This window comes from Phocoena sinus, chromosome 1 (assembly GCF_008692025.1).
Source record: "Phocoena sinus isolate mPhoSin1 chromosome 1, mPhoSin1.pri, whole genome shotgun sequence".
In the NCBI taxonomy this organism is placed as follows: domain Eukaryota; kingdom Metazoa; phylum Chordata; class Mammalia; order Artiodactyla; family Phocoenidae; genus Phocoena; species Phocoena sinus.
In genome coordinates, this window is record NC_045763.1 from 966,351 (window position 1) to 1,208,679 (window position 242,329).

The 242,329-nt window shown below is 60.6% G+C and overlaps 4 protein-coding genes and 1 long non-coding RNA gene across 12 annotated transcripts in view; 3 read left to right on the forward strand and 2 right to left on the reverse strand.

Moving 5' to 3' along the window:
- Positions 1-431, forward strand: part of GABRD (gamma-aminobutyric acid type A receptor subunit delta) — a 10,652-nt gene extending 10,221 nt beyond the window's left edge. The window contains exon 9 of the mRNA XM_032652003.1: positions 1-431. This exon is cut by the window's left edge and continues 249 nt beyond it. Within this exon, the coding sequence (XP_032507894.1) occupies positions 1-36 (36 nt within the window). The 3' untranslated portion in view covers positions 37-431.
- Positions 432-13,728: 13,297 nt separating this feature from the next.
- On the forward strand, positions 13,729-112,690 carry PRKCZ (protein kinase C zeta). 3 transcript variants are annotated; one of them, XM_032629658.1, is made up of 18 exons: positions 13,729-13,962; positions 18,720-18,841; positions 19,791-19,880; positions 21,594-21,644; positions 80,781-80,866; positions 85,671-85,802; positions 86,354-86,435; positions 87,484-87,536; positions 90,131-90,319; positions 93,102-93,199; positions 104,648-104,734; positions 106,201-106,336; positions 106,523-106,610; positions 107,579-107,698; positions 108,385-108,464; positions 108,849-108,938; positions 112,022-112,137; positions 112,294-112,690. In XM_032629658.1, the coding sequence occupies exons 1-18, from the start codon at positions 13,892-13,894 to the stop codon at positions 112,379-112,381; spliced, it is 1,779 nt and encodes a 592-aa protein (XP_032485549.1). In that variant the 5' UTR covers positions 13,729-13,891; the 3' UTR covers positions 112,382-112,690. The 3 variants fall into 3 exon arrangements, with proteins under 3 accessions (XP_032485549.1, XP_032485559.1, XP_032485567.1); XM_032629668.1 differs by lacking the exon at positions 18,720-18,841 and having other exon boundaries at positions 13,914-13,962; XM_032629676.1 differs by lacking the exons at positions 13,729-13,962; positions 18,720-18,841 and adding an exon at positions 18,950-19,000.
- FAAP20 (FA core complex associated protein 20) lies at positions 106,435-121,120 on the reverse strand. 6 transcript variants are annotated; one of them, XM_032629706.1, is made up of 6 exons: positions 120,702-121,120; positions 119,934-120,069; positions 119,561-119,847; positions 115,884-115,952; positions 106,842-106,961; positions 106,459-106,591 (listed from the first exon to the last, which is right to left on the reverse strand). In XM_032629706.1, exons 1-5 carry the CDS (start codon positions 120,791-120,793, stop codon positions 106,862-106,864), a joined length of 684 nt encoding a protein of 227 aa, XP_032485597.1. In that variant the 5' UTR covers positions 120,794-121,120; the 3' UTR covers positions 106,459-106,591; positions 106,842-106,861. The 6 variants fall into 6 exon arrangements, with proteins under 6 accessions (XP_032485607.1, XP_032485597.1, XP_032485621.1 ...); XM_032629716.1 differs by lacking the exon at positions 106,842-106,961 and having other exon boundaries at positions 106,435-106,591; positions 120,702-121,119; XM_032629730.1 differs by lacking the exons at positions 106,459-106,591; positions 106,842-106,961; positions 120,702-121,120 and adding exons at positions 112,838-115,560; positions 120,326-120,445.
- Positions 121,121-127,550: 6,430 nt separating this feature from the next.
- Positions 127,551-131,158, reverse strand: LOC116752806. Its single transcript, XR_004349590.1, has 3 exons — positions 130,685-131,158; positions 128,379-128,550; positions 127,551-128,104 (listed from the first exon to the last, which is right to left on the reverse strand). It is a non-coding gene; the product is annotated as an uncharacterized LOC116752806 (long non-coding RNA).
- Positions 131,159-140,136: 8,978 nt separating this feature from the next.
- SKI (SKI proto-oncogene) lies at positions 140,137-204,847 on the forward strand. The gene is made up of 9 exons (XM_032651038.1): positions 140,137-140,189; positions 143,093-143,838; positions 144,019-145,766; positions 199,037-199,156; positions 199,238-199,353; positions 199,838-200,100; positions 200,201-200,502; positions 201,081-201,311; positions 201,830-204,847. Exons 1-9 carry the CDS (start codon positions 140,137-140,139, stop codon positions 202,016-202,018), a joined length of 3,768 nt encoding a protein of 1,255 aa, XP_032506929.1. The 3' UTR covers positions 202,019-204,847.
- The last annotated feature ends 37,482 nt before the right edge of the window (positions 204,848-242,329 follow it).

The following is a 242,329-nucleotide window of genomic DNA, read 5'->3' on the forward strand; positions in this document are numbered from 1 at the left end:
GTCAACGTCATCTACTGGGCCGCGTACGCCATGTGAGGCCGGCTTCGCAGGTCCCATGCCCGGGACCTCCTGGGGGAAGGACCCCCGGGGCGCTCTGCGTGTTTCACAGGGGGGAGGACCACGGGCCACATAAAAGGAGAGGAAGGCCTCAGCCTCGCTCAGCACCCCCAGGCTCTGTCCCCACCCTCACCCAGACCCCTGGTCTTTAGAAGACGGCCCAGCAGCCCAGCCTCCTGACCTGGGAGCCAGGCAGGCACCGGGCCCCAGGGAGCTTTGCGTCTGACTCGGAAAAGGATCCTGATTCTGGGACTTAGCTCTGTGGGTTTGGACCACGGAGGGGGAGGAGGCCGGGCATGGAAGGTACGCATCTTCTCGGTGAGAAAGCGGGAAGGCCTTTGGTCCCAGCATGAAATAAAACGGAGCCTTTGGCCGCTGCTTAAATTCACTGTGACCTCCTCTGCTGGAGCCTGGAAGGCTCTCCTCCCACTAGCTCGACGGGCTCAGGACAGAGGGACTTGGGGACCGAGACTTGAGGACAGAGGGGCTGGGGGGAGGCACGGGGGCTGGAAGAGTCACTCACCCCCAGTCCCTCGGGTGCATGGCCGGGGGTGCCATCTCAGTGCCTTCTGTACGTGGTGATGGGAGAACAGAGACAACCAGGTCCCCATGAATACCCAGCCCCCTCCCACATCTGCTGCCACCACAGGGTGCCAGGGTCGCAGCTCTCAGCAAGGGGCCCGGGTCACCCCTGCACCAGAGCAGGGCAGGTCCTCACACTCAGAGAGGACAGAGGCGACTAGAGCGGCAGCTGTGCAGCCGAGCTGGGTCGGGAATGCCAGGCCCAGTGCTCTGCTGTGATCAGCCAGGCCACGACCCCGCTGGCCCTGAGGTGCCCCCGCAAACCACCTCGAGGGGCGTGTGACGGTGACTTTGTGGGAATCAGAAAGTGTGCCCTGCTGGGCCACCTGCCCAGGGTGTGCTCTGTCCCCAGGTCACGGGAGCAGGCGCTGGGGATGCTCACCCACTGCAGGGCTTAGCTGGCAGAGTGACCCCTGAGGCCAGGTGGTCCAGCCAGGGCTGCAGGGCCCAGCGGCCCCCCGCGGGAGCAGCCGTGTCTGAGGCCTGCCTCCCGCCCAGGGCTCACACCTCGAGCTCAAAGGCCCCTTACCTCCTGAGGACGCCTCCTTGCGCCAGGCTGCCCCTTGGGCCCCCGCTCTAAAGGGCTAGGCTGCAGGGCTGGGCAGGCTCGTCCCAGGGGGCAGGACCGCCCAGGGAGCAGGGCCTCCGGGCCCCAGAGTGACTGACGTGGGAGCAGCAGAAAGCAGGTGGCCGAGATGCGGCAGAGCCCGGATCTGGGTCGGCCAGGGCCCCAGGCCATGCCTGGCCAGCTCTGACAAGAGGCCAGTGACGCCTCTTTCTCCCCTTCCCAGATGGGCGCCCTCTGGCCTGTGTGTCTCCAGCAGCGTCCCTGCTCCCTCCTCCTGGAACACGGAGAGTGGCCCGGGGATGGGACGTCCAGGCCCCGATGGCGTCCTGAAGCTACTGGGCTGGGCCCGAGACCGCCCATAGCACCCCCGCCCCTGGCACCCGGGGTCCTGCCCTAAGGCCTGCCTTCCACTGGGGCCTCTGGCGGATGCGCGGGTGGGTTCAAGGTTCCCGGAACTGCTGTGCTCACCTGGGTCCGCTGCCAGGACCCTGCCCGCCCCGGGGCCCGCCTCCCCCCCCCCCGCCTTCTTCACGGCTCGCAGGCTGCCCTCCTTCTGCTGCGCGGTACCCACAGGGAGCTATTTCGAGCTGGGCTTTGTGGCCGCCTTGGGCACCCACGCAGCGAGGCCCGCCCGGGCAGGAGCCTTCACTCAATTCTGCAACCGGCAATCACTCCCTCTAGCCTGCAGGCTGCTATTTCTGCCCACATGTTTACAGGGCCAGGAAGAGGGACGGGAAGGGCTGATGCTCTTGAAATGCGAGTTCTATTCCGGCGCTGATGACATGAGCAGATTGAAGGCCAGGGCGGATCAAGGTTCGCAGCTGAGAGGAGCTGGCTTGGGCAGGGGTGGCAGCGCTTCCTGAGCCGGGGCACCGGGGCCAGGTGGCCGGGTGGGGCGGTGGCCTGGGCTCTGCGTGCGCCTCATTCCAGCAGGGACGGTCTTTGGGGGCTGTCAGCTTCCTTGTCTGTGTTCTCCTGTGGAGGCCCACGTAGACTCCTAAATGCTCCCCTGAGCCTGGGACAGCTTCTTCCCCGAGGCTGGAGGAGGCAGGGCCCCAGGTCCCTTCCGTCCCCTGTAGCAGGGGGAAGACCAGCACTGACCCCTCCCCCTTCCAGTGGGGCACAGGCCTCACCGTGCGCAGCCCACACCTGGGGGCGTCGTTTGGGTTCCCTCAAAAGCAGAGCTTGAGACAAGGACCTGGTAGAGGAAGTTTATTTGGGGGGAAATTAGTTTCCTGGAGTGGCCGTAGCAAAGTGCCACAGGCTGGGAGGCTTAAAGCAACAGAAATTCAGGGAATTCCCTGGTGGTCCAGTGGTTAGGACTCTGCACTTTCACTGCTGTGGCCCGGGTTTGATCCCTGGTTGGGGAACTAAGATCCCACAAGCCACATAGCACGGCCAAAAAAGAAGAGAAAAAGATAAAAGAAGAACTCATGCTCTTACAGTTCTGGAGGCCAGGAGTCTAAGATGCAGGTGTGGGCAGGCTGGGCTCCTGGGTGCTCTGACGGCAAGCCTGTCCCTGGCCTCTCCCCAGTTCCTGGCACTGTTGGCAATTCCTGGCGCCCCTCGGCTTGATGGACGCATCACCCCGTCTCTGCCTCTGTCAGCACGTGGCTTCTCTCTGTGTGTCCCTCCTCTTCTCGTAAAGGCACCTGTCGTCGGATTTGGGGCTCCGTAATCCAGGGTGACTTCACCTTAACTAATTATAGCTGCAAAGCCCCTATTTCCAAATAAGGTCACATTCTGAGGTTCTGGGTGGACGTGAATTGGGGGGGACACCGTTTAACCCAGTACGGAGGGTGACACCCCAGATGCAGGAGCAGGGTGTCGGGAGCACGGAGGAGGGAGGGAAAGTCTACAAGGAAGCAGTGACTCGGCTGCTACGAGGCAGCAGCCACCAGGTCCCATTCCACTGGGGACCCCTGCAGAGCCCTGGGGAGCGGGCCCCGAATAGTCCTTTCTTTAAAAAATTCATTTATTTATTTGGCTGAGCCGGCTCTCAGTTGTGGCACGCGGGATCTTTAGTTGCTGCATGCGGACTCTTAGTTGCAGCACGTGGGATCTAGTTCCCTGGCCAGGGATCGAATCCGGGCGCCCTGCATTGGGGGTGTGGAGTCTTAGCCACTGGACCATCAGGGAATTCCCCCAAATTGTCCTTCTGAAGAAGAAGGGTCTGGGGCTTTACCACCAACTCCCACCCCCAGGGCTGAAGGGCACCCCTGACGCTCTGGAGGGCGCAGGAGACGCTGCACCTTACACTGGGGGCAGCTGCCAGAAGTCACCCCCACGGCGCTCACACCTGCTCAGGGTGGCACTGGTCCTTCAGGGTGGCAGCTCTCACGGCAACAGCAACAAATGACAAGGACGTTTAGTGGAACGAGCCACAGTCCGTGCCACGGCTGTGGCCAGCCTGGGGCCATGATAAGAGGCATCCTCCCCCTGCCCCGCACCGTCCCTGGCCGGCACTTCTGCTCGCTAAGGTCACCTCTTGGTGCAGTGACCCACGCTGTATGAGGGCTGGTGCCACCTCTCGCAGACGGTCCACCCCTAGTCACAGGTGAGCTCCCACATCAATAAACTGTCCCCTGTCCAGCCTTATGTCCACCCCCGCCCCCCAATCCAACACCTTCCAGAGCTGCTCCCACACGGCCAAGCACGTGTGAGCCGCGAGCCACAGGTTCTCCATACATACGCCCGCTCAGGCTGTTGGGACTCCGTCCCGGCTGTCGGTCTGGATGCAGTGAGGGAAGGCGGTGGGGGGTGGGTAAGAGTCCGAAGAGCGTGAGAGGTGGGGTGGGTCGTGTCCCCCAGGAGATGTGTTAAGTCCTCCTTTCTGGTACCTGTGTGTGTGATATTGGATATAGGGTCCTTGAAGATGCAGTTAAGATGTGGGTTTAGATGAAGTCCTACGGGATCAGGGTGGGCCTTAGATCCAACCCCTAGTGTCCTTATTTACAAAGAGGACACAGTGAGACAGGGAGACGCCTTGTAGAGACAGAGGCAGAGAGGTGTCTACAAGCCAAGGAGCCCAAGGATGGCCAGGAAAGCACCAGAATCTAGGGAGAGGCTGGCAGGGATCCTCCCTGCTGCCTGGAGAAGGAACCAGCCCTGCCCACACCCTCATCGTGGGCTTCTGGCCTCCAGACTCTGGGAATAGATTTCTGCTGTCTTAAGCACCCCTCCGGTTTGTGGTCCTTTGTTACAGCATCCACAGAAAACTCATACAACAAGCACCCTTTGGCAAAGGCATCCATCTCAGATGTACTTTTAGGGACCCCTGACAAGGGAAGCCTCTTTCCCACAAACAAGCGGGATACAACTCGGGGGTACGAGACCCTCAGGTGAACTCACTCCTAAGGACCCCGCACCTCAGGCACTATTCCCCCCCATCAGCGTCCTGATCTCAACTCGAGAGGCCTGGCGAGGCGCGTGGGCCGTCCTCGGGGGGGTCTGTCGCCTCACCTAGGATTGGACCTGGGGCCTGACGGTCAGCACCCCCCGCCATCTTGCTGCAGGAGACAGGGTGGCCTGGAGAACTTTCTGGCTCTCCCCGCCTGCCCTGAGGCCACGGTCGGCTCCAGAGGCAGCAGAGGGAGGTATGCAGGCCTCCTCTCACCTCCCATGTTCCACCAGCGAAGCCAGGCTGTTGTCATGACACCACTGAGTGGCAACCCCACGACTCTTCCAAGACCCAAAAGCAGCATCTGTGCGAGGACTTCAGTGTCCGGGGTGACCTTGGGAAGTGACCCCAGGACACAGGAGCAAGCAAGGTGGGGAGATGGAGGAGGAAAAGCCAGTGGAGTGCGGTTACTGAGCTGTCTCTGCAGGGTGGGGTTTCCATCCCCGGAGCCCCTCTGAGGGGCCCCTCGCCACGGTCCCCTGAGGATGGATCAGCCGGGTCCCCTCCCCCCACACCCACCCCCGGCCGAGGGCTGCCCCCCCCCCCAGGACATTAAGCCTCCACCCTTTCAGGCTGCCCCACCTCAGGCTGAGCAGGTCAGAGGAAGTCCCAGGCGGGACAGCGGTGGAGATGGAATGCTGGCCGTGAGCTCGGGGACTGTCCCGCTGCTGCTCTGAGGTTGGAAGTGAGCTGAGGGGACCTGGCCCAGGTGTCAAGAGCCGCTACAAGGAGGTTCTGGATTCCCAGGGTAACAGGGTGATCGTTTGGGGGAAAATGAGCACGTCCTGCCTCCCCAGGTATGGCCCCTTGGTTGAGAAGTCCTGTACACACAGCGGCTGAGAGTGTGGGCTCCGGACTTGAATGCAAGGTCGTGTAACCTTGGGCAAGTGACCCGCCTGCCCCAGGGACCGTCACCTGTTAAATGGGGAAACGATGGTATATGGTTGTCGTGAACATTAACTGCTATAATTAATAAAAGGCACCTACAGCGGTGTCTGTACCTTGTCCCACTCAGTAGGTGCTACTTATGGCTATTGGTTGGCCCAAGGCACACGTCTTGCTGGGCTGCAAGGCGATTAGCCTGGTACAGGAGACACACAAAAGGTTAGTGTTTGGGTTTAGATACTCGAAATAGGATTTGCAGCGAAGACAGTACACTTGCAATCTGGGCTGTGTCTTGAAAATTCCCTGCAATCTCTTAGGTCCCATTGAGCACAGCAAGGGCACTTCTAGGAGATGCTGGGGGTGGGGAAGGGCGTGCTGCCCTGCGGAGGAGAGTCTGTCCTGAGAAATGCGAGAGCCCCCCTCTCCCAGCCCAGGGGGCTGCAGGAAGGAGAAGAGGATGGGGGAGGAGGAGGGGGCTCCCCCAGGCTCACGGGAGCTGATGTGTACACATCTCCCTGATGCCAAGTTCAGTGAATTCACGCCGTGGAACTGGGCAAACACTATACCCGGGGCTTTGATTTTCGGGGAGCTGGTGTACCAGCACGGCAAGTGGCGTGTGACACACGGGAGAAGGGACACCCCTGTCCCCATTCTGGACTCAATACAATTTAGAGGTGGAGTGGCGAGGCCAGACAGTGCGATCAGACCAGGCGGGTGGTCCAGCCTCTGGGCTGCCCGCCCTGGTCCACTGAGGCTGAGTGAGGGGGCCCTCGAGAGAGGCTGGGGCTCCACAGAGGCCAAGGAGCTGAAGGACAACAAGGCAGAGGCCTGGAAGGGTCGCCAGCCGGTACACCGAGAGCAGGACACCCCTCCTGGGAGGCCTGCTGGGTCCCGCCAAGTCAGGAAGCCATGTCCCAACTTCCTGCTGGGAGACTGCGCTCCACGGGACTCTGGGTCTCTGCACATCTTATGAGCAAGACGCTACCTGCCTTTTGTCCTGCACTGTCTCTCCAAGGAGGTCTGTTGCACACACAGCTTGGACTTGTCCCCGCAGGGGAAGGGGCAGGGTTTTCTGCCTGGTATAAAATACTTGGTGACTGGACCGCAAGTTCATCTCCTATAACGGAACCTGCTGTGCACGTGGCGTCCACCTGGGCTGCCTCCCTTAAGGTGGCCCCTCCCTGGGTGGGCCCAGGTGCCCGAGCACCTGGATGGGGTAGCTGTGGGTTTAGTATCCTTGGCCTGGGGTGCCCGCAGCCCCCCTCTCCCAGGTACCAAGGGCCCCACGCCCCAGGCCCGGCCTTCGAGCAGTCCTGGGAACCGTCTGGCCAGGCTGGGTGGCTTCCCCCCAGGGTGACCTTGAAGGCACAGCTCTCGGGACTCCCCTGAGGCGCCGTGCGGATGGGGGGCAGATGGGCACGGAGGGGCCTGCCCTGGGATCTGCGCTGGACCCTGGAAAGTGCTGCATCTCCCAGGGCTGCAGAGCCTCAGCCACCTACCCACCCGGGTGGGAGCTGCAGAGATGAAGTGAAGTCCCATCCTGAAAGCAAGTGTTAACCCCACCTGCTCTTCCACGGCGAGGGTCATCGGGGGTCAGAGAGGGCAGAGGGCTGCCTCTGGGTGCAGCTCGTTTTCCCTTGGGGACGGCAGCCAGGGCCCTGTGTCCACAGGAGGCTCCTGACCCTGGGTGACAAGGTCCCGGTGACCTTCTCCCTGCGTGGGGGAGCAGGGACGTTTCCCTCGGGCAGAGGCGCCTGAACGGCCCCGCTGGACGGGGCCCTGCTTGTCCATCTGCTGGCTTCTGGGGCCACCCAGCAGGGGTCCTGGCAGAGCTGCTCCTGCCTGGCCCGGGTGAGCACAAGCTCGGGTGTGTGCACGTGTTTGCACACGCATGGACCTGTGTGTTGTGTTGCATGTGTGTGTGCCTATGAGTGTGCAACTTTCCATCCAAAGGTCATGCGGACCCCGTGGCTAGGCAGGTCACCTCCCACGTTTGCGCCTGCAGCTGACACGGGGACAGCTGGTTTGCAAACGTTTGCATTTCCAGTTCTTTTCTTAAAGCAGACTCCCAGAAGTGGAATGATTGGACCCAATGATGCAGACGTGTTTTGTGCACTTGTCTCTGGAAGGTGGTCCCAGCTGCACCTCCCCTGCTGGACGGGGGCCTTCTGCGCGCCCTCCAACCCCAGGCTGGGGTTAAAGGCAAGCAGTGTAGAAGCAATGCTGGGCTTCGGGCCACGCCCACCTGGGGGCCGCAGCCTCACGCTCTGACGGGCGGGCTCAGCGAGGCGGTGGCACCTTAGCCCGGTGAGTCCTGATGCAGGTGGCCTGGTGTGGACAGGCGAGGATGGGCGAGGAGCTCGGGCGGAGAGTGGGAGACCTGTCTCGGCTCTGCCACCGTGTCTCCCTGTGATGCCTCATGTGGCTAAAATAGCGCTTGCTCCGTATTGCCATGGTGACCGTTCTTTGGGTGCTGCCGGCACGGCAGGCTCGATTTGGGTTGTAAACACAATCCCAGGCCGACTTGGGGACAGGAAAGCGGGACAGACTCCATTTCCCAGCGGCCTCAGGACAGGAAGCGCCCCTCCCTCCACGATGCTCCGACCTGCTTGTCCTAGGCCCTGCTCTGCGGGCACGCCTGGCCTGAAAGGAGAGATGTGCGCCTGTCCCCATTGGCCTGGGCAGGTCTGGTCCCAGCCCTGAGACCCTGGACAAAGCACTGGGCCACCCTCACCCTCAGTGTCCTCCTCCAGAGAACGGGGCACGTCCTAGGGGTGATGCCTGGCGCAGGGTCTGACCCTGGGGGTGCCTTGCCTCGCGGTCCTCACCCGTTCAGTGTGAGGCTCAGCCATGAACGTGTGGGAAGTGCCTGGCTCTGCAGCCTCCAGCCCCTCCCAGGCAAGCAGTCAGGGTCCCGCCAGCCCCTCTCCAGCCCTGGACACAGCAACCCCCGGTCCCTGCTTCCTGCCTCTGCGGACGCGGCCTCTCCCAGCACCTTCTCTAGCACACGCACACGGAGACTGTCTGTCTGGGTCCAACCCGCAGACAAGCCTCGCCGTGCTTTGAAACAGGGACCATCAGTGTAACTGACGGTTAAGCTGAGAACGCGCCACTGCAGGGGGAAGACAGGGCTGAGGTCCTCAGAGGGGTGACCTTGCAGCGGCCCCTCCCTGGGCTGGACTCCGGCCCCGCCCAGGACCCCGCGAGCAGCTCCGCGCCTCCGGCCGTGTCCCCGCCGCGCCCTCTGCCGGGAACGCGCAGCACTGCGCCCGCGGGAAGGCGCCTGCGGGGGGCGGGCTCCGATGCGGCTCCACACCCCGCAAGGCACCGGCCCCGCCGCGGCGACGCACCTGCTCCAAATGCCGGCAGTGCCGGGGGGGAAACCGTCACCCTCTCCTGAAGGAAGCCCTTTGGGTACACACAGCCCCCCCCCCCCGGGTCTGCCCCACGCCGTAAGCCGTCCTGCTCCCTGGGCCCCCAGGGCCTGTCTCGGGCCGCCCGGACCCCTCTGCTCCTGCCCCACCCCTCCCGCCCTCAGGCCCCACAGCCAGCCTCCCTTTCCGGGCCCTAGGCAGACCTCGCTCTCTCCGACCAAGCTGCCAGGTCTGTGACCTGTCGCCCGCCAGGGTGCAGCGCCCAGTCGGCCCGCAGTCGACCTCCCTTGAATAAATGAAGGAGCAGGTGAAACGAATGTTGACATCGAACCCGTGTCTCCAAATCCCGAGATCCGAGACGAAGAAAGGAAACACCTGCGGCCCATCCCCCCCACAGCTGCGCGTGCCAAGCGCCTGTCCGCGGGCGTCGCGGGCTCTCCCGTGACCTGCGTGCTCCTCGCCAGGCCCCGCCCGGGTCAGTGTCACGCCTGGCGGGATGCTGGCTCCGGCAGTCACCTCTTCCTGGGCAGCCCCAAGCGCTGAGTGGGCACAGACGCCGCCTGTGAGCTTTGATGGGGAAGGCCCCCGGGCGGGGTTCTGAGAAGGACCCCTCGGGAGGGACCACCGACCCCCACGGGAGACTCTGCCTCTGTCTGATGAGGCTCACCGAGCGTAAACTCCAGCTGCCTTTCACCTTTCACCTAGAGGAGCTCAAAGTTGTTGAAAGTACTCAGAAAGAACATTTAACAAAGAAAATTAGGGGGCGAGCCACACGCTGGGGGCCCACTCTGCCCTCTGCCGGCCCCGCCCACCTCCTCCCCGCGGTCCCACAGCGGGTGGGATGCACAGGCTGCAGCCCCGCCCTGGGTCCCAGGTGACAGGTGACAGGAGGGGCAGAAGGCCCGGCTGTGTTGCGGGGTGGGGGGGCCGGGCAGGGGGAAGTTCTCCTCTCCCTGCACCTGCCGTGCTGTCGGACCTCTGCAGTGAGCCATCGTCACTTTTATAATCGGCTAATAACAACACACATTTGTACTTTTCACTTTGGAAATAATAGGTGTTTGTGATCATGAAAGTATATGAGAGCTTTGTGGAAAATTGGGAAATACGGAAAGTGCCCAGAGTGAAAAGGACCAGCCCTCAGCTGCCGGGCCCCTTGCGGATCTGTCCCGCCTGTGCCTCCGTCCAAGGGTCACTGCCGCTCCGCCCCAGGTGACATCATTAGGCTGCAGCCTGCCGACGGGTGGGCCCCAGAACAGGCCCGGGCTCCCAAGAGGACGACTGGTCCCAGCGTTTCTGAGGGGTCTTCACCCATTTGTTCATTCATTCATTCATTCCAGGTGTGCCAGATGCCTGATGCGGTGGGGATACAGCGGTGACCCAGGCTGACGGGATCCCAACCCCGCCAACTACCCAAACACCCCATGCCCGTGGCCAGGATGCAGGGCGAGAAGTGGATGCCAGGCAGGCTCAGCTGCCTGTCGCTCAGTCGGGACCAAGCCCTCTGTCCTCGAGGCCCTGAGAGGGATGGCTCAGCCCTCTGTCCTCGAGGCCCTGAGAGGGATGGCTCAGCCCTCTGTCCTCGAGGCCCTGAGAGGGATGGCTCAGCCCTCTGTCCTCGAGGCCCTGAGAGGGATGGCTCAGTGGCCCTGCCCTCTGGAGGGGGTCTGCTGGCCTGGGCAGCAGGTCGTTGTTTTGCAGAACTTGTTGGTAGGGGGAGGGTCCTTCACCCTCCCCTCTCCGGCGGCCTCAGGGAAGTGCTCTGGGCACCGCAGGCAACCCATGTGCCCTCACCCGGGCCTGGGGCTAGACGAGGTGGGGGACCCCTCCCCTCCCGGAATACGCCTTTCTCCTCCCCAACGCCCATGGGGAACAGAGGCCCCACTCTCCAAACCCACCTGACCCTGAGCAGGCAGCTACTGGCCCCCCCTCGGACTTCCTCACCAGTACTGGGTGACCCAGCTTCCAGACTCCAGGACAGAGGGTCCCATGTGGCATTCAGGTCTGCAGGCGGCGGCCAGCACCCATGGGGCCACCTGGGATGCTCAGAGCTCCTACCCTGACCAGGGCTTCCCTGGTTAGAAAGGGCTCTTGTGTCCGGTGGGGCCTTGGATGGGGCATGTCCAGGAGATGGTGCCCAGAGAAGGGACCTTCGCTAGCCCGTGCTGCCAGCAGGGGGAAGAGGGCATCAAGGACTGGACCCCCTGGCCCCTCCTCCTCTGCCCTCACCACGCTCTGAGGCAGGAAGTCAGAATGGGGGGGGACGGGGGGCGGGGGTGGTGCTGTGGGACGTCTTGCTCTCCTCGGCCCGTCAGGACGTGCCCAAGGCCGTGTGCCAGGCTGGGCTCCCGGTGGCCCAGGGGACACAGCCACAGTGCTGGCCGTGGGGCCAGGTGAGGGGCTGGCACAGGGCGCTGCATCCCACACACTCACCTCTGGGCCACAGGTTCCTGCTCCCTCCTGTGAGCGCCATGCTGCTCCCCTCACATGACAAACCCTCGGACCCCTCCCCTTCCACATGCACCTGACAGCCAGGGAACTCGGTGCCCACGCCGGGGCGTGGAGAAGTGCCCACGGGGTGGGGTCGGGAGCAGACTAACACGGACGTCAGGGATGTTGAGTAGAGACTCAAGGGAAGTGTGGGTCTGGGCAAAGGTGCCACAGCACGTGCGAAGGCCCTGAGCCAGGAGGGAGCCAGGGGGCCGGTGTGGAAAGAGCCACATGAGGCTGGCGCGAGACTGGGCAGAAAGGCCTGGGGTCCCTGAGGACGATGCAGACCACTGCAGGTCTTGAACACCAGAGAGATGGACACAGATGGACTTAGGTTGGACCAGGTGGCAGCAGTGGAGGTGATCGACACGGCAGGAACCCGGAGCTGCCGGGATCTGCAGATGGTGGTGGGTGTAAGAGGGAGAGAAAGCAAAGGAAACCCCAGGAGTTTTGAGGTGAGAATGAGGAAGGAAGGGGTGGGCGCCCTGAGGTGGAGGATGGCATGTCGGGGAGCTCTGGCGGAATGAGAGGTGTGATGGTGGGGGAATCAGCCCAGCGGGGCCATCTGAGCTTGGGATGGTACTTCGAGCCCTAAGTGGACACGAGCAGCTCAAGGGCTTGAGAAGCACCCACGACTGAGGCGGGGGCGGTGGGGACGCATTTAGAGGCTGACGAGGAAGCGGCAGAGGCACAGGGGAGAGACAGCAGCGTCCTAGGGTGAGGACACTGCCAAGGGTGAATGCAGAAAAAGCTGACAGTTGGCAGTGTACTTAAAACACAGGAGGTGGTAGTGACAGTGGCCTCAGAGAAAGTGGCAGGAAAGAGAAAGTGGAGATAAGGGCTGCAGAAAGTTCTGGGCAGGAGTTTGTTGTAGAGAAGAGCAGAGAAATGGGCAGGTGGGTGGATGGCTATGGGGCGCAGAGGGCTCTGTTTTTTAGGACGGAGAGTTCACAGCACCCTAAGTAGGTGAGAGGTGGGCTGTCAACAGGTTTCTCTGTGTCCATCTCTAGGGAGAATATGGGTCCTATGACCATAGGGACTATGTCCATGTGGTTCTCCAGGGACACCAGCACCCTGTACTAGGAGGCGCCGGGAAGCTCTGTGGAATGAAAGAGTGAATGAGAAATCCTTACAATTGTCCAGGTGAAGAGTGGTGAAGGCTTAGCCGGGACTGGAGTCGGGGGTGGGGTGGGGTGGTCAGAGGTTGCCAACGGGGTGGGGTGGGGAAGGGGAGGGAGGCAACAGGGGTGTGGCCCAGAGTAGGACAGGCCTTGGCAGGGGCGGCAGGGATGAGGGGTCTGTAGATTCTCTGAGCCCGGGGTGCGCACCTGGTGCCCAGCTGAGATCCCACAGACCGCAGATTTGGGCCCCTGTGGATGCAACCAGTAAGGGATGGGCCCAGGATGCAGGCACCTGGTGGGTGCGGGCCTGGATAGTATTCTAAGGCGACAGTCCGGAACAAACGCACCGTGTTAAGAAGACCCAGAGAGGATGTGGATTCAGAAGTGGAGGTCACGGGCGAGCTGGACAAACGCAGCCTCCTTGTCCCGAACCGAGGAGCGAACTGGAGCAGAGGAGCAGGCTAGCGAGTGTAGACAAACCTTCCGCAGAAGGAGGAGGGCGGCTGCGGCCGGGAGAACCCACTGAGCCCCGACCTGCCGGCCGTGACCTTCGCTGGGTTCTCTGCTCCTCGCAGTCTGTCTCCGCAGTTGTAAGCTGGCCGGACGCGGGTCACGCGGTCCGATCGCCGTTCGGAATCCAGGGTCTGAGCGGCGGGCCGCACTCGTCACGGGCGACCCGTCCCCGCCGTCCCCTAGCCCAGCGGCTCGCAGACTCGCGCTCACCCGGTTTACCCGGGCTTGTTAGCACAGACTGCTGGAGTTTCGATTCAGCGAGTCTGGGCTGGGCCGAAGGCTTGAATTTCCAACAACTTCTCGGGGCGCGCAGCGCAGGGGCCCCACCTGGGAACCCCGGCCCGGGGAGCCCACTTCACCGAGGGGCCAGCGCGCGTGGCAGACAGGGGGCGTCGGTTGCCGGGCAGAGCCGGGCCGCGCGCGCCCCCATTGGCCCCAGGTGGGGCCGTGCCCCGCCCGACAGGTAGTCCGCCCCGCGCCGCGCCATTGGGCTGCGGCCGCGGGGTCCCCCGGGGATTGGCCCAGGTGGCGGCCCCTCCTCGACCTCATTGGCCGCAGGTGCCACCGCCTCCGCCCCGGGACCGCCCGCCCCGCCGATTGGCCGCCGGCTGGGCCTCGGGTCGGCCATGTTCGGACACCCCCCGCCCCCCGCGAGGCCTGACGCCGGACTCCGTGCGCGCCCCCACCGGCGCGCTCGCGCCGGCCGCGCCCCCGCCCCGCCCCGCCCCGCCTGCCGCCAAGTTCCGCGGAGTTGGCCGGAGCGGTGCTCATCTGTCCCCGCGCCGCGCGCTCCCTTCCGCGTTCCGCCGTCTACCCCACCTGCGCCCCGGCCCGGCCGCTGGGGCCCCGCGCCATGGCCCGAGCGTCCGGGGCGCAGCGCTGACGGCGGCCGGCGGAGCGCGCCATGCCCAGCAGGACCGGCCGCAAGATGGACGGGAGCGGCGGCCGCGTCCGCCTGAAGGCGCACTACAGCGGGTGAGCGCGAGCGCCCGACGGCAGGGCCCGGCCGGGGCTGGGGGGCGTGTGCGCCGAGGCGGCGGGGCCGAGGGCAGAGCCGGGCGCGGGGAGCTGCCCCCGACAGCGCCGGCCGTCGGCGACCGTGTCGTCGCAGCTTCGGGAGGCCGAGGGCTGGGGGCAGCCGGCCGTGGCGCTGGAGGGAGGGGACAGCGAGGCCCCTCCGGGCCCAGGGGCGTCCCGGGAGGTCCGGAGGCGCCTGCGCCTAGAGGCGGCCCCGGGCGCTCCGGGCGCACTTGAACGTCACCGGCGGGAAAGTTCGCGGGCAGGGTGGGGTCGGACTGGCCCCCCGGCGCCCTAGCTCGGGGTCGCCGGGCCCAGCTCGGAGCGCGCGGCCATGCGGGTCTCTCCCCGCCCCGACGAGATTTTTCTGGGCTGGGACTTGCCCGGAGGGGAGGCGGGCGTCTGGCACGCCCCGCAGCCCCGGGCCCTGTGTTGACACTCTCCCTGGAAAGTTGGCCGAAACATTCAGGCCACAGCCTGTAAGACGAAAGTTTTTGTCAAATTGTGAAGATTTCTGGCAGGTTTTAAAAACCAAGGTTTTCCTAAACTTTTTACAATGTACCCGACCAGGTCTCAGTTTCAGAACCGTTTCATGACCGGGTGAAGGGCAGGTGCGGTGAGCCGGCTGGTCGCCTGAACGGAGGGCGCCTGGAAGGGCTGGGGCCCTGCGTCCGCGCTGGGCGCCTGGATTCGACCTGCCTCCCTGTGAAATGGGGCGAGCCGGCGCCCGCAGGGGTCAGTGACCGGAGCGCCTGGCCCGGCCCAGAGAGCGCTCGCTGGACTCTCGGTCGCGTCGGGACAGCCCTGGGGGGGGGGGGGGGGCGGGGGGGGAGGGGCTGCGCCCAGCGGCCGGGACCGCGCTGCGCGCTCAGTGCAGACTGAGGTCGGAGGAGAAGTAGGAGCTTTTGCTGCTGCTTCTTTCCATTGGTGTTGGTCTCCGGGAGCCCCCAGATCGGACCTGGCTGCTCCCAGGGTCGCCTCTGCCGGGGAGTGGGGAGGGGAGCGGACCTTGGCCCCGCAGATGAACTTGGTGGTCTCGGCTGTAGTGGCACCGGAGGAGGGGCTTCGGGCTCGAGCTGGGGAGCACACCTTGTTTGGGGTGTCAGTCAGGCCTCTCCTGCCCGCTTTGCTGTCCTCAGCCTGACCACCTGGGAACGCAGTGGAGGGGGCAGCAAAGGGAATTGGTGGCAGTGCCCCAGAAGAAGGATTTCTGGGGGGGAACGACTGGCCAGCCCACCTGAAGAGGCTGAGGGGGTCTTGTCTTTTGGCTGGCAAGGCGGGCTGCAGACTGAAGCTGGTGAGGTGTCAGCCAGGTCCTGGGCCTCGGCTGGTCCGAGGGTCTTGGCTCACTGAGGGTAAGGAATTGCTGTCGTATAGCAGAGACAGTCCTCTTCCCTTCCTGGAACCATGGAATAGAGCAACAAGTGACTGAAAATCAGAGTTGATCCTTAGTGAGAGGAAGTCCACACCCGGAGAGGCCAGGGGGCAGGTGGGAACCAGACCCCCAGCCTTCCGCCAGGAGGAGTTCAAGTAGGCACTGGGCCAGGGGTGGAAGGCGGACCAGGCAGTTGCCGTGGGCAGAGTTCAGGGAGCCCCAGGGAGTTCTGGCTGAGCTGCCTGTCCGTCCCCTCCCCGGGCTTGGGCCCCTGGAGAGCGCTTTGGTTACCGGGGGAAATGTGACCTGTTGAGTCTGGTTTCCCAGCGATGAGGCCACACCCTATACTCTTCCCTCCTCTTTCCCGTCCCAACCTCCCCTCCTTCCTCTCCCCTCCCCTCCCCTCCCCTCCCCTCCCCCCTCCTCCCCTTTCCTCTGCCCCTTCGCAGTCCCCTCCCCCTCCCTGCTGCGGCTTTCTCCCTCCTTCTCCCACTCTTCCTTCTCTCCCTCCCACCCTCCTCATTTCTGCCCCAGGCTGACCGTTCCTCCTCGATCCCAGCTCCTCACGCCTCCCGGGGCTTTCCCTAAAAGTGCTCCGCACTGGCGCCTCTCGCCGGGACGAGAGAGTCTGGCGTCTGAGTTGGGAGACAGTCCTCGGCGGGCGCTGACCTGATGCTGGCTCCGGAAAGTGTCCGCCGCGCTCCGCGCTCACTTACCCAAACCCCGTGGGGTCCGAGTGAAATTCCTTCCCTGTGCTGCCACTGCAGGTTATTTTTAAGCAGCAGGGCTGGGAGCTGAGGGTCAGATACATTGGAGACGCTATTCTTTTTTTTTTTTTTGAAATTTTAAGATCAGCTTGTTAAGTTCAGTGCTGAAAGCCATCAGAAGAACATTCTCCTGAAAATTATTTTTTGTTCGAAAAAGAGGAAACTCAGCGCCCTCCTAGCGCGGCCACAGATGCGACGGCAGGCAGGCCTCTCTGAAGACGAGCTAGTCCAGTAGTCGGTCGAGTCCCTCTCCCGGTCGGCAGGATTGCAGTCTGGATCACCCTCGTCATCCTCCAGCTCCAGGTCATCCATTTCCTGGAACAAAGACTCATCTACCTCCGCGTTGTTTCCAGCATCTCCCAAGAGCTGAATGTCAGATGTGGAGACACTGTTCTTAAAAATGGGGGGTCATCAGCCGCCCCCACTGGGGGGATGCCTTCTCCCCTCGCCCTTTCCCATCCCCTCCCCTCTCTGCCCCAAGCCCTCCAGAGGCTTGAGATCACGGTCTCCCCCTCGCTTGCTGGGCCTTTGGAGGGTGTGCAGTCACCGGACTCTGAGGGTGGGTCCGGGGGTCCGGCAGCTTCTGTGTTTTCAGGGGGTTTCCAGGTGATGCATGCTGGGTTTGGAGACCCTGCTCTGCCCGCTTTTCTGAGATCACAGGAACACTTGGCTGGATCTTCCTTCTCTGCAGCTCAAGCTTGTCTTCCAGAACTCTTATTGAGGGCCTGCTGTGTCCAAAGCCCAGGCCTGGGTGCATGGCTTGGGCAGACCCGGGAGTCCCGGGAGGGGACGTCCAGCAGGCTGTTGCCCCAGCCCGGGGCTCTGTCTTGGCGCCCTGAGCTGGCAGCCTCAGGATCCCGTTTGCTCAGAGATGCCGCTTGATTCGGGTTTGGGATGACATTAGGGGTGGTGGTCAGGGGTCTGGCTGGGGGTTGGGACAGTCCCTCCCCACTGGTGCCAAGGTCATGCGTTGGAGGGAAGAGCTGCAGTGCTGTCACTGGGTGATGAGCTTGGGGCCCAGGGGCGCCTCCAAACCACTGGAGAGCTGCCCACCCGAACTCTAGGCCCTGAAATGCTGGGGGGTCGGGGACTAGCTGCCACGTGGGGTTAGAACTGCGGAGGAGGGTCATGGGGCAGGGAGAGGTCAAAGGTGAGGGGATGGCAGACTGACTTCCAGAGTTCCCTGTGGCAGGGGGACTGGTGGATGCTGGGTCATTGGCGAGTGTGGGCAGCGTGGGTACCAAGTCTGGGTGACCCCGGGATGATGGGGTGGGTGCGATGGGGGCTTGGTCTCTGGGGCCCCCACTGATGAGCCATGAGAGCCCTCTGTGCCTTGGTTTGCCAAGACGTCGCAGGCTGTGGTGAGCTCGGGGCCCCGGGGACGGGTGCTGTGGGTCTGTGAGCAGATGGGGCCAGTTCCAACGAGAAGGGGTGGGTGGCTGGGGGCCATATCCCCCCACCCGCTAGGGTGAGTGACCCGTGGGCCGGGCCCCAGCTGTGGTGGGCGCCCAGCGGACAGGTCTTGGTGGCCCTGGATTTGTTACCTGGTGGACGGAGACTTTATAAACACACGTTTGACAGACTTCAGAAGCCAGCAGTGTTAGCGCCAAGCAGACCCTGCATTTCTCTTGTGTGGGATGTTTCACGTCTTTCTTCATACGCTCCACTCCCTTGTGGTGTCAGATGCTGGCAGAATTTCCCCAAAACTTGAGCCTATTCTAAAGTGGTTTTTGCTGAGTCTCAGTGAGCATAGCCGAGTCGGTGCCATCCCTGCTTTGGGTGGTGGTGATGGGAGGGGACGGTGCATGGTGGGGGGGATGCCCCTCCCCCCTATCCTAGGGGGGGTCGAGCGTTTCCCTTGTGCTGACTTGCCTCACCCCCGAAGGGCCAGCCCTCAAAGGCTGACCCTGAGTCCCTGAGCTGTCCCCAGTGATCCAGCTTCTACTTCCCTATTTTGGATGAAAAGATGAAAGGCAGTGACATTCTGGGACTGGCTTTTCCAAAAAACCGAACCTGGAATTCTGTTGTGGCCGCACCAAAGGCGGTCAAATGGTCCCTCCAGGGTTTCAAGAAGCTGCGGCCTTGGGTTAATACGTTACCGCCTTCTGCCCCCACGCCCCCAGTTCCCGTCTTCTGAAGGTATATGACGTGGCCCTGTTGGCGCCACGGAGGTTGGGGGACGGTGTAATGAGGCTGGTGGGCTTGAGCTGAACAGGCTGTGTCCAGCCGCCCCACGCTTCTTGGGTGACCGTTCTGGCAGCCTCACTCCTGGTGTCCGAGCAGGTCTGCCCGGCCTCCACGGGGGGTGGACGGTGCTTTCTGCCGTGCCCACCCTGGTCCTTCCGCCCCACTGAGGCACATCCACGCACCCAGATACATCTTTCTGCACAAGGGCACTCGTGGTGGTAACTTACGTAGACTGCGGGCAGTGGTTCTGGGGAGAGGCTGTGATATTCTCTTTGGGGACAGCATTGCTTCATTTATTTGGTCAGTAACTCGGTTAATCAATCATCAGTACTTCATGTGGCTTAAATATGCTCCATGGTGAGACCTGTGCATCCTTTCTGCCCCAGGGACATCCTGATCACCAGCCTGGACTCCGCCACCACCTTTGACAAGCTCTGTGAGGAGGTGCGGGAGATGTGCCACCTCCACCAGGGTCACCCGCTCACCCTCAAGTGGGTGGATAGTGAAGGTAGCGCCTGGGCGCGTGTCGGTCGGGTTGTGAACCTCTGAATCTGTGCGCAGCCCCTTCTGGGGGGAGACGGACAACCTTGGAATTAAACTGGTTAAATTTAACCAGCTTCCCCACTGGGGTCGTTGGAAGCTGTTTCCTGGGAAGAGGCTGCGACAGGTGCGTGGACAAACTGGGCAGGGGAGTGGGGGGTGAGCTGCCCCTTGCGGGGGGAGCCACCCACCCCCGCAAGGCCAGGTCTGGTCTGGGCACCAGGGAGAGGCTGCAGGGTCTCCTCCACACCTTGCACGGCTCCTTACCTTCCTTACATGACCTTCCTTCCCCGTATCCCGGGTTTTTCTGGTGGGTGATTTGGAAGCTGAGCTCTTCATTTTCTCGGGGAAGTGGGGAGGGTAAGGGTGGCCGGGGCCCCAGGGTCCATCTCTCCTTCCCTCTCCCTCCCTCCTCTCTACCCCCCCCCCCTTCCTTCTTTCCTGCTGCTGGACACACTTCAGAGAAAGCTGAGGGTTTGGGAGACCATCCAGGAGCTCCCTGGCAGCTCTCAGCCTGGACAAGGGGCAGGCAGGTCTCTGGCCGTGCCCCTTCCCGCAGGCACCTGGCCGCGTGGGGTGCTGGCTGGCTGTGGATCTGTGCCCCTGTCCGGCCGCAGCGGACAAGGAGCCCTTCCCTCCGCTCTAGGACTGGCCAAGCGTGCGCTTACTCTCACCCTGGCCGGGAAACCTAGGACGCCGTAGCTCCCCGCGTGGCCTTCTCAGGCTGTGGGTGAACTCGTTGCCCTTCTAGGCTTAGTTGGTTCTGATGTCGGGCCCCGGCTGGGCTGACCTGTGCTGGTCGGGCTGGGCAGCTGGTCACAAGCAGCGAGACTGCCCTCCCAAACTCGGGTGCCCGCCACCGTGAACCCCTCTGCCTTGGGCCTGCGGTGGCCTCATCCGTGTCTCTTGTCCACCAGGTGACCCCTGCACTGTGTCCTCCCAGATGGAGCTGGAGGAGGCCTTCCGCCTGTCCTGTCAGCGCAAGGACGAAGGGCTCATCCTTCACGGTCAGTGGCGGCCAGAGGGTGGTCTGGGGAGGGTGTGTGTGTGTGTGTGTGTGTGTGTGTGTGTGTGTGTGTGTGTGTGTTGGGGCGGGGTGGGGGGGCGGGGTGGGGGCAGGGGCGCTTTGTCAGACCAGTAGCCACGTGGAGGATCACGGTTTAAGATCGTAGGATGCCCGAGAATGTAAGGATGTGGGATGGGATGCAATGGGGTTTTTTTCTCTCACATTTTATTAACCCAGATAAAATTGCTCTTACTTGTAAGGAGAAGCCCGGGTCCTGGAGCTGGTTAGCCCTCACTGCCCTCGTTTCCTGGGGGCCGCATCGCTCACCTGCCCCCACCTTTCCGGGGGCTCTGAGGGCCCGGGGCCCACGTGCCTGCGGACAGAGCAGGGACAGTGCCGCAGCCCTGCCCCGGGGCGGATGAGACCCTCCCCGTGGCTTTCTGCAGGCTCACAGCCTCCCTCCGCTGGCTAAGCTCAGCACTGGGTAGAAATTGAGTCGCGGGAAGTGTTCTTTGCTATCGTGTCAGTGTCGTCTTTAAATCGCAGGTTTTCAGACTGTGCCCCCCAGCACTTTGGGGTTCTGCAAGGTGTCTGCCGAGAGAGCATAGTTCTGGCAGCTGTGGCCGCCCTGCCGCTCCGCATCCGCTTCTGGTGCAGCTTATAGTCAGGCGGGGGCCGCGGACGGCTGAGCCCAAGAGCCAGGACCGGCGCACGAAACCGTCTATAGTGTGTTTTTTTTTCATTTAATTAATTTATTTTTGGCTGTGTTGGGTCTTTGTTGCTGCGTGCGGGCTCTCTCTAGTTGTGGCGAGCAGGGGCTACTCTTTGTTGCAGTGCTCAGGCTTCTTGTTGCAGTGGCTTCTCTTGCTGCGGAGCACGGGCTCTAGGCGTGCGGGCTTCAGTAGTTGTGGCGCGCAGGCTCAGTAGTTGTGGCGCACGGGCTTAGCTGCTCCGCGGCACGTGGGATCTTCCTGGACCAGGGCTCGAACCCATGTCCCCTGCGTTAGCAGGCGGATTCTTAACCACTGCACCACCAGGGAGGCCCCTGTCTGCGGTTTTCTGTTGGACCATCGTTCTCTCTGATGCTGGACTAGTGGTTGGTTAAAATACCTAGTTTCTGTAGTCCTTTGTATGGACGTGGATTAAACGTCAAACCTACGCTCGTCCACTGCGTGGTGGTGGTTAGCACGTCTGTGTTGACTCAACAGTGAAAGGTTCGGTACTTTCAAGATGCACTCTATTTTCTAGATTAAGGAAAAGGTCATTTGAGCTAGGTTTTAGTACGTTTAACCTTTTCTAGTAACTTATTGTGGAAGCCCAGGTATATCTTACCACGCTTAATTTTGAACTTCATTTTGAGTGTAAAGAAGTGGACCGAAATGTGCTTTCAGAAGTCAGTTTTCAAGGGAATTTCGGTTCTTCCCCATTTCCATATGGACTTAGCCGTACACATCAGGAGTCCTCCTGGGACGGTTCTGCTCTCTAGACCCCTCTGGTTGCTTCTTCCCCTGAATTATTCCGTGCATCTCCGTGTCTCGTCAAAGGGAGTCGGGCACACATCCACGTGCTGGGTTTGCCTTAATGAGCGTCTCCCAGGAGCAGGCTCTCGTCGCAGCGGGGGCTCTACGGGCAGCCTGACTCCCAGCAGGACTTCTCACGAGGCTGCAGTGGGCACTGACGCTCTCTCTCTCTCTGTCTCTCTCTCTCTGTGCAGTTTTCCCCAGCATCCCCGAGGAGCCAGGCATGCCCTGTCCGGGAGAAGACAGTGAGTACCGCCTCTCCCATGACGTGTGTCACAGTGATGGGTTGACGTGTGTGCTCTGCAAGGCGGGGGAGGATGGAACTTGGTGGCCCGAGGCTTAGGTGCCCCTTGCAAACAGTCTGAAAGCAGAGTGGGCAGCGGGTGTGGCCTCGTGTGGGATTTTCACTGGTGTCCTCGCCCTTGGCTAGGGGTGTATCCACCATCAGACAGGGCACTGGCTTGGTCAGTGGTGCCATGAGGTAAAGCCCAGGAGAAGCCCTGATGTCCCCCGGCGGGAAGGGGCCTGGCTGGGATGGCTGGACACTGCTCCCGTGTGTCTGTCCCAGCTGTGGCCACCCCCAGACCTGGTCATCGGCCCCTCCCAGTCCATACCGGGCCCACCAGGGAGGCATCCGTTCCTCCTCCATGGCAGGTCTGTTGGTTGAAGATAGAGTCCCAGGGGCCGTGGGTCAGAGGAGAGCTTCTGACCACGCCCCGGAGGCCCCCGACCCTGAACAGCGTGCCCTGCCTCGTCTTTCAGGGCAGGGCCCCCAATGGATGGGGCGTAGAGAAACTTTACACCAATCACCAGACCCTCCTCGGGCCCTGACCTGGTGCTGAGGGGCTCTGGACCCCGGTGGCCGCTTGTTCGGTTAGGGGGACTTGGCTCCGCCTCCTGCCAGCAGGGGCCCCAGGGTGGGCTCCGGATCAGGTCCCTGGGCCCGGCCTCTGGATGCCAGCAGCGTCCTGTGTGGGGTGGGAGCAGATTTGAACAGAGGCCGGACTTGGGTGCGTGACTTGCATTTCGGGGAGCAGTCGGGGATGAAGAGAGATTTGGGAGCCCTTAGCATAGAGGAGGTTGTTGAGGCCATGGAGGGTGTGGCCAGTGATGAGGGCCGGGCCTTGGGGTCTCCCAAAGAGAGCAGGGGACCCTGGAGGAGCAGTCAGCAAGGCCATGGAGACATCCCGATCGTGGAGCCCTGGCGGGAGTGGAGCAGGCAGTCTGAAGAGGCAGCAGTAGCCCAGGGGCCGTCAGGAGGTGCTGCCCCAGGGGGCGGACGTGAGGGGCAGGTCTGGGAAGGCTGGGGGGTGGGTGAGCAGTCCCAGTGCGTCCTGGCTGGGAGGCAGATGTCCACCGCTGGTAGATAAAGCCAGAGGTGGGGGGTGAGCCTGGAGCTTCTGAGGCCTGGAAGCCGCCCTGAGAAGGTGGGCAGGGGGGCGGGAGGGAGTCAGTCCCACGGGTAAGACATCCTGGCCGCCGCCCGCCCCGTCCAGGACAGCAGGGTCCTGTGCGCATGTGCGGTTTCGCTGCCAGCGGCCCTTGGACCTGCCAGGACGTGGCTCAAGACAGGACACTGCGGGGGTGGGGAGTGCGGACAGCCGGGAGCAGACCCCATGAGCAGAAGCCCACCTGCAGGAGCCCCAGGTGGCCAGAGAGGAGCTCGTCGGTGGGGGGCTCGGAGGCGGGTGGGCCTCCCGGGGGTCCTCATCCCACGCGGGGCTGCCCCTCCCCGTGGCCCCCCGCCCCGGGGTACCCACGTCTCATGGAAGGGGCACACTTTTGATAGTTCACGTTGTCTTTTCAGACACATAAAAGGATAAAATAAGGTAGACCTTCCAGCTGGAAGGAGGGTCCCCTCCACTGTGCTCTGTATGAGGGGTCCCCCAGCTTGTTTCTTTGCCCCCTTGATGGCTCTCAACCACAGTGACAGGCTGTCTGTCTGTCTGCCCAGAGTCGTCGCCAGCAGCCCGTGCAGCGCGGGGGTCGCCCAAGCATCTCTGCATCTCGGTCTCTGGCTGCCCGGCCATCAGCTCAGGCCAGGGCCCCAGCAGTGCTGCCCTGAGGGCCTCGGACCTGCCCGTTCTGTCCCCGACTCGGTGCCCTCCTGGCTTCATCCCCGCGTGGACGCCGCCCTGTCTGGGGCCTCATGTAGGGGATGGTGATGGGGGTCGGCACAGCCGATGCTGTGCCCTCCTGGGGTCGTGGGAGTCACAGGGACGTGGGCTGACGTGTGGGCAGGGGCTGCATCACCGCGGGGGAATGCGGAGAATGTGGGGCCATCCCCACTCGCGAGCAGGTCCTTGAGATGCTCACCAGGGGCGGCTCCGAGCTCCGGGCCACTCGCTTTTGTTGGAACATTCCAGCAGCCTCTCCGCGCAGGTGGAGGATGGGGTGGACGGAGGGTGGGGGTGGCGTCCCCTCCCTGGCTCTGCTTGTCCAGCTCGGTCGTGACGCTGACCTTGGGCAGTTAGGACCGCCCTGCGCTGGTCCCCCGATGGCCTGGGTGCAGGCATGATCCTGGCACCTGCGTGGGCGTTGGTGTTCACTGCCAAGGCCGGGCGAGTTAGAAGGGTCAGGCTGGTGGGACACATGGCACCCTTGACATGGGTCAGGACCGCGTGCAGATGCTGGCGGGTCTGACGGGCGGTAGCCAGACAGGGACACGCGGCAGAGATGCAGCCTCAAGGTCGTGCTGGGCATGTCCGGCTGGGCCTGTGTTCGTGGCAGCAAAGCGCCTTCCAGCACCTTCTGTGCAGGGTGTCAGCCTGAATTTAATCGGTTCTATAGGGTTTTTAAAAATGGTGTAAAGTACACCTAACATAAAATGTGCTATTTTAACCACTTTAACCTGAACAATTGAGTGGCATTTAGTAGGTCCACCACCTCTGCCGCTTCTGAGACACGTTCAGGAAGAAAACCTCGTGCCCACGAGCAGTCATAGCTCCTCCGCTCAGCGCCTGACAGCCACCAAACTGCTCCATCTCTACGGAGTTACCTGGTGTAGACGTTCCGTGTAAATGGAATAGATGATACGTGGTCTTTTGTAACTGGCTTCTTAACGTGATGTTTTTGAACTTCATCCATGTTGTAAGGTGTATCAGAACTTCAGTCCTTTCTTTTTTCCCCAATTTTTTTTATCACGGTGAAATACACATAATATAAATTATCACCTTAACCATTTTTAAGTGTGTAGTTCATTGATATAACCTGAATTCATTTTGTTATGCAGCCATCACCACCATCGTCTCCAGAACTTCCTCATCTTCCCAAACCGACACTCTGCCCCCGTGAGACGCTCACTGCCCACCCCTCCCCCAGCCCCGGGCCCCACCCTCCTCCTTTCTGTCTCTGTGAGTGTGACTCCTCCAGGGACCTCACAGAAGCGGGATCACACAGAATTCGTCCTTTTGTGTCTGGTTTATTTCACTCGGCATCGTGTCCTCAGGGTCCATCCACGTTGGAGCAGGTGTCAGAGTTTCCTCCCTTTCTAAGTTTGAATAATATTCCATTGTATGGATGGACTACGTTTTGTTTATCCATCTGACGATGGGGTCGCTTCTGTGTTTTAGCTACTCTGAATAATGCTGCTATGAACATGGGTGTAGAAATATCTCTGAGACTCTACTTTCAGTTCTTTTGGGTATGCATGCAGTAATGGAATTGCTGGGTCATATGGTAGTTCTATTTTTAATTTTTTGAGCAACTGCCATATTGTTTTCTACAGTGGCAGCACCATTTTACATTCCCGCCAGCAGTGCACAGTGGTTCTCATTTCCCCATATTTTCACCAATGCTTGTTGTTTTCTGGTTTTTTGATAGTAGCCATCCTGGTGGGTGTGAGGTGACATCTCACTGTGGTTTTGATTCTCGTTTCCCTAATGATTAGTGATGGTTGAGCCTCTTTTCATGTACTTGTTGGCCACGTGTATGTCTTCTTCGGGGAAATGTCTACTCAAGTTCTTTGCCCATTTTGAATTGGGTTGTTTGTTTTGTTGCTGTTGAGTTTTAGGAATTCTCTACATATTCTGATATTAACCCCATATCAGATATATGATTTGCAAACATTTTCCCCCATTCTGTGAGGTTTTTTTTGTTTGTTTAACTTTGTTTATGGTGTCCTTTGATGCACAAAATTATAAAATTTTCATGAAGTGCAATTCGTCTGTGTATGCTTTTGTTGCCTGTGCCTTGGTGTCGTGTCCAAGAAATCATTGCCAAATCCCATGTCGGGAAGCTTTTGGCCTTTGTTTTCTTCTAAGAGTTGTATAGTTTCAGATCTTATGTTTAGGGTCTTTGCTGCATTTTGAGTTAACTTTTGCATATGATGTTAGATGAGGGTCCAACTCTGTTCTTTTGCATGTGAATATCCAGTTTTCCCAACACCATTTGTTGAAAAGACTGTCGTTTCCCCATTGAATGGTCTTGGCACCCTTGCTGGAAATCATTTGACCATATGTGTGAGGGTTTATTTCTGGGCTGTCTATTCTATCCCATTGGTCTATTTGTCTGTCTTTATGCCAGTAGCACAGTTTTGATTACTGTAGCTTTGCAGTGAGTTTTGAAATCAGGGAGTGTGAGTCCTCCAGCTTTGTTCTTTTTCGAGATTGTTTTGGCTCTTCTGGGTCCCTTGAGATTCCATAACAATTTTAGGATGTTTTTCTGCCAAAAACATCATTGGGATTTTGGTAGTGATTGCATTGACTCTTCAGATCACTTTGGGTAGTATTGATATCTTAACGATATTAACTCTCCTAATCCATAGACACGAGATGTCATTCTACTTATTTACGTCTTGTTTAATTTCTTTCAGCACTGTTTTATAGTTTTCAGTGTACAAGTCTATCACTTCCTTGTTAGATATATGCTTAAGTATTTTATTCTTGATGCTAATGTAAATGGAACTGTGTTTGTAATTTCCTTTTTGGGTTGCTCACTGTGAGGATATAGAAATGCAACTGATTTTTATGTGTTGACTTGCTATCCTGCTATTTTGCTGGCTTTGTTCTAACATCGTTTCTGTGGAATCAGTTTTCTGTGTCATCTGTGAACAGAGATAATTTATTTATTCCTTTTCAATTTATATGCTTTTTATTTCTTTTTCTTGCCTAATTGCTCTGGTTAGAACCTCTAGTACTCTGTTGAATAGAAATGGTGATAGTGGGCATCCTTGTCTGTTCTTGATCTTGAAAGAAAAGCTTTCAGTCTTTCACCGTTGAGTGTGATGTTTGCCGTGGGTTTTTCCTGTATGGCTTTTCTTGTACTGAGGTGGTTTCTAGGGTATGAGAAATGTACTTGGTCCTTGTCCCTAGTTTACGGCAAGGAGCTCCTAAAACCCTTGGAATTTCCTGAGTGATAGGAGTGTCTTGTCATTCATTAGGAGGTGATTTAGGGTGGGGGCCCTGATAGCCTCAGGATGGGGCTGGTCACCGGAAAGACGAAGAGATTAGAGGCTTGGAACTTTCAGTCCCAGCCCCTGACCTTAAGGGAGTGAGTGGTGAGGGGCAGGAAGTTGAACTTATCTCCAACAACTGCCAATGATTTAATCAACTGTGCCTATGCAATGAAGCCTCCATAAAACCCCGAAAGGATGGGGCTCAGAGAGCTCTCAGATCAGATTTGGGGGAGTGGCTCCTGGAGAGCGTGGACGCTCCGCACCCCTTCCCCGTGCCTCGCCCTGTGCATCTTCCTTCTGGCTGTTCCTGAATTAATCTGGGAAGGTAAATGTTTCTCTGAGTTCTGTGAGCTGCTGTAGCAAATTAATCGAATTGAGGAGGGGGGTGTGAGCCTCCAATCTATAGCCGTGGGTCAGAAGCAGGTGTCAACCTGGACTGGCAACTGGCATTGAAGTGGGGTGGTGGGCAGTCTTTGTAGGACTGAGCCCTTACCCTGTGGGGTCTGACGCTACCTGCAGGGAGATGGTGTCAGAATTGAGTTAATTGCTTGGTAGTATGGGGAGAAACATACCAGGTACCTCCTATTCCTAGTTTGTTGAATGTATTTATGGTAGAAGGATTTTCTACTTTGTCAAATGCCTTTTCTGCATCCGTTGATCTGACGCATGTCTTTCTTTTGTTCTGTTAATGTGGTTCATCACATTATGGATTGTTCATCTTTTTATTCCAAGAATAACTCCCCCCTGGTCACGGTGCATAATCCTTTTACTGTGCTGCTGAATTTGGTTTGCTAGTATTTCGTTGAGGAGTTTTGTGTCATTTTTCTTAGGGGACGTTGGTCCTTCGTCTTCTTTTCTTGTAGTCTCTTTGCCTTGCTTTGGCGTTAGGGTAAGTTGACCTCCTAGAACGAGTTAGGAAATGTTCCCTCTTCAGTTTTTTGGAAAAGTTGGGGAAGGATTGGTGTTAGTTCTTCTTTAAATATTTGGTAGAATTCACCAGTGAGGCTGTCGGGTCCAGGACTGTTCTTTGTCGGGGAGCTTTTCTTTTTTTTATTACTGCTTCACTCTCCTTACTAGTTATAGGTCTATTCAGGTTGTCTGTTTCTTAGTGATTTAGTCTTGGTAGATTCTGTGTTTCTAGGAATTTGTGCATTTCATCTAGGTTATCCAGTTTGTTGGTGTACAATGGTTTATAGTAGTCTCTTACTGACTTCTGTGAAATCAGTAGTAATGCTCCCACTTCCATGTCTGATTTTAGTAATTTGAGCCTTTCCTTTTTTTCTTAGTCCATCTAGCTAAAACTTTGTCAATTTTGTTGATCTTTTCAACAAAAATGGTTTCACTGATTTTTCTCTATTGTTTTTCTGTTCTCTGTTTTGTTTATCTCTGCTTTAATCTTTATTATTTCCTTCTGCTAGCTTTGGGTTTTATTTGTTTTTCTAGTTTCTTAAGTCGTATAGTTAGGCTGTTGATTTGAGATCTTTCTTTTTTAAAAAAAATTTATTTTATTTATTTATTTTTGGCTGCGTTGGGTCTTTGTTGTTGAACGCGGGCTTTCTCTAGTTGCCTTGAGCGGGGGCTGCTCTTCGTTGTGGCGCACGTGCTTCTCATGGCGGTGGTTTCTCTTGTTGCGGAGCACAGGCTCTAGGTGCGCGGGCTTCCGTAGTTGAGACACGTGGGCTCAGTAGTTGTGGCTCACGGGCTCTGGAGCGCAGGCTCAGTAGTTGTGGCGCACGGGCTTAGTTGCTCCGTGGCATGTGGGATCTTCCCGGACAAGAGCCAGAATCCGTGTCCCCTGCGTTGGCAGGCAGATTCTTAACCGCTGCACCACCAGGGAAGCCCCGAGATCTTTCTTACTTTTTAAGGGAAGCATTTATAGCTGTAAATTTCTCCCTTAGCTTCGCTTTCTCTGCATCCCTTAGGTCTTGGTATGTTGTGTCTTTGTTTTCATTTGTCTTTAAGTATTTTCTAATTTACATTGTGATTTCTTCTTTACATTTCTTTCTTCTTTACATTCTTTCTTTTACATTACATTTCTTTACATTTCTTTCTTTCTTTCTTGTTTAAGAGTGTGTTGTTGAATTTCCACACATTTGTGAATTTTCCAGTTTTCCTCCTCTTGTTAATTTCTAACGCTCCTGCTGTGGTCGCAGAAGACATTTTGTGTGATATCTGTCCTTTAAAATCGATTGAGACTTACCGTGTGGCCTGATGGTTGGGAGGGCAGAGTTTTACCCACTGCGGCACCAGGGACGTCCCCCTCTTGGGTGTTTTGTCACATCTTATGTATCCATTCACCTGTTGTTGGACGTTGGGTTGTTTCTGCATCTTGGCTATTGTGGACATTCATGCACAGGTTATAGGTTTTTAAGACACTGAATTGGTCATTTTGTTCTGGCCACAACACAGAGAAGTTTTCAGGTCTGTGTATGTTGAGGCATCATCGGAATAAACTGTCAGCAGGGCCCGGGAGACGCCCCAACTTAAAGGGTTCTGGCTTCTGTCCGGTCCCGCGTCCTGCGCAAGCGGAGCTTGGTTGCCCTGCATTGCCCGCGAGGTGCAGGCGATGGAGGTGAATGTGCCGTCGGCTCAGCTGGGAGGATGTGCTCCCTGCTGTCGGCAGCAGGGTCCTGATGGCAGCTGGGAGACCGGGAGGCTCCCTCCCACCAAGCGGAAGCACCTTTCCAGGGCGTTCCGGGGCGCTGTGTGCGGGGAGAGCTGGGCTGGCTGGTGACGTCCCCGGGGGAGGTGGGACCTGCAGGTGGTGGCTCTGGGTGGCTTATTGGAGTCCAGGAATGACGTGGCAGCACTGGGGCCCGAGGGAGGGCCACCTGCTGGCTCTGGCAAGGGCGCCGGGCAGCCCAGGGCCAAGCGCGGGGTGGTGGCAGCACAGAGGGGCTCTGTGACCTCACGGTGCCCTCTGTGCGTTATCCATCCCGCTGGGGGTCCTCCTCTGCTCACACGGAAGTGTTCATGTTGGATTTTTGTGCGTTTCAGCCTGTTTCACATTTTCCTTTCTGGCTCCCCCAAATGGAAGACATATTTCGTTTCTTGCATTCTGGTCTTTGATCCGTCTAGAACGTACAGCTGTGTCCCCGGTGGTGTTGGCCTGGGTGTCTGGCTGGGCGCGTCTCCTGTCTCAGACGTGAGTGGCCAAAGCTCTCGGGCCCGAGATGCAGCAAACCCAGGTCTCTGCTCTGCGCCTCGGGCAGCGGGACTCGGGGAGCCTGTGAGATGCAGCAGATGTCGGACCTGGGGGCGGCGGGGATGTGGAGAGTGCGCCGCACACGGGCCTGGGTCGCGGCTCCTCCAGGGCATACAGTCACCGTGACAGACGGCAGGCCGGTCCCCGCCGGGATTGCCGCAGTGAGCATCAGGGTTGCACCCGGGCGCTGTGCGGGGATCCCGTCAGGGACCCTCCTCGCCTCCCCTTGGCCGTCCCACCCCCATCAGGAAGGGAGGGCGCAGGGCCAGCAGGCAGCCGGGCCCCTTCCTAGCAGGGTCCCTGAGTGCCCACTGGGTGGCCTGCTCTAGGCTCTGCTGGGCCACTTGTCCTTGCAGCCACGAGGCCCGACGGGAGGGAGAGGCCTGGCGCAGGGCAACGGGGACTTGGGGGTGTGCGGTGCTGCTGGGCGTGTTAGGTCCTGGGGCTGCGCGACCTGGTACCCCGAGCTCAGAACAGCTGGAGACGGAGTCTGCAGTGGGAGCTCCGGGGGAGAAAGGTCTGGGTCTTCTGGCCGCACACTCCTCCCTCCGGCTTCATGGGCACCTCCCCTCTGTGTCCGCCTGTCTTTCCTCCTCTTCTTACAAGGACATGTCATTGGATATAGGGCCACTCTCGAGCTCCTTACTTCCTCACGTCTGTGAAGACCCTTTTCCGGGTAAGGTCCCATCTGCAGATTCCAGGGTCTAGGCGTGGACATGTCTCGGGGCAGCACCCAGCCCCCTACAGTCGACTACACTCAGGTCCGATTGCCCAGTCTCCTCGTGGGGTGGTGGGTGGTCCGATCCCCCCGCACCCTGTGGGTGTGGTCTGCCCCCGGGAGGTGCCCTCTGCACAGGGTCCCTGCGGGCCTCTGGCGTGGAGCTTTGCGGCAGACGCTGTGCAGGTTTGCAGGGAGCCCAGGGCCCTCGCAGTGTTCGGGTCGGGGTCCCGTGCGGAGCTCTGAGGGGTGGGACCCTGGGTCGGATGGTGGAAGGCGGATTCACACCAGGCCCCACTCAGAGGTGTGGGGGACGGGGACTTGAAGCTTGTGCTGCGGCCAGGCTGGCGCTCAGGAGCATCGCCTGGGCCGGCTACTTGCGCACAGATTGTGGGTCTGGGTGGCACGTCCGTGGGTCTTCCCGCAGGGAGCAGGCCCAGCAGGGGCTAAGCATGGTCGAGACCTTCAGCCCTCCCGAGGACAGTGGGGTCCTGTTGCCCACTGCCCCGTCGGCCCCCTCTGACGGCCGCTGTCCTTAACATCTGGCCGCACTCCCCTCAGTGTGACCGGACCCCTGTCGGCCACTCCTGCTGGCCCCTCCTCCACAGGGGCTCTTCCCAGGGACCTGACTCCAGCCTGGGGGCTGGGGGTGATTGGCAGCTGGAGCGAGCCCCCAGCAGGGCGGCCGAGGGGTGGAGTGGCCTCCCTGGGAATGTTGGGTAGTGACTGTGTGTGCCTGGCTGGGAATCAGGCAGGTGTCCAGGCAGCAGCCACAGCTCTGCCAGTGGAGCAGATGACGGACCCGTTAGCTACTGCCTTTCCTTACCTGTAAAATGGGGTAATGGGACTGTAAATCAGGCACTGTTTGTAAAGCGCTGGGACCTCCATGGAGCGAGTGGTTATTCAGTGTGTTTTAAAGGACAGTGGGGGGCACTTACAGGGCAGAATAAATGCAATAAACGAAGCCCTCTCGGTCACTCGGGAGTGTCCCTGTGGGTGGTGAAGTTGGCCCCAGGAGGGCTTCCTGGAGGAGGAGTCTCGTTGGAGGCCCTGTCACACGGAGTTAGCCGCGGACACTGCGGGTGCTCGAGTGACCCCCGGGAAGGGGTGTGGGAAGGAGGGCTGCAGCGTCAACACCAGGATCCGGCCGGGGCAGGGCTGGCGGGTCTGGACTCAGCCGGGCTTCTCAGTCCTTAAAGGCCTCGGAGAAAATGCAAATCTGGGGGTTTGGTGCTGGATCCCGTCTTAAAAGCCGGCAGTGTCCTGCGAGGTCCTGGGAACCTGGCGCTGGCAGCCTGTGTGCTTCGTGTCATTGGTCCCGGCCTGTCCACACGCTCAAGCGACAGAGGTGTCCCTGGACTGTTGGGTGGGCTGGCTGGTGTAGGAACCTCCCTCCAGCCTGCTCCCAGGGAGAGGCGTCCCACGTTCAGGGGGGCAGGCAGTGCTGCAGAGGACCCTGCTTGTCACCTGGGTGACCCTTGTGTGGCTCTGAGGCCGAGCCTGGCACCCAGGGCAGGACCCCCAGGGTCGGGGAGATTGTATCTGGGCCAGGACCCTGTCCGGCCTCACCCCTCAGGTCTGGAGGTGGAGTCTGGCTAGGAGGATGACTGCTGGCTTTGTCTGCAGCTGTGCCCCCTGACAGCCCCTGTGGGCTGGGCCAGGCTTCCTCACCTGTCAGGAGCCCCAGGCCTTTGGGGGCTTCCGAAGCCCTCTTACTCCCAATAAGTGGCAGTGGCGTGGGGGTGGCAGCCTGGCCCTGCTCTCCCTGCAGCTGGGCCCCAAGCCATTTCCTCTCCTATTCTGGGGCCAGAAAGCTCTCACAGCCTGAGCTGTTAAAGGCAAGTACCTGGATACATGCGAGTCAGCCTATGGGAGAGTGAGTGGAAGGGAGACTCACCTGGGCTCTCACCTGGGCATGTACGTCCGGAAGCCCAGAGGAGTGGTGACCACGGAGTGGGGCCGGGTTGGGGCTGGTGGGGACAGCCACGGGCTGCAGGGGCCACGGTGGGTTGCGGGGCAAGGGGCATCCCCGCCAGTGGCTGTGGGAGAGGATGGGGCTCAGGCTGGGCCCCCTGCCCACCCGCCTCTCTCGTTCACGTTCCCACCCGCTGTGCCCGGAGCTGCCGTCCCGCCTGTTCTCTGGCTCTGAAGCTTCGCGTGCCTCCCGGACACACGCCGGGCGACCGCCCAGAAGCAGAGCTGGTCCTGGAGGGGCCTTGGCTGGGGCACGTCTCCCGCGGCCACGACCCACCCAGGGAAACCAGGGGTCGCTCCGTGCGATGGTGGCGGCTCCTGAACACGCGTGTGTTTGTGAGAGCCCAGAGGGCGGTGCCGCCATGCTGCCGGGTCCAAACCCCGGCTCCGGGCAGGTGAGGCAGCTTCCTGTGCCTTGGTTTCCCCTGCTGTGAAAGGGGTCTGGAGTGACCGCCCCCTTGGGTGCTGTGTGTGCACTAGCAGAGCTAGAAGGGCTCCGGGAACAGGCTGAGTACCCAGCTCGCCGCCTCCCCTTCCCCCGCTGGTGGATCAAGGGCAAGGAATTTGCCCCCATCGTGCGCTCAAGGCCACCCAGCGTCCTCAGAGTGAGAGGACGAGAACGAGGCCCAGCGTGGGTGGGGGGCTGGGGTGGGCCAGGTGGTCGAGCAGGTGTGGGTGGACCCGTTACCACCGAATCCTTTCAGGAGAACGGACGCCTGCTATTTCCTGGTGTTTATAGGTGTGTGTACTGTTTATTAAAAATCCAGTTTCAGGAAATTCTGTGGCGGTCCAGTGGTTTGGACTCTGCGCTTTCACTGCCGGGGCCCGGGTTTGATCCCTGGTCGGGGAACTAGGATCCAGCAAGCCCTGCAGAGTGACCAAAAAAAAAAAAAAAGAAAAAAGAAAAAAATCCAGTTTCGTTCAGCTTTGTCTCAAATTACTTGCAATAACCTGGGACAGCTACTTTTCCACCTAAAATGGACTTCCAGTGAAATGCACGGTCTCCTGGTTCAGCTTGGGTTTTCTAGAGTTCTGCAAAGCTGGGTGTTTGGAATGGCTGGAGGAGAGATGGCTGAAGGGCAGCAGCGGTGACACCAAGCGCGTCTTTTGCGGGTTCTCCCCTTGGACTCAGGATAAATCTGCATTTCCCATCGAAGCCCACTGTGGATGTGATGGTTCCGCGATTTTATGATTTTATAGTCTTAGGGTTATGCCAACTTTTCCTGTAAAAGCCAAACGATAAATATTTTGGGCTCTTTGGGCCATTTAGCCTCTGTCTTGGGCTCTCAGCTGCCGTGTGGTGTGAAAGCAGCCCCAGTACGGCAACGGGGGAGCAGGGCTGTGCTACCACGAGGTGTTATCGATGGATACTTTCACAGCTTCTGGGGACTTTCTACTCCAGTGGCGCTTCTGGAGTTGTACTGAGTTTCAGACACCCTCGCGTGGTCACTCGATGCCGGGTCAGAGAAGCTCCAAGGTGACTTCAGCCCGGAGCAAGGGAAGGAGCTGGAGTCCAGACCCAGAGCTTTGGCGCGGACTCTGTGTCGGGAACATGGGTTAGCGTAGACTCCTGAGCCGGCTGCCTGCCTAGAATCGATCAGAGGAGGGAGGCCTGAGGGTGGGGGGGAGAAGTTTCCAGCATGCTCCGTGCCCCCAGTGTGAAGCCTGGCCACACAGGCTGAGCACAAGCCCTGGGGGCTCCAGGGAGGGGAGCCGAGTCCCCTCGTGATTTTGGAATCGGAGGGAAAAGCCGGCCAGGGCCGGATGCCGGGTGTAGTGGGTCCTGGGGCGGGTGTCGGAGGTCCGGGGTCCACTCTGGCCACGGCCGGCACGACACAGGCCGCGTGGGGGGGGGCCCACCTCCCACCTCAGCCTGGAGCAGGTGCGGTTCCAGGCTGGTCACCCCGATACTTGCCTCCTTGGGAGCTCGGTTCCCCCATTTCTGCCCTTGCCGCTGGCCCCCCATCCCCCAGAGTAGCAGCAGCATCAAGACACGCCTCCTGACCTGGGTTCTCTGCCTCATTGACCGGAGCCAGGCCTCTCTCCTTCCCCTCCCCCCGGGCCACAGTGCCCAGGCCTTGGGACCCGTGAGCATTCACGCTGGACCCATTCTTGGCCTCAGCGATGCAGGTCGGAGGTCACCCGCACTCTGGTGGCCGCGGCATCCCCGCATCCCGGCCGGTGAGCCTGATGTGGTGGCCCCAGGCCCCGCCGGGCTCTGTTCCCCATGGACGCTGCGTTTGAGCAGCTCCGGGAGGCCGAGCCGCTGCCCTGGGCTCCCTTCAGGTCCATTTCAATGCAGAGATGCTTGTGGTCCTGTGACGTCAGCTCCTCGACATCCAGGCCGTGTTTTAGCTGGTGCCTCAGCTGCCGGCTCCAGCTTCCCAGGGGAGCCGGGTACCACCCGGGCCTGGAGACATGAGGAGGCAGGGATGTGAGAGGCGGGGGACAGGCCGGCCAGCCTTCCTTTAAATATCTACCCTGGTGTGTGAGCCCCCCTTGCCTATTGTCGGGTCCAAGGGGAGCAGGGGGCAGCGTCGGCACATTCAGGGAAGGAGGATGCCTCCTTTCATGCCCACTGCTCCGTAGAGCATAAAGGATCCGGCCGAGGAGGCAGTGGAAGAAAGCCCGGTAAGTGATGCGCATCTCCCGGCGGGGCAGCCGCGATGGTCCGCGTCTCGGCTGTGTGGCACCCGGCCTGCAGCCTCCCTGCTGCACAGATGCTCCAAACACAGGCGCGCCGGTGCCACCGGCCCCGGGCAGGGATGTGGCCGCAGCAGCTCCGAGTGCGCAGGGGAACAGCGCCGAGGGGTGACAGGTTTTAGAAAAACAAGCCCCAGGGGAGCGTGCCCAGCGAGGGATGCGGCTGATGTGGGGGGCGGGGGAGGGGGTGGATGGGGAGGAAACCTGCCCCTGAAATCGGACGGTATGTGACCGAGGCCCGGCCGCGCGGCTGGTTGGCTCTGGGAGCAGCCTCGTTTTCATGTGGCAGCCTGGCCGGGGGCCCTGCTCTCTCCCTGGGAGTTTTGCTGCCGGGGCTTAGCGGCGAAGGGTCTGGAGTGAGCGTGCATGTGTGTTGCCTGCTCTCCGCTCCGCCTTGCTGCCGCCTGCGTGTGGGCAGCGCCACGATGGGGCCGCCCGGGGCCCCCGGCTGCCCAGGCTGCCCGCGGCCGGCACCTGTGTCCCAGCCCTGAGCCCCACGCGCAGAGCGGCTGTGCTCCCGCAGCCCCGGCGGTCCTGGCTCTGGCTCCGGCTCCGCGTTGAGGGCAGGCAGGTCGTGTCGGCGTCTGGCTTCTCCGCCGGGGCCTGGGAGGTCGGCGGCCGGGTCCCTGTTCTGACATGACTGGAGGTAGACTCGGACGCTCCGGGGCTGCACGTAGCTCGCGGGGAGGTGGGGATGTGGGTGCTTTTCTGACGTCCATTTTGCAAAAGGTGTTTTTGCAAAAATCAAAAACACCAGCAGGCAGCCCCCGCCCACCCAAGGCTGGTGGGGAGCCGGGCGGGTGGGCTGCTGGGTGGTGGGTTCCCCACCATGTGGACGGTGCTGGGGTGACGGGGAGGCTGTTCTGGCAGAGCCGCCCCTCCCCCAGGAGCAGAAGGACTGTTGTACCGGCCACCCTGCAGCCAGCCCGGGATGCGGGGGTGACTCATTTGTTTTGGATCCCAGAATCACAGAACGTAGGGTGCATTGGAGGGTTGCATGGGAAAGGGAGATGGAGCGGGTGTTGGCGCACACGTGTACCGGCCAAGGAGCAGAAATTAGCTGTGTCATAGTTTCTTCAGGATGTCTTGGCCTCTATCCTTTCACGCGATCACACACTGCCCGTGCAGGGCTGGTGGGACCCTCAGGGCAGACACGCTGCCCAAAGACCCAGGACGTGACTTCCAGGCCTCAGGGTCTCGGCTGGGATTAGTCAAAGCCGTGAATGGGGGACAGGTGGGAGGAGTGAACGCCCCCAAAACCACAGCCATCCTGTGTTGATGCTGCCAGGTGGGGCAGTGGCAGGGCCCACCTGTATCCGTGTGGCTTCACCACTCTCCTGTCTCTGCTGCGTCAGCCACGACGGGCCGCCTTCACAAAGTTCAGAGCTGCTGACAGTTACGTAAGGAGTGTGAGCTCCGTAACCTTCCAGACTTTACTGCCAGGGCTGCCTATTTATCAGTCGGTCACACGGAGCGGCCGGGAGCCCCTCCGGGTGGATGTCACCCTCCGCCCCCCGTCCCTGGGCACCGACCTGAGGGCCCCGTCAGGGTCGTCTGTCGTCCCTGCGGAGACGTCCTGCTTCAGAAGCTCCCCGTGTTCCCATCTTGTTCCCTTTAACATTTGAGCAGTGGGGGGGCGGGTTGTGTTTACCCCCCGGGACGGAGCGGATCCCATGCAGTCCGACCCCCGGGAGGCCCATCCTCCTCGGAGCTCTGGTCGGAGAGTGTGCCTGGCTCAGGCTTCAGGCCCCACTGAGCATCCGAAGGCCTGGGGAGCAGTTGTTTCCTGCTGTCGTGGGGCTGTCATGGGGCTGTCGTGGCGGGCGGAGGATGCCCTGAGCGCTGCCCGCCAGAGCCAGGGCCCAGCGACGCCCAGCCCCACGGAGGACCAGCCCTCTTTCCGGGTGTCGCGTCTCTGTTTACATCACAGAACAGAGAACGATTCTTTTCCATGTTTCCCTGCCTCGCTCTCTGGGAAAGGCGCGTTTGGGGGCTGGCGGGTCTGGCCGCCCCCTTGGTGGATCCCTGCTGCCGCTGGGCCTTTGCTCGTCTTTTCCCTCCACTCTTGCAGGGCAGGTGGTGCTTGGGGCTACGGTTCCACAAGGGTCAGATGGGCGTTTCATGCTCTAGTGGGGTCCCCGGCTCCCAGCCCAGGGGTGGGCACCAAGCAGGCTCTCTGTCCGTAAGAGCTTGTTGCTTTGTGGGAGGGGCAGGAAAAGCTTTGTCCAAAATCAGCCATCTGCACCAGTTACCCAGCGTTTGAGTTGTTTTGGTCACGAAATCATGGCTGACATCATCCGATCGGGAGGTGGCGCCACAAAATCCCCGCCGTGTATGTGGACGTGGCGGTTTATTTTTAGGATCGTCCTAAAATGTAGAGTAGGCCACCTCGTCGGTGCCTGGCTGCTTCTCCGTGTCTCTGAGGCCTCCACCCAGGCCCAGCGGATTCTGATCCCCCCCAGATAGCCGAACCATGAGCCGGTGGGTCCCCGTTTCCTCCAAGAGAGGTTCCAGATCAGGAGAGGCAAGGACGCCGAGTTGACAACTAACGAGCCTTTCTCGGTAGTTATTTCAAAGGTGCCGAACCGTGGTCTGACAGCTGTGGAGGCTGTTTCAGCTTCATTTCAGTCCATGATCATTTATTGGGTGAACAGGAGATTGTACATGCGAGGCTGGGGTGGGGTGGGATGGAGGGGACCCTGAATTTGCATTTTATTGTTGAGCTTGGTAGTTTGCATGTGTCTGGTCTTTTTTTTTTAATTAACAAATTTATTTATTTATTTGTTTTTGGCTGCATTGAGTCTTCATTGCTGTACATCGGCTCTCTCTAGTTACGGCGAGTGGGGGCTACTCTTCGTGGGGGCGTGGGGGCTTTTCATTGTGGTGGCTTCTCGTTGCAGAACACGGCCTCTAGGTGCGTGGGCTTCAGTAGTTGTGGTGCGTGGGCTCAGTAGCTGTGGCTCGTGGGCTCTAGAGCTCAGGCTCGGTAGTTGTGGCGCACGGGAGTAGTTGCTCCGCAGCATGTGGGATCTTCCCGGACCAGGGCTCGAACCCGTGTCCCCTGCACTAGCAGGCGGATTCTTAACCACTGCGCCACCAGGGAAGTCCCTGGTCTGTCTTTTTTTTTTTTTTTTTTTAAGTTTATTTATTTATTTATTTTTGGCTGAGTTGGGTCTTTTTTGCGGTGCGCGGGCTTCTCATTGCGGTGGCTTCCCTTGTTGTGGAGCACGGACTCTAGGCATGCGGGCTCAGTAGCTGTGGCTCGCGGGCTGTAGAGCGCAGGCTCCGTAGTTGTGGCGCATGGGCTTAGTTGCTCCGCGGCATGTGGGGTCTTCCCGGACCAGGGCTCGAACCCGTGTGCCCTGCATTGGCAGGCGGATTCTTAACCACTGTGCCACCAAGGAAGCCCTCCCTGGTCTTTTCAAAGTCTGCTTTTTTGCCTGTGTCTTCTGTGGGAAGTTTAAGAAGAGTTGATTTGTGGCAGTGGGGAGCATCTGTGTGTGTGTGCGGTGAAGAGCGCCTGGGAGGGAGAGCTTTGGTCAGCACACCAGGGCTGCCCTGGTCAAGTGGCCCCATGGCCCCCTGCCCTGTGCCTGTTTTCCTTTTCTGTGATGTGGGCTTGTTGGGAGGATGGAACAAGGTTGTGTCAAACACGGAGGGGCTGGGCTGGTGGGTCCTGGTCAGGAGATGTGCATGTGTACAGTTTGCGTTGTATATTGTTTTCATACCTTGCATTTAATTTTGGGTTTTATGTTTCTATTTTAAGGTGTTGAATAGTCCATGTGGTTTAAAGAGAGAGAACAGGTGTCGCCACCCCTCTGCCACCCTTGGCATGTATTTCCAGATTTCCGGATCACACTTTTCCGTTGGGGGTGTTACTTGTTCCACGTCAGCTCAGCTCTTCCTCCCTCCCTCTACCCCCAGTAGGGTTGTTTTGTCATTGACTGTTTATATCTCGTGGCCATGAGCCACCAGCATTAGACTTCCTGTCTTGTACAACTTGTAGTTTTTCTTGCTGTTAATACTTGTCTTGATTTTCGTCCTTGCAGTTTTCTAGAAGTCCTGCCTCATATTTGCCCGTTATCTTCCCAGCGCAGGGACAGCCCTCCCGGGGCCCCCCAGGCCCTGAACTGCATGCCCAGCACCTCCCTTTGCCTTCATCCCGCAATCTCCTGCCGCTCTGCTCTGCCCGCCGCCTCCATCCCTGGCTCCCCTGTTCCCTTTCTTGGCTTCATCTCTGGTTAAGACGTTCTCCAGAGATGTTCTGAAAGAGGGGCCCTGGGGTTGGGGGTGAGAGGTAAGTCTTTTGAGACCTGGAGTGGAAGTGCTTTTACTTGAGTGGAACATGGGTGATAGTTTAGCTGGATATGGAAGCCTGTTAGAATCGCCCCCCTCGGCACCTTGGAGGAACCGACTGTGGTCCACTAGTTTCTGGTCTGATGGCGAAGTCAGAGGCCATTTTGATTGTTGTGTGTGTTTTTGTTTTGTTTTGTTTTCTGCTGAAAGTTTCTAGGAACTTCTGTCTTCTATATTCTCAGGTTTCACAATGATGTGCCTGGATGTGGGCCTTTTTGTCTCTTGTGCTGGAACTTTCAACGTGGAAACTCAAGGCATTCCTGATGGGAAGGTTCTGTTCAGTTGTTTTTTTTTTTTTTTTTTTTTTTTTGCGGTACGCAGGCCTCTCACTGTTGTGGCCTCTCCCGCTGCGGAGCACAGGCTGCGGACACGCAGGCTCAGCGGCCATGGCTCACGGGCCCAGCCGCTCCGCGGCATGTGGGATCTTCCCGGACCGGGGCACGAACCCGTGTCCCCTGCATCAGCAGGTGGACTCAACCACTGTGCCACCAGGGAAGCCCTGTTCAGTTATTTCTTTGATGGTTCACCTTTGATGGTTCTGTTACCTTCTCTTCCCACTGATGGTTTGTTGGAACTCCTGGACTGGTTTTCTGATTTTCTATTTTCCACTTCTTCTATTTTATTTTCTAGGTGATATCTTTAATTTTTCTTGTCCAAACCATCTACTAAATGTGTTGTCTTGTCCTTGTTTTTTAACTTCCAAGAGCTCTGTTTTGTTCTCTGAAGGTTCCTTTCTAGAATAGACTGTCCTGCTCTTGTTTCAGAGCTGGGAGATCACAGTGCTTCTTTGAGGTTATTAATTGTGGCAAGAGGCCCCATCGTGTAAAGTGATTACGTGAGTCACTGAGCACTTCTCTGGCTGTAAGGCTTCACAGGCATGAATCCTTTAATCCTCGTGCTGCCCTATGGGTACCTGCTATTATTGTTTGTGTCCCGTGGAGAGAATGCCACCCAAGGCACGGAGAGGTCAGGTCATTTTCCCACAGCACACAGCTGTGGCTGGTGGAGCTGGGGCCCATCCCCCGCAGGCTGGGCCCAAGTCCAGGTTCTCTGCCAAGGGTCAGGCCCCTGCTCAGACCCTCGTAAATGGAGTGTGATTGTGGGTGAGAGTCCCCGCTACTTGGAGAACCAGGTGCGTGAATGAGGCGCTGGCGCCCGCGGCCAGGTCCGAGCAGAGCAGGGCAGGTGCAGGAAGAGCTGGTGTCTTCCTTCTAAACGCGTTCTTCTGCCCTTCCCACTGCGTGTCCACCCAGGTGCTTCTCCTTGGCTTGTATCGCTAGGAGGTTTCCCCCGGCCCCCATGACCCGTGGTCATCTGCCCATGGGGATGACTGGTGCAGTGTCCTGGCTGGGCTGCTCCCGGGAGGCCGGGGGTCTCAAGCTGGGTGACCAGGCTGGGCCCTCATTCTGCCCGCCGCCAGGGTGAGGCCAGGGGTCTCCTCCTCAGAGACCAGGAGCCTCTGAGTTGAGGCCTTGGGGGGCTCCGCCCTGCCCCGTCTCCTGTGACCCCCGGCCGGCCACCCATCTCCGAGGGTGCCACGTGGTGCCCCTCTTCCCACCCCCCACCCCCGCTTCTCTTTGCTGTGACGGGTTTATCGGTGCTTTCCTTCCTTCGACTGTGGTCTTGGGAGGGAACGTAGGAAAATGATGGTGTGCCTGCTGCTGTGTTTACCTGGATACCACGTAGGTGATTCTTTCCCGAGGCTGAATTATGCAGGAGAACCAGCTCTGGGACAGGCCTTCGCGGGTGGATGTGGGCGAGCGTGGGCATCTGGAATCAGCCTGTCCGAGGGCCCGAGTGACCGTGGGACGGAGGATGCGGGGCTGACGGCGGCGTGGGGTGGGGTGGCCCCCGGCGAGGGGCAGCGGGAGGTGGCAGGGCTGACGCGTCGCGGGCGCTTCCCAGCAGTGGTCTGTGCGTGTGAGTTGATAGACTTTATGTTTTAGAACAGGCTTGGGGTTAGGGAGAATTGGGACGGCGGCACGGGAGCCGGTAGCACCAGTGTACACGTCAGTCACAGCTCATGATCCCACGTACGCACGTTTCCACGAGCTCGAGCCCCACCTCACTCGGGATTCCTCAGTTTCCCCCCGTGTCCTCTTCCCACCCGGGACCCCACATGACATTCAGTCGTCACGTGTCCTCGGGCTCCTCTGGCTGCGACAGGCCTCAGAGGCCTTTGGTTTTTGTGACCTTGGCCGTGTGCAGGAGTGCTGGCCAGGTGTGGGTCGACTGCCCCTCTTGTCTGATGTTTGTCTGATGTTTTTCTCACACTTAGACTGGGGTCGGGGGCCTGGGGAGGAGCCACGGAGGCGCCGCCCTTCTCATCACGTCACGTCGGGGCACCTGCTCTCACGTCACCAGGTGACGTGGCCTCGCTCACCTGGCTGAGGTGTGTCTGCCAGGTGCCCCCTGCAGAATCCCTCTTTCTCCCTTTGCATCCTCCCTTCTGAGGAAGGTTGTCAGCACAGCCCATCAGGAGGGGAGGGGGCGTCCATGCGGATTACCTGGACTCTTCTGCTCAGGGTGTTGGATGTCCCTTCCATTGCTTTCTTTCTTCATATCAGTCTGGACTCACAGATGGTGGTTTTGTACCCGGGATTCTCATCCAGTATGACTTTCTTCTTCTGTTGCCCACATCGTTCCAGCTTCAGCCACTGGGAGCTCCTCAGGTGGGTCTGGGGAGTGTGAGGGCCAGACCGTTCCCCAGGAGGGTGGTGCTGGGGGCTCAGGGGTGTGAGGTGGACCTGGAGCCCCCGTGGGCGGTGAGGCAGGGGGATCTCTGACCCCCGTAGGTGGGGACACAGGCTCTCCCTCCGTCCCTTCACCCAGGAGAGACGGTGAGGGCAGGAGGGCACGAGGGGCGGCGTGATGGTCGGCCTGTTACGGTGGCTCAGCTGCCGCCGTCGGACGCGGGATCTTCCCGGCGAGCATGGTCTGTTCTCTTCCATCCTGTCCTTCCGTAAAGCAGTGATGGTGACACAGGCCCAGCCCCAGCCATTGCGGCTCCAGGTGAGGCCCCAGGACGAACGCCATGGCAGTGGTGCCCTGGGAGAGCCCAGGCGTATTTCTGGCTGCTGACCCGACGGGCCTGACCCGGAGCAGCTGGAAGTGGCTCCAGTCAACCTTGGTGGCCGCGCGCCCCGCTCTGGCGCTGTTTGGGGAGGGGACCCCGTGCGGGTGATCATGCGGGGGGCCTGGGGCTGCCGAGTGGCCGTTCAGGACGGACCCGGCAGATGGCACCTCTCCAGGAGCAGGTCCGCCGGTGCCGTGTGTACCTCGGCCGCTGCGGAAGGTGGAGTCACGTGGAGACCGTAACTAGCCGACCCGTGAGTGTGAGGTTCGCCGATTGAGCGTCCAGTGACTGTTTTGTGATGTCAGCAGCTGAGCTCTGGGAAAGGCTACGTTCATGCTGGTGTCCCTTCTGCCAGTCTCCCTGGTGTCAATGCTCCCAATGCGGCCGATCCCCAGCCGCCCAGCGACCCGACCGCAGGCAGAGCTGGGGGAGACACGCGGTCATCTGAGAAGGTCAGCAGGGTGACACAGACACCGGGTCCCAGCTGGTTGATGACCGTAGCTCAGGAAGTGCCACCTGTCCCCGGGCCGGCCTCCTTCAGGGTGGCACCCGTGGCCTTTGACAGTCGGCGGGGGAGCCAAGTAGCGAGCGGCTCCCGGGAGCGGCCCCGCAGACAGCTGGCAGGGGCAGCACGCCCACCACGGTGACAGGACCGAATGTGAAGCCGCTGTGAGGGTTGTCACACTGTGGACACTGGTCTTAAGCACCTCCTTCCTGGGTTAGCATTTCATGTCTCGCCTGAAAGCATTTGGGTCTCAGAACGGACCCCCAGACCACGCACACCCTCGCCTCTCACCAAACTGTGCTCTCGTTGATCACATTCTTTCCAAATCCTTTGTCATCGGAGCTGCCTCTCCGAGCCAGTGCCGCCCACCAGCGGTCCTGCTTCCAGCACGGGCGCCTCTCAGGTCCACGGAACGAGAGGAGGTCCGCGGTAGAGCCTGTGTCCTGCGTCCCCCCACGTGGTGTCGGCGTCCGTGGGAGGGTTGTTACTGTCGTGGCGCTCCCGAGGCCATTTTCTCTTTCCATCACTCCCTCTACCGATATCAGTAGGCATTTTATGCTGTAAGGAAGAGCCATCCCTGCTCCCCTCCCTGTTTAAAAACAATGTCGTACCCGCATGGGTAATTTTCTAAATTGTGAGTTTATTAAAATTCATTTCTGTCATTCCTTTTGAGGCTCTATTTGGCCGGCAGAGCCTGGGGAAGCGGCTCCCGCCGGCTTGGGGCGCGTTCCCACCAGCGTTTGAGGGCGTCCCCGCTTTCTGGTATAGTCACCTCTGGGATCAGCAAGCACGGTCCCAGTTCCAGCCCGGAGCTGCTGTTGCCCTGAGGACCTGGCCTCCCCGGGGTGGGGGAGGGCTTTTAGAAGCAGGGCTGGGTTCCATGCGCCCCTCACCCCCGGGAGTAGGACCTGAGCTCGTGCTCTGACCCTCGAGCTCCCACCAGAACTGGAGCTGCTGCGGCTCCACCCGCCTCCGTGCCTCTCGGGCTCTCTGCCCATGCACCGACCCGGTTCCCTGGCAGCCTTGGTCCTTGGCCTCTGGTCCCCCGACACTGGTTCAGTTCGAGCGCAGCTCCCAGGGGTTTACCTAGGTTCCGTTGTCATCGTCCCTATGGCTGTGTCTATGTAGTACTCAGTCGGGTTTATTTATTTCTTTCTGCACTCAGTTTTAGGGTGTGTTCCTCATCCCTTTTTGTTTATTTTATAGAAGGGTTGTGTAACACATGAACATGATTCAAAAATAAAAACTGTGTGCAGGGGCTTCCCTGGTGGCGCAGTGGTTGAGAGTCCGCCTGCCGATGCAGGGGACACGGGTTCGTGCCCCGGTCCGGGAAGATCCCACGTGCCGCGGAGTGGCTGGGCCCGCTGAGCCTGTGCGTCCGGAGCCTGTGCTCCACAACGGGAGAGGCTGCAACAGTGAGAGGCCTGCGTACAGCAAAAAAACCCAAACAAACAAAAAACTGTGTGCAAAGATTCCTGTTCATGTACCTTCGACCCATGTGCACCCAACTTCATTAATTTTTTTGGCTTATTCCTGTGTTTCTTTTTGTAAAAATAGGCGCGTGTGTGTGTGTTATTTACCCTTTTTCGTTGCACAAAGAGTAACCTAGTACACGTACTCTTCTCTGCTCGTACTTTCTTACTCTTGTGTGCTATTATACGTACATGTGTATATGTATTTAGAATGAGAATAGCAATATAAATAAATGATAACTTCTGAAATACTGACAGCATCGCAAAATCTAGAAACATCACTAGTTAGACTCACCATTAAGTATCCGCTTGGCATGATCCTATAATACATTTCTCCCAACACGTTCCAGCTGCAAACGTTGTGATTGCCTTCTCAAGTGACAGTTTTGCAATATTCCCTCTAGAGAAACCTCAAAGATAATTACCTCCGTCCTTCCTGCCATATAGTTGACAAAATTTTACTTTTTGGCCATTTAGAAAATCTTCTTTTTGGCCTCACAAATTATTATGGGAAACATCACGTCCATTTTTAGGATTGTTTTCAAATTTGGAAACGACCTCAGTTTCTTTCACTTAAGGTGTGTAAGACTTCAGAGCAGTTCAAATTTTCTTGTACCGCGACTCATCTTACAGATTTCTTCGAGATGATAGTCACGCATTTACCATTTTGCTGTCCAGGTCCTCGCTACAGACACACGTCGTATGAACTCTGTGTAATCTTCATTCACGTTGTAGTTTTTAGAGATGCTTGCCACGTGTGACTTGACTCGGTATTTCTGTAGATGCGTGAAGCACAGCACGTCGCCCAGAGCTACCGGCAGCCCCTAGTCCCGCCACAGGTTTGTACGCACAAACGTGATGATGCTTGAAGGCGATGACGGGGGCGCTGGCCATTGTCCCACAAAGCATCTGGGACCGGTCAGACCCCTGAGCGTCAGACGCCCCACGTCCACCCACATTCCTGATACATCTTCTTCAGTTAGACGTGGCCAAATAGCACATGGTATAGAAATTACCATCTCAACCCTCTCTCTGATTCTCTTTATTAAGATTTTATGTTCTAGAGCAGTTCTAGGTTCACAGCAAAATTGAGAGGAAGACACAGAGAGTTGCCATACCCGCCCTGCCCCCAGGCACAGCCTCCTTGTTAGCAGCACCCCACCAGAGGGTACACTTGTTACAACCCACGAACCTACGTCGTCACCCGGAGCCCGTGATTTACACTGGGCGTCACTCGCGGTGGTGTGCGTTCTGTGTGTCTGGACAAACGTATGATGACGTGTGCCCACCATGACAGTATCGTACAGAGCAGTTTCACTGCCCTAAACGTCCTCTGTGCTCCCCCTGTTCCCCTCTCCCTCCCCCCAGCCTCTGGCAACCACTGATCCTTTTACTGTCTCCATAGTTTTGCCTTTTCCAGAATATCTTATTGTTGGGATCATGTAACGTGTAGCCCTTTCAGATTGGCTTCTCTTCTTGAGTAATATGCATTTAAGATTCCTCCACGTCTTGGGGCTTCCCTGGCGGTCCAGTGGTTAAGACGCCATGCTTCCAGTGCAGGGGGCACGGGTTCGATCTCTGGTTGGGGGTCTAAGATCCCACATGCCACGTGGCATGGCCAAAGTAAATAAATAATTGATTAATTTAAAAAAAAAGATTCCTCCATGTATTTTCATGACTTGAAAGCTCATTTCTTTTCAGTGCTGAATAATATTCCACTGTCTGGAAGGACCACAGTTTTTTTATCCATCACCTGCTGAAGGACATCTTGGTTGCTTTCACGTTTTGACAGTTAGGAATAAAGTTGCCAGAAACGTTGTGTGCAGGTTTTTGTGTGCACGTAGTTTTCAGCTCCTTTGGGTACATACCAAGGAGCATGATTGCTGAATTGTCCGGTAAGACTATGTTTAATTTTGTAAGAAATCACCAAAGCTGTCTTCCAGGGTGGCCGGTCCGTTTTGAACTCCCACCGGCGACGAGTGCGAGTCCCTCACTCGTTGGTGCACACTCTCACCAGTGTTCGGTGATGTCGTGTTCTGGATTTTGGTCATCCTAACAGGGCCATCTTGCCCATTTTTAGCGTGTGGTTCAGAAGTGTTAACCGTATCCTCATGTTCGACGACAGATCTTGAGAACTCTCTCATCTTCTCTTCTGCTTTTAAATGAAGAATTCTGTGAGAAACAGGAGATAACAGATAGGTTTGGAGCATCATGGCTTATAGGGTTAAGGCTTTGTCGTGGGCTGACCGTGTCCACAGCTGGGAAGGGCCCCACGACCAAGAGAGCAGTGACGTTAGCACCTTTGGACAGTGGCCTGAAATGCCAGGTGGTCCTTGCAGCTTACGTGCCACTGATAAGACCTTTGCTCCGAGGGGTTTTAATGATTCCCTTATTTTTGCATAGTTTTTGTTTGTTCATTTTGTTCTGTTTTGGTCTCGTCATCCAGAAAATGTTGGTGTCGTTACCAAAGGACTATGAAAAGATATCGGAGCAATATGTATATTATGTCATCAAACAGATTTACTGTGGGCAGAGTGAGTAACTCAGAGGTGGCTTTTCCTCTGAAGCTGGCATTTTGGGGAGTCGGGGTACCATCTTTCTGCTCCTGTGTGTGGGGAGGGCGTGGCTGCTGGAAGTGACCTGCCACGGAAGAACGTCTGACCTGACGGGGTGGGCACCCGTCCCGCCCGGCCGCCGAGGAGCTGGCACTGGTGTGGAGGCAGTGAGGACAGCGTCTGGGCGGCCGCAGCAGCGGGCGGTCTGGCCTCGAGGTGGGGCTGCGGGGACAGCGGTGAGGGGCGGGCTGCTTGGTGGCTGGCACGTGCTGGCCGCCTGGACACGTGGCTTGAAGGCGTCCTTTGTTCTGATGGGGCGGAGCCAGTGCTGAATAGCGGCTTTCTCTGCGGGGGCCGCCGCGGCAGTGAGGGCTCTGCCTTCGATGCCCCCCCATTCGAATTCCAGTTCTGCTGCTTCCCTCCTGTGTGACCTTAGGAAGGTCGCAGCCTTTCCTATGGACCTGGTCCAGGCTCCGCCTCCCTCACCTGGATGACCCTGCCCCCTGCAGGCGGAAGGGGCCTGTAAATGGGGTCTCACTGGGCCGTAACCCCCTGTCACCACCCCACCCCGTCTAGCCGGGCTGAGGGGCCCCTCTCTGTGGGAGTCCCACCTCCCTCTGCAAAGGCAGCTCACGGCAGGAGGGCTGCAGGCCTCCTCCCTCCCACCCCCGTCTCCTTCCCCATCCCATTGCACACCATCCTTCCCCACCCCCCCGCCACGAAAACTCACACCGCCCCCCCCCACCGTTTGTCCTCTCCCCCAGCACCCAGGCTTTTGTGCTGTCCCCCACCCAGCCACCGGGGTGTGGCCTCTGTGAGGGTGGGGTCCGCCTGCTTCCACCTCAGGTGTGTCATCCTGGGCTTTCACTGAACGGGCTCCCACGAAGATGTCCCCTCCTTAAACCAGAGGTTCCCCAGGACCCTGGGACCCGGCCAGCGAAGCCCGCTGCCCGGGAGCACTGTCAGCCCCGCCACGTGGGTCAGGCCGCCGGAGCCCTGAGCCAGCCCGGGGCCGGGTCACGTGTGCCGCTCGGCATCTCGGGAGGGCCGCTGGTGACTGAGTGGACGGGAAGGCAGCACTGTGAAGACAGGACTGTCCACTTTGTATTTAAAACAGCATTTCTGGTTGAAAAGCAACACGTGTTGAATACAGAAAATTTGAGACACGCAATGAAATGGAAGGGGAAATTTTTGAATTGCCCCTTATGTCGCTCCCTGGCGAGCGTACCATTTTAAATTCTATTCGAGCCTCGCGTGCTTACTAATATTAAGGAAATACGGAGGCGTCAGGTTAGTTAAAATTCCTCCCTGTCTTCAGCTCACGGTTTGGGACTTGGCGTGGGCGGGCAGGCGCTGGGGTTCGGGCTGTGCATGTGGTGGCCCCGGGGGCGGCGGGTTCCCCTCGGCCGCTGCGCCGCGCCGGCCCCTCTGGTCCGCTCTTGGTTTCCTGGGTGCAGAATTCCAGATGAGCAATCGCGCCGTCAAAGAACATAAATACGTTTTTATCATTTAAAGTCTTGTGAACCGGCGACTTCCCTGGCGGTCTGGTGGTTAAGGCTTCGCCTTGCAATGCAGGGGTGCGGGTTGGATCCCTGGTCGGGGAGCTGGGGTCCCACGTGCCTTGGGGCCAGAGAAGCAACACATCAGACGGGAGCAATATGGTAACAAATTCAATATAGACTTTAGAAATGGTCCACACCAAAAAAAAAAATCTTTAGACATAAGTAAATAAAAATCTTGTGAGCTGCTGGCGCCTGTCGCTGTGTGTTCGGGTGTGCTGTCACCTGAGCGCTGGCATCCGCCCCTCGGCTTGGGAGATGGGACGCAGCGATGGCGGTCCCTGGGTGCCACCCCCCACATAACCTTTACAGTTTTTATTCCCTTCCTGAACTTTCTGCATGTCAAAGAGTTGGCTCTCCAGCCGGGCAGTTGGAGAGTCCATCACGCGTTGGCGTCCTCATGTGGGTGAGGGGCTGGGCGGGTGTCTGTGCCTCTGTGCTGCCGTCCATCATCTGACCGACCCCCAGGGACTGTCTTGTCGCAGGGGCCTTCGAGCCGCAGCCTCGCCAGGGGAGGCCAGTGTTCCCCTTTCGTCCCGGGCCTGCCCCGGCCAGGGGAGGAATTTAGCCACTTTGTCCCGACCTTTCTGAGACGTGGCTTCTACGTGTGAACTGCGTGTGGACCCTGGGACTCACCGGTGTGTGTGGGAAGGGGCGAGAGGCGGGTGGTGGGAAGAGGACCCACATTGCTGAGTTGATTATGTAAGACCCTGTTTCAGCCCTGTGGGGAGAGGGGCCGGGGAGGCTGAGGGCAAGTCTAGGGATTTGGGGCCTGTCTCCGTCAGCTCAGCTGCTGTAACAAACATACCCCCAGGCTGGGTGGCTCAAGCAACAGGAATTCCTCACGTTTCTGGAGGCTGGGCGTTGGAGACCTGGGTCAGTTCCTGGCGACGTCCTGCTTCCCAGGCTCCTGCTGTGTCCTCACAGGCCGAGAGGGCTAACTCTGGTGAATCTTCCTCGAGTTTTAAGGGCGCTGATCCCATCATGGGCCCCACCCTCATGACTTCATCTCACCCTAATCACCTCCCAAAGGCCCTGCATCCAAATACCACTGCACTGGGGGTCGGGGCCCCCCCCCAGATGGGTTTGGGGGACACGGACATTCTGCTCATGGCAGGCGTCCAACCCAAAGTCACCGGGAGGGTGTGGAGGGTCCAGGCGGTATGTCTATAAGGAGCAGGGATGGGAGGGAGGGGCCTTGGAGAGCAGAGAGGTCACCAGGACACGTGCTCAGAGGGGCTGCGTTTTGTGCAGTGTTGGAATGAGGATGTGAGTGTGAGGATGCCCAGCGGTTGAGGTCAGCCGTGGAGACTCCAGGCTCCGGGGGTTGCCTCCTGTCCTGCAGCCCCTCCCCGTGTCAGGGTCTGCTTCCTGTCCCCCCGCTGCTGGGGCAGGGTGACTTAAGCCGCCTAAGTTTATTCTGTCTCAGTCTAGAGCCTGGTGTGGGCAGGCTGGCTCCCTCTGAGGCTGAGGGAGGGTCCATCCGGCCCCTCCTGGGCTTGGAGACATCGTCACGCCCACACGGTGAGCTCCCCCTGCACCTGTGTCTGAATTTGCCCTTTTTATAAAACCACCAGTCATTCTGAGTCAGAGGCCACCCTGTGACCTCATTCTAACTTCAGACATCTGCAATGACCCTATTTCCAAATAGGGCACATTCTGAGGTGCTGGGGGTCAGGACTTAGCATTTGGGTTTGGGGGGGACACAATTGGCCTGAACAGTCCCGCAGAGGTTGAATCCTGGGGTCCCCATAGGCTCACAGCCTGGCAGGTCTGCAGTCTTCATGGCCAGCTGTCCTTGGTGTCCTCTTCTAGTTGGGAACCAGAAGACTGCCTGAGGATTGTTAGTGGATGGTTCGTGACCAACCATAGAGGACCCCGCTGACCAGGGGCCCCACCCCAGTGTCCCCACAGGATCCATCACACCACCCGGAGGACACGGCTTGGCTGTGGCATCCTCGCCTGCGGCCACCCCTTCCCGGACAGGAGGCCCTGGTCGCTGGGCAGAGTCTGAGCTCACATGGTCTTGAAGAAACACCCAGGGCTTCGCCAAGGAGGCCCTTGCACATGTAGGAATGAAGCTTCCAGCCCTGTGTTCACGTGCCCAGTGTGTGGTTTGCTCTCTGGACCTCACGCAGCTTAAATGTCAAGGTAGAACCCGCCCAAATACTTCCACGGTATTACTTTGACTTTCTGTATAAGTTACAGAACTCGTTTTTCTTGATGTTATGATCTAAGCAGATTATTGAATACACCTCGTAAATACCGCTTTAAAGACCACCCAATGTACCGTCACATGGACACACTTAATAAAAGGGTCGGAGAACTATGGGCCACACACGAAATCCAGCCCACCGTTGTTTTTTGTTGTTTTTTTAAAATGGTAGCAAAGTACGCTTAATGTAAAGCTTACCATTTTATACGTTTCTAAGTGTATAGCTCAGCAGCGCATTCACGTTTGCTGTGTAACCGTCACCGCCATCGTCTCCAGAACTTTCTCATCTTCCCAAACCGACACTCTGCCCCCATTAAACACTCTTCACCCCTCTCCCCAGCCCCTGGCCCCACCATTCTGGCAGCCACCATGTGAATCCTGAGTCCTCTGGGGTCCTCTAAAAGTGGCATCATACGGGACAATGTCCTTTCGTGTCTGGCTTGTTTCAGCATTGTTGTCCTCGGGGCTCATCCACATTGCAGCAGGTGTTGGAATTCTCCTCCTTTTTAAGGTTGAATAATATTCCATCCTGCGGATGGACCACATTTCGCTTTACCCATCATCCACTGATGGACCACTTGGGTTGGTCCATCTTTTGACTGCTGTGAATAATGTTGCCCTGAAAATGGGTGTACAGATACCTTTTCGAGTCCCGGTTTTCAGTCTTTTGGGCATATATGCACAAGTGGAATTGCTGGGTTGTATGGTAATTCTATTTTTAGGTTTTTGAGGGACCCACCAGACCATTTTCCATAGGAGCTGCGCCATTTTACATGCCCACCGGCATGTACAGGGTTCCAGCTTCTTCACATCCCACCAACACTTGCTGTTTTCTGGGTTTGTTTGATAGGAGCCCCCCTGTTGGGTGTGAGGTGGTGTCTCACTGTGGTTTTGACTTGCGTTTCCTTGGTGATCAGTGACGCTGAGCACCTTTCCTCGGGTTTTTTGGCCATCAGTCTACTGTATCCTCTTCGGAGAACATGTCTGTGCAAGTCCTTTACCCATTTTAGAATCAGGCTTGTCCGCCTGTGTGGTGTTGGGTCGTCCTGGTAAGTGTTGCAATGACAGACCACAAGCGTGCACATTGGGCCCCGCCTTCTCCTGACCACGTCACCTGAGCAGAGCAGGGGCGGTCCGAGGCGTTGGCTTCAGGGTGGAGAGCAGACGTGCGCCTGCGATGTCAGCGCGAAGGTGGACCGTTGTTTTTCCTTCTCTTTTACGCGCCTTCTGATATTTTCCAAGTCTTTCATCAGCTTATTTTTATAGCATACAAGTTCATTAAGAAGGAAAAAGACTTGTGTGGAGGAGGAAGTCTTGAATCAGGAGGCAATGGAGGGCCTGTGAGTCACTCCCATCCCCACGAGGACGTGGGTCTGGGGCAGCACAGCTGCAGTAAGACGTTTCCCTGCTGCCGCAGACCCTTGCCTCCCGTGGGGTCCGCCCGTGGCAGCTGCACCGTCTGTGTCCAGCCCTCCCTGGATGCCCCATCGTTTCAGCACTCCCCCGCCCCCAGCATGTTTTCCTATGTGCGGCCGACTCCTGGGAGAACAGAACGAGATGCAGCGAGCCTGGGCTCTGGGCCGTCTGTGGGGTGATGGGGGAGCCTGGGGGGCTCGCTCAGCTGCGAGGAGGGCAGGCAGCGGGGTCCCACTTCGGGGCCGGCCCAAGGGGGCAGAGCACAGGGCGGCCGGCACCTCCCTCTGCTCCCGGCCCTCCCTGGGGCGCCTGCTGGTAAGTGCAAAGCACCTCCTCCGCTTTGGGGCCTTAAGAAGCACTGGGGTCCCGTGCACCTGAAGGTCACGGGCTCCTTTAGGACGGAAACTTCCCTGAGCTTCACGTTGATGTTCTTGGAAGTGAACAGAACAAGCATAAATTATTCACGGGTTTTAGCTGATCTGTTTTTGTACAAAGGGAGCTTTTAAATTTAAATTTTTTTTTTTTTTTTTTTTTTTTTGCGGTACGCGGGCCTCTCACTGTCGTGGCCTCTCCCACTGCGGAGCACAGACTCCGGACGCGCAGGCTCAGCGGCCATGGCTCACGGGCCCAGCCGCTCCGCGGCACGTGGGATCTTCCCGGACCGGGGCTGCGAACCCGTATCCCCTGCATCGGCAGGCGGACTCCCAACAACCTGTGCCACCAGGGAAGCCCAAATTTTAATATTTTTTAAGCACTAAAGAATGGTTTAAGCTGGAGGCCCGGTTTTTGAGGTGAGCAAGGCGAGCAGAGGGCGAGGCAGTGGGGGGCGGGTCGCGGGCCGGGGGTCCAGGCCCCCGTGCTCAGAAAGGAGGGGCCGGGCCGGCTGGCGGAGTCAGGCGGTGGCTCTGAGTGTCAGTCCCAGCCAAGACTTTGAAACTCAGCTCCAGTATCATAAACCTAACGGGCCTCAGATGCACTTGCTCCCCACATGGGTGGGGGAAACACCTGCTGCTCCAGGTACAGACCTGGCCCAGGACGCACAGGGATGCCGTTGTGACGACCATTGGAAACACACACACAGAGAAGTTGCAGCACCTGCGACGGGGTCTCCTGCTATGCGGGAGGCTGCGGCTCGAGACCCGGGACCCCCCAGCCTGTGGGGAGGAGACGGACGGCCCGTGGGCTAAGCTGACAGCAGCTGTTCCCTTGAAAAGTGTCTCCTCCTGGGTATGGACAGGCATGGGCGGGTGTGGACACCACGCGGACATGGCGTGGTCGGGCCTGGATGCTGTATAGACAGGTGTGGGTGAGTGTGGACACACTGTGGTTGTGGATAGACAGACGTGGATGCTGTGGACAGAGGGACCTGCGGTACTTGGGCCCCCCTGTTCCGGAGACCTCCCCACGCTTGGAACTGCACTGGGCACGGCCGCCTTGGTGGGGGTGGGGGGTGCCAGGTAATCGCAGGTGGTGAACTACGGATGCTCACCTGCAGGCAGGGTTGTGGGCACGAGGTAGAGAGGCCTCGGTGCTGGGTCCTGGTCCACGTGTCCCTCTCCCAGTCTGACTTTGGGGGCCACATCTCCTGCTGGACACCTCTTTGTCCCAACCCCCTCGGATGACCTCCCCAGCTTGTCACATCGTGTGCAGCCATGTTCCCTGGGAGCCCACGCGTCCTCCGGCATGTTCCCTCCGTATGCGCTGGTGTTGGGGTTCTCCTTTGCCATCACCTCCCCCCACCTCCAGGGGCAGCACCTGTCTCTGTCTCTGGACCCCGTCTTTGGCAAGAGATGGAGAAACCTGGTTCCAGTACGAGCTGCGCATCCCAGGCCCGTGGCCTCATCCTTGTGTGTGAAGGTGCAGGCCCCGCGGTGTGGACAGCAGTCACCGCGGGGTATGGGGTCTTTGCCGAGGGCTCCTGCCGCGGCCTCCTTTCCCACCCTCGGCTCCTGTCTCCCGTCTTGGCTGTTCTTGGCCTTGAATTAATTTCTGCCTTCCAGTCATTCTTCTGAAAGCTCGGTTTTGAGCTCTTTTCCCCCTCGTGTCTATAACAAGCTCTGCCTGGATCCCCCCGGGGCCCCCCACCGTTTGCATTATCTCCACCAGGCCACCACCGAGCAGGGCCAGGGACCCCGGCCGTCAGCATCTGACTGCCTGTTGGCGGCTGTGGAGAAGTGGCTCCTTTGTTCCTTCGAGCCTGGGGCTTCATCCCTCGGATGGGGCGGGGTTTCCGTGTGCCTGGGCCACTCACGCCGAGATCATAGGTCCCTGAGGGTCAGGGCAGCACCAGAGGCCCAACCACCAGGAGGCCAGAGCGCGGGCCCTTGGCATCCCAGCCGCCCCTACTTCCCACTCCGGTCTTGGGCGGGCCACCTCTTCTCTGGGCCTCCATTTCATCTCCAGGTGGCAGATGTGGACACAAGGAACTGAATCACGTGGATTTTGTGGGGATTAAATGCGACAGTGTGTAAAACATTACTTGGCACCAAGCTTGTCTTCAGTAGGTGCTGGAGCCAGTGTGCTAATGGTTGATTGTATTTCTGAGTGGTAGGTGGACAGTTCTGGAGGAAGCGGCTTCGGTGCACTGCTGCTGTGGTGGTTCCACGGGAATCAGAACGGTCCTGGGCCTAAGTTGCAAGTCAGGGAACGTGGAGCAGCATCCCCTGTGGACGTCAGATTTGCTCCTGACTCATGGCTTCTCGCAGACACCCAGGGGTCCACTATGACCTCAGTCTCTGCTGAATCCTCAGCCTGAGTGTCAGCACATGTACACGCACGCACACACACACACACAGGCACCGGGGTCCTCACACAGACGGGCTTCCTTCCTTCCACGTACCTGAGTGGCGGCCCCCGGATGCCGGGTCGGGCAGATGCTGGGAAAACCAGTGACCTGGAGGATACACTCCCGGTCTCGCCTGGTTAATGAGCAGATGTGCAAAATGATTTAAAGTTCCAGCTTGTAATTAACGTAAGCGGCACCGAGGCGGAAACACTGGGTAGTGGGGCTGGTGCGGGGGGCGAAGGAGGTGCCGGGGCGGGGCGTGGTGTGACCCCTGAGGCGAAGCGCAGAGGACCACCGACGTGGCCGTGGGGTGGGGGTTCCTGGGGGGGCTGGTCAGAGGAACCGGGAAGACCTGCTGGTGGAACCACCCAGAGAGGTGAGGGTGAGGGTGGGGGCCACACAGGAGCCTCCGGTCACCCCTTAGTTGTGCATTTTGTGAGCCTGTAAGGCATTTGTTCAACAAAAGTGCATCCTGGGTGTGACCAGTTTGCTGTTCCAGTTAAGTTGGACGTCACTTGTCCACATCCAGCTGTATCAGATGACTTGCAAGGAGCAGAAAAAACTTGAACTGCATTTTCGAAGTAACGAAAGTGAGATGAGGATGCTCTCTGTGGGAAAAGACAGCCCTCGGATTCCGCACCCTGGTGGCAGCGAGCTGCGTGCACTGCCTGCTCTGAACCAACTGGTTCAGACCCCGAGTTATTTCTCGTCTTCGCGAAGCACGTAGGTATCCCCAGGGTCTTCCTGACCCCGTGATCGTGGCCCAAGGGCAAAGGAGGAGCCGGTCTCAGCCCAACTGCAGGCTACAGTCTTTTCTTTGGTTTCATTTTATTTTGCAGTGGTAGACGCTGTTTTGCTACAGTTATTTCAGAACCTGCCACCTGGAAAAACACGTCCCTTGGGGGACCATCTGCAGGGACCCAGGATTCCACAGAGGCTGCAGCTTTTGTGCTGACATCTAGCTTTGTCACCCCGTTCGCCCGAAGGTCACCCGCTGCCACCAGGACGTCCTCTGTCCCCAGCCCCGTGGCCCTGAGCTGCCCTTCCCTGCTGGTTGCCTTCCTGGTTTCCAAGCTCTGAGGTTTGCTCCCAGGGCTCTGCCCCTGCATCTGAAGGCTGTGTCCCGTCCTCTCCGTGGACAGCCTCGTGTGGTCACTGTCGCGAGGGTCAGCTCCTGTGGACGAGGATACCTTTGTGTCACGTTTTGGCAGTTCTCACAATATTGGAGCCTTCATTATTAATGCGTTGGTTACGGTTGATCTGTGATTGGTGATCTGTGTAATTGTTTTGGGGCACCACGAACCACACCCTTATGAGATGGTGAACTGAATCCATGAGTGTCGTGTGCGTCCTTTACTGCTCCACCCGCCAGCCGTTTCCCCCCTCCCTCCCCCTCTCGGGTCCCAGTATTCCCTGACACGACAGTACGAAATTAGGCCAGTTAATAACCCTGCGGTGCCTCTAAATATTCAACGTAAGAGGAAGAGGTGCACGTCTCTCACTGTAAATCGAAAGCTAGAAATGATTGCGCTTAATGAGGAAAGCATGTCAGAAGCTGAGACAGGTCGAGAGCTAGGCCTCTCGCACCAAACAGCCGAGTTGTGAATGCAAAGGAAAAGTTCTTGAAGGAAATTAACGAGCGCTGCTCCAGTGAACACATGAATGATAAAGAAGCGAAACAGCCTTATTGCTGATACGGAAAAAAGGGTTTTTTTTCTTTGTTTGGGGGGTTTTTTGGCTGTGCCGTGCGGCATGCGGGATCTTAGTTCCCCAACCAGGGATGGAACCATGCCCCCTGCATTGGGAGCACGGAGTCTTAACCGCTGGACAGCTAGGGAAGTCCCCTGATGTGGAAAACGTTTTGAGTGGTCCTTGGGTATAAGATCGAACCAGCCACAATATTCTTTTAGGCCAAAGTCTAATCCAGATGCAAGGCCCTAACCTCTTCAGTCCTGGAAGGCTGAGAGAGGGGAGGAAGCTGCAGGAGAGAAGTTTGAAGCTGACAGAGGCTGGTTCATGAGGTTTAAGGAAAGAAGCTGTGTCTCCATAACAACAGCAAAGTGCAAGGGGAAGCAGCAACAAGTGCTGATGTAGAAGCCGCAGCAAGTTATCCAAGAGATCCAGCTCAGAGAATTCATGGAGGTGGCTACGCTACACAACCGATTTTCAATATAGATGAAAGGGCCTTATATTGGGAGAAAATGCCATCTAGGGCTTCCATAGCTAGAGAGGAGAAGCCAATGCCTGGCTTCAAAGGACAGGCTGACTTTCTTCTTAGGGGCTAATGCAGCTGGTGACTTAAAGTCGAAGCCAGTGCTCATCCACCGTCTGAAAATCCTAGAGTGCTTAAGAATTTGGCCAAGTCTTCTCTGCCTGTGCTCTGTAAATGGAACAACAAAGCCCGGATGACAGCACGTCTGTTTACAACATGGTTTACTGAATATTTTAAGTCCACTGTTGAGACCTATTGCTCAAAAAAAAAAGAAAAATCCTTTCAAAATATTACTGCTCGTTGACAATGTACCTGGTCACCCCAGAGCACTGACGGAGATGTACAACGAGATGAATGTTGTTTCCATGCCTGCTAACACTTCCATTCTGCAGCCTGTGGATCAAGGAGCAATTTCAACTTTCAAGTCTTAATATTTAAGAAATACATTTTGATCAACTATACTTCAATAAAAGTAATTTTTACAAAAAATCAACTCTACTTCAATTTTAAAAAAAAATTAAAAAAACAAACAAGTAACACATTTTGTGGGGCTTCCCTGGTGGCGCAGTGGTTGAGAATCTGCCTGCCAATGCAGGGGACACGGGTTCGAGCCCTGGTCCGGGAAGATCCCACACGCCGCGGAGCAACTAAGCCCGTGCGCCGCAACTACTGAGCCTGCGCTCTAGAGCCCGCGAGCCACGAGTACTGAAGCCCACACACCTAGAGCCCGCGCGCCGCAACCAGAGAAAGCTCGCCTGCAGCAATGAAGACCCAACGCAGCCAAAAATAAATAAATTTAAAAATGAAAGAAAGAAATTGCTGCAGCCACCCCAGCCTTCAGCAACTACCACCCTGGTCAGTCAGCAGCCGCCAACATCAAGGCAAGACCCTCACCAGCAATAAATAAACAAATAATAAAAAGATTTGCCGAAGGCTCAGATGATGGTTAGCCTCTTTTAGCAATAAAGTAGTCTTTACTTAAGGTATGTACATTTTTTGAGACATACGCGGCTGCACGCTTAATACGCTCCAGTCTAGTGTAAACCTAACTTCACACGTGCTGAGAAACCAGCAAATTCGTGTGACTCGCTTTATTGCGATATTTGCTTTCTATTTGCTGGAACCAAACCCACAGCATCCCTGAGGTGTGCCCGTACTGACACGTAATCTTGACTCCATGATTTCCTGGGGGGCTGTCCTGCGATGCCGTCCCACCCCCTGGAGGCCTAGGGCTCCTGACTTCCTTGTGTCTGATTTTCTAAGGTGAGCGGCACAATGAGATAATTAGTCATTAGTCATTAGAAGACATTAAAAGATTCTCCGTTGTGGAGGGATCCCGAGGGGGCTCCTCTGGTGCTGGCCCTGCCCCCCTCATTCTCGACCTTTGAGTCTCCTCTCGATATGTAAATCCCGCATCAGAATTTAGTTGTGACAGCGTGGGCTTTCCCCCCAGTAAATTCTTAAAGCCTTTCAAAAGCTTAATCTCAGGGAGAATCAGGCCCTTTTGTGTGTTTAATTACCAAAGCTGTTTTGAATCTCAAACATGGTTTAAGAGACCTAAGACACTGCACCAGCTGAGTCCTCCAACTGGCAGGAGGCCGGTGGGCATCCTCCCTCCCCCGCTTCTCGGGGTGGCCCTGGCCGTGAAACCCCAGGGGCAGCCTCCAGTGCGGGTCTGATTTCCTTGTTCTCTCTTCGGCGTGTGTTTCATTCATTCATTCTTCATTGCAGCTCAGCTCTCACGACCATGAGCCAGGCACCTTGGGCTGAGCGTGGCCTGTGTCACCACTGGCTGCAGGGCCCAGGACAAGGCTCCGTATCCTCAGTTTCCCTTCTTGTGAAATGGGCGGTGGGAGCGGCTGCCTTGCAGGGCTGCTGTGCGGGTCCAGCGCCTGCCGCCCTGCTCGAAAGCTCCTTTCCCTGCTCTCTGCCCTTCTTCCCCAGCCGTGGTCACAACTCCCCGACTATCCCTCACCCACTAGAACGGGGCGCTAGGACAAGAGCTGTGCACGGGGATGCAGGCCTCGCCCAGGTTCGTGGGACTCCTGCCATGAGCGTGTGTTTTCCTATCAACTTTGTGGCCCTCGTGTCTGTTGCTCTGTTACTTGGGGGTTTAGGATCAAAAGCTTTGGAAATACTGAAGCGACCTGCAGTCCAGATGCTGCCTCGTAGGCCTGCCTGTGAAACGGAGATGTCAATGCCTGCCTCTAGGAGGCCTGTGAGGGGACAGGATTCGGCATCTCCTCGGCTTGGACCAGCATCTGATAGAGTGGACACGGGGTAGATATGTGGTGGACGTGTCCTGTATTATGTGTAGCAGAGACACAGAACAGATACACCATAGACACATAGTCGATATGTAATAGATTCATAATAGATACAGAACAGATACACAGCAGAAATTCACATGTAACAGACAAGCAACGGGAACACCAAAGGATCAACACATGCTAATGGTGTGTTGTGAGTGTCCCGCCTGGGGTTCACTTAGCTGTCTGTGGGATCCTTTTCACAAGGGAGGACTGTTACGGGGGTTTGGAAAAAACAGTCCAGTTTTCTTTCCCTCTCTCCCCCTTTTCCTTTTTACCAGACACAGCAGGGCAGCGTTTCCTGTCTGGTGGGTGGAGAGTGTCCTTCTGGGTTGGGCCCTGAGGTCAGGAGGGGGATGGGCTGGGGGAGGGGGTGGGAGGGTGGTCCTGGAGCCAGTCCCCCGCCACCCCTTGCTCTGCCCCAGGAATCTTTTGAATTTATATTTTTTCCTTAGAGTCCGGTGTGGGCTTTTCGAGGTCTGCTTACAAGTTTTTGTTCTGTTTTTGTTGGTTTGTTTCTAGACTCCTAGAAACTTCTTGTATTTTGTTCTCTTCTTTATTACAACTTTGAAGAAGTCTAAAGATGCCCCCCCCCCCCCGCCTCACTAAAGGGTCCCAAAGCAAAGACGTGCAGTCAACTGCGAGGCACACAGCCCGCAACGACCCTACCCTCACTTTTTCTTTTCCTGTTTTTCTCGTAATTAGGCCTCTCCCTCTGGGGAAGGGGTAGTGCTTCTCTCGAGGGAGGGTGGGATACACTGCTGAGATGTGGAGGAGAAGCAGGTGTGTCTGCCGGGCCTTGGAGATGCTCTCAGACCCGCTGGGGGTGGGGGCCCCCCCCCCCCCCGCCCCAGCCTCGCTTTTCTGCCCCTCCCCCCATGTGCGAGGCCTTTACGAACACGTGGCCCCTGTACTCTTTCTAACCATCTCTCTAATCGATTCATATCAACGTGACAAATCTTTTTTTATTTTATTTATTTATTTTTGGCTGCGTTGGGTCTTCGTTGCCGTATGCGGGCTTTCTCTGGTTGCGACGAGCGGGGGCTACTCTTCGTTGTGGTGCGTGGGCTTCTCATTGCGGTGGCTTCTCTTGTTGCAGACCATGGCTCTAGGCGCACGGGCTTCAGTAGTTGTGGCACGCGGGCTCAGTAGTTGTGGCTCGCGGGCTCTAGGGCGCAGGCTCAGTAGCTGTGGCGCACGGGCTTAGTTGCTCCGTGGCATGTGGGATCTTCCCAGACCAGGGCTCGAACCCATGTCCCCTGCACTGGCAGGCGGATTCTTAACCACTGTGCCACCAGGGAAGCCCGACAGATCTTTAATATCGTGAGGAAGTCAAATAAGCCGCTTTCTCTGGGAAGCCTTCCCCAGCGGGTGGGGCTGCACTTTGTTTCTTAGTCCCTGTTAGAATGGGGCGGGGGGTGGGGGGTATGGGTACTTGAACATCGGCCGCTTTGTCCGTTTAGCCGTTGCTCCTTGAGACCCACCGTGAAGAGATGTGAAGACGGCCCTCGGGAAGCTCACGGTCCAGGACTAGGGTAACTGACGGGGCTGCGTGGGACGTGGGACTCGGGGCAACACCACCCGCTCCTCGCTGTGTGGCCGCCAGTGTTTCCCGGCGTCTGCGTTCGGGCGGCGGTGGGGGGCTGGGGGAGACTGGCACCTCCCCGTGACCTGGACTGTGCGGGGTTCCTTTCCTGTTGGCGTCACGAGGCTCTCGGGGGAGTAGGGTGGGCCCCCGAGGTGGTCCCAGGCGACTTGAGAGAGCAGCTTGGGTTTCGGGGGGCGTGGGGGAGCAGGGCCAGGGCGTTCGGGCTGTGACCTCCGGTGCCACAGGAGGTGGCTTTGGGGCTTTCTCGTCAGCTCCCTCAGCTGTGGAGGCAAGGGAAGGGAATGGGGTGCTCGAAGGTTGTCAGCAGCTGAAAATCAAAACTGAGGTCACATGGCTGCGATCTCTTTGGCTGAAACCCAGACTCGGGGCCCGTGAAGCTGCGAGGCTGGCACGGCGGCCAGGCGGACGCCAGGCGCTTCCCCTGGAGCAGCGAGAAGAGGGTAGACCTGGCTGACCACAGACCGCCCGCACCTCGCGGCCTTCTGTGTACAAGGCCCCTGGTGACCGTGTCTGCTTCAGGGACTGGGATGGCGCCACCTGTCTGCGTGGAGTTTGTGCCCTAGAGGGAGGGAGGGCACAGGCGCGTGGCCAGAAGGGCCCTGGGAGACGCTGTTTCAGCCGAGATAAGGGGTAGGGGAGCTGGCTCTGCCAGGTGGGAGGGGGAGGGGTGGGACCGGACTGGGCCCTGGTGTGGGCGGAGCTCGGACACTGAGGGTGAGGCGGGAGCTGCGCGGTCGGAGCGTGGACCAGGCAGGAGCCCCATGCTGAGTGGGTCAGGGCCAGCAGGCCTGTGCGGCCCGCTGCTGCCCCCGAGGCCAAAGGGTCAGGGAAAGGGGGCAGGAGTGCAGCGCTGGGAGAAGATTGGCAGGACCCGGGAGGACCAGGAAAGGGGGAACTGGAGGGTGGGTCCCACGTGAACCGTGCAGGTGAGTGTGGGCAGGTGAGTGCAGAGAGATGAGTGTGGACAGGTGGACGCAGGCAGGTTAACATGGATGTGGACAGGTGGGCGCGGGTAGGTGCACGGACACCATCTTCCGTCCGAGTGAGGGGAGCAGCCTTCAGGACTGGAAGTGTTTACTCTCCGCTGAGTCTCCGTTCGTGGTCAGACACGTCCAGGTACTTAATCAGCCGAGGACGCCGGCAGCTGCTCGGCTGACCCCTGGTGTACTGCTGTTTGTTCGTGCAGCCTCGGTAGGCGTTCGAGCATCGTGGTGCGATTCCGGCGTGGATGCCGAGGTCATGGAGGACACGGCACTCGTGGGAAGGTGGTCTCATCACGGTGCCAGCCTCCCAGGCACTGAGGCCATGTCCTGTCGCGTGGATGCCGAGGTCATGGAGGACACGGCACTCGTGGGAAGGTGGTCTCATCACGGTGCCAGCCTCTCAGGCACTGAGGCCATGTCCTGTCGCGTGGCTGCAAAGGGCGTGCGGTTGTGTGTCGTGGCCTCGCTGCCCCTCTCCCAGGTCTGGTACTTCGATCCCAGAAAGGAGGCGGCGCTCTGGCCTTGTGCTCGCAGACAACCAGGAGCTGGCCTGTCCCTGGCCAGCAGGAGGGGCCCGCAGGCTGCTTGCAGACAGGGACCCGAAAGGAGCTGAGGGGCGGTGGGGGGGAGCCGTGGGCGTGCCCGGGGCTTGTGGTTGATAGGACGGGGATCGTGCTGGCGTCTGCGGGTCTCGCTAAACGGCCATCCAAGCGGAGTGGATTTGGGACGAGGTGATCACGTGGCTGAGAGCCGCGAGGAAGAGCTGGCCGGCTGCTTCGAGACATGCTGTGGGGACAGGAATCCTCCCTCCAGGGTGGACAGGGCTGGCCACGAGGACCAGGGTGAGTCCAGGGTAGGGGGAGAGCCCTGCCTGGTCCCCAGCGTGGTCCCAGGACAGCAGCAGGATGAGGGAAGGGAGGCTCCGCCTTAGTCATCTCTCTGTCTCTGTCTGTCTGTCTGTCTCTCTGTCTCTGTGTCTCTCAGAGGCCTCCCTCTTGTTCCTCATTGGACCAAAGATGGTTGGGGCAGGCGAGCTGCTGGGGGCCGGGCTGAGTGAGAGGCACACCTAAGGGCTTCTGTCACCACATCTTCTCTCTGACTCTGACCCTCCTGCCTCCCCTTCGCAAGGACCTCGTGATGACACTGGCCCCCGGATAATCCAGGATCATCCCCTCCCAGGGTCCTTACCTTAATCGCGCCAGCAGAGTCCCTATTGTCGTGTCAGGTGACACAGGCACAGGCTCGGGGACTAGGACGGGTCATCCCTGGGGGTGGATGCTCAGCCGAGCACAGGGGCTTCCCGTCCCCCCGCTGTGGGCGGTTTCTGGCCCCCTCTAGAGGGATTCCTGGAGTGAGAGCGAGACCCAGACGGAAGGCACTGGCGGGCTCACTGGGGCTGGGGCGGGGACGGCCTGGGAGCCCCCTCCAGCTCTCTCCAGGACCCCTGGCCTTGGATGGCCTCAGTTTGCTCATCTGTAAAGTGGAGTCCACGGTACCTGCCCCTTTGTCCTCTGATGATCAGAGGTTGTAACGGGTATTAAAACACTAATTACAACCGCTGACCTGAGCTTCATCAGAGTGCCCGTGGAGGGGGCCGGGCGTGCGACAGGGAGAGGGTGCTGGCAGCAGCTGTGACGCAGGGGCTGATACCGGCTCACCCTCGGAGCTGCACCTGGGCTCGGCCTCTCAGCAGCCCTGTTCACGGACCTTCTTACAGACCCGCCCGAGGAGGCAGGGGGAGCCCAGATCACGGCCTGCGGGTCGTGTGTGTCCCTGAGATTTGATCGTGTCGGTGTTGGGAGCCACACGGGAAAGGTGATGGCTTCCCAGGGCCTGGGCTGGGGACGGGGCAGGGGGGCTGTGGCCAGGCGCAGGCAGGAGGCGTGGGGAGAGTTCAGCCTCAGCCACAGGAAAAATTTGTGGACTTGGTCGCTGGCTGGGCATTGAGGGAGCGCAGGTTTCTTTCTGCCAGGGGGGCCCCGGGAGGGGGAAGAGCCAGACAGGAGGGGGCGTTTCCTAAGGGCTTCCGTGAGTGACCAACAACTGAAAACAGATTCTCTAAAACTGAGGCAGGAGACCCAACAGCCAGGACTGACCCCGGCTCATCCTCGGGCGGCCGGACCTCTGCAGTGCTGGTTTCCGCAGAGGGGCTTACCCTCCGTCAGGCGCCTCACCATGGTCCCCGGCTGCTGGGTCACACCGACGCCTCGTGCCCTTGGTCACTCGCCCACCTTCAAATCATCACTGGTGGAAAGCCCTGCACATGGCCCGGCCTGGGCTGGTGGGCATGGAGCCCTGCAGGGTGGGGGTGTAAGGAGAGGGACCCCGCCCCCCGCCCACCTCTTTCATCTGGTTTCCGATCTGCTCCTAAGGGCTGGTTTATCCAAGAGAACCACCCTCCCTGCCGCTCGCTGCTGCCACTGTGGGTGGCCACTGGCCTGCACTGGGGGGCACTCACTCTTGAGCGCTGCCCCCGGCGCCCCGCCAGCTCACCACTTGGACCTCAGCCCTGCCTGGGACGGATCCCACCCTCGCCAGAGCCTCTCTGAGCTCCTGCTTCAGGGGGTCCAGATCCTTCCCGCAGTCCTCGTTCCTCACGACCTGATCCTCAAGCTCAGGAGTCACAAGAATTTGGCACGTGTGTGTGTCCAGCCTCCTGTCCGACCATCTGTCCATCGAGGCTCCCAGATATCCACCCAAGTGGAAGAGATCAGCGCAGGGTGAAGGGCAGGCTGGCTTCCTTTCAGGAGAGAAAGGAGCCTCCCCCACACACCGCGTTCCGTCAGTTCTAGGACCAGCCTCCCGCTTCCTAACACGGCTGAGATCGGAGAGCCTCGTTCAGGTCTGGGTGTCCCCGTTTAGCCGGCAACGTTTTCTTTCTTTCTGGTGCATAAAATCACGGTGTTTCTGACAGTTGGTGGTCTCTTAGGTTGGATGAGGAATGTCACAGAGGTGGGCTGGCATCAGGCAGAGAGAAGGTTGGGTGCGGGCATGGACGCAGGCCTGCAGGTGGGTGATCCTGAGGGATGTAGGTCTGCGGTGTTGATGAGGGCAGGGAACGTTAAGGTCATTGGTGTTGAGCTAAAGAGATGGGGACCTGAGGCTCAAATCTTTGAGGACAGGGCAGATGGTGTTGAAGTTTGGAGAGAGGGGAGGGAAATGGCTGGGGGGGGGGCAGCCCACCTCCCGTCCCTCTCCCCTCCCCAGAGGGCGGGTGTGGGGCCGAAAGTTCCAGCCGTCTAATTATGCCTTGGACCGTGACGACAGCCCCCAACCTGAAGCCAATCTCATCAGCTTACAGAAGACACTCAGGACTCCTAGGGTTTTAGGAGGCGTGTGCCGGGAGCACAGTCGTGATAACTTTGCATTTCCACTCTCTTCTCGGGCTGTAGGGGTCCCGCTCACACGCCCTGCAGCACACGGGCTTGTCAGAAGCTCTTTGCAAGAGAGCACGTGTGAATGGTCCCACATCGTGGCCGTGGTCCGATCTCCTCTTTACCCCAGAGGCTAAGCATCTTCTCACTAATGGGCTGTTTAGGACCCACTGCTGTCGGGTGCCCGTCCAAGTCTTTCGCTTAGTTTCAAAATCAGGTTGTTTAAAAACAACTTAATCGGCTGGGCACCTGTTCTCCTGCTGTGCAGGAGCTCTTTGTGTGTTGTGGATGCGATGCTGCCAACACCTCCCCTCACGCAGCGGCTTGCCTTTCCACCCTTGATGAACAAAAACCGGACGCTCACTCTACAATTAGTGCTTTTTGTATACTGTTAAAGAAATATCCCCTTAACCCCAGGTCCTGAGTATTTTCTCTCCTGCCCAAATTGCAGCTTTTCATTTGTCCTACATCACCTGGGAGTGAGTTTTGTGTATGGCGTGAGGTCGGGGCGGAGGTTATCCGCGCACCCGCCCGGCCCCCTGCCGTGGTGATAACCAGTTGATCCAGAACCGCTTATAGGAAAACCCATCCTTTTCTCACCACGATTCAGTGACATCCTTATCATACATTGTCCGGGGTGGGGGCGGGCTGTCTCTGGACTTGTTCTGTCCTGTTGGCCTTTTACACCAATATCACACAGTTTTAACTCAGCTTTTTTTTTTATTATTAATTTGTTTATTTTAATTTTTTTTGTCTATGTTGGGTCTTCATTGCTGTGCGCAGGCTTTCTCTAGTTGCGGCGAGCAGGGGCTACTCGTCATTGTGGTGCACGGGCTTCTCATGCAGTGGCTTCTCTTGTGGCGGAGCACGGGCTCTAGGCACACAGGCATCAGTAGTTGCAGCACATGGGCTCAGTAGTTGTGGCTCATGGGCTCTAGAGCACAGGCTCAGTAGTTGTGGCACACGGGCTCCGTTGCTCCGTGACATGTGGGATCTTCCCAGACCAGGGATCGAACCTGTGTTCCCTGCATTAGCAGGCGATTCTTTTTTTTTTTTTTTTTTTTTTTTTTTTTATGCGTTACGCGGGCCTCTCACTGTTGTGGCCTCTCCCGTTGCGGAGGACAGGCTCCGGACGCGCAGGCTCAGCGGCCACGGCTCACGGGCCCAGCCGCTCCGCGGCACGCGGGATCCTCCCAGACCGGGGCACGAACCCGCGTCCCCTGCATCGGCAGGCGGACTCTCAACCACTGCGCCACCAGGGAAGCCCAGCAGGCGATTCTTAACCGCTGTGCCACCAGGGAAGTCCCCTAACTCAGCGTTATAATAGCTCCTAATATCATTGTGTTTTAAGTCCTGCAATTTTGTTTTTCTTCAAGAGTATCTTGGTTGTTTTTTACTTTTTCTATTTCTATACGAATTTTACAGTTCGTTATAAGTTTCCCAAAACCCAATGAGATTTTTAATTTGGATTACATTTGAGTTCATAGATCAACATGGGAGAATTGACATCTTTACAGCACTGAGGTTTCCAATCCATGAAAATAGATTTAACTCTTCTTTAAATTCTTTCAGTAACGTTTGTAGTCTTCTGTGTAGCAGTCCTGCACAATTTTTGTTAGATCACTTCACTGCCGTTTACTTTTTTTTTTTTTTAAGAATTTGTTAGTTTTTGCTTCTGGGTGATTTTTTAAATTATTATTATTTATCTATTTTATTTTATTTTTGGCTGCATCGGGTCTTAGTTCCCCTGCAGCATGTGGGATCTTAGTTCCCCAACCAGGGATCGACCCCACGTCCCCTACATTGGAAGGCAGATTCTTAACCACTGGACCACCAGGGAAGTAAGTCTCTGCCATTTACTTTTTAATGCTGCTTTAAGTGGTGTTCCTTTTATAATTTTGTTTTCTATTTGTTTGCTTATAAAAATGTATGGAGAAATGCAGTTGATTGTTGAACTCTTGTCCAGCAACCTTGTTAATTCACATATTAATCCTAGTATTTTGGGACTTCCCTGGTGGCACAGTGGTTAAGAATCCACCTGCCAATGCAGGGCACACGGATTTGATCCCTGGTCCAGGAAGATCCCACATGCTGTGGAGCAACTAAGCCCTTGCGCCACAACTACTGAGCCTGTGCTCTAGAGCCCACGAGCCACAACTCCTGAGCCCGCATGCCACAACTACTGAAGCCTGCGTGCCTAGAGCCCGTGCTCTGCAACAAGAGAAGACACCGCAATGAGAAGCCCCCGTGCACTGCAACGAAGAGTATCCCCCACTCGCCGCAACGAGAGAAAGCCCGTGTGCAGCAACAAAGACCCGACACAGCCAAAAATAAATAAAATAAAATAAATTAAAAAAAATAAAGTAGTCATATTAAATATGAAAAACAGCTTTTAAAATTTATCTCCGTGGTGTATTTTGTGACAATGGCGAATCAACGAACCCAACACAGCCATAAATAAATAAATTAATAACTTAAAAAAAAAATCCTAGTATTTTATCTGCAGGTCCCTTTGGGTTTCCTATATACACTACCATTTCGCCAGTGAGTTTCATTTCTATTTCCAAACCTTCAGCTGTTGCCTTGTGGCACTGGCACTGTTTATCTTTCCAAAACATTGAGCCTGTGTCCAAAACATTATGGAACAGAAATGCTGACAACAGGCATCCTCTCGTTCTAGATTTCAGTGGAAGGTTTTCAGAATTTTACCATTAAGGATGTTGTTTGCTGAATGACTTTTCTTTCTTTTGTAAATTCCCATCGTCAAATTAAGGAGGTTCTATTTTATTCCTAGTTGAGGGTTTTATCCTGAATGACATAGGATTTTACCAGATGGATTTTTTTTCCATCTGTTGACATACTTTTCTCTTTTATTCTGTTAATAAAGTGAATTACATTATTTGGCTTTGAATGTTAAACCAACCTTGCATTCACTTAGTTCACCCTGTTTGGCTATAATGTGTTATCCTTTCTATATTTTGCTGGATTCAGTTTGCAAATATTTGTTTGGTATTTTTGCAACTATGTTTACAAGAGAAATTGACCTATAATTTTCTTTTTTTGTAACGTTGTCAGAGTTAAACATGGAGGTATATTGGCCTTAAAAAATTAATTGAGCTTTAAAAAAAAATAGTTATGTATCTTATTTAATTTATTTTGGCTGTGCCAGGTCTTAGTTGCAGCTCACGGGCTCTTCGTTGTAGCATGCGAACTCTTAGTTGCGCCATGCATGTGGATCTAGTTCCCCGACCACGATCAAACCTGGGCACCACGCATTGGAAGGCAGATTCTTAGCCACTGGACCACCAGGGAAGTCCCTGAGCTTTTTTTTTAATTCTTGGGAAGATTTACATTAAGACTGATGTTATTTCTAAATTAATTATTTAGAAGAATTTATAGCAAAGCTCCACGAGCCTGGAGTTTTCCTCATGGTAACATTTTAAATTCTAGGTTTAATTTTTAAAATACAAATTAACTATTCAGATTTTGTTTTTCTTCTTTTGTCACCTTTAGTAAGTTGTGTTTTTAAGGATATTTTAAAGTCTACGTCATACTTATTGACATAGTACATATCTTTATTATCCTTTAAAATATCTTTAATATCTATAGGTATTAAATTATTGGAAATCTGACTTCGTTTGGTTTTCCTTCATGTATTTTGTGCTATATTAGGTGCGTACAGATTTAGGATCATTATATCTTCCTTTTGAATTGACACTTTTATCATCATGAAATGTTACTCTTTTAGATGAAAAATATTATTACCATTTATGTCTCCTTTGTCTGACATCAGTATAACTATGCCTGTGTGTGTTGGGGGGAACAGGGGGATCTAAGTGCTTATGTGGTATATTTTTTCCATCTTTATACTCAACTTTTCTGTATCATATTTTGGAAGCAGCTCTCATAAGCAGAAGTTAGTTGTTGTTTTTGACCTAGTGTGAAATCCATGTCTTTTACTGAAGCATTTAGTTCATTTACATTTAATGTCATACTGATAAGTTACAGTTTAAATCAATCAGCTTACTATTAATTTTGTAACTGACCTATGTGTTCTTTCTTTTGGCCTTCCTTTCCTGCCTTCTTTTGGTTTAATCAGGTGTTATTTTTTTTATCACCCCACCCCACTTTTAATTAGCTTTGTTAAGTAATACTTTTAAAAGATATACTTAAAAAAATATTCTAGGGACTTCCCTGGTGGCACAGTGGTTAAGAATCCACCTGCCAATACAGGGGACACAGGTTCGATCCTTGGTCCAGGAAGATCCCACATGCTGCGGAGTAACTAAGCCCGTGTGTCACAACTACTGAGCCTGCGCTCAAGAGCCTGTGAGCCACAACTACTGAGGCTGTGTGCTGCAGCTACTGAAGCCCGTGCACCTAGAGCCCGTGCTCTGCAACAAGAGAAGCCACGACAATGAGAAGCCCACACACCACAACAAAGGGTAGTCCCTGCTCGCCAAAACTAGAGAAAGCCCACGTGCAGCAGCGAAGACCCAATGCAGCCAAAAAAAAAAAAAAAATTCTAGCGGGACTTCCCTGGTGGTCCAGTGGTTAAGACTCCGCCTTCCAATGCAGGGGACACGGGTTCGAGCCCTGGTTGGGGAACTAAGATCCCACGTGCCGTGGGGCAACTAAGCCTGCGTGCCGCAACTACTGAGCATGCAACCCACAACTAGAGAAGCCACGTGCCACAACTACAGAGCCCACACGCTTTGGAGCCTGCGCGCCACAGCTAGAGAGAAGCCTGCATGCTGCAACAAGGAGCCTGCGTGTGCAACTAAGACCCGACACAGCCAAAAATAAAATAAATAAATGTTTTAAAAAAGAATAGGGACTTCCTTGGTGGCGCAGTGGTTAAGAATCCACCTGCCAATGCAGGGGACACGGGTTTGAGCCCTGGTCCGGGAAGATCCCACATGGCTCGGAGCAACTAAGCCCATGTACCACAACTACTGAGCCTGTGCTCTGGAGCCCGTGAGCCACAACTACTGAAGCCCGTGCGCCTAGAGCCCGTGCTCTACAGCAAGAGAAGCCACTGCAACGAGAAGCCCGCGCACAGCAACGAAGAACAGCCCCCGCTCGCCACAACTAGAGAAAGCCCGCGCAGCAACAAAGACCCGACACAGCCAAAAATAAATAATAAATAAATTATTTTTAAAAAATAATAAAATAAAATAAAAAATATTCTGGCTACCTTAGGAATTTTAAGAAACATTGTTGGAATGCACCTTAAGTTACTGTTTTTACTATTTCTGGGTAAGGCAAGAACCTTACAACGCTTTAGTCTTATTTATCCCCTTATCAATTTTTATGCTATTGTTGTCATGTGTGTACATTTTACTTATATTTTAAACCCCACAGCCATTGTTAGTGTTGTTTGAAATAGCGTGCGTTCAGATCCCCCTTCTGATGCCCACGTTGCAGCACCGTGCTTGCGTCCGAGACCATCTTCCTTCCCGAGAAACTCCCTTTAGTATTTCTTCTAGCAGAGATTTGCTGACAACTAATTGGTTTTTGTTTCTGTGCAAACATCTTTCTGTTGCCTTCGTTTCTGAGGCCATTTTCTCTGGGTGTGGAGCCCAGGTGGGCAGCGTTGCTCTTTCAGCACGTCTGGTGCGTCACCTGGCCTCAGCCGTTTCTGTTGGAGACTCGCCTGTCCCCCCGTTACTCCCTTGGTTGCTTCTCTTTCCTCTTTGGCTGCCTTAAAATGGTCTTTGTTCTTCTGTTTTAGCAGCCTTGCAAAAGAGGGGGAATGTTGAATTTATCCTGAGGTTTGTAGAGTTTTTTGGATCTGTGGCACAGTGTCTTTTGTCTCTGCTGTAATATATCAGCCGCGTCCTTTCAGATGGTGCCCGTCCCCTCTCCCTTTGTCCCCCAGGCGCCACATCCATGTCTTTTCACCGTGTCCCATATGCCCTCTTCCTCTTTCCTGCACTTTCTTCCATCCCGGTTTTCCCCCCACTGTGTTGCAATCTGGATCTTTTCTACTACTATGTCTTATTTTGTCTAACCTGCCCTTAAATCTGTCTCCTGAATTATTCATTTCAATCATTGCATTTTCACTTCGAGAATTTCTAAAATGCTCGGGTTTTTAGAATGTGATTCCTTTTTTCACAGACCCAGTTCACAGGTGAAATTCTCTCATTTTACCTTTTTCAACATACGTAGAATATCGGAATCCCCTGGGAGGCCATTTTTATTGACTATTTGGTCAGATGCTCCTATTTCTTGACCTTCCTGGTAACTTTTTACTGAATATCAGATACTGTGTTTGAAAAAGTGTAGGAGCTCTGAGTGAGGTTATTTTCCTCTTGAAAGGATTTGACTTTATCCCAGCAGATGGAGTGTGGGTGAGTCACCTTGATTCTGTTGAGGCTGGTCTGTTTCTCATTTTCCTTTAATATCTTTTAGTAATTACAGCTGGAAAAATCTGGGGGGTCACCAGGACCCCAATCTCCAGCTTTTGTCTCCCCAGCACTGTGAGTCAGCCAGAAATCTCCACCGAGCTTTTTTTTTTTTTAACCTTTTCGCAGCTCTTTCTGCTTGATTTCTTGGCCTTTTGCCCCGGATTTGTGCAGCGTGGGACTCAGCAAATGCCTTGAAGGGCAGCCTGGATTTCTGGTTCATTTCTCCACATTCCCCTTTCCTCTGGGGCTTTGAGAGAGCCTCGTAGTGGGGGGTCACCCCGCCACTCCAGTGAGGCTGGGGGGCAGAACATGAAACCCAAGAGGTTATTCTAGAGCCTTAAAGATCTGGCGAATTTGTCTGGCCACGTCTGGGGCTTGCTGGGGACCTGTTGCTTTCGCTCCTTTTCTCTTTGTCCTTTTGGAGCGGGACTGACCACCCTGTGCCTGTCCCAACATTGCATTTTGTTTTTGCTTTTTGTTCTCTGGCCACTCCGTGTGGCTTGCAGGATCTCAGTTGCCCGACCAGGGATTGAACCTGCTCCCTCGGCAGTGAGGGCCCCGAGTCCTAACCCCTGGACCGCCAGGGAAGTCCCCCAACATCGCATTTTGGAAACACACAACTTTCCCCGGTCCAGGCCGGGGGCGCCTTGAGTGTCACCACCCCCCCCGCCCCGGTTTAGATGATGTTTCAGTGAGACTTTGGACGTCAGTGTTGCTGCGGGAGTGAAGGCTTCGGGGCTATTGATGGAGTGGGCGTCTTTTGCGTGTGAGAGGGGCATGAATCTGGGGGGGCCAGGAGCAGATTGTTTTGGACCAAACGTGCCCCCCAAATTCCTGTGTGGAGGCCCCGACCCCAGGTGTATGTGGCAATGGGGTCGTGGGGAGGGGTGCTTGTGCCACAGGAGAAGAGACCCCAGGAGCCCCTCTGCCGAGTAAGCTGGCAGACGCCATCGCCAGAGCCCGGGCCTCCAGCCCCCAGACTCTGCTGCAGCCTGTCTGTGGGTCCCGGGAGGACCCAGGCGGCCCCTGGGGCGGTCTTGTCTCGGCTGCCCTGAACCCCAGTTTTCATCTGCAGTTGGATCCCACGAGCACTGGGCCTCGCTCTCCGCTTGGCCTCCCGGGAACCAGCCTTGTCTCCCATTCTGATCCGCACGTCTGGCCGTGATGCCGGCCCGTCCTTGTTGTGGTCCAGCCGCCACTGGCTGTCTTTGGAGGGGCTGCGACCTCAGTCCCCTCTCATCATTTCCCCCTGCGCATTCGGGGTGCCCGTGTTCCCGGCCCGAGGTCTTCTCCCGTCGGCCTGGCCCTGTGCTCCGGGCCGCAGGTGCAGCGGGTCTGGGGGAAACGCGGGCCCCTGCAGCACAGGTGGGTTCTGAGTAGCTCCAGGGCTCGTGCTGTTTATAAGAAGTGAGTCCGTAAAGGAGGACGCCTGCATGGAGGGGAAGTGGTTCGGCGGAACTCATCTGCAACAGATCGCTTGCAAGTTGGTGTACGTTTTTCCAGAGAATCTTTCTGAACATTGGTCAGACGTTTCATCAAAACTCAACTCATTTCATGACAAATTTGTATCTTTGTGATAAAAACTGTGGGAAGGTTGAACTGTTATAGTATCCCCCTCCCTCTCAAAGCACCTCCTAGGATGGGTTTCTTAACTCATGGTGTTTGGTGACAAAGGGACAGCTCTGAGGAGCCCTGGGAGGCCTGCCCTTTCTGGGAACCCCTAGGGTGTAGCCCTGGCCTTGTGCCCCCTGTGCCTCGTCGAGGTCTGTTCTTTATTGGGGCGTCTGGGGCCCTGTGACAGCAGCTCGAGCCAACAGGGATGGGCCCTTGGGTCTGTCTGGATGGCTTGGTCGCCCCGAACCCCGGTGTTGGGTGCTGGCCGGGCCCCTGCTGTACACGGAGGACGCCGTCCGGTCCTCACAGCTCCTGTCCTGGGGAGCAGAAAACCTTTCTTTACTTAAGCATTTCTCTTTACAAACATCAGGAACCTGGTCCTTCGCTGGGTCTCTCGCATGTGCCGGCCCCCCCGTCCCTCGGAGCCTTTGTGGGAGTGAATCCGCCACTCGGGGCTCCGGCGCTGGGTCAGGGTGCGTCCGTCAGCCACTCCTCGAGGGAGACACCCCTTTCCCCTCCCCACCCCCGGTGGCCACTCTCCTGTCCACGGAGCCTAGCGTCCTGACCTTCAGCCGCTGTGTCCTCACGGGCACAGCTCAGATGTCCATCTTGGCCACCAGGGAAGGTGTCCGGCAGGTGGACTCCTGCAGGTGTGGCTGAGCCTCAGGGGACACGTGTCTGCCCCGCCGCTTTGCACACAGCGCGTCACACTGGGGGGACCCTCGCGCCTCTTCTCCCTGCCGTGCGTGAGGCTCAGGGAAACGAACTGCATGCTGGTCCCGGTCCCCAGCTTCCTCTCTGCGGGAGGCCCCACCGGTGCTGCCGGGCCACGACGCCGGCACCTGCTCCAGAGAGCTGTGGCCGCAGCTGATGGGCAGTCCCCCCGAGGGACATCCCCACAGCACGTGTCCAGAGGCGGCAGTGTGGGGTGGCAAGCCTGGCCCTGGTCACTCTCTCTTCCCGTGGCCATACCCTGGGGCTGGCCCCCCCTCGTCCACGCAGCCAACCACGCCCGGGCCCTGTGTCCCTGCTCCACTGCCCAGGGAGGGGCGACCTGGCCTCAGAGGGAGGCCCCTCTCTGCAGCCTGATTGGGTGGTTTCAGTCACGTGACGGCCCTGGACCCATGACATCCCTGGGGTCGCCCTTGGATTGCTTTAGACCCAGATGAGGTCAGCTCCGCGCCAGCAATGCCAAGGCTTGGGGGCCACGTCGGGACCACGTGCGGAAGGCAGGCTTCTGTGGGAGCCGGGCCCGCTGATAGGACCGAACTGCTGCTGTGCCCACGTGGCTGGCTTCCTGCCAGGGTGGCTCTGAGACCCTTCCCAGGTCTGCGTCTGCAGCCTCAGGCCCCTCACCCACCTCTCAGAGCAGCGGATTCTAAGTTGCGTCTTCTGCTGGGACACAGATCAGAGTGAGGGGCGGGAAGCCACGAGGGAAAGGGCCCTGGAGGGGGCGACCCCACCGGCCCTGCTGTGTCCTGCTCACTGCTGCTCCGCCCCCAGCATGACCCACAGAGCCACAGGAGGACATGGGTCTGGGTCACACGGCTTTGGGGGCAGTGCCCGGTCCCTCCTGAGACACAGCGACCATCTGGTGTGCGTAGCAGTGGGCTGCCGGATCCACGGTCGGGTGAAACCAGCCACTGGGAAATGCAGGCGAGCTGTGTGGCTCCGTGGGCTTCCTGGGACGGTTTGTCCACACTGGCCACCGTCCCTCGGGACCCCCAGCCTGTGCGGCCACCAGGCTTCTCAGCAGCGCCAGATACGTGGCCCATGGCCAGGCCAGCATCCCACGTAAACCCCAGACTCCTGCTTCTAGAGGGTCACGTGCAGCCTGCGGTAGGAGCCTTCTGGTGGAATGTGTGGTCGGTGAGGACAGGGTGGCCTGAGTGAGTGCGCTGCCCACTGGACACGGGCCCCGCCCTCCTGAGCATGGACCCCAGGGGACGCCACTCGCCCGGAGGGAGCTGGGCCTGGGGCCGGCAGCGCGCGCTCTGCTGAGGACCCCACCCCCAGCCTGAGGGACGAGGGCCCCTCACCAGCTCCCTGGCCTTGCCTCGGGCTGGCCACCAACCCGGAACCACCAGGAAGGCTTTCGGCTGACCCACACGCCCCGTTGCCGGAGCACTTCCGCCACAGTTTCGAGGTGCTCTAGGGCTGTCGGGGGTTGTGCTGGGCTGGTCATCTGGGCGGTGGGTCCGTGTCCAGCAAACAGAGAGGCTTCCAGTAGCTTCGTGATCTGCCCTGAAAATTCAGAGCACCCCATGTTCCCCCCAAAATCTGGGGGCTGCCTGGTTTGTTTCAAGGTCTGTTGCTCTAAGCTCCCTTTTTAAAGTGTATTTTCTTCGCCTTGTCAGAGCCCTCAAGATGCTCCATTGCCATAGAAACTGAGCTCATTAAAGTTCCCTGCAGCCGTCCTAATTATAGGACTCCGAAGACAAGCAGAGAGCTTCTTTGAGGGTGTCGTTCAGGCTGAGAGAAGGTATAGGAGCGGCTGAGCAGACGGGGCCGTGAGGACCCACTGTCGTTCCCGCTCTGTGTCCGTCCAGAGCACGGGCACCGTGGAGGCGACCGGACACCTCAAGGTGCCCAGCAGGCTCTGACTTTGAGCAACTCTGACTCCGAAGTCGGCCTTGACATGGTGACCGAGTTGGAGCCTCCTGACCCACCAGGATACCCGGCGGAGCAGCTGTGGGGTCAGCCAGAGCCACCCCTCAGGGCCCGCTTCCCATGGAGGCCTTGCCAGCCCACCCGGCTGGGCTTCAGGACCATTTACCACTGAGATCGGCCGAATGGGAAGGTGGACACGCAGGGCCCGCGGTGGGTGCAGCGGGCGGTGGGGCGGGTCATCCCCAGAGCGCCCGCCCCGGGAAGCGCTCTGCACGTGCGTGTTCTCTGAGCACGTGTGTCCTTTTCTTTTTCACACCGTGTCGGAGCAATGCTAACCGAGGGGAAACTGCCGGCAGGTTACACAGGAGCTCTCTGAACTGTCTTTGCAACTTCCTGTACGTCTGAAATTACTTCAGAACAAAAACTGTATATATTTTTTTCAATGCAGGATGCCCTGCTGTCCCTTGTGGTTCCTTGTAAGTCACCTGGGCACTGCTTTCCGGGTGGCAACATGGGTGTGGATTGGACACCACAGGGGCTCCCCTGCCTCTGCCGGAAGTGATGCCAGGGTGTGGAGCCGGGCTGTGCACTGCCAGGGTCTCTGACGGCACCTTCCTGTCTCTGCCTGGGGTGGGGAGTAATGGAAAGTACCACCTGAGGGTTCATGTGAGTCAGTTCTCCAGACGAGAATAAACAGGACGTGTGTGTAGAGAGAGTATTCACTGTGAGGGATTCGTTCACGTGGTCACGGAGGCTGCAGGCTGGATGCAGGAAGAGCCACTGCCGAAGTTCAGGTCCGAAGTCCATCTGCTGCAGGACTTCCTCTTGCTGGGGGACGTCAGCCTTGGGGGGGGTCTCTTCAGGCCTTCGCCTGATTGGACGAGGCCCACCCTCATTACGGAAGGCAGTCTGCTTCACTCAGAGGCCATTGGTTTAAACGTTCATCTCATCCAGAAACACCCTCACAGAAACATCCAGAATAACGTTTGACCACAGATCTGGGCACCGTGGCCCAAGGCAGCTGACACATGAAATTACCCACCACATTCCCCTCCTTGCCGAGAGGCACCTCCTGAAACCATGCTCGGCCTCTCGTTAAAGACAACAGCACGGTCACACCTCTGCCCGACATTGCACGGCGGTCCTGCGTGCGCAGGACATGCACTGACCCTTCCCCCAGGAGGGCTGGTCGTCGGGAGGGGCCTGGAGGATGTGGCCCCCTCCTGCCTGCTCACCACTTTACCCCCTGGTTCCCCTCCCTTAACTTGCACGTCTGCAACTTCCGTGGCCTGGGAGCAGTGTCACATCAGTGCCGTGGCTCCCTGAGGCAGCCCTGCTGGTCGGTGTTCTGCCGTGGGTGTGAAGCGCACGTCCACAGGCGCTGCTCCCCTCTGGTCAGGGTGCGAGCCGGTGGGGGAGTGGATGTGGGCCCCTGGGGCGGGATCGCATGCAGCGGCCGGGGCCTTTCTGTGCAGACTCAGAGCTCTGTGTTACTATTAAAATCTGAAACTGGTTTATAACCACGTCGTTGTTGCTGCCTCTGGCCCCTCCCTCTGTGTTTTTACAATCCTGATCGTATATTGTTTACTGCAGCACTTGAGGCGCTTCGAGAGCACGGGACTCACGTGTGTTATAAAACATACAACGGAGTGGGCACGCGTGCCCTTAGCAGCCGACCCGCCCAGCGCTGACCCACCGCTTCTGGTCTTCCACTGACCAGAAGGATTTCGTCTCATACCTGCGCATCCTGAAGCAACACGTTGTCCGTTTTGCTTCTTTTTTAGTTTGGTAACAAGGGCATCATTTCACAGAGCCCGCTTTATGGACGTCAGTACGTCACTTCGTATTGACTCTTTATTTGGTTTGATTTTGGAAGATGCGTCTCTGCCGCTGAGGGTAGCTCATGTCAGGTTACGGCCGACGGGTCCTCCTGAGCAGTCACGCCCGCAGGTCACTTGTCATCTTGCCCGTGGGCCTGGCCGTCCGCAAACACCCTTTGCCGGCTACGAGCCCACGTGTGAGGTCCCTTGCGCCTTGGTCTCGGAGCAGTGCAATTGCCGGGTCCCGGGGAAGCGCGCATCCTCTCGACAATCGGTTTTGGCCCCGGTTTAGCCCCTGTCTCGGAGGACAGGCAACTTCCAACTGCTCTGGTCCTTGACGGTATTTGACGTTGCGGAGACTTGTCTTTCGTTGACGCTTCTGTTGCTTTTTCCTCGCTGGTCTGTGGAAGTGCCTCCCGCATCCCGAATCATTAACCCGTCTCCTGCGTGCGGCTGATCGTTGAGACGGGTTTGTCTGCCTCTCAGGCGGCCTCTGGATGGACATGCGTCCTCCCCTCGCGGTACTCAGGTGTGTTCCTCTCCTCTTTGGGCCGGTGCTTTTGGGTTTTCGGAATTTTTCTCCCCCTTGGATTGTTAAGATTGTCCACATTTCCTTCTAAAATGTGTCGCTTTGCCTCTCGTGGTTAGTCCTTATCTTTTGAGGCCACGGCTTGCGTGTGGAGTGAGGCAGGCGTCCAGTCTGCGTGGGCTGCCCTCACAATACCCTGGATGGGGGCGGAGACCACAGGAGCTCACTCCCCAGGGTCTGGAGGCTGGACGGCTGAGGCCCAGGTGCCAGCGGGGTCGGTGCCTGGCGAGGACACTTGGCTCACTCGCCACCTCCCCGGTGTCCTGCCGCCCTGGAGACCGAGCTCGGGTGTCTCCTCTTCTTGTGAGGATGCTAATCCCGTCGGGGGCCCTACGCTATGACCACTAACCTCCACTGCTTCCTTAGGGGCCCCACCTCCAAATACAGTCACATGGGGGCTGGGGGTAGGGCTTCCACGTGTGATCTGGGAGGGCACGTAGCAGCAGGGGTCCAGGCTTCTCTCTGGACGGCGGGACATCACCCGCCTTCCTTCAGTCCTGCTCCGTGCCCAGGGGTCAGCAGGGCTCCATCCTGTCCCCTCGCTGAGCTTTCCGGCCTGCTGGGGGCTCCCTAGTACCCCTTGACCTCTGCTAGGACATCCTTGAGTCTCTTATTTCGGGTGGCTTGGCTCAAATTTGAAGGGTATCCGGTGGGCTGCATTTTCAGGCTTTCACACGGCACGTGTGTGAGCGCAGGGAAGAGCCGGAGTCTCGTGCCGCCGCGTCCCCGGCTGAGAGCCCAGCTCCCCCTGTGTGTCTGTGTCACCCGGTGCCTTATGCCTCCGTCTGTTGGGACAGCCGGGGGGTGTGTACGCCACACGCGGGGACGTTAGCGGGAACCTACCGGGGGCCAGGCTTCCCCCAAATCAGGCCAGGAGGGCCGCACCCTGTCATCCGGGCAGGGGTCCTGGGGCGTCACCAGGGCCCCCTCGGAGCCCAGGGCAGATGGGCTGGGGGGTGAGGACGCTACCTCTGGCCGGCCCTGTTCTGTCTGGGTGTCGGCTTCTCGGTTTCCCCCTTCGTCTCCCATTTAATGGGAGAGAAGCCGGTTTTGCAGTCACTGTGACCTGGTTTCGGCAGGTTCCAGCCAGAGCCGTAATTTGCTTGTTTTAAAAACATTCTGTTACAGTTTCCACGTCAGTATATTCCTGGCACTTCCCTGACTTCTCATGAAAGTCGCCTTCACTACAGAGCTTTGTAAAAGCACAAAGCTTCCCGTTGTATCCTGAGTATTTTGTTTTCACATACTTTCAAAGTGTTTTGAAGGAGCAAAGTTGGAAACATTTTTGAGGAAGAATAAAACCAACGGTTCTGGTTATACGTTTAGCTCCGCGTTTTTAACAAGCAGCCTCCTTCCTCAGGAGTTTGAATTATCGAATGCAGGCTGTGAAAGCGACGGTTTGGGTAACTTTCAATTCAACATTAGTGTCCGGTTGGTTTGGCTTTACTTCTGTCCCTAGATTTGCTCTTCAAACGGGAGCCCGGGACGGAGGGGGCGGGATGGTGCTGGCTGGACGGACGCCTGTCTCGGGCTGACCGTGGACTCCCCGGCGGCCAGGGTCCCTCTGAGGACGGTTGGGCGTGCACGTCCAGGGGGCCCTCAGCCTGTCGGAGCCTGTCCCTATGTGGAGAGGGGCCTGGTTTTCACGCCCGGAGGGAAAGGGCGTGGAAAGGAAACACGTGGGAGGGCCACACGGGCCCCAATGTCTTCGCAGCCTGACCCTCCGCGGAGGGCAGCCCTCGCGGCACATCCAGGGGCATCGAGGGGAGGTCGACCCCGGGATCGCGTGAGGAGTGGCTGTGGGGATGCAGGCGTGTCAGCTCGGCGGGTGGCCTGTCCCCACCGCACCGCACGTGGCAGAGCTGGGCTCGTGGGCCACTAGGCCGTTCCTTTACCCCTTTCTGCTGTTCTTTCCAGAATCCATCTACCGCCGTGGAGCCAGAAGATGGCGGAAGCTGTACCGCGCCAACGGCCACCTCTTCCAAGCCAAGCGCTTTAACAGGGTGAGTTGCTGTCGAGGCCGCCGAGATGCCCCCACTCCCCCCGCCAGAGGAGGTGCCGGGCTCTGCCCTGCGCACAGGCGAGGCCTGCGAGCCGCTTTCACAGCCACTGCCCCTGGATGACAACGAGCCCTTTACGAGGCTCCCTGAGCCCGGGAAGGTGCCAGCTCGGGTCTTTCCTGATGAACTCGGCCTGTGTGTCCCTGTTTCGGGATCCCTGTCCAGGCGCTGTGGCTCCATGGTCCCGCCTGCCTGCGTGCATTCAGAAGGGATGCAGATTTGTCCCATTACCAGGATGCGTGTGTTACCCCACAGTGTCCCCTGTTGGTCCCAGGGGTGTCCTGCGAAGCCCAGAGCCCGAGACAGCCCTCCAGCCCCCCCGGCCCGCGGGCCCCGCTGTCCGGCCTGCTCCGAAGGCGCTTTAGCCGAGCATCTGGTGTTTCTCCTCGTGCTGCCCTGTGTCCTGTGGAAACCATGGGGTTCGCGAGGCTGTGTAGCCGTCCCGTTGGCAGGTGGGTGGGGAGGCACCTGCAGGTGCCCCCACGGCCGGCGACCACGTGCCCCGGGGCTGCCGGCACGAAGCGCCACAGCCTGGGTGCTTCACCGTCCGTTCTCTCGCCGTCTGGAGCGCAAACCAAGGTGGGGCGGGGCCGCTCGCCCTCCCGCCGCTCTAGGAGGGTCCTTCTTGCCTGTGTAGCTTCTGGGGTTGCTGGCGGTCCTCGGAGCTCCTGGGCTGGGAGCTCAGCCCTCCAGCCTCTGCCACCTGCTCCCCAAGGACACCCGTCACGATTAGGACCCAGTCTGACCTCATTTTAACTTAACTAACTGCACCTACAAAGATACTTTTCCACCTGAGGTTCTGGGTGGACCTGAGTCTGGGGGGACACCACGGAGTCCAGTACAGCAGCCGAGCGCCCGCTGACCTGGGGACCCCCGCACGCGCTGAGCGCTCTGCCCCCCCCCCGTCCCCCCCACGTGGTGCGCCTCCCCCGTGCCCCTCACAGCCCCGTGTGTGCCACCTCCCGCCGGGCACAGCACTCTGCCCTGAAGGTTGTGCCTGCACCTGGCACACGGGAGGTGCAACACGACACAGTGGTTTATCGTTTACTGTAATGGATGATTGGGGAAGAGTCAGCGGGGGAGCCCTGGGTGCCATGTTGTGTGTAAAGAAGGGATGCGGCATGTCTGTCGGGAATGAGAAGGGCCCTGGGAGCCTTGGCAACATTGGGACAGGGTCCTCGGGACGTCGGATGCTGTGGGGAGGTCGGGCATCGCCGAGTGCTGGCAGAGGGCTGGGGTGCGGGAGTGATGGGCCTGGCCGACGGGTGTGGACGTGAGACTTTGCGGTGAGCCACCCAGACAGACCGGGTGAAGCCTGGAGAAATGGGAACGTCCAGCTCCATGACGCGAGGCCCCCATTGCCCACCCTCCTGTGTTTATTTAAGGAGAAATGGGAGCATCCAGCCCCCGTGACGCGAGGCCCTCACTGCCCACCCTCCCGTGTTTACTTAAAAAACGGACGACCAGCCAGCTTGTGGCCGGTGGCTTCTCTTCCTGTGCATCTGGGCACCAGCTTGGTTCTGCCAGAGAGGGTCTCAGGCGGACGGGATGGGCCACCCTTCAGGACATCAGAGAACTGCTTCCCTTCATGACAAATTGACTCACGGGTCCAGGACGAAACCCACCCACCCGGCAAGGCTGCCGGAGGGGCCTGGCCGCTACCTCCCTGCAGGTTCTCCGAGGAAAACCCATTTCTCTGATGGCAGGGTGCAGAGCTTGGCACTCCTCCTGCCGCACCCTCCCCAAACTCTGTGGGCAAAGGCTTCTCCTCAAGGAGGAGGGGAACTTGGCGGCTGGGGGGCGGTACCCACTCCAGCCCCGTCCCCACCCGCTCTCCCTGAGCGCCAAGCGGCTTTTCACAGACACCAGGAGGCCGAGGAGGGAGCTGACCCCAAGACCCCCGACAACTCTTAACCAGCCCCGCCATTCACAGATGGGGAGGCGGGCGTGTCGCCGTTCGTCAGCAGGCACAGTTCCCACCAGGGTCCTTGGGCTCCACGTCTCAGGCCGCACCATCCACCAGTGTTCATTACGGGGCTGCGAGGCCACCCCGCGTGTCTCAGGAGCTCCACGCCTGGCTCTGCGGGCTCAGCCAGATTCCCAGGGACAAGCCCACAAAGGAGGCCGCTGCCCTCTTTTGCTGGTGACCCAGGGATGGAGGCAAGGGCTGTCGGCCTCACTGGTGACCCAGGGACGGAGGCAAGGGCTGTCGGCCTCACTGGCCCGAGCTCCCTGCCTGGAGCTGTCTCTGCACTGGACACAACTGAGCTTCTCGAGCAGAGAGGAAGGCTCCGCTGGGGACTCACGGGGGCGCGGGGGCAGCGTCCAGCCCACAATGGGAGGCCCTGAGGCCCTCAGCCCCAGGGCCGTTGGTCTGAGCAGCTGGAACAGGGCTGAGGCAGCGAGTAGGTATTTCAGGCTTTAGGGGCCGTGCAGTCTCTGTCGTGACAGCCGGGCCCTGACTCTGCCATTACTGTTGCCGTGTGAAAGCAGCCCCAGACGCCAGTGACTGAAACCACGAGCAAGGAGCCACTTCGGCAGCATGTAAGGGGCTTAAAAACATCTGCACCCGTTAATCTATTAAGTCACGTGATTTTTCTGAGAAATGAAGCTTGGGTTTTAAGTTTTATTTATTATTATTATTGGGGTTTTTTGGCCGCAGCTCGCGGGATCTTAGTTCCCCGAGCAGGGATTGAACCTGGGCCGTGGCAGCGAAAGCGCCAAGTCGACCACTGGACCGCCAGGGAATTCCCTAAGTTTTATTATTTAGTGGCACGTTTCTTGAAACGTTGATAATTCAAATCTAGTTTTGAAATAAAGAGCCTTTGGCAACATTGTGGCTGCCTCTCCTGGGGGGATGCCTGCATGTGGCCTCGATGCGACTGACGGGTGCTGGAACCCGGCAAACTCACGCTGCCCTTGATCACCCGTTGTCCTGGCCTGGACCCTGGCGAGGGTGGCTCTGTAGGAAAAGGGATCTCGGTTAATTCGCGAAGATACCAGGTGGCTGTGGGTTTGCCCCTAAATATGATCCAAGCATTGTTAGATGGTGTCCTGGAGAAAGCTAAACACATTTAGCACATTGTATAAAAAGACGTGGATTTTTGTAATGGTTCCATGAATGGTGAGCGGTCCTCAGAGATGACGCCCCTTCCCTGAACCCCGAGTTTACTCACCAGCACTCACCCTCCTCGGGCAGAGGTGCCAAGGCCGGCGTTAAACTGGATTGGCCCGAATTGGAGGTCTGGGGGGGTGGCCCTCTGTCCAGCCCCCTGTCTGGCCCTTGCTGCCGTCCACTGCATCTCAGGCCGTTCCCAGAAGGAGTCCCATAGCCCGTGTTGGCCACCTTGTGGGAGGGATGGTTCCGGCAACGTGGGGGACTTGGGTACATCCTTCTCTTTCCTGTTACCGAAGTTGAAAGCAGGGGGGCGCGTGGGCGCACGCGTGTGGACTTGTCTTCAGCAAAACTTAATTGGGCACCCACTGTGTGCTGGGCACTGTCCCAGGTGCTGACCACATGGCTGTGACTGAGACGTATGCGCTCTGTGTATGGGGAGGGGGCTCCTTCCTGGTGGGAAATCAGTTTCTCGGTGCCCGCTGGCCACCAGCAGCCCGTCCTGCACCTCAGGCCCACACCTCATGAGGGTTCGCTCTGTTTCCTAAATGAGCTCCGTTGCGCGGCTGGTACTGTGTATCCTTTCTGTCTCCAGGAGTAATTTGAGACTCTCTCAGAAGAAAGAAATTTGTTAAAAAAAAAAAAAAAAAAAAAAAAAAAAGGCAAAAGAGGGTAAAACGCGAAAACGAGTTACGGCTGAAAAAAAACTAAATGGGGGGAGCTTCCCTGGTGGCGCAGTGGTGGAGAGTCCGCCTGCCGATGCAGGGACGTGGGTTCGTGCCCGGTCCGGGAGGATCCGTGTGCCGCGGAGCGGCTGGGCCCGTGAGCCATGGCCGCTGAGCCTGCGCATCCGGAGCCTGTGCTCCGCAGCGGGAGAGGCCACAAGAGTGAGAGGCCCGCTTACCGCAAAAAACGGGGAACCTGTCGTCGTGCGGACACCACGGAACTGCGAAGATGACTTTGGACGCCGAGTGGTGGGCGGGTGACCAGACTTCTGCACGCGCTCACCTCCACGCATTTTGTGACATTCCAAAAACTTCTCCAAACAAGCCAAAAATGATCATGAATTTCAGGTGTTTAGAACCAAGAAGAATAAAGATTGACCATTTAAAATCTTTTAAAACGCTGAGAAAAATACCAAGATAATTGCATGGAGCCCCAGAGCAGCTCAGAATCCTGACACGTCCAGACGCCAGGCAGGGTCACTTCTGTGGTCGTCGTGTAGGTGGGTGTTTGGACGAGGGTCAGGCAGCCGGCTCTCCCACCCACTTCTCACCTGGGTCCCTCCACCCACAGGGGGCCCCTCGGCTGTTCTGAGCACGGCCTGGTAGGAGCTACGACTCCCACTCCAGGCCCTGCAAGCAGGGGGGGCGCTGCCCGTGGAGGGGTCCTCCTCACCCCTGCCTGCCGGGGCCTCCCCTTTTCCCTCACAAGGAGCAGAGCCCCAGCGCCCTCCTTGGGGCCCTCGGTCCCCCCAACCTTGGGATGGAGCTGCCGAGCCTGGGCGGGGCCTGGTCCCGGTTGGATGAGGCGACAGGGCCTCCTCCCGCCCCAGGTGCGCGTCGTGACGGTGCAGCATGTCCGCGCGGCGTGGCGGGGCCCCCTGACAGCGGCTGTTCTCGTCCCGTGCAGAGAGCGTACTGTGGCCAGTGCAGTGAAAGGATATGGGGCCTTGCCAGGCAGGGCTACAGGTGCATCAACTGCAAACTGCTGGTCCATAAGCGCTGCCACGTCCTCGTCCCGCTGAGCTGCGACAGGCATATGGTGAGTGCGGGCTGGGCACAGCCTGGGCGGGCGGGTGTCCACACTGCCCCAGGGACCCTCGGCCTCCTTCTGTCCAGGTGGGGCCCTGACATCGTCCCTGCCCCGCACGAGAGAGGAGGGGGCTCCCGTGGGCTGCAGGGTGATGGCCCTCTTCCTGAGCCCCGGGAGCCCCCGGCACTCTTGGGGGCCGCAGGGTCCACCAGCAGGGAGCCTCCTCGATTGTGACGTCAGCCGTGGAACCTGGAGCTGGGGCCTGACTGCAGCCGACGCGTGATGGGGGCTGGGGCGGGAGAGAGGAGTCAGCGTCACTGTGTAAATACACGCGCTTTCTAAAGCACCTGCCGGCAAGGTCGCGGCCCGAGGGGCTGAGCGGTCACCTCGGCCTGTGGACTCACAGGTGACTTCAGGGCTCCTCCTCCCGTGTTCAGTGCGATGATGTAACAGTTGAGTGATACGTGTGTCACAGGGTGTGTTACATAACAGGTGACTTACGAGTCTCCAGAAGCTCCGTCGTGGCGCCCGCGGGTCACTGTGTTGCCGTCTCTCTGCAGGATTCTGTCATGCCTTCCCAGGAGCCTGCAGTGGACGACAAGAGTGACGACGTGGACCTTCCTTCTGAGGAGACGGATGGAAGTAGGGGCTGCTCGCCCCGCCCCCCAGGAACACCCGCCCGCCTCCCCTTCCCCCGGGCACCCTTTTAGATCCTCTCCTGTCACCAGGGGCCAGTACTGGGAGCATGTCCCATGCTCGCTCGGGACTGGGGAGGGCTTCAGGGCCCCCCTCGTCCGGTCAGAAGTGGGCGGGGTGGCCTTCCCTGGGCGCCCACGTCTCGTGTGCTGCTGCCTGGAGAGCCGGGGCGGGGTTGCCCTCTGTGCCGACTTCGGACGTTCCAAGAGGCACGTAGCGCAGCGGCCACCATGGATACCCATCTCTGTGGAAAGGCCTGCAGTGCGCATGGCAGGCTACTGTGTAGTTCTTGAGTTTTAGTGGATTTTTTTTTCTTTCTTTCTCTCTTTTTTTTTTTTGGTTGGGGAGAGACTTTTTTTAATGCTAAGAAGCATTCAGAGAGTGACTCTGAATACCAGTTGGACTGATGGCGCAGCTCTGAGCTTCTGCAGTTCTGTGCGCCGTTACAAGGGTGTGCAAGGGCCCTAGCCCTCGTTTGATAAATGAGTTCCATCCCCTGGGATGACAGGAGGCCACGGAGCATAAAACCCTTAGCACAGCACCTCATGTAAAGGAGACCCTTAACAAGTACCCGTCCACCCAGCCAGCCACCTGCGTACCATAAGAACAAAGACCGGAAGGCTAGACACCAAAACCTTATGATCCGTCACTTCAGAAGAATCACTAGGGCAACTTGTCACAGAGGCAGGTTCCCAGCCCCAGAGGTTCAGAGCCAGCAGGTCTGGGTGGGGCCCAGGAAGCTGCATTTTCTTAAGTCTCTAGTTGAGTCAGAGTGGCTGCCAGGCCTTCGCCCTGAGCACCGACAACGCCTGTAGCGCCGCTTTCTTCTCCTTTCCTCACTAGTCGCTTATGTCCCTTCAGCCCGGAGACATGATGACATTCCTGGCGGCCTGGCCCGGGCCACCGTGTCTCCCGAGGGGCAGGGGCCGTGGGGGTCTCGGGCCGCGTCCCCGACAACGCCTGTAGCGCCGCTTTCTTCTCCTTTCCTCACTAGTCGCTTATGTCCCTTCGGCCCGGAGACATGATGACATCGCAGGTGAGCCTGAGGTGAGTAGGCGGCTCGTCGGTGTTTCCAGCGTCCTGTCTACAGGTGCTTTAGCTCGTTTCCGGGGCGGGCGTGGAAACCCGAGCATGAACGAGGAGGCCTGGGGGAGCACGGCCTTGCGGCATCGGGCATCGCGCACGCTGAGGCTTCCAGGGCAGAGGTCCGTGAGGTCTTCCAGACACTTAGCACAGAGGTGCTCTCTGTACAGCCAAGTGGGCAGAGAGCAAGTGAGCGTGGCAGCACGTGAGCCGTTGCTGAATCTCAGAGGTGAGCATATGGTGCTCATTGTACGCACTCTTTCACCGACACGGAACTGGGCGTGAGGGGTCATTGGCTGAGTCTGTGTGAGCCCAAGCTGCAGGCCTGGTCTGAGCCCGGCTCAGGGGACCCCTCTGACCTCAGGATCCTCTTCTGTCGAGTGTGGATAATGATTGCACCTTTCCGTGAGGGTAAACTGAGAGCATCGTAGAAACGCTTAGCACCATGCCCGGCGCACGGGAAGCTTTCCACGGCCTGACTGCCGGCGTGGCCGTTTCCACATCAGTACAGGTGGCTCAGGCCATCACGGTGGACCACAGGGCCACCCGTGACCTCCACAAAGGAAACCCCGTGTTCTTGTGCTTTGAGAGAAAGCGGGAAGGCTGGCCTCTGGGGGGTGGGCTCACTCTGACCTGGCTGTCACGCCCACTCCAGCACCCAGGTTCTTACATTTTCTGCGGCCGTCCCCCTCCCCCGTGGCGGGAGTCCCCGTCTCTGGGACTCAGTGCCTTGTGTGGCAGGGACGTTGGTGCCCACAGGCAGCTCTCACGGGCCCTCTGGTTTGGGGGGATGGGGTGTCTGGGGTGGGGGAGTCGGCCTGTCGGGCGGCAGTGAAGGAGAGGTGTCGAGGAGCGGGGAGCTGACAGCTCCGGGAACAGGCCCTGCCGCCTCCGCAGCTGGGTCTCACCAGGGGCACATCCGTTACGAAGCCCCAGAGGCTGCTGCCCCGAAGGCTCTTGGGCCCAATCTTGGCACCGTCTTCTGCCGCGGGTGAGGCCTTCCCACGTCCTCTCCACCCAGACAGCACAGCGGGTCCAGGGCCGCCTCCCAAGCTGCACTGCATAAAAGCCTGCCTTTATTTTCTGTGTGTGCTTTCCACACTGCCCAGCAGCTCTGCAGTTCTCAGCAGACCCTGAGTGTCCTACAGTGTAACCCGGCTCTGACACCATCGACCGGGGAACAGATCCCCCAGGGGGGTGCTCAGTCCACGAGACGGACCCCTCCTCCCACTTTAGATGCCAGTTGCAAGTGCTTCTGAGCGACTGGCTACAGATTGGAGGGTCCCACGACCCCCTCCTCAGGTTCAATTAATTTGTGAGAACGGCCTGCGGGTCTCAGAGAAACATTTTACTCACTAGATCACCGGGTTCTTTTAAAGGGTTGTAACTCGGGAGCAGCCATCTGTAGGAGGCTCACAGGGCAAGGTGTGGGGAAGGGGCGAGGGCTTCCATGGTCTCTGAGCGAGGGCCACTCCCAAATCTCCACGTATTCACCAACCCAGAAGCTCTCCAAACCTCTCCTTTTGGGGGTTTTACGGAGGCTTCATTACACAGGTGTAATTAAATCATTGGCCATTGGCGCTGGAGTCAAGCTGTAGCCCCTCTGCCCTCCTGGGAGGTCAGGGGATGGGACTGACCTTCTAATCCCTGAGTTGGTTCCCCTGGCAGCCAGCTGCATCCTTAGGTGACCTAGAGGCTTCCCTGTAGTTGCCTCATTAACATAACAAAACACACCGTGCTGGCTCTCAGCACTTAGGAAATCCCCCCCAGGTTTTAGGAGCTGTGTGCCAGGAATGGGGCCCTAGAACAGAGAGGAACTTGGTGTTACAAATCACAGCATCACAACTGGACTCTGGGTGATAAATGAGGCTCAGGAAGTTGTGGTTCTGAGCAAGGACATTTCCGGCTGGAGCTCAACCTCTGTGCACAGGACCTCAGGGAACAGCAACACCTTGAGAGGCCACACCTTTCCCAAGATCAGTGTCCCCGCCTGGACGTCTAGATCTTTCTCCCTGCTCATTCTGTGTCTGGAGTGAGTCAGGAACACTTAGTTACCCTCCCTCCACCTAAGAATCCTCGCCAGAGATAATTCTCAGGAGGGGAGCTTGTGCCCTTAATCACGTTGCCTTTCTCTTTCATCGTATATTGTTTCTAGCGGTACTTGCTTTGGAAGGTCTTTCCAGACATTAGCAAGTTATGCTTTGCAACCCCCCAGGGAGGGCCAGGTGGCCTTCCGGCCGCTGCACCCATGGCCCCTGGGTGTGTGAGCCTGCGGCCACCTCCTCGGCCTGTCCAGGCGGGGCTGGCCCCGAGCATCCCTCCTTGCTTGCAGAAGGCCTACCGGTGGCTGATGACGGCTCTCGGATTTCCGGCCTCTTCCGCCAGAAGCTCTTGGGGTTTGCTCCTGGGTGGCGCGGGAGTGGCGGCCTTTGGGACAGAGAGTCAGGATTTGTGAGCAGGATGGGGCTCTGGGCTCCGGGGCGCGGATGCCACACGTCTTCCCCCGTCGCGCACGAGTCCCCTTCCCGCTTCCTCCCGTTTTGTCCTCCCTCCCTCAGGACCTCAAGCCGGTCATCGATGGGATGGACGGGATCAAAATATCTCAGGGGCTCGGGCTGCAGGACTTCGACCTGCTCAGGGTCATCGGACGCGGGAGCTATGCCAAGGTCCTGCTGGTACGGCTGAAGAAGAACGATCAGGTCTACGCCATGAAGGTGGTGAAGAAGGAGCTGGTCCACGACGACGAGGTGAGGGCCCACCTACTCGCTCCTTCGGATGGCAGTCAGCGCACGTGACCAAGTTTGCCAGTTGACCGCTTTCAAGCGCACAGTTCAGTGGCGTTTAACGCATTCACGGTGTCGGGCCACCCTCGCCAACACCCCGCTCACCCCCCAAAAGGCCGCCCCGTCCCCGTGAGCAGTCCCCCCCACCGCCCCCTCCCCGGCCCCTACGGCCGCCCACTGTCTCCGTGGATTTGCCTGTTTTGGACGCTCTGTGTAAGTGGAGCCGTGCGTTAGGGGACTTTCTGTGTCCGGCTTCTCTCACGGAGCGTCGTGTTCTCAAGGTCCATCCACGTGGTAGCGGGTGTCTGCGTGACCTTACTTCCTTTTTAGGCCTCGGCCACGTTGTGTTTTACGGATCAGCCCCCTCGGGCTTCTCTGTTCACCCGCTGACGGGCACTGGGCTTGTCTCTGCGTCCGCTGCTTGAGTCGCGCTGCCGTGAACGGCTCCGTGCGGTTATTTGCTTGAGTCCCTATTTCCACTCGTCCTGGGTGTTTACCCAGGAGGCGAACTCCTGGGTCATAGGGTAGTTCTATGTTTACCTTTTTGAGGAACAGCTAAGCTGTTTTCCACGGCACCTGTGCCATTTTACATTCCCAGCAGCAACACGTGAGTTTCCCAATTTCTGTGCGTTCTTGCCGACGCTTTTGCTATTTTCTGTTTTTTGACCATTGCTGTCCTGGTGGGTATGAAGTGGCTTTGATTGGCGTTCCCATAGTGACAACGTGTTGAGCTCCTTTTCATGGGCTTCTTGGCTTGACGTACTTTTGACCTGTTTCTTGGACCCCTGAACGGGGGTGACGTCCCTAAGAAGCAGAGAACTGGCTTCACGGGGAGCAGTCAGTCTGTTCCGGTGCAGCCCCTGCTGACCCGTGAGGCCGCTTGGCGCCCGTGGAGCGGGGGCCACGGGCGGGCTCCCCGGCCCAGGCTCGCAGTTCAGAGGGCAGAGCGGGGCCGCACCGAGTCCCGACCTGTCCTCCCAGCAAGTGCGTCTATGCAGTGCTCACAGCGCCCAGCTGGCCCCTCAGCCCTGGGTGCTGCGCTCACAAGTGAGTTAGGACATCCGTGCCTCACAGCTGAGGCAGAGGCCCCGGGAAGTGCGGGGTCCGGCCAGCGTCTTCACTGCCGGTTGCAGCCCCGCAAGAGGATTCCAAGCCCCTTCCCAGCCTGCGGCTGGCTGGAGGGTTGATGGTGTGTGAGGGCCGGTTTCTAGAACGCTGAGCGGAGAGGCCTCCAGAGAGAGTTACTGCTGTGGTCGCCCTCGGCGTCTTCGCACGTGGCCGGGACTGGAGCTCGGACTCGGAGGTGGTCTCAGGGGAGCGAGACCCTAGGATGTGGCGCGCGGGCCAACGGTGCGTTTGTGAGAGGCGCTGCCGTCCCGTGGCCCCCGTCCCAATCCCAGGAACCTGGGAACAGGACCTTATTTGGGGAGAGGTAATCACAGATCCTGTGGCGGTCATGCTGGATCAGCTGGGGGGCCCTAAATCCAGTGACGAGTGTCCCTGTAGAGAAGGGCAGGGAAAGATTTGAGACAGGAAGGAAGGGAAACACACACAGAGAAGTCACTGTGAAGACAGAGGCGGAGAAGGGCCAGAGTCCCCTGGAGGTGCAGGAAGGACCCTCCGCGGGGCCCGGCCCACACCCTGAGCCCAGAGGCTTCTTCCTCAGAGCAGCGAGAGGATACAGTTTGGAGGATTTGAGTCTCGAGGTCTGTGGCGTTTTGTTAAACTAGCGTGGGGAGTCCGGCAGGCGGGAGGCGGGTGGACCCGGGGGCGTGGGGGAGGAGGCATCACGCACCCAACGGCGTTTCCTTCCTGAGCACCCGGGTGGCCCGGTGCCTGCGAGAACAGACGCAGGGACAGTCAAGGGCTCTGTTTGAGGCCTGCTCTGCACATGAGACGCTGAGTGCAGGCACCAGGCGGCCATTGCACGAGCGAGTGGAGCTGGGGGAGGTGGGGCTGGTCAGACGGAGCCATGCCGGCCAGGGCGTCCCTGGGAGCGAGGGGCAGAGGGGTCAGGACCCAGCCCCAGGACGAGGAACCCAGACGGTCTTTGGCCACCAAAGGGATGCTCACTGAGTCTGCTCGTTTTTCCAGAAACCTTCAGGGGAAGGCAGGCTACCGTGGACACATCCCGTTCCCTCTCGCTTCCCAACCCCTGAGACAAGAGGTCTAACCTGGGGAATTCGGGGAATCTCGTCCGGCTCTGCTTTCTGGGGTTGTCACGGAACCAAAGCCGAGACTCTCAAGCTGAGTTTTCCCCAAGTTCCAGTGTGGATTGGGAGGGAGATAGCCCTGCCCTGGGAGCTGGTGCTTGGGAGGTGGGTGTGGGGTGTTGGAGAAACCTCCATTCTCTGTTTCCTCCTGTCTGAAGCGGAGATGATAATACAGACTTTCCAAGGCTGCCACGGGCAGCACATGGGGCAGTGCGGGAGAGCCTGTAGCCCAGAGGCCAGTGCACAGCTGGTGATGGTGGCTTTGGTGATGGTGGTAGAAACGGTGAGAAATGTGAATGGTGATAGATGACAGGTAACGGTGCTGACGGTGGTGGAGATGGTGAAGGTGAAGGTGACGGATGGTAGTGGGTGACAGTGGTGGGGTGGCGATGGTGGTGGGGAGAATTTCTCAGCGGGCGTTTTCTTTTCCTCTCTGCATGGTCACCCCTCAAGCAGAGCTGACATTCCTCTCCTGCCTCCCCTTCTCCAGGATATGCCCGTGAAGTGTTCACACTCCCTGGCTTCTATTTCAGGACATCGACTGGGTACAGACAGAGAAGCACGTGTTTGAGCAGGCCTCCAGCAACCCTTTCCTGGTCGGCTTACACTCCTGCTTCCAGACAACAAGTCGGTAAGAGAAGGGGGGTGCTTCTGGGATTCTGCTGCTTTCTGACCTGAACCGTGTGGAGGCTGTGTCGTCACGAGGTTTCTGCCGCCGTCTGTAGGGTCCTCCTGTCTGCAAGTATGGGGGCTTTTTGGTTCCTCAAACTAGCTGTGTTGTTCTCATTGGCTGGTGTCATATTAAGTAAATTTCATACAAATGAAGCGAAATTCTTTAATTCTGTTTACAAATTATTTATTGAACGCATCCCACTGATACAAGCATGGGATCAGGTATTGGGATGCCACTGTGAGTGGGAGGCCTGTCCTTGTGCTTATGGATCTCACTGATTAGTGGAATAAATGAATAAATACTAAACAGCCTCACTTAGAAGCTTTGTACATATTTGAATTCTACTTTAAAAAGGTTTGGAAGTAGTGGTCTAGGATAGTCAACGTATACTCAGTTTGGAGTTTTTTTGGCCAGGTGACTTGAACTCACACAGTTTGCTTACTTGAAAAGTTACTGTGTTCTGGGTCGGGGTGCTCAGGACCCACCCCCAGGTTCGGTGACTTAGGAGAACTTGCAGGACACGGCACATCGTCAGACTCGAGGCTAAGGCTTACTGCTGTGAAAGGATGTAAAGGGAAACGACGCACGGGGTAAAGTCGGGAGGAAACCAGGCATGAGCTGCCCGGAGTCCCTCCCTGTGGAGTCCCACAGGACACCCTGAATTCCTCCACAGGGAATCGTGAAACTCGGGTTTTACTGGGGGCGGGTCACGTAGGCACCTCTACCTAACACGTGCCAAAGCCCCACACTCCCAGCCAGCAGCAGGTGCTCAGTGTAGACCGTGTTGTTTGTGCAGTGAGGCACGCTTATCACTTGGGGAAGTTTTATATCAGCGCAGGGAGCCAGTGGTCGAGCGAGGGCCCAGCGTGCAGGCAAGCCTCTCTGCACGACGGTCTCGGTCCTGCTCTGCCCACTCTCTGCTCGGGGCTTCGTTGTGATCAGAGCGGTGACTCACCCCCCCGACACCCCCCCGCACCCACCCCCACCTCTCTCGATCTTCGGTCCCCTGTTCCCACCGGAACTGGCGTCGCCACCTTCCCAGATCTCAGTGATTCTGCCTCCTGAGTGGGTCTCAGACCCTCCCTTTCCCCCTGAGCCCCAGCTGCAGCCTCCTCGGGGTGTCCGGTCCCTGGGGCACCAGGCTGTCAGTTCCCCCACGTTGGAACTGAGCCATGTTTCGAGAACATAGATCTGAAGTATCCATCACCCGCCTCAGAGCCCCCCGACCACTTTCCCAGTTGCTTCTGGGAGACAGTCCAGGCCCCTAGGCGTGTGGACGAGGCCCCTGCGACCAGGCTGCCCCTGGGTCCCTCTGTCCATCTTTGCCGCCCTGCCTGCCGGGCCTCTTCCCCCGCCCGGGGCTCCGGGAGGGCCCAGCAGTAGTGTCCGGTGCGCTTTCCTCACCTCTCTTTGGCTGTGACCAGTCTCTTGGGATTATGGGGCACGCCCGAGGGTGCCCCCCAACCCCACGCTCCCCAAACGTATTGTGGAACGAGTCTTGCTGTGTTTTTCAGTTAACTTCACCGTATGAACTTGTAGGGCGTGGACGTACGAGGGTCAGGTGTTTCAGCCTCACTTCCAGCCCTGTTGTAGGAGCACAGCGCTTTCTGCACTCGCGTCCCGGAAATCCGCCGGCTCACGTGTTCCCAGGTGCGTTAAGGTTAGACTTGGAAACAGAGACCATCCCGCAGGTGTTTCCGTGTGAGCCCCACTGTAGCGCCTTTCCAGACTGACGTGAGAAGGTGCGTTGCGGCCTTCGCGTTCACAGCCGGGAGGCGTCCCGGGGGTCATTAGCCTCCGCGTCTAGTTCCTTTGCCTCCACTTCTATGGAATCCGTCAGTGACGTCTAGAAGCACCTGAGACCTGGTTAGTCAGGATAGGGTGTCTCTCCGGGCTGTTTCCACGTGCCTGCTTTGACGCCGGTTTATGATATACGCCTGTCCCCCACCACCCACGGTGTGGACTCCCTCAGAGCAGGGCCGGGTGGGGTGTTTTTGTGCTCCCAGCAGTTGGTTCATACCTGGCACCTCATAGGCAGTTGTGGTGTTGAAGGATGATTTTTTTAAGGTACAGTCATGTCCTTGGTACAGTTATAAAGTGAGCGTGTGTCAGCGTTTATGTGACTCACTGATTAATGAGGGACTCGTCAGAGGTTACAGCCCGCTCACAGGAGAATTCAAGATCCCGCACACGTCGGGTGACGGGGACCCTGGGACTGGCCGGTGCCTGGTGCCGAGCCGGCCGGGAGGCCGGGAGGGGCCCCACCAGGCAGACTTCCATTGCGAGTCTGTGGATGGCATTGTTGGTGTAGAACGCACCCGGTTGGAAAGTGGCTCAGAGACGGAGGGAGACCCCGGAAGCCGTGCCCTGGGAGGGTGGTGCCAGCAGAGCCTGGTTCCTCCGGAGACCCCGTCCTCATTTCAGTCTTTCAAAGCCTTTTGTGGTTCTCCTGACAGTGGTACCAGCAGAGGCTTGGAGCCGACAGCTGGGCTTCACGTGCCAGCCCCCCCTTACTGTCCGGGCGACCTCGCCCAGGGCACCCTCTCTGGGCCCCGACTCAGCCCTGGGACAGGGAATGGCAGGGATGCCCACCTCAGGGGCTGTGGCTGTGGGTCCGTCAGTGAAACGTTTACAGCCAGGAAGGCCCCGCTCCCGGGGAACCGTGAATAATGTAAGCTTCGGCTGAAAGGGCCTCTCTTCTTCGGGGTGCTGGGCCTTGGAACAAACAGACGGAACCTCGTGTCTGAGCCCGCGAGGACATAGGAGCCAGCAGCTGCCCCGCCCCACGTTGGGCGGCTCTCAGCACCGCGCCCACTGCTGCTGGTGGATGCGGAGCGAGGCCACTGGAGTCGGGAACTGGGAGGTGGGTGGGCAGGGTGGCGGCGGGGACGTGGCTGGGATGGGCGTGCGGGCCACCTCGACTCTTCCCGTGGGCTCCTCGCCGAGCTGCCGCCCCGAGGGCCTGCCGTGGTGCCGGGAGCCGGCAGAGCCCTTGCAGCGCCGCTGAACACAGCGGACACCCGCTCCACTCCGGAGCTGCGCCCGCGGGCCGCCACCAGCAAAACTCTGGTAAATAAGACACAGTTTCTCACGAGCAGTTATCAGAAGGGGGTCTCCGGATGGGAAGAAAATAAGCATTTCTTTTTTCTCCCCAAATCCAGTAGTGCCGTCCGGCTCTGCCCTGTTCCACGTTCACTCATGGACGTGGCGTCCCGAGCCTTACAGTCTTTAATGTCGCCACGTGTATACACAGGGTACAGAGCACCACGTGTGTACAAACGTATGCAGATGGTACAGTGGGGTTTTATTTTTAATTTTTTTATAAATGTATTTATTTATGTGTGTATTTATTTATTTATTTTTGGCCACGTTGGGTCTTTGTTGCTGCGTGCGGGCTTTCTCTAGTTGTGGTGAGCGGGGGCTGCTCTTCGTTGCGGTGCGCGGGCTTCTCATTGCGGTGGCTTCTCTTGTTGCGGAGCACGGGCTCTAGGCGCACGGTCTCCCCTAGGTGTGGCACGCGGGCTCAGTAGTTGTGGCCCGTGGGCTCTAGAGCGCAGGCTCAGTAGTTGTGGCGCACGGGCTTAGTTGCTCCGCGGCATGTGGGATCTTCCCGGACCAGGGCTCGAACCCATGACCCCTGCGTTGGCAGGCGGATTCCTAACCACTGCGTCACCAGGGAAGTCCCACAGTGGGGTTTCAGTGTAAAATAAACATCTGTGTTACGGAAAAACCATCGTTCGTATCCACACAGCCCATCTTTTCTACACAACAGCCAAAATTAACTCCGAAATGGCCAAAACAGGGGAAGTGGCTTCAGTTTAAGCTATTGTGGTGAAAATGGGTAATCGAGAGATGGTGGCTGGAAATCGATTTCTCCCTCCCCCAGCCCCCCACGTTAGATTGTAGTTTGGGGACCTTTTTCTCGCTTCTGCGTGGTCTCAGATCACAGATGAGCAAGCCACCGGTAAAGTGTTTACAGTCAACTTGCTGTTCCAACAGAAAGCCTTTTAACCGTTGGCCCAATTGGTTATCTGTGTTCCTGTACGGACGCGGGTGCTTCTTACCCTTTAAAGAAGAACACAGCGGCTGTGCCTTGTTTGCAGTGCCCGCTTAGACGCTAAACTCGGTTCTTCCTGGTTCCCGGTGCCTTGGAGATGTGAAACACCTTGTGTGTTGGCCTTTGTAAATCGCACCTGGGGACTCACCTGCAGCTCTGGAGAGACCTCAGCCTGGACGGGGTCCCGGGGCCCCATGCAGGGGGGCCACAGCGCACACGTGTACCCTGGGAACGCCGCCAAGGTGGGGTGGGGTGGGGGCAGAGCCCACGAGGGATGGTCGCACGGGTGTGTCCCAGGGGAGGCGGCTGTGCCGGGGAAGGATGAGGAAGGGCTTGACGGTGGGACGGCTTCTGAAAGCACCACGATCCTCAGCCGGGGACGCAGGACCTGCTGGGCGAGGAGGCCTGAGGGAGGCCTAGAGGGAGACGAGGATGGTGAGTTCGCCCAATGCCAGGGAGAGCGTGGCAGGACTGACGAACGCTTGGCGCTGCTGGGGCGGCAGGCGGGGTCCGACGTGGGGAGCTGGGGGCGCGGGGCGAGCACACGTCCAGTGGGCGGTGTGGACGTGGGGCTGGGACGCGGGAGCCGAGGGGGAGCCGGGGCCACGTGTGTCGTCGCCACGGTGAGAAGCCGGCAGGCCTGCAGTGAGCAGACCCCGGGCCCAGTCTGACCTCCGCCCGCTCCTGATGGAGGGTCAGGGAGATCCGGTTCCCGGGGGCCCTGGTGGTGGTCACGGGACACCTGTGACATCTGCGTGAGGATGCGCCCTCAGGGCCATGCACGTGGCAGGAGTCATCCGCGACCTCGAGGGGCAGGTGCTCCATCCTTGGGGACGAGAGTCACTGTACTTTCCAAAGGCAGCACATGTGTTCCCGTCATAATTTAAACCCGGAATAGAAAGCGCGGCGCTGAGTGACAGTAGGCGTGGGTGGAGCCGCGTCAGCCTCTGTTCTCCACCTGGATCCCCTGCATCCCCTAAAACGGTCCGGACGCAGCCCTGACCCCTCAGGCTGCCAAGCAGGGCCCCTCGGGCTAGACTGCCCGGCACGAGGGCGCACGTGGGGAGAAGTGGGTCGAGACTCCCCGGAACACTCAGGAGGTTTCAGGACTTCGCTGTATTTTTCCATCGTTTCCATCTCTCTGGAAACACTGCGGTAGCTGTCGTGGATCACCCCACAGCCCCGGACAGTGAGGGACCCGTGGGGCGTGGCCTCCGTCCGCCTAGCCCAGGGGCCTGAGTCCTCCCGCCGCTGTGCCCACACACGGCCTTCACTGAGTGTGATTCCTTCTTTCTTCCTAATCTGGTGGCGACTGGCTGCTTTCAGACCAGGGCAAGTGGGTGGCGGGACGTGTTATTACCGCGTGCCTGGGGGCGGACGTGCACGCGGCGTTGGGAGCGTGCTCTCCGTGAGCTGGCGTCCTTTGGACCGTCCCGTTAGGATGCGGTGACTCCGGTGCCCCACGCAGCCACTGCCTGACTGAGATGACGTCCTGTCCAGCTGCACGCCTCCCCTGGGCGGGGCCCTCGCTAGAGCCGGGCGTGGGGGCTCCTTTGGTCGAAGTAACTGTCAGGACCAGGCCTGAAACTGCGCTTTTGCCAACTATTAAACGACATCAGAAACCACGTAAAAGGGTAGCTCCTTTTTTAAAAAAAACTTGACGCCATTTCAAAACGCAGCAGAGCGAAAGGAGGAAGTAGCTGTTGTGCGCGCTCCCTGGCCTTACCGTCCGCACGTTCTGCCGTTTGTTTTCCCTTTTGCTGTTTATTTCTCCGCGTGGACTTCGGAGTCAACCTGTCCAGCTCCGGAAAGGAAGACGGGGCATCCTTAGGGTGCAGCTCTTCCTGCTCAGTCACGTGGTTTCCCTTTCCATCTGCTCTTTCGGGAGGTCTTAGTTTTCCTTCGTGCAGTTTTCAGTTCCTCGCTTCATCTTTGTCCTGAGTGTTTCTCTCCTGTTTCTACTGTGAGTGAGGCCTTTTCTTCCATTAGAGCAACAAGCAGCGTAACGCGGCTTCTGCACATTGATTTCGGGCCCTTTGCCTCATGGTTCTTTTTCTCCAGTAAATTTCAGGTGGTTTTCTTGGATTTCCGGCTGTGCAGTGATAACATCTGCAGACGATGCTTTTACCCCCTCCTTCCCGATTCGTGCCCCTCTAATGACATCAGCCAGTACCTAGCGCATTTGGGGACTGGTGGTGGTGGACAAACCCGTCCCCTTCCTGACCCCAAGGGAACGTGTCTGGTGTTGGCACTGAGGGGCCCAGCGCCAGCTGCTGTGGGCCAGCGGGGTGTCAGGAACGCAGAACCAGACCGCGCTGGCATTCCAGTCAAATGTGTTGGCGTTTGCTCCACCAAGGGGCCCAGGGGCACTGGGGGAGGCAGGGAGCAGCAGGGACCAGGGTCTCCACCTGCGGCCATCGCCCTGAGTTCCGGGTCCACAGGGGCCCCTTCTGACCAGGCTGGAGGCTAAGGAGGTGCTGCCCCTGTCTGGCTTTTGGGAATAGGCTCACCCGCTACGGACTCCTGGACCCCATCATCCCATCTCCCCCAGAGCCTCAGAAACGCAGCTCAGAGACTCCCAGTGGGGAGGTTACAGACACGCCAATAACCGGCATGGAGTTACAGTTTGTCTGAAGGAAGTTTACACCTCTTTTTATTTTATTGTCAAGAAAGAATATGGAATTTTTCCAAGGTCCTTCTCACCGTTTATGGAGGTGATTGTTACGATTTTTTACTCCTCGGGGCCTCCTAAAATGATGAATTGTATCATTATAACCTATTTCCCAGGGTTGAACTCTCCTTGAATTCCTGGGGAAACGCATGCCTGGTCTCAGTGTACAGTTTTGTTAATGTGCTTTTGAATTCAGTTTTCTGATCTTATTTAGGAGTTTTTCACTGATGTTTTCTGATCCATCTATAGTTCCCCTTATACAATCTTTATTAGATTTTTGCATTTTCCTTATTTTTTTACTCTCTGGAACATTCTAAATCTCATTGAAATGATCTCTTGGCAGGATCCCCTGAATCTGCTGGGGCCTATGGTGTTTCAGAGGGCAGCTTCCCGCTCTCCGCCACCCAATTGCGTTTGCTGTAATTTTTATGTTTTTTAGGTGTGCCACCCTCCTGCCGGTCCTCCTGTAGCTGCTTCGCTGTTTTGGTCTCTCCTGCTTTGCTCGATTTCATCGTGTGGCATGACTCCCGAGTCTGGGAAGGGCTGGAGTTCACGTTCCGTGCGTCCTTCACGTGTGAGAGCACAGGCACTTGAGCCAGGCTTAGCCAGGTCCCCTTGCCCTCGAATGCAGACGGGTGCTTGGTGGTGTGTCCGGCCAGCACGCGTCGTCCACGGGGAGATGGAGACAAGCCGTTCATCGCCCCCGCTCCGAGAGGGGGTTTTTCTGCGCCTGGAGTTGCCAGCTTCCCTGTTCCGTTGGCAGCTGCCCCGGGGCCGTGGGCTGTGTCTGGTTCGCATGCTCACCGTGACCGCTGTGAGCATCCTTCTGAGTCAGGGTTTTGGTTCTGACCATGTCCGTCCTGGGGCTTGCCTTGCGTTTCTGATTTGTGTTTTCATCCGGGAATGAGGGTGGTCTCTCCCGAGATGCTCCCTTTGGCCCTCAGCCTCCTTTCCTGTCTGTCGTTCATTGTCGGGAGCCCAGGTGCTTGTCTGCTTCCTCTTTTCCTTTCCTCGGTCCCTGAGCTCCACTGGGGGGCAGCCACCCCTGTGATGGGGGGTCGGTAACTGGCGGTGGGGCTCCAGGCTTGCGTCCTGGATTCATCCAGATCAGCCGCTATCAGATCTTATTAGACAGTAACTGTGTGATCCTGGGAAAGCTATTTCACCTCCACTGCCTCGGTGTCCCCGTCTGTAAAATAGGGAAACTCCTAGAACCTACCGCACGGTTCTCAGGTTAAGTTTTATACACAGATGTGCTTGGAACAGTGCCTGACATTTTGTGAGGGCTGTAAAAGCTGCTGTTCTTGTTATTTTTTACACCAGCGGGGTCGACACTTCTTTTCAAAAGACCAGATGGTAAGTATTTTCACCTTTGAGGGCCACGTGGTCTCTGTGGCATCTACTCACTGGGGTTCAGACAGACAAAGACAGTGTTCCGATAAAGCTTTACTGACAGACATGGGTGGGGGGCCAGATGCAGCCAGCTGCTGGTGTCCATGTGGCATTACCTCTTGATCTCAGCACACTGTCCCATGCCATCGGTGTCCCCTCTGAGCGAGGTATGGGGCTGGTGGCTTTTTATATATATATAAATTTGTTTATTTATTTTTGGCTGCACTGGGTCTTCGTCGCTGCACGCGGCGAGATTCTCTAGTTGCGGCGAGCGGGGGCTACTCTTCATTGCGGTGCGCGGGCTTCTCATTGCAGTGGCTTCTCTTTTTGTGGAGCACGGGCTCTAGGTGCACGGGCTTCAGTAGTTGTGGCGCACAGGCTCAGTAGTTGTGGCACGTGGGCTCAGTAGTTGTGGTGCACGTGGCATGTGGGATCTTACCGGACCAGGGCTTGAACCCATGTCCCCTGAATTGGCAGGCGGATTCTTAACCACTGCACCACCAGGGAAGCCTGGGGCTGGTGTTTTATCCCATGGGGGCTGTGGGGAGGTAGGGGCCTGGCCTGACTCATCCCCGAGCTGAGGAGAGCATCTCCCATGCAGATGGGGCCACGGTCCCCTCTTCCCCTGCCCCCAGCACTCTCAGCCATCGGATAGGCCCCACATCCCAGGTTTTCCTCGGGTGATGGGGGTCAGGCGGGTAGGGCCGGCCTCTGGCCTCTGCTCCTGCCCTGGTCCCAGCCTGTGAGTTGACTGTGGTGTTTACTCCCCTTTCTGTCTCCAGCTCTCGATGAATCCTGTTTTGCGAGGTTTTACTATATTTTGCACATTTTGTTAAGTACCGAGGAAACGTAAGCTGCTGTCTGGGCCCCAGGGGTGGCTTCTTTCCCATCCTGGCATCACACACGTGCCAACTCTGCCTGCGCCATGGCAGAGCCCCGGGCGTGAAGCCCAGAGACGGCCTTCAGCTGCGCTTGGCCGTGGACATCGGGGCGTTTTGTCATAGCAGCCAGCTTGTCTGAGTCACACAAAACGTTGTCATCAGGGTGAATCAGCCCCTGGCGGTTCTGGTGGGGTTTTGCTCTAAAGAAACGTTGAAGGTAGTACACCTGAAACTAACACAACATTGTAAATGCAGCGCACTCCTGTAAAAATTAAAAGGGAAAAGAAAGAGTGAAATGTTGGAAGTAGTATTAAGATTTATTTGTAGAACGAGAAAAATCTTCAGCTACGCAGTTGCCTTAAGAAAAAAAAACATCCTTTTCTGTTCTTGTAGCTGATCAGTTTCACAAATTAAATAAATTCCTTGATCGACAAGTTACCTGAGACCCGGGGCCCCAGGTGACAGCCACAGACCAGCTGAACGTGTCCCCGCGTCCACGCGTAGAGATGCGGCTTCTCTTGAAACTCCCTTGACGGGCTTTCCCCTGGATACAGAAGGGAAACTACCATTGCTTCTTCTTCTCTGGGTTCTTAAATGTCCCCTTAAATCTCTTCTGCTCCCTAAGCCATCCTGCTGGTGTCTGTCTCTAGAACTGGCGTATTTCTTTCTTTTCTCTGGAATGGCGTGGCTTCCTGTCCCTGTGTGGGCGGCCACATCCGTTTCCTGGGGAGCACCCACGTTGGGGTGAACACACCTCCTGGGGCTGCCTGATTCCGGGTCCTGGTGGCAGATACCGTCCTGTGCTTTGATGTCACAGAGCTGTTAGTAAATGGTTTTTTTTAAAAACCGTTCGGTCTTAGGCCTCTCCCCAGGGGTCGAGGACCTGCATAGCACTTCCCTCAGGGTAGCTGCCAGGATCAGACGTGCACACGTGTTGGAATAGTGCCCGACGGTCAGCGGGGGCTGTGCAGCTGTCGTTTGTCCTTGCTGTTTGTAGCCGGTCGGCAAGCTTTTTCCGTCTCTCACCTCTGTTGTAGTGTGAAAGCAGCCACAGGCAAGATGTGCGTGAGCACGGTCTGTCTGCAAAGCGGGCGGACCCGTGTCGGGGCCAGGGTTCCTGGAGCCTTTCCGAGAGCATCCTCTGGAGGCAGGGGAGACGCCCTGCCCCCACAGAGGAGCTGGGTTTCTCCGGGATGACAGGGAAGGCTCTGGCTGCCCACCCAGTGTTCAGGCTTTTGTCTCCACTTCTGCTGTTTATGTATTTGGGAGTTGTTTCTGGTCTAAACATGTAATCAGAGACTCGGAGGGCGATCCGCAGCTCGTTCACTTGCCCCGTGTTAAAGGACGTCGTCCCTGAATCAGGGATGCAGACAGGCTGGGGGGCCGGCGGGTTTGCTCCCCTGCGTCTGTGCTCCCAGCTCTCCAGAAGCGCCCCAGAGGAGCCGTTGACCTAAAAATCCACGAGCTGCCCTTAGCAGGGTATTTCTGGAAAATCATGTGTGAATTTAATTTTGAAAATGGAACCTTATTAAATGCGAGAAGGATCTTATCAGAGAAGAAACCACATGGTAAATGGTAGATTTGGAGACTTGAAGGGCCCTGCCTGCATCCAGAGGACGGATCTGTCAATCACAGGGATCCTCCCGCCGGCAGCCCCGACCCCGCTGCCCCCAACACCCCTCCTGGAGGGCAGCCGGCATCGCCGACGCCCTGTGGCCAGGTCAGCGTGCCTGACCCTCCCCCTTGGGACCTGCTGTTCAGGGAGGGTCCCACCCACTCCTTCCCCTCCTGGCTGCCCAGCCCACTGGCAATCTTGCGGCCTCTGCCTCAGGCCCTCCTGGCCAGCGCACCTGTGCTCTCACCTGGGCACCTCCTCCCCCTTCCGCCTGCCCGTGCCCCCTGCCTGGGGTGCATCCAGACAGCGGCCAGAGGGTCATCCGCGTCCCCTGGTTTGTGCACCTGCCCTTCTGGCTTCCCCTTGGCCTACGGGGTGGTCCCTCAGCTCTCTGCCCTCCCCCGTGGCCCCTCCCTGTCCCCCCACCACCCGGGCTTCTGCTCCCTGGGGAGGCCTTCTGCGGCCACCCAGACACATAGTGCCCTCCCTGCCCCAGTGGGCCTCCGGCCACCAGCCCTGCCTTATTTTTACCTTTTTTAACCAAAGGCAGGCCTGGCACCCCTGGGAGAACAAATAACTGTGTTGGAGGCAGCGAGTGGTGAGTTTCTCTCCTGAGTTTTACTGCATCGGGGTCAGATCTGAGCAGCTTCCCTCTGAGCCCAGAGCGGGGCGGGCAGCCCCGGTCACCGCCTTCCCTGGGCCTCTCAGGAGGGTGACCGGCCAGAGAGGGGGACCCGTGGGGGTCCCGGCCGCGCCTGTGACCCTGGCCTCCCCGCCACGTGTCCCACAGGTTGTTCCTGGTCATCGAGTACGTCAACGGGGGCGACCTCATGTTTCACATGCAGAGGCAGAGGAAGCTGCCCGAGGAGCACGCCAGGTGGGTGCAGCCGGGGGCCGGGGGGAGCCTGGGGCGTCGGGAGGAGGGAAGTGGACTTGGGGAAGGGGCACAGGGGGTCACTGCCTCCTGCCAGGGGCCAGGCCAGAGCCGGGAGGGTCCTAGGAGTGGCCGACCCCCCCGGAGCGCTGCGTGTGCGGTGGCGCCGTGCTTTCCCCCGTTTCTGAAACGGGGTGAACGTTCCGACCATCAGCTTAGCCGCCTGGACGGCAAGGCCGCTCCCCGCCATCTGCACGGATGTACAGCAGGGGCTGGCCTGGAAGAGGAAGACCATCTCCGTTTCTTTTTAAATGACTCTCAGGGACACTGACCCCATCACCGCCGCGCAGCCTTGGCCTCACGGGCGGGTGGGGCGTTTATTTCCACCCCGTACGTAGCTCTTTCCTGTTTTCCATATTTTTCTCTTTTCCTCATTTCCTCACTGGAAAATAATTCCACGCGGCATTATGAGTCACCATAGATCCTTTCTGGGGGGAGGCGGGTAGTCATTCAAGAAGAGCGAGCCCCACACGCTCATGTCCTCTTTTCCTAATTGTGGTAAAATACACACGACATAAAATTACCGTCTCAGCGCATTTATTTATAAGTTCACAGCCCAGTGGCGTTAAGCACATTCATGGTGTTGTACAACCATCACCACCGTCATCTCCAGAACTTTCTCATCTTCCCAAACCGACGCTCTGGCCCCATGAGACGCTCGCTCCCCACCCCTGCCCCAGCCCCGGCCGCCACGCTCCTCCTCTCTGTCTCTATGAATCGCCTCCAGGGGCCTCGTAGAAGCGGGATCAGGTAGGACGCGGCCTTTGGTGCCTGGCTTATTTCACTCAGCATCGTGGCCTCAAGGCCACGCACGCCGGAGCAGGGTCAGGGCCTCCTCCCCGTGTGGGGCTGGGTATCACTGCATGTGTCAGTGGACCACATTTTGTTTATCCACCATCTGACAATGGACACTTGCGTCGCTTCTGTGTTTTAGCCACGGTGAACAGTGCTGCTGTGAGCACGGGGGTACAAGTACCCATTCGAGGCCCTGTTTTCAATTCTCTTGGATATATACGCAGAAGTAGTATTGCTGGGTCACGTGGTAATTCTATTCTTAATTTTTTTGAGGCGCCTCCATACTGTTTTCCACGGCAGCTGCACCATTTTACATCCCCACCCGCAGTGCACAAGGGTTCCAGTTTCTGCACATCCTCACCAGCACTTGTTCTTTTCTGTCTGGGGGGTTTGGAGAGTGGCTGTCCAAACAGCTCACCTGGTGGGCGCGAGGTGAGGTCTCATGGCGGGTTTGGTGTGCGTCTCCCTGACCACTAGGACGCTGCGTGCCTTGTCCTGTCCTGTCGGCCCACGCGCTCTTCAGCGGAGGATACGGGACGTCTGTGTGCTTGGGCCCCCGTCCCGGTTCCTGGTTGGCTTCTCTCTGCTGATGATGGGTGTCACCCCCTCCCCAGGTTCTACGCTGCCGAGATTTGTATCGCGCTCAACTTCCTACACGAGAGAGGGATTATCTATCGGGACCTGAAGCTGGACAACGTCCTCCTCGACGCTGACGGTCACATCAAGCTGACGGACTACGGCATGTGCAAGGTGGGCTCCCGGCCCGCTGCCCCCGCCTGCCTCCGGGGGGTCCCGGGCAACCCAGCGCCCGCTCCGTCTCGTCCTGGCTGCCGGGCTCCGGCCGCCCCCACGTCACCGGTCCTCTGTTGGTTCTCTCGCCGGCGGGGGTGTGTCTGGCGGGCCCCTCCCTGCTGGTAACTGGCTTTATCCCTACAGGAAGGCCTGGGCCCCGGCGACACGACGAGCACTTTCTGCGGGACCCCGAACTACATCGCCCCGGAGATCCTGCGAGGAGAGGAGTACGGTGAGCGTGGGCGGGGCGCTAGGGTGCTGGGCGCAGCGGAGGCGGGGGAGCGCGCCCCAAGCCCTGGGAGTTTCCTCTCCCTGGGGACTCGGCCACGGAGCAGAGAGAGGGAGGTGGGCCTGCCTGGGGCCAACCCTGCCGGGGCTCCCAACCAGGGGCTCTGGGGCCCTGGCCCAGCAGCCGGGGAGAGGGGGCTTCCTAAGCAAATTGCACTAAAACGCACACCCTTACCTCGTCCCAGCCCCAAGCCACTAACTGGCCTCAGTCCCCAGCTGTTGTCCTGTGTGTCCACCTGAGTGTCCCCTGGCGAGGTCACTGGACAGGATCCCTCTGGTCAAGGAGCCCGAAGGGCTTGGGCAGGAGAAGACAAAGTAAAGACAGAGCTGAGGCGGGTGTCCCGAGTCAGTGGGTGCCGCCCTCTGGAGGGGGTTCCCAGAGCCGCTAGAGCCGCGCACAGCCCCCATGGACACTGGAGCTTGTCACCCCTCCCTTGGGTTCTGCTGTTTTCACGTCACAAATATACCATCGAATATTTCCACACATTTTCCTTGCTGTTAACAGTCGGGGGGCGGGTAGGCAGGGTGGGCAGGTTCTCGCACCCTCCGATACCTGGGCACCCAGGAGGCTGATAGGGTTGAAGTCACTTAGTAGCCAGAGAAGGACAGACAGCAGCTGTGGACCAGAGCAGGGAGTCTAGAACCTGGCCCGGGATGGGGACCCCGTGTGTGATGGAGGTGGACAGCTGCAGACCCTGGGAGCAGCTGGCCGTCCGTGGACTGCCTCGATGTGGAGACAGCTTTGCAGCCAGTAAGGGGGAACCGAGCGTCCCGGGGACAGTGGACAGAGGGGAGGCCAGGCTGCCTGGGAGACGCTGGGGACACGGAAACGCAAACTGTCATGACCGTCGCCCCGTGACGGGACAGCACAACCGGAGAGGCCCGACCTGGCAGGCCTGTGCTCTCCCCCAGGGTTCAGCGTGGACTGGTGGGCGCTGGGCGTCCTGATGTTCGAGATGATGGCTGGCCGCTCCCCCTTCGACATCATCACCGACAACCCCGACATGAACACCGAGGACTACCTTTTCCAAGGTGCGTGGGCCGTGCGTCCAGCTGCCTCCACACCCTGCGAGATTTCCCCTTTCAGAGGTGCAGGTCCCCAGGCTGGTCCCCGCGGCTGCCACAGACTAGGTGGGGCCACCCGTCCACGACCGGCCCTCAGGGAGCAAAGCCCGGGCCGTGGGTGTGGGAACGGCCGTGGCTGGGGGGACACGGCACTCTCACGCCCACGGGAAAGAGAATCTGTCCCGATTTAGCCCAGACTCCCTTCCGCCCACGCCAGGTGTGCACATGAGTCCCGGGCAGCGGCTGTGCTCAGCCACAGTGCTGCCCCCTTCCAGCCACGGCTCCTTGCAATCTGGGCCCCGGGCCAGAACTGACAGCCCCGGCATGCTGGGGCTCAGGGCTGAGGCTGTCCCCACGGTGGCCTCTGGCACCCGTGGACGTGGGGACGCGGGGCCAGCTGAGCCACCGTTGGTTCGTATGCGATCGTGAGCACGTGTGACCGTGGGCACTGGGGCCCTTTGCGGCCTCGAGACCCTGCTGGGGTGTAGGATGGGGCCCAGGGCACCACGAGTGCCCCAAACCGACTGCTCAGGAGGGTTCCCAGTGCCCTGCAGACTGCCGGCTCCCTGGCTGCTGGGCAGAGCTGACATGGCGGGCGGGGGCTGGGCACGGAGAGGGAGCTGGCGCTCACCTCCCGGTCCGGGTCGTTGCAGTCATCCTGGAGAAGCCCATCCGGATCCCCCGGTTCCTCTCGGTCAAGGCCTCCCACGTGTTGAAAGGATTTTTAAACAAGGTACGCTCGTGGCCACCGTGGCAGCCAAGCCAGCCGTGGCTGCGGCCCTTTCTCAGTTACTGGGGCCACGGCTCCACCAGCTGGTTGGCATTTTTAGTGTCGGGTGTGGCTGTGGCTCTCTGCATCCTTCCTTGGTCCTATGGATGCTTGTCCACACTTGACAAAACGTAACGACGAGAAATGATGCCAAAGAGGAACTTCCCGGAGGAGCTTAACCTGCCGGGAGGAAGCGTTTCCAGTGAAGGGAACGTCTGGCCTTCGCCTGGGTGCTGGGCCGGCGGGGGGTGGTCCCGGGGAGGGCAGGCCCGTTCCCCTGCTGGGCACGGGAATCAGGGGCCGCCTTGCTCTGCGCTGACTTGTCCTCATTTGAACTCTGACCCCCAGGACCCTAAGGAGAGGCTCGGCTGCCGGCCGCAGACTGGATTTTCCGACATCAAGTCTCACGCTTTCTTCCGTAGTATAGACTGGGACCTGGTAAAGCAGCGCGGAATCTGATACCGCCCCCCGCCCCGTGCGGTGGGCGGCCCTCGAGGGGGGTGCGATGGGTGGAAATGGGCGGGGAGCCATCTGGAAACTCATGAAGAACAAGGAGGGGGCCTGACAAGCCCCTGGGGGCGGGGGCCGCTTCTTGAAGGTCCTGGGAACAGCCTTGCCTGGGCGTCCATGCCATGCTGGGGGGTCCCGTGGCGGGATGCCCGGTCTGTGACCGCTGCCATCCACCTGAGTTGATTCAGCTCCCGGACGTTTCCGCTTGGCCGGCTAGCTAGTTCCAATAGGACATCCCGGTGCACTGTGGCCCCTCCCCGCTGCAGTGGACCTTGACCCACCCAGTCCTCAGGGACTCAACCTCCAGGGCCTGGACCTTCTCCCACCCCCACTGCAGCCACCTGGGTCTGAGCCACCCTCATCCGGGCTGGTCCCCTGCTTCCCGCCTGGCCCCTAGCAGCAACGGCCTCCTCTGCTGGGGCTTCGTGATCCCCTCGACGCCCGACATACCAGGTCCGCCCCTGTCTTTGCACGGCTGTGCCCCTCCCCGGCCTCCACCGCTCCCTCGCCTCTTTCAGGCCATCTCCTCAGAACCGGAGCCGCCACCCTCCTCTTTCCCATAACACCGCAGGGCTAAGTGGTGGGATGCACAGGCCATCACTCGGGTGGCACCGTTCTCGTCCACTGTTTGTTTTTTTAATTTGGTTGCGATGGGTCTTAGTTGTGGGGGTGGGCTCCTTAGTTGTGGCTTGCCAGATCCTTAGTTGCAGCTCGTGGGGTCCTTAGTTGTGGCATGCGAACTCTTAGTTGCGGCATGCGTGTGGGATCTAGTTCTCTGACCAGAGCTCAAACCCCTGCACTGGGAGGGCGGAGTTTTATCAACAGCACCAGCAGGGAAGTCCCTCGTCCACTGCTTTTGACTGAGGGAAGAGGAGGTGACATTGTGTATGGGATACTCCGGGGGGGTTTGCCACGGACCGAGGCAGCCTTGGCCCCCAGAGCAGGGACAGGGGTAGGGGGTGGGCTCGGAGGACCCCAGGCCGGCACCCAGCTGTGCTTGCCTCGTGGTCTGTTCTGACTCCTGCTATTTAAATGTTTTTAAAGCAGCCTGAGACCTGAGGTAGGGAAAATCGTGTAAGAAATGCCCCCTTTTTCCACTTTTTACCAGAATGTATCTCATACATACAGAAGAATACGGAAACTTGCGCATGAGAGAAAGTCAGGGAAGAAGGGAAGGCCTTGTGTCCCCGTAACAGTGCCCAGGGTGTGGCCCAACCCTACCAGCTGCCGGGGCCTTGTGACTGCAGACACATGCACGCACACGAACACTGGTGACCCCGCTCTGCCTGCGGGTCGGCCCGTTCCCTCTGCTCCTGCATTCCCTGGGTGACAGACACAGGCGTTCCTCTGCCGGGGCCCTGGCAGGTGCGCGGGCCTCAGCCCTGACACCTGGGCGTTACTGGGAAGGATTCGTCTGTTTCTGTGGCATCCTCATTTCATGCACCAACTTCGCCAGCAGAACCTGCGTTCGTCCTTCCCAAGTCCCCAAACTTACGGAACATGTTTCAACGTTCCAGGCCCGGTTTGTTTCTCTTGCTATAACTGGAGTTCCTGATGGCTCTGGGTCCCACGGTGCAAAGAGCCGGTGTGAGCTGAGCTGGGCTGGGGGCTTATTTTTGACTCGGCTGTCGCTCCCTCCCCACACGGGGCCTTGGGACAGTTCCACATCTTGGACAGGGTCCCACGGAGGCCCCACCCAGGTGGAGGTTTCCAGGCTCAGTGCTCACTCAGACCCTCCAAGGGAAGGGGGCAGCCGGTCCCGAAAGGCTCGGGTCGTCCTTTTCCTGAATCAAGCTGCTCCGGGCCTTGAGAGCTGAGGGCTCCGGGCTGGAGGGCTGGCTGCTGGCTCACACGTGGCCGGTGTGGGTGGGAGCAGACCCCACAGGGCAGGACCTTATCTCTCACTCACGACTCGATCTGTGTTCTTAGGAGTGCGCCTGGCCCAGCACAAGTGCACAGCGCACACCTGGGTGGGGGGTGGGAGGCTGGGTTATGTCACCGCGTGTGTGAACGTGGGGGCCGCTCCATCCTCGCCGTCCTCCGTCCTCACTGTGAGCGGTGTGGCGCTGGGTTGCTCTGCCCCAGAGCGCGACTCGCCCTCTCCAGGCACGAGCATGTCTCCTCCTCCTAAATGTCGAGTAGGAAGCAGAGTCTGGGTCCCGAGATGCCCCATTTCCCGCCTGACGAGCGTTTTACTGCCTTGCATCCCGTTGGGATTAGAAATACATAGAGGGCTTCCCTGGTGGCGCAGTGGTTAAGAATCCGCCTGCCAATCCAGGGGACACGGGTTCGAGCCCCGGTCCGGGAAGAGCCCACAAGCCGCGGAACAACTAAGCCCGTGCGCCACAACTACTGAGCCTGCGCTCTAGAGCCCATGAGCCATGACCACTGAGCCCACGTGCCACAACTACTGAAGCCCGTGCTCCGCAGCAAGAGAAGCCACTGCAATGAGAAGCCCGCGCGCTGCAACGAGGAGTAGCCCCCGCCCGCCACAGCTAGAGAGAGCCCTTGCAAGGCCATGAAGACCCAATGCAGCCAAAAATAAATTTACATATAAAAAGAAAACCATAGAAATGGCCACTTAAGGCTTTTTTGGGAGGAGGGGTTCCAGTGTGGGCGTCCCTGCCAGGTCCCAGCTCCGTTATGACCTGGGTTCCCAGATTAAGAAAGGAAGAAACTTCCCCAAACCAGCCTCCTTTGGTTTAAGTGGTGGGGCTGCCGAGGGGGGCGCAAACCCCAGATGGCGTGGGATCCCGCGTGGGTGGTCGGACCTTGCGCTCCATCCCAGGTACATCCCGCGCGGCCTGCGCTGCCAGCATTTGTCAGCTCAAGTAGGGTTTTTATGACTGGAAAATTTTCCCGCTGGACTTTAAGAGAAAAACAATCGGCCTTTAAACATGAGGCATATTTAAAGGCGGTCTCTTCTGTTCGATTCTGTGGTTTATGTTTGTGCAAACTCCAAGCGGGCGCTGAGCCGGCGCGCGTGGGTCTGACCGCGTGTCTTCTTGCAGCTGGGGAAGAAGCAGGCCCTGCCGCCCTTCCAGCCGCAGATAACAGACGACTACGGCCTGGACAACTTCGACACGCAGTTCACCAGCGAGCCGGTGCAGCTGACCCCGGACGACGAGTAAGACCTGCCGGACCTGCCGGACGGGCGGGGCGTCCTGAGCTGCGGGGGCGTGGACGTGGGCGGGTCTCGCGTGGGGGGCGGGGGCGGGGCATCCCGAGCTGCGGGCCGGGGTCTCGCGCGGCCCGTCGAGCCTGCCCTGTCCGGTACCCACAGGGACGTCCTCAAGCGGATCGACCAGTCGGAGTTTGAAGGGTTTGAATACACCCACCCGCTGCTCCTGTCCGCCGAGGAGTCCGCGTGAGGCGCCGCGTTCTCATCGTGGACGCGGGCAGACGGTGCGGGCCTGTCCCCGACCACCGCGCATGCATGCATGCCGGGCTGGGTGCTGGCGGCCCGGGCAGAACAGCCCCTCCATGCGGCCCGCGGCCGCCTGCACCAGAGGAACTTGCTTCTTGTGCCTGCGCCGCGGAGGCCGCGGTGCCCGTGTCCGAGGGAGAAAGTGTCCCCGACTTCGAAGGTGCACACTTTCCACAGAAACAGAACTGCTCCGCCGGGAGAGTTAGCCTGTAACGTCCTGAGGAATAAAGTGTCCCGATGATGTTGAAGCTTCCCTCTGATGCCTTTTTTTCGCGGGTGGCACCCGCCCAGCGTCGCAGGCACGGCCCCACCCGGAGGAGGCGCGGGCCGGGGACGGGAGCGTAAGTGCCTGCGGGGATCCACTGCAGTGGAGCATTTTTACAAATTCGGAACATTTTCTAAATCCTGGTAAGTTCCTGTTGTTAATATTTAACAAGTATTTTCATACCGAGCATGTCAGTAGCCCCTGTGGTCTGACGCCCAGGTCCCCCCTTCACCAGGTGGGCACCACTGGTCCCGGCCCAGGCATTAGACTGACCAGGAAAATTGGATCATAGAGGTTCTAAAACACGGCTCACCAAAGCACCCGTAGACCAAAAAACAATTTGAAAACTAAATCCGCACAAAATATATTTCTGGAAACGCTAAGCAGTGCCTGTGTGATGTCTCGTGTTATGTATCAGATTTTTGGAAAATATTTTTATCAGAAATGATGCTCAGAATTAGAAATTTTAAAAAGATATATGTATGATGGGTCCTAGCCTTAAAGTGAAACAATAAATCTAGAATACCCTCACACGTGCATCTCTGGGCACGGCTCACCCCCTACTTCCCATAATCTGCAGAGGGGGCATGTGTCACTCGGCCACCCTCTTAAGTGAAAAGCCAAACCCAAGGTTTTCTAGAACGAGGTAAATCGTGGGTTTGCAAGTCCCTGACATGTCAGGTGTGGCTCAGGGACAGGCAGAGTGGGGGGGGGGGGGGGCAGGGGCCTTGCCCACCCTCGGGGACAGCAGTCCCCAGATGTCCCACATCGCCACACACCCCTAGGCCTTGCTTCTCTCCATGTTCCTGCGGCCTCGGGCGGATCACGGTAATTAAAGGGTAACAGAGAAGCCACTGCCTCACCGTGACCCTCCGCGGACATGCCTGCCTCCCCAGGCCCGTGGCCCCGGTGGCAGAGCTGTGTCCGTGGAACGTGTAGGCTTGTCCCAACCAGCACCCCAGTTGTGACCAGAAGGACCCACCTCCAGAGACGGAAATGAGGGACCACGGACCAGAGTCAGAGCTGCCTGGGCCTGAGGGGCGTGGCAGCCCCGCGGTGATGTTGTCCTGGAGCCACGCGTGAGGGCTGCGAGGTCGCCTGGGCGGGGGAGACCCCGCTTGCCCAGGACAGGGTCACGGACGGCCTCAGGAGCCCCCTTCCTCCCAACAGGGGTCGCGTGCTGCATCGGGTACGGTGACATCTTTGCTCAGCACAGGGGCCACGGACCTGTTCAAACTTAAGGCACTCGTATCAAGGTTGCCGTGTTGCCAAACAGCTTCCCGGTCCCCAGTGCGGTTGCTCGTGTACGAGACGTGCGTGACCTGTGCTCCTGGTGAGGGGAGATTTTGTGCACAGTCACTTGTTTTTTTTTTTTTTTTTTTTTTAGAAGATGTTGGGGGTAGGAGTTTATTAATTAATTAATTTATTTTTGCTGTGTTGGGTCTTCGTTTCTGTGCGAGGGCTTTCTCTAGTTGTGGCAAGTGGGGGCCACTCTTCATCGCGGTGCGCGGGCCTCTCACTAGCGCGGCCTCTCTTGATGTGGAGCACAGGCTCCAGATACGCAGGCTCAGCAGTTGTGGCTCACGGGCCTAGTTGCTCCGCGGCATGTGGGATCTTCCCAAACCAGGGCTCGAACCGGTGTCCCCTGCATTAGCAGGCAGATTCTCAACCACTGCGCCACCAGGGAAGCCCCAGTCACTTGTTTTTATAAATTAAAGAAGGTGAAGGGTGTGCTGAGGTGGGGTTTGGAAACAAATCGTTAACGTTTTCCAGCGGCTCCAGTCAATACGGTGTCCTTTTGATACGGTTCTTGGAAGCTGGTGCCGTCAGAACTGTAAAGAGGTAAGCGCGTGCCTGTGCTTTTGTGCAGTGAGTGGCGGAGCACGTGGCCGTGGCCTTCCTCCTGCTGAGGCTGCCACCAGGGCCACACCCGCTCGTGTCTTGCACATTAAAGACGTTAGCGACAGTGCGTGCTGTTGTCATCTTCGTTAGAAGTAGGCGTCTCCACGAGCAAAGGCTTCTGAAGCCATTTTTTAAACAGATTTTATTTTTCAGAGCAGTTTTAGGTTCGCAGCAAAAGCGAGGGTAAGGTACAGAGTTCCCATGTGCCCCCCCCGCCCCCCGCCGCCGCCTCCGTCTCCCAGCATCCCCGTAGAGGGTGCGTTTGCTACAAGGGAAGAACCTGCTCTGCTGTGTCACCTGGGAGCGGTACATTCTGTGGGTTTGGACCCAGGCTTGATCCACGTATTACGTAACCACCCTTGTAGTTCAGAGTATTTTCCTGCCCTAAAACTCCTCTGTGCTCTGCCTGTCTATGCCCTCTCCCCACTAACCCCTGGAGACCACTGATCTTTTTACCGTCTCCATGGCTTTTGCCCGTCCCAGAATGTCCTAGAGTTGGAATCACACAACGTGTAGCCTTTTCACATTGGCGTCTTTCACTGAGAAATGTGCACTGAGGCTTCCTCTGTGTCTTTTCGTGGCTCGTCTGAAGCCCTTTTTGAAAGGAAAATACCAACTTCTGGGGGTTAACCTTGGGCTTCCACATCCTACCCCCTCCCTCCCGCCAGTGCTGCAGCCGCTGTGGCTGTGCTGGAGACGAGGCTCTTCCGGAACCTGTGGGCCAACAGCACCGGAAGGAAAACTACCTGCACACGCTCCCTGGCCCTGCTTCCCGTGGGCACTGAGAGCACGAACGAGACACAGCTCACGCAAGATGCCGGCAGGCGGGCCTGTCCCTCCCCGTGAATTCCCGACTTGAGGGGAGCTGCTCTGAACCCCTGCGGGTGATGACAGGCACCAGTGACAGTGTCTTCCTTGCTGGCAGTGACCTACGGCTGCAGAAGGGGCAGGTTCACCTGGGGGTTAAAACACGGTCGTGAAACGTGAGCCGACTCGGAGGGGTGAGCGAAGCGCCCGTTCTTGCGCCAACTTGGGTACAAATACCCGAACTGCTGGTGACACTGCCTCTGTCACCTGCCTGGGCTGCTCTGTCCACTTCAGTCACCACGCTGCTCAGCGTCACCCAAAAAGGAAAAAGGACCCAATGTTTTGGCCTCAACACAGAGTGGGGACGTGAACCCCTCACGCTGACGCGCTTTAATACACAGCTTTGGGGGATGCAGAGCGGAGGGGTGGTGGCCCAGCCGGTGGAGGGGGAGCCGTGGGCCGGGCTGCTTACCACACCACGTCGTCCGTGCTCTCCGCCAGGCACCGGGCCAGGTGGCTCTCAATGTCCAGCTGGGTCAGCCTGCGAGGAGAGGAGAGGGTCACGGGCAGGGAGGGCGCCCGGCCAGAGCACGCAACACCCGCTTTCACGCCCTTCCTGGGTGCTCACCACGCACCAAAGAGTAGCTGGAGAGAAAGCGGGGACTGTGCCCTCAGCTGGCAGAACCAAGGAGGGCCCCCCCCACAACCAGAAAGGGCCTTTCCAAACCCTGCTCCTGGGTCCAAGGTCCCCAGGGCGCCCAGAAGGCTTGTTGGATGCCCGTTCCCAGGCTCACCTGGCACCTGCGTCTGAGACTGAGGAGAACCCTATGTCGGAAAGTCCCGAGTAAAGGGCGTGGGCAAGACACGGGGCCCCCCAGGTGGAGGGCGGGGTCCCCACCCCCCACGGCGGGGGCTCTTTCTCATTAGTCAGACAAGCCCACCAGGTGTGTCCACACCAACAAATGCCCCACGCGTCCCCCTTCCCTCCTTCCCTCCGAAGCTTTCCTTCGAAAGCTACCTGCTCGGCAACCAAAAAAGAAAAGGCGTGAGCGCTGGTGACTAGGAGGGCGGTCACTACGAAGGTGGGTGTGCGCCTCAGACCTGAGAATCTGTCTTCTTCACTCAGGGACTCGGCCCCTCTGGGGAAGAGGACTTAGTGGGGCTCCAAGGCCCACGGGTCAGCCCCTCGGTATTGGGTGGGGGAGGGGAGAGTGGACGCCGGTCACAGCGGGCGCCTCCCATCCCTGACCTCGTCTGATGCCATCAAGGAGGAGAGGCCGGGAATGACTGTCCCCCATGTGCTGGTGACCCGTGTACGGTCAGCTTGCAGCCACGGTGCCCAGAGGGCGGCAGAGCCAGGCGTTCGGCAGACCAAGCTGGTCACCTGGCCAGAGTAGACAGGCCCTTCCCTGCACCACTACGTCCCGGCGCCGAGCCTGAAATGACCTCCTTTCACCGCGTGGCTCAGCGAGCCCGAGGGCCACGACCTCTCCCCTGATGCACGCCCACGGCGGCCTCTGCTGCTCGCGGGAGCCCCTGCCAATCCGGGTGGCCTTCTGCTTCCTCCTGGGGATTTGAGGCCCCCGGTCAGTGCCTCCTCGAGTCCCTAGAGGCCCCTCGGCCCGTCCTGGGAAGCAGCCCCTCCACGTGCCTTCTCCGAGGCCACCAGAAGACCCTAAGATCTGGACCGGGTCACCTCGTCCGGGGGCTGCCCGGCACTGTCCCTCGGTGGGGACACAGTCCGGGATTCCCTCACACACCCCAACGGGAGCCTCGTGGCGGGTCCACCTTGCACACTGAGCTTCTGCCTCTGTCTCCCACTCGTGCCCGGTGCGTGGATGGGAGGCCCAGCACAGGAGGGGGCTCTGCTCCGACCCTCCAGGGGCCTCGGAGCGCGTGAGACCCCACGGGCTGGCGTGGGTCTCATCACGCGGACACGGTGCCTGTCTGGTTTCCCATCCTCACATCAGGTGGCGGGTGGGAGCCAATCTCCGGAACCAGCCCCGAGCTCACGGACCCGGAGGGGCTTTCACACACACGCGGTACATGACAGCCCTCAGGTCAGAGAAGAATCTCAGAGAACAAACGGTTCTGAGTGACCCGGAAAGCGCGAGGCTCCGAGAAAGACAAGCACCGTCTCACTGCCCGCGGCGCCCAGGCCGCCCGCACCGCCCGCGGCCCAGCAGCCCACCCCTCTGCTCCAAGGGGCGGCAGGGCTTCCATCTCTGCCCAAGAACAGTCCCCAGAATCACTGAAAGCAAGCGTGGGACAGTCCCATTTCTGTCCCCTAATGGCCTGACCTGTCCCCTTGCCCCAGGGGTGGAGGGGCACGGGGGGCCGGGGGCTTTCCACTGTCACCCTGCAGGCTCGGGGTGTGGCCCGGCAAGGGCCCGCTCTCTCCTTCTTAATCAAAGGGAAGAACCTGCTAGAAGCATTCCAGACACGCGGAGGCCTAGACCCAACCGCACTGACACCTACTCTGCAATCCCGAGGCATTCTGCCCAGCCTCAATCTAACTGCTTAAAGAGCTCAGACTAGAACTTTCTTTCTAACATATCTAGGAGTCCTTTTTTAGACTGTGTAGAAAAACAAGTAATCCAAGAACAAAAGCCACCCTTAGACCGGGACGGAGGGGCTGGGCTGCACGTCTGCTGCCAAGAAGACGTTCTTTCGACGGGTACGAATCAGGAGGACTTCGTATGTTAAAAAGCGTTCATGGCTTCATCAAGACTCGTAGGCAGGGTGGGGGGGACGACTTCCCTGGTGGCGCAGTGGTTACGAATCCTCCTTCCAATGCTGGGGACACGGGTTCAAGCCCTGGTCGGGGAACTACGATCCCACATGCTGCAGGGCAACTAAGCCCGCACGCTGCAACAGAAAATCCCATGTGCTGCAATTAAGACCCGATGCTGCCAAAAATAAATAAATAAATGTTTAAAAGAAAAAAAAAACAAAACTGGTGAGGGAGCTGGTGTTTGCAGCCCACAACTGTCCTGAAGCATCAGTACAGGCAGGAGACATGTTCGGTGAGACTCTGGGTCTGGGAAAAATTTTCCAGCGCTACGAGGAGCACGGGCATCTCAGCGCGGCTGCCACACCCGCTGCGCCCGCCGCTCCCGCCACGCCAGACCTGTGCCGGCTGGGGGGCCTCGCCAACAGGCCCCCCCCGGGGACAGCCACCTCCTCACCCCCCGTCCTCACTCTCCCCACCCCAGCCGTCCAGGCCCCAGTGAAGTGTCGCCACTGGAGGAGCCTGGATATTTAACTGCAGACCTGTGCAGTTTCGTGCCACACATTTTGATCATTGGTTTGATGACTTTTGTCTGTCATCAGCTGCTAGTTCTATAAGCCACTCCCTTCACCCCCCAGGGCTGGTTTTACTTCTGGAAAACCAAAGACGAGGCACGTAACTGAACCCACTCTCCAGGCCACAGGACACGCAGAGCACGTCCAGCTACCGAAACCGGCCGTCCACCCCCTTCATCCGACCAACCTCCTTCCCGCCATCCTGACCCCCATGACCCCCCACACACACCTGTGTCCTCGGCTTTGTGACATGTGGCCCACAAGCTGGGCAGTTGGGACTTCTTAGCAAAGTCCAATTCCACCACCCTTACTTTTAAAAAGGTATAAAAATATACATTAGGCTTTTAAAAAGAGATAAGTATCTCTAGACACAGAAACGAAGTCTTGTTTTTAAAACTGGCAATCCACCCACAGAGGAAGGTGCCCGAGGGGCTGCAACAGAAAACTGCTCAGTGACCCACAGCCTGGACTGGCTCTGGAGGCAGTCCACCCGGGGATGCCAGTCACCTCCCGGTTCCCGGATGTCAGGGTGGACCCGGTTGGAGCCAGAGCCTCCCTGCCCTCATGCTGCAGAGTCCCAGGAGCCCTGTCTAGGAGACTGCAGCCTGTCAGCAGGGCCCCAGGCCGGTGGACCAGGAAGTAGACCCCCAGACCTGCACCCCTGTGCCCTCTGGCTGATCAGCGCCGTCTCTGTGCTTTGCCAACTTTTTCTGCGTGAAATATCACTTTGGAATGCCAAAGTCGCGCTCAGTTACCCTAGCCTTCTGAAGCTGCCTGTGGTTTCCAGAGAAAGAGCCACCGGGTGGCAGCAGAGGGGAGGGAAGGCCCAGGGGAGCCACTCACCTGGGGGCGAAGACGGCCTGGCACATGGGGCAGCTCTGCAGTGTCGGCAACCCCTCTACGGACGGCTGCTTCTCGGCGCTGGAGGTCCCGCGGGGCTCGGGGGCGGGGTGTCGTTGGGGGGACCAAGCGGAGGACTCCGTGCGCCCCGGGGCCTCGCGGAGTACCCGGTCGGAGTCGCTCGGGTCCCCGCCTCGCCGCGGGGCCGGCGGGAAGGGCGTCCAGGAGAAGGTCTCGGTTCCCACGGTGAAGCTTTCCGGGGGCGCGCGCTCAGGGCTGCGCCTGGGCTCCTACAAGACGGGGTCGTCGGACCGCGCCCGCCCCGCCCCGCCCCAGCCCGAGACCCGGGGCCACGCGGGGACCACTGCACACGCACCTGGCCGGGGAACGCGGGCAGCGGCGGCGGCTCGCCGTCCACGTTCAGCTCCGCACACGCGGCGCGCAGCAGCTCAGCCCACGGCCGCGCACACTCGCCGCCGTCCGGAGGGGAACCGGGGGGGTTGCTCGGGGACCTGGGGCGACGGGGCGGTGAGAACTCAGCTGGCGGGGAGGGCACAGGAGGGAGGCCTCAGCGGGGGGGGGACAGGTGTGCAGCTCGGCGTGGGGAGGTGAGAATTCCGCGGGTGGGGGTCGGGTGGGAAGAGCTGGGGGTGCGGGGCAGGTCCGAGGCGGGCTCGGGGAAGCACGTGGGGACGTGACACCCGGCCACTGCTCGGCCGGGGACACTAGCCTCCCCATTCTCCCTGCTGCCCCCAGCCCCGGCCTCACCGGACCCCCGAGGGTGGCCTCCGGCGGCTCAGTCTCAACCTCGACCTCTTCGCCGCCTCCATCCTCCCGGAGGCAGCGCGTCCGGCGGAAATGAGCGGCCCGCGCGCCGGACCCCGCCCCCAGCACAGGCCCCGCCCCCGGCACGGACCCCGCCCCCGGCACAGACCCCGCCCCGGGCACTCCCGGCGCGCCAGGGCAGAACCCGACCCAGGACCCCCTAGTCAATCCCCGCACGGCCAGACGTGAGCTGTGGACCCGAACTCCCACCCCCACCTGGGCGCTTGACCCGACCCTGGGGACCCCACGACCTGCTCCGCAGGCCATGAGGTGACCTCCCCTTTGTGGCACTATCCGAGGGTGGCATCGGTCAGGATACCTCAACCTTTGGGGAGACGGAGGCCAGGGTTCCTCCGTCCACCGCGGAGGCGGCACTGAGGTCGGGAGGCTGCCTTGCCCTGAGGGAGTCATTCTCCAGCTGAGCCGGGGGATGCCGCCCTCACCCCTCAGGCCTGGGGTCTGCAGCGGCTTCTAGGAGGAGGAACTGCGCGGGAAGACAGCTGGGGGTCCTGGCGTCCCCACCCGCCGCTTCCAGGCCTGATCTAGCTCTGCCACCTCCCTTTGCATCGGCAGCCCTGAGCCTGGGCGTCCAGCTCTGACGACCCGGGCGATCCTTCCCCGTTTCCTTACAAAAGGGAGGAGCTTAGTTCCCTTAATTAAGAAATAGAGGGACTTCCCTGGTGGTCCAACGGTTAAGACTCCGCGCTCCCAATGCGGGGTGGGGGGGTGCGGGGGGGTGGGGCCTGGGTTCGATCCCTGGTCAGGGACCTAGAGCCCGCGTGCCGCAACTAAGACCCGGTGCAGCCAAATAAGTAAATAAATAAAAATGTGAGACGACCAAGTGCAGCGCCCGGAGTCCTGGGCCAGGGGCGGGGGCCTGGCGGTGGAGGGCCTTTGAGGGGGCTTCTGTGACACCCCGGGCGTCAGGCACTCTCGTCCAGTGACCTTGCAATCCGCCACGTGGTGGCAGCAGACGCCCAGGCACCCTCGGCCACTCCTGCCGGTGCAGAGTTTGTGCCCTGGGGGCCCCAGGATGGGACTGAGGTGTGCAGGACGAGCTGGGTGGTGGGGGGGTTCCCAGACACGGCACCACTGGCTCTGGCTTCAGCCTCCGCTGCTTCAGAGCCTCTCCTGGAAGTGTCACCGCGCCTCTGAGCGCCAGCCGTGGGGACTTCCAGGAGGAACGCCAGGCAGACGGGGCCCCAGCAGGCCTCGACGGCCGGCGTGTGCCCCACTCTCAGGCCCTTCTGGGAAGCCGCACGGGGACATCTGTGTGAGCAGCTGCTCCTCCCCCGCAGGGCTCTGGGAACTGAGCCCTGGGGTCTTCAGCGTCCTGGCCTCTGCCTGTACAGACCTCACACAGCCGACTCCCCAGCCCAAGACAGATAGCTTGAGGCAGGAGCAGGGAGGGTCTCAGGTGGACCCAGGTGCCCCGAGGAGGTGCAGGCCCCGGTGGCTGTCAGGGCCTGGCTGAGCCTGGCTCTGGCCTTCAGCACAGTGGGTGGGAGGCACTCATGCTCCTTTGGCCTTAACCATGCCAACGGGCCTCATTTACCCTGGGCTGCTGGGGGGTGCATGGGATCTAGACCCCAGGCCAGGCAGAACAGAGGCCCTCGGGATCCATGCTCTGGGGATGGCAGAGCCAGAGCGACATGTCAAAGCTGTCTCCTGGAGGCTTCTCCTCTCTGGTTTCATCCGGCTGCTGGGGATTAACTCCCCCATCGCCAATGAGACCTACAGCCGGGGACACTTCCACCGAGAACAGAGCCGGGGTGACCCGTATGCCTGCTCGTGGCAGGTGCCGGCACCCGGCAGGAGCCCCGTCCCCTTGGCTGCCGCTTTCCCGACAGCTGCCCGCCGCCTGCCCAGCCCGCACGAGGACCTTCTGGAGGTGGACGGGAACCCACCTTGTCCCAGCTGTCCTGGCGTTATCAGCAAGACGCGGTGGCGGTGAGGGGGAGGGGGGGCTGGAGGAAGTTTAAAAGTTAAACTTGATTAAAAGGCTCCCGTTTTCTGAGCCACCTGCTGCAGTGACAGGCCGCGGGCTTGGCTGGAAAGGCATTTCTGATCGGGACTGAGGCTGGCACCGCGGGACAAGATGTTTACAAGCCAAGTTCATGTTTACAGAGAATATTTCACGTTCTGGAGAAGGCAGCCCTCCAGCGAAGCAGAAAGGGCACCAGTGGGCAGGGGTGGCGGCCCCACCAGCTGTGAGGCCACCTCCCCCCGCGCTCTCTGGCTTTGTCCACGATGGCGAGCCAGGTACGCCCTCCCCTCCCAGAATCAGGGTAACATCTGTGGCCAGCTGGTCAGGGGCCCAGCCCTCCCCAGCACCTTCCAATACCTCTGGGCTCCTGGTGTCCTTAGAGCCAGGGTGACTGTGCTCTCTCCTCCCCCCCAACAGAGCGGAGTTTGCCGCTGACCGACTGGTGCCGATGCCTCTACTCCACGGTGGACCAGCCGGGCAAGACCTATCAGCTGGACCCCGGCCCAGGGCCGGCTGGCCAGGTCCGAGCCCCACTTGGCTTCCCCACACCCTCCTTTGGGACCAGCTCTGCCATCGGGGCAGCCAAGACGGCACAGGCGGGCAGGGCAGGGCCTGAGACCAGCGGGCACGACCAGCCCCAGAGAGCACCGCAGCCTCCAATTTCCAAGTGGAACAGGGCACCGGGGGCACGTGCTCCGTGTGGGTGCCCTGTCGGTGCCCATGCCAGCCAGGATGGCCTCAAGGGCTGGGCCGCCCCCTCCCTGAAGCCCGGCCTTCTGACGCGGCCACACCTGCTGGCCTGTGGGTGCCAAGAGGGCAAGCCTGCCTGGAGCCGGGCAGTGCCTTCGTGGGCACGCAAAGCGCCAGACAGGCAGGCTGGATTGAAACAGCTGCCTGGGAAACATCGCAGGATTCGTCGAGCAGCAGAGCGCGCGCAGGGCCCACTCACCGGTGTGGGAGTTAGGGCACCCTTGGCCTCCTCAGGGACCCTCGTCACGGCTGCAGAGGGGTGGGCGTCCATGGTTGGGACCTGCCACGGTCAGCGGGCTAAAGCCAAGGGCCAGCTCGGCCTCCAGCCTCCACTTTAAGAGCCTGAAAGCCACGGGGCAGCCGGGGACCCTTCCACAGAGAACAGAGCCGGGGTGACCTGGCGTGGCAGAGACAGCAGCCTGTGGCCAAGCACCCATCCTGGCCACCACCTCTCCCGTGGACAGCCACCCTCTCCCAGCATGCATAGCGAACCTTGTCACTCCCTTGAGGTCCCCACTGTTCCCACCCCCAACCCCCTCCTCTGCTGCTGCCCTGAGTGCAGCCACACCGGCTCTGCCTCTGTCCCCATGTCTCCACTCCCGCCAACCCTTGGGCTCTCCTCTGGGGTCCCCTCCGCAGAGAAGCTTTGAGGATACTGGGCGGCTGAACAGTGTCCCCTGGGAACCTGTGAGTGTGACGTTGTTTGGAAATAGGGTCTTTGCAGCTAGAATCAAGTTAAGATGATGCCGTACTAGGTCAGGGTGGGCCCTGAATCCAGCATCACCGGTGTCCTCACAGGAAGAGGGGTGTTTGGACACAGCCACACAGGACAAGCCACGTGACGGCAGAGGCAGCGATTGGAGGGATGTGGCCACGAGCCCTGGAGCACCTGGAACCCCAGGAGGCCAGAAGAGGCAGGAAGGAGTCTCCCCAGCACCTCCAGAGGACGCGGGGCCCTATGACACCTTGAGTGTGGACTCCTGGCCTCCAGACTGTGAGAGAGAGGATCCCGTTGTCTGAAGCCCCCAGGTGGGTCATTTGTGCAGTAGCCACAGGACACTGACACAGAGACTCGGGCCTCTCCAAGCTGTTGGCATCACGTGCAGCTGGAAGACTGCCCCTCCCCTCCCCTCCCCTCCCCCTCCCCTCCCTTCCCCTCCCCTCCCCTCCCCCTCCCTCCCCTTCCCTCCTCTCCCTCCCCTCCCCCTCCCTCCCCTTCCCTCCTCTCCCTCCCCTCCCCTCCCCGCCCCTCCCCCTCCCCGCCCCTCCCCCTCCCTCCCCGCCCCTCCTCTCCCTCCCCTCCCCTCCTCCCCTCCCCCACCCCTCCCCACCCCTCCCCTCCCTCTCCCTTCCCCTCCCCCTTCCTCCCCTCCCCTCCCCCCTCCTCCCTTCCTCCCTTCCCTCCTCCCTTCCTCCCTCCCCTCCTCCCTCTCCCCCTCCCTCCCTCCCCACCCCTCCCCTCCCCTTCCCTCCTCTCCCCCTCCCTCCCCTCCCCCTCCCCCCTCCTCCTTTCCTCCCTCCCCTCCTCCCTCTCCCCTCCCCCTCCCCCCTCCCCGCCCCCTCTGGGTGGAGAGGGTGGGCCAGTGCCGCTTGTTGTCCCACTCGGGCCACCCCCATTTCTGTGTGAGCCATTTCCGACCACCTGCTGTGAGGGAAGCCTGACACAGAAAGCTCTGACCGCCTCCCTGGGGACCTCCTCAGGCAGGGGCTGTCCTCAGGCTGGCCTGGGTGTCCTGGTGTGGCTCACGGGGTGGGCATCCCCATCAGAGGTGCTGCTGGGCCTCAGCTGGGTCCTCCCCCTGCTTCCCCCCCCCCCCCCCCCCCCCCCCCGCTTATCCTCCTCCTTTCCCTCCCCCTTCAGCCCCCTCCTCTCCTCACAAGGGCACAAAGGCTTTAGCTCCTCCCCGTGTGGACACAGAGGCTCGGTCAGGGCTCAGCAGACAGGCGTCTGACCTCCCTGCAAGAACGAGTAGGGGTCTGATGGGGCAGGGGTGGTGGGCACAGGCAAGAAGCTGCTTCCTCCCTCCCACCCCCGCCCCCAGGGGCCTTGCACCTGGAGTTATTTTACCTGAGTCTTACTGGGACCCAGGACTATGGCCACCAGAGGTCCCAGCAGCAACCACAGGTCACGGGGCATCAGCCTGAGGCAGCTCGAGGGACGCCAGCCCCTGGCAGAGGGCCTGTGTCTCCTTTCCACTGCCACGTTTGGGGCAGCAGCTGCTCAGGGCACAGCTGTCTGTTGTCTGGCCCAGGGGGGCAGGAGGGGGCCGGGCCACCTCTCTGACGTGAGACCCCTGGGCTTCACCATCCAAGAGGCAGGAGCAGCAGGGACACCCCCAGGCCCCACCCACTCCTGTTGCCCTGGGTGCTGAGCTGCTTCTGCCTGGGGTGTCGCAGGGCCCTCAGGGGCCTGGCAACCCCCCAGGCCAGAGGGCAGCCCTGGGTCCTGAGTGTCCCCTTTGAGGCCTGCAGGGGACTGTCCGGCCAGTGGGGCCTGTGGCCCCGTGGAATCACTTCTCTGAACTGGCCTTACTCCCGCCTGTAGCCCAGCTTCCTGCCTGTGCCCACCACCCCTGCCCCAACAGACCCCTACCCGTTCTTGCAGGGAGGTCAGACACCCGTCTGCGGAGCCCTGACCGAGCCTCTGTGTCTACACGGGGCGGGCTAAAGCCGAGCTGGGGCCAAGCAGGACGTGGCTGGAAGCCGGCCAGGTGGCCGGTAGGTATCCACCCAGGCTGCTGCCTCAGCCCCCTGGGGCCACTGAGGCTAGCCTGCCTCCACTCCCGCCGCCTCCGTCTCCCCTCCTTGGGCCTCACCCCTTGGGCCACTCCGCAGGCCCCGGGCTGGGATGCTGGCAGGAGGGCAGGAGAGCCCTGGCTGGGGCAACAGCCCAGGGAGAGAGCTGGCCTCTCACTGCTCCGGAGGCGGCTTCTGGCCCATCTGGCGCTCAGGAGGAGAAAGGGGGGGGGGGGAGGGGACCAGGAATCAGGGACACGGGACCTGTTTGGGGTCATTCTCAGGCAGTGGGCACCTCCCAGAGCTGCTGCCGCCCACCTGCCAGGACAGCAGCACCGGGCCCTGACACGACCGAGCCCCAGTCGGGCCATCCAGGGCCTGGGAGCGGCTCAGCAGGCCTTGGAGAAGGGGCGCAGCCTGGCTCCTCCCCCGCTGCTTCCTCCCTCTCCCTCGGGAGTGCCTGGGGTCCCTCCATGGCCAAGACCCCTGACCACATTGCCGGTCACCCCACCCAGGCCAGGCACAGCTGAGCTGGCCTTCCCGGCAACCCCCGCACACAGGGGTCTCCCTCGCTGGGGCCAGCTGAGCCCACGCCATCCTCCTCCCAGCTCAGCCCTGCGTTGACTGTCACCCGTCCAGGAGCGGGGGGTGGGCGGCTCTGAGGCCGAGGTGGGGCAGGGCCCCGACGATTTCGTGCCGAGGCTGCGTCAGTGCCTGGGCGGTGGAGCTGCCAGGATGGGCTCCCTGAGCTGTTTCCCCCGTGTCTGGCCCATGCGGGGCTCACTTCCGGGCACCAGCCCCGCATCGGAGGACAGACGGGCCGTCTAGCCCCTGTCATCGGCTGCGTGACAGTGAGCTCCGAGCAGGGACTTGAACCCAGGTCTCCTGTGCTACTGCCCAGCTGGTGGACTTCCCGACTTAGTGGCACTGAGTGGCCTTGAGGGGGTACTTGGGGTCAGAGGATGAAGGTGGTGCAGGAGCCCCAAGCCCTGGGGCAGGGACAAGGGGCAGCTTCTCTGGCCTGGGAGACCCAGGCCCAGCCTAGGCAGACAGTGGAGCCAGCTCCCCTCCTGGGTGCCCACGTGCCCCACGGGCTGCTCCTGGACTGGAGAGGGGCCCCCGAGTTCCTCAGGGACAGGAATATCCCCCCGACTCTGCACCCATGCCCAGCGACCCCAGCTGCCCGGGATCTGCTGTCCTGCGGCTGGTGAGTGTGGCCAGTGTCCCTCTGGCGTCCCCAGGCCTGGGCGCCCGCCCTACCCCTTGATTGGTAAAGACTGCCCCAAATCTCCTGGACCACAGCCTCCTTTGAGGGAGCCATCCGCTGCTGGGTGCCCCGGGGTGGCCGGTCCCCCCCGAATAGCAGCCTCTCTTCCCCACGTGATGAGAGCGGCTGGCCAGCTGGGCAGGGAGGACGCTGCCGAGACCCGGGGCCGCGCAGGCCTTCAGGCAACTGTGGGCGATGGGCCTTCGCAAAGCTGCCCGAGGGCGCCCTGCAGCACGGGGTCCTGGGAGCCAGCCTCCAGGGGGAGAACCTTCCAATGCTGCCCCGGGTCTACGGTCGGTTGTCCCCGCCACACCCTCCTCCGACCTGCCCTCAGCCTCCCAGCCTTTGTCTGTCTGTCTGCCTGCCCGCCCCTGCTCGGGTCGTTGAGAATGTACAGTAGCCACCTCTGAAAAGGTGAAAGACGCAGGTGCAGTTAATCATAAAAATATATTTCATTTCAACCCAACATATCTAACATATTACGTTTCACCGTGGAATCGTATGTCAGTTATTAGCACGTTTCCACACATTCTTCTCTTCAGGCTGGGCCTTTGCACGCAGAGTACGGCTCCTGTCGGCCACGTTCCAGGAGGTCGGGGGGCGGGGGCACGTGTGGCCGTGTGACCGTGTCTGGGGGGAGGGGCCTGGGAGCACAGGAAGCTCCTGCCACGTGCCCACTGGAGCCCGGGGTCATGCTCTGGGCCCTATCTGCCACGTCGGGGCCGCGGGCTCCAAGGAAGCGCTCCTGACCGCCCCTCACACACCACATCAGGGTGCCGGGGGATGCCGAGAAGTAGGACCCCCCTGGAGGTCTGCTGCCCTCCCACCCTGGACCCGGCCTTCTGCACCTCACCTGTGGGCTGACCTGGGCCCTGAGCCCTGGAAACACCCTCCGTGGGCCTCAGTTACCCTGTTTCTTTTCAGCCTGGTCTGAGAGCTGATGCCTCTGGCAGGCTCGGTGTCTTAGTCCGTTTGGGGTCTGCTGTGAGAAAACATCAACACCATAGATGGTGGCTATAAAGGGCAGAAATGTCTCTCTCACAGTTCTGGAGGCTGGAAGTCTGAGATCAGGGTGGCAGCATGGTTGGGTTCTAGTGAGGGCCCACATCCAGGTTCTGTGTCCTCACACGGTGGGACACAGCTCTGTGCCATCCCTTTTATGAGGGCACTGATCCCATTCACCAGGGCTCCACCCTGGCGACCCAATCACCTCCCAAAGGCCTCACCTCCCTAACTGGGGTTAGGCCTCAACATACGAATTTGGGGGCCACAAGCGTTCAGGTCACAGCGTCTGCGTGGCTCCCAGGTGGTCTGTAGCCACGACTCCCGGTGGGGGTAGGGCACCCCCAGGTCCAGATGCTTTCATCACAGGTACCATCTGGCGTGGGCCAGGAGCAGGGGCCCCTATGGATTCACTCACTGGCCTGTCTGCGGAAGATGGGTGACAGGTGATTTTCCTCCAGAGAAGCAAAGCAGGGAGAAAGAATTGGCGTGGGAGATCTCCTGTCACAGAGACCCGGGTCCCCCTGCAGCCCTGCATGTCACAAGCAAACACATGCACCGGAGGGAAGCTCCTTACTCTGTCCAGGCTCCTTGCCAAGCCTGCAAGACGGGCCATGAATCCTAAAGCTCTGACAGAGACGCTGCTGTCCCGGCTGCTGTCAGGGCTGGGACTCTGATTCCCAAGAGGAAGTCCGAAATGAAACAGCCTCACTAGTGAGGGGAGCCGCGGAGCAGAGGGCAGTTACCAGAAGCGGGAAAGCTTCGCTCTGAGCTCTTTTGCACCAGATGGTGTGACTCGGTGAGGGTCCCCTCCCCCGGGCAAGGCGCCCCGCTCCACCTGGTGCCAGGGTGCCCACCCAGCCAGCTTTGGTGGCCCGTCCTCCAGGGTGGGTGATACAGGGCCCCACCCCCCAAGGGCAGACGTTTTTGCCTGAGAGCCAGTTAGGACAAACTGCAAGGTCGGAAAGGGGTGCATCTTTCCCCGGGAAAATGCATGCTTGCGGAAAATAAACCATTTAACAACTTAGATTCGCTACATTCCAGAATAGAGGCGAGTCGGTGAAGGGTGGGTGCAGCTTTTTACCTGGCACCGTGGAGCCGGGCCCCAGGCTCGGGGGCTGTTGGCAGGGCCGGGTCCCGGTAGAGGAGGGTGGGCCCCACGTGGCATGGAGACCCGGGGTGACCTGTCCCCAAGGCAGGGGGAGCTGGGGCCTCTCCCCTTGGGCCTCTGGAGCGGGGCCCTCCCAAGGTCCCCTCGGCCTTCTTAGGTGTGGGCTGGGGACACCTGGAGCTGGGAGAGGCTGGGAGCCAGCAGAGGCTCCATGTCCCTGAATACCCTGGGGCAGCCGCTGCCCGGAAGTGGCCGCGCTTCCCATGGAGGAGGGCGCACTGGCTGGGGCCCTTCCCAGCCAGGCGCTGGGTGGGCAAGCCTGCGGGCACAGGCCTCTGGGAGGGCCCTGGCCTGCCTGCTCTCTGCCCCGGCTTGCTCCTGCCCCGAGGGTTTTTCCTTTCTGCGCTGACGCCTCAGAGATGCAGGCAGGCCTTTCTGCTCACACCCTCGAGCTCTGTGTCTGTGTGTGTCTGTGTGTATGGGTCTCTCTGTGTCTCTGTGTGTGTGTCTGTGTGTGTATGGGTCGGTGTGCTTGTGTCTGCGTCTGTGTGTATGGGTCTCTGTGTCTGTCTCTGTGTGCGTCTGTGTGTGTCTGTGTCTGTGCGTGTCTGTGTGTCTGTCTCTGTGTGTGTCTGTGTGTGTCTGGGTCTCTGTGCCTGTGTGTGTCTGTGTCTGTCTGTGTGTGTCTGTGTCTCTGTGTGTGTGTGTGTCTGTCTCTGTGTATGTCTGTGTGTGTTTGGGTCTCTGTGTCTGTGTGTGTCTGTGTGTCTGTCTCTGTGTGTCTCTGTGTCTGTCTCCGTGTGTGTCTGTGTCCGTGTGTGTGTGTCTGTATGTCTGTCTCCGTGTGTGTGTGTCTGTCTCTGGGTCTCTGTGTGTGTCTGTGTGTGTATGGATCTGTGTGTCTGTGTGCGTCTGTGTGTGTGTGTCTGTGTGTCTGTCTCTGTGTGTGTGTGTGTCTGTGTGTATCTGGGTCTCTGTGTGTCTGTGTGTGTGTGTCTGTGTGTGTCTGTCTCTGTGTGTCTCTGTGTGTGTGTCTGTGTGTCTGTCTCCGTGTGTGTGTGTCTGTCTCTGGGTCTCTGTGTGTCTGTGTGTGTCTGCGTGCGTCTGTGTCTGTGTGTCCGTGTGTCTGTCTCCGCGTGTGTGCGCACACACGTCTTGTGTTCTCTGCCCCAGAGCTGGATCCTGAGGCTCTTCCTGACCGGGGTGTCTCCCGCCAGGAGGCCGAGGCTGGAGGGGCTGCTGGCTGTGCTGGGCGGTGCTGGGCCCGGTCCTTCGAGCTTCCCTGGGGTGCTGGTCTCTCAGGCCCGCCTCCTGCCCTCCTTTCTTCCTCTCAACTTTGCCCTCCCTCCCTCCCCCTCTCCTTCCTGGCAAGCGGATCGAAATCCAAACTTGTTGTGAACTTCTCCCCTGCAGTTGTCCGCTGGCCCTTCCAAGTTAAATATTACTCACGGAGATGAGAGCCCGCTGGGCAGCGCTGGCCTGGAGGTGGACCGGTCTGGAGAAGGTGCTGGGCGGAGGGAGGCCAATGCCGGGCCTGCGGCGGCTGTGGGACTGGGGATGGGGCTGGGGTGGCAGCTGGGAGCCCCACCCTTTGAAGTGGGCTGTTCCTTAACCCCTGCGCTGTGCCCAGAACAGCGGGCAGTGGGGCCCTGGGCGGGGTGGGGAGGAGCCGCCCAGGGGCTGAGAGGGGCTTGGCCTGGGCCTGGCAAGGGTCCTCCCATTGGCCGGTGGCTCCTGCCCTGTGCCAGGCTGGGGGCGGGACTGGGAACAAATGTTCCGAGAAGTAGCCTGTGTCTTTCGAATCGATTCCCCTTCTCTCGCTCTCGGTTTTCCCAGCAGCAAAGTGGAGGCACAGGGGTGCTGGGTACAGGACGTCCCTTCCTCCTCCGCTCACCCGGCAGCCGCTCCACCCCACCTGCCAGCGATGGGCTGTGGCTCTGAGGGCCTCCCAGGCCGGCTCAGAGCAGGGTTCCCCAAACCCCCATCCCCCGGGGGCAGCAAAGCTGGGTTTGCCCACACTCCTCTCACTACCTTCCCCACCCCTCTGTGTGGACCCCAGTGGGACCCAAGCGTGCCCTCGCCTTAGGGTCTTTGCACCTTCTGTGCACGCCCCTCTGCTTGGTATCCCACCCCCCTCACCCTAGTCTTTATTTATTTATTTATTTTTGGCTGCGCCGGGTCTTAGTTGCGGCACACGTGATCTCTTTAGTTGTGGCATGCAGACTCCTAGTTGCAGCACACGGGCTCTTAGTTGCGGCACACGGACTCCTAGTTGCGGCACATGGACTCTTAGTTGCGGCGTGCACGTGGGATCTTGTTCCCCGACCAGGAATCGAACCTGGCCCCCCTGCGTTGGGAGCACAAAGCCTTACCCACTGGACCACACCCTGGTCTGTTCTTAAGAGCATATACTCCCGACTAATGTAGAACATATGGAAATTTAATTTTTCATTGTCTCCCATGAAACTGTAAGCATGAGAACAGGAATTCTTTCGTGCTTGTCACAGTTTGGCCCTTGATAAACCTGGTGGAAGAAATCAATTTCACAGTCACGCCTAGCATGGGATCTCACCCATAGGCACTCACTGCCCCTCAAGGCCTGAGCCCCCGGCCTGCGCCTGGGTCCTAGCCTGGGCAGGATGCGGTCTGGCTGACCAGAGCTCAGACCAGGGCCCCCTGTGCGGGGGTCCAAAGGGTGCAAAGAAAAGGGCGGGGCAGTGGCTGTCCCAGGAGTCTGAGCCTTACATCAAAGCCCCGAGGGAGGGAGTTCCCTGGTGGCCTCGTGGTGAGGATTGCGGCTTTCACCGCTGTGGCCTGGGTTCAATCCCTGATCTGGGATCCGAGATCCCAGAAACCACGCAGCACGGCCAAAAAAAATTAAAATAAAATAAAATATTAAAAAAAAAAATCCAAGGGAGAAGGGTGGAAGGACAGAGGCACACAGAGTCCCGCCCGGGTACCTGCGGTAACGGTGGGGCGGCCACCTGACCTGTTCTGGGGCCACAGGTCTTCCATCCTTCACCTTCACGCCCCTCAGTGTGAAGCCTGCCCCCCGCCCCTCACTGTCCCACAGCTCCCAGACTCTGTGTCTCTGGTCCAGATGGAGCTTGTTGGGGTAGGTGCTTAACTGGGCAGGCCGCGTGTGCATCCCTGCCGGAGCCACCTCCACTCAGGGCCCGGGTCTGCTCCGGCCCGGGCCCTCTCCCTCGGGGCCTCCTCCAGGCCTGAGGACACAGCCTTAGGGTGGGGAGGCTCCTGGGGGAGCAGGGGAAAGGCCCACCCGTGGCCCCCAGGAAAGTGCTCTGCACAGCTTTTCGTGAACATGTCTGTGTGGGGCTCTGGAGACGGGGCCGCCCACCGGCCTGCCTCCTGTCCAGACCTGTGAGTGTGCCTGCCTGTGTCAGCCGGAGGCGAGTTGGGACTTCGTACCTGAGATGCAGCCAGGAGGGCAGGAATGTGAGCCTTGAAGCCGCCTCCCCGCGATGTTGTTTCTGGGAGCAGGGGCGGCAGCTGACGAGCTACCGAAGTGTCTTCTTTGCCCTTCCGGGTGCTGGCGGCGCAGAGCGTGGCCCCAACTCTCGGCCTGGCCCGCGCCAGCGGCCCTGACCCCCCACGACACCCCCGCAGCCCTGCCTGCTCCCCTTCTCCTTGGCCCCAGACCCAGTGTCTGCTTTCTGGCTGGGGCTGGGGTTCATACCGTCCGTCCCAGGCCCGTCCCAGGGGAGGCACAGGCCCTGCTTAGGGGAGGGGACCCCGGCATCCCACCAGGCAAAGGTAGCCTCCGCAGGCCCAGGGGCTGGGGGCCTGGCTCTTTGGGACTCCTCCGCTGGAGGAAGAACTCCGTCTTCTGGCCGTGGCAGGGACGCGGGGCTCTCCGCGCCGAACTCGCCCGTCCTGCGAGGCCCTGCCAAGACTTCTCAGCCGTTTCGGCAAGCGTCTGGGTCCACGACAAAGCAAGTGCCCAGGAGTGGTGTGGACCTGCAGTCCTGAGTGTCCCCACCCTCGGTCTGGGCTGAGGGCAACCCTCAGGCTGGGGCATTGAAGGGACAGCTGGGTAAAGTGTAGCCCAGATAGAGACACAGCCTGGTGACCAACTGCAGGACACCTCAGCCCAGCAGGAGGGACCAAGGCCCCCCAGTCCTGCAGCCAGACCAGGACCAAGGTGTGGAGCCTGAGGCCCGTGGACCACACAGCCGGGAGGGCAGTAGCCCCGGGGCCGGGCAGTGTGACAGCCTCACCCAGGGGACCGACACCCACGGGCAGCTAGCACTTAAGAGACCAGGCCACAGGGCCTCCAGCGCTCCTGCTGCCTGCACGGCCCCTGCACGGTCACCACAGGGGCCACACAGGGGCCACCGGGGCCGAGGCAGCTCCCACAGGGCAGCGGCGTGGCAGGGAGCCCGGGGCGGAGGGGCCCGGGGAAGGGCCTGGCCGGCGGGCAGCAGGCACGGGGAGGCGTGGGGGCCCACGGGGGCTCAGGCGGGCGGCCCCGCGTGGCGGCAGCGGCGGGAGGCCTGGGCGGCAGGAAAGGGAAAGGTGACGTCATTGCCGCCTGGAATCTGCTGTTTGGAGGCGTCGCCATGGAGACCGGAAGGCTCAGGGTGGGTAAAAATAGCAAACCCAAGAGGGTGTAAGTTCCAAGAACGCGAGTCTCTGAAAAGAAAGGAAAACACGGTCTCGTTCGTTCTCCGTTTCTCGAGGAGGACAGAGGCCGGGGGCTGGGAGCCGGGGGAGGGGCCGCGGGGCTTCCGGCTTGGCCGCCACCCGCCGGCCCGCGGTCCCCAGGGTCCCTTCTGCCCGCCCGCCGGGAGCTTTGTCCCCAGGCAGGGCGTGGTGCATGCCGGACTCCCGGCGGGGGCGTCTGGAGTCCGCTTCCTCCGGGCGGGGCTGGCGGGAGGCGGCGCTGGGGCCACTTTCCCCCGAGGCGGGGCCCGAGCGCGGGCCACCGAGCGGCCTCGAGGGGCGGACAGCTCAGGGCCCCAAGCTTGGCCGCCGGGCCCAGAGGAGCGGGAAAGGGGCATCCCGTGGGAGAAGCTCGCGATGGGCCTGGCCCCGCCGGCCCCACGGCCGCCCCTCCCGGAGCTTCCTTCCAGGCAACGAGGGGGTCTGTCTTGCTCCTCTCCAGGCCAGGAGCCGGCTCGGCCCTCTGAAATGCCCAGCACACGCTGTCTGGACACCCCTTCAGCTGTGTCCTCTGGGGGCCCACTGCGTCCGCGTGGTACCGGGCCACAGAAATGAGGCAGGAGGTCTGAGGTCCCGGGCCCTTCTGCCCCTGGGAGGACCCCTGCAGCCTCAAGGGGCTCCTGGGCTGGTGCCCCCCTCTGGAAAGCAGGGCTGTCCTGCTGGGGCCTCCAGTGGCACTTCGCCAGGCATCCTCTGTCCTGACCTAAAGGAAATGCTGCAGCTCCTCCGGAGACACAAGTCCTGGCTGACATGTTGCTGGGATCGGGGCCCACGGATGACCCAGGTGCCCCAGACCCAGAGGGAGGCAAGCCCATCCCCATCCGTGGGACAGTGACTGGTGATGGCAGAACCCTCCTGCCCTGGGGAAATCCCTTCCTTCCTCCCCCTCACGCCTGAGGCTGGGGGTGGGGCTGCGTCTCTGCCCACAGCCCTCCCAGGGAATCTGGAAGGAGCTGCCCTCTCTTCTCTCCCACCCTTGTTCTGCGGGGTGGGGGGAGCCCCCTCCCCACGCAGGGTCGGGGGGGGGGCGCCCTGGGAGCCTGGGGGTTTTGCCTCTCATGCCCAGATGCCCTTGGCTGGTGATGGCTGATGGTTGGAGAGGGAAGGGGGGAATGGAGCCCCGTGTAGGGGGAGCTCAGTCCCCCAAGAAATAGCTCAGATGCCTTATGTAATGAGTGCGCTCACTGCAGCGCCCGCCAGGAGTGACGGCAGGAGGGCGGGAGGGGCCTGCTCTGGAGGAGCGTGGCTCCGATGTTTTACGAGGAGAGAGGGGCCCAGGGCCTGTGCAGCAGGAGGGGACTGCAGAGGCTGGGGCTGGGGTCTCCTGGGGCGGCAGGGGCCAAGGAGGGAGCAGGGCCCGGGTGCCGTGGACGGGCCTGGGGTCCGGAGGCCGAGACCCACCCTACTCCTCCTGAGCCCCCAAGTCTCTCTGGGAAGCCGCATGGGGGGCCTTGGAGGGGTGGGCACCAGCTGCCCTCTGTCCTCCTTCCCTCTCCCCTTCCCGTGACGTTCACCCGGGGCGGACACTGCTCTGAGGACGGCCTCACCATCCTTTCTTCCCTGCCGGAGGCCTGGGCCGCCGCCCCTTCGTGCCCCCTCCCCTCTGGGGTGTGCAGCGACCCCCGACCTCCTGTGCGACAGGCCGAAAGCCCAGAGCCAGCCCAGCTATCCTCTGTCTCCTGGAGATGCAGCCTCAGGCCCAGAGAGGGGAAGGGGCTCAGGGCGGCTGCAGCGGCCGTGTGTGGTGCCCCTCGGCCATAGGAGCGGCTCCCACGGCACCCGGCCCGGGGATACCTTCCCCTGCGCAGGTGGCTGGGCCCGGCGTGAGGTGCCTCGTGTCAAGAGACCTCCCTCAGACCGTCCACCAAGATTTACTGAGAGTCTGCCCACCACTCACTGCCTGGGGTCCCTGATGGGGAAGCCACAGGTCCCAGGCAAAAGGAGGCAGACCCCAGGGCCTGGGCAGGGGCTCAGGGCGGGGCAGACCCTGCTCCTAGAGAGTGTGTTTGGGGAGGCCGTGGGCCCAGAACAGGGGGATGGGGCCTGTCCTGGTGCTGTAGGGGCAAACATCCCCGGTGGGGCAGAGCAGGACGTGGGGGTCCCTCTGGATCTCAGGGTCACCGGGCTGCTGGGAGGTCGAGTGGGCGTGTTCCAAAGGCAGGCTCCCTTGTTGCTCCACCTCTCCACTGAGGTCTCTGGGGTCTGGCCCTGAGAGCCCTCACCTGTTCCCGGCCCCCCACCCCGACGGCTCATCACAGCCACCTGCCCACACCCTGCTGCGGGTGGCTGGGTCTCACCCGGGCTCCCACATCCTTACCGCACGGCGCACTGGGCAGGTCCCGGGCCACCCCGGCCTTGGTGTGCCCTGCTGTGACACGGGATGGTGACCCCGTGCCCTCAGAGCCACCTGTGCACGTGAGTGGGTCTCATGGGCCCTGGGCCCCGAAGAGGTCCTACTGTCATCACCGGCAGCTTGGGCCCCTGGAGGATGTCTTTGGAAGGTACTGGTGGGAGCTTCCTGCAGGCGAGGACCTGCCTTTCTGCCCCCATCCTGTCCCTTGTGCCCAGCTGGCGCCTCTCAGCAGCGTCTGCTGGGCAAGGGCACATTAGGGGGTCCCCGAAGGGGCCCAGCTCCCCCTCACACCCGGCTCGGCAGCCCCGCCCCTCGTCCCGGGGCCCAGGGCCACCCTATGATCGGTGGGTTGTGGCCAGCAAGGGGCACGTTCTGTCCGGAGCAGCACAGGACGCTTCGGGGCCAGGGTCCTGCGGGGGCGGGGGCGGGTCGCAGGGCAGGTGCCCACAGCATGCCCTCCAGGCTGAGGACGTGTCCCCAGAGGCAGGAGCTTGGAGCCCGGGCAGGGGGGGGCGGCTGGCGGTGGCGGCAGCCTGCGAGTCCCTCCCTCATTCCTGCTCTTTCTTCCTGCTGCTTCTGGACCTCCAGGGCTTATGCTGAGTAGGGCCGGGCGGGGTCTCCTTCCCCCCAGGGGCAGGGGCTCCAGGGCCAGCCTTGTCTCCCCGGCATAGACGTGGGCCTGAGCAACCGCCTGGCTCCTGGGACTGCCCACTGCCCTGCTCGGGCCCCCAGAGGCCAGGCGGCCTCAATGTTGCCCCACAGGGCTTCGTCCACGGCTGAGGCTGGGCCTGCTGTGTCGGGGCGGCAGGGGTCTGGCAGTGCCTCGGGGCCATGGGGTGGGCATCTGGGTGGCTCTGGTTGGCACAGGAAAGGGGCCCGCTCTTCCCTTCCCTCCAGGAAGACAAGGGCAGCTCCTGGACAGAGCCAGGACTTTGGGGCTGCTGCCCGCAGTGGGAGATGGGCAGGACTTGGGGGCCCTGGGTGAGGCAGCCAGCCCGCCCTCATGGCCAGTGGCGACTCCCACGCACCATGGCCAGGTCCTCTGCTCAGCTCCCCAAGCGCCAGCTCAGCTGACCCCCACGAGGCAGGTCTGGGCTGAGTGCTGGGTGCAGGAGCCACGTGTGACCCGGCCCAGGCCTTGGTCCCCAACCACCTCAGGGGAGGCGCACACACACCCTTGGCCCCTGGATGAGTAGTCCTTATATGGGCCACGAGGCTGACCCCACAGAAGGTTCCATGAAGGAAGGGGGTCCCTCCCAGACAGAATGGTCCAGGGGAAACAACAGGGAAGGTCAACAAGACTGAAGCAGATTCTTTGGAAAACTAGAAAATGCAGGTCAGCACGAGGAAGAAATTAAAAATATTTGTAGTTCCCTCGCTTGGCAAAAACCACTTTCTTGTCTCTGACGTAGAAACTGGAGACCATAAATGTCAGCACCACACTGGCTGTGCCGATGATTGACGGCGCTCCGTCATCATTCAATTGAAAACTTTTTGGGGGCTTCCCTGGTGGCGCAGTGGTGGAGAGTCCGCCTGCCGATGCAGGGGACGCGGGTTCGTGCCCTGGTCCGGGAAGATCCCACATGCCGCAGGGCGGCTGGGCCCGTGAGCCGTGGCCGCTGAGCCTGCGCGTCCGGAGCCTGTGCTCTGCGACGGGAGAGGCCACAGCAGTGAGAAGCCCATGTACCGGAAAAAAAAAAAAAAAAAAAAAAAAAAAACAACTTCTTGGGACTTCCCTGGCAGTCCAGCCATTAAGACTCTGCACTTCCACTGCAGGGCCACGGGTTCGATCCCTGGTCCGGGAACTAAGATCCCACATGCCATGCAGTGCGGCAAAATAAACTTTTCGTGATTCCCATTTTATTCCTTCTTTAACTGATGACTTATTCAAAGTGTGTTCTTTAATGTCCCAAACTGTGGCATTTGGGGGGGGGGGGCGGAATGTGAATTCATCTTTCTGTTGCTCCTTATTTTTAGTTTAGAGTTATGATTCGTTCGTTTTAATTCTTACCAAAGAAAGATACATAGATGAAAGAAACGAAAAGAACCCAAAGGGTTAAGACTCTTTGGACAAGTCTGGTGGTCACTAAGCCACCTCCGTCCGCCCCCGGGTCCAGTGGCCTGGCCTCGGCCTCTCCCAATTCTTTCAGCCGTTTCTTGTCTCACCTTTCTCCATTTTTCTAAATTGTGTTCTCTTGCCGCTTCTCTCTTCGCTTACGGGTTTTGGACATTGTGAGATGGAGTAGCAATGGCCCAGCACCTCTGCCCTCACCTGACTTTCTCTTTTCTCTTCCTAAATGACCTGAGTTGTTGTTTACACTATTATAACTATGTCAACACTGTTCACTGCTAAGTCAAGTGGTGAACTCTGCTTAGGTTTTCTCTTTGTCTTTCCTGGAGTTAATATTTGCTTTGCTTTCTTTTTCATCTGCTGAGTTTGTTCCTATAGCTAATGTCTCCTACCTCATCCAGGAGGCTCTCCAGTTTTGAATCTAGTCAGATACATCCTATATTCCATCAGATCCTCGTTTCCCTGTCACCCTCTGCCCTCTTGTCCTATCCTGGGCTGGTTGCTTTCTGGGCTCCTCCTCCAGGCTGGTGGGCAGAGTCTCTACGTCCCCTCCATGGACCAGACATCCCCTTCTCAGCCTGTATGGTCATGGTGGAAGCCTGGCTCCAGCTCCCGTTTGAGAAATGGCCTGTGGCCTCAACTCCTTCCCACCGTGGCCTTAACTCCCTGACCTTAGTGGCGTGAGGCCAACTCCAAGCCCCGTGTAGGCTGCTTGGTCTCCACCCTGCTCACCCCTGGGCCTTGCCTTCCGCCTTGTCTCCAGCTCTGCGGAGCTCCCTCCCTTCTGAATTTTCACATTTGTACATTTAAAGAGCGACCTGTATTCCCTGGCTTGTGACCGTGTTGGACCAGGAAGCGGGTCCAGCTCCTCCGCCATCTTGGCCGGAGTCGCAGCAGACACTCGTGGGGTTCTGCTTGTACCCCCCAGGCCTGACCTGCCTTGCCCAGCGGTAGGGCTTTCAGCGGCCCCAGGCTGGAGCCCGCTCCGCTAGGCAGCTCAGGCTCACGAGGCTGCACAAAGAATCCATGCCTCCTCCCCGTGACATTCTTAAAAATAAACTTTGTGTTTTCTAACAATCTCAAGCTTACAGAGAAGTTAGAAGTTGCAAGAATGGTACAGGAACACCACCCCTCACGCCCCACAAACCATTTGAGAGTGAATTGCTGACGTGGGGCTCTATCCCTCACACCCCACAGCGCCAAGTCCCAGGTAGGGCTGCTGCCCTCTGAGCCTCAGGCCACGTCCGAGGCTTTCTGGTCCCTCCAGTAACATCGTTTCTAGTAACGAGATCCAGCCAGGGACCACATGTTGCCCTGAGCCGTCGTATCTTTCGTCTCCATCAGTCCGGAATATTCCTCAGCCTTTCCCTGACTGTCACGAGCCTGACACCTTCGAAGGTTCCAGGCCCGTCTTTCTGTACAAAGTCCCTCTGTGTGGGTGTCGGAGGTCTCGTCACGGTCAGGTGCAGGTTATACCTCTTTGGCAGGAGAGTCACAGAAGTGAGCAAGCATCCCACCCTGTCAGGTGGTGCAGGGTTACGATTGATCTGATGACCGCTGGTGTCCACGGATGGCTCGGTTTGGGTGGTACTTGACAGGGTCCCCCGGGAACTCACTGTTCTTCCTTTCACAGTTGACGGGAGCCTTGTGGGGAAGAGCTGTAAAACCATGCAAATAGCCCATTTCTCATCAAACTTTCAAGTTACAAATACATTTTATTTTAATAAATATTTAAATACGCATGGCCCTGTGGTCTAATACTTTACTTCACGGTTATAATCCACGGCCATCACGATGGTCTCCGACTTGCCATTGGGGGCCCTTCGAGCCAGCTACGCGGCCTTTCAGTGAGTCCCTGTTATGCTCTGGGCTCTCCTACTTCCCCACACAGTAAGATGTTCCAGACTCGTCCTGTACTCTCTCTGCCCAAGCCCTACGACTAGCCATTTCTCCAAAGGACCCTGCTTCCTTTTAGTGGAAGATGGCATTTAGAAGCCAAGACACAGGTTCTCGGGGTGCTTGCTGCTGTTGGGGTGTCATTCCTCTAAGGGCCTCTCACTGCATTTATTTATCTCTTTCCAAACGTCTTTATTGGAGTATAATTGCTTCACGATGGTGTGTTAGTTTCTGCTTTACAACAGAGTGAATCAGCTATACGTATTCAGATATCCTCGTACCTTTCCATTTTTTAATTCCCATCTCTAACAGCGAGAGACCTGAAATGTCACCAGTAATTTGTTTCCTTATTTGCTCAATCCCATATGTAATCAATCTCCCTGCTCCAGTGGATGTCCCCTCCCCTCCTTGGGCTCTGACCTCAATCAGGACGGCCCCCGGGGATGGCTCTGCACCCCAGGATCCAGTTCCAGGAGCCTGGGGTGACAGGCTGGTAACACACTCGGGTGTCCTGGCTTCCCTCCCTCCCTCCCTTCCTCCCACCCTGATTTGTGTGTCCTGGAAACACCTCCCAAACACATATTTTCACTCAAATCTTTGTCTCGGGGTCTGCTTTTGGTGGAACTCAAAATAACATAAAAGTCTTTTCTAAATTTTTATCAAGCTCATGTTACTTGAGTAATTTTTTTTTTCAAACGTAAAGTTTTAAAACAGTATCTCAGCACTTTCCTGATGATGGTAGTTTGTGCTTGTCTGAGACCAGGTGTTTTCCTCCCATGGAGCAGGGAGGAGGGAACAGGTGGGACCAAGGAGGGCAGAGCTGTCTGTCGGGGTCACTGTCAGGACCTGCGGATCTGAGCCTCCCGGTCCGCTTGCCCAGCTGGGCCTCTGAGCTGCCCCTGAGGCCAGGGGCAGCTCGTCACTGCCAGCACCCTCTTCTCTCAGGTCTCGGGGTGCTGCTGGCTGCAAAGCCCACCCCCAGGTCCTCAATAATCTCGATCCCTTACGAGCAGTTTGCCGATCCTTGGCCTCCTTGGCCCCAGGACACGGAAGCACACGGGGCAGAATTTGGTCTCCTTCGCCACTGGTCCCAGAGCCTGGCTTGTGCCCACAGGGGTACGAGCTCCACAAATGTGTATTTATCTCGCAAGTGAACATGCACACGACCAGCTGCCCATACCCGTCAGTGCGGCAAGGGCTGGAGAGTGAGCTGGGCGGGCCTGGTGCAGCAGGTTCCTGCCCCTGCCCCCCAACGTGGCTGTGCCCGTGGCCTGGACCCTCCACCTCACAGTGTGGTGCGTGGCCTGTGGCAGGGGTCAGTGGGGGGGAGCAGGCCACTGGCCAGGGCAGCTGCTGCAGTGAGTTGAAAGGAGGAAGGCCAGACACTGGGGGCCCCCAACTGGGCTCATGGAGAAGACAGGGCCTGGCTGACTCTCTCTAGGTACAGTCGTCCTGGCCCTCGGTGGGTAGGATGGCCTCTGCTGCTCCAGAAACTCCAACGTCTTTCAGGGAAGGAGACCTCAAAGTCCACCGAGGCAGAGAAGTTTTAGCGACCAGTCCAGGCCCTCCCTGAATCTCAGGGCCCTTCACCCCTCACCTGTCCCCCACCCTACACCCACCCACTTCGGCTTCAATCTGGGTTCTGAATCTCTGGGAGTGTTGGTCCTTCCACCTGGCCCCTTCCCAAGACCCCTTCCTGGAGCCCTGCAAAGCCAGAGGACAGGGGGTGGGCGGGGTGGGGGGACACTGGGAGGCAGGCACTACCTGTCCAGGGGGCCTTAGGCTCAGGGCTCTCCCAGGAGTGCCCACTTCGCCGAACGAGGAGGAATTGTGCGTTTGGCTGGAAACCCTCCCTGGCCAGCCCTCTGGTGCTCCAACATCTCCTTTCAACTACAGGTTGCCTGACTGTATGGGAGTCAAAGCCACGTGGAAGGAACGGACTCAGGTACCACAGAAATTTTTTTGGTCCAAATGGGACCAAGAAAACAGCCTCCGAAAGCAAAGAAGTCCCTTTTTTTTGTTTTGTAAGGATCCCTTTCCTAGTTGTCCTGTGCCAGCACCCGTAGAAAAACCTCGCGTTGGGGGCACTGGAGTGAAGAGTGGAAGACACAGCCCCCAGGGCGCAGGCGAGGGTGGGAGAGGGTTCACGTCCCTGGCGGGGAGTGGTCAGGCCTTCAGACATTCGGCACTGCACCCTGAGTCTCAGGCCTCCCTTGAGATCCTGCAGCCATGCATGTGTGGGGTCATCTGCCCATCCTAGCTGCATCTCCAGACACCTGCCCGTGCCTGAGGGGCGACAGAGGCCTGCAGAGACACCGGGTCGGCCCCCCCGGGGGCCGACACAACCCTGGGGAGTGCTGGTTTGGGGCCAGTTCCAGCTTCCACTGGGGAGGCAGGAGCAATAGGTAACAAGCTGAAGGTCACACAGGCTGAAGTGGACATGGCCCTCTCGCCTCTGCCCAGCACTCTGCCCCCGCCCACGTGTCCCCCAGTGCCCAGGACAGCTTGGGTGCCCTTGTCCTGTGGAGGAAAAGATGCCACTGCCCAGCTTGGCTGGACCGTCTTTCTGCCCTTGGCTTGAGCACCACCAGAATCGTCCTACTGATCTCAAGTCCCCACCCCCAGGCCTCTGCAGGACGCTGATTCCTCTGGGGGCCGCCTGGCCGGCCTGTCCAACTTCAGGCCCTGTTCTTGTCCCACCCAGCACTTTCTGGTTTGTCTCTCCCTCGTGATAGAGCCACGACAGACAGCGGGGTCTCCCACTGGCCATGCCCTGGGTGCCCTGCAGATGTATAAATGGCTCTCTGGGCCCGGGGGCTATAGGGTAAGGGTCGTGCCAGCTTGCCGGGGGCAGGAAGGAGCCAGGTTCCTGCAGACCCACCCTGGGCCTGGGCCTGGCGGCGACCTGGATGCAAGCCCTGCCCTGGAACTGGTGGGAGGCCCAGCGGCTGGCTGTGTGTGGGGACCACCTTGCAGGGTCATGGGGTGGCCGGCCCTGCGGCCAGTCATCCCTTGGGGGTGTCGTGTCGCGCCTGCATCGCTCGGGGGTCCCCAGAACAGGCTGCATGATGCCTGTGTCCCGTGTGGGGTCTCCGAGGTGCTGCAATCCCAACGTGTGTAGTAACCCACATCGTGCTGCTCGGTGTCCCTGTCCTATGTGGGACGTGGATCGTCTGGCCCGGCGTCCCCGTTGCCTGCGTGGGGACCCCGGGGGGGAGGTGGGCGGTGGAGGGTGTGCCGCCCCGTCCCGTCCGCCACTCAGCTGCTCTGCGGTTGTAGTGGGGACCTTGTGTGGGTTTCTGGGCTCTGGCGGCGATGCGGCGGCGGGTCGGGCGCCTTCGCAGCCTCGCAGGAAGCTGCCGCCACCGGATGGGGGACCCGGGGCGCAGCCGCCGCCCCCGCCCCCGCCGAGTGGCCTTCCGGCGGGCGGGCCCGAACGGAGCCGAACGGGGCTGAGTCCCGGACGGGCGGGGCCGAGCGGAGCCGAGCGGAGCCGAGCGGAGCCGAGTAGTGGCCGGGCGTGCCCGAGCGCAGCCGAGCGGGCCCGAGTCCCGGGCCGGCGGGCGGGCCCAAGCACGGCCGAGTGCGGCGGAGCGCCGAGCGCGGGCGGGGGGAGCGCGCGTTCCTGGAAGAGCCGGACCGGGGGGCGGGCGCATTCCTGGCCGGCGCTCGGCTGAGGCGGGCGCGCGGCCCCAGACGACGCGCGGGGCGGGGCGGCGGCGCGGGGCGGGGCGGGGCGCGGGGCGGGGCGGCGGCGTGAGCTCAGCGCCCGGCGCTCAGTCCGAGCTGGAGCGAGCCGCCGGGAGGATGTACGCCGAGCCCCGCGCCGCCGCCGCCGCCGCGGTCTGAGGCCGCCCCACAGGCGCTCCGCCGTCCCGGAAGCCGCGCGCGCGCGCGCGCGAGCGGGCGGGCAGGCCGCGGAGCCGGGCGCGGGCGGCGGGGTGGGCGCGGGCCGGGCCGGGAGGCCGGCGGCGGGCGCGACGCGGCCGGCCAGCGCCGCCGGGACGAGCCGGGCGGGCGCCGCGCGGTGGGAGGAGCGGGGCGGCGGCGGCGGCGCGCCGCGCGAGGACGGCCCGGCGGGCCCCGCGCCCGCGCCCCCGCTCCTCCCGGGCCCCTCGGCCTCGGTCGCCGCGGCGATTCGCGCCTCGCGGCGCCGGCACCTGCCCGCGCGCCCCCCGCGAGCCCCGGGCCCGCGAGCGTTGGCGTTGGCGTTGGCGGCGCGCGCTGGGGCATGCCCCGCGCCTAGGGCCCGGGGGGCGCGCGGGGGGCGCGCGGGGGGCCCGGGCGGCGGCGGCGGCGGGCGCGGCGCGGGGCGCGTGGATGTGGCGCCGGGCCCGGGCGGCGGCGGGCTCCAGCGGCGGGACCCCTTCGCCCCGCCCGCCTTCCCGTTCGCTCCGCCGGGCGAGGCCGAGGCCGCGGCCGTGATCGGCCGGGAGCCGGCGGCGGGGGGAGGCCGGGGCCGGGGCCGGGGGCGCCGCCGGGGCGCGCGGGGCAGCGGCGGGGGCCGCGGGGGCCCGGGCGCGCGGGAGCGGGAGCGGCCTGGGGAGCCGGAGCGCACCATGGAGGCGGCGGCGGGTGGCCGCGGCGGCTTCCAGCCGCACCCGGGGCTGCAGAAGACGCTGGAGCAGTTCCACCTGAGCTCCATGAGCTCGCTGGGCGGCCCGGCCGCCTTCTCGGCGCGCTGGGCGCAGGAGGCCTACAAGAAGGAGAGCTCCAAGGAGGCGGGCGCGGCTGCGGTGCCGGCGCCGGTGCCCGCGGCTGCCGAGCCGCCGCCGGTGCTGCACCTGCCCGCCATCCAGCCGCCGCCGCCCGTGCTGCCCGGGCCCTTCTTCATGCCGTCCGACCGCTCCACAGAGCGCTGCGAGACCGTGCTGGAGGGCGAGACCATCTCGTGCTTCGTGGTGGGCGGCGAGAAGCGCCTCTGTCTGCCGCAGATCCTCAACTCGGTGCTGCGCGACTTCTCGCTGCAGCAGATCAACTCGGTGTGCGACGAGCTGCACATCTACTGCTCGCGCTGCACGGCCGACCAGCTGGAGATCCTCAAAGTCATGGGCATCCTGCCCTTCTCGGCGCCCTCGTGCGGGCTCATCACCAAGACGGACGCTGAGCGCCTGTGCAACGCGCTGCTGTACGGCGGCGCCTACCCGCCGCCCTGCAAGAAGGAGCTGGCGGCCAGCCTGGCGCTGGGCCTGGAGCTCAGCGAGCGCAGCGTGCGCGTGTACCACGAGTGCTTCGGCAAGTGCAAGGGGCTGCTGGTGCCCGAGCTCTACAACAGCCCGAGCGCCGCCTGCATCCAGTGCCTCGACTGCCGCCTCATGTACCCACCGCACAAGTTCGTGGTGCACTCGCACAAGGCCCTGGAGAACCGGACCTGCCACTGGGGCTTCGACTCGGCTAACTGGCGGGCCTACATCCTGCTCAGCCAGGACTACACGGGCAAGGAGGAGCAGGCGCGCCTCGGCCGCTGTCTGGACGACGTCAAGGAGAAGTTCGACTACGGCAACAAGTACAAGCGGCGGGTGCCCCGGGTGAGTGTCCCGCGCCACGGCCGGCCCGGGGAGTGAGTAGGAGGGCGGGCTGCGGAGAGGGTGGGGGTTCCTCCTGGGTCAGGGGCTCTGCCTCCCCTACACGTCTCAGGGTTTGGTTTGGTTTTAAGGAAATGTGGGGTGGCATTGGCGTCCCCGTAGATGGCCATGTATCTGGGAGGAAGGTCCTCCCGTCCGACTCCTAGGACAAGCCGCTTGCCTGGTTGGGGGCCTCGAGGGCTGGCCAGGGTGGGTGAAGCCTTCCTTCAGGCCCATAGCCGGTGCCCAGCTGGGCCGGGAGGGGCAGGCTTCAGACCTCGGACTCTTCTGCCCTGAGTCCCGGGAAGTTTGATCCCGGCCGTGTCCAGGCTGGAGCCGGGAGCCCAGGCCTTCCTGGGGCCCAAGGAGGTGTCCAGGCCGAGTTGGCGGAAGGGACCTGCCCTGGCCCTAACGCTCCCGGGCTGGCACACAGAGGGGCGCCTGCCCCTGTGTCCTAGCAGGCAGAACTTGGCCGGGCAGGGCCTGTTTGTGCCTTGAAGGTTTGGGAGACAGACACTAAACCGAAGCCAGGTGTTCGGGCCGTGGTGGCAGGGGGCCGAGACTCGGTGACTCCAGCTCTGTGTGTCTGCCCTGGCCTGCCAGGGAGTGAATCCCAGAGTCCCCCGTGCGGGGGCGAGGGCCCCTTGGCACTGGGCTCGGGGACTGGTCGGCGGGCACCCGGGGCCCCGAGTGTCAGGGTAGCCGCCGGCCTGCGATTTGTTTTGGATGTGCGCGTTTCCTTCTCTCCTTCCCTCTGAAACGCTGAAGGGCGCCGCGGGGAAGGGCCGCTGGCCTCGTCCCTGTCGTTTGCCAGACGGAGGATCTGTGTGATCCAGCCTGGCAGCTCCCGGGCCACTCGACGCCGAAGCCATTCAGTGGGGTCCACGCTAACTTTCTGTGACCTCTCCCCCATCTCCCCGCGTATTTGTAACTTTTCTTTTAAATATCCGGGCTTATTAAGTTGCACGCACAGAATGCTGCATCGGCTCAGCTATTCTTGGGAGGCCTAATTAATTCAGCTATTGCATCAAACTTTTTTTTTTCCAAATCTGTGAATAGATGCTCCCGCCCGGTTTTCTCTGGGCGCCCCTCCAGCGGAGTGTCAGAGTCTCAGGGAGCGGAGGAGGGGAGGGGAAGTGAGGGCCTGTCGCCTGCGCTCAGAGGGGGCCACCGTGTGCGTTTGTGGATTTGTGGTGTTTCTGCCCTTGGCTAGGCTGGCGCCCAGGTGGCAGCTGTCTGCAGACTATGGGGCTGGGATTGGGCGGGAGGGACAGTCTGAGTGGGCAGCGCTGGTGGGGGAGTATGCTGTTGGGAACGGCCGGCGGCAGATCCCAGCAGGCTGGCCGGGCCCTTCGTTTTAGACTGGGAGCTGGCTCTGGGTGGCGTGGTGGGCGCTCCCTGCGCACTGGGGGCCTTTCTGTTTGGGGTGCCCGCCCCCTCGACAGCCGTCGTGGCCCAAGGGAGCCCCCGTGTGCAAGGCAGTGGTGGGTTCTGGCCGACTGGGGAAGCTCGTGGTGGGTCACTTACCCCAGGGTGGAACGCAGAGGGGCTTGTCTCACAGGGTGTGTGTCTGTGTCTGTGTCCGAATCTGGGCCGTGTATGTTTGTGGCTGTCTTCCTGGGGTGGGCTCTTTGTTGCAGCTGCAGGCCCGGGCCTCAGCCCTCTTGCAGCAGGCTCTGCTCTTCTGGACATGGGTGTCCGTAGGCTCAGCTTGTGGGCCCAGGGACTGCCAGGTGAGAAGGCAGGACCGTCCCCTGAGCCACAGTCCCAGAGAAGAGGTCAGAGGGGGCTTTCGTGCCTGGTGATTTCAACAGACGGTCAGCACCACTCTGTCTCCTCCTGTGCTCCCCCCAGCGCCGCTCAGAAAGCTCATTCACCGGTTAAAACACTCTCCCCAGTGGTGACGAAGACGTGGTCGCTGTAAGTGGTTGTGGGGCCCCAGGCCGAAGTGTCAGCGCGGCCTATCCTCGCAGTGGTGGTATGGGCCGGCGGTCCGGTGTCCCTCCTTCTGGGCCTCGGCCGTGTGGCTGGCTGGCCGCTCACACGCTTCTGTGCCTTCCTGCCACTCCTGCACCTCGGGGGCCACTCCTCCCGCCGGCCTCGCCGCCTGTCCTGTTCCCGGGACTCTGCTCACTGCCTTCTCTCTGTGACTGTGCGGTTGGGAATTCTGGGGTGCGTGGTCCTTTCCAGCAGTCGCCAGCACAGCCTGTCTACATGCCAGGGACACCCCACCCGTGAGAAGGGGGGGTCTGAGCCTCAGGATCGGGGGGACCCATGGCTGCCCAGACCCTGCTTGTTCTGGAAGAAGCTGCCTGGGAAGACCCCCTCCTGGCACCCTGCCCGCCTCTGTTCACCCCTCCCCACTCCCTGCTCGACAAATTATTCACGGGTTGTGTTTTGATTTCTTCACTTTTCTCGTAGTTTATTTTAATGTTTTTGATCTCCCAAGGCTGAGGGCAGAGAGGACCAAAGAGTGTGCTGGCACCACTCTTTGTGGGGGCCTTGGGTGCCGGGGCCATGAAGTGAGCCGAAGCGTGTTCCAGGTGCTGGGGGCCTAGGGGTCGCCCGGGTCTCCTGCCAAACGGAGGCCGGTGTCCTCTGCCGTCAGCAGTGGGCAGGGGCCAGGGACTCTTGTGGGGTGCTGGTGCCCAATGGCCTTCGCTTGCCCTGCTGTGCCTGCGGCCTGACCACGGTGGGGCGGCAATCCCAGCGTGGGACCGAGTGGGGGGGGCGGGGCTCCCGCCTGAGTTGGAAATCCTTGAAGGTGGCACGTCCATGTGTGCCAGCCGGGGCCCTCCTCAGTGATGCCCCCCACGCCACGGGGGCCCCAAAGGATGTGCTCTCGGCCGTCCCACGGCTGTCGGGGCTGCCGGGGCCCCGGCTGCTGTCCTTGGTGTCCCGCGCTGGGCGGGTCAGAACGTGGAGCCCCATGGGGCTGCTCCCATGTCCTCGCCCTGTCCTTTGCTCCGTTCCTCACTAGCTGCCTGACCTTGCGCAAGTTTGCCTCAGTTTCCTCACTTGTGAAAGAGGGGGACTGTAGTAAGTAGCGGCCATTGGCAGTGTTTTTTGGGGGGTGTTTAAGTGATGAGGTCATAGGCGGGGCGAGGACGTGTCCTTTTGCTGCTGGGAATGTGTGGCGAGGAGATGGGGGCCTCAGAGCCTTCCCACGGTCCCCTCCCCTTTTCTTTTGCCCAGTCGGCTCTGTCCTTATCTGATGGCGTTTGAACCAAACCGGACTGGTGTTTTAACGGTACGGCTGCTATCGGTCATGGCGGGACGTTGGTGCTGCCAGCCTGGCTGCTGCCTGGGACGCACCCCTCGTTCCGCGGGAGGGCTCCTCGCGGCCGAGCAGGCGGTGGGGCGGGGGTGTGCTGTCTCCCCAGGCTGGAGCCTGGCCGGTCCTTGTGTGGTTAAGAAACAGGCTCCTGGGAACTGCTGTGCCTTCGGAGGGTCCCGCTTCTCAGACTGGAGACCGGGGATGGTGTAGCTCGCTGGCCTCTGTCCTTCAGACGCTGAGTCCTCGCGGGAGTCTTCTTTGTCGAATTGCCTGCACACCAGGGGCTCGTGGGCCGATGGTCGCCGTGGTGTGTGGTGTGAGCGTCCACGGTGCGGTCTGTCTAAATTCCTAGCGCTGGAGCAGTTTCCCTGCGTCACCTGATGACGGCTCTCTAGTCAGAGAGCAGTGTTTCCTCAAAGTAGAGACCCGGCCGGGCTGTTGGCGTGGAGGAGTGCTGAGTCTCTTGGTGTCTGTTGCGGACCGGCTGTGGCTGTGGTGGAGGGAGAGCTGGGCCTCTCAGCGTGTTGTGCATTCAAGCCGAAATGGCCACGGGAGGGCATGGAATCAGGAACGTGCGACACACTGGAAGGGACTCTGGCCAGCATGCCTTTCCCGGCACTCCCTCTTTCGTGGGGAGCTGTGCTCACCGGACGCCGTCAGGTTTGGCCCTAGATGTCGAGGTTTGGCTGGCCTGTTTTTTCTTTAAGATATTTATTTCTTTACCTGTGTCTCTATCTGTTTATCTATCTATCTGTTTTTCTCGGCTGTGCCGGGTCTTAGTTGCGGCATGCGTGCGGGAGCTAGTTCCCCGACCAGGGATCGAACCTGGGCCGCCTGCATTGGGAGTGGGTATCGTAGCCCCTGGGCTGCCGGGGAAGTCCCTCGGCTGTCCCTCTGTCCGCTTGTTTTGCTCGAGGTTTCCATGGGGCTCCGTGGTGATTCCCTGGCTTTGGACGCTCAGCTGAGAAGGCGGGGTGCCGTCGGGCGATGATGCGAGGCCAGGCTCCCGGACGGGCCCCGCCCCTTGTGCAGGAGGACAGGGTCTGCGGGTCGGTCTGGTCCTCAGCGCGAAGGCCCCAGAGTGAGGCCGGGGCCTTGTCAGAAGGGAACAGCAGCTTGAGGAGCCTCTGGTTGCTGCCCTGAGCCCTGTGGTCAGCCGTGTGTGAGGGAGGGAAGGCGTGGGGGGCTGGCCCTCAGTCTCTGTGCAGTGAGCGGGCCACGTCTGCCCGTCTTCAGCCATCCTGCCGATGTCCAGGATGTCTCCTTGGAGCTGGGCGGGGCCCTCGTCTCTCTGGGGGCAGCAGGGTCCTTGAGTGGCCCTCGCCTCTGACCCTCCTGCCCCCCGGGACCCCTCAGTCGGCGCGGGGCTTCGAGAGCAGGGCCAGTGGCTCCCACGCTTCGTTGCAGCGCGTCTGGGTACCGTCTGTCTGAGATGCCAGGCGAGGCCCACGAGGAAGTCTGGGGAGGGTGACCGCCGGGCGCAGGGAGGGCCTGGGGGAGGTGGTGCTTCCGGGCCCCGCGCCCCGGCTGTCTGGCAGGAGGTGTCCGTGGCCGGCGGCCGGACTCTGTGGCCCGGAGACTGTTACACAAGCAGCAATAATGTGTCTCTTTCTAAGGATTGCGAAAGTTGGGGAGGATTTCTCCACTGGAAGAATTATGCAAGTTTCAACTGAAATGTTTTTTAGAAGTTTCTTTGTTTTGAGTTAAAATACAGAGGCTGAATTATTTCCTTAAGATTTGTGAGGGCTGCGGGAGAGGGAGAAGGCTCCATTCCTCCGAGGGCCCTTCCTTCCCTCCTGCCCACTGGTCATGGGGCGATGGGGCGAGTCCAGGGGGGCTGGGCCCTGAGATTGCGGGGCGGGGGCTCTGGGCCACACGCATCCGTGGGTTAACGAGGGCCGATCCGAGCCTCAGAGAAGGGACGGGAAGTCGTTTCCGGGAGTGTGGGGCCCACGCGGTGGGGTCTGAAGCTGGTTTTGGTCGGAGTTGGGTTAGCACTGCGAACGGTGTCCGTGTGTCCGTGTGAGTGGAGTGGGGCGGGCGGGGCCTTGGGCTGCATGTGTGTCCACGGTGTGACCTATGCCAGCGTGGCCCGGGCCCCCCCCACGCAGCCCCAGGGCAGGGGGGGAGCAGACCACAGCTCTGATGCTGCCGTCTGTGAACGCAGGGCTGGCTTCTAGAAGCCCCTGCTTCAGCGCAGTGGGACGGCCGGGGGAGCAGACAAGACGCTGTCGGGTATTTGGCCTTTGTGTCTCCTCTGATTTTACATTTTTGATTTAGAAAGACTCAAAGAACACTGCGACTTCTTGATTTTGCAGCTACAGATCATTCAGGAAGTTGGCGTGGCTCTGTGGGCCGCGCAGCCCGCAGCGGTCAGGCCTGCCCCGCGGTCTGGGCTCTCCGGGGAGCCCTTGTTGCGGCCGGCTCTGGGGTTGTGTGTTTGTGGTTGTGTTGTCGGCTTCATGGGGGGGAGGGGGTGTTGGTCTCGGCTGGGTCCCCAGTTCCGGGCCTGGAATAAATACTCGTTGAATGACTCATAGAGGCATGAAATCACTAATCGTCAAGGTTTACTGGCAGCTTGGCTGTCGACGGCTAGAAAAGGAGAGAGCGGGGAGCTTTCCCGGGAGTGGACAGAGCTGTCCTGTAGGTGTCGGGCGTCCTCGCCCTGCTTCACGCTTGCTTGGGTCTGCATGGGGGGTTCGAGGGACGCTCTCCCTGGACAGGCCTCGTGTGGCGTCGGCCCCGACGTGGCTTCCGCTGGGATGCCGGTGGGCTACTTCGAAAGGAACATCTCTTGTTGAAAGTAGGCTCCCCGCGACGTGGCCAGCAGCATGGAACTGGGTTGAATGTCAGGACTGTAGGTGGGGGCGATGGATGCATTTTGGGGTCAGCCACTGGATGTCAGGTGGTCCTGTGTGCCCGCGCTGGCCTCCCTCAGCCCCCGAGGAGCTGTTGGCCACGTCGCCACAGGAGCCAGGTGGTTGTGATTGGTGCCTGGGGACCTGCCCCAAACCTGGGCCTGGCGGCACAGTCTTCTCCGCACCCCACTCTTCCCAGCTGGGCAGGGGCGCCCCCGTGCCTCTCCTGCACCACATAGCGTGTTCCGGGAGGGCCGAGGGTCTGTCCCGCTTCGTGTGCAGGAAACCACCCCAGCACGGGAGCCCACCTCCACATCCATGGGCCGTCCCAGCCACACCCGCTGCCAACAGCCAAGCGGGCCCCGAGCCCTGTGGAGGCCGGCGGCCCACCTGGCTCTGAGGCTGGGGGTATCTGGATGGCCTGCGGGGCTGTGACTGGGCCTGTGAGTGGCCTGCTTTCTGGGTCCACGTCTGTTCTCTGACACCTCAGGGTTCTTTCATGTTGCCGTGGCCCTGGTTCATGGCTCAGGCCCGGCGGGTGGGCGAGGCATCCACGTGGCAGCGGCAGTGGCCGCGTGTGCTGCCTTCACACCTGACCTCCTCGCTCTCCGGGGTTGCGGCCGTGCTTGCGGTTCCTCCGGCCCGTCCTCGTGGGCGCGTCCCTGTTTGCCTGGCGTTCTCCTCCTGGATCAACTCACTGCTGCCCTTCCACCCTTGGAACAAAGGGGCCGTTGGGCCCGCAGAGCCCCTCTCACCCTGCGTGCGGCTGGGGTGCCTCCCACGGGGACCCATGGGTCCAGCCGTGGACGGCAAGGCGGACAGTCTTCACGTGGACCCGCCGGGCGCGGGCCGGGCCCTAGAGACGGTGGGCCCTCGGCGCCTGGGTGCTTCGTGTTCCAGCCGCTGCGAGTGAGGCTGGGATGGGAGGTGGGTGGAGGCGGGTGTGGTTGTCTGACTCCAAGACGTCGCCCCCTGCGGGGCGGGTGCTTCGTGAGCCCCTGGCGGAGTTGGGGCAGATGGGGCAGGGGGGCCGCCGTGCTGCCCCTGGAGGAGGGGCAGGTGCATGTGTCCCATGGGTAGTTCTGGAATCCCCTGGCCCCTCCCCACCGGAGGTCAAGGCAAGGTAGAGGTGCTGGGCTGCAAGGGGGGAGCCTTGGGGGCGGGGGGTCTCTGCTGGCCTCGACTTCCTTCTCCACCTGGGGTGGGGACCCCAGGCCTGGCGTGAAGCCCCGGGGGTCCCAGCCCTGCCCTCCCTGGTCTCGCCTGGGGCTGCTGGCTCCCCTCACCTGCCGCCTCCCGCTTCCTGGCGTTCGAACCACGTTGCCCAAACCGTTAAAAAAATTATACTCCCAAGTTGAATGATATGCAAATGTAGTCAATTAAGCGAGGGGATTTTAATTAGCAGTTTAAGTTCATGTGTGAAGTGCCTAGCCTTAATTACTTGACAGTTTTGTTGTAAATTTGCTAAGTTTTTTTTTGCAGAACTATCAAAACTGTGATTTTTTTTTAACATCCTTGTATGTAATAAGTGTCGCCTAGCTTGCCTGACCCTAGTGGGTCTTTTCTGCATTTATAAAGCTCTTTAGGCTGTGAGACCAAGGTGGGCCCTGGGCTGGCCCCGCGTCACTCCAGGAGGTAAGCTGTGCTCCGCGTGGCCTGAGCGGCCGTGCGGGGTCCTGGGCTCCCTGGTGGGGGACGCTCAGGACCCTCCTCCCAGCCGGGGTCCGGCCACCTGCAGCGGAGCTGGGGCTGGGCCATGTGCCGACGGGTGCGACTGCAGAGGACCGAGAACGCGGCCCCCGCCCTGCCCGGCGCTGGCACCCCTGCGGGCTGGGTCCCCGGCATCCCTGCCTGCCGTGAGGGCCCGCGGATTCCGAATCGCGCTCCTTCCCCACGGCGAGGAAGAAGGCCTCCACTCCTGCCGCCCCCCACTGAGCCGACAGTGCGGCCCGAGGCCGGCCCTGTGTCCAGTCTCTGCCGCGGGGCGGGCGTCCTGCAGGGGAGGTTGGAGTCTCCTGTTTGGGGAGAACTTGCTTTCATTTTCCCGTTGCTGCTATTGAGGGGGTCTTGAGTCACTTGGGGGGTCTCCCGTGGTTTTTAGTGCCCCTCGGGATTTAACTACCTGAGCTGGAGGCCTCTCACGCATCACGTACGTAATTAGGCTTTTAAATGTTCCGTTAAACACTTACACTTGCGTTGCGATTTCTCTCACGCGTCCCCGTGCCAGAGGCCCTGGGGTCCCCGGGGCTGAGGACTGTGGCCGGGACTCCACAAGGCAGCCCTGCAGCCTGGCCCCGCGGCGGCTGTAAGCGGGCGGAGGGATGGGGACGCAGGCCGTGCCTGGGGCTCGCGAGAGAGTCACAGACGCTCCGGAGCCGCCTGGGCCTGTGCCTTTGCTGCTACGGGGTGAGTGGAACAGAATCCTGCCCAGCAGAGCCCACCGCCTCAAGGGACCAGCGCTTGTCTCTCAGTGCCATGGTGATGTGTCTGTGACTTATAAACTGGGAGATTCAAGAGTGCCCCGAAGTCGGGAGGTCAGTTCACGCAGCCGCACACCCGGTTCCACACGTGCCATCGTGTTACTCGTTTCTTTTCATCTAGCTCCTTCCTCCTCTTTGTTTTTATTTTTTTGGTTTTTTTTTTTGGCAGTACGCCGGCCTCTCACTGTTGTGGCCTCTCCCGTTGCGGAGCACAGGCTCCGAACGCGCAGGCTCAGTGGCCATGGCTCATGGGCCCAGCCGCTTCGCGGCATGTGGGATCTTCCCGGACCCGGGCACGAACCCACGTCCCCTGCATCAGCAGGCGGACTCTCAACCACTGCACCACCAGGGAAGCCCTCCTTCCTCCTCTTTAAAAGCAGACCCCAGGCATTATCTCACTTCATGTTTAAGTGTTTCGAGATCCGTCTAACAGATACAGAATTGTAGAAAATCACCACCATGCTGCCATTAGCGCATCTAACAAAATCGTCGAGAATGTCTTAGTGCCAGCCGGTCCCCGGCCTGTGTTTGGATCCCCGCCGTCTCAGACACAGTCCCCTGCGGGGGCCTTGTAGGATCCGGGGCCGCCGTTGCGAGCGGGTGACAGCCCTTCCTTGGGCACACACCCCTGTGTGCACGTATGTCTGTGCAGGTCTGTGCGTGTTTACGGCCACGTAGCATTTTTGTGAGTAATCTGTGGTATTGAGGGTCCTGGCATTTATTCTACATCCGAGGGTTGGGCCACGTTTTTGTTATTACAAGTGATGCTTCGGGAGCATCTCGCCACGGATCCCTCGCAGAAACCTCAGCACAGCAGCGTGTGGTACCACGGAAAGGCATGCACACCTGCCAGCTGCTTCCTGCCCCCCCCAGGACACCATCCTGAACGTCCCCTGTGTCTGGACCTGCGTCCAGCGAGGCTGCTGGCTCTCCCCTGGGTCTTGTCGCGCGGTCTGCTGGCCTGGTTGCTGGGCGCACGCCAGCCTGTCCCCACCCTTGTGTCGATGGACTTGGGAGCGCCTGCGAACAGGAGTGTGGAGCGTCCTTGGTGCAAGCGTGTGCACGTGTGTCTGGAGCAAGGGCTGTGCTGGGTCAGAGGTCATGCTGAGCTGTTTTCTGAAATGGTTGTACTGGCTGACTGGCCCCTGCGGGGAGGGGAGGGGAGGGCCTGGGTCCTGAGGTGGCTCAGATCAGTGGTCACCGCAAGTGCATCTCCTCAGACGCCTGGGACTTTCGGTGAGTTTCTCGTAGGAGATTTGGTGGCTCAGAGCGAGCTCCCTGGCCTGTTGCTTTCATTTACTTATTCATGCATACGATGTGTCTCTATACTTCTCTGGCATCTTTGGTCGTGTGGGGTGACTGTGTGTGCTTAAATCTGCGTGCACGTCCCTGGGCATTTCTCAGGAGACTCTGACCCCCGCAGGGTGTAGGCCCTTTTTAAGGGCTCTAGATTTTGTTACCAAAATTCTTTCTCTAAACGGTGTGCCAGTTACACGCCCACGTTCCTACCTTCTCACAACGTTAGGTTACCGTCATTCAGAATAGCTTTGTTAGTGTGAGAGGTGAATAGCTCTCTGATTCCTTTTTTGCTAATGGAGTCGGCCATTTTGTTATTTTTAGTATTTTCTTCTGTAATTCTCCTTATACGTGGTTTTTTGGTGTGTGTGGTAAAATATATGTGCCGTAAAATTTCCCACTTTTTTTTTTTTTTTGAGTGCACAGCTCGGTGGCATTAAGCAGAGGCGCGCTGCTGTACAAACATCACCAGCATTGTCTCCAGAACTTTCTTAACTTCCCAAACCGACACTCTGCCCCCGTGAGACGCTCACTGCCCACCCCTCCCCCAGCCCCGGCCCCACCCTCCTCCTTTCTGTCTCTGTGAGTGAGACTCCTCCGGGGACCTCACAGAAGCGGGATCACACAGAATTCGTCCTTTTGTGTCTGGTTTATTTCACTCGGCACCGTGTCCTCAGGGTCCATCCGCGTTGGAGCAGGTGTCAGGATCTCCCTCCTCTGTAAGGCAGAATAGCACTCCGCTGGATGGATGGGCCACGTTTTGTTTATCTGTAATCAGACAGCGGACAGTTGGGTCGCTTCCATGTTTTAGCCACGCTGAATGGCGCTGTTGTGGGTGGGTTTAGCCGCCTTTCAGTTTTGTCGGGCACGTTCTCACGCGTGGAATGGCTGGTCACACGGTAATTCTGTGTCTGCTTTTTGAGGGACCTCCGTACTGCCTTCCACAGCAGTGGTGCACCTGCGTCCCAGGTTCCCCATATCCTCGCCGACGCTGGTTTCTGTTTTTTGATGGCGGCCACGGGTGTGGGGTGGTGTCTCGCCGTGCTGTTGACTCGCGCTCCCCAGTGATGCTGAGCATCTTGTCGTGAGCCTGTTGGTGGCCATGCGTGTGTCTTCTTTGCAGAGAGGTCTGTTCGAGTCCTTTGCCCTTTTTGAACCGGGCTGTTTGTCTGGCCTTGATCAGCTGTGGCAGCGCTCTGCCTTTTCTGGAGTCTGATGCTTTGTCTGCTGGTTCAGTCACCCCTCTGTTGTCACTGTGGCTGGACACCCATCTCTGTACAAGGAGACCCCACGTGCCTCGGAGACTCTGGTGCAGCCGGGCACAGTGGGAGGCGTAGTGACCTGCTGGAGGAGGGGCTGCCGGCGAGTCTCACGGTGGAGCGTGGTGGGCGGACCTGGATGCAGACGTCGTTCGTGATGGGGCGTCCGCGCTGTGCCCGGCTTGTGGGGCCTGGGAGAGAGCCTGCAGGGGCTGGGGGTGGCTCTGCCCACCACGCGCGGGCCGTCTTCGCGTCCTGGGGAGGCCTCTGCAAGGGCTGCTGCGCGTGTGCCCTGGTCGGGGCCAGGCTTTGGACAGATGGCCGGGCCTCGGCCCGGGGTGGGGAAGGGCAGGGCAGGAGCGTGTCAGGCTCCGAGGGGCGGCCCGGCGAGCCTGGCGTGAGGCCGTCTTCTCTCTGTGAAGTCTGCCTCCTGCCCCAGTTTCTGGAGAAAGTTCTGGTAAGACGAAGTGATGGACTCTCTGAAACTGATGCTTCTCCCCACACAGAGAACCGCGTCTCCACCTTTTAAGCGTGTCACCAGATGTGGGTGGCGCGCTGGGCCCAGAGCAGGCGGACACCCACCCCTGCCCTGGACAGCTTGGGGGCAGCTCGGGGCAGGAGTGCCCGCTGGCCGGACGCTGACTTTTCCCGGGAGACTGGGAGGAAGGTCAGAGCTGTTCCTGGGCAGCTGGGCGGCCGACGCCGAGCTCAGGGACCAGCGTGCGGACCTGCAGCCCCACCCGGCTCGGCTCCAGGACAGTTGGGAGCCCAGGAGGCCCGAGCCCAGGACCGCTGGCCTCTTGGTGTCCTCCCTCTACCTTCGGACACCGCTTCCCGCGTGACTGGCGCTCGTGCCCCTCTCGTGGCCCTGGGTCCAGCCCGGCCCCCAGCCGTGATTTCCACTAGTTTGGCATTGGTTTCAGGGCGCCACAGTAACGGGGGGCCCGGGAGACACGGGTCCTCCGGGTGGGCCACTCGCTGTTGTGCTCCGCCACCTTGCGGAGGTGTGGGTGGTGAGGCTCGGGGTGGGGGTGGGGGTGGCATCCCTTCCCTGGAGCCCCGAAGGGCCTTGAGGTCACGGGGTGGCCCCTGGGGCCTGGGTGGTGGCCTTGGCCGGGGCGGCCGTGCCCCGCTGCCCGCACCCCGGCCCCGGGGCTGCACTGCCTGAGCTGATGACCCGGACCATCCCCGATGTTTGCTTTCCAGACGCCCCCATCTTGGCCTCCTGCAGGGGGGGCGCGGGCTTGGACCTGGGGGGCCGAGGTCACCGTCTGCTCTTCCGGCCGGCTTTGTCTTAGCTGTTGATGTGATGAGAGACAGGGTAGTGGGGCTGTGCGGCCCGCCGTTGGCTCTCGAAAGGAGGGTCCTTGATTGTTGTTTTGCAGATATCGCCCGGTCTGCCTGCTGGGTGGGGTGACGCCACTGGCTGGATTCAAAAGGAAGACCCGGTGGTGGGAACCTGGGCGTGGCCTGCAGTGACCGCAGTGAGGGTGGCTCTTTGTGTTTGGGATAAAGAAAAGAAGGACTTGGAAATCGCTCAGAGGGCTCTCCCCGGCCTTTCCCGCTGCCCACAGTGAAGCAGAAATCACTGTCTTTGGATCTGATTTTAACCTTCCCCCCCCCACCCCCCATCTTCTCTGTGCAAGTAGTAGTAAGTATAATTTTTTGGTATTTCTGGTCAAGCAGAAGTTTCTTGAAACTTAGAGAGGCAGCCTAGCTTAGTGGTTAGGGGCATGGATTCTTAAAACCTGACTCCTGGGACTTCCCTGGCAGTCCAGTGGTCAGGACTCTGCACTCTCACTGCCGAGGGCCCGGGTATCATCCCTGGGCAGGGAACTAAGGTCCCACAAGCTGTGTGCTGCAGTGAAAAATTAAAAAAATAAAACGTTGGCTCTTTACAAAAAACAACAAAACCAGAAACGACAAACAACCGAAAAACACTTGCTTCCTGGGCCCAGATCGTGGCCTGGCCAGCCTCTCCCTCGGATCCGAGGCCCCGTTACTTCCTCGGGCCTCGGTGTCCCCGCCTGCGAAGTGGGGTGGTGGGATGCCCACCCCTGCGTCGGTCACGATGAAGGCCCAGCACTGTGCGTGAGCTTCCGGCTGCCCCAGCCCTTTTCTCTTTCCGAAGCCGGGGCATCTGACAGGAGGCAGTGGGCCCGACAAGCCGTCCCAGGAGCCCAGCCGGGGCCATGTGTGGGCATAGCGGGCTGGCACGGTGGCCTCCCTGCAGCCAGCCGGGCCAGCGGGGCGGGCGCCAGCAGGTGCCGTGAGCAGAGCCCATGGTGAGCCAGGCGGCCACAGCTCTCTGTGCCAGCAGCGGGCTCACGGGTGGACTGGGGCCTGTGCCGTCTGTGGTCAGTGTGCCCCATGCTGGCCACCCCGATGGACCTGCAAGTTCTCAGCCCACTTCCAGGGGGTGGGGGCCGAGGTGGGGGGGGTAGTGGTGCGTTTGGCCTGGGCCCCTGCGTGTGGTCCTGTTGGGAGGCTGGGAGCCACTCGTGTCCTGGGGGCCTCTGGGCTGTGTGCAGGCCGGGCGTGCGTGGGCCAGCTCGGCCGCCCACCTCAGCCATGCCAGCAGGTGGTGCCCGGGGACGGGCTGCGGGAGTCCCTCCTCTGCCGAGTTCAACCTTCACGTGGCCCCATGGCAGGAGGGAAGACCTGCATTCTGTTTCAGAGCAAGGCTGATGGGATGGGATTTCAAGTGGGACAACTTTGGGTGATCCTTCAAGTGGTGATTTGGGTAAACAAGCCAGCAGCGGTCCTCTCCGGTGGAAGCAAGGGAGTGTGTACCCGCTTAGGGAGGTTCCTTCCCTGTCCTGCTGCTGTTGGGCTGGGGGCTTGGGAGGGAGGAGCCCGTGGGGCGGGGTCACGGGCCGACATCTCCTGTCAGGGGCTTGGGTCTCGGGCAGGCCTGGCTGCACCGGGGCCGGGGGTGTGGGGTGTGGGCGTCGCCATTCCCCTGCTCCCTGTTGGTCCAGGTCCTCACGTGCTGGATTCTGGATCATCGTACCAGAGTTGAACTGGAATTTGACATTTGTTTTTATGGCCCTGGTTGTTACTGTTCAGGAAACCTGGAATTTTGAGAGTTAGGTTTTTCATGCTGTTTGATTCCTGACGACGCCTTTGGGTCCGTCTTAGAAAAATCACTTAGCGCAGCCTCAATATCGCAGGCGGTCACTGCCCTGCGCGAGCTGGGCGTCCCCAGAGCGCCGGGCCCGTGTCCTCATTGTGTGGCGTGGCTGCTGCTGCCGTTGGTAAACCTGCTGCGTCTCCTTGGTTTGGGACTTTTTAAGAAATCTTCAAACCAGCAGTGAAGCTTTGAGAGCAGGTTCACCAAGGTTCACACCTGCTGTGCTGGAGGGAGTGTCCGTCACTGTGGTCCTTGGGTGTGTGACCACCGGGGGCCCAGCTGCTGCCCCGTCCTGAGCCCGTCGTCTCTCTCGGCCCTTTCACAGCGGTTTGCTTCTGCCGGGGACCCGCCAGGATGCGCCCTGGGCCGTCTCTTCCGGGCCGTCTCCTGAGTTCCTCCCCACCTTTGGTCCTGCCTGACACTGCATTTGGAGGGCGGGAGCCGTCCTGTGGATCCTCCAGCCGGGGTGCCTGGCGTGTCTCCTGGTCGGTGTCAGGTGGCGTTTGGGGCGGGATCGTGAAGCTGCAGGAGGCTCAGAGTCTGCCTCCCCTTGGGGACGGCAGCTTTCAATCACTGTCGTGAGTGGGGTCTGCCTTTTCCCTACATGGTTAATAAGTAATCTGTGGGCAGACTTTAGACCCTGCCAGCATCCTGTCCCCGTGAACTTTCTCCTGGTGGGTTCAGTGTCCCTCTGCGATACTGCCTGACCAGCGACAGTGGCCGGTCTGCTTCTTCCGGAGCTCTGCCCTCCCTCCCCCTCCTGCTGCTTGGTGTCACCAAATTCAGCCCATTTCAGTGTCCCAATCGTTCTGCCATTATCTGGTGCCTAAACTGTCCCTCTTTTGGCCACCTACTGGGACTCGGTCCCTCCTGACGGCTTTTCTCCCACCCCCCGCCTCCATGCCCCACACCTCATGGCAGCGTGTGGCCCATCCTCTCCTGACGGCTCCCTTACAGGTGGTTTAGTCTGAGATGCGGCCCCTTGATGTGGACGCGCCTGCCCCCAAGCCAGAGCCCGGGGGGGTGGGGTGGGTACCAGTCTCGGTAGGGGCTGCCTCACGTCGGGCAGCGGTAAGGTGACTGCTGACGGCAGATGGTCTCTCTGCACGTGAGCGTTGGGCCGTCTTCCATTTCTCATTGTCGGGGGTCATGGATGGAACCCAGCCGCTTCCTCCCCAGTGGCTCGTTTCTCGGGGGCCTCCCATGGGGCTGCGTCTGTTGACATTTCACTGTCCCTGAGCCCAGAGGCCGTCTCTGTGCCTGTGTCCACTCCACCCTGGGCTGTGCCCGGGTGCGCCGTGCGCTGGGGTCGCTCACAGTCTTCCCTGCCCAGAACGTCCTCTCGTTCCTGCACCTGGATCTGTGTCCTTCTCTGGGTGAGTGGGGTCAGGGGGGCAGGGAGCCTGGTGCGCAGCGTGGCCTCCAGGTGCCTATCACTTCGGTTTGAGGTGGAATGGAGAGAATTGAAAAACGTCCCTTTTTCCCCCGTTTGGAAAGCAAACCTTTATCCTACCTCAAATCTCTGAAAGCCCTGTAGGATTAAAAAAAAAAAAAAAAAGGGGGTTGACTCATTTTAGCTACCCTAAGAAGGATGAGAGTTTTGAGAGCAGTAGTGGCTGATGGAGGATGAGGTCGCGCCCTTGGCATGGCCCGATGTTCTGAAGCTCTTCTGGGCTGTGTAGGGGCGGCCAGGCTCCCGACAGGTGCCCCGTGGCTGTGTGGCTGGGGAGGCCCCCAGGTTCCAGGCCCTGTGCTGGGGATACAGCCTCCCAGCGAGCAGTTTGCAGGGTCCCTTAGGGCTACAGTGCTTTGTACCTGCTGAGGGCCTCCATCCGTGTGAGCTCCTGACCACAGAGAGTTGCCAGAATGTTAATCCAAGGGCAGGCACGTCAGTGCTTTGTGCCCAAAGAGAAGACGGAGCTTAAAGACACGCCTGGCCCCTGGCCACGGGCACCTTGCCCCCGGCTTTCCGGCATGGTCCACGTGTCTCCAGAGAGGACGAGGCCCGTGTTCCCACAGCCCCTCCGAGCTCGGGACGGGTTCCCTGGTTGAGGCTGGTGTCGGGCTGACGCCCAGCTCTGCCAGAAGAGCCTTCCAGTGGGTCCAGCCTGTCAGTAGAAGGTTGTAAGTACTGAGCGTCACAGGAGAACAAGGAGGGCCTGACAGGAATGGATGTTCAGGGCCCGACTTGGTGCAAGTTGCTTTGGCTGCACCGTGGGGCACCGTGCGCCATGGCGCACAGCCTCGCCCGTCCCGACCTGCAGCGCATGGGTATGGGCCGAGCCCTGCCACCCTTTCCGGCCCTGGCCCCCGCAGTCAGCCAGCGTGGGCGTGCCGGGGCCGGGGCCCTCGCGTCCCCCCGTGAGGCCCCCGAATCAGTGTGTGTGCTTGCTCTTGACGTATCCTTTGTGTATCCCTGGGGCCGGGCCTCCGGTGAGGGGAGAAGGACCCATCGCGGGTCTGTCCTCAGACGGCGATTTGAGGAGACAGCCTGTGAACGTCAATTCCCTCAAGCCCTCCTGCATTCACGTCTTGTCCCCGCCAGGGGCCTTGCTTTTATCCCTGGGGGCGCGTTCGCACACGTGTGCGTTTCTTAGTAAACAAGCCACACGCTCCAAGCCCGACGGTGAGGCAGAGGCAGAGGCAGAAATGGGCCGCGTGAGAGCAGGAGGAGGTGGCCCTGCTGTGCGTCCCGCTGGCCGCCGTGTCCCGGCCCTGGCCTGCCCGCCCCCGCCGGGCCCGGGGGATGGCGTGTCCCTGAGCAGCGGGCAGAGCAGGGCCTCGCTGCGTGGTGCCCTCGGCTGGGCCGCGCCACTGCTTCCTGCTGCTCGAGGCCCTGGTGTCGTTAGTTGAGGCCCCTTCCGCGCCCCGCCTGGGTGTCGGATTCTGTGTGGCGCACAGGGAACCAAGGTGCCCTCATTTGGACGCTGGAGGGCATGTGGCCCCGGGGAGCCCAGCCAGAGTGGGAAGGAGCGCCACAGCTGCCAGGTGGCGTGAGGGGTGTGAGGGGCGGGGGCGACCCGTCGGCAAAGGCCTTGGCCGGGCGGAGCGCTCGCTGCCGGGGCGGGAGGTGCTCCGTTCTGGAAGCCTTACACCCGCCCCGCTGATCCACGTCGGGGCTTGCTGTGACGGGGGGATCCGTCCGGGCCGCACGCGTGCCCCGCCGCGACCGCCTTTCTGCGCAGCTTGCCCTTGCCACAGGAGGTGATGCGCTTGCTGGCCCCCCAGCTCTGCAGTCAGAGAAGGGCCAGAGGTGCCCCAAGTGGAGGCAGCCAGACCTCTGTGGGCCGCGGCCCTGTAGTGTGTGTGCGCTGCCGGGCCTGGCGCCGTCCTGAGCTGTGCTGTGTTGTTTCAGGTGCCCCAGGTGCATCGCTAGGTGGTCTCTGGGTGGGTCCAGGGGAACCTCTCTCGAAAGTTCTTCCGAGACTTTCTGCTACACCTGGGAGCTTCTTGTTCATCTCGAGCTGTTGATTCTGAAGTGTCGGGAAGGTCCACCGTATAGACTGGGCCGTCGACCAGCGTGATGCACCTGCTCGGAGTGCTGGCCGGCGGGCCTGTGTCCCTCCCCCCGGCCCCTTGCCGGCCCCTCTGCCCTTAGACGAGGCAGCATCAGGCTGTGGGCCCAGCGATGGATGGAGTTGTCTCCAGGATTGGTGCTGACGGAAGGAGCTAGCTGGCCCAGGTCCTCCAGCCCATCCTGGAGCACACAGGGGGCTGGGAAGCCCCACCCGCCGGGGGTCCTTCTCCTTGCTCCCTGTCCCTTGAGTAGCCCTGAAGCGGTGCTGCCTCCCCCAGGAGCCGCCACGTGGAAAGCTCAGGGTCTTTGTTTGCCTGTTGTCCATTTTGATTTACTTGGTGCTCAGTGTAGACGTGCTGATGCACCCTCTGGCTGCCGGACAGTCCTTGTGTGCACTTCTGGTTGTCACCGCCGCCCCTGGTTGGGGCAGCTGAGTTGGGATCTTCTGTTTGCTTCCGACGTCCTCAAGGTCCAGGCCAGCTGACGCTGGCTGCGACGCGGCCTTCGCAGGCAGGATCGGGATGCCCTGGGTGGACACAGCCGTGGGGGCTCTTTTTCCTCCAGATGCCCGTTCCCGCTGCGGGGCACAGGTGACCTTTAGCCACACGCTGCCCAGCAAGGCCCGCTTTGTAATGTGGTGGAAGATGCGGGCTTGTGCCCCTGCTCCCCAGGTACGCGGACGTCACTTCTCTGTCTTTTTGGGGTTTGAGGGTTTGACGTTTGTTCTTATCACGATGTGGGCATCCTCTTACCTTTACTGTCACTTGGGGTCATGGCTAAAGAACCGAAGGCACAAACCCAGTGACCCTGTCCTATACTCTCCACTTGGCTTTGGGCAGGGGCTTCCTTTGGTTCACGGCTTATCCTCTGTTGACCCGTGTTTCTCAGTCACCTGTGCCTGCCATCCGTCCAGGCCTGCCCATGCCATTGCATCTCAGGTCTGGATAAATCCACCCTTCGTGCTGACTGTTGTGACTGTGGGACGTGTTTACCCTGAGCCAGCGGATGTGTTCGGACCTCATTTTCTGTCTGCTCTAGGTCCTGCATCCTGACCTCACTTTCCTGTCTGCTCTGGGTTCTGCGTCCTGACTTCACTTCCTGTCTGCTCTGGGTCCCGAGTCCTGATCTCACTTCCTGTCTGCTCTGGGTCCCGTGTCCTGATCTCACTTCCTGTCTGCTCTACGTCCTGCGTCCTGATCTCATGTCCTGTCTGTTCTGCGTCCTGCATCCTGACCTCACTTCCTGTCTGCTCTGGGTCCTGCATCCTGACCTCACTTCCTGTATGCTCTGGGTCCTGAGTCCTGATCTCACTTCCTGTCTGCTCTACGTCCTGCGTCGTGATCTCACGTCCTGTCTGATCTGCGTCCTGACCTCACTTCCTGTCTGCTCTACGTCCTGCGTCGTGATCTCACATCCTGTCTGTTCTGCGTCCTGCGTCCTGATCTCACTTCCTGTCTGCTCTGGGTCCTGCGTCCTGATCTCACTTCCTGTCTGCTCTGGGTCTTGTATCCTGACCTCACTTCCTGTCTGCAGTAGCTCCTGCGTCCTGACCTCACTTCCTGTCCGTCCTGTGTCCTGGGCTTGGTCATTGTTTCCTGCTCCCCTGTGAGGTGCTGTCCCCCTCCGTGAGACTGAGGTGCCGGACCTGGCGTGTGCCCTGCCTCTTCCCTCTGAGCCCGGCGTCAGGCAGGTGACTGTGGCAGGCCTGGCGCGGGCCGTCTGCCCGGTTGCAGGTGCCTAGTGGCGAGTCCCGGCTGTTGGTCCATTGCTCTCCTGTCCTCTGGAGCACCTTCCGGCTGGACGTCGGCCTCTCTCCGTGTCATTTCTGGGGATTTCTTCCACTTTCTCATCTAATGCTTTTTTTTTGCCTGTCGACTTTTGGGTTTTGTGATTTTAATTTTTAATATGTCTTTTCCTGTTCTTCATTTCTTTTGTGAAAGCGCTCACCTGTTCTCGTTTCATGGATGCAGTATCTTGTCTGTTATCCCCAGGGATGTTAACGGCGGTTTCCTCTGAAACCCTTTGGTTTTGGGGCCTCGGCCTTCCCCACGCTGGTGGTTCTTTGTCGTCTGCTCACGTCGTGGGGAAGCATGATGGGCAGCGGTGGGGTGGCATGGCTGGGCACTCGGGGTCCGCCGAACTGTCCCGCGGACACACTTGCAGATGAGCCCCTGATGTTGCTCCCGAGAAACGTCCCCTCTGCCCGCCGTGGTCGCTGGCGTCTTCGCACCCCGCGCTTGTCCACGTGGCCCGTGGCCCTTGGCCGCCGCTGCCGGCCCAGCCTCCTCCCGCCCGCGCAGGTGCTCCTTTGCTGGAGGGTGGGGGCTTTGGTGGGTTTTGAGAGGAGGGGCGGGGTTGAAGCGTCTTTGTTCTTCCATCTCGAAACTGGTTTTCTTTCGTTCCGCATTTTAATTATTCCATCTTCTTGATGAGTTTCTCTGAATTTGCAGAAGGTTTTGGCATTTTAAGCATTCGGGAAGGAAGAGCATAAAGAGCTGCTTTAAAAAGGACGATGCGGTACTGCCAGTGATCTGTGACTTAACCAGAGCAACCCTCGGATAACCAGGGTTCATTTTCTCGCAGTGTTTTGTTTCTTGCTAGTGTGTGTGCATGTGTGTGCACACGTGTCCACACAGGGTTCACCGCCCTTGAAGGTCTTGCATTCAGCGTCTCCGGCTGAGTGTGGTCTTGACTGATGTTTGGAGGAATGACTCAGACCCCTCGTTCTGAGGTTTAATCATCCCCCAGTGTCGAGCGGAGGCAGTCAAGGGAGAATGTGAACCAAGACAATTTTGGAATTGCCTTTTAAAAGTGGGTTGAAAACTCCTTGTCAAGAAGTGAAAAGAACCAGCAGGAGCTGTTCAGTGATAGAGGTTTGTCAGGACACGTCTCGCTTTCCTTTCTCCTTTGTTGAGATCTTCTCCTGTGGCGAAGTCAGCAGACACGTTTCATCACCGGCCGCCCAAGGCCCAGGGCCTCCTGCGGAGTGTGGGCTGCAGCTTTCTGTTAGTGCTCGTTCTTGCCTCTGGTTCAGTCCATCCTTCTTGCTGGTTTTCTAGACCAGTGGCTCTAGAGCTTGGACTTCAGAATTCTTCAGTGACTAGCTTGTGAGTCCCACCCCCGGAGTTTCAGATTCCTAGATCTGAGGTGGGCCCTGAGAATTTGCATTGCTTACAAGTTCCCAGGTGACGCTGCCCCTGGGCCCCCCTGGGAGAAGCCCTGGGCTGAGGCCAGAGCCCACTCGTCTATGTAAATAAAGCTGTATCTGCTCACGGCCTTGCCCGTGGCATCCACTTGGCCTGTGGCTGCTTTTGTGGGAGCCTGGAGCAGCTGGAGTGAGAACGCAGGCCCCAAAAAGCCAAAAAAAAAAAAAAAAAAAAAAAAAAGCCAAAAATATGGTTTGTCCTTTATAGGAAGTGCTTGGAGGTTCCTGATCTGGACAAAGAAATGACTTGAATGCATGGCCACGGCATTTCTGCGAATCTTTTGGGGATGGAAAAGGACGTGCTTGGGATAGACCGCAGATGAAATGGTGGCCTCTGCTGCTCATTTACACTTGTCGTTGACCTTTGGGAATTGTTTCAAGCCGTGGAACAAATGAGTCCTGGAATATAAAAGCTCCAGTTGGCATAATTGCTGTATAGTTTTTTTAAAGGCAGCTTTTTAAAGGTATAATTAACATAATAAGCTGTGCATATTTAAAACGTACAGTTTGATAACGTTGACAAATGTGTACACACGTGAAACCATTGCTACAGTCAAGGTGAAGAAACCGTCCCTTACCCGCGAAGTGTCCCGTGCCCCTTGGCGGTCCCTCCGGCCTGTCCCCCCCATCCCCACCCCGGGCAGCCACCGAGCAGCTTCCTTCACTCTAGATGGATTTGCCTTGTCTAGAGCTTTATATAAATGAAATCTCTCTTTCGGTCTGGTTTCTTCCACTCAGCATAATTATCTCGCGATTCTTCTGTGTGGTCGTGTCAGTAGTTGGGTTTTTTGTTTTTGTTTTTGCTCCGTTGTGCGGATTTGCCACAGTCTGTATCTTCACTCACCTGTGGATGCTTGGGGTCCTTTCCAGTTCTTGGCCGTTACTCATAAAGCTGCCGTGAACGTTCCTTTACAAGTTTTGCCGGGACGTTCACGTCTCATTCCTTTGTGTAGACACCTAGGTGTGAATGGCTGGGTCGTGTATTTGTGTGCAGGTTTGCCCTTCTAGAAACGCCGAGCTGGTCCAGAGCACCCACACCACTCCCCATCCCCGCCAGCATCCCCGCCAGCACTTGCTGTGGTTGCTCTCTTGTTTCAGCCCTTCTAACAGGTGTGGAGGGGTATCTCATTGTGGTTTTAATTTGCCTTTCCCTAATGACGTTGGGCATCTCTTTGTGGGCTTATTTGCCGTCTGTGTGTCTTCTATGGTGAAGTGTCTGTTCAAGATTTGTTGGTTATTTAAGTGGAGTTGTTGTCTTATTGGTGAATTTTGAGAGTTCTTTATGTATTCCGAGTGCAAGTCCCTTTTCACGTTTATGCTTTGCAAAGCTTTCTCCCTGTCTGCGGCTTTCTTTTTTCTTCATAGTGTGGCTTTCTTTTTTCTTCCATTTTTTCTCCTCAAGAGTAGAATTTTAACATTTTGATCCACTCCAGTGTACCAGTTGATTCTTTTGGACGGGGCTTTTGATGTTTTAGCTGAGAAATCTTCCCTAATGCAAGGTCACAAAGATCATCTCTTTTGTTTTCTTCCACAGATTTTGTAGCGTTCAGGTTTACATTTAGGTCTGTGATCTATTTTGAGTTAATTTTGGGGAATGATGCAAGGTCCACATCCAAGTTCATATTTTTGCATGTGGATGACCAGTGGTTCCAGTGCCATTTGTTATAAAGACTATACTTTCTTTACTGAATTATCTTTGCACTTTTGTCAAAAATCAGTTGTCCATATGTGTGTGGATTTATTTCTGGACTCTCTTACGTTCAACTGGTCGAGTTGTCTGTCTTTATATCAATGTTGTGCTGTTTTTGATTATTATAGCTGTATAATTCTTGAAATCAGGTGATCTTCACTCTCTAGCTGTGTTCCTTTTCAGAGTTGTTATGACTATTTCAGGTCCTCTGCATTTCCATATGAATCTTAGTTTGTCAATTTCTGTGAAAAACAATCTTGCTGAAATTTTGGTTGGGATTGCATTAGATTATAGGTCAGTTTGGGAAGAACTGACACTTGAACAGTTTTGAGTTTCCAACCCACGGTCAAGGTATATTGCTGCATTTGTTTAAGTTACGCTTAGTTTCTCTCAGCAATATTTTATAGTCTTCAGGGCACAGGTCTTTGATGCCTTTTTTCAGATTTATTGATTTACCAACAAGTTTTTTCCTTTTCTTTTTTGGTGTTATTGTAAGTACTCTTTTTTTTTTTTTTTTGTGGTACGCGGGCCTCTCACTGTTGTGGCCTCTCCCGTTGCGGAGCACAGGCTCCGGACGCGCAGGCTCAGCGGCCATGGCTCACGGGCCCAGCCGCTCCGGCGGCACGTGGGATCCTCCCGGACCGGGGCACGAACCCGCGTCCCCTGCATCGGCAGGCGGACTCTCAGCCACTGTGCCACCAGGGAAGCCCTGTAAGTACTCTTGTTTTTTAAATTTCAGCTCCTGATTATAAGTTGCTAGTACAATTTATTTTGCATCTTGCAACCTTGCAAATCATTCTAGTAGATTTTTGGAGATCCTGTCAGGTTTTACATCTGTGAATAAAGGCAGTTTTGCTTCCTCTCTGATCTGGATGCCTTTTCTTTGTCTTGTGTGATTGCACTGGCTGGAGCCTCCCGTGGCTGAATAGACGTCGTGAGAGCAGACAGCCTTACTCCTGGTCTTAGGGGAAGCGTGCAGTATCTCACCATTGGGTATGTTGTTCACAAGTTACTGGGTTTTGTAGATGCTCTTTATTAGACTGAAGGAGTCCCTACAGTTCTGTCCTTGATTGCTTTGATCAGGAATGGGTTGGAGTTTGTCAGATGCTTTTTTTGCATTTATTGAGATTATTTATATGGTGCATATCTTTTTTAGTTCATTAATATAGTGAGTTACATTGACTGATTTTGAATTCAGCTAACCTTTCGTTTTCTGGAATAAACCTCCCCTGGTCACGGTGTCTCAACCTTTTAGAATATTGTTGAGTTTGACTTGATAAAATTTTGTTTATCAGTTTTTTTTTTTAATAAATTTATTTGTTTTATTTATTTATTTTTGGTTGCGTCGGGTCTTTGTTGCTATGCGTGGGCTTTCTCTAGTTGTGGCGAGCGGGGCCTACTCTTCATTGTGGTGCGCGGGCTTCTCGTTGAGGTGGCTTCTCTTGTTGCGGAGCACAGGCTCTAGGCACGTGGGTGCAGTAGTTGTGGTTCGCGGGCTCTAGAGCGCAGGCTCAGTAGTTGTGGCTCACGGGCTTAGTTGCTCCGCGGCACGTGGGATCTTCCCGGACCAGGGCTCGAACCCGTGTCCCCTGCATTGGCAGGCGGGTTCTTAACCACTGCGCCACCAGGGAAGCCCTGTTGATAAGCTTTTGCATTTATATTCGTGGGAGATATTGGGCTATAGTTTTTGTTTTGTTTTTTTCCTTCTTGTAATATCTTTGTCTGGTTTTGGTATCAGAGTAATGTTGGATTCATAGAATTATTTGGGAAGTATTCCGTCCTTAAACTTTTTGAAATAATTATTTATTTCTTTTCAAAATATTTGGTAGCGCTTGTCATTGAAGCCCTTTTGGGTCTGGAGGTTTTTTTGTGGGAAGGTTTTTAACTATTCGGGTTATCTGTTCTAGGTTGAGAGTTGTTTTTTACGCGTAATTGCCCAATTCATTTAAATTGTCAAATTTACTGGCGTGGGTTGTTGACAGCGTTTTCCTGTTCGCTGTAGAAATCAGGGCAGCGGCGCCTCTCACGTTCCTGACGCTGGTCATTTTTCTTTTTTTGTTTTCCTGATCAATCTGGGTAAAGCTTTATCGATTTTACTGGTCTCCTCAAAGAACCAGTTTGGGCTAACTGATTTTTTTCTGTTATTTTTCGGTTTTCTATTTCATTGATTTCTGTTTTGATCTTTGTATTTCCGTTTCTTTGGTTTACTTTGGGTTGAATTTGTCCTTTTTCCAGTTTCATACGTTGGACGCTGAGCCATTTCTTTGAGACCTTTCTTTCTTTGTGATCCAAGCATTTGGTTTTCTCCTGAGGCCTGTTTTAGGAGTATTGCACATATCCTGGTGCACTGTTTCCATTTCCATTCAGTTTAAAACGTTAATTACCATTTGATTTTCTCTTTGATGCACGGGTTATTTAGAAGTGGATTAGTTTCCAAACATTTGGGAATTCTCCAGAGGCCTTTCTGTTACTGATTGCACATCGAATCCCACCTGGTAAGAGCACCCACCTGTGTGACGTGGCTCCTTTTGAAGGTACCGAGGCTGGTTTCAGCCCAGAGTGCAGTCCATCTCGGTAAACCCTCTGTGCACGTTGGGGGAGCTGAGCTGGGGGCTGCCTCCGAACCCTCAGGTCCAGTGTTGGCAGCCTTGTTCACAGCTGCCGTCCTGGCTGGTCCTCTGTGTCCTGCTCTCTGTTATTGCGAGAAGCGAATTGGGATTTTCTATCATGATTGTAGATCTGTCTCTGCAGTCAGGTCGGGTTTTGGCTTCATGTATGTTGTAGCTTTGTTATTAGGGGCATCCGTGTTTATGATTTTTTTTAAAGATCACTTGGCCCTTTTTATCAGTTATGAAATTTCCCTCGTCCCTGGTGAATACTCTTTGCCCTGAAACATACTTTGCCTGATGTTAATGTAGTCGTTTCAGCTTTTGTTTACTTTTTTTACTCCTGTAAATTTGCGTACCCCTTCCCACGCCTTTGCTTTAACCTATCTTTACGTTTGAAATGTGTCTCTTGTGGGCTGCATATGGCTTTCTTATCCAGTTTTACAATCTCTGCCTTTTAGTTGAGGGTGTTCAACCCACTGGGGTTTACTTTCATTATTGACAGGATTAGGTTTGAGTCTTTCATCTTGTTCGTTTTCTGTTTTTCCATCTATTTGTTTCATTTTTTGTGGGTTTCTGCATTCCTTTGGATTAATCAAATACTGTTTACGATTCCATAGTATTTCCTTGTTGCCTCCTTTGCCGTGCTCATTTTGGAATTTTAAGGATTTGCCCGGGGCTTCAGCCTTTATCCTCGTCACCTTGGACCTGTCACCGTTCAGGGGCGCCCAGCACAGCACCTGCAGCGCGAGAACTTCACTGCAGCCTGCGCATCGTTCCGCTCCTGGCTTTTTGTTTCACGCATCGCACTTTTACACGTGTCATAATCCCTGCAATACGTCATTACAGCTTATGATTAAACAATTACTTTCTTTTTATAATAAATTCCTTTATTTATTTCTTTTCGGCTGCGTTGGGTCTTCGCTGCTGCACGGGCTTTCACTAGTTGAGGTGAGCGCGGGCTGCTCTTCCGTTATGGTGTGCCGGCTTCTCATTGCAGTGGTTTCTCATTGCGGAGCACAGGCTCTAGGCATGTGGGTTTCCGTAGTTGTGGCTCGCGGGCTCTAGAGCCCAGGCTCAGTAGTTGTGGCGCACGGGCTTAGTTGCTCCACGGCATGTGGGGTCTTCCTGGACCAGGGCCCTAACCTGTGTCCCGTGCATTGGCAGGCAGTTTCTTAACTACTGCGTCACCAGGGAAGCCCGTAAACAATTGCTTTTTAAAGGCGCTTAAATAAAAAGAGAGAAATTGATACATTTACTTATGTAGTAATCATTTCTAGCACTGCTTATTCTTTTGTAAAGCTACAGATTTCCATCTGGTGTGGTTTTTCTTCTGCCTGAAGCATGTCCTTTAATATTCCTTATTAGTATGGGTCCACCGGTGGTGAGTTTTTTGGTGTCAAAGCGTATTTACTTCCCCTTTGTTTTTGAAAGTTATTTGCAGTAGGTATAGAATTCCAGGTTGATAGTTTTTTTTTTTTCCTTTCAGTACTTTAAAAGATGCTGATCTGATGTGGTCCTTTGTGCCTCTTTCTGGGATGTCTTTATGATTTTCATTTTATCACTGGTTTTGAGCATCTTGATTTTGATGTACTTTGCTTGATTTTGATGTACTTTATGTTTTTAAAAATATATATTTTTAAATTAACTAATTTATTTGGTTGCACCAGGTCTTAGTTGCGGCAGGCAGGCACCTTAGGTGTGGCAGGCGGTCTCCTTAGTTGCAGCTCATGGGCTCCTTAGTTGCGGCTCACCAGCTCCTTAGTTATGGCACGTGGGCTCATCAGTTGTGGCAGGCGAACTCTTAGTTGCAGCATGCATGTGGGATCTAGTTCCCTGACCAAGGATCAAACCCAGACCCCCTGTATTGGGAGTGTGGAGTCTTATCCACTGCGCCACCAGGGAAGTCCCTGTAGCTTTCTTGATTTTTATTTTTTAAAATTTATTTATTTTTATTTTATTTATCTATTTTAGGCCGCGTTGGGCCTTCGTTGCTGCATGTGGGCTTTCTCTAGTTGGGGCGAGTGGGCGCCACTCTTCGTTGCGGTGCGCGGGCTTCTCACTGCGGTGGCTTCTCTTGCTGCAGAGCACGGGCTCTAGGCACGTGAGATTCAGTAGTTGTGGCTCGTGGGCTCTGGAGTGCAGGCTTAGTAGTTGTGGTGCACGGATTTAGTTGCTCCGCGGCATGTGGGATCTTCCTGGACCAGGGCTCGAACCCGTGTCCCCTGCATTGGCAGGCGGATTCTTAACTGCTGTGCCACCAGGGAAGCCCTGTGGCTTTCTTTAGATTGCGTGTGTTTGGGGTTTATTGAGCTTTTGGAGTTCATAGTGTTTTTCAAGTTTGGAGAGTTTTTGGCTGGTGTTCTGAAGACTTTTTCTGCTCCCCGTGCCTCGTGCGGGAGCTCCAGTTACCTGTTGATTCACCGTTTGAAGTTGCCCGTCCGCCCCCCCCCCCCCCCCCCCCCCCCCCCCCGAGACGCTCTTCCCCTTCTCTTGGGTTCTTTCTCTCTGTTCCGTTGTGATCAGTTTGTCACAAGCATCTGTGCTGCACATATGCTCTGCCAGCCCATCCAGCATCATCTTCCTCTTGTGGAAGTTTGACTTCACAGACCTTCCGTGTCTCTGTTTAACTTCTTGAGCACGTAGAGTCTGGCCTTAGTAATGGTTTTAACGTTCTACGTGAATTCCAGGTTTTGGTCCGTTTCAGTGGATTTGCGACTCTGCATTGTGGTCGTGTTTTTCTGCTTCCTGGGCTGTAGACGTTTTGAGGCTGAATGTCCTGAATTCCTGTAAATCTTCTCAAGCTTTGTCCTGGGACACAGCTAAGTTACTTGCAGACAGTCTGATCCTCACAGGTCTTGCTTTTACGATTTCTTGGGTGGGTTCGGAGGAATGCTCCTTGTAGGGGTAATTATCCCCCACACTGTGGCAGAACCGTCCTGAGTAGCCAGAACTGCAAGGACTCGGGTACTCCAGCCTCTTGGGTGGAGCAGGGGCTGCTCCCAGCCCCGTGTGGGCCCCACGCTCCATTCCCTTGAGTCCTCTTGGTGGGTCTTTCCCGGCCTCTGGCAGTGTCCTCACACGCGTGTGCCAGCCCGTGCTCTGCCCACCCTGCCCACACCCTGTGGATATGTCCTGGGCACTCCAGCCGCACTGGTCCCTCTGGACCATCAGCTCTGTCTCCTCAACTCGGGGTGCCCTGGGCGCTGCCACCTGAGAGCTCAAGGCAGTGAGCTGGGTGGCCGAGAGCTTCCACATCTGTGGGGGGGGGGGGGGTCACTGTCCTTGGTCAGTATGTCCAGTGCCTTGAGGGCGGTCGTCTCCTGGATCTTGTCTGGGTTTTAACTGGCTGGGGGAGGGGGTGATCGGTCCCTGTGACGCCATCTGGGCTGCAGGCGGGTCCTCTCCCCGCGGTGTGGTTACTGCCCCCAAATTGGCTTCCAGCTTGTCTAATCAGGCACTCTTTTCATAAACAACATTAGAAAAACGAGATCAAAAGTTAAAAAATTGCTGTCATCTTGCGGGATGCAGACATCTGGGGAGGCTTCTCTGCACGGGGGCGTGTGGGGGGTGCTCTGCGCTGCTGGAATCCCATGAAAAACAAAAATAGCTTGAGACTTGAGTGGCAGACCCCAGGGGTGCTGTCGGCCCTAGGAAGGAAGGTGAGCGAGTCAGACCCCGAGGTGGAAGGCTTCAGAAACACCTCTGTGTTGTGCTGACTGGCGTGTCCGTCGTGAGCAGATATGTTTTCCTTTTGCAGTAATCTTGGCTACGTTAAACTCGTTTGTGTTAACATCTTCATCACTGCCTTTTCAATTTTAGTCAGGATTGATTATGAACAAAGTGCTGTGATTCTGACTATTCAGAGCAGCAGCTGCGTCGAGCCAGCGCTTAACCAGTCTAGCGACAGGCTTGGTGTCCACACGCTCTCCGTGGCACCTGCGAGAATGGGCTCGTGTCCACGCGCTCTCCGTGGCACCTGCGAGAACGGACAGTGCTCCGAGTTGAGGACTCGGCTGTCGGGGAAGGGGGTTACCAGGTGCCACTCACTTCGGGTTGAGCGGGGACAGAGTTGTGTGTTTTGCTTTTCAGAAATTTCCAGGCAGTGTGATGCCTTTCAGAGTGAGGAGGTGGCACATCGGTTATGCCGTCGGGGTGTAGCAGAGCGGAGACAGTGGCCTGTACGCCCTCGTGTCCTCACGCTTAAATACCGCATCCGCCTGGAGCCTTCCTTTAGGTCTGGAGGTATGGTCAGTGGCTTTGGGGCTCGGCCAGGCCGAGGGTGGGGCTGCATTCTCCTAGACACTGTGGGGAGGAGCTCAGGGCCCAGCAGGTGAGGGCTGTGCTGTGGTCCCGCCCAGGAGGGGCGCGCACGTCTGTGCCACGGTGAGCCTGGGCACCAGGGCACAGGTGGGGCCGTGGGCCTCCTACTTCCAGATTGTCCCTGGTCACAGGTTGCAGTGCCACCCCGGTGTCTGCCCGGAGCTGCATCAGAACGGTTTCACCGGGTGGCCGGAGATCTTCCTGAGTGGCCCGGGTGGCCTGAGCCCTGGAGTCAGGGGGACAGGGCTGCCGTGGGACAGGCCTGGGCGCCGGGCAGGGAGCCCCTCGGTGGGCGTCACTCACCCTGGAAGCCCATGCCCCAGGGGTGCCTGACTGGCCCCAGCCCTGGACTGGCGGCCTCCCGGACGCAGGGCTCCAGCTCAGGGAACTAGTCGCGTGGCAGGACCTCAGCCCCGGGGAGCTGATCCACGTTGTCTTTGCTGTTGTTCTGGGCCTTTCTGGCGGCCGGCAGATGCCCCCGTGTGTGCCCCTCACCCCGATTCCTCCGTCCCAGCTTCTGGACAGGCGTAGCCTCGAGTGAGCACACCCGGGTGTTGGGCGAGGGGCCGGGCTCCTGCCGGGGGTTGCGGTGGGCTGAGCCACGGGGCGGAGTGCCAGCACGTGGGTCGGAGGAGGTGCCGGCCACGGCTTGGCTGCTGGGGGACGTTTTGCTTCCTGAGTTGGGAGGGGCCCTTGGGGGCACACGGCCGCCTGGGAAGTTGCATCCGGGGCACAGGGCCTCGTCTGGCCCCCCCGGTGGTGCCGAGCCGACCACAGGGCGGCGACGGGCCAGGAGGCTGTGAATGCTGGATGACGGGGAAGGCAGGCAGGGCCGGTCCAGACCCCTGCCCGGTGTCCTCCCGCCCGGTCGTCACCGCGGGCCTCTGAGTCACTCCAGAGGACTGTCCGGAACCATATTTGCTTTGGTTTCTGGCGGTGCGGGAGAGTTTCCCTGCCCGGCGTTAGAGCACAGTCCTTTCCCTGGCCGAGGGGGTGACCGACCTGACTTGCTGTTGGAGGGCTGCAGAGCAGAGGGGCTGAGGGGCAGTGGGCGCACACGGTGTGGTGAGGCCTGGCACTCCTGCTGAGGAAGCTGCGGGTCGCCTGGTCGGGTCCCCGGGCACTTGTGGGGTGCCAGCCTACGTTCAGTGGTACTGGGGGTCCACCCGCCACTCGGGACCCACTGGGCTCTGGCTCAGGCGTCCCTGCCACGCTGGGCCCTCAGTGTGGCCATGCTGCTGGGGATTCTGGAAGAGCCCACACCTGACTCCTCGCGGCCCTGTCTGGGACCTGCTGTGACGTCCATCGCGTACCTCTGGGCAGCACGTCCCATGAGAGGCACCGCCAGCAGGTCCTTCGGAGGCCACAGAGCCGCGGGGCCTGCGTCCTAGCGGGTCTTTCTTTCTCTGGCTCTGCTCATCACGCCCGGCGTGGCAGTTTAGAACGACCGGCCTCACGGGGACAGGCGATGACCTGGAGGGAGGTCAGTGGGCGGGCTGTGTGCTGCGTCGTGCGGTGGCTCTGGCTGGTCCTTAGGGACGGCGAGGCTCGGTAGCGTCTGGTCTCGGGGTGTGACGATGCGCTGCTGTCAACCCCCAGGAGAGACCGGGGTCACTTGCTGATGGAGCCTGGCCCCGGGTGCAGCCTGGTTGATGGCCGTGGCCGGCAGGTCCCTGCTTCTCCCGGCCTGTCGTCGTGACGCGTGTCGGGGGGGATGGGGCGTGCGGGTCGGTCTCTGCGCCCAGAGCCTCAGCCATCCCCGCGTGTCCCCTGCCCGTCGTGGCCGTGCCCTGCACCGTCGGGCGGGTTCTGGGCAGCGCCTGCGGTGTCCTGTGCCGCGATCCCTCCACCGCTTCTGCCCCATCCCCACCGGCGGGTTGGGTCCTCTTTGGTTCTCACACAAGAGCGCCTGGGAGGTGTAGGCATTGGCTCACCTAGCGAGGCCAGGGGCTGGACGCAGCCCTGGTGACCTTCGCCGGCCCCTCCAGGGTGTGGGGGTGTGGCCGCAGGTCCCAGTTCTGTCCCTGTTTACGAGAGGTCAGGCGGTCACAGAGGGTGAGGAGGCCTGCGGGCCCTGGGCCGCCATCTGGCCATTGTAAAAGGGGCCATACACGTTTCTGGAGGGGGGCGGAGGGTGTTGGCCGCCCTCCCCTCCCCCGCCTGCGGGCAGACACCCCTGCGCCCTCCTCTCCTGGTGTCTGTGCCGAGGGTGAAAAGTTCAGGCCACCAGCCCCAGAGGGAGCTGGGGGTGGGGCGGAGCCACTGCGTGCTTTCCTCCCGGGCCCTGGATTCAGCAAAGGGCCCTGGGTTCAGCAAACCGGCCTGCTCCTCGCGGGGCGGGGCTGGGCTCCAGACAGACGGACGCGGTCCCGCCTGTGGCATCCCAGGGACTGGCACGGTTCACCGTGGGTGGCGGGAGCATGTGCACCCCGGGATGCGCCCTCGCCTGTGGTCAGGCCCTCAGGCTGCCCCGGCAGCCCCAGGTGGAGGGCACCTGCCCCCGAAGGTGCTGTGGCCTCTGCCCGATGGCCACGCCGGGGGCGGTGCGGCTCGTCCCTTTGGAGCTTAATTAGGAGGGCCCTGTCCGGCGTCCTGTCGCCCAGTTCCCACCGGGGATGAAGGGCCAGTCGGGGACTTGCAGCAGCGGGACCCTCGGCACAAAGGCTCGATGCTGCCCTGCGCCGACCCAAACGCTCCTTTATGCCGAGCTGCTCCCGCCCCACGGAAGCCTTTGTCCGTCTGGGCCTGCCAGCACCCGGACCCCTCTCCGCCCCTGCAGGACCTCCAGGGCTGAGATTTGGCCCTTGTCCCTGAGGGTCTCCTGTGTGGCTGCCCGACTCACGGGGACTTGGGGGGCCCCTGGGGTGCCCCCTCCTCCCATCCGGGCCACTGCTGAAGGCCAGGAGGTGCTGATGACCTTTGTGCAGATGGCCTGAGAGGACGATGCCCGGGAAGAGTTACCCAGTTGACAGAAGCGGCTTCTTGGAAAGGGGACCTGGTCCCCAAAACAGGCAGCATCCTCAGGACGGGGAGGATGTATCAGCCCTCTTTGCTCGTTTCTTTTTCCCCAGGGGGCACTGGCCCCTGTGGGCAGGTGCAGGGCCAGCCTGGCCGAGGGGCCTGGGGAGAGACGCCCCGCCCCCGGCCCCTCACTGGCGTGGCAGGCCTGGGCCCTGCAGAGAGGCCGGGTCGAAAGGTCACTGCCCTGATCTTTACGCCACGTCGTGTGTTCTCACGACCCCTCGCCCTCCGCACAGACGGGCAGGGCTGGGGCTTGACACGGCCTTTCAGGGGATGAAACAGGCTGAAAGGTCTGAATTGCAGCCCTGAGGTGACATGTTTCAGTAGCTGAAAAATGGTGTTAAAGCGCGCGCGCGCGCGCGCGCGCGCACACACACACACACACACACACACACACACACGTCTCGGTTTAGGACAAAAAGGGAAACCAGGACTGGTTGGGACGACACCACCTGCTAAAGCAAAGTGAGGTGGGAAGCCCTGGTGGGAGGCCGCACCAGGAGCCCCCTGTTGGCGGCCGGCCCGGCGTGGGGAGGGCCTTCGGGACTTTCCTGGCAATGACGGGGGTCGACGAGTCGGTGTTCCTGTTTGCTGACCCTTCGGCGCTGCCGTCTCGTCCACATCGTCCTTGATGTCGTCTGTGTTGCCCCAAACCCAAGTCTCCCTGTCGCTGCCCTGGCTTGTGTCTGTCCGCAGTGTTGGGACCTCATTTTCCCCCCACCTCCTCTGGCCCGCACCGGCCCTGCTTCTCTGGACCCTGGAGAAGGTGAGGTGTTTCTGCTCCCAGGGTGACCCTGGTACCTTTTTAAACAAAGCCGTCCCTCTCGAGGCTCTGAGGTGCTCTGCTTGTAGCCGGCCTCAGATGTGCTCCTTCCCAGGGGCGGCAGGTGGCAGGAGCCCAGCTCTTAGGTCCAGGGAAACACGGGTTATGTTGCCGCTGCCCGTGCCTGCGGCCGGTGGCCCAGAGTGTGCCAGGCTACTCAGGCTCCAACGACAGGGCTGCAGGAGCTGGAGCTGCAGGGGCAGGTGGCCATGGAGATGGGCGTGGCGCGGGGCCTTCTCCCCTCCTCCCCTCCCACTGCCCCGCCCGGCTCCCAGCTCTGTCCTTCCATTTTCTGTGTCACTGGGAGTAGGTGAGTGGTTCACAGGCTGGAAGGGCTCACGTATTTGGGGAAACCTCCCTCACACGTCTGTTCTGGTTCCTTCTGTGACTTTCCAGAGCACTTGTGCTGTGAATCCTGTGTGTCTTCCCCGCGCTTCGGTGGACGGCACCCTCCACACGCTCAGGCCTGCCTGGGGCTCCGCGTCCACACCCTGGCCACGTGCGTCCCCGCGCTGTTTCTAGAAGCGGGAGTCAGGTTGGGGCCTGGGGCATGAGGGACGGCGAGGTGGACGCTGTGCCAGCCCCGTGCTGGTCCCGGGAGGACAGCAGCGGTGACAGGGACCGCGGACGCGCACCCCCCCCATCATCTGTCGTCGCTCCCTGTGGCCAGCACGGGGCGGCGTCTGCGGCCTCTCTGCTCTTCCGGGGACAGGCGCCACGGTCGTGTCTGTGCTTTGCTGTCCTTTGCCCACTGGTCCTTCAAGGTTCCTCCCACCCGGGGCCTCCCACTCACCGGGGCTTTGGTTTTTCCACGAGCACTCTACCGCATCCTTAAATGTTTGCCGGAAGCTGAGGAGGGGCCTCTAGAGGGATCTGGCCCTGTGGGAGAGCCGCGAGCACAATCTCAGCCCTTTCTGCCCAGGGGTGGGGGACTGGGGCCTTTTCTCTGCTGCGGAGACGCTGGGGTCACGCGTGCCTTTGCTCTCTGGCCTTTACCGTCCGGGCTAGAGCTTGCTGTGTGTGGAAGAACTGGTGTCGGCTTTGCTGCGGCTCAAGCCTCCTTCGCCCGCTGTGCCCGCAGCCGGCCCGGTTCCAGGTTCCAGTCCACGCCGCCCAGCATCCTGGAGGGAGGTGGTCCTGACCCGGCACCTGCCTCTCTGGGGACGGTGGGCAGGGCACACCCGCAGGGGCAGCAGGACCCATTCTTCAAGCTCTCAGGTCACTTTCTACGCTCAGAAACTGTTTTCCTGGTGCCCGGTATTTGTCTCCAAAAGAAGGGTGAGGCCCTGCGGTGAAAGGAGCTGCCTGGGCGCTGGGCCCCCGGGCGGAGGTCGGCCTGCCTGGCTCTGCTGCTCCCCCCACTGGGCATGAAGGGTGGGCCCTCAGCGTCCCTGGGCCTCCCGGGGTCCCCCTGGCCCACCCCTGGGGTTGTGCCCCCACCTCGATGCTACTACAGCCTTGCCTGTCGGAGGATTGGCCGCTCTGCTGTGACGCTCCCTCGTTAGCGCTGTGGATTCTCCCTGGGAAAGGTGAAAAGCCTCCCCAGTACCTCGGTCCTGATGTATGCAGGACCCCTAGCCTTTGAGGTGTTTGCCTTTTGTTCCAAAATGTGGGGGGGGGGGGGTTCTTGGGCCCCTGTGTCCACGTGTGCGTTTGCAGTGAGTGTTGTGTGCGTGTCATGGCCTCCGGCTGCTCCCCGGCGAGGGCGGGTGTGGGGCTGTTGACGCAGCCGGGCTCCACCCGGGGGGCGAGGAAGTGGGTGTCCACAGCTGTCAAGCCTGGCTCTGGGGGAAGGGTCTCTGGCTGACCGCAGGACGCTTGTTCTGTTTAAAAAGAAAGACTACTTTAAAGGTAGTGTCAGCTAGATTTTCTGATTAGATGACTTGTCTGAGGAAGTGAGGTCAAGAAGAACTCAGGCTTTGGTTTGGTGATTGACAGAGAGCTTGTGCTGTTTACTGTAAACCTTCCAAACAAAACTTGAGGCTTGTGACCTTTCGCTTTCTGGGTGCATGTCAGCAAGGGCTCGCTCCACCCTTGACGGCAGCCCTGCTTCGTGGTCGCCCCCAGCCGGGGTGGGGCCTGGCCACGCGTGCAGAGGACACACAGTGCACACGCCCGCCGTGGCGACTGCAGCCTGGAGGCGGGAGCCCCGTCCTCGCTGGCTCTCTGAGTCACTCTTGCTTGCTGCCTCCCGGCCCAAAGTGGCTGCTCAGGCCGAGCCTTCATGTCCACGCACAGGAGAGGCCGGCACCCTGGGCTGGATGGAGTCACGGGGCCTCGCGTCGTGGCAGAGAGTCCTTTCAGCTGAGCGGGGCGTGCTGGCTGCAGGTCTGGCCACGTGGGCTCAGGCCTGGCCCCAGCCTCACCTCCTCTGTCCTTGCTGGGAGGCCGTGCGGGGCAGCAGCTGAGATGGGCCCTGGGGCCAGACGAGCGGCTTTTCTGGGGCCATTCTTGCAACATGCAGATTCCTAAACTTGCTTTGAAGGCGACTCCCAGTGGAGAAGTCCCCACCTGGTCACTCACTCCCCAGGCAGAATCACGTGGTCCTCACGTGTCCCTCTCCCTCAGCCCCTTAGAGCAGGGGCCTGACCTTCCTGTTCTGAAGACAGAGGCCTCTCCGTGGGTCCTGGAATGTTGCGGGGAGATGGGGCTGCTCCGAGGCCCCGCTGGACTGGGAGGGAAAGCCTCCCAGTCACCGATGGGGTGTCTGTCGGGGCTGTGCACGGTTAGCGGGCACGCGGCCCTGAAGCCCGGGCTGTCAGCCACCACCGTGGCGTTCTCATTTCTGATAGGTGCGCAGCCGGGTCCCACGCGGACCTGCAGGGCTTTGCCCTTTCCTGTGCCTGCTGCCAGGGCTGGGCGGAAGGCCAGGAGCGCCACTGAGCCCCAGGGCGTCTGTGGAGATCAGTCCTGGCCTTGGATGGGGACCCTGAGCGTCCGGGCTTCCTTGTTACGGCCAGAAGCGTCCCTAACCCTGCAGGAGGAAGAGACCACCTGCTGGAGGGCCGGTGCTGGCCAGACTCCAGAGCTCCCAGCATGCGTCGGGGCTGCGGGCCCAGGGTCTCCATCCCAGCCATCGCCTCAACCCCCAGGAAGCTCTGACACCTTGTGTCCCCGAGACACCCAGGGCCTTGGGACGGCCGTGGATCCCCCGGGCTTCCGTGCACCCACAGGGCTGCATGGCATGTGTGGACCCCAGGGTGACCCCACCCTGGTCCTTGTGACTTGGCCCCGGGGGCACCGCTCCACCATCCGGGTCCCTCCCTTAGCCCTTGACTGCAGCCTTAGACTCTGACCTCCGGTCCTGCTGGGCGTGCGGGGAGGGCGTTTCCACAGCCTGTGGGAGAAACAGCCGCCCCGTCTCCTGGGCTCCTGGGCTCCTGGGCTCCTGGGCTCCGGTCGCTCTGGGCTCCTGGGCTCCTGGTCTCCTGGTCTCCTGGGCTCCTGGGCCTCTGGGCTCCTGGGCTCCGGTCGCTCTGGGCCCGCACGCAGCGCGGGTGTTTCTGGCCCGGTTGTCATGGGCCTGGTGTCTGGAGGCCCCAGGCTGCACCGGTGAGCAGTGCAAGGCTTTCCCTCCCAGTCCAGCGGGGGCGCTGAATGCCAGGTGGGGCCGAAGAGCACTTCTGGGGCTTAGTGGCCAAGGACTGGACAGTCACCCCAACTCCCAGCCGCCGGGCATCTCCGTGTCCTGAAGGCCCGGGTCCCTGGCCCCCCGCGTCTCTGTGGGTGCTGCAGGCCTGGCGGACACCCCACGGGGGATGCCCCGTTGGAGAGCCCCTTCCTGCCCGCCGGCCTTCTCCGGGCGCCGCGTCCTCCCGCCCCACCACTTCCAAGCCCCGTTCCCGTCCTTGTCGCCTCCTCTCCTCTGGGCTTGCCAAGAATGTCGGGAAATTGGCGGGGGTGGGGGGCACAGGAAATGCTTCCTTCCCTCTAAGGACTGCTCCAGCTGCAAGTGCAGGGGGCTGCGGGAGGGTCACGGGCGTGGAAAGCTGTCCCCGGCCAAGGCCACCCCACGCCCCAGCCCTGCAGATAGAGGGGCGCTGTCTGCCTCACTCTGGCCCCATGTGCGCACCCTGCCAGGGGGAGACCGAGGCCGGTGGTCGGCGGGCTCCTTGAGGGAAGTGAGGTGTTTCTCCTTTAGTTGTTTCAAGTGGGATCTTTCAAAAAGCAGATTCAGTGGTGACACCTCCTCTCCCGCCATCTATGTCATTAGCATTTAGGAGACACGTTAGCCATTGGGGTGGAACCCGTTCCTGTGTGGGCAGACGGCGGCCCCTTCTCCAGGAGGCCGCCTGGGTCACCATTGCAGAGGGAGGGCCCGGTGTTCCCGATGTCACTGCCAGAGCCCGGCCTGCTGTAACCGCATGTGATTGAACCCCTGAACAGCCCCAACATGGCACCCAGTCTCCTGGCCTGCAGAGAGGAGGCTGTGTCACCTGACACTTCACACGTGCACCTTTTAAGAATGTACACCTGGCCTAGAAAACAGCAGCGAACACAGGCTATAGTGTGGGTATTAAAAAAATGAAACCGGAGACCCCAGTCTTCCTAGTAGATCATGTGAACTCGGGTCTTAGGGTCAGTGAGGGTCAGAGAGAGCTCGGGGTGGGCCGTGGGCTCCGGTCCCTGCTGTGGCCTTGGCCACAGTGGGCAGAGCAGGCCCAGACCTGGGGCGAGGGGCCGGCCGCTGATTCTAATGGTGGCCCCAGCCCTCCGCCCTTGATGGCAGGGCCTGAGAAGGGCTGCTGCCCCTCCCCCAAAGGAGAAGGCACAGGAAGCCCCTGTCTCTGCTCCCCCCCCCCCCCCAGGGCTGCTGGGACACCCTTCCCTTCCCTGTGGGGTCCTTGGCTTTGTGCAGTGAGAGAAGGGGGCCCGGGGGCGTCTGTCAGCGAGGGGACGATGCAGGGCTGGTATGGGCGGGGGCGGGGGTGGGGTCAGGTCCTGGGCCGGGCGGGTCCCCTGGTGCAGCCATGTCACCCAGACTCTGGCCTGGCAGCACTGGGAGAGCCTTGGTGCCTGGGCCCCTGGCCTCCTGCCCCTGCCAGGCCCTGCCCCCACCTGCCTCTTGATGGGGGGGTGTCCTGGGATGCTCCGCAGGAGGGGAGCTTCAGGGGTCTCAGGGCCCGTTGCCCGGCTCACCAGTGGTGGGGATTCTGCAGCTACGGGGCTGTCATGTGACCGGCGTGGTTCCTGCTGTAGGCGAGACGTGTTAGGGCTAGACATTCGAGAAACGCCATGTTCTCTGCTCTGAGGTAGCAGAGCCTGTGTCGCCCCATTTTTCAGATGAAAAACAGGTGTGGATTCTTCAGCCGCGTCCCCCGCTCAGGCCCCTTTTGCCCGCGTCCTGGCTCTCCTGGGCCCAGTGTGGCCCACATAGCCTCCTCCCCGGTGCTGGTCACCCTTGTCCCCCTCCCCACCCCAGCCCACCCCACTGGCAGGGATGAACCTCAGACGGGAGGGGCTGGGCCCCCTTGGAGACCCTCATCCAAGTGTGAAAGTGACGCGGTGAGCTTCATGCCATGTGTTCTTCATTTTACTAGGGACCCACTCTGGTGGCCCTGCCTTCTTGTGCCCTGGTCAGTGCTGGCGACAGGCCCGTGGACTCTCGGCTCTGTGTCTCCAGGGTCATGTCTTTGGGACCCACGAGCAGCTGTCTTTCAGCCTGGGCTTGGGGACTCACCAGGGATACACCAGCGGTGACTTCGCTGGCCCCTTGCCGGCCTCGGTGCCTCAGCCTGGAAGCAGAGGCGGCCAACGCGCCAGCTCTGAGTATCCCCGCGGCCGGGCAGCGCCAACGTCCACCCGCGCCGGCTCAAGCGCTGGGCTCAGTGTTGTGTCGGTTTCTATGGAGAGAAAACAAGCAGGGCGGCTGCCGGGAGGGGGAGGGGAAGGGGAGGGAGGAGGTGCAGGCGCTGAGGAAGCCGAACAGACCGGCGGCGTGGGCGGGGCCGGCCGGGGCTACTTCCTGGCGGGGAAGCAGGCGAAAGTGCCGTCCCTCCAGCTGCCCGCTGAGGCCGGGGCGCCTGCAAGAGCGGGGCTGGGCCTTGTCGGCTGTCGGCACGTGCAGTGCCTGGGGGAGGGGGACCTGCCTGGGGGGGGATCTTTAGGTTGCTGAGGAGTGGAGGGCAGCTCCCCTGGGACCCCGCCTGCTGGCGGAGGAGGCTGCACGGGGTCTGGCCCAGCGGTGCCACGGCGGTGGCCAGGTCCGGTGTGTCTTGCCTTCGGCCTGCGCCGCCCGCTGGCCCTGCCGCCCACGCCTGGCTCGCCGCAGCCTCCTTTTGGCCCCTGGTCACCCTGATTTCTCTCGGGGCTGCTTGCAGGTCTGGGTGAGGGGCCAGGCTGCCTCCCCCTGCTGCTGCGCCCCTCCTGAGAGCCCCTCCTGGGGAACCCAAGGTCTCCAGCTGACCTGGGAGCCGATGCCAGTGCCACTGCGAGAGCGCCCTGGGTCGGGCTCCCTTCCCTTCCCCCCCAGGAGACCTGCACCTGGAGGAGGAGAGGTGGGAGCAGATGGGCTTTCAGCCACCCTCCTCTGGGTCACCTGCCCACTGGGCCGCACCCACCCGGGGTTCTGCTGTGGCCCCCGAGGCTGGAGGGTGGGGTGGGCGCTCCACGCACGGTCCTGCGGCTCCATCCCCGTCACATTCCCGTCAGTGACTGGTGTGGACAGGGGAGTTTGGGGCCCACGTGTGTGCTTCCTGGACGGATGCACCCCCAACGATAAAAAGAAGTGACCTTTTTCTGTAATTAGAATTGGGAGCACAGAAAACCCTTTGGCTTTGAAGTGTGTTTGGACCCCAGTGGGCAGCCTGTGTGCTGCCTTGAGCTCTGGTTCAGATGCATGGTGGTTTTCGCGGAGCTGTAGGGAGCTGGGCAGCAGCTCACAGCAGCCTCCCCAGTGAATTTCTATCTTCCCCGCCATCACCAGCTCTGTGTGCACTTGGGAGGTGTTGACAAATGGGCTTAAAAGTCGTCTTTTGGAGGATCTTATCCTTAACAGGTTCGAGAGTGGTTTCCAAGTTCCTTCGCTCCGGCGTGAGCCGAGGCTCAGCTCCGGGTGGCGCTCGCACGCGCCCTGGGGCTCCACGTGGGTGACACCGGACCGCAGGGTCGGCTTCTGTGGGCAGCCCTTTGCGTCCCCAAGGACGGCGAGTGGCCGCTGCTGAGCCTGTGCAGCTGGGCACCTTGCGGGTCCACGGTGACCGAGCGCGTTGAGGGTCTGGGCTGGCTTCGTAACCCGGCTTTTGTCTGGGAAGCAGGAGGAAAGGGCCTGAAATGCCTACACCTCATCTCTCTTTTGAGGTCTCTCAACTTGTCGCAGTGTGTGTGGGGGGTTATTGTTATTTAATGCCATTTCGGATAAAGGAAAAATTAAAAATTTAAGCTATCACCCTGAGTTTTACTGTTCCTCCTCCCGTCGTGTGATGCCACTTTTAAATGCAAAGATGAGAGCGTCTGAGGTGTGTGCAGGGTCGCTGCAGCCTGCGTGTGTGTTTCGTCCTTGTCTGGCTGACGGCGCTGCCCCCCACCCCCAGCTGCCTCTGCCTCCCTCTGAGGTGTGGAAGGTGGGACGGACGAGAACCCGGGTCCCCAGCTCCCGTTCTGGCCGCGTCTCTGACTCTAGCGTGGGTACCGAGAGGCCAGGACGGCCTCCTGGGCTGGGGTGGGAGGCGGATGGCCCCCTCTGAAGGGAAGCCCTGGCCCGTTGGGGTCACACGCCATCTCTCTGGCTCTGCACACACCCCTGTCCCATTGGATTTCATTTACAAAATAACATTTGATCAAAGGTGAAGAGGTGACCCCAGTAGAGCATTGACCCCAGTGTGCGGTCGTGTGCCTGCAAAGCCAGCCCTGGCGTCTTACCTTCAGGTTAAAAAGCCCTCGTGGGAGGGGCCTCCTAGGACCCCCTTCCCGGCCCTCCTCCTGCCCCCGGGGGTGTGTGGGAGTTGGTGTCAGGCTTTGGAGGGCCGGGAGACCCCCATGCTGTGCAGAGATTGGCCGCCTGTCCCCTTTGGGTGGGTACATCTTGGGGATGTTTTTACTTAGATTCTGAAGACGGGGACAGTGTTCCCTGGACAGGAAAAATCCTGATGTGGAGAGAAACGGGGAGCTCCCGACATGGGCAGTTTGGACCCCAAGAACGTCGTGAGTGGCCTCCTCTACCCCCGAGGATGGTTCAGGCTCTGTGGCCCCCTGCGAGGCGGGCTGCTGGGAGGGTCTGCTCCCGTGGACTGAGCACAGGGCTCCTCCCAAGTGGGATGGGGCGTGTGGGCGGTGGACCTAGTCCTCCGAGGGCCTCCCGGGGCCCAGGGAGCTGGGTGCCAGCCAGGGGGAGGGGTCGTTTGAGAGCAGAGAGTCCTCGTCTCTCCCCCCCCCCCCCCCCCCCGGCTGCCTCTTTGGAAGCCCCCCCATCCTGCACGGTCAGCACTGGAATTTGGGTCTGGTAGGCGGAGTGCTGCGAGCAACACCGATTCCCTCCTGCCTCTCAGGATGCACGGATTGGGGGCGCTCGGGGGTCCATCACGTGCCCTCGCCTGGGGCTGGGCCTCTTTACTGGCGTCGTGTCTGTGTGTCAGTGAAGTCAACCCTGAGGCTGGGGTGTGGTTGACCCCGTGGGTGTCATGGCAGTGCCCTCGGGATGCTGATGGTGGCCGGGATCCGGGCCTTTCTTCTGGGCATGGAGCTCCTGGGCCTTTCTTCTGGGCATGGGGCTCCTGGGCCTTCAAGTCCCTCCACAGAACTGACCAGCCCGCAGCACCTGTGTCACCTCCTCCAGGACCCCGGCCCCCAGGTTCCCGGTCCTCCTTCCGTCCTGGCTCACGCACCCACCCTCCCGAGGCTCCCGCTCGGGCGAGCTGTGATGCGTAGCTCGCGGCAGGGCCTGGCGCATGGCAAGCAGGCTTTCTGTGCACAGAGACCTGGGGTCTCGGGCTCCCAGCCCCAGGCCCGGCGGCTCCTCCCGCGGGAGTGGGGGGCAGGCGAGATGGCGGAGCGGGAGACGGCGGGAGTCTGGGGACGCGTTCCCGCTTCGGCCTCCGGTAGTGTGTCCTCCAGGGTGGGACGCTGAGCAGCCCGAGGCCTCAGCTGCCCTGGGCCCCCGGGTGCTCCACCATCTGCCGCCCCCTCTGCTCGCAGTCGAGGCCTAGGGTCCCGAGGCCTCGGGAGACCCTCGGCCGGCGTCACGCTGGCGTTTGGAGGAGCGGAAGGCCCTTCACTGGAAGGACGCGGGAGGCTGCTGTGTCCCGGCAGCCTCTGATCCTGGCTCAGCGCCCCCGGCCAGCGTCCGCATCGGTGCCCTGACTGATGGGACCAGGCGGGGCTGGGGGCTCTCTCCCCAGGGCCTGTCCCAGGGCCACCCGGGAGCTACCCCACCAGCCTGCCAGGTTTAGGGCTCTGCTCAGTGAAAGGCCTGCCGGGTCCCCGCTGACTCCCGGCTGCCCCGGGCCCGGGCTTCTCTCTGAGGCTCTCACCTGGAGCAGGTGAAAGATCACACACGAGAGTGCCGTGTTATGCGTGTGTGCAGGCTACACGCCCCTACACGCCCGTCCACTCGCGTGTGCCCCGATCTTGTCCTGGTCCGAGCACGGCAGGTGTCAGCTGTGGGTCCGGAGGCGTGTGGGCGGGTGCCCTGGAGGTTTAAGCAGCAGAGGGTGGCCCTGGCCCCCACCCGGCATGGCGTGCAGCTCGGAGGAGGAGGCCAGTGGAGGGGGCCTGGGGCCCGCAAGGCATGGGGGCTGTGTCCCCAGGGGCGGCGAGGGAGACGCCCACGGAACCCCTGGCGGCAGCTCTGGGTGTGAGCAGAGGGGCCGGGGACAGGCTGGCATCTGGGCACGGACATGGGGCGGGGGGGAGGCTGGTGACCCGGCAGAGCTGCTGCCCGGCCCGTGTGCCCGCTGCTCCGTCGGGGCCCTTGTCTGGGGATAGCGCCCATGCGTCCTGGTGGTTCCTGTGTCAGAGGCTTGTTGGGGGTCAAGGGTAAGGCCGACCTTCCCGAGGGGCCTTGGTGGGGTGAGGGCCGCGTGGGGCACGGTGGTGTCCAGCCCCGCCCCTGCCGCTGCCTCGTAAACTGTCCTCTTCCCCTCAGGCTGGTCCTCCAGAAGGGCGGCCCCAGTGCCCTGTGTTGCCTGCTGGCTTTCTCTCTTGTTCTGGACGGAGAGGCCTGTTGGCCCTCCTCCCTCTCTGCCCAGGGGCCAGAGGCCTGGCGACCACTGTGCCCCCCCACACCCCGCCAGCCGGTCAGGGCGCTGGGAAAGATGGTGTCCCTCACCACCCCTCAAGGACATTGTCCTAAGAGTAGAATGAGCCCCAGAACAGCTTCATTGTTCTCGGGGTTCTGGTGTCTGGGGTTTTTTTTTGTAAAGTCCTTTTAACAGTTACTTTCCAGTGACCGCTAAGGAAAAGAAAAGGTTCCGTTCCACCCTGCCTGGTCCAGCGGGGGACTTCCCCTGATTTTCTGATGCTAAAAGGGAGGTTTTGCAGGAGTGTGGGAGGCCTTGTGCAGCAGGGCTGGTGGTGGGTCCGTGACGTGGCGAGGACTATAGGGCCACCGGAGGCCTCCCCGTGTCGGGGCTGATGTCCAGGGTCTTCAGGGACACCCCTTCCCAGAGCCCCGCCCAGCCCCTCCCGTCCCCTCCCTGCATTCTCCTCCACAGGGGGGTTGGTGGGGGGTGGGTGGGAGGACCTCCCTCTGGGAGCCAGGCCAAAGGTCCCTCCTTGCGGAGGGAATGCGGACCCCTCCATCGAGAGCCGCTGAGGTCTGGTTCCCGGGGGAGGGGCAGTGACTGTTTCCTTAGAAAAGTCTTAACTTATTCTCATCGACGGTGTGGAAATAACAGAAAAGGTGACCCATTTAAGTTTAAAAAAAATCAAAGCAAATCTGTAAAACTGCTATTCTCACTTCATTTTGGGGTTTGGGGTTGTCTTGCAAATTTAATCTGCTTCCTCTGTACCAGAGTAATCAGAAAATAGGTTAATTTAAGCGTAATATGAAACATGAATTATCACGTGGAAAATATTAATGGTACTTACAAAAATAGCTCTGCAGTTTCTAGAACTGTAAAATCTGCAGGACCATCCATGACGTAGCCTTTGGGCTGATTTAGAGGTAGTGGTCCCAAGCGTGGGGGCTGAGAGCTACGCTGTAGGAGACGTGGGTGGTGTTGGCAGGACTCTGTCACAAAGCCTAGGTGGGATGCGGTGGCCCGGAGCCGCGCCATCGCCTCGGGGAGCCACACTCTCTCCTCTGCGGCCTCCCTCTGAGGCGAGGCGGGCATCCCTGCAGGAAGGAGCCTGCGATTCCCTGCTGCGCCCACCCCGGGCAAAGGTTCAGGGGCCCAGCAGGGCTGGCCCCGCCCGGTCTTGGCGGTGGGTCCACGTGGCTGCAGGAGCGGGGCTGACTCCCCGCCCCTCGAGCTGCTGCGGTCCCTGTGGGCAACAGGCTCACCCTGGGCGGGAGAGTCCAGCAGAGCCGGGGGGGGGGGGGGTGTCGGTCTGCGGGGTGCCATGTGCCTGCCCGCGCTGATGCCCGCCCACATGCACAGCTTCTCTCTGTGTCTGCTCCGCTCCCGCTTCGTCTCTTTGGGTGTTCCCACCCTGTGCTCCTCACGTGTAGGGTCTGTGGGCGTCTGCCCCTCTTAGGGGTCCGTGCAGGTCCATGGCTATGGGTTCTTGAGGGACTTTCCCCTGCATGGTGGGCGGGGGCCCCAGGCCCTTGTTGCTCGTGGTGGGCCTCCTGGGCCAGCACGTGACGTGGGCGTGTCCTCCTGGGCTCAGCTCCACACTGCCGCGGGGATGCTCGCTTGTCTTCTCCGGTGTCAGAGTGTGTGGACCGGGGTTCCGGGGCTGAGAAGCGGGGCTGGAGGCTGCTGCCCCCGCCGATCTCCGGGAATCCCAGCCTGACGGCTGTGACAGCTCCACCCCCACCGGGGTTCAGAGAAGTGGGGATGGGTTGCTTTGAAGGCCCCATGCTGCCCAGCAGGAACTTGTCATCTCTGTGGTCCTGGCTGTTTTTCTGCTGATCGGCTAAATGACAGGAAAATTGCAGAATGAGCAGCTGGACCGTGGGACTCTCTGAATGTCACGGAGAGACCCCAGGCTCCCTGGCCGGCCGCTGGCCGCCTGCCCCCCGCCCCTGCCCCCACGCTTGTGCTCTCCCCGGGACCCCCGCCTCGAGCCCCCGCCGGGCTGCGGTCATTTACACTCACCTGTCCCTGCTCTGGGGGACAAATCGCCTTGGGTCCTGTCCTGGGGCTTGGAAATCTCAGGAATGCTTCCAGTGTGTTTCTTGCTCCTCACCTAGAATCCGGGTGACAGACCCTCAGTCCTGCCTCAACTCCAGACCAGCAGTGACTTTCTAATTCAGAAATATCAGTTAGGAGTGGAATTCCGTGTTAAGACTCAGTTAAAAATAGATGTGTTGTATTAAGATTCCTAGACTTTTTCTTTTCTTTTCTTTATAAGATTGCTATGTTGTTTTTTTTAAACGTGGTTTTCATATGCCGTCTGTAACTTTTAAAAAATGCTCCCTTAGACACGTTTTTGCCGATTTGTGCATTTGTAAGAACGTCTCTCACCGCTTTTCTGAGACCTCAGTCTGGGGGGGTGCAGGCTCGTTCTTGCGGGTGGAAGGTCCCTGAGGTTGGGGGCCGGGGTGGGGGGACTGCTTTGCCTTCCGAGTGGCTCGTAAGATGGTGATGGGGCCACAGGTGATGCCGAGTTGATCCCCCAGAGGGTGCTGCCCCTGGCTGCCGACCCCGGGCGTGCCTGCATGCCCATGTCTTGGCAGGGGACCTAGGTCTTCAGCTGCTGAGGGTCGGGGCACAGAGCGGGGAGGGCCAGAGGGCGGGTGCTGGTGGGGGGAGCGGGTGGATGCCGGCCAGCGCGCTGAAGGTTCTCCTGCCCCCTGCTGTGTGAGGTGGTGGCCTGAGCAGCGCCCTCTGACCCTACCTGTGAAGTGGCACCAGGCTTGAGAGAGCCAGCCGGGGCGGGGCTTCCGGGGCGCCCACTGCCAGGACGCCAGGCCACAGGGTTTGGGAGGCGGGGGCCGGGGTGGGCCTCAGGACCTCGGGGCCGCCCTCCGTGTCGAGCCTCTGCATTTGTGTGCAGCCCCTCACCCACCCGCCATGGGACCCTGGCCAGGGCCACGTTGTCACCCTGGACATGCCCTGGCTGCCCGGCCAGGTGCCCAGTGGATGCCAGCCCCACCGGGACCTTGTCTGACCCCTGACGCCGTCTCGGTGCCATGGACCTTGAGCGGCTCCCCGGGCTCCTCAGTCAGGAACCCTCAATCCTCAGTGGTTGGGTTTTTCAACCAACAGTTCCTCTTATTTTTCTAATAGATATTTTTAGTAATAGCTTTGTTGAGATGTAATTCGCATGCCAGAAAATGCACCCTTTCTAAGAGTATGATCCAGTGAGTTTTGGTATATGCCACCCATCACCGTTGTCTAATTTTAGGACGTTTCCATCACCCTGAAAGAAACCCGTGCCCTGTGGGCCCCCCATCACCCAGCACCCACCGATGCACTTCCTGTCTGCGGAATTTCCCGTTCTGGACGTTTCACGGGAATGGGACCATGTGGCCTCTCACGTCTGCTCCTCTCACCGGGCGCTGTGTCCTCGCGGCTCCACCGTGTCGCGTGTCTGTGCCTCACTCCTCGTCAAGGCCGAGCGATACCGGTGTGTGGATGGACGGGACCACGTTTTGTTTTTTCATTCACCCACTGACGGACATTTGGGATGTTTCCGCTCTTTGGCTATTACGAATAATGCTGCTGTGAATACTCGTGTCTGATGTTTTTGCGGGTGTGTTTTCAGTAATCTTGAGTACAGGCCCAGGAGTGGAGTTGCTGGACTGTACGGCAGTTCTGTAGACTGTTCCACGGCGACGGTAGCTCTGTTCCTCCACCAGCAGCGCACAGTGTTCTGGTTTCTCCACATCCTCACCGTCGCTTTGTTTTTTTTTTCTTTTTTTTTTTTTTTGCGGTACGCGGGCCTCTCACTGTTGTGGCCTCTCCCGCTGCGGAGCACAGGCTCCGGACGCGCAGGCTCAGCGGCCACGGCTCACGGGCCCAGCCGCCCTGCGGCATGTGGGTTCTTCCCGGACCGGGGCACGAACCCGCGTCCCCTGCATCGGCAGGCGGACTCCCGACCACTGCGCCACCAGGGAAGCCCCCTCTCACCGACGCTTTGTAGCGTCCATCCTTTCAACAATTACAGCCGTCCTAGTGAGTGTGAAGGGGCACCTCATGGTGTTTTTTTAAATTCTGCTTTTTTTTTGAGATGGTTGTAGGTTCACCTGCAGGCGTACGAGGTGACAGATATTCCCGTGCACTTGGTCTAGATTCTGGTACCAGGTGTGAGTCCCTCTTTCTAGTCCTCTCGGGTATTTACTGGGGGTCACGGGGTGGTTCTACACCAGCTTTCCTGGCAGCTGCCCCGGGTCACATCCCTGCCAGCGGCGCGCAGGCTCCCGATTTCCCTGAATCCTCACCGACACTTGCTTTCTGGTTGTGATCGTAGCCGTCCTGATGGGTGTGAGGTGCGTTTCCCTGATGGTCAGTGACACTGAGCATGTCTTCACGTGCTTGCGCTTGCTGGCTGTGTGTGTGCCACCTTTGGAGCAATGCCTGTCCAAGGCCTTCGCCCTTGAGATGGTTGTTTTTGTCTCGAGTTTCCGTTCTCATGTGTTCTGGATCCAGGTCCCTCATCAGGTGATTGCAGAGGTTTTTTTCCGCCGTGTGTGCTGTCTTCTCGCCCTCTCGATGGCGTCCTTTGAAGCACAGATGTTCTGATGCTGCCCAGTTCCCCCTCTGCTATTTCATCTTTGGTTCCTTGTGCTTTGGTATCATCTAAGCCGCTCACTGGGGGTGGGGCTCACACCATTGAAGCCCTCATGGTTCCTCCAGACGCTTCACCTTCAGGTTTTCTCTGAGATGGTTTGAGGAAGCAGTTTATCGTAGGGGAGCTGCACAGAAACACTCGGCCTTAGGGAGCCGGGAGGGCCCTCCCCTGGCCGCCCTCACCCCGAGAGCCCGGTGAGGACGTGAGGAGCAGGGGGGAGGTTTGGCTTGTGTCCTTTCAAGGACCCCCTTTCCAGCCGTGTGGAAAATGAGCTCATAACGGTGGCAGCGCAGGTCCAGCAGCCCCTGACGCCGAGGCCGGGCTGCGCTCGGCCCGCCTTCGTCCTGACCGGTGGCCCGTGGGCGGGGCCTTGCCGCGGCGGCTCTCTCCGATCTCGGTTGATCTCAGTCTCCTGGGCGTTCGGGTGATCCTGCCCACCCCCCCCCCACCCACCCCCCCCCCCCCCCCCCCCGCACTGGCCTGGGGGGAGGTGCCGCGGGCTGTGGACCATCGTCACAGCTTCCTGGAGCAGTTGGTGTTGCAGGTTGGCGGCCAGTGGTCTCGCCCCTCCGCCTCTGCCTTCTGCACGGACCCGGCAGCAGTCACTCTCCCCACGCCCACCCGGTCCTCCCGGCGCTTCCCAAAGCCCTTCCCTGAAGTGAGAGCCGCCTTGGACGGTGGGTGAGGCGCTCTCGCGGCCCCTAGCACAGCCTGCCCGGGCCTTTGGTGCAGAATCTGTCGGACTGTGAGCCCGCTGCCTGCAGGCCGGCTCTGAGGCTGGCTGCTCTCCCAGCACACTCGCCGCCGCCTGGTGAAGAGGTGGAGGGGGGGTGGGTGGGGAGGGGATGATATAGGGGGTGCAGGCAGGTGTGTTGCACAGCAGGGCACGTGCCTCTGGAGGACACCCCCAGCTCTGTGCGAGCTTCCCGTGGGGCTTTCCGCTCACCTGGAAGGTGTGCGCTCACAGCCGAGAGGTGGGGACGTGGCCCCTCGTGTTGATCTGTGGAGGCTGCTCGCTGCCTCCGGGGAGAGGCTGGCACTCTTCCTGTATCTGCTGGCTGGGCTGGGTCAACCCGGGCTCCGGGGGGCAGGGGGTGACACCGAGGCTGATGTCCTTCTAACAAGTTGACGACCAGGGTCTGGCGGCTGGACAGTGCGTGTCGCCTCCTGGCCGAGCACAGTGCCTGGCCGGACCCTCATCTGGGCCTGGTCCCCGAGGTGGCAGAACTCCCGCCCCCAGCAAAGAGTTGGGGGAGCCAAGTGTCGTTTCCTCCGTGGGGCAGGTCTTCCGTCCAGGCCGTGCTCCTTGGCCAGCGGCGCAGGTCTCACTGGGTGGACGCGCCCACCTGGCCCCGCAGCCACATTGTCTAGTGCTGTTGGACCAGAGGGCGTGTGGGGACCAGCCGCCCTCAGCCCTGCAGAGCGCCCAGGGCAGCGGGCATCCTGGCCTTAGGCCCGAGGCCAGAGGGGACGCCTCTGTGCTGCGAGAAAACAGACCGATCCAGCCCGGGGAGGGGGGTGGTTACCGCTCTCCTCTGGCTGCCAGTGCGCGGCCTGCACAGCTGAGCTTCGCATGTGCACGGCCCTGAGCAGGTGCGTGTGCCCCTGGGGGTGCAGGGAGGCCCCTCATCCTGACGACCCGGGGCGCCCCGGACATACGCCTGCCTCCATGCAGGTGGCGGATCTCAGGGCAGCGCGGCGCCCGTCTGGGCGGGTGGAGCCCTGTCACCTGCACATCCCACAGGGGCTCACGGATGCGGTTGTGGGCCTGAGCAGGGAGGTGACTGAGTGGCCGCTTGCCCCAGCCGGGCAGCCGCCTGGGGGTCACGCACCCCCACGTGCTCCGTGCTGGGCCCAGCCCGGGCAGCCCCGCTGCGCCGTGTTCAAGCGGCATCTCCCTCAGCCCTGCCTGTGTGTCTGTGTTCGAGGCCTGAGTCTGAGCCTTCCTGTCTGAGCCCCGGGCCCTTTGGGGCTGGTCCCGCCCTTGCCGCTGGGCTTCTCTTGCTGTGTTCCGTGCAGGTTAGCGCTGAGCGGCTCTGTGCCCTGCTGGCCCCCGGCTCTGCATTGCGGTTAGTGGGATCCGCCCTTCTGTACTGCTAGGGTCGCCCCAGAGCTGGGAACGTGGAGGGTGGTATGCCCCAGTGCTCTGTGTGTGCGGACGTCACGCCGTGCGCTCAGGCCTCAGCCCGGTGCCACGAGCTGCATCTGGAACGTTCTTTCTCCTTTCTTTCCTCCCGCACGTACGTTGTCGCTTTCTGTTTTAAGATGTCCAAAGTGTAGGGCATAAGAAACAGAGCGCGGCGCGGCAGGGCAGGCCCATGGGGTGGGGACTGCCAGCATCCGGGGGCTCCTGAGGTCCCCAGATGTGCAGGCCAGGGCGCAGCGTCCAGGCCCTCGTGCTGCCAGACCCTGGGGCTCTCAGTGCAGCACTGGGGGTGGGGACTCAGAAACCCAGGGTGAGCTTCGTCTTCGATGGCCCAAAGCCCTCCTTCCGCCCCTTCCCCACCTCTGGGCCTTAGCACAGGGTGTAGGCTGCTCCTCAGTGGGTCCAGGGCCTGCTGCCTGCAGGGAGGAGCCCCCCAGGTTTGACTGCTGGGCTGGCCTGCAGGGCCTTTGGGGCTCAGGCACTAAGTATGGCCCTTGGGAGCACGAGGTGGGGGACGCTGGAAGCCCCCCCGGCCCGGTCTGCCTGCTGCTGTTGCACTGGTCTTTGGCGGTGGCCGCAGTCCCCGCAGCCGTCCAGACTCCACTCCACCCATATCCAGCGGGCCCCGCGGTTTGGTGCCTCTGACTTGGCTGACACTCCTGGCCTGGCCGGACATGAAAGTCACAGGAGTGGCAGCACTCCCAAATTGTACCCCCAAATCCTTGCAGACGTACACAGGTCCCTGGGTGACACACAGACCCCACAGTAGGGAGCGCCCTACGGGCAGATGCGTGTCCTGTCCTCCTTGGTGACGGACACGCATGGCCGCTGAGCAGTCCTGGGTGGCGACACCCTGTGGTGGTGGGGTGTCTCCTGGGACCCGCGTCTTGGCGCTGTCCCTACAGCCTTCTCCGTCAGGCAGCACCCCCACCTCCCGCACTGGGGCATGCGCACGGGGCACGTGCTCCCACCCGGGCCCTCGCGTGTGGGGAAGTGGCCATGGGCTCCCAGCCCCGCTGCCGGGGAGCGTCCTGGGCTTCGAGGCGCCCAGCGGGGTCAGGAGCCGGAGGCCACAGGCTCACCTCCTCGCACCGGGGGACATGCGGCCATGGCCGCGCACAGCTCTGCCCCCGACTGTCTGCTGTCGCCGGCCCGTCCTTCCCAGGGCTTTGAGGAGGCCGCACTCCCTCGGGGCCCTGGCAGCCCCGCGCCCGCCCAGCCTCGGTCCACAAGCCCCTCTTCCGCTGCTTCCTCGTTTTCGTAACCGGTCGGCTGCGCTTCACGGAAGGCGCACCAGGGTCCGGAGTCTCAGGGGCTGCTCGGCTTCCCGAGTTGCCTCCCTGCGTCCCGGGTGGACCAGGGCTCGGGGTGAGGCGGGGGCAGGAGGCTCCGGCCCTTCTCCCAAGTGGGAAGCCGCCCCTGCCGCGCGGCTCATCTGACACCCGCCACGAGGCTCCCTGAGGTTTCTCGGAATCGGAGGAGCCGGCGGGGCCGCTGTGGCTTCTCTCCCTTGAGAACTGGGCTCAGACAGGAAACTCCACCCTTGTGGGTGTCGCCCGGTCTAGGCATCACCACGACTCCTTTCCCCTGAAAAGCAGCACCAAGTGGGTCTCTCTTTCCTGAGTGTTTTCAGGTCTGAGCAGACGGTCCCCGCTGTCTGTGGGACCCCCGAACTGTCTCCTGGGGCTGGGTGGGCAGGCTGTTGGTTGGGACAGCTGCCCTGTGCGGGGACCGACCCACAGGTCTGGGGCCCGAGGGCTACACGTTGCTTGGAGCAGAGTTAGGGAGCCTGGCTCCCTGGCTGCGGGGTCGGGGGCGGCCCCCTGCGCACACACCCACGCGTGCTGGCTCCTTCACCCTGGGGGGCCTGGCCCAGCCTGGCCCCCTGTCTCTTGAGTTCTGTGGTGATGGCTCTGCTGACCCTCGGGTCAGTTCTGGGGTTCAGTATTTTCTCCAAGTGCCCCCTGGGGCAGAAGGAGCTCCTCCCCCCCATCCACCCCACCCCTCTTGAGGTCAGGCCTGGGGGTGATGGGCACTGTCCCCCAGCCCCTCGCCCTCAGTGGCCTCCCGGATACGCCCAGGCTCCGGCCGGGGCGGGGTGGGGGAGGAGGCACAGTCCGTCCTCCCAAAGACTGTTCTGTTTTCTTGCGGAGGGACCCTGTGTCCTCAGGACTCTGGTGCCAGCAGACTGGGGGGAAGTTTGACACCAGCCCAGGAGGCCACTTGGGCCACAGCGTCCAGCAGACACAACGCTCGGCTGCTGGGCCCGGGGTCGCTGTCCCAAGCTTCCTTCCCTGACAGCAAGACTTGGGAAAGTCGAGGGGGCTTCCTTGCCAAGCTGAGCACAGTTCATTTTGGGGATGTTCCTTCAGGCGGTGGGGGGGGGGGGGGGGGGCACGGCCCAGGGCTGCCCTGCCAGCCTAGCGTGCAGCTGCCCCAGGCCCCACGTGGCGAAGTCCAGAACTCTGGGGGCGCTGCGTGGCGCCCCTGGAAAGCTCTGCGTGGCGCCGACAGGGCCCTATACTCGGCCAGCGAGCCTGCCTGCCGGGCCGCCTCTTCCAGACCGGCGGTGGCCTGAGGGTAGGGGCAGGGGTCCCTCCTGCTGTCTTGCACCAGTGCCCGGTGGGCGTGTGTGCAGCACTGCTGATGAGTCGGGCAGGGTGTACGCGTCCCTGGACACGCCTCGTGCTCAGCTACGTCTGAGGCTGGGCCCTGGGGGACCCCTCGCAACCTGCCAACGGGAACTTCTGTGTTGCTCACAGGTCTCCGAGCCCCCGGCCTCCGTAAGAAAAGCAGACGATGCCCCCTCCCAGCACCCCACACCCTCCGAGAAGGACAAGCAGTCTGGCTGGCTGCGGACTCTGGCCGGCTCCTCCAGCAAGGTGCCGTGTGGCCCGGGCGTGCGGGGCGGGCGCGCGGGGCGGCCTGGGGCCCAGCCTCTGACGGCGCCTCTCTCCCGACAGAGCCTGGGCTGCATCCACCCTCGCCAGCGCCTCTCTGCCTTCCGACCCTGGTCCCCTGCGGTTTCTGCGAGTGACAAAGAGCTCTCCCCACACCTCCCAGCCCTGATTCGAGACAGGTGAGTACCCGCCAGTTCTGATGGGCATGTCTGCGTCCCAGCTCAGCCTGACCCTGCTGTGAGGCCCCGAGCCAGTCGGGGAAGCAGGTTCCCGCTTTAATCGCCACTGAGCTCGACGGGCACATGGTCTGGAGGCTGTGTGTCAGATCCCCAGCCCCCCCGTCGAGGCAGCTGTAGAAGTGCTGGTTCTTTGATGGCATGGGGGAGGGTGGGGCGGACACTAGGATTTTCCGTGGCGTCTGGAGTTGGCCGCGCCCTCTGCGTTGGGTGTGGCCTGTCCCACGTATGGTGGCTGGTCGCCGTGCTGCAGCTCCCCCGGGGCCCCGGGCTGTAGCGTCCGCTCCCTCGCACGGTCCATGGGAGCCGGGGCCGCGATGGGGGGTGGTGTGCAGCGGGGGTGCGGAGACGTGCAGGGGCACAGGGGCGGGGTGAGGGGCCGCAGGGGGCAGATGCCGAGGCCCCGATGCCCGCCACACCCCTGCAGCTTTTACTCCTACAAGAGTTTTGAGACGGGCGTGGCCCCCAACGTGGCCCTAGCACCGCCAGCCCAGCACAAGGTGGCGAGCAGCCCGCCCTGCGCCACGGTCGTCTCCCGGGCCCCCGAGCCCGTCACCAGCTGCATCCAGCCTCGGAAGCGGAAGCTGACAGTGGACACCCCTGGAGCCCCGGAGACGCCGGCACCCGGGCCTGCCCCCGAGGAGGAGAAGGACTCGGAGGCCGAGGTGGAGGTGGAGGGAAGAGAGGAGTGTGAGTGCGGCCGCAAACCTGCCCCGGGGCGGCGGGGGCGCCCGCCCGTTCTTCCGGGAGCGGCCCCCGCTGACCCGCGCCCCCGCCGCCTGCCTTGCAGTCACCTCCTCGCTGTCCTCGCTGTCCTCCCCGTCCTTTACCTCATCCGGCTCCGCCAAGGACCTGAGCTCCCCGGGCCTGCTCGCCCTGCCTGCGGCGCCCGGCGCCCCCGATGCCGCGGCCCCCGCCGACGCCCTGAGCAGCGGGCTGGAGGCCGAGCTGGAGCATCTGCGGCAGGCCCTGGAGGGCGGCCTGGACACCAAGGAAGCCAAAGAGAAGTTCCTGCACGAGGTGGTGAAGATGCGCGTGAAGCAGGAGGAGAAGCTGAGCGCCGCGCTGCAGGCCAAGCGCAGCCTCCACCAGGTGGGGCGGGCGGGGGCCGGCGGGGGCACGAGTGTGCGGGGAAGGAGCGGGCGCTGCCCCGCCGGCCCCTTGCGCGCCGGTTCCGGGCCGCTCCACCCGGGACTGCTTCCTTTCCCGGCGGGGGCTGGAGGCCCTGCGGTTGTGCCGTCGGCCCCCTGGTCGCCTTGTGCGCCACCTTGTGGGGGGCGGGGCTGTCACCCCAGGGCTCAGCTGCATTCACACCTCAGCCGGCGTCTGACACGTGGCCCCAGCACAGCACAGCCCTGCCAGCCCCGAGAGCCCCATTTCCACCACTCTCTCAGAAACCCGCAGCAGTTCCCTGGTTCTGGTTGGAGGTGTGGCTCCCCACATGCATCTTCATGAGCGTGTTGGGGGCCGGGGCTGAGACCCCGAAAAGGGCCGCCGCCTCTCCTTCTGGCTGTGTAGGGTCCCCGGGGCCCCCAGATGGCACCGTGCCCGGGTGAGCCCCCTCCCCCGGCCGCAGGGACTCCCCCCGGGCTGTGCACGGTGGGCACAGGAGGGCTGGGGCCGGAGAGGCCTGGCGTGAGGGCGCCCCTGAGCCGGCGCCCTCGCCCCAGGAGCTGGAGTTCCTGCGCGTGGCCAAGAAGGAGAAGCTGCGGGAGGCCACGGAGGCCAAGCGCAGCCTTCGGAAGGAGATCGAGCGGCTCCGGGCTGAGAATGAGAAGAAGATGAAGGAGGCCAACGAGGCGCGGCTCCGCCTGAAGCGGGAGCTGGAGCAGGCGCGGCAGGCGCGCGTGTGCGACAAGGGCTGTGAGGCCGGCCGCCTGCGGGCCAAGTACTCGGCCCAGGTACGTGGGCTGTCCGGGCGGGGAGGGCGCGTGCGCTGTCCGTCGGCATCTCAGGGTCCCTCCCCTCCTCGCGGGGCCGCCCCGGGCGTGGGGAGCCTGCAGGCCGACCTGGCCCTGCTGGGCTTTGGGGTCCTCCTTCCACGGGGGTGTCCTGGCCCCAGGCTCTCCTCACCTCCTGTCCTGGGGGGAGGGCCGCACCCATACCCGCACCCTCACCCTCATGCACCGTTAAAAGTCTCAGCCTGTCCCCGTTGGCCACCCTGCCTGGCCTGGGGTCGGGAGACAGGGTCCCGTCTCACGGCCATCTCCGGGGCCCGGGCCGGGGCCCAGGAGGCTGAGAGGTGCCCCGAGGCCTCCGCGCTCGGGGCTCGGGTAGTTCGCCAACTCAGGGTCTCCGCGGGCACGGTTGGTGCCGCCCGGGAAGCTCCCCCAGGCCCTGCCAGCCTCACCAGCCCGGGTCCGGTGGGCAGCGGCCAGGTGGGGAGCGGGCCCGGCTCACGCGGGGCGTCCCCTTCCAGATCGAGGACCTGCAGGTGAAGCTGCGGCACGCGGAGGCCGACCGCGAGCAGCTGCGGGCTGACCTCCTGCGGGAGCGGGAGGCCCGGGAGCACCTGGAGAAGGTGGTGAAGGGGCTGCAGGAGCAGCTGTGGCCACGGCCCCGCTCTGAGCCCACGGGCGGCGAGAGCACGGCCGAGCTGGAGCCCTAGCCGGACCCACTGTCTGCTGCGCGGGGCGGACGCCGCAGGGCGGGCGGCGGGGCTGGGGGCTCCGTGCTGGCGGGGCCGCTCCCCACCCCCCCCGGCCCCCCCAGCCCCGGTCCATATAGCACCACATCTTACTGTGCCTAGAACCAAGCAAGCGTTTGGAACCACATATTTTGGAATCCACTGCAAAATTTTCTACTGGCCAAGGTCAAGCGAGCAAGCCGGTCCCCAACCGCAGCCGGAGTCGAGGCCAGCTCGGTAGCTGCAGCTGGCCCTCCGCTTGCCGGATCGTTTAACATTTACACTTTTGTGATAAGCTATTTAAAACCCATAAGGAGACTTGATATTCAAAGAAATCGACACGTTTTTTAATGACTAACTTTTAAAAGCCCCACCCACACGCGACGCCACCTGAGGACCCGCCAGGGAGCCAGGGTGGCAGCCGCCCTGCCCCTCGAAGCCATCACAGCTCATCCCGCGCCCGCGGCCGCGTGACAACACAAAGGGTTTTTCTCCAGAGTCTATTTTTTCAGCCACAAGGAACCCCTTCTCCCGTGCTGCCACCGGGAAGGGCACGGAGAGCACCGCGCAGGCACGATGAGCTGGAACGCTGCCGCCTTACCCGCCCGCCGCTCCGGCCCGCCTTCCACAGGTGTGTCCGCAGGTGTGCTCGGAGGCGACGGGAGATGGGTCCGCGCTGGCTGGGCACACGCGCCCTCGACCAGGCAACCCTCTCAATTCGGCAAACGTTGCTCCTTCTGTTCGGGGACTGAGGCTGCAGCGTTGGAACAAAACAGCATTACTTCACTTCTTGTTTGTTCGTTCATTTAAACGTATATTTAGAACTGCACTTTGTCAAAAATCTTCCCTGCTCTTTTTATTCCCCGGTTAACTGAGGTTTTTACTTTCAAATACTGCAAACCGATTTATAGAGCATTCACATCCTAAGTGCTCAAGTGTTTAGAAACCCCTCTGGTGCTTGGTTGAACAAGGGAATCACACGAAAACGAAAATGCAAAAACTGAACTTCGGGGGGTAGTTCTGTGCCTTCCAGCATCTTGTACAGCAAACCCTGACTTGTCTTTTTACCCCCAAAATATGTCTTCAGTAGCTATCGAATCTGCCACTATCACAGTTACTTGCATTTATTCCAAATAATCTCGTTTACTCTCAACTGTATGCGAATTGTATAAGGTTTCTTAACGCCCAAGCTTGAAAAATGATTTCCCAGTAGACGAGGTGGCCGCCCGTCCTAAAATCATGGTATTTATTTACATGGAGAGATCTTACCAGAACCCTCTGCCCGACTCCGTTCCAGCACCCCGGCAGCTGCGAGCGTGGCCGGGGGTGGTGCCGCAACCGCCGAGTGGAGCGGAGACCGGGTGACGGCATCGTCGGTGGGGTTTTGCCCTTGGTTTACTGGGTGGGGGCCGGGTGCTGCCGGCCTCCCTTCTAAAGTGCAATGCAAAAGGGACATCGTGTATATGCAGCGTTTGTTTGGTTGTTGTTGTTTGTTTCTTTTTTAATTTTTTTGCTTCTGTTTTTCTTTGCAGTTATTAAATCTGTATGCATGGAATTTAAAGCCTCTGCCATGCGTATATCCACCGATGGGCATTATTACCGTGTCGTGTAGAGGGTCGGTTGTGTCACGCAACACTCAGAATGCTGTGTTTAGCTTTGTTTTTCCAGAGTTGTGTTTTTGCGGTCATTTCTTCAAGGGAAAGTAAATGATTTAGTTGGAGCAAAGCGTTGAGCGTGTGTCAGTGTGCTTCTGTGCGGCTGTGCTCTGTTGCCAAGTCTGAAAATGCGTAGTGAGGTCGCGGGGCCCCCGGGACCCGCCCGAGGCCACCTGCTTTGCTCCGTTTACTTTCTGAGTTTTTAGGCTCCAGAGGGAGATACGTTTTTCCAAGTTGCGAGTGGGGGCCGCTGCGCCTCCTGGCCCGTGCCCTGTCCCCTCCGGTCACCCGCACGTCTCGGCCATCGGGTCTACGCCGCCACTGTCCGGCTTGGTCCCCAGATGTCGGGAAGAGCTGGAGGTGGGGTGGTGGACCCAGGCCCGCCCCGAGGTCCCTTGGCCTGCCAGCGCCGTCGGCGGCCCCTGGGCGAGGCCGGCCATGGGGCTGTCCACGCTTGTCCTCGGGGGCAGGGTCCCCGGGCTCCTGCCGTGCGGCCGCAGTTGGAGTTTCTTTTCTGAAGAGGCACTCTCCCGTAGGCTGTTGACTCTCCCCGTGTGTAATACCCATTATCGAAGTGATCGTGTATTCAGTTTAATCACTCATTATTTCTATGCTGAAAGAAGACTTTTAACGAAGGGAAAAAACAACAGCAATAACATTCATATCTATGGAGCAGCTAACTCACTCACATGATTTCTTGCTTTTCGTACAGAACTCGCCGATGTACAAAGCGACCATGTAAATACTTTTTCCTCTGATACTCGTGTATCATACGTATACGTGGTGGGTCCTTTGCCGGGACTCTCTTCTTACCTGGTAGCTGTCTTGTTTTCTGGGTTATTTCTACCTGAGGCAGAACACGCCCACCGGCTCGAGCCGGTTTTCTGGGCGACACCGCCCGCCGCGCCCACTAGGCTCGGGGAGGCCGTCTTGTTCTTGCTTTAAGTCAGGAGTCACAAATGACACTTTTTCTTTCAATTAAGGAAAAAAACCACAGCTCCGCCTCGTACCCGCCGGGAGCGTCTGCGTCACCGTCCCCTTCTCTCCTTCGCTGCTGCTAACGACAGTATGACGACTTACTCACTATTCGAGAACTATTTTTATGTAATTAATGTATGCTTTCTTGTTTATAAATGCCTGATTTAAAAAGAAAAAATCAGCTTGGCATATTTCTCTATTTCTCTGTGTACCCGTTAGTCCTTTGGTGCCCCTCCCCAAACAGATGACACCGTAAGATAAAGGACTCGCTCGCCTGGCCACCCCAGAACCCCTCCTCTCCAGCACTCCTTGCCCCTCCTCCAGCCACCATCTAGGCCTGAGCCCGGGAAGGGGCGCCTGTCTTCCGGTCGATCAGACCCTGGGGCCTTTCAGTCTCCACTGAGCCCAAGTGGACACGGGGCACAAGCGGGCAGGTCCCAGCTGGGGCGCCCTCCATCCCTCTCCCTCCAGGTCACGCCAAGCTGCGGCTCCTCCTTGTACTGTGGGCGTCGGCTGGGGGCCCTTCCTGGCCTGTCCCCCATGGGGCCTGGAGGCCTGCCCCCCCCCCCCACCCCGGGGTAGACGGCCAGCTCCCTGCAGAGTTGCCCCATGTCTTTGACGGGGAGGGGGCCAGGTGGCATCAGAACCGCAGACCCCAATGTGCTGCCCTGAAGGATGTGCAGAGGGCCACCGCCCGCCTGCCTGCCTACCTAGGGGCTTCCCCAGGACCGCCCCGCCCCTGGCTCTGGGCCCCAGAGTGCCACCTCACTAGGGCTTCCTTTGGCCACCCAGGTCCGGCCTCCCAGCCCAGGCCGTGGCGCCTCCCAGGTCACCTGGAGAAAACGCACCGCAGCCTGGGAGGGCTCCCGGGTCCCTACTCCTCCCCCCAGCCTTGGGAAGCCCCCCCAGACCTGGGCCCAGAAGTGCTCCCCTGGAGCCCCCGGGGATCGGGGACACGAAGGGCTGTAGTGCGCAAGCAGAAGCCCACTCCACCCAGGCCAGGCTGGGGCGGGGGACAGCAGGGCCCAGGAGAAAGCCGCCCTGAGGTCCAGGGTCATGGGGTGCCACCTAGGGTCGGGGACAGGTCAGGGGAAGGGAGGCAGGCTGGGCCCTAAGCTGTAGCCCCGCCCCCTCCCGCCCGTGCATTGGACCCGAGAGCTGTGCCTGGGGCCCTGGGCCCAGTGGCGTGGGTGACAGACCCACCTGAATGGAGCACAGCCATGGCCCCGATACCCTCTGCCCTCCCTCGGTGCAGGTGTCACCTGGGCCTGACTCCTGTCCCTCTCAGGAGTGGCCTTCCACTGAGCTGTAGGGCCATCAGTCAGAATCTGAGGGCCCCCTTCCCCGGGCAGGGCTGGACCCTGGGGCACTGCCCTGCAAGAGATGAGGCAGGCACGGCCCCCAGGGAGCGCTCCTGGCCCACGCACCCAGAGCGGAGAGGAGAGAGGGAGAAAGGCCGGTGGCCAGACACTGTGTCCACGTTACTGGGCCGTGCGGTCCCTCGTCCACCTGACCGCTGCCTCTGCCTGGACATCCAGGGTGCCGCGCAGCGCCATCTTCTGGGGTCTCCTGAGTGCTCAGCCGTCCACTGCGGCCCGTCGGGGGTCCTGCAGGCATGGACGCCAGTTGAGGGCAGCTGAGGCCCTGCCACTCCCGATGCTGGACACGGACGTCGTCCCCACGACCTCCACGGAGCCCAGCAGGGTTGGGTGGTGTGACTGGGGGTGATGTCCGGTGTCCAGATTTGCCGCCCCTGCAGGGCATTGTCACCACTGAGTGGGTGCCATGTGCTCCACAGTCCGCACTTGTCCCCAGAGCTGACGGGAGGCCTCGTTCTGGGCTCCGCCTGGCGACGGCCTCTCCTCACCCTCCCCCAGAGCATCTCTGGCCGCCAGCGCCCAGCCCCTCGGCCCCTGGCTCCACCCCGGCTCCCCGCTCGGGCGGTCCACGTAACACCCATGGTCCTGACGGCCAGGGAAATGGGTGGGGGGAGGTGTTCCCGAGGGAGACTGGGGGCCCTCTGGGGCTGGGGGAGTGCAGCGGGTGTGCAGTCTGGGGGTGTCCTCACGGCCAGCGTGGTGCTCAGCCCGTCGGGGGCCTGGAGCTGGGCCGGTGACAGCTCCCGGGGGCTCCGGGCTCAGCCGTCTTCCTGCGCTGCCCTGGGCTTGCCTCTGGGTTCACCTCTGGGTGGAACCTGATGGCATTAAAGGGCTCTGGGCAGCCCCAGCCCAGAGAAGACAGGATGGGAGCCGTCTGAGCTCAGAACCCCCTTCCCGAGCCCGTGCTGAAGGGGTCAGGGCACCCCGAGGGCTCAGAGAGAGGAGATCAGACCCTCGGGGAGGGAGGGACCCCTCCTCGGGAATTCCTGGCAGCCCCATGCCCCACCCCCCCACCTCTGGGTCCCCAGGCTCGGGACTGTCACACCAGCAAGGGCCTCTGTAGGGACCCACGGGGCCATCCCCCAGCCTGGCCTTCGCCCAGGGCCCTGGGCTGGAGGAAGTGTCCCTGCACCGGCAGCTCTCGGCGGGCCCCCCGCCCACGTTGGAGCCAGTTCCCAAGTCCCCCCGAGGCCTGGGGTGACGTGAGCCCAGGGCGGGGTGCTCCTGAGAACCTCCTCGGCTCCTCAGCTTCTGTCCCTGCCCCGTGGCTCCCACCCCCTGGCTTTCACTTCTGCTCCGTCACTGGCAGCTGCGGGCCCCGCCCCGGCCCCCTGGGCTCTCAGCTGTGCCTGCCTGTGTCTCGGGATCCTCACCCCTCTAGTCTGCCGGTCCCAGAGCCACAGTCTGGCCCCCCCAGCCCCTACCCAGCGTCCTGTGGTCAAAGGGGCCAACCGCAGGCCGAGCGCTGGGCCCTTATCCGGGGAGGCGGATGCCAGGCGCGCCCTCGTGGAAAGAGGAAGCCGCCTGCCCTTTACAGCAACAGCTGGCACAGCCCATCCTCCCTTCCCCGAGCCCCTAGCCCTCGGTGTGGCCCCCACCCAGCTTCCACCCCACCCACACCTCCAGCAGAGCCCCGCTGTGGCCAGCAGCCGCCTCCCTGGCCCACCTGGCCCCAGGCCCCAACCTGCCCCTGCCCCCTCGTCTCTGCCTGTCCTGTCGCAGGGTCACCCCTTCTTGCTGGCCAGGAAGAGAACTGTGGGAGGGCTCCACAAGCGGGTCTAAGTCAGATTAGGGCGGTTCACGAGACCCCTGAGGCCGCCTTCTCACACACTGTGCTCACCAGGCCGCCGGGCAGCTGGTGGCCCACCGGGGCTAGCCAGGAGCCCTGGCCGCACTCGGGGTGACCTGCGTAGTCCCCCGTCTCCCCGCAGGGAGGTGGAATCCCCTAGGGAACAGGGACGCTGGCTCGTCCCCCAGGACAGTCTGTGTGCCCTCAGGAAAGGGTGGGGCTGTCAGCAGGATGTGAAACCAGGGCCTCGGAAGTGACCCTGGACCCCTCCCCACAGAAACCCACTGTGCTCTGGGGGGCAGCAGCCCTGCACCCTCCTGTCTGCCCACCCACTGACGGGCGACCCTGGGAGGGATACGGGGACAGAACTTCGGGGACCTGGATGCCTGCCGGCCCCTGCCCCCAAGGATTGAGGACGTGCGCCTGCAGGGCCATCTGTGCCCAGGCCTGTGCCAGAGGCCAGGGCCGCTGGGGCTCCTAGCCCTGGAGCAGGTGGCCGCACAGCAGGGGGGTGGGCAGGCAGGTGGAGCCAGCCCGACCTGGCTTGTCGTGGAGCGTCCTGTGCCAGGCAGGTGTCCGGCCGGGCTGGGGTCGGGCCTTCCTGCTCTGTGCCCGGCCTGGCAGCCCCTGCAGGCAGGAAGCTCGGCCCAAGCTCTCTCCCAGGTCACTCCTGCTGCCGTGGAGGCCTGTTCCGGAAACCTCCAGGGACAGGGCACCTTGTGTGGGAGGGAGCCTGAGGTTGCCTTCTCTGCAAGGCCCCCATCAGAGCACTCGTGTCCAAGGCCACCTGAGTCCTGCAAAACCCAAGCAGAGAGGGGAGGCAGGTACCTGGCAGCGCCCCGTCACCGGTGCCCCCTGCAGCCCCAGAGAGGCAGGTGGCATCGGGTCCCCCCTGCACCCAGGCAGGCCGTGGGCGCGGCTCTGCGGTCTACAACCTGGCGTGTAGGGAAAGCCCCGGCAGCGCGCGCTTAGTGTCGGGATGCCCACCCTCCCCCTCCTCAGCCCCTCAGGTTTCCTCCCCCCACCTCTCCCCCACGCTCAGAACCCTCTGGTCCCTCCACCGAGTCTGGAGAAGCAGGTGCCGCTGGGCGTCAAGTGCGCACCGACTTGCATCAGGGCCCACCCCACAGGCCTTCCTGGGCTCCATCCTCTGCGGCCCTGGGGTCCCCAGGCCAACGGCGAGGGTGCGGGTGGGGGCCTGCCTGGAAGTTAGGCCTGCATCCTGAAACCCTCCAAAACCCAACCTCCCTGTTCTGGCCGGGCGGGTGGGGCGGGGCCCGGTGGTGACCCTGGCGGGGCCTAGTGCACGGCCAGGCTGGGCGCGCTGCGTCAGGCACCCAGGTCTGTGCTCACGGCGCCCTCCGCGGGGCACCCAGCCAGAGCGGCTAGCAGTGGGACCACCGGGACAGATGCTCACCTGTGAGCACGAGAAAGCGTCAGACACGGGGCAGCGGTGGAGACCCCCCACCCTGCCCAGCGAGCGAGGACGCAGGGCCCAGGAGCTCCGCTGGAGAAGGGGAAGGGGCTGAGCCAGCAGGGCTGGGGTCAGAGACCCAGGTCCTCAGGCCCGGGACGGCTGCGGCACCTCGTCTGGGGGCAGGGGTCTCCTGGCCTTGGTGGGGGGCAGGTTCTGCTCGGGCGAGCGGCGGCTGCGCGGCTGGGGCCGGGAGGAGAGCACCGGTGCGCCCGCTCTACACGCCCGGGGCCAGACTCGTGGAGGCGCCACCGAGAGGCCCAAGTGACCCAGTGCTGCGGCTGGCGCCGAGTGGGCAGCAGAGCCCAGGCAGCCAGGCCGGGTCATCCTGTTTCCCTCCCCTCTCCTCTGTTCTGCGTACACCTGGGGTTCCATCGGGCGCCAGAGGGCTGCAAGAGCCCGGCAGGATGGCGAGTTCCCATGAGTCCAAACCCCCACCCTGCTCTGCCCTCGGCGGGGCCTTGACCTGGGGGACGTGTGGCCCACACCCCAACTTCCTGTTTCTAAGAAAAAACAGTCCCAGAAAAGGCTCTGGTGGTTTGTGGAGGAGGTTCCCTGCCAAGGCCGGGCCGGGGAAGGGTGGTGTTGCGTCCAGAGGGCTGCAGCCGGCGCGGCCAGGCAGGTGTCACTGGCCGCGTCACTGGCGGCGTCTGCCGTTCCCCACAACTGCTTCCCCGGCTGGAAGGCAGCGGCTGCTCCAACACGCCCGGTGCTGGGAGGCCCAGCTGGTCGGGGGGTCCTCCGCCCAGTGCGGCCTCCCTGCAGGCACCCCTGCCAGGACACGGGCCTCGCCCCCGCCTTCCTGCGCCCCCGTGCCTGAGGTTGGCGCTGGGCCGGGTGCCCGGGCCTTCCCCCAGCCCCGGTTTACGCGGCACCCGCGAGACCGCGTCTCGGCCAGACGCCAGGGTGGCCCCCGGCCCTGGAGGTACCACCCCGCCTGGTCGGAGGCAGGCTAGGCTCCTCCCCTTGCCCCGCCCACCCCTGGGGGGAAGGGCGGGGGCGGAGAAGCCCCTGGAGAATTATAATGCTGGTTCCCAACATTCCAAATTCCTGCTCCTTCCGGCTTGGCCGGAAGCCGGGCTGGGGTGGGGGGAGGCGGTGGCGCGCGGGCTGGGTGCGGAGGCCTCTGGTCGGCCCTTTTGGGGTGGACCTAAGCCCCTTTGCCGCCTGCTTTGCACGCGGCTCCGGGTTCCCGGTCCGGAGTCTAGGGGTGCGGGTCGGGGGCCACGCCCTGCTGGGCCAAGGCCGCGCGCCACCCCAGGAGGCCTCTCCCAAGTCACGCGGGTCTCGGACGCCCAGCAAACGTGCCGATGGGGGTGCAGAGCGCGAACCCGAGATGCACCCCCAGCATGGGGTGTCCGTGTGGGGCCCGGCACCCAGTGAATCGGGCAGCGAGTGGGTGTCTCCGCCGGAGTGAGTCACCCGGAGGGTGTGCGCCCCTCGTGGGCGGTGCTAGGAGCCTGGGGGGCGGGCTGCGGGGACAGGGGCGGTGGGTTACGCCCTGCCCAGGAAGGCCCCGCTCCAGTCGGGACAGGGCAGATCCCCCCACTTCCTTCCCCGGAGCTGCCTCCTGAGATCCAACGAGGCTGGAGAGGGGAGGCTGCTGCGCCCCATCTCCGCGGTCGAGGGGGCTTCCCCAGCAGAGCCGGGGCGTTGGGAACGCAGGCGGCCGGGGTCGGGAATGGCCGCGCAGCTGCTGCGCCCCCCCCCCGTGGCCTCAGTTTCCGATTACGCGTCTACAGAAACCCCGACGCGGCCCCCGGGCCCCGCCGCTCGGTTTCACTTCCCCTCCCCCTGCCCGGCGGGGGGCGCGGGGCTCCGTCCGCCTCCGATTCCGACGGGGGTGGGCACGGCGGCGCTTCCGGCCGTGGGGCGGGGTCGGAGATGGGGTTACGACGGGGCGGCCCGCCCCCGCCTAGGCCCCTCCTCTCCACGCCTGCGCCGGGCGCGGGGGTGGGGCCGCGCGTTCCCCTGCCGCCGCGAGGTCGACCCCTCCACCCACCGCGAGGGGCGGGATCAGGTTCAGGGTGGGGGTGGGGGTGGGGGCGGAACGGGCCGGGGCAACCCACACGCCGCAGCCTGGGCACTCGGGCCCGGGGCCCGGGGGCCGGCGGTGGCGCGCGCTCGGGAAGGAGGGAGCGGGCGGCAGGAAGTGCCCCCCCCCCCTCCCGCCCTGCGCGCTGGGGAGAGGCGGGATGGGGGGAGACAGAGGTGTACCCTGTGGGGGGAGGGGCCTTGGGGGCACGTTGGGCTGGAGCCCCCGCGCGCTCGCTACGGGGGTAAGATAGGGGCTCCCCACGCGCTCCGAGCGTCTCCCCTGCGGAGGCGGGCGGGCGCTGACGTGTCCACGCATCCGAGCGCCGCGCGGCCTAGCGGGGGCCGGGGTGTCGGCGCGACCCCCGGCGGCGGAGGCGGGAACTGCACCTCCGGGCCGAACGCGGGGAGGGGCTTGCTCCGGGGTCGGCACACGAGCCCGCCCTCCCCAGGAGGTTTCCGCTCAGCCTGCTTGGGTGTCCTCTCTGGGGGGCTGCCTGCCTTTTATGCCAGATCCGAAGGAAAACGGATCCTTAAAGACCCCTCCAGCTTTGGGCAGCGCGTTCTCACCGGTGTGGAAAAGCATCCCTGTGCCCAGAACCCTGCGCGGACTCCCTGGAGGCCTTGGGCCCCGTCCCTCCCCACTGCTCTCCATGCAGGCGCAGACTTGAGCCTAGTCACTGCTGGGGGGGGGGGGGGGGGGTAAGCACCTCCTCTGGACGGGGGTGGGGGTGGGGAAGCCCCAGGGCACCCCAGCCCCCAGGGTGGGAGGTGGGATGGGCCTTGAAGGATGTGACCAGAGAAGGCCTCGCATGACCTGCTCCCCCTGTAGAAATGCTCTCCCCTGCCTCTCTCTCTGTCCCTGTCTTCTCTAGGCCTCGCCTTGTCTGTCCCCAGGCCTCACTGTCATCAGGATGGTAACCCCCTCGTCTACACACCCTTCCTCTCCCTGGCACGGGCTGGTACTTGGGGCCCCCTCCCCAGGCCCTGCCTTGCCTCTGGGTCCTCACCTCCCCGCTCCCCCAGCAGCTCACAGCAGGTCTGGGCTGTCCACTGGCCAGCTCTCCAGTGCACCCGCTGGCCAGCAGGTTCTTTCCAGATCGGGGCCTTTGTGGTGCTCCAGGTGCACCCCCAGCCCTGACCCAGGCATCTGCCTGAGGGCTCCCCTTCATCTCTGCTCCACCTTTGCCCTCTTTTCTAGTGGGGTCCTCGAGAGGGGCTCACCGACGATTAGCCCACAGGATGAGAACCCCTGGAGGGCCAGCCCGGCCTCGATCTGGTGCAGAGGCCCCCGGTGGCTGACGTGACCAGGCTGGCATCTGTGCTGCGTGGAGGGCCAAGGAGTATTGAGGGCTTGGGGGTGCTGGGGGTGGACAGCACTCCTCCCGGGCCCCTCCCCAGGTGGTCCCACCCACTGGGCTCTGGAGCCGCATCTGTGGGAGGGACCTGTTCTGGTTCCTGTTGCCAGGTGTCCAGGGGGCAGGGTCGGGGGCGGCTGACAGTGCTCTGAGCCCCTGTGGACGGGAGGGTTACCAGGAGGACGGGTGTCCCGTGTTCGGGGGAGCAGTCCCGCTCAGGGGCCGTGTGGGGCGGGAGGGCTGGCCTGCCGGCTGAGCCCGCACATCTGGTGTCCCCATGACAGTCCTATTTATAGTCTCCATCGGAGAACGTCCCCGGCCGTGGCAGTGGGGCGCCCGCCCGCGCCTCAAGACCCAGGGCCTCGCGCCAAGAGGAGCCCGGGCTGGGGCAGCTGCAGCCAGTGTGGGTCACCGCCTGGCTCGCTTGCGCCCGGGATGCCCCCAGGCTTGCTGAGGGCCAGAGGCGGTCCCGGGCCTGAGGAGGGGGGCCCGCGGCAGCCGCTCCCCACCTGCCTCCCAAGGTCCCCTGTGCCCGCCCCAGCCCGGCTCTTCCATCCGAGAGGCCCCGGGCTGGCCCTCAGTGGCTGTCCCTGCCCTGAAGGGAGGGGGCAGGAAGGGGGGCGCCGCGGGCAGCTGTCTGTGTGCCCTGGCGGTGTTGCTGAAACAGGCCTGGAGACCCTCGCCGACTCCGCCAGGACCGAGGGCTCCCAGGGCACCTCGGGCTAGCAGTGAGCTCACTGAGCGGGCCAGGCTGCCCCGGAGCCTGGCTGGAAGGCTGGCCCCCCTGCGCCCTCCAGGAAGCCCTCCCTGGGGGTGGCGGGGGGTTGCTCTGCACAGCTGGCCTCGCCACCCGACTGGCACCGAGACCAGGCGGCTTGCCCAGGCTGCGGAGAAGGGAGGCCTCCGCCGGGGGCATCCTGGGCGACCCGCCGGCCGGCGGGAGGGGAGGCCGGGGCGAGCGGCCTGGAGTGCTCTGAGGGGCTGTGCCTGCCGAGGCCCTGCTGGGAGGTGGGCTGGGCAGAGGGCAGGCACCCCCAGCTCTCCTGTCTCTTCCCGTCTCTGTGTGCGTCCCTTTTCTCTGGCTCAGACTCCAGTCGGGGAACGAAGGTGTCCTCTGCTCCCGGAGGGGCTTTGCCAGGACTAAGGCGCGTGGTTGTCACTCGGCAAATGGCCCTTCCGTGAGTGGAACGTCCGGAGTCGGTCCACCAGCCCCAGAAGTCAGAGGCAGGAGGAGGGTCCACCGGGGGTGCCGAGGCCCGGGGGAGAAAGGAGCCCCCTCCCAGAGCCTGCTGGAGCCCGTGTAGCCTCCTGGGGTGTAAGGCAGCCTCAAGGCAGCTCCCCACCAGCCTCTGTCCATCCGCCCGCCCCACCCCGTGTGGAGGAGGGTGGCTTGGAGGCCCCACCCTGGGCCACTGGTGCTGCTCTCCTGGGAGACTCCCAAGAGGCCTGCCTGCCTCTGAGGAGAAGGGCCCCGGGCAGGGGCTCTCCAGGCCAGAGGCAGGCCCGCCGGAGCCCCCGCCTGCCTGGGGGGCACTGTCTGCAGGTAGGGCCCTGCCTGCGGCCGCCTTGCCGCTCTGGCCTTTCGTGGTCCAGGCTGGATGCTTGGCCCCTCCCAGGACCCCCTCTTCCCTCCCAGCTCCTCCTCCAGAGCTGGTGTAATGCCGGGCCAACACCTCTGGCTTCTGCTGACCTCCCTCTTTTTTTTTTTTTTTTTTTTTTGAGAATTTCAGATTTTCTACAGATTTGTCTGTGGGACACAGTGTGAGGACGGGGGGTCCTAACGGGCTGGGGGCGGTGTCTCTGGTGTCTGAACCCGCCCCCCCAGCACACCCTGATCTTCAGCTGAAGTTCTGGTGGGTCCCTGGGGCCGTGGCTCAGGCGCGCGGCCAGGAGCGGTGCCTGCCCCCCACCCAGGACTCCTGGCAGCGGGTGGGCACGAGGGGAGGGGCAGGGGACAGCGCCTTTCACCTGGGCCCGTCCTGCCCCCACCCCACCTCCTGGGTTCCAAGCAGCCCCTGCCCTCGGGCCTTCGGAAAGTAGGAGGTTTCGTGGGCCCTGTGTTGCAGAGGCTGCCGACTGAACAGCCAGCTTCGCTCCAAGTCTGGCGGGGGGCACGCAACGGTGGGCAGCCCCCGCCCCACGTCCCGGGAGGCCCGCGTCGTCCTTGTGGGGTGGCGACCTTGAACTTGCTGCCCCGGGTTTGGGGACTGAAAATCGTGGTGCTGATTTGGAATTCAACCCCAGACGGTGCCTGCTGACCCGGGTGTGTGGGAAACACAGCAGCTGCTTCTGTTTCCAGCATTTTTGTTTTTTAAACTGAAACATCATTTTCATTGTTTTTCTTTTGACAGAAGTGTGGTTTTATCTTGAAGCAAAGAAGGAGCTGCAGAGCGACTTGCCGAGTCTTGGGGTGGAGCCGGTGGATGACGGGGCCTGGAGGAAGCTGTCTTAGGGGATTTTCAAGGGCATGGGGTCCTGGCCAGGGCTCTTGCCCCCGGGATTCACGCAGCCCTGTGTGGACACCGCCCCCTGCAGCTCACCTGCCACACCCTCCGGAGGGGGCGCTGTCCTGCACCCCCTCCGTCTGCCTCCACGCACTTTGGGTGGGGTAGAGCCCCCAGGAGCCCAGGCATGATGCAGGAGTCAGGGGTTCCCGGGGACGGGCCCCTTCTGGGAACTCAGTGCTGGGACACCTGCAGCCTGTCCTCTCCTGACAGACATTCAGAGGCGGAGGCCCTGCTAGACCAGGCTGGCAGCGTCTGTGGCTCCTTGAGCTCGTCGAACCAGAAAGAGGCTGACAGATGCGGCTCGCTCCAGGCTCCCCAGCTGCCACCCCACGTCTCAGGCTCAGAGCTACATCAGTTCCCTCATCGTGGAGGTCCTGGAACCCCCTTTCCCTCACTGGCTGTCCTTCCTCTCTGTTCCTGATGCTGAAGCTGGCCCTTGGCGGGGCTCACGGCCCAGCCTCTCCCCCTGCCCTGGGAGCCGGGACCGAGCAGAGGTGGAGGGTCGCCTGGGGCCGGGGCTCAGCTCCCCTGTCCTGCAGGGGCTCAGCTCCACCCCACTGCCCCATCTGCCAGCTGTTGACTGTGTATTGAGGCAGGTGTATCGAGGGAAATTGGGTGGGAAACCTACTAAGAGAAAAGCAGGAAGGGGGAGGGGCTCTCGTGCTCTGGATTGGTTTTGATCATCAGCTTCCTCTTGCCTTTCACGTTAGAACATAATTATTCCACATAGACCTACGTCCTAAAGACAAACGGACCTCTGCGCCCTCCATCCCTCGTTACATCCATCCCCATCCACCCACCCACCATCCATCTATCCATCCCTCTGTTTATTCGTACTTCCATCAGTCCGTCCACCTACCCACCCACCATCCGTCCGTCTGTCCTTCCAGCTGTCCCCCCACCAAAGCCGCGCTCTGCACACCTCCTCTGTCTGTCTCCAGTGCCTGCACGCTGCCCGGCTTGGAGTAGTGGCTGCACCAACTGGGTTCTCCGCTTTCACCCGTTCCTTACAAATACCCGCTGGGTGCCTTGTGTAGCCCACATGCTGCACCAGGTGCCGAGGTGTGCTGGTGTACAGAACTGAAGAAGTGCCCACCCTCTGGGAGATTCGTTTGTGAAATGCACGGCGTCCTAGCCCGTGACACGTGCAGAAGACGAAGGAGAAGCAGGGAGCGTGGAGGCCGTGTTGCTGGAGCTGGGGTGGGGAAGGCCTTGTGAGGAGGTGAAGAGCAAGTGCAAAGGCCCTGAGGCAGAAGCGTGCCCAGCTTGGCTGAAGGACGCAGGGAGCAGGGGTGCAGTAGGGGCAGCGAGCCGTGGGGTCACCTTCTGGTGGAGGAGAGACATTGGGGCAGGGCGAGTGCTGGGTGGGGTCAGCTGGGGATGCACCTTGAAGACCTGCAGGACTGCTGGGGGTTGAGGTGGGGGCGTGGACCACAGAGCAAGAGAGAACAAAGGCGGACGTGGAGGATTTGGGCCTTAACGACAGAAGACTGCGTAGTTGCCAGCCCAGCAGGAGCAGCGGGTGTGGGGCACGTCAGCTCTACGGTGCCCTGGACGCCCCGAGGGGGCTGCCGCACCACCGCTGCTGAAGCCAGGGGAGACCAGGAGATGAGCTCCCCAGGAGGTGGGGGGCGGCCCAAGCCCCGGGGCCCAGGGCTGAGAGTCAAGGGGATGGGGGCCTTGCCAGGGCCACGTCTGGTGCCTGGAGCCCCTTGGGGCAGGTGGCCCTGCTCTGAGCGCTGAAGTGGGGGCGGGGTGCTCATCGGGGAGGGGAGGGTGCAGATGGCAAGCGTAGGAGGGAAATGGGTGCGGGATGAGGGGCGTGGGGTCAGCAGGGCGTTTCGGATGGGAAGGCAGCAGCTTCATCCTCTTGGCTGGGGGCTCAGGGGCCCGTCCACTCGGTCCAGGGGTGACTGTGCCGGTGAGGGAGGGGCTGAGGGCTCTGGGTGTCCCCTCCCCCTTCCTCCCACTCCGCGAGGGCAGCAGGTAGCCAGGGAGAGGAGGAGGTCGTGGGCTTCAAGGCAGGGGGTGAGCCCAGCCCCGTGTGGATGTGGGGAGATCTGGGGGCCCTGGGCGGAGGCTTTGGATCCAGGGTCTGGAGTGTGGTCGCAGCCCGAGTAGGGGGTTGGCAGGTGCGGGCCCCTCCGCCGGCTCCTCCACGTGGCTGCACGTCTGGCTGCCCCCAGACCTCCCGGCGTGTCCCCTGCTCTATCCCCCGAGCCCCAGACCTGGCTGATTGGTTGGGGGTGCATTTCAGAGGCAGCTGTGAAATCTGACAAGCGGTCCCTGCAGACACGGCCCCTGGTTTCTGGAAAACCAATCACCTGCCTACGGCCTCTTGATTTCTCGTTTGGGAGCCATCCTGACCCTCAGGCTGCCAGCGGGGCCCCTGAGCCACCCTCCGAGGCAGGGACGGCAGGGAGGCAGGCGCTGGCTGGCCGGCCTCCGGGCAGTGCTGGGCCGAGGGGTCTGCTGGGCCGGCTTTGCTGCAGGGCTCTGTGGCCAGGGCACTGGGACCGCCAGGCCTGGGCTCACCCCGGGGAGAGTGTGGATGGTGCAGACGTGCCAGCCGAGAAGGGCACCAGCCACCACCGGCCGCCCCGCCTTGGGCTGCCCAGATGAGCCGCCACGTGTGTCCGGGGGTCGGGGGAGAAGCCCCCCTTCGGAAGTCGGTGTTGCCCATTCTATCAAAGCCAGTGGTGGGTGCCTCGGGCAGCCCCCTAGCTCGGGGCTGCAGCGCCGCCTCCAGGGGCGTGGGGCTGCTGGCCCGAGGCCTGCGCCGAGACCCGAAGGTGTTTGAAGGCAGCGGGCAGCGTGTGGCCCGGGAATGGAGGGGTGGCCACGTCACGGCACACCCCCCTGCGAGAGGCGGGCGCTTGGACCAGGCTGCCGCCGCCCTCAGATCCCCCGCACCCCCCGACCCCCACCCAGGGACCCCCGCCTCAGTACCCTGCCCGGGGCTCCAGGCCCTTCTGGGGAGCTGGGTGTGCAGTGCAGGTGAATAAGTGCGTTTGGGGTGAGGGAAGTCACCTCCCACCCCGTGTCCTGGGGCAGAGCTGGGGCCGGACCCGAGAAGACGTGCCAGCTCTGCAAGGTGGGCCGGGCTCAGGGCCTCCTCACCCTGCCGATGGGGCTGCGTGGCTGAGGGCAGGGGTTCTTCTCAAAATACTTTCCTATCTTTTTAGAGGAAAAATAATTCACTTCCTCTAGGATGCTTTTAAAAATAATTAGTCTCTGAAGACATGGCTGTCTGGCTTGTCTTGTGGGAAGGGGCGGCTCTGGGGGTGGGATTGCTGCCCGCTGGGGGACATGGGAGAGAAGGAAACACTTTTCTTCCTTGCAGTCTGTAAACTGTCTGGAGAGCTTCAAAGTTGGAGAAACCATAAAAAAGAAAATAAAAAATAACAGAAAGTGAGGTTGCCATGGAAACCGTCCTCTCCCGCCCTAGCCCGCCAGTGCTGGCACCGGGGCGTGGAAAAAGCTCGCAGGGCTGGCCGGGGCTCCCACCAGGAATGCGGCCGCAGCTGAGGGGGGCGCGGGAGTCGGCTCCCACCGTCAGGGAACATTCCAGCACCCGGGGTGGAAAACAGGCCACCTCCCTGGCTGCGCTCTACCCTCCGGCTCGGGCCAGCCTGGGGGCTGCGGACGCCCCGCGTTCCTGGGGCGGGACGAGAAAGGGCCTCTGGGGCTGGCAGGAATTTGCTTGACCTTGAGTCAGTTCCTTCAGAAGAAGCCACGGTTCTGGGGGTCCTGGGGGCCAGCTCGGGCCACTGGGAGGGGGCCCGCATTCCGCAGCCGGGCACCGGGCCTCCCTGGCCGGCCTGGAGGAAAACGGTGCATGGCAACGCCGCAGTGTTTCCAAGCAGCCCGGTTTCTAGGTGTTCCCGGGAACACGCAGCCACACCAGCCGCGGCCAAGGGCGCCGGCGGGGGAGCCGGCGAGAGCTCAGTGGGCAGCGGCCGCAGAGCCGGGCCCCAGCCCTCATCTGACCTTGTTCCTGAGGCCCTTCTCCCAGCAGATGGGAGAGGGCCTGGCCAGGGGCCCCCTTGCCGGCCTCGGAAACTACCCAAGGCCCAGCCCAACCGCCACGTGGTCCCACCGTGGGCCCGGCGCCCGGCCGAGCCTGGCCTGGCTTGACCCACATCTCAGAGATTCGACCGTCCACCTGGCTTTGCCCCTCACAGCCTGGCAGTCCATCCGGTCCCTTGCTGGCTTCTCCCAGCTGGTGCACGGGGACACGCTCTCTGTCTAAGCTCGCCACCTCCTTGGGCGCACGCGAGGGTTCTGGGGTCCTGTTGGGGGTGACCTCGGGGCTGGCCCTGTTGGCCAGTTGGCAGGAGTGTGTAGCTGTTGTTAGGATGGCCAGTGCCAGCTCAGAGAGCCAGGCGGGGGCACTGCCTGGAACCCCAGCGCTGCCCGTGCACGGGGGCCTTTCCGGCTGAGGCCACCAGCAGGGCTCGCTAACACTCCCAGCTGCACGAGGGGTCGGGGCGGGGGGCACACCTGGAGGCCTGCCTGCCTTCTGACCAGGACCCCAGACGGAACCAGGGACTTTCGCCTTGGCCGAGGGGACAGGGAGGCGCCCTGCTGGCATGCACAGTCCTTGCAAGGGACTGAGCCTTGGGAGGGGCTTGGTGAGGACCCTCGGCTGGTTGCCCCTCCACCTGCCCAGGCCCCTCTTGGTGCTGACTCGGGGGTGCCCAGAGACCCTTGTTGGGGGCACCTCGTGCAACCCAAGGCCCATCCGGAGCCCTGGGAGCTGCCCTTTCTGATGAGGTGTTTGGAGGTCGACACAAATGACTCATTCGGATCGTGGAGTGACAGCTGGAGATGCCCCACCTGGCCGTGTCCGCCACTGCCCGCCTACCTGGGAAGGCCGCTGCTGCCAGCTCTGCTGTGACCACGCTGTCAGGCCTGTGGGGAGGAGAGGAGAAGGCCCTGGAAGGCACTGCCCGGGTCCCCCGCATCCGGGCCTGAGGACAGCGGAAGCCTCGGGCCCACCCTCGCGTGGCCATCCTGTCCCCCCAGGCCCATCGCTGCCTCTGAGGGGCAGTGTGCACCAGCCCCTCTCCGCTGTGCCTGCACCTGGAGGGGGGTCCCTGCGAGCCCTGGGACCTGGGTCTCCGGCCCTCAGCCCCCAAACCTTGCCGTCCGATCCCAAACGCGCCCACAGACGGATGGAGCCAGAGCTGGAGCCAGACAAACCCAGTCCCAGCCCCACTGCGGGCGCTGCCCGTGTAGAATCCAGGGGCTGCTCTGAAAAGTGGGCGTCAGAGCTGCGCCGAGGCCTCACGGAGGTGCGGAGTCTGTTTGGGGAGGACACAGGAGCTGCGTTTATTTCCCAGCGAGAAGTGACAAGCGGCAGCTGGGACTCAGGGGGTCTGGGGCCATGGGCGCTGGTGTCCCCTCGTGAGGCAGGAGAGAAAAGGCAGCGGGTGAAGACAGGAGGTCGCGGGGGTCCCAGGGGCCACAGCTGTTGAGCCCCGAGGCCCAGTCCAACGTTTCCGTCTCGACCATGCAGGCTTCTGCTCTGCACTGAGTGATGGGCTCACCCCGCCTGCCCGCAGGGGAGGGTCACCTGCCCAGGAGGACCACCTGGGCTTCACTTCCAGGGAAGGGCAGGGCACTGTGCCCCGGCTGAGCCCTGACTGCACCCTCCGTTTCTGCCCGGCCTCGTCCACGCATCCTCGGGGGACAAGGGAGCCGGTGCCGTGTGGACGGCAACCCTGAATCCTTGGGCTGCTGGAGCTACAGAGTCCCGGGTGCCACAGGCTGGGCTTTGCCCTGACGTACCCCCCAAAGGGACTTAGGGGAGTGGGCGGGCTCCCCCCACCCCTGCCCTCTGTGGCTGGCGGTTCCCTGTCATCAGAGCCTGGGCAGAGCATGGGGGCTCCTGGCACATGCTTGGTGACCCACCAGGTTCTGACCCCTTGCCAAGCTTCCATACCTCAAGCGTGGTTTGGGTGATAAAAAATTAAAGACAAAAGATTTTAAAATTACTTCATTTCCAGTGGGGGAAAATGGGCCTTGGCTCGGACCCAGGAGCCGCGTTAAAGATTCTGAAGTGCGGGTATTCAGCTCTAAGAATAACCAGAGCCTGTCAGGCTGCCAGCTTTAAGAGAAATAAATGGGGTTACAAGAACCCTGAGAGTTTTTACAGAACCCTCAGGGCTTCGAGAAAACAGAGGCAGAGCCAGGAAGGAGCCAGCGGATTAGCTGACAGTTCTGGTAGACCCGAGGGCTCGGGTCCTGGCCCTGTGGAGGCAGGTGCAGCTGCAGCCCAGGCGGTGTGTGGGGTGGAGGTTGTGTCTGAGCCCAGAAACGCTGACGAGGCGCCCACTGTGTGCACAGCGCTGGAATCAGGAGGGCTCAGAGCCGGGATACTAACGGACTTCCTCTCGGAATCCACCTGGACTCCAGGTCAGTGGGAAAGCGTGCGTGGGGTCAGTGGGGAGACCCGTGACCCAGGTTTGGGGGGGATGGGGATGGGGCGGGATGTGGGAAGGGCCGAGTGCACCCGAGGTCCTGCAGGCCCCCATCCAAGGCCTTCCTTCCGTCTGCGGCTGGTGTCCTCGTCTCCATGCTTCTTGTGCTCAGGGTTCTCGAGTGTCTGAGATCTGTGCATTCATAGTTGTCATCAAATTTGAAAACATTTTGTTTGTTTGTTCTTTTTGTGGTACGCGGGCCTCTCACTGTCGCGGCCTCTCCCACTGCGGAGCACAGGCTCCGGACGCGCAGGCTCAGCGGCCACGGCTCACGGGCCCAGCCGCTCCGCGGTACGTGGGATCTTCCCAGACCGGGGCACGAACCCGCGTCCCCTGTATCGGCAGGCGGACCCTCAACCACTGCGCCACCGGGGAAGCCCAGATTTGAAAACATTTTGGCCATAATTTCTTCAAATATGTTTTCCATCTCCTCCTCGCCCCATCACTTTGGAAGCTCCGATTCTGTGTACGCGTTTGGCCTCTTGAAGTCATCTCAGGGTTTAATAAGCAAGATTTGCTTACCGTGTCCGGTCTTGTCTTGCTCTGGGTTTCATCTGGGATGGCCATGTCTTCAAGCCCACTCGCCCACTGCGTGGCCATTACCCCTCCGTCAGACATCGCAGTTTCAATCTCCAGACGTTTGGTTCAGCCTTTTCAACCTTCCATGTTCCATCAGTTATCACCGGTCCAGTGTCCGTGCCTATGAGTTCTTTCACTTGTGTCGTCCAGGATCAGTTTTGATGGACTGATTTTTCTCGTCGTTACAGGTTGTGCTTTCCTGCATTCTCTGTGTGCCCGGTAATCTTTGATGAGAAGCTAGACATCGTGGGTTTTACCTTCTTGGATGCCGGATGCTTTTGTATTCTTGTAAATATCCTTGGTGCTGTTACATTACTTAGAAACAGTGCGATCCTCTTGGGTCTTGCTTTTAAGGTTCATTCGGTGGGGTTTAAGGTAGGACCCTTGTGAGTACCAACGCCCCATGAATTTGGAGGTCTTCTGGCCCGGCTGTTGGAACGAGCCCGCACTTCTCACAGCCCGTGTGAGCTCTGGACCCGACTCCCTTTAACCTTCTTGGTGGGTCTTTCCTGGCCTCCTTTCCTCACGTGCACGGGCTGATCCATGCTCTGCAAACTCTGGGGCTCTCTCCTCTCCGGGGCTCCGTCCTGTGAACTCTTGCTGCCTCGACTTTCCGGGCCTCCCATCTCCGTGTCTCCCCTCGGGGCACCCCTGAGCCTGCCTGGGTCCCCTGCCTGTGCCACAGCTGGACATCCTGGAGGCAGCGTGCTGGGGGACCTGAGGGCTCACCCCGATGGTTCAGCGTCATGGTTCCCCATTCCTCGACATCAGATGTACAATGTCTCGAGGACTGTTGTGTCTTGGATCTTGTCCAGTGTCCTGCTTGTTTACTTGTGGGAGGGCAAATCCAGTCCCTTGCATTCCATCTTGGCTGGAAGCAGAAGTCCGTTTCTGCATTTACAGACCAAACCGAGGCCTGGTGCCCAGACAGCACCAACTTGTCTTCCAGTGACCCTGCCTGAAGGGTGGGGCTCCTCAGGGGGAGGGCGACCTCGAGCTCCTGCTGCGTGGGGCTGTCCGTCCAGGGCCTTTGTCAGGCATCTTGACCTGACAGATGTGTCCCTGTGACACGAGGCCTGTAGTGAAGCTCCCCTGGTGGGTCCCCCCGAGTCCTCCACGAGGCCCAGGGGCCTCACCCTCTGCCTGCTCCAGTGGGACACGTGGTCAAGCTGGGCCTCCTGCGAGGGTCCCTGTCGGGCGCTCAGCTACCCAAGGGACCCGCCAGTCCGTTGGCTGTCCTCTTGGCACAGGTGGCCCCACGGCCATGCCTCTCCTTTCCGGAGGCCCTGAGAGTGTCCTGCCAGAGCTGGTGCGTCTCAGCACTGCACTGGGGTCACAAAGGCCCTAGGAATCTGCCCTGGATTTTCTCTGCTGAAATTACCGCGAGCACGTCTGATCCTAAGCAGAGCTGTTGTCAAGGCGACACCCACTGAGCCTAGGTTGGGTGTGGGGCTACAGCCAAGCTCTGTGGCCCGTGGCTTCTCACTGCTTTTCCACGTGGCCCAGGTCAAGAGATCCAATGGGCAGAGGTGAGAAAAGTGATTGAATGAGAAGCTTGAGGCTGGTCGGCCAGACCCTGGCGAGCAGAGCACCTGCACACAGCCGGCTTTTTTGCGGGCAGCTGGCTGTAGGAGGCGCTGGGCATCGGGAGCCCCTGACCAGGTGCCCTGTGACCACGGGAGAAAGGGGCTCACGCTCTGGAGAGAGCTGGGCCAGGCGTCTGCAGCAGCCCACGTGACCCGGGCCTGTCCACCCACAGACCCGCGGGGGATGGGCTGGGGTGTGGGCTCTGGGCGTGGTCAGACCTGCACCTGACCCTTGAGGCCATCTGTTTTCCAGTCTCTGGGGTGGACACGAGGGCATGGCGTGGGGTGTGGATCCCCGAGGCCTATCTGGGCATGGGGACCAGTCTTTGAGGCTGACCCGCTGCGAGAGCGTGGGGACCCCTTCCCGCGGCCTGGTCAGGGGACAGCCCCGGGCAGTCTGGGTCGAGGCCCAGGATCCCGGGGTTGGACGGGAGCGTCACGCCAGCACTCTTGGGATGTGCCGGCTGAGAGGGCCCAGTCAAGGCCCCAGTTCGGGAAAACTGTCGCCCTGAGGGTCTGCGGCCTGCAGAGAAGCCCGCCCAGGCTCCCCCGACCTGCGGCTCACGTGGGGCATGGGCCCCGGGGCTTCTCTGGCCCCCGCGGAGAGCCCATACGAAAGTTCCAAAATTAAAAGTCAGCTTGTCGCAGCACTGCGGCTGGCCCTGATGTGGGGCCGAGCCGGGAACTGTCGCTGCCTCCCTAGGACCCCCGAGAGACAGGGGGTCTCACGCAGTGCCGTGGGCTCTGGAGCAACAGCCCCAGGCACAGCCCCAGATTGGCACGTGCCTCCGGGCGGCTCCTCTCCCAGAGGCTCCTGTGCCCCGCGGGGCACCGCTGGGCAGTCAGCTCCAGGCCCTGGAAAGCCTGCAGGGTGTTTTCTGTTTGGGGGTGCCTGCTGAGGGGGTCCCTCGGCCAGGGGGATTGTGGGTGGTGCCCTGGGGGTCGGCGTGTGAAGGGTTAAGGGCTCTGTCGGGCCTCCAGCCTCCCCATCTGCCGTCGGGGTGATTCTTCCAGCCCTGCGTCAGGGGGGAAGCATCCCGCTCTGCTGTGGGGTGGGGCGGTCAGGGTGCCAGAGCTGCGCTTCCCGGCCAGCTGTTCCCGCCTGGCCCACACCTGCTCCGGTCTGTTATTCCTGTGGACAAGACGGGCTCACTTCTCAGTCTTTGAAAGTCTCTAAAGAAGTAAAGAACCTTCCGTTTCTCTCGTTTTCCATGAATGCCCATCCAGAGGAGCTCCCTGCCGAGGGCCGGGAAGGCAGAGGGCCCGTGGGCTTTGCCTCGGTCCTCACGTGGGGATCCTTTGGGTCATTCGAGATTCAGTTCTAAAGCATTTGCCTGTGGCCCCCTGGGCTGAGCCCCGTGTAGGACACGGAGTCGGGGGAGGGCTCCCAGAATTGGCCCCCAAAGGCCAGAGGGTATGGTGGGAGGCCTGGGGGTCCCGGGAGAGGCAGGCAGCCCCTGGCCTGTGGCCGTGGAGTTGCCCGTTTACTCCATCACGGGGGCCGAGGGGGCCCCGTCCCTGCCCTACGGCTGCAGGTGCGCCTCCCTCTTGTCTGCCCACCGTGGCCTCACCAAGCCGGGCCTGCCTGACTGGGCCCAGCACATTCAGGGTGCGGGGACCAGCGCTCGAGACAGGAACTGCTGACCCCGGTGGTTCCTGGACCGCGCCCCACCTCCCTCCAGGGCTGTCCTGGACTCGGCAGAGGAGGGGGGCCGGTGGGCGGAGGGGAGCCCAGGATGCAGGCTCAGGGAGAACGAGAGCCTGTCTTAGGGGCTCGGCGGTCACCGCGACCCTCTGCGGAGGTGGGGGGCTCTTGGACCGTGGGCTTCAACTGTCTATTCAAGTAGAAAATTGCCTCCATCTGCGTTGGCCTAATGACCGATTAAATGACTAATCACGGAAGCCTTAATGAAACCCGTTTTTCTCTGAGCGAGCAGGGTGTGTCGCTGTGTGTCAGGCTCCGGCTGGTCCTCCGCTGAGCAGTTCCGGGCAAGGTCAAGCGCAGCCACCGGGCTGATGGGGCTGCGGGCGCGTCGTCCTGTCACAGAGCCGGCATCCAGGATTTCTGGGGAAGATGCAGCCGGAGCCATGTGCTCCCCAATTCGGTGGAATTCTCCCGTGTGGCCGGGCAGGCTGACGGCCACGGCTCTGAAGTGGAGGATGTCTCGTGCAGCTGACAGTCTCACGTCATTCAGGAACTGACAGGGCTCCGTGTCACGCTGTGAAATTCCGTAACGCGCCAGGAATGTCTCCACAGGAATGCAGCGAGGCCTGCGGTGGAGACCACGCTCTCCCAGGGAAGCAGCACGGCACAGGGCCGCCCTCCGCCTGGGGGGCAGGGGCCGCCCTGTCCGCACGCCGTCTCCCCTGGTCTGGCACTGCGGGGGCTGGGGACCAGGGCAGGCTCCCCTGACCGTGGTGGGGCAGTAACTCAGGAACCAGACTCTGAGGCGCAAAGAAGCCACGTATGCGATGGCCGGAAGGAGCCAGAGCCCCGTGGACGCAGGCCATTCATTCCCAGGGGAAGGGGAGGTCAAGGCGGCCACAGCCCCTGTACGACCCCCGGGACTCGGGCCCTCCCTTGTCGTCCACACGCAGGGCCCTTCCAGGCCGGAACCCTGCCGGGTGGGCGCGAACCCTGCCCTCTCCCTCCACAGGGCGGGGTCTGTGTGGTGAGGGGCCCCGGTGGGCTGGGCGCCCCTTCCCTGGACGGGCGTGCACCCCCAGGAGCAAATGGTCAGAGCGTGTCTGCGGAGGGGCCGGGGCCTGGTGGGCTGCCGGCTAGGCTCTGGGGAGGCCGCGACCCCCAGGCGGAGGGCGGCCCTGTGCCGTGCTGCTTCCCGGGAAGCAGCCGGTACGCCCCAGCGGGACCCCTTCCCTCCACGGAAAGGCTTACTTTAGGGGGCACAGAGGTAATTTAATTAAACCTGAACATTGTGCCAAACAGCAGGTGGTTCCCCTTGAACTTGCCGCCGTCACGTGAGATAAAGACCCGCTCGGCTCTGAGGCTGCAGGGCCTGCGTCACCCCAGCCCTCGTGGGGATGGAGAGGCACCTTGGCCACCCCGGCTACCGTTGGAACCCGCTAGATGGTGACGATGGGTGAAGCTAACAGGTGACGACGTGAGGTGTCCTGTAGCTCTGAGGGGTTACCAGGGGAGGACATGCAGGGGCCCTGGGGCAGGAGGGCAGGCAGGTGGCGGCTGAGTGGGGGGCCATGCGGGCTGTGGGCCTGGCCGGGGCTGCTCTGAGGGTCAAGTGGCCCTGGGGCCGCAAGGTCAGCTCGCCCCGGGCCCAGCCCCACCGTCGGCCGCCTGGACCACTCCCGCGGGCCCCGGAAGCTGAGGAGCGCCGGCCTCCCCTTGGTCTCCTCCTGGGTCACCCCGGGTTGGGGCTTCTGAATTCAGCGGCTTCTTCCACCCTTCCTGGACCTTGGGGTCCGACACCTAGAGGCCAAAGCCTACAGGCCAGCCTGGAGGCTCACGGTCACGGCCAGGTGTCGGACGGCCCCAAACTCAGGGCCCTGTGGACGGGGTTTTGGGGGAAACGGGAAGGGTTTCCAGCGTTGCTTGCTGCGCACTTGCCAACCAGAGGTGAGGGCGAGGGCTGGGCTGCACCCGCCAGGCATCCACGTACCCCGTCTCGCTCCCGTGAAGACTGTTGGTACCTCAAGGAACCTCGTCTGCAGGCAGGTGTTTGCCAGTTGGCCCGAGATTCGGAACAAGCAGGAGACAGTCGTGGTGGTTTGCGGTCAGCTTCTGTCAATACCTGTGTCTTTAGCAGGAGTGAAGGACACGTCTGAGAGAGGAACCACCCCGGCGGGGGGTACGGCGACTCTGGGGTTTGCTGCGGGGGGTGGGTGGGGGGGAGAGGGAGCGGGGAGAGCCTCGTCTGGGGTGGCCCTGGCAGGGCCTTGGCAGCCTTGGGCTGTACCAGGAGTGACCGGTGGTCTGTGCCCCCTGGGGTTGCCACAGGGTGAGACCTGCGGGCGGCCCCCATGCTGGCCTCTCCCAGGCTTTGCCTCCTTCTGCACACCCCCCCCAACCCTCCCCCCGCCCCCAGGGCTGGGAGGCAGACTGTCAACAAACAAATGCGGAAATGCGGATGGTGACACAGGACGGGCTTGGCTTTGCTGGACCGGGGACGGCCCTGTGGCCTCTGCGTTTGCCTGAGCCAGCCCGGTGGGGTGGGGGGCCGGCGGGAGACCCGACTGGCCCTGCACTCCGTCTTGGCGTCTGGGTCAGGCCCTGCAGGCCAGCTGCCCATGACAGAAAGAGGGGTCCCCCAGCCGACCGTGGTGGCTCCATGGTGGCCCTGGTGGGGGTGGGAACCGCCGTGTGTTGCTGGTGAGACCGTTTGGGGCAGAGGGCACTAAGGACTCAGGAGGCCCCGCCGGCTGCAGGGGCCCACGTGCCCCTTCTCCCCCGCCCCCCACCCCCTGTGGGTCTGTTATTCACAAGCCAGAGCCCCAGCCTGGGACCTGGCCGCCGGGTGGGGCCTCGAAAGGCGTCAGGAGGAGGTGTCACTTTGCCCCGGTCACGTAGCGGGGAGCCCTGTGCAAACGCTGTGTCTCCTGACAGGGGTGGGGACAGTGGGCCCAGCGGGACCCGAATGTCCGCGGCTCTGCGGGAATTCTCAGCGCAAACCCGGAGGCCCAGGTGCTTCTGACTTGCCAGAGCCGGCTGCTGGAGAGGATGGGTTTCTTAGAAGTCCCAAAGGTGGGCTTTTGGGTCCAGAGGCAGGTGTGGAGGCTGGCACAGGGCACTGAACAAGCGTGAGGAAGTGGTGGTGGGCAGGGACCAGGACGGCCCGCGTCCCATAACGCAGAGCAGGAGGTGCTGGGGACCTCCGGCCGGTCCCCGCCTCTTCCCTGTATGGGGCCGGGGACCACACAGACCCAGAGTAGGTCGGGGACTCGGGGGCACAGAGCTGGGGCCCTGGAGGAAGCCTTGAGGCCAATGCCCGTCAGTACAGGGCATCTGGGCAGTGGGAGTGTTGGGGTCTGTTGGGGGAAAGGATCTCACGGCTGCAGGAACTGGCCCCGGGGCCTGGGAGGTGGACGCAGGCCAGGCAGGTGGGCTCGGGCCGGGGCGCTGGGGCCAGGTCGGGGTTTGCCTGTCCACACTGTCACGTGTCTTTAACCGTGGCAGCTCCAGTCCCCGTGGGGAGCTCTGCATACGGGGCCCTGCCCCTCCACAGCTGGCCCGGCTGAGGGGGTGGCCCAGGAGCTGTGGGAGAATTCAGGATTAAAAATATCTCTCCGGGGTTTCTATATTCGGAGAACAAGCTCAGATGGGGCTCCCCAGGGAGAATGGGCCAGGCCTCACACTCGGGCCAGCACGTGGGCACGGAGCAGTATAAGATGCAGACGTGCCCTCCTGGGGTGGTACCCACGCTAGCGGAGGACATTGCATTTCAAGAGCTTGGAAAGCCCTCAGCAGGGCCGGCCTGTGGGAGGAGGTGGCCGCTCCCCCGTCTTCTCAGAAGAATTGGACGGTGAGAAGCTTCTTTTTGCTGAAATCAGACGTTTCCACATCAACCTCAGCTGCCGGGTTGCCACAGTTACCAAATCAAGCACCAGTTCTGCCCTGAGCGTCTGGGTGTGTGCCCAGTTATGTGAGTTATTCCTGGGGTGTTTCAGCCTCTGGCTTGCACGTGTGTTCCCGAGATCGAAACACTGGGCAACGTGGGGTCTCGTGTCTCACAGGATCTTGCCTGTTTGTTTTGTTCTGAGTCTGTGCTTCTCCGGTTATCAGTGAGCTTCATATTTAATTCACAAACCATGACTCAGAACGACACAGAAGGATGGCCCCTTCTGCTGGAAATGGCGCACCCCCCGCGCCCCCTGGCGAGTGGGATCGAAGGCCTGTCAGCCTGCCGACCCCGTGCCAGCCTCCAGGTGTCCCGGCCCGTCCCACACCCGCTGGCGCCACCGATGAGCAAGCCGATCGCTGGGGGCGTCGGCGGCTGCAGCATCTCAGGGCGGTGCTGCGGACCCCCTGCCCATCTGTCCTGCGTTTCTCCTTTTCCTAGAGTTTTGTGGCTGCGTCTGTGCCCACGGGCCTCTGCTCTTGTGTGGCTATTTCAACGTGTGCCGCGGGCTGGCGGCGAGAGGCTTCCACGGCACTCCGACCTTGGCTCCCGTGGCTGGCAAGCCTCACGCTCGGGTCAGAGGCCGGGCCTTGGTGGCAGGCGAGCGTCTCGGAGGGCCTGGCACCCCTCCCCGGCCCCTCAGGGGCCATGTCCTCCCTCCCCGCCCACCCGGGGCCCGGCTGCCTGTCTCGGGAAGGAGGGCTCCTATCTTTCAGGAGCGGTGATTGGATTCTCCGGGTCTCACGGCCCAGTTGCCAGCCCGGGTGTGCTCCGCGTGGCCACACCTCATAGGTTCCACCCGTGAAGGGGACCCCAGGTGGCAGGGCGCTGGCGGCTCCGTGGAGGGCCACCCGGCGCTCAGGACTCCCAGGCGCTCGGGTCTGGAGCGGGGCTGAGGGTCAGTCCCACCCGAGCCTCTGGGGCTGGTCTGTTTGGCTTGGTGGGGGCGGGTGAGGGGCTCCCAGGAAGTTCCTCTGGAATCCAGCCTCCCTCCTGCGGGGCAGGGTCAGCGCTGCAGGGAGCGTGTGTCTGAGAAGGAACAGCAGAGGGTGTCCCCTCGCCTCCCCACACAGCCCTGCCCACTGTGTCAGACAGAAACCCCAGCTCAGCCTGGGCGAGCCGTGGTCTCCGGGCCTGTAGGATGGGCGTGTGGCGGCCTGAGCGGCCGTGCGGGGCGGGGAGGGACGTGGGGAGACGAAGCGCCAGCCCGTGGCGCCCGCCCACCCGCCTGAGGGCCCGGCTCCCCGCCCAGTGGCCCCGGCGTCTGTCCACTCGCTGGAGCGTCCCGCAGGCCCCGTGAGGAAGTATCCCCTGTGACCGCTCTGCTCCACCCCCACTGCCCCATCCCAGGCGAGGCCTTCGGTACTGCAGGGACATCGCCGTCCTGGACCAGGCCCCGGGCTCCCCTCGCCCCGGGCCACGGAAGCATGTGTGATTCCAGGGCAGACAGATGTCTTGCTCGCGGCCTCCGTGCCCAGGCCTGGGGACACCGGGCAGGCGGGTGGAGAAGGGCCCCCGTCCTCGAACGCACACACCTGCGAGGCCCTGCCTGTGGCCCAGCTGATGGGGAGGCCAGACCGAGCCCCCAGGCGCCCGTGAGTGGGGTCGACCTCTCCTACCTGCTGTCTCCTGGTGGGGCCCGCACTGTGGGCGTCGTTCTCCCGCGGCCCAGGCCTCGGGGCCTGCTGCCGGCCTTATAGAAGGAGCGGGTGGGGCTCCGAGGGCCCCCCGCGCTGGCCTCAGTGTCTGAGCCTCGTGGGGCTCTCCCGCCTCACCTCGCGGAGGCTGTCCAGGAGCAGGATGGGGTGGTACCCGGGTGGAGGGGGCCCGAGGCGGACGTCAGAGAGCTGGGTGCAGCTTCGCTCTGCTCGCCGGCGGCCCTCAGGGCAGCGGGGCTTGTGTCCCCCAGCGGAGGGGAAAGAGGTTTTCCAGAAAAATGAAGAATGAGAAGGCCCTTTAAGTGCCACAAAGCAAAAGTCGGAAGCGTGACTTGTGTGGCTGCGGTGGTCGGGCCACGTGGGGGCCTGGCCCTACTGCCCGGCGTGGGGCCACGTGGCCCTCCCTAGGCAGGGCCAGGGCAGGGCCAGTGAGACAGAGCAGGCTCCGTGGCTGGTACGCTTCGGGGGCCACAGCCCTTTGATGCCCCTTCATCTGGGGTCCGCTACCAGGCCTGGCAGGCTATGCTCTGGGGCTGGGAGGGTCTCCTGTCACGAGGCCCCCGCCGGCTGAGGCCCGGGCTGCCCGGGGCAGGCCTGGGCAGGCCGCAGGCCAGAGGCCTCGTGCTCGGCCAGGCAGAGCCCAGCGCCCACTTCTGAACAGTGTGGCCAGAGGACATTCCTGCTTGCTGACGGCTTCCCGGTGCGGGTGATGTCAGACCGCACCCGTGACAGCGAGGGGCATGGGTGGGGCTGCAGCCGCCCCCCCAGGAGACCCTGGAGCCCTCCAGTGCTGGGGAGTGTCAGCGGGCTGGGCTCGGCCTGCCTGTCCTGCAGCGGGTGCCCCCCGGACTGCTGCTCTCCCCGGCTTCCTCCATCCCTCCTCCGCCTGGGGCCCCAAGGGGTGAGGGCGACGGGGAGCGTTTCCCCTAGCAGGCCCGCCCCCATGCTCCAGCGGCTCACAGACAGGGGTGCAGCCCAGCCCCGCACCTCTGCACTCGGCCTTTTCTGCACAGAGGCCGACAGCTGAGCTTCCAGGGGACTCTGCAATGTGGCGTTGGTGCAGGGTCACCCCAGGACCGTCCCCAAAACAGGCCCATCAGGCCCGCTGTCCTATGGGGGCAGGACTCAGGGCTCTGCTGCCCACCCTCTGTCCATGCACACCCGTGGGGAGGAGCCTCAGGGAGGTGGCTGGACGCTCCTGCCAGTGGAGTCTGCAGGGTGGACCCTTCTTCGGCCCCCCTTGGTGGGGGGGCCCCTGGGTGAGTGGAGGGGTGTTTCTCATCCATATGCTCTGGATGGGGCCCTGGGGCTGCAGGCATTAACGCGCCTTCCCTGGAGCCCAGCTTCTGCAGGGAGAGGTGGAGACGGGTCCCAGAAGAATTTCCAAATTACAGGTGGGGAATTATTTCTCTCGGAGGTGTCTTCATCTCATCGTCATGGCACATTATGAAAAGGAAAGTCTTCCCTTCCACAAGGACGTTCTCTGCTAACATCCTCTCCTCAGTAGCTTCTGCGGCCCTCACGCTATTTACGTCCTGGGCAACGACAGGAACTCTGCTGCTGACAGCACCGTTTCCATTTCTTAACGCACCGCCAGCTTCCACGTGACTTCACGAGGCGCTGACTTCTCCTGCCTCTTTTATCAGCACCTCTGGACAATAGAGAACCTGCGCTGTGCTCTGACAAGGTGACCGTGCTAGTGACGCCAGGCGGAGCTGGGCTGGCCGGGGCCGCCGTCCCTCCCGGAGAAGTAACCTCAGACCTGGGCCCGCAAGACGCCACTGCCAGGGGCTGGGGGCCGGGGGCCGGGGGCTGGGCTGGGGGACGGTCCACACCCAGCCTGAGCTGCCGCCCCCCGGCTCTGGGTGCCAACAGGGCTGTCGGAAGAGGCCCGTCCTCCCGACCATCACAGGCAGCCTCGGAGCCCGGGTCTCGGAAACCAACGGGGTGGACAAGGCGGGGAGAGGGCGTGGTGAACCCGATGGCGGCTCAGGACCGCCTCCATCTCGGCCACGAGGGCGGGCATTCCCGACCCCCGGGACGTGCCACGCGCCGTCCAGGGACAGAAGAGCAGGGCGCTCCAAGACTCGGCACGAAATGGCTTAAACCCCAGAGGCAGCTGTGTCTGCAGTCCTGGGAGGGAATCTTCCTAGATTCAGGTGCATTTGGACCCTGGCCTGGGACGGGGGCTGGGAAGTGCATCTGACCCCAGTGGACGGCCCCACAGGGAAGGAGGGGCAGGCGGCGGGGGAGCCTTTGGAATTGGGATCCTGGACACAGGAGACTGAGGGGTGCCCATCCCACACAAACACACGCTGCCCGTGCTGGACACCAGGCCACTTCCTGCCGCCTCCACTCGCCGGCCTCATCTGCTCAGGGGGAACCGCCCCCCAATCTGCCCAACCGCCTTCTGGGGATGGGCACCCAGTCCAGGCGCTTGAGCCAGCAGCCGGGGCAGCCTCCATGCCCGCCCCCCGCACCCCTCCCCCGCGCCTCATCTGCTCTCAGCAGCCCCAGCGACGCCAGCTCTGCTACAGATACTTTCGACTCTGAACCACCATGCTCTCCGTGCCCACCGCGACCTCGCGGGCCCCAGCACTGCCCGCCTGCTGCCAGCTCTGCCCTCGGTGGGACTCCAGGGTCCTCCTCGCCCTTCGACCTGCTCTCCATGGAGCCAGGCCGCTGCCCCCGCTGCCCCCAGAGCACAGTCCGGCCGGGCCCCGCTCAGCCCCGCTCGCTGACCCCCGTCTCGGACGTGCTCCCTGCCACCTCCTCTGTCTTGGCCGGATGGTGGCTTCCTGGCCCATCCACTGGGTCACTCGGCTTCTGTCGGCTCTGCTGTGTGATGTCCAAGCCTGCAGAGCCTCCCTGGGGACAGGTCAGCCAGCCATTCTCCTGGCCGAGTTTGCACGGACTCCGTGGGCCCTGAGGATGCCACGTAAGAGGAAGAAACGCCCTCACCCCCTATGCTCCAGAGGACAGTGTTCCTGGGGGGAGGGGTCCCGCCTCGGCCTCCAGGGCCCTTGGCGCTGCTCCTGGTGCATCGCTGGGTCCTCCCCAGCCAGGCGGCCCTGTGAGCAGATGCGGGACTCCAGATCTGGGGAGTGACTTCTGAAGCCTTTATGTCGATTTTAATTACAACAATTATGGCTTTATCAGCAAGATAAAGGTCACTGCTGGCCAGGGAGATCAGGCAGCTTGACCTCTCCGGGAGAGAAATGCCAATTAATTATCTTTTTACAGCCGACTCAGTTAGACTCCCTAATCACCTGTGTAGGACGCAGAGGCGAGAGGTGCAGAGACCTCGTGCAGGCCCGGCTGTTACCCGGGGGAGAGCCAGCTCTAGGCCGGATGTTTCCTCCATTTGCGAGACTCAAACCCCTAAGAGGTTATCAGCCCGAAGCGGACAAGCCATCTTGTCTGTTGGTGACTAGACACACCGCGCCAGCCTTCAGGGCAGACTCCATCAGCGAGGGGCTGGCGGGTTACAGAGACAGGGACACACGAGCACCTGGGAAGCCACTGAAGCAGGGAGGTCCATGCAGGGAGGACACGTGGGCCCTGGGTCTCGATGACCGGGGGTCGGGGAAGGCATCCTTTAGGGCTGTGCATGGCCAGGTGGGCACCCTCGGGCCCCTTCTCCAGCCGCCCAGGCTCCTGGCGAGGGCCCCCTCTGGGCTGCGTGCCAGCCCCCCGACCCCCGTTTGTCCAGTGGGTGCACACAGCTCTGCTGTGGCCTGGGGTCTGGCCTGGAGGGTCTCTCATCAGCCGGGTGCAGGCAGAGAGGGCATGGGGGCATCTGTACTGGGCTCCCCTGCCACCAGGCCTGCAGACCTCTGTCCAGAGTCCCCTATGCTGTCTCCCCACGTGGCATGCGTGTGTACACACAGGCACACGTGTGCACATGTCCCGACTCTCACACTCCCCTGCCCAGGGAGGTCTCCAGCCCCAGGGCCACTGCCCGTGCACCCCAGACGGAGCCACCCCTCACGGACCAGGCCTTGGTCCCGTTGGTGGTGTCTGCCTCAGAGGGCTTCCTAACATCTGGCAAAAACCTCTGAGGGACGGCTCCCCAGCCCTGCCACGGTTCCTGGAGGCTGGAGACGGGAGGAAAAAGAGGAGGTGCACCCCCCACTCACTGGATCCTGTCTGGGGCTCCTCCACGTGCGTTTGGCGAACCAGCCAGAAGGCGTGCTCGGCATGTCTGGACGGGCTCCCCCTACACTAGTTCTGGCGTCCGCGTCCTGCAGAGCTGTCCCAGTGGCACTTCCCACGCAGCGGACCCCATGGGCAGGGGCTCCCCTCAGCAGTGGATGCGTGTGTCCTGCCCAGGGAGATGAGAGTGACAGAAATGCCTGCAGCGGGGTAAGTGCAGCTCCGAGCTGCTGACATCTACGGGTCAGCCTACCCTATTGGCCGACGGGGGTGAGCGGTGTGGCTGGGAGACCCGAGTGCGCCCTGAGCCCCACAGGTGACCAGAGGCGGAGCAAGGACCCCTTGACCCTCCCACTCCTGCCCTCCTGACCCCTGGAGCCGGGAATCACAATCTGGCGCCCGTGAACCATTTGGTACAAGGAGATGGTCCAGGCCAGGAGGAGGTAAGAAAGGCCACAGCTGCCTGCTCAAAACCCTGCAGGTGTGTCCGTTTGGAGCCCGCAGGGACCAGAGTGGATGGGCTACTGTCCCCCAGGCGTGGCCGGACATCCTCCAGGAGTCCTGCCTTCTCACCCCACCTGGCACCCTCTGGACAGCTCAACCCATCTAAGATCCTGCTGCGAGCGTCCTACACCAAGTGGGGATTGTTTCTGTTACAGAAAAACGAAGCCAGGCTCCTCGAGAAAGAACACAGGAAGCGAGTGCTAGGTCTGCAGCTGAGTGATGCCCCGGCTTCCCTGCTCCAGCCCTTCATGCTGCCTCTGCCCCCAGGGGCTCAGGGCCCTCACACCCAATTCCTGCCCAGTTCTCATTCCCCCTTTCATCCACGCTGCCACACAAGAGTCCCTCCCAACCTGCGTCAGACTCAGGGGCCTCTTCCATCTCCTCCTGGCTCCTCCCAACCTCCCAGGGCCCCATCTGCCTGTGCTTCTCTCCAGCTTCCCTGCTGCCCACCTCTACTGGCTCCTCCATCCCCAAACACACTCCTCCTGGGCCTCCTTCCATGCCTTGTTTGGCTGCTGACATCCCAAGGATTGAAGCCTGCTTCTCCTGGACAGTCCCTCCTGGCTCTTATGGCCTCAGTCCTTAGGTGTCCTTAGGACCAGGTCTGCCTGCTGTATTGTCCTCACCACCCTGGCTACCACCATCATCGCCATCACCATCATCACCACCATCACCACCATCACCAGCATCATCATTGCCATCACCATCATCACCACCATCACCATCATCACCATCATCACCACCATCACCATCATCACCACCACCATCACCATCATCACCATCATCACCACTGTCCCCACCATCACTAGCAGCACCATCACCATCATCCTCACCATCACCATCATTATCATCACCATCACCATCATCCCCATCACCACCATCACCATCATCACATCACCACCATCACCATCATCACCACCATCACCATCATCACCATCACCATCATCACCATCATCACCATCATCACCATCACCATCATCATCATCACCACCATCACCATCATCACCATCATCATCATCACCACCATCACCATCATCACCATCACCATCATCACCATCATCACCATCATCACCATCATCACCATCATCCCCATCACCATCACCATCATCACCATCACCAGCATCACCATCATCACCATCACCATCATCACCATCATCACCATCATCCCCATCACCATCATCACCATCACCATCATCACCATCACCATCATCACCATCATCACCATCATCACCATCATCATCACCACCACCATCACCATCATCATCATCACCAGCATCACCATCATCACCATCACCACCATCACCAGCATCATAATCGCCATCACCATCATCACCAGCATCACCACCATCACCATCATCACCACCATCACCATCATCATCACCATCACCATCATCATCACCATCATCACCACCATCACCATCATCACCACCATCACCATCACCATCATCACCATCATCACCATCATCACCATCATCCCCATCATCCCCATCACCACCCCCATCACCATCATCACCATCACCATCATCACCATCATCACCATCACCATCAACATCACCATCATCACCATCACCATCATCACCATCATCACCACCACCATCACCACCATCATCATCATCACCAGCATCACCATCATCACCATCACCATCACCATCACCATCACCATCACCATCATCACCATCATCACCATCATCCCCATCCCCGTCATCACCATCACCAGCATCACCATCATCACCATCATCACCATCACCATCATCACCATCATCATCACCACCACCATCACCATCATCACCAGCATCACCATCATCACCATCATCACCATCACCACCATCACCAGCATCATAATCGCCATCACCATCATCACCACCATCACCATCATCACCATCACCATCATCACCATCACCATCACCACCATCACCATCATCATCACCATTACCATCATCACCACCATCACCATCATCACCACCATCACCATCACCATCATCACCATCATCACCATCATCCCCAACATCCCCATCACCACCACCATCACCATCACCATCATCACCATCATCACCATCATCCCCATCATCCCCATCACCACCCCCATCACCATCATCACCATCACCATCATCACCATCATCACCATCACCATCATCACCATCATCATCATCACCATCAACACCACCATCACCATCATCACCATCATCATCACCACCACCATCACCATCATCACCATCACCATCAACACCAGCATCACCAGCATCACCATCACCATCATCACCATCATCACCATCATCACCATCATCACCATCACCACCATCACCAGCATCATCGCCATCACCATCATCACCACCATCACCATCACCATCATCACCATCCTCACCATCACCATCATCACCACCATCCTCACCATCACTGATGTCACCACCAGGATTATTCTCACATCCACATTATGGTCACCCTACACTCTCCAGGGGCCAGATCCTTTGCTAAGCTCTTCCCATGTGGTTAACATGCATTTAACCCTCACCTCAGCCTAGAGGAGGAGTCACTGTCTCCCTATTTATGGAGGGGGAAACTGAGGACAGCCAGCTCCTGCCAAGGGGCCCTGCTGCTCTGCAGGTACCACTGTGGTGGAGGCAGGTGCACGGATCTTGTCTTTGAAGAGATCCCAGGGCTGGACCCGCAGGTCCCTCAGGAGCCCCTGCAAGGGCACCCTCCTCCACCTCAGCCTCGTCTGTCCAGGCTGCCTGCACCTGGGGTGGAGACACGGGCCTGAGAATCAGCCCCAGAAGCAGAAATTCACCGTGTGGGGAATGTAGTGCCTCATCTGTAACTGGACCCTCTTACCCACCCGGGGGCGAGGCTTTGCTTTTTTTTTTATTAAGAGATTTTCAAACTTGAGAATTTCCAGGCGAGCAAGGGGACCGTGACCTGGCCTGGCCTGGCGGGGATGGGCATGGTGGGCATTTGGAGTCTCCAGTCCCTGTGGTGGGCGGCTGTGGATCAGGATCCCCGGCAGAGCGAGGTCCCGGGCCCCGGCAGCCACCCCGGGCTGAGCTCAGCAGATCCCGCCTCTGGGGCCACGGCACCGGCTACTGAGGGGAAGCCCGACCCTGGTGTTGCCTGTCCTTTTGTGAAGCAAAGCCATCGTCCCCACTGGACGCTCAGAAGGGACAGGATGCACGTTCCTACAGCCTGAGCTCTCTGTCTGCCACGTTCCTGCTGCCAGTCGTGCTTCTCTCTGAACGGAGCCGCACGCTCTGTACGCATCGAAGCTCGGCTGAAAACTCCCCCTTTTCAGAGACGTTGCACTGGGGCGTCCTGCCCCCTTGAGGGCACGCTGCTGGTTTCAGACCGGCGTGCTAGCACTCTGAGGAACACGAGGGGCCATGTTTCAGCTGGCAAGCCACCAGGGCTGGGGAACGAATCTGGGGTTCTCTCCGAGCCAGTTTCTGACACCCCCGCCCACTCCCCACCTCCACGAGGCTACCCCAGCCGAGCCATTTGCACGCAGCCTGGCAGAGCAAGGCTGGGCAGGCCCCACGGGCCCAGGGAAGAACTGTGCTGGGGCCCCAGCCCTGCAGGGCGAGGTGAGCTGCCGGCCACCCACACGGGGGCCCCTGAGGTGCCCACTAAGCCACGGATCCCCGTCCGTCCCCGCAGTCCTTGGCCAGAGACTGGAAAGCAGCCGGCGGCCCCTGTGCTCCCCGTGTGCTCTGTCTCCTGCACGTGGCTTCACTAAGCAGCGGCCTCGTCCTGGGTGGAGGAGTGGGGGTGGGGAGGGGCCCGAGGACGCTGCGTCCAAGGTCTCTCCTGCGGTGATGTGTCCTTTCGCTCGCTGGGAAGTTGCCGTTTCTAAAGCTGCCACTTTGACGACATCCATCCTGGGGGTCTCGGACAGCCCTGGTTAGAGGCCGCAGGGGCCATGAAATGGCCTGAAGTGGGGCAGCCGGCGGTTGCCTTCCAATGTGAGGGCCCCTGCAGGGGGCGGTCAGCACGCAGAGGAGGCCTGGACTGTGGCGGGGGCCCTCGCTGGGCCCTGGAGGTCCGGGGTCTCCAGGGGCGGAAGCTTGTCTTCCAGAGGGGACGGGGTCAGCCTCAGGCTGGGGGCTTGCGCTTTTCAACAACAAAGCACTCATGTGCTTCTGTTCTTCCAGAAAAGGGTGGAGGGGTATTTGTCACTGTGTCTAGGACACTGTCCGGCCGCGGAGTCTGTGGCTGGCATGCGGGGCACGGCCCAGGTCACACCGCCTCTGCCTCTGGCCTCCTTCCCCCGCACAGGCACAGGGCAGGGCTGGCATGAGGCCCGAGGCCCGGCGGGGAGGAGGGCACACAGCTGAAAACTGCCTTTAAAAAGAAAACGTGCTGATTCTGAGGCCTCGAGAAATGGCTTGCAGGGGCTCCAGCTGCCAGGCACCTGGGAGCAGGTGGGCCGGGGGGCAGGATCCGGGGAGGCCGCGTGACTCGCCCTCTTCCCCGCGCTGCTCTCCGGGAACCAGGCCCTGACGGAGCGGTGCGAGCACACGCACACACACGGGCGTGCACACAACTCACACGGCCTCATTCGCACACAGGACTCAGCCACATGGGAAACACTCTCACCCGTGCACAGACCCTCCACGCTCTGGTGTACACACACACTCACACCCGTGTACAGACACTCACGTGGGGTATGCACTCACGCGCGCACTCACAGGCCCACGAGTGTAGCCCCTCAGGCCCGGGGCGACCCCCTCCCGGTGGCGCCCTGCCAGTCCAGCCCCCTCCTCCGCATCACGCTGTCCTGACTCTGCCCCGCCCGTGGGGGCCCCAGGCCAGGCCTCCAGGACAGCAGCGACCCCCAAGCAAGCCCCTCCCCGGTGCCTTCGGAACGAGCTTCCTGACGGTGGCCGGGTCCTGGCCCCTCGCCCAGGGACCCTGGACAAGTCAGGGGTTCTGACTCGCCTCCCGCCCTCAACAGTCTCCAGGCTAAAGCTGTTCCTGAACCATAGAGGCCACAGCCTGCACCACGAGACCCCAGTGCCCTGCCAGCTGGGCCGTGGCCGCATCAACCAGCGCCTCAGTCGAGGCGGGAGCCTGACCCCAGTGTGGTGCCCTGGGTTGTCACGTGCCACAGGCTCCGTGACGTGTGAGGTGACACGGGGGCAGAAACCGTGCCCAGGAGAGCCCCTGGGGCGAGGCTGCAGACAGGTGCGGGCTCTGACCACAGAAGACGGGGAGCCTCATGGGCGGCGCCCACGTGGGTGGCAGAAGGGCTGACGCTGGGTCCCGGGCGCGGGGCGAGGCAGGAGCTGCCCCCACTGATGCTGGAAGCTGCGAGCAGCCACTGGTCGGGTTTGCTTCTTGGTCCCCGGTCAGAACATAAAGTTAAAACCAATAAGCCACCGTCCCTGGCTGGTCTGGTGGCTCTAAGGGGCCTGGGGCCCAGCCAGCAGACGGCCCGGACCCCCAAGGTCATAGGGAAAGAGCCCACCTGGCCCGCCCGGCAGGATGTCCTCACCTCGAGGCCACGACGGGGGCTGAAGGGGGTGGGCCGGGCCGGTTGCCCGCCATGCGGTCCCCCCTAAGGACACGTGTGCGCCCAGTGCGAGCAGCCACGGGGGTGCAGAGTTGCCGCCATGCCAGACCTCGGCGGCACTGGGAGCCTGGGTGCCGACCCGCCTCCCTCTGCTCTCCACCCCCGTGGGTCCCACCAAACGGCGCCAGAGATCCGCTGTCGGGCCAAAAGGGCGTGGGGTATCCGAGGCAGCGCGGGGGCTCTCCCGCTGGTTGTGCCCTCGGGGTCACAGGACACTGGGAGGGGCTGGTGTCCTCTTGCCCGGCCCCAGACCCACAGCCATCCGTGGGAAGGAGGAGCGAGCGGGGGCTCCCATTGGACCCACCCTGGGGGGTCAGGCCCCCACCACCCTGCTGACCGGCCCCTCCTCCTCCCTGGGGCTCCCAGGCCACAGGGCCACCACAGGGCCAGAGGGCCCAGTGTGTCCAGGAGAGGCCACCAGGGAGGGCACCCCCTGAGGCCCCGGCTCCCAGGAGCTGTGGTCTCGGGGTCCTGCGGATCCCGACCCCTCACCCTCCTGACGCTTGGTTCCGGGCAGACATCCCCCTCACATCTGAGTTCACCTCCATCATTACCCACGGCGTTGGCCCTGGAAGCAACGTGGTGTCTTTTTACATTTCTCTGGGACGTTTCCTCTAGCTGGGATGATTCCTAGACAAGAAGTTTATAGCACAAATTTCCCTTTAAAAGTATGGATCTTCCATACTATCCTGCCATAATTAACCGCAGACAATATTAAAACGTGTTATCACCCCAAGAGGCAATGAAATTTCCAGAAGTTCTGGGCTACACATTCTGTCACTTTTATTGGCAAGACTGGATTAGCAGCAAAGGGCACCTTGATTTTCAAAATCATCTTACGAGGATTCTTCCTAGGTCCCGTCTGACGAATACTCAAAACCATCGTTCAACAGTGAAAAAGAGGAACCACTCGGACCAATTGGAAAACATTTCCTGGGAGGGTTTTTGTGCCTTAAAAAAAAAAAAAAGAAAGCAATCTGAGGTTCTCCCGCACTGCTACG

What these genes read in the sequence shown, in the direction of transcription:
- PRKCZ (XM_032629658.1), top strand. Translation starts at nt 13,892, where the DNA reads ATGCCCAGCAGGACCGGCCGCAAGATGGACGGGAGCGGCGGCCGCGTC. An exon ending in TTCTGAGGAGACGGATGGAA is followed by an intron (nt 86,436 to 87,483) that starts GTAGGGGCTGCT and finishes TTTCCTCACTAG; the next exon opens with TCGCTTATGTCCCTTCGGCC. An exon ending in TGAAAGGATTTTTAAACAAG is followed by an intron (nt 108,465 to 108,848) that starts GTACGCTCGTGG and finishes TCTGACCCCCAG; the next exon opens with GACCCTAAGGAGAGGCTCGG.
- FAAP20 (XM_032629688.1), bottom strand. Translation starts at nt 120,793, where the DNA reads ATGACTCCCTCAGGGCAAGGCAGCCTCCCGACCTCAGTGCCGCCTCCG. An exon ending in CAGGCCGTCTTCGCCCCCAG is followed by an intron (nt 115,953 to 119,560) that starts GTGAGTGGCTCC and finishes CTCTCCTCGCAG; the next exon opens with GCTGACCCAGCTGGACATTG. An exon ending in AGCACGGACGACGTGGTGTG is followed by an intron (nt 115,714 to 115,883) that starts GTAAGCAGCCCG and finishes GACGCTGAGCAG; the next exon opens with CGTGGTGACTGAAGTGGACA.
- SKI (XM_032651038.1), top strand. Translation starts at nt 140,137, where the DNA reads ATGGTCTCCGACTTGCCATTGGGGGCCCTTCGAGCCAGCTACGCGGCC. An exon ending in TGGCCGGCTCCTCCAGCAAG is followed by an intron (nt 199,157 to 199,237) that starts GTGCCGTGTGGC and finishes CTCTCCCGACAG; the next exon opens with AGCCTGGGCTGCATCCACCC. An exon ending in GGGCCAAGTACTCGGCCCAG is followed by an intron (nt 201,312 to 201,829) that starts GTACGTGGGCTG and finishes GTCCCCTTCCAG; the next exon opens with ATCGAGGACCTGCAGGTGAA.